At 32.5% G+C, this 288,358-nt stretch overlaps 4 protein-coding genes across 6 annotated transcripts; 1 reads left to right on the top strand and 3 right to left on the bottom strand.

Annotated features, from left to right (window-relative positions):
• Nucleotides 1-65,308: 65,308 nt before the first annotated feature.
• LOC130903572 (39S ribosomal protein L14, mitochondrial) lies at nt 65,309-66,156 on the top strand. The gene is made up of 2 exons (XM_057815760.1): nt 65,309-65,713; nt 65,852-66,156. Exons 1-2 carry the CDS (start codon nt 65,506-65,508, stop codon nt 66,103-66,105), a joined length of 462 nt encoding a protein of 153 aa, XP_057671743.1. The 5' UTR covers nt 65,309-65,505; the 3' UTR covers nt 66,106-66,156.
• A 13,669-nt stretch (nt 66,157-79,825) lies between these two features.
• On the bottom strand, nt 79,826-259,999 carry LOC130903457 (transcription factor AP-4). The gene is made up of 6 exons (XM_057815561.1): nt 259,415-259,999; nt 216,135-216,303; nt 89,966-90,155; nt 88,202-88,554; nt 87,777-87,986; nt 79,826-86,010 (listed from the first exon to the last, which is right to left on the bottom strand). Exons 1-6 carry the CDS (start codon nt 259,495-259,497, stop codon nt 85,927-85,929), a joined length of 1,089 nt encoding a protein of 362 aa, XP_057671544.1. The 5' UTR covers nt 259,498-259,999; the 3' UTR covers nt 79,826-85,926.
• A 2,508-nt stretch (nt 260,000-262,507) lies between these two features.
• On the bottom strand, nt 262,508-278,391 carry LOC130903488 (polycomb protein Sfmbt). 2 transcript variants are annotated; one of them, XM_057815607.1, is made up of 13 exons: nt 278,100-278,391; nt 277,193-277,401; nt 276,448-276,691; nt 274,645-274,995; nt 270,784-270,966; nt 270,509-270,728; nt 270,199-270,385; nt 269,663-270,020; nt 269,433-269,608; nt 267,321-267,498; nt 266,857-267,233; nt 266,212-266,376; nt 262,508-265,837 (listed from the first exon to the last, which is right to left on the bottom strand). In XM_057815607.1, coding segments are annotated over exons 1-13 (2,820 nt in total). In that variant the 5' UTR covers nt 278,101-278,391; the 3' UTR covers nt 262,508-265,666. The 2 variants fall into 2 exon arrangements, with proteins under 2 accessions (XP_057671590.1, XP_057671589.1); XM_057815606.1 differs by having other exon boundaries at nt 278,243-278,387.
• Nucleotides 278,392-280,282: 1,891 nt separating this feature from the next.
• LOC130890852 (serine/arginine-rich splicing factor 7-like) lies at nt 280,283-288,076 on the bottom strand. Of its 2 annotated transcripts, none has more exons than XM_057795228.1 (5): nt 287,701-288,076; nt 287,480-287,596; nt 287,008-287,223; nt 286,130-286,291; nt 280,283-282,807 (listed from the first exon to the last, which is right to left on the bottom strand). In XM_057795228.1, the coding sequence occupies exons 2-5, from the start codon at nt 287,581-287,583 to the stop codon at nt 282,690-282,692; spliced, it is 600 nt and encodes a 199-aa protein (XP_057651211.1). In that variant the 5' UTR covers nt 287,584-287,596; nt 287,701-288,076; the 3' UTR covers nt 280,283-282,689. The 2 variants fall into 2 exon arrangements, with proteins under 2 accessions (XP_057651211.1, XP_057651212.1); XM_057795229.1 differs by having other exon boundaries at nt 280,283-282,970; nt 287,701-287,897.
• Nucleotides 288,077-288,358: the final 282 nt, after the last annotated feature.

Raw genomic sequence — 288,358 nt, 5'->3', positions numbered from 1 at the left:
GACAGCTGATGAGAATGTATGAGGTTTTATCGGAGAAATATCTTTTACTTATGTAAAAGTGGGTTCCCTTACAATGCTTAACCAAATACTGCGAAAGGTGCGCGGAATAAAAAAAATCAAAGCGCTTGTCATAAGACCAAACTTTAAAACGACATTCACCAACTGATTGAGTGAATAGATTTCAAGATTGTTTCCAAATAACACAAGTGTTTTGGTTTAAATATCCTCATCATATATATAATTCTACTGAACGTCACTGATCTCCTCCAAAACGGCTGGACCAATTTATGCGTTTGTTTGGCGCACTGGATGGTTTAGATTAACAAATCAGTCCGACAGATGACTCTGCAACTATTCACTGATGAACAAAAAAATTTATATGATCGAATTAATTTGTGAATTGCAGCAGAAGAAGGTTTATTTTTTGTCGATGCACCAGGTGGCACTCGTAAAACGTTTCTCATTTCACTAATACTTGCGCGCATTCCATCACAAAATCATATCATGAATCATCAGATATTGCACTTTGCTTGATGCAACGGATGTACTGCACAATCCGCACTCTAGTTGCCGATGAATATTCACACAAATCCAGATGCAGTGAGCAGCATAAAAAAGCATTCCTGCGTGGCTAAAGTTTTGCAAAAATACAAAATGATTATCTGGGATAAATGCATTATGGCATTTCGATACATTGACTAAAGATATAAACAATAATATCAGGCTTTTCAGTGGTGTTTTACTGCTGCAGTCCGGTTATTTTAGAGTGCTACATATGCGAATGAAATTAACGCTCGTATAAATTAATCATATTTATGGCGAAACGTTAGTACATTACGGCACAAATATACGATGTTCAATTACAAAACGATCCATTGACGCTATCATGCTCCGAGAAATTGCTCGACATTCAAAATGGATCAATACAATGCATCAAATTGCCAGACAATGTCTACAACATGATAAATACGATGGATGGACAGCTGGCAGTCCACCTCCCAGGAACAGATACAGAGGAACCTGCAAAACTAACAGATTATGAGATCTTGAAAATGAATAAGAAAAAGTAAATACGAAAAATGCATAGATTGAAAGCATATTTCCAGATTAGCTTCGTGAACGAGCTATTTTAGCCGCAAAAAATGTCGATGTATAGTGTCTACATTAATTAACTTCAAAATACAACAATAATTGCCCGGGAATGAGGTATTATTCAAATCGATCGACATTGTTGCCGAACTATCCTGCTGAATTTTTAAATACGATATGTTTACCACATCACTTGCGATTGAAAATTGGTTCACCACAAGTTCACCACAATTGTATGTGGCGTTTTCTCGCATTGGAAAACCGTCAAGTTTATTCATTTATACTACTCAGGAATTGACTAAAAATATTCATTCATCCACTCGCAATAAGATAAAATTAAGCATACATTATTGATTGGAACTAATTGTTTTTAGGAAAACTGATGTTATTTCAAAATAAAGAATAATAAAGAAATTATTTTATTATTTTTCTTTCCTTTCATACTTTGTTTAATACCCTAATCGCTTGAGCAACGTTTATCGGGTCCGCAAGTGACATATAATTTTAAATTATAATCACTACAGGTAAATATCAATGGATATTTCATCTGCAAGATCATTCTAATGTCAAATCATGTTCTTAGTTTATGTATTTACCTATACCGTTAAGGTGTATAGGTCTTCTAGATATTAGGCTCTATTTGAATTTTCTTTGGGAATACTCTCCTTCTTTTGCCACCATCTCCTCCCTCGAGCACCATTCTCATAAAGTGATTTAAAAATAATTATCAACGTAAAATCTTTATTTCACATTTCCCCAATATCCGGTACCGTCAAATTCTGGTAACGTTGTCAAGCTCAAGTTTCATATGAACTAGATCCACAAAGTTTGAAGACCAAATTATATAAATAAATCGTGTCGGAAAAAAAGTGTTTTTTAATGAAGCATATCGTTACTGATAAAAACAACAAAAAAGGAGAAATCTGAAAAATTAGTAGAAAACGAGCCGGTCGCGTTAGCGGTCTGAACCGTCATCTCTCGTTTCATAACAAGCCTACCGCGATTCCGACACGATTTGACTTCATTTCCGAAACAAATGATAGTAATTTAATATGTGCCTCGACGCTCATCGGCTAAATAATGCGAATTATCGAAATGACGCCGATAATATCGCGATATCCGATGGTATTATCGCGATGAACGATTTTCCTGATTTTCCTCACCCCGATCTCGTTTATATTCGCAAAATCAAAAACTAGTGTTTTAATCGCCAGTTCAAAACCGTTTTTAAACTCATTACTCAGTTTATCACGCGCTCTTCATTCGAAAAGGTTTCATTTTAATGAAAAATCTATTTAATTTCAATTTAATTTTTTAACTTTTATAGAAATTAATTGGTGGAAGATTTTTTAATGATGAGAAACAAGTTGTCATCACTTATTCTAAAAAATTGTTAACAAAAGCTTGATTGATTGATCAATTGGAGACATTTTCTCTATATGAGATCCTTTATTCTCAAATATAAGAACAAAGGTTCCAAAGAAATTATCTTAAAGTAAATTGCGAATCAAAAAGATATTATCGGACCCCAAACTCCTTAAAAGAATTATCAACCCGCTCTTGGTAAACCCTCATAATCCATTATTTTCAGGGAAGATTAATTCTTGTTGTTTCATCTATAGAGTGATATGTTTTTTCACTCTCCATTGTTTTCTGTCTCCTACTATATTCCTTACATTTGCTGTTCACAGTATTTCAGGTAATGGTTTATGAAAAGATGTACGCATTCGGTTTGAATTATTAGTTATTAATCTTTTGGATGACCCTGATGTAGGACTCTTTCCCTCTGCAGGACTTGGGCTGGACTGTTCTAATGGGATTGTTTCGCGGGAAGATGTTTTGACAAGGAAATTGCTATTTGAAACAAACCATATGAAGTTAATAGAGGCGGGTACAACTGCTGCTGCATTATTTATTATCGTCGACCATAAATCTACATTACCAACGAGTGGTTACGGGGAGTTTATTGATGTGGGTTAATCGTCTTTGCTTTAGCCTGCTTTCTCCACTTTTGTAACAGGGATTCTGTTATATGTTTATGCGTAACAGTTGCTTTCTGTTGTGTTTTCAAAAAATTTATTTTACAGCTATAATTTAATTTGCCAGTTCGGATTCACCTATTGACGGCTTCTCCGTGGATTTCGAACTGAAAACGTTAAAGAAAGACCTAGAACTTAACGAAAAAGTGAACAATATCGTCTCCTGACTGTGACCACACGTCCTTGAGTACTTATCTGATCGGATCACAACCTCTTTCTGTGCTTCAGTAGTCAAAGACAACACGTGATTTTCTTGAATTCAGAACTATTGATTATTTAAACAAAATTTTTTTAGATGTCAACACCCCAAGGTATTATACAGAGTTCGGCATGAATCGGCATAAGTCCGGCCTCACTCATAAGTCATGCAAAACGAGACATGATCGTGCTTTATACAGTTGTGCCTGTGTCATGATAATACGGTTTTAACAAATATTAACAGTTTCCGAGCTCGCCGCCACCAAATCGTTTAACAATGTGGAAGACATACCAGAAATTCTTAAAAACGGGCTCTGTTGCCGACGCGCCGCGTTCTGAACGACCGACATTTGTAATAACTAACGAAAATATGGAAACAGTGGCGCCGAACCATCAGCATTGTCCATATCGGGACAACTTCAAATGTCCGATCGTTTTTTATGACGAATGCCGAAACGCATGCAGTATCGAGTTCATCATCCGCGTTTCCTTCACGCACTTCACGAGGATGATTGCGAGCGGTACCTCGGATGCAATCAGGATTATAAGCAGTTCCAGCATTCCACTTTGTGGTCGGATTAAGCACCCTTAAACTCAACGTACGGTCCTTTGGTATATCTGCGTATACTGAAACGACCGGAACCCTCCCGTCTTTATTGAAGAAGAATTAAACTTGTCTGGAGTGTGTGTGGGCAGGTATCCATGCGTAAGTCCATACTTTTTTTGGGTCATGTGATAGGCCAAAATAATCTGGAAATGCTCGAAGATTTACGTGGGTCAACGGTCCAACACTGGCGAACATCGGTCATTTCATGCAGGATGGAGCTTCGCTGAATACGCATGTGCGGGACTAATATTAATTTTGACACCCTGCGATTTATTTCTGTGGAGCCTTCTCAAGGATCGCGCACGTTGAGGTTAATGCGTTGAACAAGATGGGCATCAAACTGAACACTTACTCACTCACTCACTCATGTATATCTAATTCCCGAAAATCGACCAAGGAAATTTGGTGCAGAACTAGTTCATATTAAGAACGTAACTTCCCAAAAATATGACATCGCTAATTTTGCGGAAAAAATAGAAACATAAGCGGAACTTTAGATAATAAAAACAACTTAATAAAATATGCTTACAATCAATTGTATCAAAATATGGATTATCTAGATTATGCTTACAAGTATAAGCAAGTAAAATATTATCAAAAATAAAGAGGATTTTATAAAAGAAGTTTTAGATACGTTTGGTGATGAGAGAAAAAGGCTAAGCTGTATTTTTTAGTTGTATTTGGGAATTTCCATGAAAATCTCTAGCGTGAATCGAAGAATGGGTCGTATTATTGCACTCATAGTTGGCTGGATATAAATTAAAAATTCCAGTTGTCTAATATAATAATATGAAGCCCCAGTATGAATATTCAAATCTCGATTTAACCTTCCATGGACTTACGTGGAACTAAGTTGAAATTTTTGAAATCGTTGGTGATATTCATACGAACTACTTACAATTACGCGTTTCGATAGCCAAGTTATCGTCTTCAGTTACGTGCAGGTAAATTCTGGCTGATTCCTTCCGTTGTATCTTCATTTTCCAATCAGCATCGAGAGATACAAGGAAAGGATTTTTATTGAAGATGTAGCTATACTCAACGGTTATGATAAGAGAATTGTAAATAGGTTAATTAACTTCTTCCAACATCAAAATGAAAAACAAGAAAAATTTGCTCTGGTACCTTTCATTCCTGCTTATACAAAGGGATCGGAAGAAATTTTTAACAAAGTAAGTTTTAAATTTGTTTATAAATCCAACTATACATTAAAACAGTTATTGGGAAAAGATTGGTATATATGAAATTAGCTGTGATTGTGACAGAAAGTATATTGGACAAACTAAGAGATTTGTTAATGTTGGGTTTAAGAGCACCTAGTTGATTCAAAATATGGACGGAATGAAAAATCGAGAATAGCAGATCACGCTGCCAGTCATAATCATGAAAGAAATATAAATAATGTCAAATTATTTAAAAATAATGTCAATAACAATAATAAATGCATTTGAAAGCAATGAAACTTTTAATGTAAGAACGGTTTAAATAGGGACCAAGGGCCTATTCTGTACAGCCCAGTAAGTCAAATTAATAGGGTTTCAGTTTATCTTCAGTTTCTGAAGACGATAACTTGATTATCGAAACGCGCTCCAAACAGTGTAATTGTGAGTATTGGTGTAGTTGTGGTTTAAACAGTGTGCTCAGTACGTGTAGAGAAGTTTCGTCCTGCAATATGTGGGGTTTTCTGGACCCATCTTCATTCTATTTTTTATAGGTCGGTAGTGTATTTTTAATATTACCTATTAATGTATGTATTCATTATGTCTGGACTATTAGAGAATCAAAAGGTAATGAATTTCTCAAATATTTCAAACATGGTTGATGTTTTTAGACATTGGAGCAAAAACAATACTTTTTTCAATTGACAAGAACAATATCCATTGGCTTAGTTCAAAGAAAAAAACTTCTAACTACTCCTAGCTCTATATTCGAGAGCCTAATGAGTTAAGACACAAATTAGAGATTCTAGTTGATTCATATCCCAACAATTTTAGAAAAAGTAAGTGTACTGTCAACTCTACATCTTTTAGAACTGTACTTGGTCTTTCTTCCCTCGTATATTGAACATATTAACATCTTCTTTGGTAGTTCCACGAGTGTTTCACTGAATAAAGCCATATACAAATCACGGATAAACTTCTTCCTATTTTTAATTTTCCCTGATTAAATGCCGTTGTTAAACATACATAGAACCATAGCGTTTGGTGACTGCGCTGCTTTTACAAAATCACTATTACTATGAGGTTTTGAAGATTCTAAAAAGATATAAAGATTTTTTGATTTGTTCAAGTTTATTAAACCTTACGTGGTTCGCGGAAGTTTAATAAAATAACGAAATTATGGAGGTTTCCTCGTCTAAAATCTCAGAACATTATTGACTAATCAATTTTTTTGATGTTTTTACTATTATCAGTTTTTTTTTCCATCTGTTGTTTAATTTTCGAAATTTGTTCCTTAGCTCCTTGCTCTATATTTTTCTATCAACGAATTTCGATCCTGGGTTTACTGATACAAATAATCCATTAACAAGATTATCAAAATAATGAGCTGAAGAAAAGTATAATGGAAATTTACGTGCCACAAGAAGTAATGTGAGACCATGAGCTTTAATCGGAGCTCTACTATTCTGAAAATCAATTTAAATAAATACGCAATAAAGTATAATATTCGATATTCCATATTGATCAACATCTCAACAGCAAATAACAATTTTCGTAGTGATTTAGGTTTTCCCAAATTCCAATTTAATCTCCAATCTGTCATCACATTATCATAACAAAATGTCCCATTGAAAATAATAAATAAATCGTCATTATTACTTCCCTGCCACAAGCCTCTTTAATGAAAACTTCTGACGCGGACTGTACCTATTAGAATATGAAAAGAGTCCGCCTCTATACGTTAGTATTTCCGTCTTTCTCCGACGAATTCGCCCATCTTTGTCGCCATAAAAAAAACCACCAATTTACAAATGAAACTCGCCTCCGGGTGGCTGAACGTTAAACATCAAGCAGGCACTGGAATATAAATTAAAAGCAATGCATCGACCAATCGCTTGCTTTCTTTTCTAGTGTGCCTCGACCAATGGCGCTTTTGATTTTAAAGGTGTTTGCAATGTTTACCCATGTGTGTTTAACTTTAACGTATGGTATAGTTTGTATACATTCGTTTTCACTCACCTGAGGGTAGATATAGTTAAGGTGGGAAAGGAAAGCATCTCTGATAACCGCTGAACGTTAAAGGTTGTTAGCTTAGGATTTCGCTTGGTCAGAGAAAATGATGAGTTTTCACATAAATTATTTTGTAAGCCGTAGCAAATATTTGTTTTCGAAATAACGCTGCTGATAATATTGAAAAAAAAAAATTGTTTCGTATTAAATTTTCATGAATTTTGTCACTTTTTTTAAATATGTAATAGGGTAATATTTTAATTGCATGATCCTGTATTTATAATTTTTACATGCAACCAGGGCAGCAGGCACGCGTGCTCAGGTATTCAGTTTCGGCGAGAGAACAACTAACCTTCTTGAATCCAACTAAAATAATAGTAATGAGTGATTTTTTTGCTGGCATGTTTTTGGCAACACTGTTTTTGTGTCATTGTCATTGTCATTGACAGTTTGGTCTATAATTTAATTATGAATCAACTTACGACCTAACAACACTTGCAATTTATTGAATCTTACTATCAAAATTCATGCTTGGTTAAGAAATTGTATTGCGCACTTTCGCAATTTATGCGCAGTTTGGTCGGCCTAGTGAGGGAACTATTCGGAAGCTTAGGATTAAATTTCTAGCCCCTATTGGACATTAAATCACTAACACGCAAACACTGTTTGGTGTGGATTATGGGCCGGTGGCATCATCTTTAATAGCGACGATGGCCGGAACGTTACTGTGAATGTCAAGCGCTACCGTGTGATGATTGATGTTTTTTTTTTGGCCAAAATGGAAGAATTGGACATGCCTGACATGTGGTTTCAACAAGACGGTGCCACTGCCAAACATTGCCCGCGAAACAATGGCCAAATTGAGAGCCACCTTGGGTAAACAGTTCATCTCACGTTTGGGGCCCGTCAATTGACCGCCGAGATCGCGAGATTTAACGCTGATATGTTGGAGAGAGTATGCCAAAATTGGACCTTGCGCAATAAAGATTCCATCGGTTTTTTCAATTTTTTGTGGTATTTTTCAAAATCAAATCCTATATAATCACTGATTATTAACATACCTGTTCTAGCTTTAGCAAATGGGGGACACAACTTTACATAGTATCGGTATACTGCTCCATATATCTTTCTACACACTATTAAAATTAAAACTTGTTATTCTTCTCTTTTGCCATTTCTTCTACTCTAAACTTCGATCCAGTCATATTAGAGTAGTTAAAGATATCGAGTGGTCAACTGATGCTCTCTCTGTCTCTAGCAGCCTTTTGCGCCCACTTGAACAGGCTTTCTCTATCTTTAATATTAACTCTATCGAAACAATTGATTTTTCAAGTTCCAAGAGCATGTGATAGTCCTCATAGTCCTCTAGTCCAAGTCTAGTCTCAAAAATTAGAAAACTCACTTCGCTAAAATTGAACTGCACTTCCAGTTCAATTTTATCCGGTGAAGTCTTTCAAGAGATCGAGCAAAGAATTCTTTGTCGTATCCAAATCTTTTCTGGAACTTAAAACAAGATCTAAAAAAATATTATATTTAGTTTTGAAACCAGGCAACAGTGAATATTTCGCAATCAAGAATTTCTAAGAATATCTCGAAAATTGCGACATGAAAGACTAACATTGGCAAACAATTTAGTTACCTTCAGGGTTGACTACTGTTCAAACTGAATCAAACATGTGAAAATCATGTGAAAAGAAACAACAGCTACTAATAAAATGTAACGCTACACCGTCTTATCATCGATTTTAAAAAGGCTCACGACTTAATACACAGAAAAAACTACACGAAGCCCTTGAAAAATTAAAAACAAGTTAAGAATCTCATTAAAATGACATTAACCAATACAAGCAGTAGAATGTTATTAGGATACTATTTATCGGATGAAATTGTGGTAGAAAAAGGACATTAGAAATAGTAATAAGATACAAACAACATTTCTCACCGTAAAGCACAGTGCATTGGATATGGCGATGACATAGTGTTACTAACAAGATCCAAGAAAGAAATGTACAGCTTCCAGTACATTTATAAATGAGGCAGAAAAGTCTGACTTACAAATAAATGAAGAGTAAACAAAATACATGAAGATGTGCTTTGAAGTAACAGTTAAGAGCAAAAATACGGAATAGATAACAATTGGAAAAGAAGATAACTTCGAGAAAGTTATTTTATTATTTCATTATCTGCGAGTAACTATAATAAACATATTAACCAAGAACAATATGGAATAGATAAGTGAAATCTGAAATGTAGCAGAGATTTATAAAAAATACTGAAAGCAAAAAACCTTTCAAGAGCAGTCAAAATCAGCTTATGAAATAATAAGACCAGCAGTTTTATATGCATCAGAAACATGGATAATGACAAAAAAGATGAAAGTAAACAGGAAATATGGAAAAAATATATGGCGGCGTCAAAATGGCGGAAGGTTTCTGAAGTAGACGTACAAACAGAGAACTAACGATCGAACACAATAAGAATAAAATAATACAAATGCGCCCAAAGAAGAAAATGGCTACAACAAGAAGTCAAGCGGGATACATATGAGGTTGGGTATTTATCCCTTGAGATTTTGACCAGTCCATCATCTGTCATTAGTCCCTCTTGTAGAGTTTTTCCCGAGATAAGCCTGAGAATGTTCATCTCTGTGATCTCTAAGAACTGTTTCGTTTCTGATGTTTCTGATCGTGTTTCTGATGTATATAAAAGTAATTATAGATCTGATCGTGTCTTGTGGTTTCTTGTTTTAGGTGTTTGTTTCGCCTTTTTAATTTAATTATTATGTTCCTGCCTCAATATGAAAGTTAATTTCCAAAAAACCAGCGTTTATCTGCGGGCAGATAATATAATTAATTATTATTAAAAAGACTGTTAGATTTTATCCAAGATGATTCTGGATTTTTTCATAGTATAAGATTTTCTCTCTAGTTTTTTATGTTGGAGAACATTCATTCACATTCATGATACAATTTAATAAATTCAGAACAACTTTCACAATACCATGCTGCTCCATGCATCCAATGATCTTGTTTTTTTATTGAGATATAAGACTCGCCACTTCCATTTGACTATTTCCATGTATTTATTGTCAGAATGGTCAGACGATTAGATGATTTCCACAAATTTCATCGTACTTTCTATAATCATCTCAATCTCAACTATAATTTTATATTGACAATATTCATAATAAATACATCAACTTCCACCACATAAATTCTTAAAGAATTTCCGTCGATTTCCTTGAGGAGTTTAGGAATTTTCCAGGGAAAACCGCACGACAACATCACATATACATCTTTTCCTCTAACTTAACAATGACAAAATAAATTGGATTAAGGCCATACCCTGCTGCTTGTGACTTGAAGAGTTTCACAATGGCTCATCATTTAGATTTTCCTCTTTTGCTCTATATATCGGATTTTGATTACACTGTTAAAATTTCCGGTCGTTTGTCTCAGAAATATATTGGCGCAACAATTTTGAGCCGAACAATTTTTCATTAATGATCGTTGTATCGTTTGCAAATTGTTGTAAATCACAAGACGCACTTGGAATTTTTTTTATATGCGAAGAATAAATTTCGGGATTCAACGTATACGGTAAAACTTTTGAAAACCATGACAAACTGCGTTATTAGAGCTTACAGCTAAATGGACCATTGGAAAACCATTTTTGAACCATAAAAGCCTTGATAACGCCTTTTGACTAAGTTGAACAATTTTTTAGATCCAGAAAAATTTTATTTAAGCACGTACTGCTGTCAAAATGGTTTTTAATAACTTGTGAAACATTGATAGACTTCTATGGTTTTCAAGTGACTACGATCCTTATACAAGAAATAATTTCTGGAACTGTAAGAACGTATTTAGATAAATATTTGGTCTGCTTTCTACTAATCCATTTGAAAATCAACTGAATTTGAACCACGAGAAAGTCTTTTTCTATATTTTTGACCGCAAAAACTACACAAAGATCCAATTTTTTTATTCAATTCTTTCCACTAATCTACAAGACGGTTGCATATTTTAGGCTATAGAATTATTAGATTTTTATAGTGTATATGACGCGTTTAGAGCTTAGAGCCTCTAACGGCCACGTTGAAAGTGTTTACTCAACTGTCAGATCCGGAAAATGTCTCGAAAATCATTTTTCTTATACTCTTTTTGGAAGTAAAAACGTTGAACACTTATCCAATCTTTTCGACCTAAGTGCAGGGACGCATTTCGTTGGGATTGGAAATGTGACGGTTGATATTTGGAAAGATTGCTACATTCATACTAAAAAAAGGTTATTTTCAAATTATAAAAGAAATCTACATTTTCGATATACACCTTTAAAAGTACTTAGTCGGATGAAAGAGATGAAAGGTATCTAATAAGTTCATCTTTAATCAGTATCAATGAAGAATTGTCTGAGTGTTAGGTTAGAATTAAAATTTTATATATTCAAATAATCTCTGATATGTATTGTAATTATCGTATACCACATTTTTTGAGATGCAATTATTTTCTCATTATAACGTAGGTACCTTGAATTTCTTCATGTAAGTAAGATAATTGCATCATAAAGAGGGATCTGTTTGGACCAGTTTACCTTTGGTGTCTGAAGACGATAGCTTAGTTATCGAAACGCGTGTCAGACAGTGTTGGTGCAATAGTAGTGTAAACAGTATTTATATCACCAACGGTACCAGAAATTCCAACATAGTGGCTTAGAGAACAATATAACTGGCAAATACTTTGAATTTATCTTCAAAATGAGTTTGATTTTTCCACAAGTGTTTATAACACATCACCCAATAAGTCGTGTGATTAACTAAGAGAAACACTTTATTTTATGCAATGTAATCTTCTTCAAGAGCAATACAATCATTTTAACGCTTCTCTAACTTCTCGATGCCGTGTTTGTATAAAGATTAGATAGTCTTTTGCCTCAAATAGGCTTCAGTTTCAATTTCTTACCAAGTTCTTATTTTTTTGAGATCCGCGAATAACCAGTAGTCACTGGGGGCTAGATCTGTACTATACGGTGGATGAGGAAGCAATTCCAAGTGTAATTTGTTCGATTTAACCATAGTTGCATTCGACTTGTGAATTGATGGTGAAACAGTGATTTTTGCATTGCATTAAAACCATCCAACAACTAAAATGTAGCATTCTTTATTGATTGTCTCTTCCATTTGGAGATACTCGATTAACAATATTCCATGTGCATCCCAAAATATTGAAGCCATTGCCTTCCCAACTAACTGTTATGCCTTTAGACGCTTGGGACGTGATTCACGATCTGCAGTCCACTCAGATAATGATCGTTTAGATTCCGGAGTGAAGTGATCCATAAATGTTTCATCCATTATCACAAATCTGATTTATTACGTGTAAACATAACCAAACACTGCACTGAATCATCAACACGTTGTTGTTTTTGATCGACTATGAGTAAACGCGACACCCATGGTTAAATGTTCATACATAATTTTTAAACACATTGCCTTCTGATATCTGATATCTTCCGCAATTTCAATTTACGATTAGATATAACCAATTTGAGGGCTTTTTCGATGTTTTCTAGAGTAACCATCTCAATTGGAACGTTCACCATCATCGGTGTCTGTACGACCACGTTTAAATTCATCAAACCAATAACAAATAGTTCTTTTCGAAAGAGCAGAGTCCGGATAATACTTTTGAAGCCATTGCTGAGCTTGGACAATATTTTTTTTAATCAAGAAGCAATGATAAATTAACATACAAAATTGTTTTGCGTCCATTGTTCTGAAAATCGCTTTTTTCTGACTAATCGAAATGTCATGAAATTTTACACATAGTCTTTTCAAACCTGGTACTTCATAAACGTCATATGGATTTAATAATGGCACCGCCATCTGTGTGTAAGTCACACGACTTATTAAGTGATGTAATAGTTTTTCAATTACTACAGTTATGAATGTTAGATTTTCGTTTCCTTTACTTTCTTGATTCTTACAAATAAAAGTAGAATATTTTGTTGATTTTAATTAGTGAGAACCTTTTGATATCTATGATTATGAAGAATTTTCTAATTGCTCAATAACTTTGGGTATCTTATATTATTTTTTCTTGTCTCTTTTTCATATATATATATAGACTTATTCAAAACATTATTTGTGACTAATCTTCCGATGTAAGAGATTTTTTTCATTATGGTATTCCAATAAACATACAATCTGATAAAATCGAAACGTAATATCAATATATTACATAATAAATGGATGCCTTCCTTTGCTTTGTAGATCAAAAGCTTCTTTCCACAAAAGCAATCGTCTAAAATCTTACCTATTGAAAAATCACGTCTATTTCAAATGAAACCTGCAAACATTGTCCTTACATTTTTATCGGAAATGAGATCTGACATTTGTTTACATACACATAACAAACCAAAACCCTGGTATAGTTGTGACTAAAAAAATGTCTTTAACCACCACCAAATACAGTGTCGTACAAATCATTGATAATTAAGGAACAAAAATATAATTTTACATGAAGGTAGTTTAAGTAGGACCAATTCTTAGCTGTCAAATGTTATTATAAAACTCGAGAAGAACAAAAATGACCCCTTTTCACTTCGAGTGATAATTGAGACTATTAATTGTTAAAATGAAGACTACGGGTATGTTCTTTAAAAGATCTAGTCATTTTCTACTCGATATAGTTTTATATTTAAAAGATTCATGGACATCGCGTTCTTCACATAAGATGTAATACGATACTCGTCGTGGTATTAGTCCCAAGATTTCTTCGGACATCCTCATCTTCTCTTTGAATCGCACCAGACTCGGATTGGTTATTAGTTTTTCTCAGGTAGCTTCTTGTGATATCATATATGCATTTGACATTGTTTCCCAATTTGTCTCTTAACTCCTCTTTGTCGTAAACTTTTCAATATTTGATTTCTTCGAGCGCTATCAAATGCTTTTTAATATTTATGGAGCCGAAGCATACTTGTTTATTTATTTTCAGTGTTTCCTCTATTATCTGTATTAATGTGAATACATCTTCTTCATTTACTCTTTCTTTCCTAAAGTCGCTTTGCGTTTCCGCTAATCGTTTGTTTATTATTTTCCTCAGTCTGTTCTCAAAGGCAAAGTCTGTTCTCTCGTAGACTTTTAGTAACACGTTTGTTGTTGATCTTCTAGCCAGTTTCGCTATTTTTCCTGCCTTCTAGACACTTTTTAATGCCACACCAGTCCACCACCTAACCTAACTAGTCTCCTAGTCGCTTTTTTGAAAAAAATATCTGCCACACAAGCAATTTTTTCGAAAATTATTGCTTCCTGAACCATTTTTTTTAAATTTTGTTTTTCCAGCCAGTTTTACTATATTCATTGCCTTCTAGATACTTTGTAATGCCACATCAGTCTCCTAGACGCTTTTTTGAGATAAATATCTGCCTCCAGGCAATTTTTTTGAAAATTATTGTTTCCTAAGCCATTTTTTTGAAAAATTTTGATCTTCCATTCAGCTTTGCTGCTTCCATTGCCTTCTAGATACTTTGTAATTCCACAGTAGTCTCTTAGATACTTTTTGAGAAAAATATCTGTCTCCCAAGCAATTTTTTCGAAAATTATTGCTTCCTAAACCATTTTTTTAAACTCCTGTCTTCTATTCAGTTCTTTTGCCTTCTAGATACGTTTTAATATCATACCAATCTCCTAGACGGTTTTTTGAAAAAAATATCTGCCTTTCAAGCAATTTTATCGGAAATTCTTGCTTCTTGAACCATTTTTTTAAATTTTGATCTTCAATCCTGAATTATTTTTTTTAATTCCTGTCTTATATATCCAGTTTTTCTTTTTCTTTTCTTTTAATATCACACTCCTAGACACTGATCTGCCTCCCAAGCAATTTTTTCGAAAATTATTGCTTCCTGAACCATTTTTTTTTTAATTTTGTTTTTCCAGCCAGTTTTACTATATTCATAGCATTCTAGATACTTTGTAATGCCACATCAGTCTCCTAGACGCTTTTTTGAGATAAATATCTGCCTCCAGGCAATTTTTTTGAAAATTATTGTTTCCTAAGCCATTTTTTTGAAAAATTTTGATCTTACATTCAGCTTTGCTGCTTCCATTGCCTTCTAGATACTTTGTAATTCCACAGTAGTCTCTTAGATACTTTTTGAGAAAAATATCTGTCTCCCAAGCAATTTTTTCGAAAATTATTGCTTCCTAAACCATTTTTTTAAACTCCTGTCTTCTATTCAGTTCTTTTGCCTTCTAGATACGTTTTAATATCATACCAATCTCCTAGACGGTTTTTTGAAAAAAATATCTGCCTTTCAAGCAATTTTATCGGAAATTCTTGCTTCTTGAACCATTTTTTTAAATTTTGATCTTCAATCCTGAATTATTTTTTTTAATTCCTGTCTTATATATCCAGTTTTTCTTTTTCTTTTCTTTTAATATCACACTCCTAGACACTGATCTGCCTCCCAAGCAATTTTTTCGAAAATTATTGCTTCCTTACCATTTTTTTCAAAAATTTTAATGTTGAAATTCTCATTTTTTAGACATCTTTCCAAAGATTTCTTGCGCTCAAAGCACTTTTTGTACAGAATATGAAGTAATGTGATAGATGATGATCAAAAATACTTATATACAAAATAGAAAACATTATAAAAATAAAGATAAATCACTCAACAGATTGATATTTGAAATCGGTTCGACAAGACCAGTTTCACTTGATTAATCTTTTTCCTCCCACATAGATATTTGGTTTTAAAAATTTTCATTTATATATGTTTTTAAAATGATGGCAATAGATTGTTCAAATTTGTATTTTCGCACAAATAAACTCAATTGAATTCAAGATATAATCCATCTTTTGCTGAAAATATTTTTTTTAAAACAATAACTTTTATAAAAATACGGTCTTTGCAAATCTTAATCTCTAAACTTATCTAAAAAAGCTTGCTTAGAACGGTAATTGATTATAAAAATTCTTTCAATACATTTAGCTGTACTCGTTTCAAAATAAGCGCTATTCGTCCTTTTGGGTCATCTAAATTGGAAGTTTCAGTTTTCTTCATAATATTCTTTACACATTCTACACAAGTTAACCAATGTGAGAACAGATAATCGTTTAGGCAGTCTAATGATGTTCGAAACAATACAATCATCACGATATTATTTATTTATATTTTCAAGTAGCGCTAAATAATCAACGTCATGTAAGTTGAATCTTACGAACCAATCAATTATATTGTAATTTAATTACGATAAAAAATACTACCCACGCCACTGTTTTGCACACTTTTCGATCCCACAATCACGTCTCATTATAGTAATTGACGAGAAAGATGGTGTGACTGTTTTGACAGAGTGATAAATCAGATTGATCGGATTGTATTTCACTGATTCGAATCCAAACGATTTTTCTTTTGTAAGCTCGAATAAAAAGAAAGGGGTAGGTGTATTCTATTCATTTTTTATAATTTTCTCATTCAACAGATTAGATTTCTCCTCAATTTTTTTAATGAGATCGTCGTTTGAAAAAGGAAATCGAATGTATTATTTCATATCCACGAACCACAGTAGTTGAACATAAATTAAGATATTTATAGATTAATTATTACGTGCAACAAAATCTTACTGTTGTCTAAAGGAAAAAAACCGAGTTCTCTTCTTCGACTATGAAAGTTCAACGTCTTGCATAACAACTAATCTACCCTCAAATTCGATGGATTTCAATTTCAAAAACAGAAGACTCAATATTTACTACTACTGTCATTTCGAAAGTAGTTTTTAAATACAATTCTCGGTTAATTAATACGATTGATTCTTTGATATTTATATATAATGTTGATATTTTTATATTATACCGAAAGCTCGTAAAATATAATAAAAAGAGTATACTTTGCTATTTTATTATAACAAACTCAAAAAAATTACATTTTGTATCATGGTGACAATATAAATCTCGATTTACGTCAAAACGGAGAATCAACTTTGACTTAGAGCGGTCTCAATTTTTGTAGTAGCTCTAAAAATTAATTTGAACGTATGTTCTGCCCAAAATGCCCACTTCCAACTTCAATGTATTTGCCCATTTTTCAAATACTACCCTTGTGGTAATATTATGTATATGTGGCCATTCTTTGACCAAGATATTGAAGAGATTCTGTGTTATCTAATCTCCGAACCTTGAATTTGGAGGACATAAATTGGACGAACTAACTGGCCATTCGATTTAACTTTGATGACCTACTTATCCATTATCGAAGAAAACAAGCATTTGGTTTCATAGAGATTTACATCTTCTCACTCTTATATGAACAGTTGGTATGGGAAAACACATTTTCTCTCTCGTTCGAGACACTTTATCTACACTGCGCATGCTTGAGAATGCGCAGAACCGAGCTGGAACTTCGGAGGGTAGAGAAATCGTTGCCGTTCTGTCTTCCTTAGTCGGAACAGCTTCCACTTATAAAAACCATTTTTGGGAAGTTTGTGTATGAAATTCTCTGAATATGTGTAGATTTATATAACTCCAAAACGAATTATGCCTATTGACTCTACTATTTAACATGAATTGTAGGTTATTCATTACAACAATGAGGTTCAAGCTTTAGTTGTAGACATATATTTCACTCAAAAAGTCTTTATTAAAACTCAAATTAAAATGAGTTAATATATCATTTTATTTCACAATCGACAAACTGATAAGGTGATTAGCACTGCTACAAGCGTATCAATGACCTCTGTGTAAGTTCAGCAATGTCTTGCAGTGAAGCAATTCAATTCGATTTCTTAAATTTGATTTAATGTGTTTAAGAACAGAAAAAGTATTTTCGCACACATACGAAAGCAATAATACTTGCAGAGAGAAAATTTATCCAATTTAGGAAAACGTTTTTTGGAAATCAGTTTCCAGGAATGTTCAGGAATATCACACTTTTTATTATGAATGAATTGTCTACCTTGAAGATCACAAATTTCAATTTAAACATTGGTACTTGCGATGAGGAATGCATTTATCTTAACATCACGAACATGGAGAATCAGACAAACAATAATTACAAGAATCTGTCGAAAGAGAGGTGAATTCGAGCAGGAGTCTTGTGTATCTAATGGAATTATGAAGGATAGAAGTATAGTGGACAGCTGATGCGAATGTATGAAGTTTCATCGAATTTTCTTACAACAATAATAAACCACATACTGAGAAAGTTACGGAAAATAAAATTGAAGAACTTGGTGGTATCAAATTCCCACCACATCCAAAGAATAATCCAGGGAAAATTTTTAATCCAAAGAAAGGATTGAACATGCCGTGAGACTATTTTTAGCATTTAATCCTAAAGAATGGTTCTACCAAGTTCTCAAAGAGCTGGCTGAACGTGGGTTAAAACCTTATAGAATACCATTGGTCAAACATCGAATATCAAGGCTTTCTTTTAGTATGAATGTTTAATAAATGGAGTGAACCTTGAAAACTAACATTATTTATAAGACACTCTCTATTTTTTAGGAACTTTGTAGGGTAGTGGGATGACACTGCTTATACAACTATCAAGGTAAAATCAAAATAGACGTAAATCATGTTTTTAGAAAACCATTACTTCTGCAATTATTTTGGATGTGTACTTTTTGTTGGGACATTGGGTATATGTGAACATATATCATCTGCGGATATTTGTTCATCATTGTGAACCGAAAAATTGTAGTAAGGAACCCATTGTTATATTGATATAATTTCCCCTTGTAAAATATACCTGTCCAACTGGCCCTTTCAGTATGTTTGGCAACCATTTTGTATGTTTAGTTAATCTTTTTAACTGACGTACAATCGAATTAGAGAACATAATAAACTTTAAAAAGTTTAGACCAATAAAATCACTTTCCGGTTCATTATTCAAAGCATACCATTTAAAATAAGGTAGGTGGTACACGTTGGCTTTGTCTTAAAATAAGCTTTTTGCTTATGTGAAAATCCAGGAATAAAAATAGAAAAATAGAAAGAAAATTAAATTATAAAATTATACAAAAAATATACTAAAATAATGTTAGATGATAATGGATTTCATTTGCCAAACTTATTCCAAATATTCGTAATAATAACTTGGGCTCAATCAAAACACTTTTTGTAATCTAATTCCACATGGGGTTGTTCCATTCGATTTTTAATACATCAACAGCCACAGCCATTGGTACATTACTGGTATATTACAGCTAAGTGAGGATACTAATGTCTTCAAGACATTGGATAGCTCTGTTCAATTTCATTGAGGGCACTTCTAATAAATTGACAGTCAGTGATTGCCAAGAACAAGACCTCATAATTGTAGAAAGACAAATAGGGACTGTACAAAGTCAACATTAGATCAAAAATAAGAGTAACCTGCGAAATTCTTGTGTGTAGTCGTTCAATCAAACGATGATTGGAGCGGATTGTATGGTTTCAACACCGATATTGACAGTACCGCCATTATTTCAGTATATCTAGAATTTTCGGAAACTATGATCGGTTTAACTCAATCATAATCTGAATGTTCGGAAAATCACTCGGATCACGGTAATTGGTATTCAGAAATTGATCGTGGTGAGTCGTGGTTATATGATAGGATTTCTACCCTGTTGGACCGGTGTGAAAATGCAATCCGCTAACGGGTTGTTTCATTGGATGTCTTTATTCCCTTCAAATGGCTGTATACTACCATTAATACTCATGAACAGCTTATTTGATAGATTACTGAGGTATACGATTTTATTAAACTTATAAATATATATCATAGAAGACTTAACGCACAAAACTTAATCGAGACGTTCGGAAACTGTGATCTAAATCTCGTTCTGGGCTAGGATCCGCAATCAGCTGATAGGTGATTTACTTTAAACCGGGTTTTAGTTTCCGAAATGCTCTTTTGCGGTAGATAACATCTTCTCAAAAAAATGTATAAAAGAGATGATGAAGCGTATCTTGTAGATATCTATAATAATATGCTTGGTATAAATCTTATGTGCAAATCTACCGGTAGTATCAATGTGTTAAAAATTGCAATTAATGAAATTACAAGAACATTATTTGAAATAAATCAAGTAATGGATTTGTCTTTCTAGAATTGAATAATTTGCTCAAAAATTTTAATGATAAAGGCAGGAGAAGCTTGATACGCATACCATTTTAAACAAATTAAGTTACCTCCAACCGAAATGGTTGAAAAGCTCATGATGAGTTTTCCAGCGTTCCGAGTTGAAATGCTTGAGCATTATAAGAGAATCAACTGCACCACTAACTAAAAATTTAGAAATAACAAACATTATCATCATTTCATTTTGTGATAATCAAATGTTCTCAAGGGAAAAGTGATTGACAAAAGTATTTAGAAAGGTAATAAAAGCCAACTTTAAACCAAGACAAATATCAGAAAAAATACAAGAGAATCAGGAGAGACATATCTTTGTTTCATAGATCTTTAGAAGGCTTTCGATTGGATAAACTAGAACGACATATGAAGGACCCTAAAAAATAAGGATAAACAAAATTAAAGACATATATAAGAATACAAGGAATATTATAAGAGTAAGATACAAAATGTCAAAAACTTTGAGGATAACGCGAGGAATAAAATAAGAATGTATACTGTGCCTAGTGCTCTTCTGGGTTGTTTTTGATGAGAATATAGAAGAAGCAGAAAAACAAGTAACAAACTATACAAGGAGCATTCGATTGTGGATTGGAAATAAACCAAGCAGATAATTTGGTACTAAACATGAAGATAGATGAGAAGAAAACAAAATCAATGATGAAAACGTAGAATTGTTAGGATTAGTCCACAAACATCACCTGAAAAGGAAGGAAGTTTCCGGCATTTATGGTGGTCTGGAGTTAAATATTCTCACAATGAGTTTAACATATCCTTTTCATTGTTGGTATATGAGTGGTATAGGAATGTTTTACAAGAAAAAGTATTGCTTTCCATCAATAACATTCATCTACCCGATGGGGCATTTATATGTCAACAATATTGCGTAACTTACTCTATAGAGAAATCTGTATCATAATTGAAGGAATTTCTTTTCTTAAAATCTCTTTGTCGTCAGAAAAAGCACTTTAAAATATACCACATCGTACAATACCTGAATTGAAGATTACATTCCATGAAAGTTGGAATAAATTTCAAACAGATCACTATTCAATCTCCTGGGATATCTCTACTAAAATACATGTCTGGGTAGAACTAGAATTCATCACTGAAGGCCATAGTGATCTGTTCCTGATTCTACACTAGTAGTTCTTTCAACTACTGATGAAAAGGAAGACCAATAACACCGAAAAATTTCTTGTTCTCAGTTTATAACAATCATAAGGATGGCGTTGACCTGCTGGATTTTATGGTCAAAGAAATGTAATGTTTTTCGTATTTATTATTAAACACTGTCTCTTACATTCTTAATTTAATCACACAATATACAAAACACTTAAATAATTTCTGCGATTACTTTACTAATTTACTTAAAACTGAGCGTTTACACAAATCATTTATATATCTAAATAAAATTCTACAAACTTCTAGAACAAAAAAGAACAAAAGAAATAAATAAATAGACTTTCCTAGTAAATATTTAGAATATAGAAATATTGTGAAAAAACCGACCGATCTAATAAAAAGTTCTAGAAGGAAACATCAAAGGCGCTGCCACCATTTATAAAAACGTGAAAGACGCCGCGCGAATTCGCCGAAGATTGCGAACTTTTTCGTAACAGTATTAATGAAAATAGCCTTATACTTTCGTTCACTGATGAGAATCTAGCTAATGAGCTTCACTTATATTTACTTCAAGAGCTAAAAGTGCGCAACTCATTGGCTGGTATCATGATTTTGCAGAGGATATTATTCATTTATAGCTCCGACACCAACTGGATTGGTAGGAGAAAAATATAATGACCATTACAATTACCAGACTTATCTTCTTTATTTTTTGTTCTATGGTGCCTTTTTAAATCGATTTTTAATGGACAGCCTCGAGTTTTGAAAGATTTGAGTACTAATACTACTAACAACTACGTCTAGAGAATGCAAGCAAAAATTTTCTCTTCTTTTTTTTCTACTATTGCTTTAAGATCTACTACTTCTTGATTCCCTCTATTGTTTATTGTCTCAACCCTTCATTTATTATTAATTCTTTTGTATCAGTATATTTTATTATTATTCTAACACTAGAGTTTACCTGTAGCTTTTTAATTCATTACGATTCCTACGAAGCCTAATTTTATTAGTACACGTCTATTCTAGAACAAAAATAAATAAATAAATAGACTTTTCTAGAAATTATTTAGAAGAAATACTGTAAATAAACCGTCTGCTACAAAAAAAAAAAAAAAAAAAAAAAAAAAAAAAAAAAAAAAAAATTATATACAAATAAACGTCAAACGAGCTCCGCCATTTATAAAAAAAGTGAAAGACGCTACCCGCAACCATTTTGCGCACCTGTTTGTAACAATAAGAAGATATTTTCCATCTGTAGGACATGTGAGTTATGAATGCGTGAATCTTGTAGCGTCAAAAGAGTAAAGAATATATGATATATAAAAAGAACGGTTTACCAAATAACTAGGCCGACAATTGTCCAACACAAACGTTAATTCACCAACTTTTAGTCGTGTTGGAACCCCAGAAACTGAAACGCAAACACCCAAAACGCCACATTGTATATTTATATTGTATATTTAGAACTTTTATCACGTGAACAAAATGTAAGGCAGCATCTTCGATTAAAAATATAAATTGTTTCTTTAAATTTCATTCATAAAATTATCTAATGATATAATAAGCCATATTTGACGGACATTTCTAACAATTTTATATTTAGTGTATACGAAGCCATGTATGGCCTGAATTTAAATTTTTTTGAATATTAGAAAAAATATCATTCGTACAGTAAAGGCGTAAATGATAAAACTCGCAACAATTTTTGATTCGACAACAATTCATAAATCAACCACAAAATCATCGGCAACAGACCTAAAGATAAATTTTTTAGACACTAGTATAGTGAGATGGTTTGATTTCTATCTTTAAACTACTGTTTTATGGGTTCAGTCAAATTTTTCCTTTACGTAAGTCACAAATAATTTCACGGTATTTCTTTTGGATATTCTTGGCTTTCGATCTTACAACTATGATTGGTACGATCATTATTACAGATAATAAAATGAGACTCTAATAAATGTATAAGAATTGAAATGTGTCTCCATAATTTAGGCTTATTGTCAATTGCTGAAAATTATTATAAGATATGTAATAATGTTTTGGATTTTTCACGTAGAATACAGAATGAAATACATTTCGCAAAACTTATGAAACAGCTCTGTTCGTTTACAACCTAAGAAAAACAAATAATGACGCGAATATGATACTTGAATATACGAAATTTATGGAATAACATATTTATCATTGAAAATTGTGAATAAAAAACGAATGGTGATAGGAATATGAATTTCTAAAGGCAGGAGAGATCATTACTGTGAAAGATAACAGCTTCTATGACGTCATACGTTAAGTTGGTGACAGGGAAAAGATAATAATAACGTGGGCGTAACCCTTTTTTGTAAATATACCCCACCCTTCTAGTTATTCTGTTTGATACATTTGAAGATATAAAGGGTAACGCAACTTATAAGTCCCGCAAAATTATTTTTGGGAAATATTTCTTTTGCAATAAATTTTCAAACGATAACGGTTTTCCACAGAGATAGAAGGGATCTAATGAAATATAAATCCATCCATTCCATTCTCGAAACTATGAGGGGTAATAAATTTTTTTCGCAAATATCTGCCTCATTGCTTGCTCCTTGCAGTACCCTAATGATGACAAAGCTGCATAAATAGACAGAAATAGAAAGTATCTGAAGGTTTTTCGAAATGAAAACGTGAATTGTAGGTAAATATAGGTTTGGTCCAGAAATTACAAATGATAAAAGATTAAAGCCAGTATTACCAAATACTAAAAACAAAACTACTGTTAAGTAATGAAGTCAAGTTTTGATTATTGAAATTGACACCATTATCCACTATCCATAATAATATTTGTTCATCGGAGCAATCAGTGGATCAATTTTATTAAAATTAGTAATTCAGAGTGGAAATATGAAATAAATAAAGACGAACAGTCTAAAATCCACCGCAGAAGTTCACTGAATTGTCTATATCGGTATTGGAAATAGTTTTAGAATCTCTTGGCGATTCTCAATACGAATCGAACTTCTGAATAATCCTACCGTTTCATTCATCATTGGTTCAATCTTTGGAAAGTGCCGTTCAGGAGGCAATATTGAAGACAAGCAATTGAAATGGTAACATATACTGTACAGAAAATCACAGACTAATAGCAATTTTACCCACAATAAATAAAATATTTAATTCTATCATCAAAGGAAAATGAGTCAATGTTTGTTTTTGCCATTCTTCGACTTCAACGGTTGAAACATAAAGCGGTTTAATGAAAGCTTTGATTGCGCTCCCACAAACTTACTCCTTGAAAATCTAGAATTTCATAATATAAGGGTAAAAGCTCACAAATTACTGGCATCTTATTCACCTAATAGGAAGCAGTATATAGTTTGTGGACACCGAAATTATGATTTGCGCAATACAATGGAATCCCTCAAGACTCTATATTCATCTAATTTAAGATGGTCGCATCATACTAACCACCTTTGCTCAAAATTAGCGAGCCAAATCTTTGTGATTCGGCAGTTAAAATATTAAATTATGAATATTACTCACTCTTCCATAGCAATGTGACATATGGTATTACACTGTGGGGTAACTGCTCATCCATCTGTTACCAAAATATTTGTCATACAGAAAACTGTAATAAGAATCATTCACAACGCTCTCAAAAACATAATTCTTAGAGATGTCTTCAAAAAACTTCAAAAATATTGTCACTTCCTTGTTCATATACTTTTGGACACATAATAACTGATTTGTTCTGACAAAACATGAGCTTGCATAGGGTTAATAAAATATTTTGATATTTTTTTTCTGTAGGAGGGGAAATCTTCATGGTCGCCCTGTGTCCTTCTCGGGTAGTGTCAGACTCTTTCCGACTAAAACCTTCCCTGGACTCCCGCAATTTGCAATGGTATCCGCTCTCGCATTGCTTCGCTGTATTTCTTTTTGATTTCTAATATCGTTTCATATGTGTACAACCACGACTCCTCTGATTCTAAAAAGCATTCCATCACGTTGGCAACGCCCAAGTTTTGGGTATACAAATTTCTCACTTTATCCTATCTGGAGCAGTGGCAGAGCGTTTGCTGGGAATTGTCTTCCTTACTGCCACCGTAGGTGCATTTAGAAGTGTCTGATTTTCGCCTGGTGTAAAGGTACCTACGAAAGCATCCATGGTCTGTTAGTACTTATGTAAAGTCAGTTTCCCATGATTCCTATTCACCCAGACTTCGATAATAGGAATGAGACTATATATTCGGTTGTTCCATTTTATTTGCCATCTCTGGTTAAGTTTTGTTTTTGGGTCCGCCTTCGACGTCTCTTTTATTTGCAGCTTCATAGGAGCCAGCTCTGCGTTTACCCCTATTCCTCCGGCATTTACAGTTCGGTAAGCGCTGCATATTCGGATAGCCATCTTCTTCTGAAATCGGGTTAGCTTTACAATAAAAGTTTTTCTTTAGTAGACAGTTTAAATGAATTTAAAGCAGAATGTCAATAATAATCATTGGTTCTTTCAATTTTTCGCAACCTTTCTGACAATATATTTGTTTCAGTAACCGGCTCTTTTTTAGCAACAAATCGGCTACAACGAGCGAAATATATCTACGTTCTGCTTTTCGAAAAATGGCGATGAATAATTTGAAAGCCGTTTCTATTCATGTTAATTCTTACTCAACATCAGCATCAGTCATTAAATGTAGCAGTAATTAAAAAATTTTAATGAGGAAAAGCAACGATGCAGAGCCTATTTCGCATTTGTTAAATACAAAGAAAGACTTTTCGTATTTTTCTCTCTACGCTTTTTTTCAAAATTGGAGCTCTACTTACTGTAATGACGAACGGTTTTAGATTGTTGATGGTTTAACTCCAAAGGCACAAAAACTATTGACAATCACAAAAAACTCAACATTATATTTTCCAATATTAGGATCCACTTATTAGTATGACACTAGTTACACATTTTGAATTTTTTTTTAGTCTTTAAAACAAATATTTATAAAACTAACAGCCTATCTTCAACCAAACCATTTTTCGTGGTGATTCGAGTTTAATATTCGTCAATTCTTACTTAACGTCCAATATATTGTTTTAAGATCAATTAAAATGTAGTAAGTGCAAACTAAGTTCTAATCGTTTTTGTTATATTTGTGGACAGTTCATATCTTCATTAGTTTGGATTTCCAACTGCAAACCAAAATGAGAAGTGGATACTTTATGTCTTTTTGTGAAAGCTGTAGAATTGTTTTACTGAAATGTTATGAAAAGAACCAAGCAATTATGAAAATGACTTTAATATTATAAAAATAGTGGAATACAATTAAGAAAGAAGACAAGTATTGTTTCGGTCGATGTTTCTTTTGTTATTTCTTTACATTCGAAAGATCTTCCATATCCAATTTGTCCCGGTAATTCCAGGCAAAATATATTCGAAAGCTGACAATGAAAGTAATGCTGAAGTTAAATCTATATATAGTGATTTGAATATATACCTCTTCAATAAAATACTGCATATTTTATAAATTTCTTGGTTGTAGGTTGTAACAGTGGAATTTGCTAACATCAAATACGAAAGTTACCTCGGAAAAAAGGTTTACCCAGAAGTTTTTTAAAAAAAAGTGGCATACTATTCTCGTACTGATATTCCAGGACTTTTTGAAGCAAAGAATAAATACTATAATAAAACAGAATATCGTTTATTTGTTGATTCTTCTAACTACAGTCTGAAAGCTGTTTTATTGTGAAAAACACTATTGTTCATCAATAATTTAAAAAATCATTCGGACAATCCCCGGACTGGAAATCAGATTCAGATCTAATGATCACGAAAGGCAAAGTTAGTTTAAAAATATAATAGAAAACATCCTCATCAGTAATTCTCTCCTTGTGAATTATTTTTCACTTCTTAGTTTGTTTCAGGCGGTTTGTTTTAAACTGAAATTTATGTTCTTGAGAACTGAGAAAGTAGAATGCTGAACATGAGAAGCATTTTCATCAATATTTAAGATTTACTTTATTTTCGGATGGAACTGGGGGGTTACTATTGTTCTATAGCAGTGGTTGGCAAAATGCAGTTCCAGAGCCGCATGTGGCTCTTTGGGTTGAGTGCGGCTCTTGCACAAAAATCTACGTAAGGTGTAAAAGAAGCTTGGTGGGAACCAAATTACATCTTATTTTGATAAATTTATATTTTTCTATAAATCGAGAACGTGTTTAATTTTTCTTCAAGTTGGAAAGGATATTTAATTTTTTCGATGTTAGAAAAAGTAATAACATTCGAGAAGAAATATTTTACTCAGAATTTTGAGAGGAAAATATTGTTTCACTTTCCGACTTCTAAAGAAAAGACTTTCTCTATTGAAAAACACCATATTAAATTTTAGTATTTGTCAAAAATCCTCTAAATACTACAATAACCGTGATGAAATTTTTAAATTGACATTGATAACTTTGAAATACAATTGCTTGTTTCATAAAACAAGGAGATATGGCATTTGAAATATGACGGCAAAAATTTGTCTTTTTCAAATGTTGTTATTGTTCATATTTAAGTTTTATAAGTAATAAAGTGTTTCTCAATCCATCCAGAAATGAAATTTTTATTATTGCTTCTGTCTAACTATTACCTAAATAAACAATAGAGGGAGAAATGCTTTATTGTCAAAAAATTGTTACAATTTGTAAACAAAAGCTTGTACAAACTACAAAACATACAAAAATAGCTAAATAAACAGACAAATACAATAAAATTTCAGTATACAGAAGAAAACCATGACGAGTAACAAAATTATAAGTAATAGTAATAGGTAATAATTAGTAAATAAGTCCTTAGCAGAAATTAAACAAGTAAGTAGGCAGCATGACCGGAATTAAATATTATTACTAGAATATTACAGAGTAGAAGGCACTTTCCAATAAATATGCCCTCAAATTATTGCGAAATGCGAGAAACGATGATATCGATTTGATTTCAATTGGCAAGTGATTGTGCATTTTTTCGCATTGTAAAATATTGGGCTCTTAACTAATTCTAAAAGTGGAGTAAGTGGGTAGCCGTGGAAAGACTTTTCTGATTTTGGGCAAGCGTGCTTACGATTTAGACAAACGCATTCGAAGATGAATAAGGAAGGAAGAGTCAGAATTGTTAATCTTTTAAAGAAGTTCCTGCAGTGACCCTGCTGTTTATTCCGGGTAAATATCTAACAGCTCTCTATTGGAGATGCGACTCAATATGGGCATAATAAACTGTTAAGGAAGTGGATAAGTTCAATTCTTTGGAAACTGATCTCAGCGCAAAACAAAAGGAGCTTAATTATTAATTATTCAATAAAACAGGCAGCAATGTATTTTTGTATGATAAATCTTTAGTTTTAGAAACATTGAGATAGAGAAGATTAGAATCGCACCATGATTTAAGAGTGATAGTTATATACATTACAGATAATAAAACCAACTATACGGCAATACTAAAAAAGGTAATAGTTTCTATAAATATGGTGGCGCCCTCTTTACTGATTTAGAATAAAGGTTTTGTTATGAAATTTATTGAAAAACGCTCGTCATTGCACGCCATGGTTGTCAAGGACCATGAAGGTATAACGAATCGATTTGAAATTACTACCTAAAAGCTAACAACGCATCAGTGTCGAAAATAAACATGATAAATAGGGTCATACTGCGACCTTCTCTACTTTAAGCTAAAGCTTATACCCTCAGATCCCAATAGATGAATATAAAGAATGAGTATATTGAGAGTGACTAGCTTCTTCCGAACGGTTTCGGAGGAAATGATACGTTTCTGCCCCCATCATGTCCCATAGCTCCTGAAGATATATTCATAAAGGCAGTACTCTAATATCGCAATTTCACAGAGAGCAAAAAGAAGTAGTAACTTAACTATTAGAAGCAGACGAAGCGGAGGCCGATAAAAGAAAAATCTTTAGTCGATATTGACATTCAAATCTGACATACTAATTCGAACAATAGGACCTGATTATACGTTGAAATATTTTCCAAATCTCTTGAAAAAAAGTGTGGGAAAACTGACTTTATATACAGAACGCTCAAAATATAATAATGCGCTCAGAATACAGCCTTGAGAAACTTCAGATTTATTTATCTCTGATTAAGTGAAGATTGAATGAGAGAACGTTGATATGGAGACCATTTTGAGAATTAATCCACTTTTGAATATGGTGTCAACTGCAGCTCTATATCAAATATTGGAAATCATCGGGTTTACAACCTAAAAAAGTTTTTAGATCTTATTTATTTAACTAATTTATTTATTAAAAAATATTGCAATATTTTTCTTCTACCTACCTACCTACATAGAAAATAATATTACTAATGCTGTCCCAATTTTCCATCAGGCAGTAGTCACACACGTTGCTGAATAAAATTACATAAACATCATAGGGGAGACCCTCGAATTTCGATTTTTCAATTTATTCACCCCTTCAATTATGCATTATTAAATAACATGCCAAAAATCGTGGCAGCCTGTCATGAAATTTTACTCAACCAATAAACGAATTTCAGATAGGGACCGGTTTCCCCTCGAGGGGTAATTTTTGTGCAATCAATAGTAAAAAAAGAATATGGACGTGTCAAATTTTTGATACAATATTTGTTCCAAGTTTTTTTTTGTAGTGATTGAAGCTGATAGAAGTGACTAATTTTTAGTTATGTTAACGGAAATATATGTGATCCGTCATTGTATACAATTCCTAGGAAATGTATGTAATTCCTAAAATCGCACGGAAATATGTAAAATAAATATTATTAGACACGTTTCCTAGGAAATCTATACATTGCCTACTTAGCAATCGGAAATGTAAATAGGGATTTAAAAAGTGCTTTTCTAAAAAAAACTATACTACAGCAAGATGTCCGTGCTATAAAATAGTTATTTTCCTAATAAGTGCGGAAAGTGATTCTTTCCCGCACGCGACTGCGGAGTTCGGGCAAGCGGTCAAGTGCGGGAAAGACACTTTACGCATGAGTTAGGAACATTATTTTTTCTACGACCGTATATACAAAAAAAGTATACCAACCCATTTTTCAAAAATTATTTTATTCCAACAAACATAACAATATAAAAAACTGTAACTAAAAACTACTAATTATTATAAATATTAATATTGAAAACACAATTTGTTGTATTCTGTAGACTAGTAAGAATTGCCGGTCCAGTGGAGTTATTTGGTTTCAACTGGAAGGTAGATGACGTCGGTGAAGATGGCATCGGTTGCAGGTCGCATAAAGATGACGATGACGGTGACGGCAACGGTTTTAAGTCATTTGTAGTACAGAGAATTTTATTTGATATTTTTTGCTTCTGATTCTCGGAGTCCTCCAAATAGCCCTCAGCGACAGTAGTAGACTTCCAGCCACCGAGGCGCTTTAGGTTGGTTATTTCTTCGCCGGAGTCTGCTAGGAACGTTGCCGAAGAACGTCTGAAACTGTGTCCTGTATAACGTTCCGGATTAGGTAGGCGTAAATATGCAGCATCTTACCAAAAGTGTTTACGCCAACGCATTGAACTGAGCATTTTCCATTCTTATAATGAATAAAAAATCGGCGGTGTGGCGTGGTAGGTGGTCGTAAATCTGCGTACTTTCTGTACAGCGTCAAATAGGTTCCATCATTTATTTCTTCAGTTAAAACAAATGATCTTGACGAATGATTTTTGGAATCAGAAATTTTCACAACAATTAGGTTGCCTTTATCTTGAATGTCGTCGACAGTGATATTTACATGCTCGGATCTGCGGAGAGCGCCAGCCAAAATGGTACTCACTTTAATCATCAGATATCCCTCATCGGGGGCTAGCATAACCCTGGATATATCTTCTTTGGTAAAAACTTGTGCTTTCTGTGCTCGAAAACCAATATTTTTTTGTTTAAGAAACGACGTTAGCTTATGGAAGTTTCCTATATCCAAATTTTGTTTTATTTTTACTAAACTTTTTACCATCGAATAGCGGGACCATAATGTATTAGATTTCAAAACCTTACTTAGGTCTGAAAAATACGCCAGAAATACCTCTTCCTTATTTTGGCCCCTTTCTCCTTACACCATGTAACAAAATGGTCGTATTGCTTCTCATACCTTAGTCTGGATTTGGCAGGTAACAGCTCGGAATTAGCTTTATTTGCAGCCTTCAAAATGGCTTCGGGAAGTTCTTCGTCGGATGAATCCATTAATATTATTGTATCGGATTCGGTTTAATGTGGTTTAATTTAGAAGAAGATTGTTCTTATTCGGTCACTTCCAAGACGTTTTGAACAACTTTGACGTTTCAGTAACAATTACACGCTTGGGTTGTCATTGTAACTGATATCAAACCCGGGTGGTTTGATAGTTGTTTCTCCTTTGAAGAATGTCACTTTCCCGCACTAGTGCGAACATCTAACAAACCGTCAGTAAACATAAATGCATTGGCCGAAGCTGTCGAAAGGCGTATGTTCACAATTTCTTCGAAATAATCCTGCCAGAGACTGCAACCAGTGGCTCCGTTATATGTTTGTAATATGTATATAATGTATTATACCTCCCCAACCTATGATTCCATAACTTAAATTAGGTTCTACTAAACTCTGATAAACCATAATTCTCTCTTTTTCATTCAAGAATTAGACAATTTTATTTAGGATGCTACTTAATTTTTTTACTAAGTAATCCTCATGAGTTTTCCATTGGAAAGAACGGTCTAACATTATTCCCAAATATCAAATATCATTTGCTGGTTTCATTGTGAAAAAATTATGTATAGTTTTGAAAGAGCTGTCTAATCCAGTCCAACCAAGCTTTAATTTTTACAAAATACCTTTCAATTCTCAATTTCAAATTGTACCAGTTTGTGTCTTGATATGTACAACCACAATATCATCAGCAAATTTGATTATTTAACCCATTTTTCCTAATAAAAACATATTATTCATGCAAATAGTGAATAACAAAGGGCCCAAGACTGTTCCTTGAGGCACTCCGCATGTCACTTATTATTTTGTCTTTTATTTTTATCTGTTGTTTCCGATTTTCCAGATAAAAACTATATGCTGGACCTCTTATTCCTACGTCCTCCAAGGTTTCTAGTAGAATGGAATGATGAAAGGTGTCGAAAACTTTTTATCAGTGAAATTGTGCTCTAATTTGCCACATCCTGTTTCCAAATTAAGAAATTGGTATTTTAACACTGTTTTTGAATGCTTTTAGAGAGACTTATATAATTTTTAGTACTGATCTTATCATACTCAGGGATTTTTTTGGTTTCAGGTCGTTTCTAATAATTTTTTCCATCTCACTCTCAGTTACTGGATACAAACATAACATTAACTAGATCATTAACTAGTTTCCATAAATTTATCAACGAATCATTTCTATTTTCCACCTTCTTATTGCAATAATTTTTTTGCTCTTTTTATCAATTTTTCTGTTTCATTTTTACAATCCTTATCAGAAAATCTACTCAACGCTTAGTTGACAAGAAGTTTGTTAGGTCTATCTCAAACAGATTTTGAGAACAAATCTATAAATGACTTGGATGAGAAATTGAAAAGCATTTTTCTAGCAAGTCTAGCAAGCAAGTGTATAGTCGTTGCTTAATATAGTATTCTGAAGTAGATAGCAGCGACATGGAAGCCAGTGACTCTCAATTGTTACCTATACCACTGGTAATCAATAAACATAAATATGATTATGAGTTTCCATATTAGTATGAAAGTAATAAATTATTTGAAACGTTTATTCTCATATTTATTTTAGACTTCCCTGTAGATTGCACTATTATTTGCTAAGTTTGCTCTTAACGTGTCTTTTTTTCTCTCTCCTCAAGAACCCTTCGCGTTCCAAAGCAAGTACAAACCATTAAAGTATAATCTCTACTTGCACCCTTTGAATGACACCTAAACGCATGTCATAACTTGAGCTCCAACTCTAAATGTACAATGTTGAAAAATATATAAAAAAAAGCGTAATGAGGCATTTTATTTCGACGAGATCCTTGTCACACAATCAGTCAAGTATTATGCTGCAAGTTTTAGTATTTTGAGAAAGAGTTGTGAAAATAATTTTACGTCAAGTTAGAAATAGCAATCTAGAAAAAGACTAATGACACTAAGAGAAAAAATATGAATAGTTTTGATATTTTATATTGACGGAAAAATGATTGAAAATCTGCAAGCATACACTTACAATCCGACGCTCACCTGTTAGTAAGAACTTAAATCTTTTGTAATTAATCGTCTTGATGAAAAAAGAAAATGTATACCCTTGTGAAGTAATGTTTGTTAGATACTTTTTGCGGGACAAATCATTCGGTTAAATCCCCATTGTCTTCCACTCTATCGCTAATTATTCTCTATGCAGTCCTGTTCTATACCATATACTTCTCTTAAACACTTTGATCTAAGCCTTTCTTTTCATATTCTACCAAGGTGGATTCCAATGAAGCTATCCTACTGTATCTTAACTTGCTTGCCACAATTGTCCCAGCCTTTAACTAGTTGTCCACCTTTATATTTTATTTCATAATTCATACTCTGTTTACATTCAGTTTTATCTTGATCCGGTTTATTACTGTTTTTTCTTTCCGCTATTTTTAAGTCTTTGTCTACTATTTTTGTTATTGGTTTCTGCGTCGTACATCAGTATCGTCTGATAAATACCTATTTTGATTATTTTTTTTAGTTTTTCGCTTTTCCTTATTTACATTAAAAGTTACTATTAATTTTTGCTATTGCTATTGCTTCTGATCATTATTTTTTCTCTATCTGTTCTCACTTTCTTCAACCCACTTTCCATTACGTTTCTTCTTGTTGTAATTAGAACTATATCAATGCAATTAATCTCAGCTGCGTTTCTATCCCTTATCTATTGGTCTTTGTTTGAAATCAACTAACATCATTTCTGTATCAATCTGTGGTTCGTGTATTTCTTCCACTATTTTAATTAGAACGCAAAAAGTATAATCCATTTTTTAATATAATGATCGTAACGTTCTTTCCAATAGAAATTTTCCTTCCACTTTCTTTTCGTTACATTTTTACAATAATTCTTTGACTTTAACTCTACGAGGATCACTTTGTATGCCACTAGAGAAACTAGAGCTGGCAACCCTACATTTTTATATGTGGTACGTTTAAAAGTTTAGAATTAGGTTGTAATAATACAATATCAAAATAGCTTTGTATATGAAGAACTGTTTAATTTCTTAACATTAGTTAGTCCTTTTTTATATCTTTATGCATCAAAATGTCTTATCAGCTGGAAATAGGAAACTTGGTTGAACAGATCCCTAAACCTGACATAGTCCGCATTTTTCGAAATTAAGATATTCCACGTAGAAGCTTTTACCGTGCTACAGCCGAATTTGAAGAAAGAATATCATGTCTGAACCTTCTAAAATGTGGAAAACCAAAAATTTCTCCGAGAAAAAGCAGAAAGAAGAGCAAAAAGCAGAGGTGAGTAAGAAAAATAAGCAGGAATTAGTAAGAAATGGTTAAAAATACTGACAAAGACGAAAGTGTCCCAAACATACTCCAAAACAATTAGCACGGAAAAATACTTTACACGTGCCAATTCGGAAATCAAGGGAAACGTAGTTTTTATATGGATAATATGGAAGAGTGATCTTATAGTGTAAAATATAGAGAAAAACCAAAATTAGGTGATAAAATTAGGGTCTGGTGTGCGATTTCAACAAAAGCGAGTTCAGATTTTGTGTGGATCGAGTAAGGGGGAAAGCTGTGGATTCTGAAAGATGTATAAACAACTGTCTAACCAAATTAGTTGATTTTCTACGTCAACATCTCGTTGGAGACGATATAAAGTTTTGGGCGTACCTAGAGACCTGCAATTATGCAAGGACATGGATGTATCAAAATAACATACCTTGTACCAAAACAAGCTAACCCTTTAATTTTTTTGATCACATTTATCTCGCAAGTTGTGTAATGAGAGATGTTCAAAGAAAATTTCTCACTAGTTGAGGTTACATTATTGATTTTGTTAGTTAATTAGCCGTTAATTATGGCAAATAACGAAAGTTTCGTTGAAGATTATACAAATAGAGGCTTAAATATTTAGAGCCAAAACTTTTGGGCATACATCATTTGCATGAAAATATGAATTAGTACGCATTTCAAGCTTCAAGTTGTGGCAGCTTTAATTACAAAAGTGCATTGTTTGTAGTGATTACTTTGAACATAAATGAAATCTTTTTACCAAAAAGTAGTTCTCGTTGCTTTCTGATATCTCAAAATATACATATATCTTCACCTATGTACTAACAAAATTTTTTATTTGATTGAATAAACATTAATTGTACATATGGATCCTAGTATGAAATTTCATAATGAAATTTAAAATTTTTATTTGTGAATGAAATTTAATTTATAAACTATGATTAGTAACCCTATTATTTTTAATGTAATTCAAATGTTAAATTAGTAGCAGATATGTTCTTGAAAATTAAAAATTTTGACGGCATTTTGGTCTTTTCAGAGGAACCTGTTCTGTAAAATATAATCCAAAATTTAATTTGCTTATATTATTAGTTTGTATATTATCGTAATTGAATATTTTATTCAAAGTTACAAATATTTAGAGTTTAATATTATAAAATTTATCAGATCAAGGTGCAATTTATATATAAAAATATTTTTTTATAATTTTTATTATTAGAAATTAAAATTTGGATTTGATGGTAATTTTAATAAATTGTTTAATTTGATTTTAGCTCTAAAATATACACATAAGCTTTCATTTAATATGCAATAAGTCGTAATAAAGTAGATTTACTGGAAAGTAAGTCTAAAATACAAATTAGAGCTTGATTAAAAAATATTTTAGTAATATTAAAAAGTTAATAGTGAGATTCAATTTTATTTAAAAAAAATTCTATCATTACCTTCGTGTTCAATTCTTACTTTGTACTCTTGGTAACACATTTATTGTATCTTTTAGTTTGTTTAATATTGCATTAATTTCTTTTTTTTTTTGTTCATTAATTGGACTCATTTATAAACTAGACCGGTGTGAAAACAATGTAGATGGCTGTTTATTTTATTTACTGTAAAATCACCGTTTCAAAATTCTAAAGAACCGTCTATGGAACAACCTCTGCTTGAAATTTCTTTGTGCAACTACAAAATGGCGGTAATTTAGGAGGTAACAGGGGATTTTTGGTTCGTTAGATTCTGCGATGAAAATTTCTCTATGCTTTATTTGAGATCTTAGATTAAACCGTTTAAATTATAATGACATTTCGCTGACTGTGTCGTCGGTTAGTAATTGACTTTTATGAAACAATCATCAATCAAGTTGTAAGATTGTATTAGGTACCCATCCTATTTTCATTTTCTCTTCATTTTCACTACGTTTCATCTTATGATTGAGTAATGCTCTAAGGGAAATTTGTTAAATACCTTTTGAGATTGCAGTTTTACAAATTTAATAACGTTAATTCGCTTTAGAATTTAATTTCGTTCGTCAAAGCAGGGAAATATGAAATATTTGATATTTGAATGTATAGGACAATTTACGAGGGTTGCCTTTTAGGTTTTCACAAAAAAAAAGAAATAGAAACGTACAAGTTGGACAAAAAGTGTTTTATTGCTTTTCGAAATATTCCTCCTTTAGGTCTTTACATTTTTGGATGCGCTGAAACCAATCCTGAAAACATGTTTTGCACTCTGGAGCTAATATTGCGAAAACATGGTTTTAAAAGTAACAGTTTCTTGAGATAATGAAAATCGCTATACGCGTATCTATTCTTTGACGGCAAGGAACAAGAAAAAGTAATTAGGTGATAAATAGCTCAATGAGAGTTATAAGTTTAACTGCCGAAACTTTATTAACACAAAAATACAATTTTTAATTTTACAAATACTGAATGAATCTAATGAATTTCAACGATTGAATCAACTAAAATTCATTTGAATGAACGAAATTCATTACTTGAATGAATCAACATAATTCATTATTGAACAACAATCCTATTTATATGAAAATAAACGCTGGTAAAAGTTGATAAAATATGGGTAATCTTTTTGCCTTCTAATTTTTAAAATAATCTAGATTTTTTTGAATGTAACATTTTTTTATAACAAAATTCGCATCAACTTTATACTGGTTATTAGTGATTCAATTTTTTTATAACATACAAGTTGCATTTTGGTATATTATCTACAGGTATTTGCTAAATAAAAGTTTATGATCTGAGGTAATTTTTGAGGTTGGTTATATTATATTTAGGTTCTAAAATTTCTTATACTGTCTCGAGTGGTACATTTGATGATGATCTATCTGCGTTAAAAGAGGGACACTGTGCGACAATGTGTTTTATAATCAATTTGGAATCGCATATCTACAATTTTTTGGTGGCACCGACCATGGTTTCTTTCACTTCACGAAGCTTGTATGTGGACGTTGACCATTTGTTGTACCATTCTTTGAACATTTTATGTTTTAGGGCTTGATATAATATCGTACTTCCTTAGCTGTTGTTATCTTGTAACTCCTGCTTAATTTTGATTACCAAGGAGTTTGTGGTATGAATTTTTTATAGAGTTTGAATTGAGCTAAAGAAATCTGTAGAATATGAAATGAATTCATGGTGTTTCTTCTTCAAATATTCAGTTGTTTGACGTGTTTTATGCGGAATCCATTTATAAGATATCTTTTAGAAGACTGTTTAGTCTTCTCTGATGGTGCTTCATAACCAAAAGTTGCACGAATCGATTCTATGCATTGTTTTTCATTAAGGTCTTTTTTAAAATCATAAAAAATTATTCCACATAAGCCTTCACGGATGATTTCCATTTTGATAGAAATTCGCTTCTTTCAAACGTTCACAATCAACAACTCACTTAGTCAATTTCCTAATTTCACTGGCTTCGACCAAACAAAGAAACAAGACATAATCATTTTCATTATTCATCATAGTCTCGTTTTAATTCTATACAGTTAGTCCAACGAATCTGCAACCTTTTTAAACCTTACAAATGATAGTTATCCTCAAAATAACTTTTCCTGCAAGCGAGACTTCTAAGTTAGGATTCAGGAAAAAGTTGATGCAGGCCAGATCCGAAGAATACGGTGAGTGGTCAACCAAGTGCAATACATAAATTTTTGGCATGGTGTTCACCGAAGGGTGAGAAGGTGCGTTATCTTGATAGAAAAGCACTTTATCTAACTTCAAATGCTGTTGATTTTCTTCCTAATTCCTTCCTGTACCGTTTGAAGCAATGATGCGTAACACTCTTCTATTATTGTTTATCCAAAATTAGCAAACGCGTTACCAAAAGCGCGGAAAGCTTATGCTTGGATAATTCTTATGGCAAATGTTGTTTTTGGAAATGCTGGTAGCCTCTTCTATTTCTCTAAACTTCAAACGACTCACTTTATGATTGTCAAACACTAAGCCGCCTCCAAAATGGTTATTGGTAGATTGTCTTATTTAGATCATAGTGTATCATTTGATTTGCTTTTCTTACTCTGTTCACTATCTCAATATATATTTTCCAGTCTTCTATGATACTCTATTTATTCTTTGTCGTTCCATTATTAAATCTTCCCCATATCCTTTTGTTTATTTACTACAATCCTTTTGCATTTCTCGGTATTAACTTCCATTTTCAGGTCTTCTTTTGTCTTTCGCACACTTTCACATTTTTTTAGTGGTATCGTTCGATTTTCTTCCCAGTCTCTTGATATTTTATTTCTGCTCCATTTTGAATTATATATCTTTTATATCCATCCCATTCTCCACACGCTTTTACCATTCCTATATTTTACTTTCTCTTCCGTGATTTCCTTTTTTGTCATTCTATCGTCGTATAATTTCCCTTCAGCCTACATTTCTTATTTTCATGTTTCTGTCTCTGCGACTGAAGTTTTCTTTAAAAAATTCCTTTCACGTCTCTAATATGTCTTCTGAGTTTACTTTTTTATTGTTTCTTGCATCTCTTATTTTTGTTATTTCTTTCCTCTCTGATTTTGTTCCAAAAGCTTCATGTTTCTCATAATTTTGTATGCTTCTTTATTTTCTGAGCTTTTATTTTTAATATAATTCTTCCATGTTGCATTTTATTTCTTCTATAAGTTAGAATTTTTTCAAATACTTATATAAATTGCCGAAAGAAATTTGAATACTTGACACAATTGGTCATACAGGTATGTCATGGTTTAACGTATATTTTTTTCTAACAGAAACTGTTCCTAGTTGAAAAACGGTCACTAAATTCGAATTCACCGATTAAATTCTTTTTTTTTTTTTTTGTTTTCGATATCATGGGATTCACGTATATCAACTACTCTATATAACTTTATTTCCAATCCTCCTGTCGAAAATAGTCACTATGAAAGCAGCTTTTTGGTAAATTAGAGAAATCCCCTTTTCAAATAAAATCGAATAATCAACGAAAAAAAGTTGCCAGAGAAGCCATTACTGAGTGACTATGGTGGACCTGAATACAAACCACGTAAGTGCCCTTTGCAAAACTCCCCGGCTATTTTTTAGGGACGATGATGACTTCCAGTTAATGGTAGTTGGGAGTCGGTCGGGACCGTCCCTTCGTGTATAGTTTCGCAAGAGAGGCGGGATTGACTACAACAACCAGCAGTTTGGTTCCCTTCACTCCTCGAACCCTCTTCCTTCACATAGAGATGTGAATAAAAAGTCAAGCCGTTTGCAATCACGTAGAGATGGGAAACTATCAAAAAAATGTATCATAGAATATAGTGTTTCTATAATTCAAGTCGAGAGTTTGTAAATATCCAAATATTCAAAGTAATATTGATAATTTGGTTTATGTACCATTTTAGCCAGTGATACCACATCTTACAATATTGAAACAAACAAAAGTAGAATCGTCTAGGATTTGGAGGTACGAAATAACAGACAGTAAATTTTAAAAGATTTTTATTCCTAAAATGTCTTCATATTAATAGAATCCCTAAAACAATGAATTTAAAATAGATGAATAGACGTATCTTCTAGTAAATATTAGTGATTGTGCACTCACCTGGGCTGATATCCTGCTGTGGATCTTTATGCGGAATTACTACAAATCAGCTGAAATGAGGAAGAAATATGGAGAGGATATTGACAGCAACATTCTATGAGAAATGTTGGAGGTTTATCACTAGCAGGTTGGCAAAAAAAAGATATGGATACCAATAAAGAGAAGGTACAAGGAGCAACAAGTAAAAAAATACCATGTCTCAAGGCTTTGAGTTTGAGAATGCCGGGCACAAAGCTTTTAGATATATACCTCGACTCGACACCTCCTTTTTATGTTGAACGATTACACCTGAATCTAAACATATGTTTTGGAGTTGTGGACTTTTTTTGGAACCTGAGCAGGCATGTTTCCTACCATAATGTCTTCGAGAAGATTCTGATTGTTGTTGTGGTGAAAGATGAAACATAATTTTTCTTTTATAAGACAACTTTTTGAAGCTATGTAAAAAAGTTATTCCAACGACCAATATCCAAATAGTGACGAAATAGTGGTCGCATTCCGAGGTCGCTGCAGCTTCCGAATGTTCGTGTTAGAAACATTAGGAGACTGCTGACGATCATTTTTTAAAATTAATTGATCATTTCTAAATTACACGCTTCTATTATAAAAAGACTTAATTATATTTTTAAATCAGCTTTGGTAATGGTACACATGACAGAAGATGATTCATATTCATATTTAACTAGACAAATACGAAACCATACTGCAAGAAATATCTTTCAGATACCTGAACTAGCAGCTGTCGAGGATGATATCAGGTGTGACAATTAAGTTCCCCGGCAATTTAGTCAATACATAGAAAATTTCACACTAAACCTTAAATCTATAGTACGTTTGGTTGGTGATTATTTTTCTAAAAAAACTATTTTAGTTGTGCGATGAGTAAATTTTTAGTGAAATTTGAAAAAAAAACTAAGAAATTATTTGCAAATTACATTTGTTATATGGATATACTGATCATATCTAACCTGCGTCTGATAATTCGTGCTTTATCTCGAGAATATATACATTTTTAAAAAGATGGTACCAAAACTTCTCACCAAAAAAAATTCTGCAACAATTTGGAGTGTCGCAAAGTAATCAACAAACATGAGAATTCAATATGACCCCAAGACATCCATAACATCGGGAACTCATGTCTGTCCTCTAAACATTGTCTGTACAGTTCTTTATTAACATACTGGAGTGACTGTGAAGGCACATTTTTCGTGTAGAACCCGAACCAAAATCGGTCCATTTCTCATTTATTCTGCAAGAGGGAAAAATGCATTCCAACGATGCTTATGACTAATCATTATGATAGCGAAGAAAAGATCCAAGAAGATGTAAGCGTGGTTCTGAACTGGTTAACATCAAATAATTTCCAGAATGCTTGGAATCATAATATAACAAAATCTGATCCAAAACTTTATTTTTTGTTATTTATAATTTCCGGAACCTCATAGTCACACCGTAAAAGAGGTCGTTGTAATTTCTGTACGTCTCAAACACGTTTCAGTATAAAATTAGTACAAAATATCTTGAATTGATCATTCCAGATAATGTTTGTAATATTTGTACTGACGAAATTTAGATCATAAATTGTCTACAGGATATTTCTCGTTGGTCTCTCATACTCAAGCCATTCCTATATAGATTAAAATTATAGTATTCTACATTTCTACCTAAAAATTTTCTTGCAATTTTCCTCCGTTCCATCGAAACAGTTATATCAACTTTGTCCCACCTCATCTATTAAAAATCCCCTTACTGATGAATAAAAACTTTTGCCGCGCATTCAAAGACTTCCAGTTATATTTACATATTTTTACATTTCAAAGGGCACAACATTCGCTTGGCTGCTACCGTATCTTATGGTGATGGAAACCGGAACTTTTGAATATTCATTCATTTGGGTGCGAGTGGGATAGAAACGATGAAGGAAAGGGATAATTTTTTTAGAAAAGAGAAAGATGCTAACAGCAATGGCTGAAAGTACAGTCAGTGGTAGGATTAAACCTTTGCGATAAATATTAGGGAAATCTCGTTGTGTTAATTGAGTGAGTTGAAGATTTTGAGATTATTAATTGTGTTTATTTAAATAATGAACTAGGGTGTTGAGAATTTCGTTTTGTATTTTATCTCAATTATTTCTCTCATTTAGATGCAATGATAAGTTTGTCGAAGGATACAATTGGTAGATTTGTAAAAAGTATTAATCGCGTGTACAAAATACTGGGAACAATTAACAGATGCAAACCAGAAAGAACAAATATCTTCACAAGAAATTAATTAAGATGAGATTGTGCTAAAACTCGTCACGAACCGTACAGAAACTGAAATGGACCCCCTTGGAATGTTTGATTTTTGATTTATTAATTGCCTACCCAATGATTGGAAGACAGATATAATTTTGCCAATTAAAAAAAAGGAATCATTGCTGGACGAATCTCAACATGGATTTAGGAAAAGAAGGTGCATAAACTTAATAGATTTGAAAATGATAGTCAATTCAATTCAATAATTGAGGGGGAAACGACAATGAGTAGTTTAAGAAGAGAAATCGAAAGGACTATGATCGTGATGATGGAGACACTATATAAAAATACATAATAAGGAATCTACAGAAATCAAAACACGGAATGGATTCGAATAACGATGAATCGGTATCCGAGAATAACAAATAGTGCCTTAAAATAAAATAAAATAAAGCTCAACAATAGGAAAATTGAAAATGAATGACGTAGAACTCGTTTTCCCCATGATATAGTACTGATTTCCGAACCTGATGCCAAATTACAACCTAATCTAGACATATACCATAAACATCTTAGAAAAAAACTAAAACCATGCTTATATCGAAAAAAAAACACGAGACAAAAATCAGAGAGAAAAGGGTAGAGTTAAACTGATAGATTAGGGGTTTGGTTATGCACTGTGATTTGAAAGATCTGTTATTTCCCCCCTTTACTAGAAATATAATCTCTTATGATTGTTCCAACACTACTTTTTTGGATCTATTGTGTACATTGGCTTTAATATCGCATGATTTCTTCAACGTTTAAACGCGTAAAATGGGTTTTGAACCGGTCGGATTCCTTATCAAATACATCAGCGATGATCCGAATTCTTAATGCGTCTAGTAATTAATATATAAACATATGATTTACAAATTGTGATCACGGAATTCAAGAAACAAGACTGACTAACTAAAAATATTAAATTGCAAACTAACCAATGACAGAAATAGTATGTGTTGAGGAATGATATACAGTCATATAACGATCTAATGAGCTAGTCAATTCAAATAGAATATGCCTTCAACCCAGTAACAGAATCGGGAATCAATTCTCAAGTTAGACCTCTAGCATTAGGTTGTCCAATAAACCCTCACCAGTTTGTTGGAAGACGTGTTTCTTTGGGTATTGGGATTGGACGGTGCAATGTGTGGTTTTTCAGTGTGGTGAAACGGCTTCAAAAAGGTTAGTTATACACTTTCGATCTCAATGAAACCAAATACTTGAGTATATATGTCTGCTGTTGATCATGCGGAAATTATGTCTTCAAGAGTTCTATTCTCTTTTGTATTTGTCAAAAATTTGTTACAATTTATAGACAAAAGCTTGTAAAAACTAAAAAAAACATAAAAATAACTAAATAAAGATACAGATAAAATGAAATTTCAATATACGAGTACATAAGAAAACCACAATGATTAACAAAATTATAAGTAATAGGTAATAATTATATATAAGTCCCTAGCAAAAATTAAACCAGTATACAGCATTCATTATTAGAATAGAAGTCTTTTACAGAGTAGAAGGCAATTTCCTGTAAATATGCCCTCAAATTATTGCGAAATGCGAGAAACAATTATATCGATTTGATTTCAATTGGAAAGTGATTGTACATTTTTTCGCATTGTAAAATATTGAGCCCTTAATTAATTCTGAACGCGGAGTAAGTAGGTGAAGATCAATCTCCGCGTTCCTAAACGGATGGCCGTGCAACGACCTTTCTGAAATTGGAGAAGGCAAACACATTCGAAGATGAATAAGGAAGGAAGAGTCAGAATTGTTAATCTTTTAAAGAAGTTCCTGCAGTGAGCCCTGCTGTTTATTCCGGGTAAATATCTAACAGCTCTCTATTGGAGATGCGACTCAATATGGGCATAATAAACTGTTAAGGAAGTGGATAGGTTCAATTCTTTGGAAACTGATCTCAGCGCAAAACAAAAGGAGCTTAATTATTAATTATTCAATAAAACAGGCAGCAATGTATTTTGTATGATAAATCTTTAGTTTTAGAAACATTGAGACAGAGAAGATTAGAATCGCACCATGATTTAAGAGTGATTGGATCACTAGATGTGATCCTATGAAATGCAGTGAGATCAGGGGCGCTCCAAGAGAAACTAGTATCTTATACACAAAGTGTCAGAATTTTTAATCTAAAGAAGTCCCTGCAATGAACCCTGCTGTTTAGTTTGAGTAAATATCCAACAGCTCTCTTTTGTAGTTTGAAAATTCGCTCAAATTGAGTCGCACCCCAGAAGAGAAGGGCTTATCGGAGATACGACTCAATAAGGGCATAATAGAATGTTAAGGAGATGGATAAGTTCAGTTCTTTGGAAACTGATTGCAGCGCAAAACAGGAGGAACTTAATTCAACGACGTCAATGGTGGTGTTATTTAATAAAAAAAACCGCAATGTATTTTTATATGATAAAACTTTGGTTGTAGAAACGTGAGATCAAGGTTGCTCCAAGAGAAACTAGTCTCGTCTGCAAATAGACATATTTTACCACTGATATCTAGATAGGCGATGTCGTTTATAAACAGAAGAAACAAAATAGGGCCTAGTACTGAGTCTTGAGGCACTCCACATTCTATTGGCTTGCAAGAAGACGTTGTAACAAACTGACGTCTGTTAATAAAGTATGATCTGAACTATGAGAGAAGTGTTCTCCTGAAAGTAGTACTACAATTTGTTGATTAAAATATTATGATTAAAACAATCGAAATCCTTAGAAAAATCACAAAAATTTGTTGCAGTGGAGTGATGACTGTTTAAGCTAGAGTAGACATTATTTAGGAAGGAGAATATAGCATCCTTTGTTACATAAAAGCGTTGGAGAATAGCTGAAATATTGCTATACTTGTAGCCAATAAATATATTCCGTCAAAGTGAGTTCGCTTTTTATAGATGAATCAAAATTTCAAAATAATCAAAAGGAATCTGCTTTCGTCTATATCTGTTCATCTTGTGTTCACTGAAAGAGTTTAAATCATCAGAAAAATGGTGGAGAACGAATAAAACATGTGTTGCCACTAACTGAAGTCGATAAATCAGTCGTTGTAGAAACATCGCAATGACTATTTAATTTATGGCTTTCTATGATCTTAGACAACGAAAATAGAAAAATAGGAAAAATGTATCAATGATGACAACAGAACTGGAAAACCTGGGTATTTCCATAACACTCCATAGTCCATATTTTGTGGAAAACACAAGAAATCGCTTCAAATATTAAATCGCCTCAGATATGAAATCACATCAATAGATCAATAATTATTAAGTAAAAAATTTTAATGGCTAGATTGGCGATTGGATACCAAATTCTGGAACTTATTCAAATTGTTGTAATTAAGGGGAGTGTACATATTATTGATAAAAATATGTGTGTTCAATGAGAGATGTGAAAACTTTTCACATCTTCAAATTTTCTGGTGAAAACATAGTTACTGTCAACAATTGAACATCTGACGGACACCACTGGTGCAAATTTTTAATAAAGACAGTCTACTGACCATATAAAACGTCGTCAATACACCGAACATCAATTATAAAGACAGAAGTGAATTGTAACAACGAAGAAAATTATCTTCAGCGATTAGGCACACTTTATGTGCTGATGGAGTCATTAGAACGTACTTCTTCGAAAATAAGATCGATCAAGCAGTTACGGTGATATGATATCGAACTTTTGTGGCTATAAATTGAGAATATGAAGCTGCATGTGGTTTCAACAGAATTGTATCACTTTTCACACAGTAATACAAAAAACAATGTTTTTTTTACTAGAGGAATTCAATGACCTTGTTATTTCCCGTTGTGACTACCACGATAATGTGGTTATACACGTGGACTTCTTTCTTGGGGATACTTAAAAGAAAAAGTTCACATCTATTAACTAGGAACAATTCAGGAACTGAAGGATGAGATTACAACATTGAACCTTAATTATGAAACATTAGCCATGGCGAGCATTGTCTTAGATCTTTCTAACATAATAAAAAATCAACACTTTGACTGCCAACTATGAAAAAACTCATGATTTACCCCTCCAACGAACCCATTTTCAAATAATGCAACTAATCAATAAACTTTTTTTATAAGTCTAAATTTTCTGTACGTTTAAGTTATAACTTTTTATTTAAATTAGTGTTTTGAATGATTTAATAAGATTAAATGAAATTGTAAAATTTGTCTTTGTAGTCAATATGAGAAGTTACTTGTTCGAAAACCTTTATTTACTTTTAACATCATGAGTTATGGTTAGACCGTCCTTTATCAATAAAATAAACCATCATATTCAATTGAAGCTATCCGGTATGTCTGTTAAAAATACATTTATTGACACAGTTGTGTATCATGAACAAGCTATCAATTATCCAAAAACAGAATTTCTTCGTGGTACATATTTTTTCTTCTGCACATGGGGCTGTTTTTTGTCATTTCCTTTTACAGTTTTATATTTTTCCATTTTGCAAATACTTTCTTCAGCTCCAGTTGATTCTGATGACTGCTGTGGCAGTAATGGTGAATCCAGGATTCATCATTGGTCACAAATCGACGTAAAAAATCCTTTGTATTTCAACAAAACAGCTCCAATTCATTGACATTTTGTCCATCTGGATAAAACGAGGCATCTATTTGGAAATAAATATTTTTTCTACTCAAAATAATGTAAATATTTCCATCGCGATTTGGACAATAATGGATAACGATAGCCCGAGGGCAGAGCCTCAACCACAATTAAACTTGATTTGGACAAAAAACACAAACTACGCATATTCTGATGAACTTCGAAGACCTTTTTGATGTTAACTAAGTGATCTTCTGAGATCGCAATGATCATCCATGTAAGAATATGCTTTTTTCTGTAGTTAACCGAGAACGCAATGGTCATCATCCGAGAAAAACTGTTAGGTCTTAGTTAATCTAAAGGGTAGTCTTGTGAATAGAAACAAACATATATCCGTAGCAAATAAAGAATGTTTATTAGGAAAGTAGACTAAAAGAATTTGGTGAAAACTTGACATACAAGGTCTACGATTGATCTATGTAATTGATTTAGAATCGAGGTTATGAAAATATGAAAATGTTATTTGTCTTTCCTTCAGATTGAATAGCCTCAAATCTTGTTATCCCTTCTCATTCGTGGTATTGACATCTAGAATAATTTTAATCAACATACTCAACATACTCTAATTATATCAATATAAATTATCAACGGTAGTGGAACCAGAATTGCGCTATTATACCTAGGAATAATTAAATTTGAAGACCCTCTCCATTATTTCACACTTAGAGGAATAATGAACATAAAAGATTTTCGTGAAGCGATTACCGGTTATGGGATTTTTCATTAGAGAAAAATTAAATCCTTGTAATGGAATAGTCGTCGCCGTGCGTACTTGCAGTTGATTTCTTTTTTTATTCTCGCCATCTAAAAAGCTTAACTTCCGTAAGTACGTCGTTATAAAGAACTGGATTGTGATGGATAAGTGGCGAAATTTCCTCCAACAAAGCTCGAATTTTTTCTCTTATTTATATTAATATATGAGAAAAGCGAACTAAAGTACATCAGCATTATTATCGGCGCGTATTTGGAGCAATTTTGGTCATTTCAATGAAGATCCTCAACGGCCACGGAGAATTCTATTCCTAATAGAATAAGCATATCAAAAAACAAAAGTTTACACCCTTAAATCAACAGAATGTTGAAAGATACTTCTGTTGCTTCAAATATGCTGGTATATTTCCGACGACGTGAATACTGATAATACATTCTGGTTGTAATGCATTATTCCAAAAAGACATTGCTAGTTCATTGATCTGGAATGGAAAGACCACAACTGTCAAGGTTTTATTGTGGAAAGAATTTTTACAATCCCCAGAAATTTTTGATAAACTGGAAATAAAGACTGAATTGCATCTACAATCAGAACTGATTGTCGAGATATTGATTGGATTTATTGAAAAAATACCAGAGATATTGGAAAGAATATTCTTCCCTATTTGCGTTGGTTCATCGAATGTCGACTTGGAGAAGATCTGGGTGGTGAAGATTACGTAATTCAGTTGATAAAAATGATTGATGGTATGCGATAAACCTGACGAGTAGAGCAGGATTGTTTCTAAAAATACAGAAATCTTCCTTCCATGCCTAATCGAGAACATAATCTATAACATCATCTATCGTATAAATAATATTATCGATGAAAAAACGAGAATAATCCATGAAAACTGATTAGCGACAATTGAAGGAAAGCATGATTAAGAGGAAGAAGTGAAGAATATTCAATAGGGGCTTAATCTTACCTTCGAAGGATTAATTGGTGATTTTGAAACTGCCGGGATCTGTAGTCACCATAGAATAACGACAGGAGCTGTTCACGCTGGTACACAATATCTTTAATAGCACTACAGAAACACTAGTAAATTTAATTCGGTCTCTAAGAAAAACTTGAGGATCTTCCTGTGAAAAAACTGAGATCCAAAACCGTTAACTATTTGATAACTAACCTAGTTGTATGGGAACTAACTCTTCGTGATCATACGCTGTAAACAAACCAAAATAAACTAGCTACGTCCAAGACAGAAAGCCATCAGTAGTATGATGAAGGTGTCCACATATTTAGTGGCTGCTATTACTCTCCTTATAGTTATACGATGAAAACAGTACCCATTTTATTGTTACATAACCTGAAAGGGCAAAAACGGCTGGCCGATACACAAGGAACTCATGTAGGCCTCGAAGCCACTCTACTAAGAAAACTTGAAATTTTCAAATTGTGGTGAGAGAGGTGATCTGTCTTAGTAGATCAAATAATCAAATATTTCCATTCATACAAGAAACGAGAGCTCGAAACGCGAACCCAGCGGATATAAATTAGTATAATGAACATTGTATTTATTAGTCATTCTTTTAAAGCTTAGATTTGTCATACAAGGATTATTAATTAGGTAAATTTCTTCTTAATCCCATGTAATATACAGTCTCTCTTAATAAGACAATATATACTTGCTATATTGACTTAAGATGGCAATGGAGAAGTATCCTCCAATAATGATCTTCTTTTTACACTAAACATAACTATAATTGACAGTTTTGATATTTTATCTAAATCTATTTAGAAGTTCGATAGGTTTGAGTCTTGTAAGGCGACGTACTTCTACGTTTCCTCCAGTTAAGCTCTCAACGAGTGTATCAGGGTATAACTTAAATTTTTATTCTTTATTTCATCTCTGACCGAAGGCACTAGGTCTCTTTCGATGATACTGTAGATTGGGTACGTATCGTTCACAATAAAGGTACTGCAAGTAGCTTCAACATTGAAATCTTCCAAAGGTTTCGAACAAAGCCCTTAAAACTATTGTGTTAATAAATTTTAAATCAGAAATAAGATAACGTTACAATATATAATGTTTTGCGTGGTTGATGAAGTTTAATTATATCTTATTTATATAAAATTGGATAATAAATGAATAAATGAATTAAATCAAATGAAAAGATGGTATCTGATTCTATGTAAAATGTCGATATTTTAAAATAAGATCAATTTACTATTGCCCCGATGTTCATGTAATCATCTTTCTGGGAAAGAGATTTTGTATACTTCCATTCATATTCGAAACCATAGAAAAATTCCTTTTGTTAGCTACAACGTGGAAACTAAAAAATATGGTGTAAGCAGTGATTATTATCAAAAGCCGCTATTATTTCCAAAGACTCGTTCTACCTTGAAAATGCAAATATTGTGTGTACGAATAAAAGTATATGTACATTATTTTTTCATAATTAACATATTGTCACATGTATTTTTTTAAAATCACATTTTTCCTTAAACAAATATAGGAAAGGGTGAAAACACTTTGGACACAAAAAAACTATGGACATTTTAAAGATTCATTAGAACTCAGAGATAATAAACAAGTGAATATATTAGCTCAAACCACATAACAAAGAAAACTTGGGTCCAATATCCTAAAGAATTATATAAAAAAGAAAATACAGAAAGCATAACGGATACTAACGAAGTGGCTGAAATAGAAAAAATAGATATAGAAACCGCATTAATGAAATTCAAGAAAAAGTCCTGACCCAGACGGCATTCCAAATGAACTGATGGAAATGAAGGAAACAACCCGCAAACTACCCAGGCATAAACCTTCTAAATACAACCTTGAAGCTAGTAACAAAGATCGAGCGATTGAGCGATGAACAGCAAGGATTCAGATCACGAAGATCTTGTACAGATGCGATATTTGTCCTGAGACAAATAACTGAAAAATCCAGCGAGTATAACAAACCGGAGTTCATATGTTTTATAGTCGTGGAAAAGGCGTTTGACCGAATACAACTGGAGGATGTTGTACACCTTCTATCCAACAGGCAAATCCCATATAACATCATACCATAACCTTAGAAAACATTTACCAGAGAAACAAAATTCAGGCCAAAATCAATGGCATAACTACCGAAGAAATTCCTGTAGACAATGGCATTCTACAAGGAGATTCTCTTAGCCCCGTATTATTCAACATTGCTTAAAAGTTTGAAAATGAAAATACTTGCAGCAAAAACGAAATGCATGACCATCTCAAAAACACCTATCAGATGCAAACTGGTTGTAGATGATGAAATTATACAACAAGAGATGAAATTTAAATATGTATCTAGGTATAGAAATATCAGGATACGTGACGTGACTTGGTTAATATTATTCAATCGACTAGATTGAGTAAGAGCTGTCATAACTTCTCTTGGTAATCAATAATTTATCTTATAGTTGTATGTAAAAGCTGCACCATATAAGTACCAGGAATAGTGTGAATGTCCGTTTTAAACAGCATCTGTACTCAAATTTATCTAATATCAACACAAAAAATATCTTGCGCTCGTTTTTATGTTACTATGAAACTTCTTTTATAGAACTACTATAGTGATAAAGTACAATACGCCATTAAACTAACGATTTAAAAGTTTATCTTGTGAGATATTAAACTATTTAAATTCCGATTTCTCTAGTGGTATTCCCTACTATTAAGAATTTTTACTCTTCAATGGAGATTCGATAAAGTTTTAATGAATCAATCTTGTATTGATCAACTAAAAAGTTTATCAAATACGTTGAAAAAAACGTTCTCACGACTATTTCGCTTCAACTTTTGTTGTTCAACAAAATTCGCCTCGTGGGAGCGCGCCTTAAGAGATTATTCGGTTAAGTTAGGTTAGGTCAGGTTTGCGCGCTTTGCGACTTGGTTTAATCACTTAAGTTTTCCGATGGGTCCAACAAAGTTTGTTATAAGAATAACAACCTTTTGAAGTTTCGTAAAAGTTGAAAAACGGATTAAAATCGCAAAGAATCGTTTCTCCAAAGCTTCGAGATTAGAAATAAGCGAAGCAATTGGATCTTATACATCTATGTCCTCTTCGAAAACGTAGAAATGCATTTAGGAGCACTTATTATTGTCGTTTATTTCAACGCACAAGTTGTCAAAATATACTAAATAATCGATCGTTGAAAAAATATTGATTCGGTATTATGTACCAGAGTTGGTGTAATTGTCTTGTACTAGTAGAAATAAATTAACTATTGTAGAATTTCATGATAAAATTGGCCAATAGGACATATTGATCATATTTATAGCGATGCATTCGGTATATTGAGTTCCAGATTCAAAGTATTCCAAACACCTCTAGCGATTGGAATTGACAAGGTTTGGTGGACATTGAAGATTTTATTATCAATGATATAGTACTAGGTTCTTGGAGAATACAAGGTACTCCAGTAAATGACTTAGCTAGTTTAAATGGTAGGAAGCCGTAATTACACAAAAAAAGCTTATGATGTATGAGATAATTATGCGGAATATTTTTCCGGGACAGGAGCTGTGCCTTGGCGAGTCAAAATGATACATGACGATTAAATATGAATAAATTATGATACACATTTTTAATACAACAAAAAAAGCAAATTTGATAAAGTTTCTCTTTTACCTGTCACACTTTTTAAGAAAGCATCGGCTTTTTATACCAAAAAAGCTTTGGCACATAAATATCCTTGGCTCCCATTCCACTTTTTATAGATTTATAAACCAGAGAATGTTTTTTTTGTACATAGTTCAGATTCTTTATATCAGCTGTAGTAAGACATCTAATTTTCATTTCTATTAAAATAGATTTTAATGCATTTTCCCTGCAATTTTTGTTTCTATATTTTCTCGCTTTCTTGCTGATTTCAAAGGAAATCATATTTACGATAAAGTTCCAAAAATTTTTGGACGACTTGCGCTCATTTTCTTTATATTATTAAATAATCTAAAGTAATAATAGAAAACTATTATGTTCAACCGAAGTTAAACGTTCGTGAAGCTTCAAACAGGCTTTAACTTGTTAGCGATTTGCATGGATAGAAGAAAGCCTGAAGTATGAAGTTAACTTATGATAAGATATGACAGAACGTATTAGTCTTCTTCTCACAAAACAGTTTATAGGTAAGAAATTGTTCAACTACTTGTATGTGTAAATACAAAGCCGAGAAAGCTACTTTACTCGTATAAATATAATAATTTAAAGTACATAATAAAATATGTGTAAACTTTCGTAAAAGTCTTCTAGTTTTTGATATTTGTTTTAAAATTTTAATAAAAGATTGATTTGAAGAATACGTGGATTGATTATTGTGGATGGAGTCAGACCTAATAAAGTATTCATACAATATAATTAATGATTTTGTTGTGTAATAAAAAAATATGTATTAACGTTACTCATTGTGTAAGTTTTGTTCATTCAAATAGTTTGCTTTGCCATTTCCTTACTTTCCTTACCTTGCTGTGAAAATAATCAAAGATCTTACATGAACCTTTACCTTTCAAATTCTCGCCGTTAAAATTTTTTTGATATAAAATGTAATTTATATAATTGTGAACTAAGATATTGATTTTCAGAGTTAAATAAAGGCGACAGAAGATAAATACCCTACAGACGGTTAATTTGTAAATGATAACTAGTCAACAAAGCAAAAAATACAGTCAAAATAATAAAATTCTCTATTCTAATTGTCAAATTAAGTCACTGATATATGATAAATGTGGAGAGTTTACTGACGTCCTTCTACTTAAAAAATTCATGTATGCAAAAAATACGTGTCGGTATTTATAAATCTCAGAAACCGTATGGGAAGCACTAACTGCAGTAGCAACCAGACAACATAGAGTAGACGTCGAGGTGTGCTATTAATGGGGATTTACAATTAGAGATAATTAGAGCTGCAGTAGCGTCTCTCAAACGGCTCTTCTTATTCAAAATTGTGGCTTACAGCGAAGTAATTAACTAACGATCTTTTAATTTAATTGGAAGAAACTCTTAAAACCGACGCATATAACTAACCGAGTCCGTTTTTACTATGTTTAAGTTAACATTAATTGCTTGTCTGGAATAAAAAAAACTGGTTTCAGTTTTAGTACCTCATATTTTAGTCGAAAAATTTCATTGAAATATGAATATTTATAACTTTTAAGCAAATAAATAATATACATGTTTATATATACTGGGTGTCCCAGAAATTGCACGCCAGGCTGACACGGGAGGTAGATCAGCTTTAGATCTATCAAATAAAAGCAACATGACCTCAGTAAATGTTGTAATTGTAAAATCTAATGAAAATAAAAAAAATACAACCCTATGTTCTGTACCCAAATTATTTTGATGCCAGCCTACAACAACAATCATAAAAGGATAATGGATAACTCTATTAGACATTGCTAAACTAAAAAGCGATTACAGTAACTAAAAAGTTGTAAGTTGAAGACAAAAGTCGGCTTAACTTTGTATTACGTATTATTTTTTATTTGAAGTATTGCGAAAGTAGTACGACTTCAATGACTATACTTGATATTATTTAATTTTTAGTAAAAAAAAGCTATGAATATTATACCATTTTTTAAAGAGCACTAAGTAGGCTAGTTTTTAAGAACATTTTCTGACTCAGTCTGGTACATTTTTTTTTTCACAGTCGCTAACCAAACTTTAGTTAAGGTTTTCGCTTTGAAACAAAAGGTAAGATTGAGTTGTTTTTTTTGTTAATGTCGTGCTACTTTTTATTAAAATGAATACTGGGTTGTCTCAACCAACTATTAGTGGTAGCCCAGAAAAAAAAGAATTATAAATTAGAGGTTTTTTATGCCCATAACAGACAAAAATAGGGTAAAAAGTAGAGATTTTCTGAAAAAACCTAAAAGTGTTAATATCTCGAAAACTAAAAAACTTTTATTGAGGTCATGTTGCTTTTATTTGATAGATCTAAAGCTGATCTACCTCCCGTGTCAGCCTGGCGTGCAATTTCTGGGACACCCTGAATATATAACTTAAATTTAGTTGCTGAGATGCGTCTAATATATCTATCCATAAATATAATTTCTATTATTATTTCGAAAATATGATCTGCTGTTCCATAGTAAACATTCTTTTCTGGTTGATACTACGACGAATATTGATATCTTGTCAGAAAAACGTCACTTTCATCAATCTTTTTGTCGATATCGACATATTTAATGGCTCGCAATTGCGAAGAGAGAAGCGTAATTTGCTGACCGGATTCGATGTTATTGCTCCTAAGACCGGTACTACACGATGCCTCCAACGTAAACGCCAATATTCGCGTTCCAAAGTACAGCTGAACATTGCAAGGAAGGCTGAATTCAGACGATGGCTGGAGCCTTACCCGCAGAAATAAAATCGTGGCATAAAAGTGATGAACAGCATACAACAGATATAAATTATTTTTAAATAAACTGAATGACACTGTCAACTTGGGTTTTTCATACAAAACCCAAAGCACCCACACGCAAGAGGACAAGAAGTTGGTGTAGTTGTACAACCACTGTTGGTTCCAACTTCGTTCTAATGTTGGATACTCCTTTGACGCGGGTAAAAAAAATCGACTTTTCATGACCAACGTTCCAATATCAACGTTAGAAGAAAAACATTCGTTGGATGAAATGCGCACTATAACTACATGATGTGTCCAATTATACCAGCGTCCAAAGTTGGAAACATTGGACGCATCGTGTGGTGCCAGCTTAATCAGAGCGGTTTTATATGCGTTCGTTGACATCAATAGGTCTACGTCTGCTTTTTAGTGAGATACAAGGTATTAAATGTAATATATCAGTTATTTCTTGAAGTTTGTAACAGGCATATTTTTTAAGTAAGTACCATTTTGGAATTAAAAAGTGCAAAGATATCGCAATAATTTTATGTTTACATGAAAGCCTGTACCTTAATCTACTTTTCTACATAATTTCCGTGAATATTGAGGTACTTGTCACAACGTCGCACCAGTATTTGAATACCTTCCTCATAAAATTCTGCCGCCTGACTTATTAACCACTGTATCACAACTGTTTTGACTTCGTTATCGTTTTGAAGACGCTGACCGCCCAGGTGTTTCTTCAAGTGCAGGAACAAATAGTAGTCGCTGGGGGCCAGATCAGGGTTGTAGGGAGGATGATCTAGAGTTTCCCCTTGAAAAGATTTGATGAGATCTTTGGTCCGATTAGCCACATGTGGACGGGCATTGTCATGCAGCAAAACTATACTCTTACTCAACTTGCCACGTCTTTTGTTCTGGATTACACGACGCAGATTGTTCAATGTCTCACAATAAGACGCTGCATTGATTGTTTCATTACGAGGCCAAAACTCCACTAGCAATACTCCTTTTTTGTCCCAAAAAACTGTGCACATGATTTTCCGGGCAGAAATTGTTTGCTTAAATTTCACTTTTTTGGGTGATGATGAATGTCGCCATTCCACGGATTGTTGTTTCGATTCTGTTGTGACGTAGGCCACCCATATTTCATCACCAGTAACAATTTGGTCTAAAAAATCTTCGCCTTCATTGTGTTACCGCTCAAGGAAAGTAGATGCACTGCCTAAATTCGATTTTTCATAAATTTTCAAATATCTCTATGAATTCTTCTGTCTTCGCGATCTAAGTGTTCATACGTCGTTACTATTTTTATTGTTTCCTCTTCTCCTGCATTTCATTTTATTTGTATTTTTATGATTGGTCTCAACTTCCAATTTCAAGTTTTCTAGTTTCTTGGTTCGTCTTCTGCATTTTATTTCTAAATTTTGCTATCAATACCACCATGAAACTGTTAATTTTGTAGTAGTTTTCAACTATTTTTTGTTCCGAAAATTTTCTTCAACAATCAATCCTTTAAATCTTTAGTAAAATTAACTAAATAAATAACAATCTTTTTTGGGATTGTCGCTGGAACTTTAGTCTTATCGAACAGAGCAGTTTATTAATAATTTTATAACTCGGTTTTCAAATCCCTACGCCTCCATTCAAACATGTCATTACTTGTTAAAACTACTCTCTAATTCTATTAAGAGTTTAATTGCCTCACTTTCTTTTAATAATTCTCTCTTCGAAGTGCGATAAATACGAAATTCCTGAATTGTTAAGGTATTATTGAGAATAAAAGTTTGAAGCATATGTGGCAGCAAGGAGAATATGTGAAATTGAATGGAAAGACACCGTTAATGAGCGAATGGCAAAGCGTTGGCTTAATCGTTTTAATGGTGGAGATTTGAAGCTTGAAGATCTCTCGCGCTCAGGTCGTTCACCTGCATGGTATATTGAGGTTACAGTAGAAACCAACCTAGTACTAGCCATCATCGATTATCAGACTTCCTTGTATCTTCTAAAGATTCTATACATCAACGTTGAAAAGCATTTGGTAAGATCCGAAAATGGAAAATTAGTGGCTAGACAAAGGGTCTTATTGGGTGTCTGGTGGAATTATGAAGGTTTAATGTACTTCAAAATAATTCCAGATGGTCCATCTATCAAAGCCGAGCTATATAGTGGACAGCTGATGCGAAGGTGTGAGGTTTTATCGGAGAAATATCCAGGACTAGTTAACCAAAAGTGGGTTTACTTACAACAATTCCAAACCACATATTGCGATAGTTGGGGTGAATAAGATCGAAGAATTTGGTGGTATTGAGCTCCTTTCACATCCATTATTTAGTCCGGACCTTGGATCGTCAGATTACTATTTATTCAGATGCATGCCGAAATATTTGCGTCAGAAAAAATTTGAATCCAAATGAGATTTTGAAAATCCAGTGCGACAATTTTTTGCATCTAAGCCCAAAGAATGGTTTTACCAAAGAACGTTGATAATGAACCCTCTACAATTGTGCATAATCTTTTCACAATAATTTTACGTAGATAATCATATAAATACATATCCAAAATAATAACAAAAGATATAATACATAGTTACAGATTTCTCTACTCCTCACTTTTATAAATTAATGTGAGAGAACTTTGTATATAAAACTTTTTATCAATAATAATCAGTAGTTCAAACAATATACCTAAAACAGCCCATCGTAGAGAACACCCCAAATAACACAATAAAATTCCCGAGCAAGCACAAAAGTGTCAAACTTCTGATGCGGGCCACCTTTTCACTAATATAAGTTCCCATTTAAATTAGCCACACTTGTTTCAGGTACTATCAGAGGTACAATCAAGAGGTTCCATCACCGAGGCTTGCAGATGTACGTTCGGATGACAGCTCTAGATTAATAATGGAACAATCATAATAGACGAAATTACTGTATACAATATTTTATTTTCCATACAAATTGTAGTATAAATGTCCATATGACGAAGTTTTTGTTCGGTTGTCAGAAACAGGTGAACGTCTAGTTTTGATGTGGTCAGTAATAGAAAAGTGAATTGGAAGATTGAAGAATTAGATTATTCACCACATTCGATGACATTTTAATGGTTTAAGGAAAATTTTTATTACAATACAGGCCTGCACTCGCCTTTAACTCCAATACACATAAGTTTATGTTAATAAAAAAAGAGATTTGTAGAAAAAAATTCGCATTCTATCATTGTGTGTTAAGTTCTAACAAAAACTCAACAACAACTTCAATCAACTACTGTATTTCTTGGTATTTTCAGTCAGTAGAATATTAACACTGTACGCAGTACCTTCAAAATTTTAGTCTATATATACGAGGATTATGTGAATAGTTTCCGACCTAACAAAGAAACAATACATTTTTCCCATAATCAGTTTTATTTATTTATATATATTTGGGATAGGTGCATACATACAACTTTCCATAGAGCTCAATTACCAAATCAATGGGTATCAACGATTTCAACTATTTAGGTGTGTAGGGTCCGCATACAGACAATAATCGTTGAGATCTCGATCACTCCTCATTCCTTATTGGTAGTATAAATTGATTTATCGAAGAGTTCTGGCTAGTACTCTCCTTCATTCGGAGGTTGAAAAAAGGAAAAAGAAAGAGAAAAATAACACCACCCCGCATATAAAAACTTTTATACAAATGATTCAATGAAAATAGCTGCTTCTGAAATATTTTTTTTTGCTGATTTTATATCTGCTTTCCGTTTTTCTATATCACGTCTAGATTTTGTACAATTCCAAAATCTAATTTCACTCGACTATGATATGTGTTTTCAAAATTAGTTTACGTATACCAACCGAGATGTATGAATCGAAAAGAAATGGTAGATAAGGGATGAATTTTAAATTAATTGAAAAAAAATTATGAAAGCATTTTGAAACATGTAAAGTTTGATGAGATAGTAACGTAAAAGCATTTTATTTTAGCTTTTGAACTTTTGTTTTATGATTTCCTGTATATCTCTTGGGTGTCTTGAAAATCTCTCTCTGAAAATATTTTTATTCCACCTTATTTGGTACTGTTTTCCCATTTCTTTTGTGTCAGAGAAATAATCAAGGTGGAAACGTGAAAGTTAACTTTCACGTTCATTTTTTTTTTTGGAGTAACATTATTCCTACTAGGTTTTTGTATTCGGGATCTTTATTGTTGCCTACAAAACCACCACAACATTTTTAGAGCTCATCCAAGCTATTTTTTTCTCTGCTTGATACTTTTTTCAAAATTTGCGTCTTCCATCAAAATCGGATTTGTGAAATTCGCGCTTTTATTTTTTCCTAGGTGATGCAAAAATTTTTCTGAAAGATACTTGAAGCAGGCGCCTTCTTTTGATAAAGCGGTCACAAATTGCTACATCAATCTGATTATCAATGGTTCTTGCAGTATGTTTTTCATACTAAGTCAAATTTTTTGTCGTTTAGGCCACAATTTTTGTTTCTAATGTTTGTCACGAGCTCTACTGTCTACTTCACATAAGAAGCACGGCATTTTCGTATAACCCAGCTGTTGACCTAGCAAAAGGCATGCCAGTCTCTTCTCAGACGTTCCATAAGTAATTCCAAAATATTAGATGCGAAATATTAAAACAGAACACTAGATTTTTTTTCTTCAAAGAAAGATGGTAAATCTCCTTCTCTATAGCGATACTATGAAGAAATATATCTGGAGCTAAGAGATTCTTTGATTTCAGTTGTGAGCCTAGAACTTCAGATTCCTTTTTCGATAGGATTAAATTTCTAACCAAACCATTTAATTCTGCTTGGGTAAACAGCTATGTTCGTTTGCGTATTCATGTAGTAAATTCATCCTCTAACGAATTAGCCTCACTTTCAGGTGGAGATGGAATCGATAAATCTTGCCCACATGGGACAGGTCGTATTACTGAAGGAATGCTGTAGTAAATGACGCTCTTTTTATTGTATCCACTAGTCTTGACCATACAAAAATAGCAGTCGTTTACATGATTCTGTGGTTTTAGCCATAGCATAGGGCATTCGCTTCTTTTTTCCTGCCTCTCAAAGACGTAATCCTTCTATACAGGTGCGACGCACTTTATGGGGAGCCTATTATTTGACTTGATCTTCAAGTGTTAAGTTGAAATAGGCAAATTACAGGTTCTTAACAAACCCATTAATGTCACTTCTCTGTTACATCAGGACTATTCAAATACTTCCGTTTCGAATGGCTCATTTTATATTTTCACAGATATCGGAAGAAGAATAGGTGACTATAGAGTGACTAATTAACTACTTTTATTTGTTTGTAGTTTTTTTTCGTCAACATTCTCGGTGCGTCGCGGTTCTCTGATTATTCAGTGGCTGGGAATGAATCCTCTCGATAGAAATTATGGATTTGTGAGTTAACCAGACGTGGTAGTAAAAAACTAATTGCATTTTTGAAATCAACGTAAAAAACTGCTTAAAGAAGATCTAATTTGAAGAATTACCGTGGAAATTTTTTACAGAATAAGTGAAAGAAGTTTAAATTAAATAATTTCACTAATTCATCCACACATACTAGATTGTGACAGAAATTTGAGATATCAGAAGAAAAATTGAGTGTTGTAATTTCAAGGTAAGTAATAAAATATATTTGTAATAATTTTGACGATGTTTTTTATTATTGTACATTCAAATTATAAATCTAGGATAACACTATCCAGTGAACGGCTGAAGGATGCTACTAAGTTTTGCAAGCTACTTACAGAATTCGGAGTGGATGCAAAAATTGGCCATGGAATGTACTGTGTGGATATTTGGATTGAAACATAAGATACCGCATTATTTCTGTAGCTTGTATAATTTACCTCTAGAATTTCTCTTGAAGACGGATATTCTATGATTTGTGATCTTTCTCAAAATTTGACTAATTTCAATCTTTGCCTAAATTTTTTTCATCAACTTATAACGATTTTAATGTAGGTAGCAAAGTTTTTATCCTCATCCAAATCTTCTCTTTTAACACGTGTAGTAAATACTGCTGGAAGCCTTCATTTTGTATTTAGTGTCGGATTTTTGTCTTTTTCACAAAACTGGCCTGAATAGGATACCACTGTTCAATTCTGTGTATGCGCACTCCAATAAAAGGCTATGGGCATAGAGACGATGAACGATAGTTGTACAACTTTTTCAAAAAACAGGCTTTCAGTTAATTTGGTTTTATGAGTTTTTAGTCGATAACTATCGTGTATGCGGACTCAGATTTGATTCTATAAACTTTTGACAAACAACTTAATAGTTGTATGTACGCGCTTAGCCTTACTGCGGCTATGCTCTAACCTTTTTTACCTTTCCAAATTATAGTTGTCGTCTTTCTTCTCCTTATTCGATAACGTCTTCATCTGATTAAAATCTCTCTTCTGCTAGTGAACCTTTTAGGTAAGGAAACAGAAAAAAGTCGTTGATTAAGTGCAAAGTGTGTGAAGGTGCGTTCTTCCTTTTTTTTTCAATCGCGTACGCTTTTTTCCAATTTCTACCTTTTTGGAGATTTTCGATGAAGACAATTATATGACTATTCCAAAAAAAAACGTTTTTCCGGCAATAGACAGATCATGAACGAGTGTTAGTCAGACTTTCTCAATGAAAAAGAGTTTTAGATAACAAATCATTCAATTCCACAACGCAGTCTCAGTTTTCCAGCTTTCTTCTACTTTTTTTATCCGTTCTGAAAAATAAATAAATGACTTTAATTAATGAAAATCTACTTTCGCGTCATTCACCCCACAAAACCAGTTGTCTTAACTGCTGTTTAATGTCTGGTTTGCTTCGGTGGATCCACGTTTCTTCTATGGTTACAAAATAGTGCAAAAATAGAAGAAAAGAAAGAATACTGATAATATTCTATTTATATGTAATAGTTATTCATACTATATGGGATGTAAGTATTATAAGTAACATATGGCAATAAATAGAGAGTCATATGCTTTGGACAAAGCGACACACAAATAATGCCAGTCTATTGAATGTAAATAGATCTGGTAAATTGTAGAATTCTGCCAGAGTATAATAAGGGATTTCAAGCAGAAATGCCTTTGTCAATTTTCGGAACTTATTAAATGTATTTGCCATTTTTAATTCTGATTATTTTAATGTGATACTTTTTACATGAAATTAGAAACAGTTTTGACCTTTTTAAACATTGTTAATTCATTAACATCAATTGATAGTTTTTCATCAAAAAATTGAGAGAAATTGAGATGATTGATTTGCAACCAAATGGAGAATCGATTAATTGTTTATCGCTACTGCCATAAAAATTGAGGAAGAGATATGAAGCAACGTATGAATACTTCAACAAATTGTGCCAAACATAGACTGCTACTGCAGTTTCAGTAACCGTACTTTTGGCGTACTTTCACGAAAAATCTGATGTATTCAAGTTTCCAGCAAGTTTCTGGTATGAATTCTCATACTGTAGTTTATACTTCAGTATGAGACATTTCCAAGTATATAAACTTTTTAAAGCATTTTTAAAAATAAGAAAAAAATCATTGCTAGTTTGACGTTGGTGATGAAATAAAAATTTGAAGGCTATGTTTGTAATTGCAACCCATCTACAAGTTGACTTACAACCCATAATCACAGGCAATCGATAGCTTTTTAGTGATTGTTACTTACATCCTTCAAAATAGTGTCAAAATGCGTTGCTTTTTATATATTATAGGGAGGAGAAAAAATTCCCTATTGCTGTCAGCAATTTTCTGACTTACAATCTGAAAGTAATAACACAGTACCAATCTTTTAATAACTAAATTGTTGCTAAATCATTATCTCTCATTACAAGTGAATTATATAATTTAATTCCAATATATTGCAGCCGAATCAGAATAAAATAAAAAAATTTTACTTAATTTTGTTTATCCGGTCCTGTGCATCTTTCTAAATCCTTCGTCCTTATGGTCCGCGGTCGTATCTCAAGGTGTATTTGCAGAAGAGTCTTTGTGAGAGTGTCTAGCTCAATCACCGGTTGTAGGTGACATGCATTCATCGAGGTGTGGACACTCTTCAAGTACTTGTCAAACACGGTGTCACTCAAATAAAAACACCAACTGTATGGTATAGTGTAATACGTATACTGGACCATAGACGGATGGGTAAATGTTGTAGGAACCAAAAATGCTTTCTGACGATTCAATTGAAGTGATCTGGGAGATCGGGTTACAAATACCGTCCTTTGGATTTGATGGGAAAGTTGAGATATATTAGCGGAATGTTAATCTTTTACGGAATAATTTTGTGATTAATAAAATTGTGAAAATGCTGGAAAATATGTATTTTAGGTTTCTTCTAATAGAAAATCAATTCAATATAACAAGTAAAAATTCTATTAATTAATATAATTACGCACATTGTAAATGTCAAGTCATATTTTGATAAAGACTTTAAGAAAAGTCGAAACTTTCAATCAAACGAGACCTTAAATCAAGATAAATCATCACAAAAAAATATACATATATCATTGACTTTTCAATAAACTAAACTAAACGCACAGACAAAGTAAAAGGAATAGAAAAATCTCAACACTTTTTTGGTTCGGCCAATTTTAGAAATGTTTCCTAATTTCGCGGGAACAACATTATTCGATACTTCCTTTAGATTCTTCGTTTCTTGTTATATACAAAGGTAAATTTAAAAAATGGAAGGTAACCTTTTATTCACAACACCATATGGAGTTGACTCGTTGATAGACTTTAATGTTAACTAACGTTTTGACGTCTTGTTTATTGCTATATCTCAATTCTAAGAGAAATAACAGCACTTAATTTCTCTTCACTACTAATTGAAATTAATGTTTGAGATTCACAACATTGATTTATTGTTCAACATTTCATTCGTACGCAATAACACTAATTTACACGTTATCCAATTTTCAGTTCTGCTCGATATCTTGTATATCCTCCAAGTGCTCTTCTGACTGCACTCTATGGGCTCAGATCAACATCAATAATAATTGGTTGAATGACACAGCCTGAAATATCGAATAGGCAGCTACGAATTGCGCCTGATTCATCACTGCAGGGACTCTGTTCACATTTAGGACCACGTAAAGTTGAGCATTATCGTGCGTGAGAAAAAAACTACTCACATTGATAGAAGAGATAGGCACGAGATACTCTTGCAGAATGTCCTCAATGTAAATTCAATAAACCCACCCCAGATTGAACATCTAACAAAAGAAAATGAAAGTGAAAGTGAAGTTGATTTGCTCGCTCTGTTCTCCTTTTCAAAGATATAGTCTTTCTCTTATATCAAAATAATGAAGGCAAATCAACACTATGAGCTGTAGCATTAGTGCTTTCTTCGTTCTGTGGGCTTTTACTTAAATCACTTAAATCAGTCTTTTTTTTAATGATTCTATGCCTTTTTCGTGTTCCTCGAATTTATTCCAGAAGTTTAAAGGCTTTTCAGAAAAAATATCTCCAGAACGTGTCAAATTACTTTCTACTGAACCACAGCTTATTTTCGTGTCCCAGAAGTCCAAGGAAACTAAATAAAACATACTATTTAGCAGATAATTATCAAATTCTCTCTTAATTTCAATAATTCTAAAATTTCAAATATTAATACACCCAATAATAAAATTACTACTGAAGAAAATTATTCTTTGTTGTTTACTATCAAGTAATAAAATTTAAATGTGACTTAAAGTATTAAACTATTTCGACTATTAATCGGCATTCTTAATACACTTATTAGTTTAATAACTATTTCATTAAAAGTTCTTACTGAAATTAAGATAAAATTGATTGTTTGAGAGCTACTGATAATTTCAATAATTCAACATAAGCAGCGCTATCTATTTATTCCAGTTACAATCAAAATAAAATTAGTTATAACGTTAATATTTAGAGGCGCTACGAGTGGCCTACATTCTTCAAACACATAAACATTAAATTCCATTAATACCAGGAAATCTCAAAAGATGTCTCGTAACAATAACATCAAGATTTTAAACGTAAATTTAATCAGTCTAAAAATATTGTAAGAAAAAATATTGTCTACTTTGATCAAATATAATACATATATCCTAAATAAGTCAAGTACATTCGTATAATTTGTGAAACGTTACCCACACTTTTTTTTATATGAAACTGTCATTTATCAACATAACCTAACTAATTCTGTATTTTTTGAAAATGTTCTCATCTAAATTATTACAAAAAAATATAATAAAAACTAAAACCGTCAATTGCAATTTTCATTTAACGAGTCAAATAAATGAAATACAAAAATTGACAAGACTACGAGTAGTAGATAATAGTGAGATTGGGAAACAAGCGATGGCAGAAGGAAAACCCCCTAGATGTATTCATGTGTATAACAAAACTGGTGTGGGAAAAATAGGTATGATTTTCAAACGTTTTTATTTTGTTCTTTCTGATACATTCAAATTAACAGTTAATTATGTAAGTTAAGAATGTTCTAGTAACCACAAATAAGAATAAATTTTTGCTTAACTTCAAGTTTATAATATTCTTGTAGGAGACCAAGTATTAGTGGCTATTAAAGGTGAAAAGAAAAAAGGAATCTTAGTGGGATTGAAACAAAATCAAAATCCGAAAGTACCAAAATTCGATAGCAACAATCTTGTATTAATTGACGATAATGGCACTCCATTAGGTACTAGAATACATGTGCCTATACCAACTATTCTTAGAAGCATTTTAAAAGCGAAGACACACGCTAAAGGTGCTGATTACACAAAATTGTTGGGAATTGCCTCAAAATTTGTTTAACTAGATTTAATTTGTAGCCAATTTTAAGACAATAAAGTTTCGTGTTCATTCTTTACTGTCTTCCAAATCTTTTCTATGGCAACTTGTTCTCTAGATTTTACTGCTTAATTAAACCTCTAGGACTTCTTATAATAGCTTCTCCAGTGGATGTGGTAATTACATTTTTTCAATCTGCTGCAAATATACAGTTTTAATTGGCAAAAAATGAAACGCAAACATTTACAGCTCAGTATTTTTATTGAAATATTCAGAATTGTACAAGCAACACAACATAACTATAATAAAAGCACATACCTAACTGTGCAGTGAATTAATCTGACCAGACCACAAAGACTATTAATAGTTATTGTATCACATTAACAGAACTAGTGAAAAGTATACACATATTTACAAATTAGGCACAACACCTGAAAGTGTTCAGAGCCATATGTTTAAATAATAATACGTATATCAATATAGCTGACATAATAATAAATATTCCTTCGAATAAACAAAATAAAGGTAGATATATTTTTAAAACGCAAAAGTTGATCATTTGAAGATAATAGCTGCTTTCTATTCACGTTTAAGTGAACTGAGACACTCGATTATGTATGCTATAATCAAATAATGACGTCACTGCTCAATGAATAAAAGAAGCACATAATGTGAGTTGTTATTCTCAAAAAGATTATTTACATCAAGAACTGTTTTCAATAATATAGTATGTATTGTGTATTTATTTGCTTATTTTGATGACAAAATCTGACAACGTGATGTCCTCAACCTCACTTATAACTGAGTTCACAAAACTCACTAGAGCACGCGGTCTCAAGTTTGTGTAGATTGCGGTCTACAGACCTAATAACGTTATTAGGTCTGTGGTTATGTCTCACTTGTGAAGCTGAAAAGGAATGTGCACTGAACTGAGTTACGACGTCACAAGTGAAAATAATCTGAGTTGGAACGGAAAGCAGCTAATAACTTGTATTGGATCGCTAGAAGAAATATTTCAATATTGTTTATGTTTTATGACATTTGCCTTAATATGAATTTCACTAATTTTGCGAGTATATAGAGTGATACAAAAACATCAAGCAGTCCATAAAAATTCATTATATCTATTCCAATACATATCGTAAAGGAATTTTAATTCTATTCTGAGCCTACCATAGTAACGAATTTTTCCGGTTTATAAATTTATATTAATGAGTTGGCAGTGTTAAATTATAGGCTTCAGTAAAACAACCGGTGTTGTTCAAAACTTATTTGCCGCAAATACTTGCGAGTCATAGGGAACTGATTAGTTATCGAAGTAAACAATTTCTTAATAAGACTAAAGTTTTTTGTATTTCTGGATTATATTTATTATTTTCGAAAAATTAATCCGAAGAAATCAAAACATAAAAAATCAAACAATCTAGAATACACTTCCTTATATTTATAATATAAATAATAGACTCAGAATAAAAATAGGTTTGGACTTCGCTTACACAGCTTAGTTTTAAAAACGATTAGGATCATAGTAGAGGCCATTCGACTCACAGGTTACTCCGGAATAGCATAGTAAAATATTAATATTATCAATTCATATAAATACAATCACAGTAACAAATGGAATCATTAAAAGATAAATAATCCTGATTTAGTGAGTGGTACTTCATTGGTATATTTTTTAAAAGATATTTTAAGGATATTTTTGATTTTTGAGGCTCTTTACTTTTAAATGTTTTTGCTGTTTAGTCAAGGACATAAATGTCGATTAAAAAATGCCAATCACAATCATGAAATAAAAAAATATTTATATATACATATATAAATATTTTATATATATATATATATATATATATATATATATATATATATATATATATATATATATATATAACATAACAATAATAAACTGTTGAAAATATCGAGTGTTGGTGTACTGGTTGTGTAAACAGTGTGTTCAGTATGAATATAATCAACGGTTCAAGAAATAGTTCTATGCAAATATAATTGGATTTTCAAGACGAGAAGTGGAAAATATTATTTTTTAAAGGAAGAAAATATTTAAACTAAATTAAAAATTCCTTGGCGTAAAACATTTATTTTGAAAAAATCAAAAGTAATCCCTAATTTTGTGTATTAATCAAACCACTTGATAAAAGATATACCAAAACTACTTTCCATTCAATAATTATTAAAGATAGACTTACAATTACATCTATTATTAAAGTTTTATTATTACTATCGCTACACCCAGTCTTACTTCAACTTTATTACCAAATCTCTAATTCAAAGCAATAGCAGTGCAAACCATGAAACAACTTTGTTAATAACGAAATGGATAAAGCTCCCTTAAAAATTCTAATAAGCAAAGCAGAGGTCAATGGTATAATTTTTCTCAGCTTTTTTATATTCCCACTATTATCACAGCAAGTTTAATTCACAGAAATTATACAGAATGCTCAAGAGAAATTTATTTTTAGGTTATAGAAACATCCATTCTATTGCTTGCAATTTTTTATTCGATTCTTTTAGTTAAAAAGGAAAAGACAGGAATCATTTTTTTTCGCATAGTTCGAAATTCGTTTAATCAAATTTACTTACTTCTTATAAAGTATGGACCCAAGCAAATATATATTATAGTATTTAGAAATTACTCAACTACGAGTTAATTTTACACTATTCGACATTGTAATTTTTTAGTTGTTGGCATAATATGAATGTTCAATTTTGAATAAGTTCTTCTAATTTTTAATTAACAACACTAAAATATGATGTAAGAACTAGTTATTACTTACATTTGTCCCAGAAATAATAGGAACTAGAGTGATTAGTTTTCTCTGAAAATATTTCATTAAATATGCTACAATCCTTGCAAATACTTGATACAAGCTTAAGCATTGCGATGCAGTATTCGATACTCTTTTAAATATTTTTGAAAATGACAACATAAACAAATTTTGATTTAGTTCTTTGATTTCGAAAATAATAAATTTTTCAATATCAAAGACCATTACAAGGTAACACCGTTTAAAATGTTATTTCCCATATACAAGAGCAATTACTACATATATATACACTATGGATAGGTATTTAGATTTTTTCATTGACAAATGATATAACAAATATCAAAATTGTAAATTTGATGTGAGATCTAAGTTTCCCTACGACCACTTATAAAAATGATAGATTGCACACTCATTTTTATCTAAGAAAGTACACATGTACTAAAAAATGACAAAACATACATGTATTGAAATGCTTCTTTTTCTTATGTTATATATGGTCTCGAACGATAGAGGGAATACGCGAATACAATATGAATCTGGCTGGGTGCCGAAAGGCAAAAGGCTAAATTTAAGAAGATTGAAGAACTAGACAATATGATTTACAAATTCACTTAGTAATTGTTATGATAACAACTTTACATTCAACTTTTATAACGTCTCAGAAAAAAAGTAAAACAAAATCATTAAGAATTATTTAGTTCTTGTTAGGTACCTATCAAATATATTTAGTATAAAAATTTATTGTTCTATTGGTTCTTTAGTTATAAAATATTTCATAATCATTCTTTTCGTGTTTGTCATCTCTACTATTACAAAATAAAAAATATTTTGTAGTATTTTTCAACTTGTTATGTACTTTTCAACACATGTGTTGAAATACTTTTCAACACATGCGTGATATTGTTTAATTGACTTTCTTATTTAAAAAATACGTTTTTTTGAAGATTTTTTTACGTGGTCGTAGGAAACATATTGTACATAACTCATTAGAGAGTGTATTTCGCATTCGTTACGTTTCAGCACTCGCTGCTTTCTAACATACAATGCAAACAAAAGCTTATTTGTTTAAAAATAAAACAATTCCTTTTGTTCTGGAGAACCATCTTCACGTCCCAATATTAAAAACTGATATTACATCTGCTTTGCTTATCTAAAATTGCTTATAATAGTCTGTTTATAATAAAAAAAAATGAAACCAAGTAATTTGTTAATGAAAGATTCAGGTTTGGCACAGAGCATTATAAATTTTTTGTCTTATTTCGAAATTATTCTATTTTGGTTTCTGTACAAAATGGCAGTGTTCGGGAATACAATATATTGTAGTTAAAATGATATGGGAAAAAGTAATATAACTTGAAATAATCACACACAATTAAATTTAACTTTTCGTATACTTGGTACCTAAATTCATTATCATTTTGTTTTATTACTTTTTCCATATATCTCTATAATGTTGACAACGTATTGAAATAAAATATTTTTTGTTCAAAATATTTGTCGTTTGAGAATGTTGAAATAGTTTTTTCAGTAATATGAAAAATTATTTTCTATGCAGACTAAATGATTCAAACCTTATCCTAAAATTTTGCTCAAGAAGCAAATGCAGAACTGCACTATAAGCCAGAAGTAATAAGTTTTTGTCTAAAATCAATTAAAAATATACCATAAAAAAAGTTTTTCAGTCTTGATTTGATAATTGTTCGACAAACTAATACTAGTCATTTTTTGGTCATCTTTAATGTCTTTTGAAATAGACTGTTTACATTTCTCAACAATTTTCAGTTATAAAATATTCACCCTATTTTTGCATATTCAGTTTTGTTAAAAGTTCGGTTGCAGGCCTTTCTCCTAATCGATTAGTTGGTTAACTAACTCCATTTATATGGCTTGACTTAGACAAAAGGGACAACACTGACTAGAAGTATTTCTAAAAAAATTGCCTCAATATCTATTATAAATATATAAAAAAACGCTTTAATCTGTTTCATATTCCACAAAAATTTTTATTACAGTGCGCTGCCATAAATTGATAACAACCCAGTTTATTGGAACAATATTTTATGTATTTTATTTAAAAATACCCTTCCAAACCTAAACCTATCTATCACTTTTTTAAGTAATTAAATTTTTTTAATTGTAACATAATTATAGTACAAAATGATACAATTGTCAATTCTTCATATACCTTAAGAACTTTTTTATTACTTAGGTCCTAAATGTTTTAAACAATACAAGTAGCATAAGAAAAAGTTAAGTCACAGGAAAAAAAGTTTTCTATTATGAAGTTCGTAGTTTTTAATTATATTAAAATTTTTATTCATCTATCAAACGAAGTGATACTCTGATGACCACGTGGCTGAGAACATCAGGCCTCAGTTTCCATTTCTGATATATTTTTTTTTTATACATAAAAATATTGACGTGACATACTTTTTCTTATCTAATATTCAAATAGACAAAGTAAATATATATATATATATTATTACTAAAATTATGAAAACCCTTGCATGCAAAACTAATTCTATTAAAACTAAGTTGATCCTAATTAATGTGAATTGAAAAACAAATAGTAGCCGATCCATAAAATTTGAAGAGATTGAAAAAACAACATACTGTAGGATCTTTAGCATTGAAATAAATATCATTTTTTCATATTTTTTGTTTGACGAATTTAAACATCTTGCAGAATAATCAATTTTTGGTACAACTGCTTAAAAGTAGATCGAGTTCACAAACTTTAAAGTGAATAGTTTAATACTTACATATTTAATGTTTTAAACAATTGTTTTATATGTACCTAATCAATTTCAAATGTGGTTTCTATTATACATAAATAATTTCGATGGATTTACGTCTAAAATTGTGGCAAATACGTCCTGAAAGTGAATGACTTTATATTGTTTTAGCAAAATTTGTCCAAACTTATATGTAAATATAACATCACTCAATAAAATCGTGTGACTTACACACAGAGGGCGCTGCCATTATTAAATCCATATGACGTTTATGAAGTACTTTGAAGAGACTAGGTTTGAAATTTCATGACATTTCAATTAGTCATAAACAAGTGATAGTGAAGCTACTTTTATTATCTTCAAAACATTTTCGTTAATTTGTCATTGCTTCTTGATGAAACAAAAGTATAAGTTCAGCAATGGCTTCAAAAGTGTTCCATCGAAAAGAATTATTTGTTATTAGTTTGCAGAATATAAACGTGGTCGTACAGACACTGATGATGGTGAGGTTCTGAGCTTCCAATTGAGGTAGTTACTTCAGAAAACATAAAAAAGTCCACAAATTAGTTGTATCTGCCGTCGATTAAAAACAATAACTTGATGATTCAGAGCAGATTTCTTGCGTCGATATGTGACAATGGATGAAACATGGATCCATCACTTCACTCCAGAATCAAAACGATCATTATCTGTCAAAATAAGCAACAAAAGCAAAGCAGCAGCAAATATAATTATCGCTTGATCTACTGACCACTTTTTTTGTTTACTTTACTTAGCGATCTTATTTTCGTTTTTCAATCGGTCACAAAATATTAAATAAAATTGGAGATTAGGAATTTGTTTTATTTTACTAATGAAATTTTTGTTATTGGCAGACTTGATACAATGGCAAGAGACTTGCAATATTCTGATTTTGCAAGAAATTGAATGTAATTTATCTTGAACCATGTCAAACGGCCTTTAGCCAGTCAAAATACCCATGCACACATCACCAGATGAATCACAAAACAATTTACAAATAGAAAATAGAAAAAACGTAATAGAATCGTTATTTGTAGCAATTCTTATTGTTCATATGAATGTAGAATGAACTGATTACATTTATTACATTGCTTTGCATTAGCACTTGGAACGGCCGTACATTGGCCCCTCTTTTTCGCCGCGTCCCGATCATATCTCTTTATTTTAGCAAAAGTTTTCTTACTATTGACGGAACTGTATTAGTTTAGATTGTATTACTACATTATTGATAGTAATTGTTGGACATTGGTTCTTTTTTGAACTGATTTTAATTTGTGTAGACTCTTGTTAAATCTTCTAAGAGGTTAAGACTGTATAAAATAACTGTATCATCGACAAATGTTCCTGTTATAGTATTTTCTGTCATAGGGAGATCTGATGTAAATAATAAACAAAATATCTTCCCCACAGAGCTGCTCTGTGGTACTCCAGAGTTGAGACTTCTCCATTGATTATGGTTCTGAATTGTGTAAGTAACACTTGAATAATTTCAAGTGAGATGGAAAGTAATGTAACCTTATTAAGGCTTGACTTATACACTGATGGATGGAAAAAATCGAGAGAATAGAATTAATATTAACTCTATGATCGAGAGGCAAAATTAAATCTTGAACCTGCTCCATAGCAGGCATGCATATTACATCGATCCCGAATTGGTAATCAACTTGTTTTGTCTACCTCCTTAATTGCTTTGATTTGTACAAGCAATTAAAGATAAAAACCAGATATTTTTTCAAAAAGCGTCAAATTTTAATTTGATAAAAGTTTGTGAACTTTCTTAACTTAATTAAGCATTCAATACACTCCCATTTCACATTTCATAAGTTTTATTTATGAAATTTTGAAACATTTATTCTTGTTAATTCAAAATTAAAAAAATGTGTTCAGACAATATTAATTCTGGTTGCTTATATTCAATTGTGTTTGGTACAAAAAATGTTTATTTTTTCACCAAAGATACTTAAGAAAATCTACATTACCTACATTGATTCTTACACAAAGAGGATTCGAAAAATTTGTATGTTAACATGCATTTTCGATAAATGCAACATTTAATCAAATTATTAGAAAAAGGAAGCCAGCTTCCTCATTTGCAAATTGGTATAAGTGCGTCAATTTTATAAATATGTAACTATCTCTCTGCAAATTGTTATTTGGCACATTAAAAAAGGAATCTTTTTTGAGAAAGTCTAAATTTTTTTATAATCTTATAAAATCTATTCGCTAAACTGGATATCTCATTTTTTTAAGTGAAATTAACACACTTATACTTCGCTATACAGGATGTCCTAAACTATTCATAAAGTATTTCAACATATTTTTTTTTAATAAATTTCGCATATTAATAGTATGTCACCCAAAAAACACTTAACTAAAAACCAGGCCTCGGGAGTTTGTAAACTTTAACTATTTAACATATTTTCAAATATATATTTCAAGGTTATAATTCTTGTCAGAATTCTTTTCTAAATTGTCCAAGACTGAGAAATATTTAAGCAGCTTAAATTACAAGGAAACACTAAACCAAAACAATCAACACACTCAATGGTAAAAGTAATACAAAGTGGAAAAGAGATTTTTTAATGGTATGTAAAACAGTTTAATGAAATATAAATTAATTAGTAGAAATTCTACCATCGAATTATTGTTGCGATTCTTCTTTTTTAACCGGTACTTCTCAACCAATCTCAATCGCCGTCCTCTAGGAGCTCCAAAATCTACGCGGGTATCGAGCAGAAGGCATCCTCTCCACCTAAGACGCGAGACCCCGGACTAACGTCACTAAATCTGACTCGCCATACATCTGTCTCATCTCAGAATTTCTCCGTTCATCTGTCGTCGCATCCGTATGGACAAATTATTGTCTTGTAAATTGTGAGCTTTGACTTAATGACTTCATGATTCTAAATAATAAATTAACATTAGAATTAGTTAGGGTATGTATTATTCTCCCTTGCTAGGCCCTAATATCTTTCTTATTTCATGTTTTTTTATGATAATGATAAATTAATTGAGGTTAAAATTTGTATTACTAAAAGTTAATTGTTAAAAAAATTATAATGTATTCCATTGTAATAATGAAAAGACTATCTTTAAAATAAGTTAACAAAGAATACCTTTAATATAAGAAATTCAAGAAGTAATGGAAAACAACAGTATTATATGGAAATATGATAGATAAAAAGTTTACGGAACCATACATCATACCACTTGATCATTAGAATTTAGCAGAATCAATACTTTTCTCTCTTCTCAAAATATAATAGATAAAATAAAAAATTTTTCACTTTAAATTTAACCATCTAACATTGTTCTAATGTACAAAATACAAGATTACTTTTAATGAAAATTAAAAAAACATTTGATTTTTTATAAATTCAATGCCATCACCACCATAAGTATTTAAAATTTCGTTTAAAAATAAAAATAAATGGACATATTTCTATATTTAGTATAAATATTTGAGTGACATATTTAAATCGAATAACCTAACAACTATGTTTATAATATATAGACAACCTGTATATAATACATGACACATGGCTGAATTTCCAATAGTATTTTTTTCTCCACTGATAATTAGGTAGGTAATATATTTGAAATGAACAATTTTAAAAATTAATTCACACTTATTTTGTCAATTATGCTTAGAGAAAAAAACATGCTAATGTTTTACATATGTATAACTTTGTAACCTACATGTATTTTTTCAGAGACGAAACCGAACTGGTTTTGCTGGAATTTTAAATCCTCCCTAACTCGTTCTGTATATCAAACACACGCATTTGTCATATTTCAAAAAATAAAAATACCCAGAAAAATATTTTCGTATATGTACGTTAAGTTTTCATGAAAGCTAATCATATTCATAACAATTAAACGTATCGGTGAATAATTCATCCGATATATTGACAAGATTTAATATCTTGCGACAAAAAATTGTTATTTGCTACAACTCTCAACGATGTATAAAAATATGATTTCATTTACATATACATACATATTAAATTTTATTCAATCATCAAATTCTAAGAAATATAACAAAATGTGCGGCTCTCCTCGTTCTAACCGTTCCTATCTTCACCTAAAAATATCATCAGTTGTTTACCAGCAACATGCATATTTCACTATCGACTACGAGAGAAATTAACGATTGCCATTCCTTTCAACTTTACCTAAATCAAACACCTGTAATCAAGTTTACCATCATTAATCACGTGGTTTCTAATAATAACAGACAATAGATATCAGTAATACTGGTCTGTTCATAATTGAGATACAAACATTTTTTTTAAATTACACCAAAATAATACTCATAATTTATTTATATATATATAATCATAAGTCCATGTAAGTCCCTGTCTACCAGAAGGTGTAGGGCTGGCTCTCTTCTATATTTTCGTGATTTTTTCTCCTTCTATCCCTAAGTTCCTCTGTTTATTTCCTTCCCCTAAGTATACTCCTTCTGACTTCCCAACAATAATCCTCAGACTTCTCTTATTTAGTTTTCTTTCCCTTATCGTGGTATCCCATTCGGTAGTTGCAGGTCATCTGCATAGGCACATTCTACTGTACTTAACCTATAATATCCCATTTAATCATAACAACCAAAACTATCAAGAACAACAGAGGACTCAGTAACCCTTCCTGAGTCATTTATTGAAAAACTTTGGGATTCTGAGTTGTTTGTGTGTACAACAGCCTTCTAGGTACATTTCTCTGTTTCAGGCTATCAGAACCTGTTTTGTTCTTTATCGAAAGCTTTTTCTATGTCTAGGAATGCAATGTGTACTTCTTTTGTTCTGTCTGCATAATCTTGAACATTATATCCTATCAGCAATGTATCTATAATTGGCGCAAAGCTTGGTGTATTCTTTTTCATGTGTCAAAATCAGACCTATCTTCCAATCGTAGGGGGCTATGGCCTATAGAAATATAAAATATCATCTTAAGCGCTGAATAATTGGGTATTGTTAACAATTTTCATCGATTTTATCATGAAACCAATCTAAAGCACACGTCATATCAGGTTTAAAGTTATGCGAGTAAACTTAGATAAAATACCAGCTCACTCATCAAATTTGAAAATAATGTATAATTTGCATATTTTATATCAAAGGCAGAGGAAACGCCATGTAAGTAGAATTGTAGTATTGGAAGAAAGAAAACAGGCATCTGTTTACCACTCTATATTCCTCTCTGCTCGCTATTGAAATCAAAACTTGTTATTCTCCTCATTTACCATTATCACCACTCGAAACTTTAAAATCATGGTGATCTGGTATTTTGAAATAAATTCTCAATATAAATATTTTAAATTTTGACGTTAATTCAAAGTTTGGCTTATTGTAAGTATAACTCAAATAATTTCGGTATCATTATTTATATTTTTCATTAAAATTAATTCCTTTGGAACATATATAACTTCCCTTGCTGTCTATCTATACGAGCTTTAAGCTCAATAGCCAATTTCTTTCTCATCTAAAGAAAAATGTAATTTTAACTTTTTTAACAGCTTAAAGCCTTAAAGATGTGGAATTATATTTTTTGTAGGTTCTTTGTCTGCATTTTGAATATGCCAAGGCTGGTATGTTCTCTACGACAAATTATAAATAAATTTAAATACATAAAGACATTTTCTATTAATCTTTTCTCACGTATTGTGTACATTTTTTGTTAGGTTTTTTATATATAATGCATATATACCTTATCTTTCTTGGAATTCTAATTATTGACTTATTTGTGAAGGATAGTAAACAATGATATACAGGATTATAACAATCATCATTCCTAGAAATAACACACCTAAGCAATCGTTTTGTCTCAATGCCAAACATCATTTAGCTACCTTAAAATTATTCTCACCATGCTTCTTTTTTGTGTATTCACCAAGCTTTTTAAACATTAGTCTACAATCATACCTGACATGCAAATGGGAAAAAAAACAGGAAATTGTATGACAATTTCTTATCGTATCCAAATAAAACAACGCTCCAAATATTTTTATAGTCAATCTGACTTCCCGTACTAAATTTTATAGAAAATTAAAGTTTGATATTGCATGTTGAATTTATGAACTAAGAAATTAATGTTTAGACAAACAATATATTTAAAAAAAGTAACAGCGTAAATTTTTAAATTGCACTGTATATTTAGTTTAATATACAAAGTATATTAGTTTGTATATCACTGAAAATAAACTAGTTGCTTCATTATTTGTTATATTTTTAATCATTCAGATTTAATTACTGCTTGCATTGAAGTACCATTTACTTTGTTTCATGCAAGTGTACTGTAAATTTTATTTTCCTAATGCGGTCCTTTTGTGCGAAATCGAAATTTCAGTGTATAAGTTTTAATTATCAGTGCAATTATTAAAAAAAAACTTAAGTAAAGGGACACTTCGAACTGCAAAAGATTGTTTACTTAAAGTCAAAATTCCAAGAACAAGAACAAGAACCATGTCAAAGGCGCGTAATACAAATTATTATTAGTAGTACCTCCTTGATAATATTTATTAGAAATTACATTAGAATGTATTAAAATTAGAATTATATTTTACAGCCTTTGCTTGATTTCCTATGTATCTAGACTTTGATTACACCTTCTGAAAATATTCTATTGTTAATTTCCCCATCTAAAGGAAATGAATTAATTCTTAGATTAACAATACATACAAAGAAAATTGATAATCTTTTTCTTCTTCTCGATTCTAAATTTGTTATAGTTTTTAAAAGCTTTTCACCCCATATTAAAAAATTGTACAGAAGTAGAAGAATGTAAAAGATTAAAGAACGGATTTTAAGGAAGCCAATGCAGAGTATGTGTTGGAATGCAAAATAATTTGAGACATAAAGGATCGATTGAAGAATCGTTCAAAGCAATTGAAGAAGCAAACAAAATTCCAGTAGATTAGTTTAATGTTATAAGCAGTGAAGTAACAGAAACAAGTGTCATCTTAATAGGATGGCTTTTGTCAACTTTTGTAAAAATTCCAAAATAGAACAATACAAAAGAATGTTCCAAATATAAAAGGAGACTGTTAATCATATTCACATTGCAATTAACAGAAAAAATTGATAGCATATAATGAAATGCTTATAACAGATAATATTTACTTAAAAACTTATACAATAACAGAAAGATCTGAATTGAAAACATGGGAAAATGACAATCAAATAGAATAATTATATATAGATCACAGAAACAAACGAGAGAGCAGCAAAAATTCAAAAAATAAAGTAGCATGAAGAACAGTTTCTATATTACCAAAGAACATGATAGATCTTTTGGGTTACATTGTATATATCATCACCTTGAAAACATGTTCCATTTGTTGACTGTGATGTTATATTTTTTCCATACCAATGTAAATATTGAAAATGTGGAAAAGATGTATTAAAGAGCTACAGTTGGTAACGTAAACCACCTTGAAATTATAAAATATTTTAATGTTCTTTTTAAGAATTCCTAATTTTTTAATCCACTCTTGTTTTTAATCCACTTAATTGTTTTTGCAGGGAATAAATATATGATTTTTTTAGCCTAAACTGAAGTATTGCGAAAAGGTGGTTGAAACCACCACAGATTTAGTTGTCCTTATAAGTTTTGCACCCAAAACCCACTAGCAACACGCTACGCCACCCCACGTGTCGAATATGTGTGCATATGTTTTTTCAATTGTCTGCATACACACTCAGCCCATCACAGGCCACGCCACGCCACGAGATTCCACGTGAGACGACTCAAAATTCTCTGATGTAAATGGAAACATATGCACACATATTCGAAGCGTGGCGTGGCGTATTGCTAGCGGGTTTCGGCCTTTAACAGGTAAGAAAACGACTTACAGTGACGGGGAATCATATCGAATATCCTATATATTCAGCTGACAGGGAATGTACATTCTCTATAAATGAGTCCAGATGTTTTCAATACACTGGTTATAAGGCATGTTTGTGTACTTCAACGTCCAACGAACCATATGCCTAAAGCAGCTTCACATTATTTTATGGAAAATCCATTATGGTTTGGGGAAACTACCTTCATTTATAAAGTGAAGATTGTGCATCTTTGTTTTTTGAAAATAAATTAAAAATTTTTCTTATTTCATTTTATAATTAAGTAAGTTTTGAAAATCCACAGACACAATCACAGAAGCACACAAGCTGAAAAAACGCAAAAAAAATAAACAAAACCTGTCAGGTATGATTATAAGAATGATTTTATTGAGAAAAAATACAAATAAAAATTGTAGAAACTTACTGACAGCCTTAAAAACAAAACAATAACTTTTTCATGCAGCAAATTTTGAAATGTGTTCTGGTCATTAAAAAAATGTACCTAATGAACCAAACGTATCAAACTCCCGTGACAAACAAAAATAAGTTATACAACTACAATACTATTTCTTTATATGATTAAAATATTTAATCTATTTTGTTATAATTTTTTTACTATTTCATTACATTAATTATTCCAATCATTAAGTTGTTTGTCATTTATTAAAATTCTAAATGCTTAAATCTTCTTTTTATTTCCAAAAATTCCAACTCCAAAAACTCAGACGTCGAAAAACCGGATTTCATTTCCATTTTTTTAAAATGTATATGTTACGGCAAATCTAATAAATTCGGTGCTTTTATAAAATTTCCGGTAATTACACATAACCACCACTGAATTTGGTAAATACGATAAATTATTTCAATTTTACCGGTTAGTTTATAAACTCCCCAACTCGTAATGGGGAATGTAATAAATGTAACTAACTTTACGAAAATTCGTTCAGTTTGCGCAACTGCTTGTCACGTGACAACCACATGATTCCAGAAGTAGTTCTAATTCCACATTCCAATTAATTCATTGAATAAATATTTGGTAATGACTAAAAATTTGAAAAAGCGAAATAATGAGTGAGTAGATCGTCTGTATTTTTGGTTTACTATTTTGAAAGGGCATAATTCTAAGCATCGGAGTCAAACTTGCTATAAATTTCAAGAAAAATATACAAAAATGCCTAAAATTAATAATTTCGATGTAAGTTGATAGAAACAAGATGAAGGAATAAGAAACTTTTGAACTTAGCTATAAAGAACGAACTATCATTTCATTTTCATTTTTGATTAGTTAAAAAAATTCACAAAACTGAAATGCAGCAAATTATGAGTAGTCAGTTGTTAAGAGTGATACATTTGATTCACGTTGTTTAAACTACATATATCTATGGCATAACGAAAAACAATATTATAATTATTTTCAAACTTCATCGTACGTATACCAAATTTTTAAAGTTATGTACAAGATGTAGATAAATATTGTTTATGTATTCCTAGATGGATTTGTTTAACAAAATAATTTAATACATATTGTACATGTTTATTGAATTAAAATAACTTACAAATGTTAGGTTTGCTATATTGGTCTGCTCAACAAGAATAACTGTAGATTAAACATTTAGAAAAAATATTCATTGAACCCCCAGTTTTCAACATCATTAACCAGGTATCGGTAAGGCTAACTTTAAAATGCTAATATATACTAACAGTTCGTTTTATACTTGTTAACGTGCAGCAACGTGCTTATTTCAGTAGACAATGGACTAGAGATATATGCATGTTTATTACCGCGTCCTCCTCATACCCCACTGTAGGTTTAGTGTTTATAAAGATTTTGGCGACATACCTCACCCTACCTTCTTTTTTTTATCTATTAGGCCATTATTTCTCATATGCTATATACTTTTCGGAAAAGCAAGTTTTTCGGGCTCAGAAGCAGAAGAAGACCGTGTAACTGAGAGATCTGCAGACTCGGACACCGAACAAGAAATAATTGAAGATATAATTGAATCTGAGGAACACGATAATGATTTTATTGGCTCTACATAGTGGGTTAAAAAATACAAAAACAAAAAAATCAGAGAGGCAAAATTTAGACAATTTATGGTCCACTGATTGCTTGGGAGTTGATATATGTTCAAAGCCATAAGAGGTTCAGCATATTACTGCAATGTTCACGATTTGATAACAACAAAAGTGGAGAGGAAAGGAAACGTTTGGATAAGTTGCCCAGATAAGAGCAATATTTGAGATGTTTGTAGAAAATTTCTTAGAGGTCTAAATTTCAAGCGAATATATTACAATTAACTGGAATACCCAACAATGGGCACGAAAACTCTGAAGACAGAATGTAAAATATTTGTTGGCTTAAAGCATTCAATTATTACTTGTGATATATGTTTCTCATGTAATGTAACAAATTTTTAAATATATGCTCAGCATATTTATACATTTATTTCCACTTTCTACATCCTAAAGCTATGATTTTTGCTTCTTGTCTTATCAAACACTACTTTCAAAACAAAAATAATCGCATACTCCACCGTACCCATATAGTAAAAAAATGTCGCCATACCTATGCCGGGTTAATTGAATTCAAAAAAATTTCGTTTAGGCATATTCCGTAATTGAATTTATATAAAATTATGTCCTCTACAAATTTTTCTAGTTAAACAACCTTCAATGAGTAAAAATCCATCTAAGAAACTAATGCAGAACGAAAACTAAAAAAAAACTTTTCCCATGCATCCAGATCGTGCACTGAACACAACTAATTCTAAGCGGTCGCAACTACGAGACCAAATCTAAAATTATAAATATGTACAAAAAAAGGAACAAAACGTTTCACTATATTTTCTAATATAATGATAAATATATATTTTTGGCGTTTCAAATAAAAGGAAACTTTACTTTTTTAAGTAACAAAAAATTTTAAAAAAATCGTCATGTTTACATAATATTGTGTTACGTTCTGATTTATCTAATCGAGATTTTTTTACACAATTTGGAAGCAAATATTGCAGTAAGAAAATTGTTCTTGATTATTTAGAAAAAAAATTATAAAAATCTGAAGAACTATTTATCCACATTCCAACATTTTTGTTATCTTTTATTATACATAAAACTGCATAAATTTACTGGGTTAAAAATAAAATACTTCATTGGATAACAATTTTTTGCTTCCAATTAACAGATTGGCTCGATTCATATAGACAGAACAAACCAAATTTAGTGAAGACCGAGCATAACATTGAATTGTTCAAACCCCATCCGCACAATTTTATAATGGGTTAGAAAAATACAAAAGATCAATTAATGAATTACAAATATATCATCGAAAATTTACAATTACCTCAAAAAATACAGTAAGGTATCCAATAGTAAAAAATAATGATTAATCGATTGATTAAATGATGAAAAGTACAACAAAAGAAAGAAAACGATAAATTAGTTCATAAAATGTGTTCAATAGCCATACTATTTTATACATTGTATAGTTAACATTCTGAAATTCTAAATCAATGTGTAACTTGTAATATTTCAATGGAGATTTTTGAAAATTTAACTATTCAAGTCTTTTTTTTTTGATATTCATATTTAGCCCAGGCTACCAAGTTGAAAATGAGAAATTCATCCCTTATTTCGAAAAAATTGATAAAAAAATATTTATTCTTTTTGATGATTTATTTTAAATGGACAACTTTTTATCTATTTTGACTTTAATATTTTGTATTTATAATTTTCAACCCCTATAAATCATCCCCTATTTCGAAAAAAATGAAAAAATTATTCACAATATTTACTTACTTTCACTTGTACTCTAAAATCTACCTGCTCCAAAATTTAAAAAAAAAGTTATTTAGTTTTTTGGCCGTATCTCGGTTGATTTTCAAGCAAATTAGTCGCTCTAAACGTAAATTTATAGAGAATCTTATAACCTATAGTTTTATTAACGTTTTAAATTTCTCTAAGCCTCTATTTTTTTAAGGGCAACGTTTAAAGGGTTCGAAAATGGTATCGGTGATACGTTAGGGTACGATTTGTGATGTCATATCTAAGTAAATTTAGAAGTTACAAAAAATTTTAAAAAAGCAGAATATTTGTTAGAAAAAATAAATACTAACTTTTTGTTCTGTATCAACTTTTATGTATATCCAATAGTTTTTCAGAAATTTTGAAAAAAGGAGAAATTTGTTAAAATTTCGAATTTAAACATAATTTTTTTCGAAATTATGCATTCTAAATCGTTTAAACTTCCAAAAATCAATATTAGTACGTAAGTAAAGTGAAAAATCACTAGATTATATTTTTATAGCAATTTGGATACTTTTGCTAATAGTGAAATTGAGGTTTAATTTTTAAATATGAATCGATTTTATTTCGGTCATAACTTTCTTAGTTTTTATGCTAGAGAGTTCTACTAACTCTCATTTTAAAGCTTTTTAAAAGTAATTTGAAAATGATTATATGCTCGGTTTGTATTATGCATAAAGCAAATTTAAAAATAAAACTAATCTCTTTGCTTTTTTATAAGCTCCATTTTTATTTGTAACACTTTTTCCTATAAAATCAAAAGTATTTAGTTATTTATGGAAAATCGATTAAAAACGTGGTTTTTTTCTAAAAAAATATTCTAAGAACATTTTTTGCTTGAAATTTGATCATCTATCAATTTCCGCGATTGTTTTCAACAAATTTTGACCTCCTAATTGGGTTGGAACTCACTTCTAGGGCAAAAGCACGCATCGGCGTAGGGTAGATTTTGTTTTTTGAAAAATTCCCTACATACTGTCAAAATTTTATTTAAATCAATGCAGGTTTAAGGAAATAGGAGGTGGAAACCTTGGTATTCTGGACTAATTAGGGTTGTTGTGAACAACATCTGCAATAATCAACATTAATAGTGACAGTTCCTTTATTTAACTGTTTTATTAATATAGATTGATTGAATTTTGAAGATTTATTGTGCAATACTTCCAAAAATCGCTACCCAGGAGGTATTTTTAGAGAAATATATGAATGTATACTAGAGGAATAGGGTACAATAAGAAATCAAGTAGGTACACTAGAGGTGAAAGATCATGTAAAAATGAAGTAATGGAAATTTAACAATTTGGAGATTCAAATAAACTTTTTAAAAAAAGCAACTCATTCAACAATAGCCCAAAAATAATTGAATACAATACAAGAATACCTCAATCAAACTAAATCTCTTCATTAAGTTAATGTATCAACAGCAAGAACATCTATCTTTTTTACCCGAGGAGTTGGAAAATAATGCAAAATTATGTAGATTTGTTGAACCCTTTCGAGGAACTGAACAATTCAACTATTGATTATTTAACTCTTTAAAGAAGTGGCGAGTATTACTCATCTTCATTGAAAATAGTTATATTTTTAAATAATTTTAAAGAAAGAACCATTTTCAGCATCAACATCCACTGATACAGTCATAACACGAATCGAACCCAGAATCAAAAATTAGACATTGAAATATCAAGAAAAGATAAAATTGTTCAAATTGGAGCGATACAAAAGAATGTTGGGGATGAAAACTATTGATGGATAACAAAGCAAATTGAGAAATCTATAAATAAGTCACACAAATTTGTACAAACAGATTGAAAACTTACAAGAAAGTGAGTGATTAAGAAAATACATATTGTGATGGAAAGTATTTGAATTTCGAGTTAACAAACAAGAAATTGTTCTAATTTCAAACATATAATCATTATTTTTTGCTATATATACCGACTTTGTAGCAAATAAATTCAAGGTGGGAATTAATTCTTAGATAATGGATGACACAAAATGTTACACTTTTTGGAGAAAAAAAAATAAAACGACATTTAGCCTTTTAAACGCACCCTCCCATAATTATATAATTTATTCGATGGCATAATCGTTTTATTTTCCTATTTGAAACTAATTGCCAAAAAATGTATTTTTTCCATTATGTGATTCTTCCCCACCCGATTATTCGACCTAAAATTTCGCTATAATTCAAGTAGAAAAATGTACGAATTTTTATTTAGATGGGGGTAAACGAAAAAACACATTTGAGCTGGTGAACGTTTCGTTAAATTTAATTTAATTACCTTTTATATTTATTGAATAGAATTTTTGGCGATTTGGTACCAACATATTTCAAAACGACAAGAAAACGTGTCAAAATTTCCGTTGCACTTCATTTGACTGATTTACAAAACGTTCTACAGCTCTTAATATTATTAGGACGAACAAAAAATAATAATAATAAATTAGAGAGAAGAAAAAAAAACATTCACATGAAAGGCCAGCCCATTTATCGATGAATAAAATGGAACTTAACAGCGTCATAACATTTTTGCTATATTTGGATAATTTATTCAAGAAAGGGGGCTCTGTTTTCAGAACCCGAAGCCGTCACTTTTAGTACTGTCTCCCTGCCTGTCCGTTAGTTGACAAACTGGCAAAGTGAATTATCTTCGATCACGATGCCTGTTTAACAACAATTACTCCCGGTCGGGACTGTTGGTATTGCTGGACAGTCGTAGCATTGAACTCAAGGTAGGCCTAAAACAAAACTACACATTAATTTGCTAAAACCGTATTCATGATTCAAACAAAATCACTAAATATGAAGTAATCAATAAACATAAGATATGTTGTAATTAATACCACCCAAAGATATCAAAGAGGAAGTAGAAGGTTAGCAACTAGTGGCTACCTATACAGAGAGAATTCTTAGGCAAAAAAATGTAGACGGTTGCCTGGATGACATTATGCAAAGTGAGACCCACCAAGCAGAAGTAATATCACAATAATCCCTGGTTGAACGGAGATATATACCCCCAATTGAGAATTGGGTTGAAGCTCTCTAATGTGAAGAATTTTTGTGACTCGATATTCCCATAATTTCTTGAACTTGAACTTGAACACTTAATAAGGGGTATTTACTACAGGTTTAATGATTTTTGTTGGGTTGCAATAATAATTTATTTCTGCATTAACTACATCACTGTATTGTTTGTATTAGCTATTTAATTTATCAAATCCATCATATTAACCTCTCCTCTTTTTCATTTCTAATATATGTTTCCTCTACAAGAGTTTTTGATAACTACCTAACGGTTTTTGTTATGCTTTCTCATAAAGTGATTGTCTTTGGAATTTATTTCCATACTTCATTTCCGTTATTGTTAAATGAGGTGGAATTTCTGGAACCGTTGATGATATTTATATGGAACACACTGTTTACACTACAACTATACCAACACTAACAACCATACTGTCTGATATACGTTTTGATTACCAAGTCTTCAGAAACAGAAGATGGTACCACTAAGCAATGTGTTCGGTATTGCTCCAGTATTCCAAGTAAATATAAATACCTCACATAAATTTAATCACTGCAACCTTAAGGTTTATTGTGCGCAGTATTAGGGCTGTTTTTCATATCTACAGCTAACCTCTTGGTCACAGAGTTTCAGTGAACTACAATATACAATACTGGCTTTGAGGAGGTTAAAGTGACTTCTATAGGTTTGTTTCCAAAGGATTTTTACATATAGTGCATTGTAGGAGTGGATAAAGTGGAATTTCATCTTCAGATACAACACTTTTAGTTTCTGCTCAACCTAATCTAACCAAGTGGTAGTGTCTTGTAAGAAGATTAGTGAGTATGAGTAGCTTTTTTGTTGAGATCTAAATACTATATAGACCTAGTGGTATCTAAGTTCCGAAGATCTGATCTAGTAGGGTAAAAATACTGGTTTTCTTTTGGTTTCTACTTGTTCAGAAACCCATCTTTATAAGAGAATTTACTTATACCACATAAAGATTCAGGGCAATAAAAGGCATTTGTGCTTCTTTTTTGGTAAATTTATTAGTCTCTTCATTTCCCTATATAACTAGGAAACCAAATTAAAAAAAACTGTTATCTTTGCCTCTTTCTTCAATATAGCTTCGTCATTTTCATGCGAGCTTGATGACATGGGAGCTTAGTGCTTCAATGGCAGCTTGACTATCAAAATTAATCAATATGAACATTTCTAGTAGATTCTTTTCAGGTTCATTTAAATGCATCTTTCAATTGCATATATTTTCATTTGATTGATGCTTGAACAAGAACCTATCATTGACGAGTATTTGGTACCAGTTTCAAATATTTCCATTCCAGCTGCTGTGAAGGTTTTTGAACCATGTTTCATTTAATAGTATTTGTTTGGAGAGCTTAGGTGGTGATTTTTTCACTTATCACTGTGGTGAAGTTATATTACCTTATTATAAACATGACTATTGATTTATTTCAAAGCTATACCAGGTAATTTATAACTTACCGTGTGCATATCAGGCTTGTTTTCCATCGACCTTGTGGTAAGTGCGAGAGGTACATCTTGTTCATCATCGAACATATGACTACCTTCGAGATGTCTAATAGCTTCAACTATAGTTTCAAGGTTCTGCCTGGAAGTATTCGAGATATTGTAAACTCTACCATTCTCTTCGTGCGAGGAGGTATTCGGTGACGGTAGTCTCTCAACTTCCACCTAAAACAATATAATAAATTAATTATTAATTGTTTTCAATTTTTTATTTATTACCAAAGTTAATAAAATTAAAGAACAAATATCGTTTAAAATAGCCAATTCACCCCCCTAATCCTCCAAAAGAAATTTATTTCCTGTACGCAGGTGCGGATATTTATAAATATATTTATTTACTTATAGCACATTTATTAGAATGAGTATATATTAGATCATACCTTGGGTTCAGCCTTAATTGCAGCTTCCAGTACCGATGGTAACCTTTGTTCGGGAATCACGGTGACCGGACTCGAGCTCCTGGAGTTAGCAGGTGATGAACTGCATACCACCGTCTGCGTGTGACCAATCGGTAAACTATCCGCAGCAATTAATTGCATGCCGACAGTATCGCTGTCTTCCAATTCGAATATCTGCGCAGATTGTTGCTGCGTTTGTTGAAACAGCTGCGCTTCGAGTTGCCTCACCTGGTCTTCCAGTATCAACCTCAAGTTGCGTTCGTTTTCCAATTGTTGTTTCAATTCCGCCAAAGTGTCGGCTTGATTTACTACAATTAGTTCCGGAGACATCGAACCTGAATCAAAACAAATTTTAAATATATTTATTACAAATGTAAAGCCGAATATACCAAAAGAGATATTTTAAAACAATTTAAGACAGTAAGCATAAAAAATAAAATAACTATTAAATTAATGATTTGTAATAAGTTCGAGAAATCTACCTGAACCAAAGGTTGATTTGTTTTGGCGTATTTGCAGCAAACATTTGCAGATTTTTTGTGAATAATATAGAGATAAAATTTAGAGATTATAAACAACCTCGATTTCTAACTTATGAATATGTCATTTACCAGCTGACGGTGTTAGATCCATACATATATGAAAATGGTGAACCTGTTAACGATATTGAGGCAACTGTTCGACGTCTGCAGTTTCCGTTATGATGTGAAAAAATAATCGAAATGTTATATTTCCCTAGCAAATAGATATATTTATATTTTTAACATGAGTATTCATTAGATAATTAAACGAAACAAAAATTGGTTTGATTTTCAGTTATATCATAAAAAATCGCAAAGCTTTTATGTCCGAACCGTATTCGTGAAGCGCCTATTAGAATTTGTCGACACAAGTCGTGGTAAGCGGAGGCGGCATTATATATTGAATTCTCTATTCGATCGTTTTGCACCCGAGAAACCAACACGGTGCAGATCGTGGGAGGATGAGAGGACACTGATGTAGCCTTGTAGAGCGGTTTGGGCTTTAAAAGCCTGGCTTGCAGCTGTAAGACGTCAATACGTTGCCCCACAAAATCAACAAGACTATGCGTGGACTATTTTGTTTCTTCTAGTTTTCTTGATAGAATAGATACTTACATTACGTGACTCAAACTTAAATCAGCACCATCTTAATTACATAATTTATCCATCAATAAAAAGAAAAATATGCGAAGGAAAAGTTATACAAAGTAAGCCATTTCTTTGGAGAAGTGCAAATCTGTGGAATTAGCTACTAAGGCACTAACCTACATTACAAGAAGTTCAAGATCAATCGAACTACTAGACTGTAATTGGGTTCACCCTCTTGTGCCTATTTTTTAAATAAAAAAGAACGATACGCTCGTGACTCTCTTGCCTTCCCTCGCCTCGCATCCTTGTCGTTCCGCTTCGTGCGTGATCCAAAGGACATAAAGAGAATGAAAGTGGGTATAACTACAAATGAAGGTACTAATTTTTTACTTCTTGTGATATACAGGATTAAAAAAGTTTTAAAAAATTTAATAAATTGCGACTTTTAAAGGGCATCTGAGGAATAGAAACTTGAATCATGTCCATTTTGTAGTAGATGTACCTAGCAACTGAATAAATCGAGAGTGTGGATGCCTAGCACTCCTGCCGCCTCCACTCGCCAAGAATCGTGTCGAGAACCTCTAGGAGTCGCATCGCGAAAGTCTAGAGTGAACATTTAGTACATTTTTGTCCTTACCAATGCCTTCATCTGATGATTCTGCCGTTAACGTGGGAACAATCAATTCAGTCTTTCTCTTCTTGGGTGGCAGTTCGCCTCCTTCGTGTTGGTTTACTAGCCGTTTAAGCTGACAATTTTGTGACAATAGGCTTGTCTTCTCTTGTTCTAATGAGTAGATATATTCAGCGGTTTGTTGAAGAATCGCAGCCTGAAACAAAATATTACATTATACAACTGGAAAATAGTATGTAGAATAATGTTAATGTCATATATATAAAGTGATGCAAATAAGTTATAACTCAAATGTTCCATCGGAAGTTTAACAGGCGTAGTTAGAACTCAAAGATTCCAAGCATATCAATACACTGAGCAGAAAATCCATAGATAAAGCCTTGAAATACATCGAGCCTTAGAAATGTTTTTTTAAAGGTGAGCCAGGTATTTGTCAAGGTCTCGCATCCATGCCTATTATACAAAACTAAACAATATCTCCCTAGATCTTATTTCATGTTGCTGAGATCCTACTAGTGATAGGAAATTGAGAGTTCGTGTAAACCAAACAGTGTCTAGCACTCCTCCTATAACAACAGTATTCCCACTGAGAAGTGTGCTGGGATATCTAACGCACGTACTCTACACGGCAGATATTCAGAAACAGCACTAAGGGTATATTCGCAGATGACTAGCAGATGATGCAGCCATCCTAGCAAACCATAAAGATCCAGTGGAGGCATCTAACACACCACAGAGCCATCTAGATCAATTATTAAGCGTTTACAAAAGGAAATTCAAGATTGATCCGGCCCAAGTAAAAGAAGACAGAAAGAGTATATTGTTAAGAAACGGAAACAAATAGAGTGATGGAAGTTTGAAGAGGACCTTTCACTGGAGAAGACCTCATCACGTCACTAAAAGCTGACGCTAATATATTAGCGTATAGAAAAAGATGTATTCTGATTGCTAAAACATAAATCAGTTTTATATGAATCGAATCAAATAAATCGATTCTATACGAATCGAACATGTATAAATGGAACCTAATGGGATGAATCAGTATGGATGAATGCAATGTCTAAGAATCGAATCTATGTATATAAATCGAATCCGTATCAAACAAATCGAAATGAATCGATTTTATGTGAACCCTATTTATGATTGATATTCTAATTTTCGTTTCATTATAATTAATATGACGTAATCGAAAATGAGGATGAAACATCCCCATCTAGTTCCCTATATACCGTAATAATAACATCATCATTGTTATTAATCATTCTGGTAATATCGTAGTGTGTAGGGGTCGAATACGGTTATAACCACTTTCTCATACAACGGTAAAAAATTCAAGTCATTGTACTTCAGATTTTAACAATGTTCGTTAATTCGAAAAATCTAGTCTAGATATTCATCGTCGGTCTCCCAATACAATATAGTGACAAATTAGTTGTAGTCTAATGTCATACATAGAATACAAATTATGTACGCTGACTTGCGGTTTTATATCGGTAAAACAAAAATTATATTTCCCTTCCGTAACACTAATGTATTGGAGTGACGCAACGGTTTTAGATGATTTTCCTACTTGATGTGCCTAGTATGGGCCTAGAAAACGCCACATTTGTATAAAATAATAATTAACTCAGTAGTATCAAGCAAGACTCTACAAAGAATTCATAAAATTCAACAGAACAGAGGAAGCACTGAAGGTACATCAAACATGGATTCCAACACTCGACCATGATCGTCACGATATAACAGTTGGCTATGAGTCATCAATAAATACGAGCTAAGATAACGTCAAGATCCATCGACAGTGTTTCAGGTTTCCTGTAACCTGGTGGTGAATTTGTTCAACAGCCAAATAACCGTCGATGGGGAATAATTCAGCCGCAGCTGTACCCTTCCTTAAAATGAAAGTCTATTAGAACCCCAAAAGTTGGTTGGAATTTCGAGACAATGCTTTTGCTCCCATAATTTTCCTTTTATACATCTCTGGCGGCAGTGGTCGGATCCACAAGCAGTTAACGAAACTAACAAACCCCAAAATTACCACCATCCGAACCCTACAGAAAACAATTTTCCTATATCAGTGCCAAACCTAGAATATCCCTCACCCCACATGCACAAGATCTCTATGCCGTTCAGAAAACATCGAACATCTCTTTTCAGGATTAGCGAAAGCCTAATTAAATTATTGTTTACTTTGCATTAGGAGTGTAGTGGAATAACCAATTTCTTCATTTGAATTTTTGAAAAAAACTCGTAAGGAGCAAAGTTTTAACGAAACCAGTATCTAGAAGACTGGTATTGAACATGTGGATTTTTTAATGACTGACGGATAATCCTAATAGTTATATAACTGCCACAAACTAGTGTTTGCAATATCTGCAAATGTTTTTGTTCACTACTTCTCCCTTCATTCACAAAAAGGAAAATGACTCTACAATGAAAGTACAGCAACTAACTATCCCTTAAACATCACATCTCGAAATAAAAGAATGAATCAAACGATTATCATGGATCCATGGATCTTCAATAATGATATTAATATTTTGGACAATGCTTCATATTGTACAGTGCTATTGAACAGCCTCCCTGAATTGTACGACTAGGTTCAATGGAATAGCCAGTTCGATCACCTGACTTCAAACCTTGGGATTTGTTAAGCGGAGGTAACTTGAACGGAAGTGCACCTGGCGATTTTTTATACTGAAATTTCTTACTTCTAACTCTCAATTATCTTCATTCAAAATATCATATTAACTCGTTATCTGCTCCTTTATCCATAATTAAAAGACAAAGATTTCTCAGCAACAATTTCAACTATTAATTAGTTTCAGCTTAAAACCATGAATCTTTTAAAAATCGTTTAAACGCGAATATAAAGTCAGTTTGAAAACTGTCAATTTTCAGTTGTACCAATATTTTAGTAGTGCGCATGAGCAGCAACGCCGTTTCTGAGCAATGTTTGATTGAGTTAGTACTAATTTATTGTTTGAATTTCTGTTATGTTGTTTACTTTTTTAAATATTTTGTTTATATATGAAGATCTATTTTACCTAGTCCTATAAACTTCTAGAAAATAAAATTTTCTTTATATTATAGTTTCTTCTTGTTCAATTTTTAACAACTAAACTGTGGCCATTACCACGAGTAACAAAAAATTTTTAAACTTAAATCATAAAAAGTTTTCTTTTTATGATAAATTTTCTTTCAATTGCATTTTATTGTTTTAAATTTCCAAAGCGGAGCAATTTGAAAAATATTCATCAGCACATGCTTGTTTTTTTCCGAGCGATTCATGAAACAGTAGTTTGAATGAATATCAACTTAACCTCTAATGCGACAATGAAGAGTTATTCAAGAGATCGCGTCCCCTCGCGCAGCTTCTCTTATCATAAGGACCCGTTTTGTATTCTGCACACTCATTGTTGCCCTTTTGTATATTTGAAGAATGAGATGTCGATATCCGAAGTCATCAATTTTCCATTGCCCAAAAACGCCAATTTGAATAAAATCATGAACTCCTTGTTACAATTTCCTTTTAGTAACAAATGATTTTAAATATTCAAGTAGAAATTGTTAAAAATATCACGTACGAATGAAAATATATATAAAAACCAATAAAGGAGAAATATTCCATGCGATATTTGTCCTTTTGCATCGCGTTGCAATATCTACGTCTTGTTTGTTGCGGTTCTCCGAGAAAGAACCGGTAAATGTTTAATCTGTGTCTAAAAATAGATGTCTAGTTGGTTACGAACGCTGTAAAGTGCTGCCCCCCGTTGACCGTTGGAATTCGGAACTAACACAAACACGCGAGTGTCTACTACCAGTTCCAACGTACTTCGGTACTCATATTCCACTCGTAAAATTTCTTTACTTGGAATTAAAGCATCTGCATTCGTTTATAATTACATACAGGGTGTTAAAGATGTGAAATAATATGGTTATGTAAGATCAATTTCAAACCACCAGATTTAATTCTTAACGGGTTAGGTTGATTGTACAATGAATTTACGATTGAATCTAGGATTTAATCTGTTAAATATGTACAATATCATAAAGTGACTTTAATATTTGGCTTTCCATCTTATTACGTTTTATTTATATTGGATTCATCAGATAACGTAAAATTATCTACAATGCAAATATTTTATAACTTATCGATTCTTAGAAGTAAATATTATTTTATCGGCAGACGAATCACATAACAATAAATACATAATTGTTGCATTTACATTAGAACCAGATAAAAATAACGTACGTTTTATGTAACACAACAGCTTCACAAAATTGTTGTGAAATGAATGAACAAACTTTGGAAATTTTTTGCTTATAAATTATTTCATTTATAAATTTGTTTACTATAATGATGAACATTCTTTCGTTTTAATTTAACGACGTCGAATTTGTACATTTTAAAATAATAAATACGAATAAAACGGTAATCAAATTTTTATTCATGCGTTAAAAAATTGGCAACATCGCGCTAAGCTCACAATATCGGTTATTTCAAATCGTATCGGGAAATACTATTTCGGTAAAATAAGTATAATAAAAAATTATTATTAGAAATGTTCAATACAAACAATATTAAATGTAAAATAATAAAAAGAGTTGATAATACACATAATAATTAACCTCAAATCTATAAACTAAAAAAGTTGATATGAGGAAAACCACTTTTATCACGAGTATTCACAATAAATTATTATTCACTACCATATATAATGTGGAACCACAGGTATACGTGCATATTTATGTATGACTTAATTTTTTGTTGTTACCAAGTTACCAAGAAAAACTGAAAGAAATTTACCAAGCAAATACGAGGGTGACGCTATATCTCCAAATAACAAGAAAACTACAAATGTGTTTAGGAAAATGGTTTTATTTATGTTTAACTGAATCCCCACGTACATCAATGCAGTTTTGTAACCATATATTGAAGCCAGTTATCTAGAAAAATTGTTCTATTTCATCCTCCGTCGTGAAACGTCGAACATGTACGTTGATCCAAACTTTTTTAATAGTACAGTAGAGATAAAGTTTTGATGTAGTAAATAGTCACAATTGTCGCTACTAGGCTCAGGAAAATTCCCCCTGGATTCAGGCAAAACATACCCAGATTGAAATCATCCAGAGCTGAGATAAGCTATATTTGGAAAATTTTCCAATTGCGGCTTTTTTGGATCCAAATAATAGGGAAAACTTGGATCCCAGTATTATGTTCCACCAAGATGGCACACCATCACATTATGATCTTAATGTTCGGAGGTTTCTGGATATCTATTCATTTTAAATGAAGGATTGGAAGACGTGGATTTACATGTCGGGCCTACATTAACCAACCGAACAATTTAGAAGATTCAATGGAATGGTTTAGGGATGTAATGATTCGTATAATGATCGAAAATTGTGTAAATCAATTCTACGATCATCTGGATGTATTTCTGATAGTTAACGGGACACAGTTTGAGCAATTCCTGTGAGAAATACTTTTAGTTTATTAGACTGTTTAGTTAATTCAAAAGTTATTTGAAATTAATTATTTTTTGATTTTTGAAATTTTCTCGTTTTTTTCTCAAATTGTTTTTTTATATTGCGGAAAACAGTATATTGTATTATAAGGATTAAAAATGCATATTTTTTTACGAGCAATATTTGCAGTTGCGACGCGTAGCTCAGCGCAGCCGAGTGAATGCAAAATTGCGAGTAAAAATAGGCACTTTTAGTCCGTATGATATATAATATTTTTTCTCCAACCAAGTCAAAATTAAAAAAAAATTAGTTTTACTCAAAAATCGTTAATAATTTGGTAATAAATGTGAGCACCTATTAATTATAACAGCGATAGCAAGACGGTAGTCATGGAAATCTGGTATTGTTGGTAAATATCGATTGTCAATAATATATAATCATATAATTTTTGTAGTAGTTTTTACGCTGCTTTCAAAATGAATTCCGAACACGATGAAAATATACCTGCGGATATATTGGAAAGTGCCGAAGCAGTATATCTAAATCTTTTGCCACCCAAATCTCGCCAAGTTTATGAACTTGCATATCAGCGATTCATGGATTGGTGTAAAGAAAAAAATGTGCAAAACTATGCGGAGAGTGTTCTTATGGTGTATTTCTCAAATTTAACGAAGACCAAGCCATCCACTATTTGGTCACAGTACTCATTGTTGCGATCCACACTGGATATGAAAAATGGTGTGGATATTAGTAAATATTCAAAATTACGAGCATTGTTAAAAAGGCAAAGTGATGGGTTTTTACAAAGAAGGAAGTGGATCGGTTCCTGGATATGACACCTTATTTTTGATGATAAAGGTTGTTCTAGTATTAGGAATTGGAGGGGCTATGCGTTGTGACGAACTAGTTCATTTGAAAATTGATGACATTGATCATAAAATTGGTCGTAAAAATTTTGCAGACAAAAAATAAGAAACCTCGTTTGTTTACTATTATAGGCGATAATTATTTGCGTTTATTTCGAAAATATGTTGCACTACGGCCATCAAATATACAGGAACGTCGTTTATTTTTGAAGTATGTTAATGTGTCAAAGAATGGTCAAAATTAGTGCCGTGCCGCAAGAAATTGCAAAATTTTTGTAGTTAGAAAATTGTAAGGAGTACACTGGACATCTGCTACACTTCTTATTGATGGTGGCGGTGACCTCACTTGTCTTGGAGGACAAGGAGGTTGGAAATCGAGTACGGTAGCAGAAGGATATATTGAAGAATCACGTATCAACAAAGAGAATATTGCCAGAAAAATATTGCAGCCTGACAAAGAAGGTACAAGTACCTGTTCAGATATTTCCTCGAATGTTTCATCAACAGTTACGGAGAATATTTTGAGTTGTTCTAACATTAATGAAAATCTTTTGAATTGTTCGAAAATTGTTAGTGATAATTTCAGTGGTGCTTTGAATTTTGGCAATAATTGTTCCAATTGTACATTCAATATCACTATAATAACAAATAAATACCTAAATATAGTTGCCCAATTAGTTTGTTTTACTAAGTTTGTAAGAGACAATGTTTTCTTCTTCAAATTTCAATTACTTTTAGTCCTAGGATTAAAAGTGGTGCTAAGCAACGAGCAAATTTTTGTACGGTAAGGGAATTGATGGGTTTTGCACCTGAAAATACTACAAAAATGTCAACATTTTTTGATGGTTGGAGAAAAACAATCTTTTTCAAATAATGGAAACAACTAAGTTGACTTATGTCAAAAGATGCGGAATAATATAAACTGCTCCACCTATTTTTTCGTACATACCCACCCTATATATGCAATAAAATTTTTTATTTTTGTTTTTCTCCGCGATATTCTACAGTTTTTTTACAATACGAACGATATGAAAAAATTGGTCAGCAACAAATTTAGAAAGTGAAAAGGATTTTTTGGTTATATTAAAAAAATTGTTGCAACAAAAACCGGGGTGTCAACTTTTTTGTATTTTTGTATCTTATTTACAAATTAATCTCGGGTGACTATTAGTTTGTTTGAAATTGCAAGCTATCCTTCTAAAAACCAATACATTCGTGGCCATGAAAAAACACGTGGGAATTTAAGGCCCACCGCCCAGATAACGTTGCAAGGCGTCCGGATAAAGCCAGACATAAGTAAGATTTTTGATTGTGTGTCCGGCCAAAATAAATGGTGTCTGGCTTTGGTCAGGCTTTTTACATTTCGCAAACGAGGCTGGCCGAGCGCTATCCCAGGACAAAACGTTGAAAGATCTTTCTTCTTGATAGGTCAGCAATTGACGAAAGAACGCAACAGATTAAATGTTGACATTAATGACAAAATTTTTGTTGTAGAATTTAATTTACAACATTTGATATGTAAGGATATTTACAAATATATTTTGAAAGGAGCTGAGCTCTTAACGCAGGTTTCGGTAAAGCAAAAATATGAATAATTATTTTTATTGTGTAACTCAAAGTGAAAAAGTTTTTTTTGTTCTATTGTTTAACTTGAAGAAAAGAAGTTTTTGATTATTTTTTTTTTTAGTTAAGAAAATCTTATTATTTTTTTGTCGTACCGTATTAATAATGAGACAAAAACCTCAATAATGTAGGGGTCTACTCAAACTGGTGGTCTCTCCGGCTATTAGGTTTGGTCACCTGGCAACCCTACGCCCGGAGGACGTATTTGAAAATAGAAAATTTAACCAATTAAGTGGCACTTTATATTTGATATTCGAATTTCTCAACAAATTTGCGCATTTTTAATTAAATCATCTCTTTAAATAAGAGGTAGGGGGAATGAGAACTTTGTTTTAAAAAAATTCGCATAAGTTCGGTTCTGCTAAGCCGATTTTTATAAACTTGTTGTTTTGAAAGAGTTTTCACCCAGCAATGCAAAGTATATAAATTCTAACAAATTTAATTAGCAACGTGAATGCTAGAGGACGATGTTTAACATATTTCAGATACTGTGATTTTTCTTCAAAAATTTAAACAAAAGTATAAAAGTTTCAATTGGTCGTTTAAAAGTAAACTAAATTAACATAAAATAGCGAAAATCCCATGTAGATATATTTTTTCTGTCCCGAGATATCTTAAGAAATGTGTCAACGTCGAGAAATTTGTTCGGTACAAATCCTGTCCCACTCTTACACAATTTTCAAATGCCTAATAGGACATTATAAAAATTCGTTAGTGTAAATTTATGTATGACAATATTAGAGATTAATTAATGTCAGAAAAAAATGACACAATTTTAATTGTAAGAGTTTCTGCAGGCCGTTTAAATTCATTAATCATCTCGAATGTACAAAAAATGTGGGTCACACATAACATAAACTGGAAATAACTTCTCGAAAATACAAAGTATATCCGCCAATGTCGCAATCGTTGTAGTCAAACAGTCTACGAAAAAAAAACCCGTTGTTATATTCTATATCTCTAGGCACTTTCTCCTTTCTTCATTCTAAAAATAAACATGAACAATAAGGGGGAAGCAAGAACATAAATTGTTATTGGACGTCAACTAACTTAGGTAGGTCTGAAGTTTAGATTAATTACTTAGTGAATAAAGGAATGAATAATGACTAAATTAACAAGGATGCAAACACAAAAGTAGTTTTCACACATATATTTTTTCGATTGTTTGTAAATGGAATAAGGACATTATTCATGTGGAGTGATGAATATTTTAGGTTTGGATATGATATGGGAAACATTTTCCTATGCAGGGCGGGAATTTTTATAGATTCAGGATGATAGTAGGATGTGGACTGAAATGAAAGGGGCAAAAGGGACGCGATGGAACTAACAAATTTTCGTAATACTGTGATAATTTTTTTCTTTAACTTAAGCAAGTGGGTACAGCTAATACTGTATTAGTTCCTGTGGTTGGCAAGTTCGCAGAAGAATTGCAATGACGAGGTGGGATTTACGAGGAAAATGTCAAGGTAGTTCAGAAGAACGTCTTTCGAAGACTGGAAAGGGGACGTCTAATACTTCTCCAGGGATTGGTGGTACCTGAGATTGGATTGCTACCAACACAAGATCCTACTATAGATTTTGTAATTCTGTCTTAGTGTTCGACCTCTTAAGTTAATTGAGAGTTACCATTTAAAAAAAATCAACCTCAATAACGCCTAGTAGCTTTAATAACCGTTTGTGTTCGTCGGGGATAGCTCGATATGAAGTTTTAGATGGTCGTTTCTTTTTCATTCCAACAGAACAAAACACTGTAATGCTTGCAGATTAATTGGAGTAGATACAAGAAGTCGACTTAATCTATTTAGGGTTTAAGTCAGGAAATCTGCATGTTGACTTCATTCACTCGATTCATACCAGTCTTTGCAATGCAGGGACTTAAATTAGTGTTCATGAAAACGAATATATCTTCTATGAATAGCCGAAACGGCATTAACATGTTTTCTATATAGAATTGAGCATTCCTAGACCGCGGAAGAATAACCAGTTACGTGCTTACCTCAAAACATACGCTCTCCCACATTATTTTTGAACTACCATCAAATGGTTAGTTTGTACAAATAATACAATCAGAAAATATTCATCCAGATGTACGCCATACTCTACGACCATCTGGATACTTTAAGCTCACTCGAATCTGATCCGTCTCTTCGAGTCATTGATGGTCTATTTCAGTCATCTCAATAATTATGATCTGCGAATCACAGAAAGTAGCAGTGCAGTAAACACCTCACGCGTAATTTTTGTTGATCTATTTACAAATATGGAATATAGCAAAGTCAATATGAAAACATATTTTATACAATTCCATTCAGTAAGTTGCTAGTTCGTAATGTTCTTAGAAAAAGAAATACAAAAAAAAATTTAATAAAACAAATGGTGGACTGATTGAGTATTGTGCGTTGGAAAAACCAAGTCGGTTAGTTACTTATGCGATTTACTGTACTCGTATTCATAAAATGATGGATGCCATTCCTCACTCCCCCAGTTGCCAAGTGTTGCCGTGATTTGTGTAACTATATACAGTAGTAATTTCATTTTAAACTAGATTTATTTCTATCGTAACAAATGATATATAACGAGCAATTTTTATAAATAAAATTAAATTGTGATTGATTGGTCTGGCCTTTTGGAAACCATCTCTTTTATCGCGTAATTATCCAAACTAGAAATTATTCTACTTCAGAAAATTCCAGTTGGGTTCTTACATAATACATCACCCAATAAGTCGTGTGACTGACACACAGATGACGCTACCATTGTCAAATCAATACGACTTTCATGAAGTATCAGCTTTCAAAAGACTAAGTGTAAATTTTCGATTTGTCAGAAAAAATTGACAGCCATTTAAGTGAAGACACTTTTGTTATTTTCAAAACAATGGATTCAAATCAATTTCGTGTGTTAATTTATCGTTGCTTCTTAATGAAAAAAATATTGTACAAGCTCTGCAATAGCTTCAATAGTGTTATCCGGACTCTGCTCGACATGCACCGATGATGATGAACGTTCTGGTCGTCCGATTGAGGTGATTACTTCAGAAAACATCAAAAAAGGCCACAAACCGGTTATATCTAATCGTAAATTGAAATTGCGTGAGAAAGTAGAGGCCGCAAAGACATCAGTCGATCAAAAATGATTGATACGTGACAATGGATGAAAAATGGATCCATCACTTCATTCCGGAACCAAAACGATTATCATCTGAGTGGACTGCAGCCGGTGAACCACGTCCGAAGCGTCCAGAGGAACTACAGTCAGCTGGGAAGGTTATGGCTTCAGTATTTTGGGTTGCGCGTGGAATATTGTTCATCAACTTTCCCCAAAAGGGAGAGACAATAAATAGCAAATCTTACATAGAGTTGTTGGATCGTTTGAATTCAAAAATCAAAGAAAAACGGCCTCATATGCCACTATTTCACCAAGACAATGCACCGCTTCACAGTCGATGATAACAATGGTTACATTGAGCGAATTCCATTTCGAATTGCTTCTTTATCCACCGTATAGTTCAGATCTAGCCCCCAGTCAATACTGGGTATTGGCTGATCTCAAAAAAATGCTCGCCGGTAAAAAAGTCAGCACAGATGAAGGAGCAATTGCTGATGCTGAAGCCTATTTTGAGGCATAAGATAAATCCTTCTACAAGCACTGCATCGAGAAACTTGGAAATGATTGTTTTGCTCTTGAAAGAGATAACATGGATGAATAAAAACGATTTTTGGCAAAAAATACGTTTTTCTTAGTTAGTCACACGATTTATTATGTATAGTGTTATGTGTTACGCATTTCTGTAAGTGCTGCTGTTCAGATTCATTATAGAATATATAATTATAAATAATGCAAGTTATGTATGCATGCTAATTTGCACATCCCAAAATTACATTATTCTCAAATTTATAAACGATATTTACCATCGATGGGGACTATTATAACATGAATATCTTTATTCCTATTAATACATAAAAAATTGTAATAATTATTTTAACGGAATTTGTTATTATTGAAGCTATGTTTTTATCAAAATGGTTTCCTTATTAGAATCTTCATTCTTCATTTTCAAAAACATTTTTACTGAAACTCTCTTTTACTTGGGTGCATTATAATAAATCAAAATGTACAGATTATTGTCTAGTCAGTCCCTCGTAGTATATTATTCTGTTGTGTTATTCTACCTACCTCATCGTCAGTCATCTGTTCAGTTAAAAGGCAAAGTTAATCTGATCGAAAAGCAGCTGTTCATAGTTTCGGGGCCACGGCACACGTACTGTCTGTTTCTGTTTTAAAGCAGGTGAAAGACCTTCCTTCTACGTTGGTTGATGTACAAACAATTTATATACATGGAAATTATAGAAAGATACAAAAATACGAGGTATGCGGCGAGTTCATGTTATGGTTGTTTTAAAAAACCACTTACCATGCTCTAAAATACCTGATGCGTTACGTTTGAGGTTAGAGGCCAAGTTCTAGAGATTTAATGCATTTAAAGAAAAAAGGGAACTATTTGTTTTTGACTTGAATAAGTTTTTAAATCATGACTTGATCGACTGGACAGATTTAGTACTTTGGAAATAAAGTTAATAATTAATGGACGTTTTTAACTTGCACAATTCACAGAATACAAAAAAGTTTAGTAAGCTACCGAATGGTTTATGCAGCACCTTTCACTATTTAGACATTTAAGTAAATAAGTATAAATAGTATATATACTAACCGTCATGGTATGTGACTATCAGGGGCTTTTAGCTACCGCCTTATCGGCTTTATCGTATTAGTAAAATGTTATCCACAATATCAAACAAACTCGATCAATATCAGTCGATAATGCCGCTTGACATGATGCAATATGAACAAAACAGATGAAGTTCAGCTGATTGTTCCATTCAAGATCTGGTACTTGCAACATGCATGCAATTTCTTGCACCTAGCGGCCTATACGGAAAAGTTTTCGAAACCGAAGCAACGAGAGTTTATAAAGCATACTTCTCACAAAGATATTTCTGTTACAACTACAAAAGCTGGGAGAGGTTTTTTCAAATTTAAATTTATCTAAAGACTTCAATGGGACAAGAACGGCTTTCAGAGGCCAAACATCTCGAATAACTAGAATAATTTGCTTTATATTTTCTAGGATCATTTATTGTCAGTAATACTCACTAAATATTTTCATATTATTTGATTGCAGTGTTTTCGATTCTTTAAGGTCCACAACAAATTTTGGCACAGGTTCCGATTAGGGCAAGCTATGCCCCTAACGGATAAACGGCTAGCCCTCTGCGAATATGGATAATACTTAGAGAAGTATCGAAGAACTGAAGTTATAAATTATTTGATAAGAACCGGGTAGTATCAGTCACAAGACTGACTGTTTTCTATAGATCTAAACCTACTTTTACATGTAGCGCTAATTAAATTTGTTCTAATTTTATTAAAAAATAATGAATAACCAATTTTATACTTCATTTCCAGACCGTATTACATCAAACTAAATATGAAACATTGAAAAACTTATTTTCAAAATTAACTTTTCATTCGACCGATCAAAAATTTCTTCAATAAACTCATAAAGTAAATATTTCTTTACCAAACTGGTAGCATTTATCTGTGTGTGCCTTTTTCTGCTACTCCGATTTTTATTATCCGACACATCGACCTCAAGGAATGCTTCTTCAAGCTCATATAGGATAATGTCAGGCTTGGTCATTTGGAATCTCATCCATATTAAATTGAGCTGGCTGGCATTTTCTTGTTTTGTGTTTTTTGCATCACTATGTATTCATAATTTTAATAATTGAGTATCAAGCTGTCATGAAAAATTGGTTTTGAAAGGAATTTTCCCCGTTTCTTAACCTTGAAGTTTCACTTGCCGAAGACGTTATCGCATACGAAAATACCTATTTTGAGTATTTGGTAAGGTTAAGAAGATTAGAGCGTTAAGTGTATAGACTTAAAAATAAAAGTGACTATGTAAAAAAACAGGGCAGAACTATACCCTGATTATCATATTTGGATGAAAACTGTAGTGCTTCTCTGATACATCTAAGACTACCAAGTGATGTGGAGGGTTTTTCAGCTAAACTAGACTTTCACTAGACTTAGCAATTGATCCCATTCTTGAGCATATTTTTCAAAACTATAGAATTTTAAGAAAAGCGACATATTCGTCTTCATTTTTTCTATTTTCATTTCTACAATTTCTTGAATTGTAAATGCTATAAAACAATTTGCATTTCGTTTAATATTTGAATGAAGGGCGTTGCCTATTTTTTTAAATCTCCTTACGTGTATCTGGAACGTTCCTAAGTAGAAAGATTCTATGTATAATATCGAAATTGGTTGTTTTTAGACGCCATTCATTTATGAGAGGTATTGAAAACAAATTTATCTGAACATATGATACACAAAATGCGTTATCTTATTGAACTTGGCCCCATTTCATTCAGTAAAACGTATAAATGCAATAAAAGCGAAAACAGATGTATAAGTTTCAACATAAATTGCTACCATACGTCGTATTTCTATGAACTTATGAGCGATATTATATTTGTTAACGTTTTCATTCAAGAATTAACAGTTGGTTTTAATGGAAATATATAAAAAGTTCGAAGCTATTTTGGTATAATAAGAGGCACTTCAAAATAAATTTGTAAAATTACTTAGGTGGGGAAAAATACGTAGATAGCACTGAACATACCAACACATTTATACTTTATGTCAAGCGTTATACGTCTTCAGAGACTTTTTAGTAACAAGCGGTTTTAGTATAAGCGGTTTTATGGATTCTAACTTCTGCAACACACTGTAGCACGGATATGAGCATCTTTGTTTGGCTGTTTCATATATGATGCCATTTATATGTAGTGAGGTCCTTCAGTTTTTTAGCCTAACATAGACAGAAAAATCATAAATAAAGAAACCGTGGTTTTTATCAATTTTGCAATTATTTTGCATTATATTGACGATAACTTTATAAAAATTGATTGATTGAGACCTTTTTTGTAGATCTTTTTTAAACAAATCTTTTTTAAGAGTTATAGCTTTATAATAGAAATAAATTGTTTATAACAAATTACTCGACCAGATTTGGGCTCGACACCCTCTAGAAATCGATTCTACGCAAAAAAAAACATAGGAAAACGTTCTAAAACTGAGAGCAGTATGAAACGGCTACGGAACCCCCTAGCTGGAATATCACGATATAAAATTGAACCTCGCTGACAACGTAGTACTTCTTAAAAAAATTATGGAAGAATTAAGAAACAGACAAATAAATTTGATTACTGTTTCTTCAATTTATATCGCTTTTATCATTTTTTTGCGAATATCTTTTATTATTCAATAGTTTCAAATTAAATAAAATTACAAAAGATCCGTTAGTACAGGTAAAATATGATTAAACCCGAAATTAAATTGGGCGCTTCGTATTTTCAAGATTCTCAGAGGTTTTCTACGTAGTCTTACGTAGTTTTTGAGTTCATTTTCTAATGGAAATTTTGAGGTTAGGAAAAAATTGAAACCTTTTTGTAAAGAATGTTTTGCTCCACATTTTTTTTTCTTTACAGTTTGTGTCAAAATCCTCATAGTCTTCGGGCTATCCGCAATATTTTTTTGAGTATATGAACCCATTTTGAGATAAGGAAAAAATACTTGAAGAACCAATATGTGGAGATTTTTGTGCTGTATCTACATTTTTTGCTTCATCAATTTTTTTCGAATAGCTCATAGTTTTCGAATTATTCGGGATTCAAAATATTTTTGAACGTATAAACCCATTTTAAGGTGAAAATTTTGAGGTTAGGAACATTGACTGAGTTATTCGCGTTTCAATTTCTCAAACTTTCCAAAACCCGTGCCCCTAACTTTGTTAAGAGTTGCTAGAATTATTCAGTATCCCAAAACCCCCCATAATCTAGAAAAACAAAACTGCTCAATTTAATTTAAAGTTTTAGCTCAAAATCGCCTAATTTTCCTGTACTACGTGGAGAAGATGTACCGGGGAAACCATGTTAAAGAAAATGCGCAAAGTACACTGCCTCCAAGTTGGATTACAGCTTTTCCTTTTTCTTAAATAGAAACTGTGATTCCTAATAAAAGTATGTAGGCATTTTTCAAACAAATTTTTATTATTATTATTTTTTCCAGGTATTAGATTTCATATTTGATTTTTGATCTGGGTGAGAATTATTGTACCTTCACTCGTATTTTTAGTTCTAATTTCACCAGATAATCTCTTCACATTTCCTTAATTAGATACATTTCACCAATTGAGTGGAACACTAGTTTAATTGCAAGACACTTCAACTGCCTCCATGTTATTAATTTGATTATTTACAAATTTGGAAGTTGACTTCATAAAACAAATAGTAAGTGCAGACTTATTTATTGCAAATCCGTTTTATTATATAAAAAGTGCATCTAGTTGGCGTGTGGCTTTTAAATAAACGTCGCGCATCGATGTCTCACAATCACGTGCACCTACCATAAAAAATGACTACAGGTGTATTGGTAAAGTTTGACATCACCGCAAACAAATTATATTTTATGCATTTCGCTACGTTGCCAATTTCTATCTAACTCACGTCGTGGTTGTGTTTTATAATGTAATGAGTGTATTAAATGTAAAGTTAAAACAGCTGATAATAAAATGAAACGAAAATAATAGAATAGCAACAGCCTGATGGCGCCGGCCGGTCAAACTGCCTTGTGGCCAAGGTTAAAGGTATGATGATCGAAACGTGCGCGCGCGACCAGCTATTTTCTCAGCATAGTATAATACCACAGAAACAGTATATTTGTGTGTGTTTTTGTGTCGCTTAAAATAGAGATAGTAACGCCCCTCGTGTGAGTGAATATATACTTATCTACTACGCTTTCAGTGACATTGGCGCCACGGGATTATTTTTAACAACAGAATTACTTAATTATCAGCTGTTTGCAGCAACGACGTTATAATATTAACCATCGAATTAATAATGTATACTTAATAGTAAGATAATATTTAACGGTAATACGATATGTAAAGTTTAATGGTAGAAAATAATTTTTCATTCAAAATCACGGGCGTAGCCAAGAGGATGGTTTTAGGGGCTCAATCCTCCCGAAATAAACAAAAAATTACCTGATATTATATCGAAAAAATACGAGGAGTGAAGAGAGTTAAATTATTACATTTGAATACAAGGGCGTCGCCAGTTTATGACTAAGGGGGGAAGGGGCAATGGGGCAATATTATAGAGGATAAAAAATATGAACGCCTAGTACAGTCGAGAACATGAAGCGTTACACTTTGGAATTTTTTCCTCGATAACGATTGTAATAAGAACGGTTCTAATATCACTATCAATGTATAAAACTTCACAAACTATTTTAAAAACGGATTTAAAATTCTTAATGTTATTCTGAATGTTTCAATACTTTCTACAATATACATTAAACCTGAATTTGTCATGCGATGCGGCTAGTTACAATGGATCTATAGGGGGAGGCAACCGCCCCCTGTCCCCCCTTGGCGACACCCTAGTGTCACCTTTTGACGAGAGGCAGTATTGTTCCATGCGAATTCAAAGCGAATAAAAGTGATAAGTGATGAAGGAATAGTGAAGGGAATTAAGTGTATCGTGTAAGTGAGAGATTTTAGTGCAGTGTTATTCGGTGACCGAGTTAAGGATAGATACATGAATGATTATTACTGTCGAAAACTGGAGAGAAAAAAGGAAAGGTGATAAACTGCTAAACTGCTAAAACAACTGCTAATGAACTATCATATATTGTGACCTTACATATGAGCTCAATACTTTGAAGGAGTATTATATGGACAAAAAGGAAAACCGGAACAGGAAGGAAATAGATAGACAGACAGACAGACAGGAAATTTGAAAAACCATAAGAGTGCAGGATAGAATGGTATCCCAGCAGAAATTATCAAATACAGCGGGGAAGATATACAGAAAAGAATATGCATAATAGTACAGAAAATTTGAAACGAAGTTCAAATGCCTGAGAGATGGAGTAATGAAATAATATGTCCAATATTCAAGAAAAAAGATAGATGAAATAGAAGTAGATGTGAGACTTATAGAGGGATATCACTTATAGGCGTGGTGTACAAAGTTTTGGCTAAACAGACTCAACAAGTACGAAGAAGGGATAGTCGAAGAAGAATACCAAGGAGGATTTAAGAAAGGAAGAGATCACGGATAAAAGCTATGAGCGAAATCGAGTCCTTCATATTATGCTTATGAATTTTAAGCAGGCTTATGACACAGTAACAGAAATATGCTGCATCTAATCTAGAAGGAGTCCCGAAAAAAATTTAGTTAGTCAAAATGACATTGGATAACTCGCACATCAGAATAACGACTGATGAAATTGTACCAGACAAATTTAAGGATGAAAAGGGGTTAAAACAAGGAGATCCAATATCGACAGTGGCTTTTGATCTGGCGTGGAAAAAAAGCAAGATACATAACATAAACAGCAAATAATTGCTAGTGAAGACGATTTCTTTTTTTCTGTAAACTGCAAAAAGTTACGGATTAAGAATAAATTAAGAGAAAACAAAGTATATGGTACTAAAACGGGATTGGTGAAAAGGAATATATAGAGATTAGAGCAGAAAAAGACAAAAAATATAAGATGGTGAATTTGAAAACCTGGGAGCATACCTGTCCAGCAAGCTGAATAAGCTGTAGCCTAGGACGGCAGATTTCAAGTGGCGGCAAAGTTTGCTCAATTTGTTTTTTCGATTTAAAAAATTTGAGTTTCGATCTTTATGAATAACTCCGTAAGTTTTTTATACCTTTACAAGAGAATGTTAAGTATTTCGAAGAAAAGGCTATGGAATTACGTGTTTAGGAAGAAAATATTAGAGATAGGAAAAAACAATTTTTGATGAAACGCTTGATGGATATATTCGTTGAATGGTTTCGTTGAAAAAAAATGTACTCTAATGATTTATAAACTGAATTAGTTCAGGAATGACTACACTTTGAAAGGTACTTTTCATTTGAAAGAATTTTAATAAAAAATTCGATTCAAATAATTGTGAAATCGGGTATTGAATTTTAGAAGTCAGTAGAGGTGGCTAAAAATGAATAGCCAAGTGGAAAATCCGTGAATTCAAACAATGTATTACCAATTAGATATTATTAAATAAAGGTCCTAAATATAGAGTCATGGGAATTTTTATTTATTGATAGATATTTACAGTATTTTAATAAACTGTTTGATTTTGGTGAAAGTAATTGGTTATTCAAAATTTTAATATGAAACAAGAGAATCAAAATGTACAATTACAAAATTGAAAGATTGTACTGAATTTACTGAAAAAACGACACGACAAAAATAACAGCATATTTAAATAATACTGAAAATAAGTTTATTAATTTAAGCTAATTTCATTTCTGCTTTCTATTCCTGCTACAGCGTTTAAAGCAATGATTTTTTCAATTATGAAATGGAAATGAAAAGAAATAGAAGTAGTATATCATTAATAGAAATGAGCTTTTCATCTAAAAATGAAAAAATCCTAATGGCAATCTTATATTTACTCCATGTTGCCATAATAAACCTGTCCATAAAGATCATGTCATATTCTATCAGAGATCCTGTGAGAATGCGTAGGTTCTTTCTATTTACGTAGATGAAGTTGTTAGACTTCACGTAGGTAGTTATAGTTTGCGAATACTTTGTCGAAAATTTCTATTTTTTCAGTGCTGCTGTATATATACTGCTGCTATATGGAAATTATTGAATTGAACAAATAGAAAAAGATTGGCAAAAACTTTTATAAAAATTTCTTTAACGAAACATTGTCGAAAGGAAAATTGATATGATCGAAATCGCGTGTTATTTTGGCATTTTGCCGGCTGCCCCTCGTGATTTTTTTCTCAAAACTTTACGTGTCAACTCGGCGAAAAGTATATTTATAATATGGTTAATATAACCAACAACCGTTTTATTGTCTAGGATTTAGATATACGATTTTTGGGATACGTTGTATTTTTGGTAATAAAACCGAAATATCGGACTTGGAACAATAAAATGTCGGGACGAACATAAAAAAAAGAAAAATATACGACATCATCTACGCGAGCTAAAAAATAAAACTCTCTTAAACCCCAAAGCCATCAATTTTAAAGCTCTTAAAATTACATGTTAATTTATCACAAGAATAATCCAAAAAACTCGAAAGACGAATATTTTTATTTCCTAAATTTCATTTCTGTTTACCTCGAATGGAAAGTCGTAAATAAAATGGAAAGATGAAATGACAACGAATTTCCGTATAAATACTATTTTGTTGACCGAAATAAAGAAATTTGTCAATAGTGCGTTAAATCGACCTCAAACTTCATATTTACAAATTTGTGATTACACTTCATAAAACGTATATTGAGATATTGGTTTCCAGCTAACGTAAGTGACAACAACCATTCCATAAATAGAGGGCGCCTCATAAATAATGTCTGTTCTCAATGTTTATTTTGTTTATAAAATAATCATACAAAAATAAAGTTTCAATATTCGAGTATAGCCAATCGTTTTCTGTGATTTTAACCCAACGTTCAGCAAGCTCTTTGGGCATAGATGCAAAGCATAATCGCATTGTATTTTCATCATTTCCTTTAGATGCAATTTTTTTAAAATAGTAATCTGACGGTACAATGTGATGTGATAGCATTTCGATACCACCAAGTTTTTGAATATTATTCAGTGTTACCCTTTCGGTTAATTAAATATGGATATTTCTCCCATAGAACCTCATACATTCATATCAGAACTCGGCATTGATAACTCGACCATCTAGAATTATTTCGAAGTACACTAAAATCCACCAGACACACAACAAGATTTTATGCTCCAATCGACCTCTCTTTACGACGGGTTGTGGTACCTACTTGTCCTATGTTTAACTACTGATTATCCAATTTTGGGAAAATTGATTTTTTATTACATGTAATAATGCATCTAATAAAACGATCATGTTTAGAAAACTTATAGAAGAATACCAAAAATGGGGTCTACAGGTTAGCACGGAGAAGACACAATACATATGTATAGTATCAGAAGATTCACCTGGGGATTTAGATCTAGAGGGAAAAATAATTAAAAACTGTAAGGAATGCATATACCTAGGTGTAAAACTAACAACAACAGGACGAAACGAGGAAACAATTAGGGACAGAATAACCAAAGGAAGACAAGTAATAAGAGCCCTGAACTCAGTGCTGTGGCAAAAGAATATTAGACCAGAAACAAAAAAGAGAATATACAACGCCATTTTACAACCAATAATTACATATAGCTCCGAGGTTTGGCAACTTACAGAAAAGCAAAAAAATAACTTAAATGCAGTGGAAATGGATTTCTGGAGGAGAGCAGCAAGAATATCTAGAACGGAACATATAAGAAACGAGGAAATAAGAAGACAATTGAAAGTAGAAAGAACTTTAGTAGAAGATATAGAAAAGAAACAGTTGATTTGGTACGGACACGTTAAGAGAATGGGAAGAGAACGACTACCAAGAATAATATTAGAATGGACCCCCACAGAAAAAAGAAAGAGGGGAAGACCACCTAGAACATGGCTACAAGGAATCACTAGAGCAATGTCCGAAAGGAACCTAGCAGTCGACGACTGGCAAGATAGACAGGCCTGGAGATTAGGAACCCAAAGGCGTATAACGCTATAAAAGGGGATATATATATATATAAAACGATCATTTTTTGGAAGAGCAAGGAGCTTTTTACACACCTGTACTCGATGTACTCGATGGTCATTTCTTCTTAAATTCATACGATAGTACGAGTACTACTGCTATCACCAACGCTTTGGAATTAATCCTTAAGCTTCCTATTTTAAACAGTTAGTCAATTTTACTGAGACAGGGCTCGTATACTTAAGATACCTGAATACAATATTATCACTATTCCACTAACAGTAAATTGTCTAAATTCTAGTAAACAAAAAGTTTAGTTAATATCTATATAACGTAATCTTTGCACTCGACTTTCGAGTACTTCAAAGCGATGAATTAACATGAAATTTTACATACTCATTAAGAAATCCATTACACAATAATAAGTTCGTACAATTATTCTTTTCAGAGCCGTCAGAATTGCATATAAAGGAATATGTTTTACCTACTTTAACCGATCAGATAAATTCAAAATTTGTATTAAGATCCCATTTATTTCTACAGCTAAACTATTTTGATGCATTATCCTGAGTCACGTCCCAGATTTGGTCAGTATTTAGCGACGATATGAAGATGTGGGAGATTTAGAATCACTTCTAGTGCAGCTGTTGGGAATGATTTCATGGCCCCGGTTGCACATTTGTGTATCTTTGTATCTCTAAGAGATTGTTCCTCGGGGTATTCAAAATAGTTCTATTACCCCAAACCACTGCCGCATACGTGATAATTAGTATCACAATTGCCGTGTACATCCACACTAGGATCTTTGGGTTACAACTCCAATATCTCCCTGCGAAGTTTCTGCACACCATCAGGGCTTTTGAGGCTTTAGTTGACTATCTAGTGTACAATTTAATAATTTTGTCTCGTAGTCGTTAACAGAACCATGAAATCTAATATATATAAATAAACATCTACCAATTGAAATTTATCATTATCTCTATAAAGCTGAACGGTTAATTCTGCTGACGTTTATCTAGGTTCTCGGTAACTTGCTCCTGGACATGCTTAAGTAGTTGTACTAAGCCGCGTATGTAACGGGCATGTAACAGTGAAGCATTAGATAAAATAAATTATGTATCACGTATATTTTCTATAAAAACATTTTTTTTGAGGAAATAAATTTTATTTTGAGAAAAAAAATAGAGAAACACAAAAATCAAAAATTTTAATATTATATTATCCATAGGATAATGATAATATTTTGGGAAGAGCCGCGAAGATGACAGGCAAGCTGCGGCCAATCATTTTACACGCCCCAGCTGATGCCGCACTGACGTAACGACGCGTCGGCGTCTTCTTGGTCGATACGACGCCCGCATCCGCTGACGTCACCGAGGTTAACGACCTACTCCGAATCGCCCTTACCCTCTCTTCATTTCTGCTATTAAATTCCCTCTCACTCCGCTAGCAGCGTATCGGCTACCGGCTTTTTGCGAAATCCCGGAAAATGTCGACCTGCCTCTTCCCCACTCTCTACCCAAAACAAACTCCGTCCGCCGAAAAAAACAAATAGTTATGTAACTTGGGTATACGGTAGGGTTCAAAAATGGCATAGGACTCATCTGATGGAACCTTTTTTATCGGTTGCGATTTTTGGTAGATATATTTAAGTTTAGGAAAGGTTGGGGATAACGATAATGTCGTATTCGTCGAATTCTTTCGATATTTTCCTGCCCAATAACTATAATTCCATCTTAATATCCTTTTATTCTGTTGACAAGACAAGAAAAATGTGGATAGAAACTTATTCATGTGTTATTTAACCTTGTTTTTTAGAACTGAAAACGTACGTACGTCAGGTTCGTGACATCACTTTACCTTGTCCTAAAATACATTGCGATAATGATAAAAAATAATAATTGTTGCATACAAAAAATTAAAAATTCCAAATATCAACTGCCGAATAGTCATTATATTATTGTGTTTTTCATATATAGTCTCTTAAAATAATTTTTTTCAACTCGTCCTTTTTTACGTCTCCCAATATATCTCTGTCGTATCCTTACGATGTCTTGGGCGTGGTTCTATGCAGACATCGCTTTTTTATCTCTCTTTCTCTCTTCCTCCATTTCATCCTACGAACGATTCCATCGTTGCAGTTAAATCAAAATTACATAGCAAAAAATTGATGCCAGACTTTACTACACGTCTACAACTACTCCACTATTTAATATGGAGCCGTTAGAAGCAGTAGTGGGAAAATCATTGAAAAAATCAGATAAAACGTTTGAGGTGTTTAATTCATACCACAATTGCGACCGTGAAGTTATACTACAACCCAGATTAGGGATTTGGAAATTTGTAGGTCGGTAGGGCGAAAGTGATGATATTAAGGAAGGTTAGAATCACGCAAACTTTTTTATGTATTGTTGAAATTTGTAATTTTTTAAAAATTTGAAGCAGAAATAGATAAACTAGTCGGGTCATAGATTCTACTCTTCTAATGTTTATGATAGCAGTATTTAGAAAACTATAAAATTCATCAAAGAAAAGCATTGAATCTTAACATCTGCAGACCACACATAATGTTACCATAAAGTTACATATATGATTATATACTGTCACACTGAGTGCCATAACCAAGTTAGCGTCTTTAGAGATTGAAAGTAAATTAGTAGTTTGAGCGTTGGTGTAGTGGTACTGTAAACATGATTCTAAGTAAAGATTTTTGACGTTTCCATTCAATTTGTTTAAATATAACCAGATATTCATAGCTCCGATAATTATATGAATTGATAGCTCATTTATCACATAAATATCAAATACATGAAAAAAAAAATCAATTTATTAATTATTGTTTATCACTTTTTTCTCATTTTTGTCAGATAATCAATACTAAAAATTCTCTATTCCCGGTATTTGGTTTGTATAATTAATGACTTCGTAATCTAGTTTCTAAATATTTAGATGTTTGTCTTATGTAAACAGTATCACAACTATTACTAGGAATCATATAAATAACAATATGTCTTTTAATTTTTGGTGTTTTAAGACTACTTTAAAAGTTTGATGTTCATATTTACTAAAATAATTAAATATAAACATACCTTTAACCAGGTTTATCTTCAAAGGTTCCAACGTCAACATGAACATTCAAGGCATTGTACTGCAAAGGGTGAACTTACTTTGAAAGGGATTACTACAGTTTTTTTGAGGTAGTCATGGGATCGTGTTCATGATTATCTTTAAAAATGTAGAACAATAACAAAAATTGCAAAAAAGCGACTGCATTAGAACCACACACCCTGAAACATTTCGGTTTTTGCCATTCACGAAATTCACGATTTGATTATTTGGAAGGGTGTAAGTGGACTCACTCATCTATGTTTGAGAAATAAAAATGATTATAGAAAAAAAATTTATCTTTCAAACGGTACAAAAAACATTTATATCTTTATATAATAATTTTTTATGAAATTAAATAAAATATCACACTGATTTATTAAACTTTTCATGAGATAAGTTAAATTTTTCTAAAATTACCGCACTGCATAAATAGAAAATTGTATCGTAAGTTGTTGCCAAACGTTAAAACATATTCTGACCACTAACGTCTGGTTATTGAATAACAGCAGATCACGAAAGGTCACTATCTCTTCATCTTAGTGTCCATAACTTTTAAGAATTGTTAATAACTATCTTTTTATATTGGGATAACCCATGGCAACATGGATTGTTTTCAATAGAACTACAAAAATCCTAATCTTAAAATACAACAAATCATACAAGGAAAGAGGGTATGATCTAGCTGGATGAAGACTGATCTTCCAAAACTGGCAGATATATTGACATCAATATGAAAAAGCAAAACGATGAAGACTGTAAGTACTAAAGTCTTTATGAATAAGTATCATATATATTACAAGAGCATTTTCAGTCTATTTAGGGTCATCCGATTTCAATTATCTCTTAATGCCAAAAATGCTACGAGGAAACAACTACGGAAAAACAACTACGAAAAAGAAACATTTTTCAGATTGTCTAAACTACGTAGACTTATTTGAAATAATAGAGGTTTGAAAGGAGGAAACATCAGACGATTTGTATGAAAGCATGTTTTCTGTTTTATGCTACGACATGGTTTGGCATGGAGGATAAGGCAGAATGAAGAATTGGCTTACATGTCAAAGTACGATACGCATCTATAAAGTCTATGAAATAAAGAATACGATTATCGAAAGTTCGAATACAAATATGAAAGAAAGTTTCAAATATAAATGTATGATCAGACGAGGAACTGCCTTGGAAGGAAGAAGTCAAGTCAGTAACAGAGACAACGATGGACAACAAGAAGATAAGACTATAAGTAGCAAGTATAGTAATAAAAAATAGGTTAGATTTGCAGGATTTAATAAGGCGGGAAATATTTTTTCACATATTTGTTTTAGGGATAATTTTAAAGTATTTATTGTAAACAGAAGCTATCAAATCCGCTTGTATATCTCAAATATATATCTGATAACGATTCTGAATCGACAATGAAGTATTTGAAACGAAAAAAGTCTCCCAGGACGTTATTTATCCGGTATACAAACAAGTCATCTCGAGATTGCGGCGAACTGATGTTTCCGTTTTGCAAACATCAAACGCAGAACAGCTGTGATAACAAATTTCTTTGTGTGGTTTGAAGCGGCGAAGAGATCATTTTTGGAACGAGAGAAACGGTACGCGAATATTAGTTTGTTTATAAGATGCCCATGACTAATTCCTGAAAAATCATAACATACAAATGTATCATGTAAATTACGTTAAATCCATATAAACTCAAATGTTCCACTGGATTCTCAATACATCACGAGTTATTTGTACTCCAAAGCAAAATAGTAACCGCTTTGTTTCAAAAGATTCCAAGCGTTTATTCTGTTTTAATACTGATCGCTTTTGATTGGAAGTGGAAACATTTCCAGTACAATGTGGTATCGAAAGCACTGGTGTTTTGGTTTTCTTTTTTGTTCTATGTCTTTCTCAAAACTACAAACATCATAAGACATGAAATTTTTTAATTGGCAATTCTTTTTTCTTTGATAAGAGCACATTTTGAGTGAATAGACCAACACAGTGTCTGGCATATAGTGAAAAAACAAGAGCACATTTTGACGCGGTCTGGGATATAGTGAAGACACAAAAGTTCTTTTTCAGATTCCGAATCACTAGACCAAAACAGTGTCTGGGATATAGTGAATAAACAAACGCATATTTTGAGTCTATAAACCAAAACAGTGTCTGGAATGTTGTCAAAAAACGAGAGAAGGTTCCGAATCACTAGACCAAAACAGTGTCTGGGATGTAGTGAAGAAACAAACGCATATTTTGGGTCTATAAACCAAAACAGTGTCTGGAATGTTGTCAAAAAACGAGAGAAGGTTCCGAATCACTAGACCAAAACAGTGTCTGGGATATAGTGAAGAAACAAACGCATATTTTGGGTCTATAAACCAAAACAGTGTCTGGGATGTTGTCAAAAAACGAGAAAAGGTTCTGAATCACTAGACCAAAACAGTGTCAAGGATATAGTGAACAGACAAAAGCACATTCTGAGGCAGTATACCAAAACAGAGTCTGGAATATAGTGAAGACACAAAAGTCCATTTTGAGTCAATAATCCAAAACAGTATCCGGTATGTTGTGAAAAAACGAAAGGAGATTCTGAATCACTAGACCTAAACAGTGTCTGGGATATATTGAACAGATAAAAGTACATTTTGAGTCAACAGACAAAGTGTCTGGGATATAGTGAATAAACAAACGCATATTTTGAGTCTATAAACCAAAACAGTGTCTGGAATGTTGTCAAAAAACGAGAGAAGGTTCCGAATCACTTGACCAAAACAGTGTCTGGGATATAGTGAAGAAACAAACGCATATTTTGGGTCTATAAACCAAAACAGTGTCTGGAATGTTGCCAAAAAACGAGAGAAGTTTCTGAATCACTAGACCAAAACAGTGTCTGTGATATAGTGAAGAAACAAACGCATATTTTGAGTCTATAAACCAAAACAGTGTCTGGAATGTTGTCAAAAAACGAGAGAAGGTTCCGAATCACTTGACCAAAACAGTGTCTGGGATATAGTGAAGAAACAAACGCATATTTTGGGTCTATAAACCAAAACAGTGTCTGGGATGTTGTCAAAAAACGAGAAAAGGTTCTGAATCACTAGACCAAAACAGTGTCAAGGATATAGTGAACAGACAAAAGCACATTCTGAGGCAGTATACCAAAACAGAGTCTGGAATATAGTGAAGACACAAAAGTCCATTTTGAGTCAATAATCCAAAACAGTATCCGGTATGTTGTGAAAAAACGAAAGGAGATTCTGAATCACTAGACCTAAACAGTGTCTGGGATATATTGAACAGATAAAAGTACATTTTGAGTCAACAGACAAAGTGTCTGGGATATAGTGAATAAACAAACGCATATTTTGAGTCTATAAACCAAAACAGTGTCAGGAATGTTGCCAAAAAACGAGAGAAGTTTCTGAATCACTAGACCAAAACAGTGTCTGTGATATAGTGAAGAAACAAACGCATATTTTGAGTCTATAAACCAAAACAGTGTCTGGAATGTTGTCAAAAAACGAGAGAAGGTTCCGAATCACTTGACCAAAACAGTGTCTGGGATATAGTGAAGAAACAAACGCATATTTTGGGTCTATAAACCAAAACAGTGTCTGGGATGTTGTCAAAAAACGAGAAAAGGTTCTGAATCACTAGACCAAAACAGTGTCAAGGATATAGTGAACAGACAAAAGCCCATTCTGAGGCAGTATACCAAAACAGAGTCTGGAATATAGTGAAGACACAAAAGTCCATTTTGAGTCAATAATCCAAAACAGTATCCGGTATGTTGTGAAAAAACGAAAGGAGATTCTGAATCACTAGACCTAAACAGTGTCTGGGATATATTGAACAGATAAAAGTACATTTTGAGTCAACAGACAAAGTGTCTGGGATAGAGTGAATAAACAAACGCATATTTTGAGTCTATAAACCAAAACAGTGTCTGGAATGTTGCCAAAAAACGAGAGAAGTTTCTGAATCACTAGACCAAAACAGTATCTAGGATATAGTAAAAAGTGAAAAGTAAATTTGAATCAGTCAACAGAGATTAGAAGATTTCAATCAACCAATGAATGGATATACTAGTATAAGAGAAATTTTGGATCCTAGTCCGCCATTAAAATCAAAAATCTGTGTAGAAAAAATAATAATTAAGTTAAAAATCAAAGTAAAAATATGCGAGAATTAACAGTAAAAATGGACGTATAGAGACAAAAATTGAAGACGCAAAAGAAGAACAGTAAGAAAAGCATAAAAAAAGTAGGTAGAATTAACATTGTTCTACAAACTAATCTATTTAGTAACTTAGGACACAGTGTATTTTTTCATTGTCCATTTAAAAAATATCAGTAACAACTTATTTTTAGTGTTATTATGATTAATATAATAAAACCATTCAGTCACGGCGTATGAAAATATCAATGAAATTTTAATTCATTATTAAACTATCCAGTCTATTTCGGTCCTTTTATCTGGATCATTTCCGGTTTTTACGCGATTGATTTCGATAACGGGTTGTCTTGAATCAAAACGGCACAATAATTTTGCACATTTTACCTTGAATATGATACCAGAGAATAAAAAGTATGTATTAGTACAAGAGCTCGATATGTAATACTTCCTGTTTCACAATTTTATCAAATATTCGATTGTCGGAAGTAAACAATTTTTTGACTAATCTTTGATTAAGTTATGATTCATAGGAAATTCCAATAATTAAACTTTTATAATGTCCAGTATATGCTTTATTACTATGTTTCTATATCTTTCAAATTAAAAGTTTGATATTTTTTTAAACCTAATTATGTAAACTAAGCAAAATTACATTTTTCAAAAGAGTGCAGTCGATAAGAAATTTTCAGTTACTCGCATGACAAATCTGGCAACAACGCGCTCAGCTTCGTATGTTATTTACCAAGTTTAAATTCTCTTTTCCATCCGGCTATACTTTCGGTTTAGGAAAACGTTAGTTTTGCATTTTCCATAACATAGAATCCATACTAATAATTACAATTACAATTATCTATTATCAAGTCCCATTGTAACCTAATTTAGATTCTAGAAACTGACAAGTCTGAAATAGTCGAAGTATGCCTATAGTTACATCCCAGTGTCAAAATGGAACGTGTCGAATAACGTGCGGTGATGCATTTAAGAAAATTGACTCAAACTTAAAGTCACAAAGATTTGGAGAATCGCACAACATAGTGAAAAGATGCTGGCACTCAAAGAAGTGATGAAAAAGTCCATAATATTGTGGTGCAAGATTGACGTGTGATTATTCGAAAAATAGTTAAAGATAGCTAAGATGCACACAAGCAAACAGTAATAAAATTTTCTTGCAAGATTAATAACTATGTTGTAGAGATTAAAGATTGCGTACAGCCCGCCACGTGGATGTTTACGGAGGGTGAACAAGGCCTGACTCTTGAGGCAGTGGAATGTGACAGGAAGAGGTATCGTACACCACCTAGAATCAAGCCTAGCAATTGACTAAAAAACTTTAACTTAAGCAACGAATTAGTTCTCACTGATTACAAAAACTTACTAACTATATTAAGTTTAGAAACTGACTAATAAATACTTAGCTTAGCTTAGGTTAGGTTTAGGGTTAGGTTTACTTCGCCTGTCACATTTCATTACCTCAAGGATGTACGCATTCTTCGCTCAATTTCAGCTGTACTTAATCTTTTCGTATTCTTTGGAACGCTGAATATGTATAAGAAAACGTCGTTGGAAGTTTTCTAGGCGCCATTATAATGTATATATTGAATATCCGCCGTATTTTCCAGATTTCACCCCTGGCGACAAACGATATCATTCATTTCTGAATTAGATGTTTCTGACTTTGAAGATTTGTTGATTGTTTGTTATTCGATTTTGTTTGAAATTCACGTAATATCACATAATTTGGATTTTATTGGGTGTTTTGATGAAGTAATCATCTCACTTTCTACTTATTAAAAATCCAATCAAACCTAGGGATATATAAATACTTTTCACTTTATACTTATTGTAATATATCTGCACCTGTTAATATGTTTCTAATGAAATACATAAATTTAATTCCAATGCTTTGTATTCAACAAAACAAACCAACAAATTTTCAGTTGCGTGCGTTTACGATGTCTGTTTTTTCGATTATTGGCTTATTTAATACAGTTATTCTGTCTGATCTAATATTATTCATACTTTAATTAGATGATTAACAATCTACATCCCGAAATGTTTGTATATAACCAGATGAACGAGGCCCAAATTTTTTTCGCGTGATGTCATCGAACCGGCCGGTTGGTCTAGTCAATGCCGTTGCTTCGACGGTGCCAAGTTTCAACAATAAAATTAATTTTCCTTTCATTTATAATGTTGGTAGTCGTAAGATCAATGATATATTTTGTTTTTATTAAGTTTTAGGTTATTATTTGGAAATGTAATCCACTCTATTTTTGGTCATAATAAATTCAATTATTCCTTTCATTAATTTTTTTGTTTGAAAACCAAAATTTCCACACATTTTTGGTTGATAAATTTCCCGAATTCTGTTCGAAAACTGTGCTTGAAAATTTTTTTCCAAGAATGAATTTTTTTTCGGAAAATAAATACAAAAACGAAAATTATTAATTAAAACTTTTTTAGATAAAGTTGGGTTAGGTTTCCTTAGCTTCATGCTTTCTTTGTAACGTTGCGGCAATATAACATGATTTAATTAGTATAAAATTAGTATAAAAATTTGATTCTTGTAAATAAAAGTGATAATACGATTAATACTATGATTTGTATTTTTTTTTTTCAAGGAAAAAGTGTTGTTAGATTTAGGTCTCATTTTTATCTAAAATCCGTCGAAAAAGTGAAAAAAATTTAAAAAGAAATGATTTAAAATACCAATTTTTCAAATTTTTATATACATACATATACAAAGTTTAGCAATTATGCTTAAGCTTCAAAGAAAGTGTGGAAATTACAGAAAAATTCTTAAGCATAATAAAAAATATATAAAATTTAGATTTTTTGCAACAAATAATTTTAATAAATGTACAACAGATTTATAATCTGTTATTTTGTTAAGCTATTATCTGAAATTATAATTTTGCTAAATGTATACATATCCATACTTTGATAATTTTTTAAACGTTTGACAACATTGTTAGCGTGAATGCATAATCAGCTGTTTTTGGGGACTACCGGGCCCCACAAAGGTGCTGATGTTGATACTAGAATTGCTAGTTAAATTAGTGTGTTAATTCTAGATCTCAAACTTTCAAATACCGTAACACAGAGTCGAACTAATTTATTTTTGTATTATTATGTTATTTATTTGTCTATTATTAATAATTGTATATATTATTTAATAACAAGAATCATTAAATTTAAATGTACTATGAATTGAGTCGGAAATTACTGGACTGGATTTGTATGTCAATTTTAAAGTACGAATTTTGAATATATGATTATTAATAATTTTACTTCCTAAGGGGTGTATGAAAATTCCTAGCGGGTAACTGCTAGTTTTTACAGCACAGAAAAGATATTTTTTGGAAACGAAGAGACCAGGCCAATAATCATAGGAATTTGTCTGAATAACGTCTCAAGCTCCCCAAATAATAAGGAAAATTTGTGACAACAACCCCTTATTTGAATTAAACGGTTCTTATAGAAACTTCAATGGCTTTTCATTTAACCCTTAACAAAAATAAAACTAGTTCTCTCTTCATAGAAAGGGTTTTAACTCTTAAAAAAGTAAATAAAAAACACGTATCTTATTGTTGATGTGGTAGAATAGTCTAAATCTATAGACTGGCAGAATTGTTCATATCGTCACAGAGAACCCCGAAGAAAATTATTTCTCCAGTTGACAATGAACCATCATGTAACGGAACTTCCATATTTGGGATATTCTGTGTGAGCACAGACCAATAGAATACATTAGATACTTAGATGATTTGGGTCCAAAACTTTCTATTCCAGTAGTACATTACATTATTTTCCATAACCACAATCTAAAAGTGGGAGAAAAATGGGTGGAAATACAAATACAAAACTTATTACTTGAAAAAAAAAATATAAGAAATGGCCGATTCCACAACAGAACAATAACAATATGGAGAAGATAAAAAAAGAAATTGAAATCCAGAGGAAGTTGAAGATGCGATCTCCAATAATTGCGTAAAATTTTACTTTATTCCAACGCAGACTCATTGTGGGTAATTTATTAGTGATTTTTTCCTCATGAACAGTGTCCTTTCATTTCAATTCTGTATTTTACCGACGAGTGTGGAACGTGTTACCTAGGCGACAACCCTTATTTAAACTATTTAAAAAAATGTAAATTTGAGTATGCATCGGGTAAAGCCAAGTATATACAAATTTTCAAAAATTTCTCTAGACTCTAACTTAAATCTGTGCTTATAGTTTATAATACGTGAGAAGACATGTTGTTTTTTTCAAATTTATTGTTTAAATAATTTAAATAAAAAGTGGGCATTAATATAAAGCACAATTAGTACTAGAATATATATTTAAAGAAACTGTTTTGAGTAAATTTTATATATGTATATTTTGATAACTACATTAAAAAAAAAAAACTAAAACACCAAAAAAGAACCAAAGTGCGTAATATTATAGATGAGGTTCCTTGTAATATTATGAAGCTGTTTACCTAGGACAGACATCTTGATATTTACAAAATAGATCAAAAAGTCACCGATATAAAACAGAGTAAAATTTTTGAAAATGGTTCACATACACAGAAATGGGAAAAATTGATAATTTTATTTATTAAATCATATTTTGATAGAGATAGAACGAAATTGGGTCGATGCCATTAACAATTAGAAGAGACCTAAAATCAAAATTAAAAAAAAAAATCAAAGCGTTGGACTTGCCTTCACTTGTGATTCCATTCTTCAAATCAAAGATTAAATGTGAAAGTCGGTAAAATGTGCTGCCTATACTAAACACGGATTGTTGTTGAGTATGGAGGGTGGACATAAGGAAAATTTACAGAGAGATTCGTTGGATAATTTGTGGGTAGGGTAAGGAAATTGTTCATAGGAGGAAGGTTTGTTGAAGTTGACCCTGATATAGGAGTTGCTCCTCTGCAGTGAAAGAAAATTCTAAAAATGTCCAACCAATACCAGTTCAAAAACTTTCCAGAATGGCGCTGATGTAGATAAAGGGTATGGTATGAATGTAGCAATTGTAAATGAATTGAAGTAACATTTTTAACCCAAGCAATTTATTATTTAAAATTTCAACGACTTGCGTAGTATGGAATAATGTATTAATATATAATAAAATAATTATTATAACATTTACTATGATGCTAATATAAAGCCACTTATCATAATTCGACGGACACTTTTCCGTTTCATATGTTTATTTATGCTGCAGAAAAATTATTTTATACCAACCATTTTCAATGAGAATATACGTGGTACGAATTTTTGAATGAAATAACAAAAACGTTTTGTTATGTAGGTACATGATAAAACGTGACCTTAGTACCTCCCTTTATCAATTTTCTCGGGTCAACGAACCGATCCAATTTTTTTTCTTAATTCTCCGATACGACCCTGTTGGAGATAGATAAACACAACACAAATTTTAAAATTTATTTTCGTATTGTCACGTCAACGGTAAAGAACAACCAATAAATATGTCTAATACTCGAAGCCTCCACAACAGGATGTTGCAATTGTTTATTTTATGTGTCTCTCTTTCAATCTCTATTGCTGTCTATCAGAAAACACACAACGATTTTATTCTATTGTAAGCACACTTCCTTTATCGAAAATTTTAAAAGTTTTCGCGAGTATAAATAAAGGACAACATTAAGCTTATACACTTAACTAATAAATCAATATTTTCGTCGATGGAAGATTATTGTTAGTTTATAGAAATTGGGATTGATTTGGATAAAATAATGGTAGAAATCGACAACATCATTAAATAGGCACAAGGAGTATTGGTAGTACATTCAAAAACCGCTTTGAGAAAAAAAATTTCGATTGATTCATGCTTCTCTCCGTTCTTTGAGCTTCACTAAATCGGCGCGTAATTCGACTAGCGACTGGGCTATTCTATGAACTATAAGATCACTAAATAAGTCGTGTGACTGACACACAGATGGCGCTGTCATTGTCAATTAATAATAAAATAAGTTAAAAAAAATGACAGCCATTTAAATGAAGTAACTTTTGCTTCTTGATGACTAAAAATACTGTACAAGTCAGCAATGGCTTCAAAAGTGTTATCCGGACTCTACTCCAAGGAAAAGAAACCATTTGTTATAGGTTTGCTGAATTTAAATGTGGTAATACAGACACTGATAATGGTGAAGGGTCGTCCAATTGAGGTGGTTACGCCAGAAAACATCAAAAAAGTCCACGAATTAGTTATATCTAATCGATTGCGAATACTACATAGAGTTGTTGGATCATTTGAATGCAAAAATCGAGGAAAAATAGCCTCATATGTCGATGAAAAAACTACTGTTTCACCAAGACAATGCACCGATTTACAAATCGTAGACAACGATGCTTAAATTGAACGAATTGTTTCCTCATACAACGTATAGTCCAGATCTGACCCCCAGTGACTATTGGCTATTCGCTGATCTCAAAAGAATGCTTGCTGGTAAGAAATTCAGTCCAAATGAAAAAGGAATTGCTGAAACTGAAGCCTATTTTGAGGTAAAAGACAAATCCTTCTACAAGCACGGCATCGAGAAGTTAGAGAAGCGTTGGAATGATTGTATTACACTTGAAGGAGATTATATTGATGAATAAAATCGACTTTTGGCAAAAAATGTATTTTTCTTAGTTAGTATTTTCCTATCTAATTGTAAGTCAATTGTAAATTTATATTTATCCTGTTTTATGACCTACAAGTAAATAATTTGAAGATTATTATATTATAGCTATTTTTAAAGGAATTTATTAGCGTTAATTTAAAATACTTGAGAAACATTTCAAGGGGACATTTCGTAATAACTTCGAGATGATTTGGTTCCACCTAGACTTACCGATCTTGTTTTGATACTGGATACTATAAGGGCGGAGTGGGAACTCAATGGAACAGTGAAGTTTATTATTATAAAATAAAGTGCGTGGTTATTTAATATAAAACTTCATTTAAATTACTAAGTTGTTCTCATTAGGGAAAAAATACAATTAGTTGATTTCGAGAAATTAATTTTACAGCTGTTCATCGTACTTCCGTTAGGATGTAATTTGCATCTACATAATCTTTGCATAATCATAATAATATGTTTATGTATTTACAAGAATTTATGTCAAACATTATAATTGTATTGCATGGGAAAAAAGACGATCATTATATTTATGGGAAAATTATGTTAAAATAATATCAACATCCGATTCGAAGCGGTTTTGTTTTGGATAATCAAATTTTATGCTATTCACATCGTCTGTTGTAATCAGAAATCTATAATGACATATATACAGGGTCGCCCAGAATGGGCGAAAACACGAATTTGTAGCTTTATCATTATATATTTATATATAATTTTATGAAAAATTGTCTCATATAAAATTTTTTTTTGTATACAATATAATGAAGTTTTCAGAATTTCTATTTATATCATTTTTTAATACATGACGTCATTTAGTAGTCCCTGAGACACGGATTACGGTTCAACAACATCAAATTCAATGGATAAAAAATGAACAATTAAAAACTAAATATTTGTTCATGATATTTGTACGAAGTGTACAAAGTAATCTTTCAACAAATAACTTTAAAAGATTTTTGAATAATTTCAGCCGTTATATTCTGGTTCTATCTTCTAGTTTGAACTAAATCTGTGTAAACCAAAGACTTCAACTAGCCCCAAAGAAAAAAAAAGCCGTGAGCAGCAGAGCTCCATCACGAAAGTCGAATTTTTCGTCGAATGAAGAAATTAACTAATACACAAACAAATCTTTCCATAAAATGAATTTCTTGGAAATGATATCAATTCTCAATCTTATTTCTTTATATGGAAAATTTGCTATTCGTCAATAACTTTTCATTTCACAAGTTAACTTTCTCTCTCGAATGAAAATTCATAATTTCAATAGACCCAGTGGTCTCGAACCCTCTTGTTCAATTCCAATTGACAACAAAGAAAAAATTGTCATAATGACAAGAAATTTCGAAAATGGGAAGTAAAAAAAATCACCCTAGCAACGATCATACTCGTATTATTCATTAAATAGGAGGCGGTCCAGTTCAACAATTACAACGATCAAAATGATTTCGGCGTTTTGTGCTAGAAGAACTGAAGAAGAAAACTTTGAACTGGAGAAAGACGATTCTTCAACATCACCCCTACTTGCATGCGAAGTTCGAACCCTCTAGTTAAACTTTTTCTGGCCAAAAAATAAGAAAATATAACAAAAATGACCATAGAATGGAGAGGGGTGGAGATGGAAAGTTTCGACCTTAGACAGGAAATCATCTCGCAACTAATTGAACCTACATGTGAAATTTCATTTTTCAGTCGCTTTTCGTTTGACCTGCAGAGGTGAACATAGGTCAAAAACCACTTTATTTGCACTGCGACCCCTCAAAATATTCATTTGTTTTCAACCAAACTCTAATAACATAAATCCGCCGCCAAAAAAGCCATGTATGCTAATTTTGAACCAAATCGGACCCATAGCAATTGCTCGAAAGACGAAAATAAGAATTGTAGCTTAAACAGATATATAGATATATAAATAAACTACAGATATTCGAAAAATCATCATAATCGTGTTCAGGAGGTCTCAAAACATGGGAAAAATGATGTGCCCCCCATTTTTCTTCTAGTCATGCCTACTTCTTCGAAAAATTCGACTAAAAATACAATGGAGATAAATTCGATTACCCTGCCGGTGACTCAATTTAACGTATTCGGCCCACCGATATCTGCGAAAATACAGTATTCAGCTATTGTCTAAAACGATCGTACAAAAACCAACTAGACTTTTAAAAGTTTACTGGAGTCCCAGTTGATATTATGGTCTAATCAATATAAATTGTACCTAATAACTAAATTTGGCACCTAAACTAGCATTGCATTTGACGTAGGGCGTGTGCCCTACGTTGGTAAAAACTACTCTAGCCCATTGTAGCTTCTTGGAGAATCAGAGTACTTCTACTATCTCCTTATACCATAGCTGAATTTCGTATGACTTCCTCGAGCATAAAAAGAAGCTTAATTTATTTAAATCGTAATCAATGTACCGAAATACTGCTGAAAATACAAAAAAAAGTTCGCGTGCCGAAATTCAACAACAACACCGTTTCATTGAAAAAGGGCATTTAAAAAACGAGAGTGTTATTTAAACATCAACGAAATAAATTCATTTCACTTGCTTCAGTTTACTTTTCTAAACGTTTCCGTTGTGATTAACACAGTTATTTTTTTATATTTTATTACGAAACCGAATAAAATTTCTACCTCGGTTTACAGGATAACGAAATAAAAAAGCCAATTAGTTAAATATGCCGCAGGAAACGGAAATCAAAAACAAATAACAGTCTATGTGAACGTATAGTTTTTTTATGATATTATTATTTTCAGATTTGTCTGTTTCCCACATTTATGTACGGATGTTTGCTATTTTTTATAAGGAATCATAATCAATGTTAGATCACGAGATCATTCTAATCAAACAATTCCTTATTTTCGGGAATGTTATCTCTTCCAGTAACTAATGGTCTACAATTGTTTTCAAAACTTATTCTTTCAATAGACGGATAGTTGCCTTGTACCAATTCTTGACAGATTTTCCAAATGTAATAAACAGAATCATTGTTGGCATCTGATCCTATTATTTTAATTTAGACTAGACTATCCATATAATCTTCACATGGAAAAAGAATGACCAATATATACTACAAGCAGAAGACGTTAGATACCTTGGCTCACATCTAGATCGAAGGTTTACGTGAAAGAAACACATATGTACCAAAAAATACCGTGATATGTATTGGTTAATCGGAAGTTACTCTAAACTAAATCTAAGTAATAAACTATTACTTTACAAAGCAATACAGTTATGGGGCACTGCGCGTAACTCCAATATCGATATACTGGAAAGATTTCTATCCAAACTATTATGACAGATTGTTAATGTCCCTTGGTATTACGTGCCTAACGATGTGACCTAAAAATTCTTAAAAAAGTTTATCTAAATAATTTCAGTTTTCTTTGTTTTACTAGTTACATTGTAAAGCACGAATCAATATTCTACTCAACGATATTATTTTAACCAAGAAAAAATCTGTCTGGCGTTAAGAGTATATGCTGAACGAAATCATCCGCAAAAGATAACTAAATTGGAATTTCTGGAACCATTAAAAATATTGATTCTGAACCACACTATCACTACGTTAACACTCATACTCTGTTTTAAAGTAAACTGTTTCTGAAAACGATATCTTGGTTATCGAAACGTGTGTCAGATGGTGTTTCAGTTCGCATCAGATTAATTTTGAAACGGTGCTGGCATGATTGATGTAGTAGATGACAGATCAGTAGTTGAATCCGAACACAAGCATCAGAAAGATATAAGGTATAAGTCAATCCAGTGTTTGTAAGATTCTCAAAAAATACAAATACCATCTGTACTCAGCTGCATCAGTATTGATACAGATATGACTTTTGCCACAGAATCGGCTTTTGCTTATTGACACTGGATCAAGTGGAATCAAGACGAATCTACTTTCAAAAATAATAGTCCAGTGTACTGTCATAGCTTTCACTATTATGACACTAGGAATAGAGATTTTATCGATACTATAGATCCGTGATTCCCAAAGTGGTCCAGATAGACCACCAGGGGTTCACGGGAGACTCGTCAGGGGTCTACGTTGGAGGTGAGAAAAATCGTAAATGGGGGACCATGAAAATTTATTTGGTTTCGATGGTGAAGAACTGAAATGTTGACTTCTCCTATCCATCTAGACAGATAATATTTTAAAAAGCTCAGCAACTGTACAACGCGTCGAGACTTGGCGTTGCCGGCCGCCGTTTCTTTCGGATTTGTTAAGTTTATTTTATTATCAAATAATTAACCCTATCAAGCAATTTTAACCTTTTTTTTTGGAAACTGTTAATTTTCGTTGAAATTCAGCCACAACGCTGTTTCCATAAATAGATCTAAACTTCACTTTTTTCGAAATTTGGAAATTGGTAGTGATGTAGCTGGAGGATTCACCGATTCCAGCAAAATTTTGGAAGTTATCTATAACACAAAAATGTTTGGGAAACAATGCTGGAAATAATTTGGTTTTAATCCCTTATGCCAAATTTTATCGAATGCCTGTGTCACGTAAAAAATCTTGAGGAAATCTTCTAGCAATTTTTCTGTCACATAATTTGAAATTTTTTTAATAATATTTAAATTTCTGAAAAAAAAATCGGTAAAAACTTAATATTTGTCGTTAAATTCAATAATATTATGTCTTTATACATAATATAAAACACAAACATCCTGTATTAAACAAATATTCGACTTCTCGTCAAGCGTAATAAAATAAATATCCATTTTATTTTATACGCTGGATATTTTTTTACGGAAACCCACAACGAAGCCTCTTTCGTATTCTATCGAATTTTAGCACTTCTTCACCTTGACAGTCTCGATTACAAATGACTACGTCTATGAATAGGTCAATAGCTTCTATGAAATCAAGGACATCTCCGTATAAATATTAAAATAAACACACCACGCTTATTATACCGAATAGCAAAAGAACTGAATGTATTGGGAAAGGACTCGCACTATTTAGAAAGGAGAAAAAAGATAACAATATATTCTGATATTTTTTTTTATGTTTATGATACCAAAAATATTTTTTTGGACTGTAGTTCCGAAAACGGGAATCCTCAATATCACCTGCAATTTCGTACATACACTCAAATATATGGCGTCCTGCAAGGGAAGGGAAGTTTTTAATCATTTTCTTTAGTTTTCATGTCGCCATTTATTATTTAGGAATCGGATTATGTCTGAATTAATGAAATTTTTTCAAGAATACTATTATGGTTTCGATGCCATACTTCAATTCAGTTTTATATTTTCATTTTTATTTTATAAATTTGACTAACTGATCACAACTGAACACAATTTTGACCTAAACACGTTGGTAACACTACGGCAGGAACTTTCTGTCACCTTTGTTCGTCTTATTGTTGAGAAAGTTAGGTTAAGTTAGGTTAGGTTATGTTATGTTAGGTTAGGTTAGGCTATTATCTTTTTGTATTTTATTTAAAACCCGAATCAACCATAAAGTTAAAAACCTAAAGTTTTATGTAGTCAGTACAAATATGCACCCAATAAAGTTTCATATTATTTAAAGAAAAGCTCCCTTTATGGGATAGGGTCTCGTAGCTCTCTCCGGAAGGGTGGAGGTAACCTTTGCAGTTCCTTCCGGGGGCGAGGAGAACTCCTTAATACGTATGCAATTTATACTGCTCTCAACAATGGCAACAAAGTGATTAAAATTTTTTTTTACCCCCTTCCCTTGCGAGACGCCAAAAATACTTTCAGATACACTTATTTTACATAGATTTTTTTGGGTTTATTGTCATATATATTTTCGGATTGTCGGCAATGCTAAGTAATTCGTAGAGAATTAAATACAATAATATAATTAAGTGTAACTACGGTTTTGTTTATTAAAATTGAATTATTGAATTTTGAAAATTATGGATAAATTTTTGTGCACTTAAAACAGTGTTTATTTTGAAATTCATTTGATCTGTTAATCCCTAAATTACTTTAAGATCATTGATCATATGAAGACAAGAATTTATCCGATTATATAATGATGTGTACTAAACAACAAAAACCGGTCCTATTTAAAAATAAATTTACTTTCTTTAATTCCTTATTTCTCAGACCTTTTAATATGTTTATGTTTTTAAATTGTCTCGATTTTAGGTCTGTTCTGATTTAAAATTTGTGTTTTTTATAATTTTTATATAAGGCGGAAAAAAATTACGAAAAACACAAATTTTAAATCAGAACAGACCTAAAATCGAGACGATTTAGAAACAAAAATAAATTTAGTTATATAAACGTCTACTGTTTTATCTGTTTTATTCTTCGGTTGATTTATAAAAAAAATGTATATTATAATAGATACTCTTGGCAACGCCGCATTTAGTAGTAGTAAATTAAAATAGACTAAGAAGATGTAACAGGCAACAGCTGAAAAGCAGCATTGAATTAAAAGGAAGAAAATATACGATGTCGATGAAGACTATGACCTTGGCCGTTGCACGGCATCGGCGAGTTGGAACTCTCTTCATTGCCTACGTGTAGCTTTAGCTCTGCTGGCAGACAAAGAATGTTGTCCGCATACCGAGTTCGAATTAAAAAAAAAAACAAATGGAATGCAACGCGAACTTTTATAGATAAGGTATATAATTTGCCAACTTTGCTAAGGATATTGAAATACCTAACTGTAAAGGCAACCTAGATATTTTATTTGACGCATATATTAATATAGTTTAATCATTTATTCAACAGAATATTGGTTCATTTGAATATATTGTTTTGACTAAGAAATATTGTTTTAGCACCATTAGTTATGGAAGAAATTGTAGAAACTTTCTTAACAAACTGAACAAGTATATTTCGTTAACAGGATGACTGCATTACCACTATAAGCAACTATTCATTTATTATAAAAACTTCCATATTGAATAAAATAATGGCATTAATTTTTAATGCTATAAAACAAAACAAATTTGACCCTTCTTAATATATAAACCGTAAATACTATATGAGTAACCTTGTAATAATTGTAATATAGTTTAAATAGGACAAACATCTCAACATTTGGATAATAGATTAGGGAATCGTCGAAACAATACAAGAAGGAAAGCATTGAGAAACCGTAAAATATAATCAGATATGTAAAAAAATTATAATTAATATATAATAAATAATTTGAGTAAAATAAATTTCATGAATTTTAATAAATATCGACTCAACAAAAGGAATGAAAATGTGGAAAGGAATGTTCTAATAAGCAAAAGGTGCAGAGAGAGTTTTGGATGGAGATGTAGGTAAAACAAGAAGACTCAATCCTCTTTTGTTTATACTAGTCATGCATAGGATGATAAAATTAAAGGAAAGAAATCTAAACTTCAAGCAATACCCGGCTATAGAAATCTAGTTATAAAAATATGCAGACGATCTAGTTTTAGTAGCAAAAAATAGAAGAAAGAGTAGGCACTTGGAAGAGAATGGAAGTGAATATCAGAACGGATGGAAATACAACGATTTGAATATCTGGGTGTCATTTCCATAGAAGATGCAAAAATAGTAATAGAGATAGCGGAGGAAGAATAAAGCGAAAGTGAAACCTGAGATGTGAACCAAAGACATACAGTTTAATAACAGTAGCAATGATGGGAGAACTAAGTAAACTAATAGGGAAAACAAAATTGGCGATAATGAGAAATAAGAAAATATCAAACAGAAACCAATAGGAAACAAAATAGAACTACAAATCCTAAAAGAAAAGTGTAAGAATCAAAATGACATAAAAAAAGAAGACTCGGGAAAACTTGGCTAGTAGCACAAGAAGTAGGAAAGAAAGGGCAAACAATACGACAAATAGATGAAGTAGCAAAGGACCGGAATAAATTAAAAAATGAATTGAAGGAAGATAAAAACTTTAACCCCAATACTCTGGCGATCTAAAGGGCATAGGGCGAGTTGTAAAGAAGAATATATATTTTTTATGAACGAATAAAACTGTTAATTGCTTCTTTTTCGTATACTAATATATTTACGGAAAGTCTTTGTACGGTTGGAGCAGTTTCTATTGGTGTCACCTTCACTTTCTTGTTTCCTTCGTTATCTCTCTGAACAGTCTTTTTCACACTTATTTCCAATATTCCATGATAATGAATTTAATGCAACCATAATTTCTTTCCTCCACTTATATGTTGTTGCATTTTTTATCTGCGGTCCCGTTATTTACTATTTTAGAATTCTAAAGTAAATATATCAAGGTTTATGATGGTTTAAGGACCGTTTGATGGTAGAGTGATTTTAGAGGTTGACAAAAATTTATCTACGGTTATTATATTGTTAGTTTCTACCACGCTTCTAATGTCATCTGCCAAAATTTCATATAAATCTGACAAAATGTTAAGTTTTAATACTCACATTAAAAAAAAACTGTTTCCACACAAATAATTTCTACTATTAAATAAATATTAATTTTTGCGCATAAGAACAATTCAAGGAACCGAGGAAAAGTCGGGTAAATATTATTCTGAGTATTCCGCCCCAGGGGATGATTTATAATATTTACATCTGATTATATTTTTCTACATTTTACGGTTTCTTAATGCTTTTCTTCTTGTATTGTATCGATGATTTCCCAATCTACTATCCGAATGTTGAGATGTTTGTCCTATATAAACTATATTAGAAGTGGTTTTCTGCCTTCAAATATGGCCATATGAATACGGATTATGCTGGACATACGCGACAGTAATTTACTGCTGAAAAAGTTGTCGCCAAACTTAATACAAACGACGAATTTTCCCTTCGAAATGACACCATTATACTATAGAATCAAAAATACTGTCGAAACAATAGACAGGGATAAGACATGGTTAGGTAAATGGTTGGTAAAATATTAAGAGAAAGAGAAAATGATAAATGGCCAATATACATTTTGATGTGTGATTTGAGTTGTTCGTTGAAAAAGAGAGAGTTCATTTCACTAATACGAATGTTCATTCGTCCACTATTTTGGCAAAAGGATTGGACGAATTGCGTTACGATTTATTGACTCATCCGCCATATTTACCTAATTTGACTCTCTTCGACGGTTTTCTGTTCAAAAAGGTTATGGCAGAAATAAACGCCTATTTCAAAAATTTTAGGTTTTTAGCTGGAAGCTCTCGACGGAGAAGAGCGACAGGGAGACAAGGTGAGTGAAGGCGACTGGAGGCGATCACACCGTCCATACACTCGCACTCGCGTTCGTCCCTTCGTGTAGCCTTGTGGAAAAAGTGGATCCGGCATCAAAACCAAAAAGAGATTGGTGGCGATACTAAACAAGATGTTGTAATAATCTGCTGTTGAGTATATGTTTACTTCTTTTTGATTCATTTAAAATTTCTATAGAGGAAAATGATGTAATTAGATTAAATCAAACAAAATCCCGCATCGTTCGAAACATGATCAGAATACCAAACTAGTTTGAAGCAAGCCAACGAGATAACGAAGTAGATAATAGCGAAACGGATAACACAGATAGCGCGAAGGTAATCAGTTGTATATTGCACAATATCGATAGAAAATAATATTGGTATAGTACAGTGAAATTATGAGATAATTAAATTTAAATTGAGATAGGTTTCGATTGTAAACAAATAACGGCACCTATACACAATACGATATCTAGTGGGATATCCACAATCAGTTACCCGAAATTGGATCTCATTACATACTATAACTAGTTTTGTTATTATTAAATTATGAGCGGATGTGTGAGTGACTATACATTTACAATAATTATTTTTTATCAAAAATTATCAATCGGATTCTATGTAAAAATAAGGGTGAACTTTAACTGGTTTATCTTCACGAAAGAAGGAAGTGAACTAACAATAGATTCTCAAGTGTACACCCGCTAAACATAACGGCGTATTTTCAGTTAGCGTAAGCACTTTTTAAACCATGAAATCCCCAATTATTGTCCATCATTCAACAGAACAAACGGCGGTTGTGGACGTCGAAGCCCCCACACGGCGAACATTTAAAACCCACTGCAATCGAAAAATACCGAAATGACGTGAGAAGAGAAGAAAGAGAAGAACCAACTATGCAGATTTTTATCGACTGTCTTCTCTTCGGGTGGGAATGGCCGCTGGAATTCCTAACCTGTTCCCACGCGTACGCGTTACAAACGGTGAGACACATTACATTAACGAAACAGTGCTGGCGATTAAGTCGGGGCTTAATCATCAAGAATTCTGGCGTTTTATAAGGGTCGTTGGATTAAATTGAGATAATTTATCTGTCAAAAACAAAAAAAAACATGTAAAGATTACTGTCACCTAAAACCCTCCTAGGACGATATAAAGTCTTCTTGTGATGACGATAAACTATTGTTTTAAGATATACGAACCAAAAAAAAAAACAATAAAACGACACGGTGTATATAAAAACTACTAAAACCATTCGTAGATAATATTGAGTATATACAAGGTGTGGTAGAATTTTTATTAGTTTCATCAGCGTATTTGTAACTAACTTTTCAACGGTTATCTAGATGCAACCATCAACACATCTGTACAAATACGAGTTTAAAATAGCAAATTGAATTAAAAAGCAAAAAAAATGAGAAACACGCTTTAATGCGTGAAGCGAAAAGTAAGGTAAAAAGTAAAAAATAAATTAGTTTGAAAAAAATTAATAACACGCTTTTGGCTATACTGAAAATTAAAAAATAATAATTGTTGGAATAAGAATAAAATATTATTATACAAGAGTGGGGTAGTTTTTAATTTTCAATAATCGAAAAAATTATTCGGACTGTCTCCGTACCACAGCAAATTTGTAAAATAATTGTGACAATTTTTAAAAAATTCAGTTGTCAAAATTTTGCAATTATGAAACAAAATTTTTTCCAAAACATGTACTTTACCACCTTGCCACTCTCGTATTACTGAGTTTGGGAATTAAGGCAACTGCTACAATTAGAGTTCAATTAACCAAACCTCCATTCATCTGCTAATTTTGGATTAATTGTATCGAAAATATATATCTTCAGTGCTTTTAGCAAAACCAAAACCCTTAAAGTTAGTTAAAAGTGAACAATTTGAAGAAGCTCTGTTGGAAGTCTCATTTACATATTAAACTAAGATTTAAACTACCGCCAGTAGCGTTGTTTGTTAATAAACGCCATCTACGAGGATAGTCCCAGGAGTACCTGGCCCAACAAAGAAAACACGTAACCTCCTTTTAGCTCCATATGATTTTATCAACGATGTGAAATAAGATACCCTTTTTATAATAAGAAAATAATCCGAGGGTGCTAAATTTGGAGAATAGGTTGCATGAGGTAGCAGTTCAAACTTTAATTCGTTAATTTTGGTCATTGCAATAACGGATGTGTGAGCTGGTGCATTGTCTTGATAGAATAACACTTTCTCCTTAGCCAAATGCGGCCGTTTTTGCTTGATTTCTTCGCTCAAACTTCGCAAAATACTCGCCGTTGATAGTTTTTCCTTTTTCAACATATTCAATGAAAATTATCCCACGAGCATCACAAAAAACCGACGCCATGATCTTGCCTGTAGATGGAAGTCTTTGAGTTCTTTGGAGTCCATTGTTTTGATTGTTCTTTGGTTTTGGGTGTGAGGATTGCCAAACTCGATGAAAACGTCTCACCGACGCCGTTTTTCTTCCATTGTGAGCAAACACGGCACACAACTTTCTCATGTCCAAATTTTACGTTAATATGCGATGTACCACACTTTTTGAAATGCCTACGATGTTTGCTAGCTCATGGACTTTTAGTCGACAATCATCCAGTATCGCTTTGTGGATTTTCTTCAACATTTCTGGAGTCATATCGTTTGGTCTCCGATGCTGTTTACAAATTCACTGGAAACGTTCACTATTGATGACTGCCAAATAAATACTAAACAACGTGGCGTCTTCAAACTCGAAACATATGCTCTACAGATTGTGTACTTTCTAATACAGTGGTATTTTTGAAGCAATTACCGGCATTTTTAGGTCAGGCCAGGTACTTCTGGCCTGTCGATATTTGTGATTTAAACTGACATTTGAGATTTAAACGTTATTTGATATATCGAAAGGACGTAGATTTAAATTTTTCATAATTAAGGTAAAATTTTTTTAGTACCAGTGAATTTTCTGACGATATTTGTAGATAACATGGTCTTCTAAATTACTAATTTGCAAGGAGTACATAGTGCAACAGAAAAATTCTACGAAATTTTATATAAATTTTTCTTTGTTGCGTCACTGATTTAAACCATGATACCCAGATAGTTCGCAATTCTACGGACCGTATATTGGATACTACGCTTGCAACAGTCGTTGTCACAAGACCGATCCTCGATTCTTCAATTCACATACCATTGCTATTACGTCACAACATTCCACTACTCGAATGTTGTAACTAGATTTTTCCTTTTTTTTTTTCTTTATTTTTCATCGTCGACGTCCGTATTTTTTGCTACTTACTCTCGTATGTATTTCTTCGTTTGCCGGTGGCGTTCATAGATTTATTATTATGAATGAAAGAAGGTAATTGTGACAAAAAATAAGTATCTGGAGCACGAAATTGTATGTTTGTCTATCACAGTATACCAATACGAGTGTTGCTATTTATATTTCGATATAGACATTGAAAAAACAAATATTTATGATAGAAACTGTTTCTCAAAAAAGATTTATAGTTTTCTATGTCTTTAAACCCACATAAAGCGACGACAGAGCAAAACAGGTAGTATAGTCCAAGAGTTCGAGGAAAAACGAAGGAGATCAAATCAGGACAAAAGAGTGGTGAGAGGGAACAAGGTCCAAAGGTTTAACGCCGATTTAGAAGATGGTATCATATATGATACCATGCCCGTTTGAGGGTTGAGTGTGTAAAATGAATGTGTCTTTAATGACACATTTTTTAGCTCGGTGGTCAAAGATTTTCCAACAACGAAGAGGTGATGTCGACAGTTAATGGCTATTTTGAGAAGCTTAGCGATTCTTATTATAAAAAGGGTAAAAAAATTATTCAAAATCGCTGGAAAGTGTTTTCTTTGTTGGGCAAGATACTTTTGGAACAATCCTCGTATAATATATCAAATTTAAAAAACAAAATTAATCATATTTTTCTGTTATAATTAATATAAAAAGGATGTTTATTATCATAAATTTCTATTGAATCAAAATCTAGTTATCTCACTTTTATCCTCATGATTATTTAATCACGAGAATATCGACGAAGTTTCTTTTTCCTTTTATTATCTACGCTCCTGATGAACCGTAAACCAACCGACGAAATGCAACTGCGCCGTTTTATTCGTTAAATAAGATGGCGACGGTTCCTTGCTCACCCTGGAAATTCAGGAAAATTTCTGCACCCATATTATAGCATATCGTGTTGACCCAATGCACTTTAACCTTTGCATTTTCCCGGTACCGAAACGCAGGGGTAGTTTGCGTACGAACGGAAGAAGTAGGGAGGAAATAAAGAATGTTATATTCCGGAAATGATTATAGTATAAAGGTGTACAAAAAATGGAAAGCGAGTGTAGGAAGATAAAATAATTTCAGAAATTATTGTCATACAAGATTTTTTGAACCAGTGTTAAAAAGTTTTCGAAAAAAAAAACGTCATTTGCCTTTAGGATAATCTATGAAAACAAATGTCTCTATGGATATATTATGATAGTTTGTCTTTGCACAGCCTTACCACTCACCCACAATGAAATATTTTGTTATGTATTATAGACCCAAGCGTTAATGAAAACTGATATCTATAAATACGAAGATTGTCCCAGAAGTACCTGGCACAACAAAGAAAACACAAAAAATTTGGAACAAAATGCTTGATTTATTGGCTCAAACGTTGCAATAAGTTCGAATAATACTCGCCGTTGATAGTTTTCCCTTTTTCAAAAATAAATTATAAAAATTATCCTACGTCCATCCCAAAAAACCGACGCCATGCCCTTGCCTGCAGATGGAGCCGGTTCTCCCTTTTCAGTGTGAAGTAATGGACCCACGTTTCGTCAATGGTTCGGTTTTATTTCTGAGAAACGACGCTGTTTTTGTTCCATTGTGAGCAAACGAGACACCCATCTTACGCACAGCTTTCTCGTGTCCAAATAGAAAATCGACGGGCTAAATGGGCAGAGGATGAAAAACCAACTTCAAGGTAACCTTCCAGCCGACCTCCCAAGAGATGGCACGAAAGCTAGACATCTACTTCTCAAGAAAAAGCAATTCTAAAGACAAATAATGGTGAGACAAAAAACAATCTCTCCAAAAACCTATAATAGTTGGTTTTTTCAGTGTCCAAAGACGAAGGCTTGTGAAAAACAGTATAAAGATTTGCTTTTTTGAAAGACAGTATCTAAAGACAAATGTAGATTTCTCTTTGTAGATAAGAGTCTCTAAAGATGAATGAGAATTTGCTTTTGTTTAGTTAGATAGATAGTTTCTAAAAACAAGTATTTTTGTAAAAAATACAGTTTATAAAGACAAGTGTTTTTGAAAAAAACACAAATACCGGTTTGTTCTTGAAAAAAGAAGTCTGAAAAGGAAAATATCTTTTTGTTTTTGTAGAAAATAGTCTCTTAAAGACAAATCTCGGTTTTTTTGAGCACACAAATGACAGTATGTTTTTGAATAAGATAATTTCTAATCACAAGTAATGATGGTTTGTTTCTGAGAAAAGACAGTCACCAATAGTGGTTTGTTTGTGAAAAAAAAGTTTGTTTTTAAAAGAGTATTGAAAAAAGTAGTTTCTTGTAGAGTTCACATTATTTAATATTTTATCAACAAATCAACCTGCTTCCTACTTAACATTAAAGTACTTACATACGAATTTAACACAAAAAAAGTCCAGAAGTCTTTATTACCTGAAAAAAAAAACCAGATATGAATAAAACATAATCGGAGGGAGAAACATGATCGAAAAATACATTTTAGACAAGGGAGATAACTCCCCTTTTAGTGAATATCTTAGTCACCACAAAATCTTTTAATGGATCTAGTAAATTGTCTTTTTAAAACCCCGGGATCGTAAAATTTTTTAATATGGTGTAATATTTTTTAATAACGAACATCTATATTGCAATTTTGATAGTTTGTCTGTAAGGTTTTATCAACGCATTAAAAGAAAACTAAAATAGTTAGATCTAGAGATTTGGGTAGCTTAGCTATTAACTCGTCGGTTGAATTTTGTTCGTTCAGCTAATGCTTCACAGCTCTGGCATCATGGACCGAACACCAGTCTAACTAAAAACCAAATTTAATCATTAATTTATTGGGAACTGATAAATGACATCCACATAAATCGTCATTTTCAAGACCCAAACTTCGTTCGATAAGTAAACTACACCAGACGTTGATTTTTGGGACAGTTAATTATTCAGTAGAGGTTATCTACTGTGTAATAATTTTGTGACGATGCTAGGTATAGTAAACATAGTTTCGTCGTGTAAACATTTCAAAAAGAATTCTTTTGTTTAAATATTATATTCTCTTTAAAAGTAATTATTACCCGACATATATAGCATTGAAACTAAGAGGCGATGTCATATCTAAGTTAGCTAATATAGAGCTGTCAAGTTAACCTCAAACAATTAAGAGTTGAAAATGGTTTTGAGTGCTTCTGGTGGAATATTGTGGAGGGAAATGTTTAGAGATGTGAGTATTGGGGCCTTCCAGAATAGACCGAAAACAATAACATTAACAATGAACGTGATTTTGAGCAAATATTAGAAATTCTGAAACAACCAACGACAATGTTGCAACTTCGTTCAACAATAAAGTTTTATTTGCGAATAATTCTGAAGAAACTGGTACATTAACAATTATATCGGCAGTTTTATACCGATATGATGAATATCCTGAATGTTTGAAAAAAATGAAGGCCATTTAATTAACAGAGGTATAAAAAAATTTAAATTGCTTCATACCCGATCCACGTCAATTCTGTCGGACAAGTAATTTTGAGTTTCCAGACACATTTTTCCAGCAGGTTAGGGCGACTTGACATGCTGCTGCCACAGTTCGTAATTTTCTTCAGTGTCATTTTTCAAAGCAGATTAATTTTACGATTTACTGACTTCACTTATCTTTAACATTCTCCAGACGCAAATATTTGGGGCATGGCTAAAACTGCCGTTTTCAAACGGGCACCATAAATCAAAGAAGAATTAAAGGATGTTATTTCTTTGGAGGCTATGACGATAAACTAGAAACGTCATAGTGATCTCTGAGTAGGAGTCAAAATAATTATGTACTTTTATATCTCATTCCTGGGTGGAAGTCCAAGGATTGATTAAATAGAGTGAGATCTTAGAATTAGCTGAAAGAGGTGGTACAAAGAACAACGTTGCCGAATTGCTTATACTTCTAATACTTATAATAGTTTTCGTGTAATATTATGTGTTTGAATGCTCTGCAGTAAATCAAATCTTGTAAATAATATGATACATTCTTTAAGTTGAATTTTGAGTATATTTCTCAATAATTCTTTTCAATTTTTAATAGTTTAGCGCTCTGGTAATATGTAACATTTAATAAACTTTGTCATTTTGATTAAATTGATGCTGAAATAATTATTTATTATAAAATTATCCGGTGACAACTTGATCCCTTCAAAGTAATTCCCTTCCGCACTTATACACCTACTTCAGAAATCGTTCCGGGCATTTAAACAATTTTGGAAGTATTTAACTGGCTATGACCCTTGTCACAGTTGATTTGATGTCATCAATCAACTGAAAATGCGATCCTTTCTCGACGATTTTCATTTTGGGAAAAAAATAACCTCAAGGCGATAGATCCGGCGATGAAAGTGGCTGTGAAAACAGAGGAATATTTCTGGAAGCTGAAACTGAACTTCTTACGGACCATACTGCATCAAAGAAGCAGATAAGCAACGTTTTCATTTTCGAATTACTCGTGCAATCTTCATAAAACCAATATAATAGAAATAGAAATATGAGGATGTGCAAGCAAATCGTGCGTAGCCCCTGGAAAATTCTTCGTATGCTCGACAACGTACCCTGGTATGTATCGAACCAGTCACTGTTTGAAGATCTTGGAATACCATTTGCGAAATATGTTATCAAAGTACAAAACACCAAGGTAAAATCAAAAATCACCCAAATTTCCTATTACAACAACTATTTAAACCCAACAACTCTAGAAGATTATAAAGAAATGGCCAGCTGACTTAATGGAAGCGTAGATAACTATTAGGGAAAAAACAACTTTAAGCAAGTGGAATTTAGGGAGAATCTATCAAGGGATGGAATTTTATACGTTATAGCAAGGCAGTAACTTTCAAACCATCAGATTACTCATAGAATATTGAAATTCTGGTTGCTGATTGTACTATATAAAAAAAATTTATCGCGATGTTAGTGATGGGTAAATGCAAGACCAACACCAGATTAGTCTTGGTCTTGATTTATCTGTAAGAATAAAACCAAGATCGCAAGACCAAGCCAAGGTTTGACCACTACGCGTCGTGCTGCTTTAGATTTGGTTTCCCCATTGTTGTGAACAGTACCACTAACACATAGTTCTACCACATTATGTGGTAGAAATCTCATTACTTGATTGACAGACACAATGTCACTATTGTCACTTATTATCACATGACCAAGCGTCGGTTGTAACTCTTATCCAATAGGTATTTTTACGTTGAAGTATGTGAATTTAAATTTGACGTTTTCTTGTACAGACCTATATCTTTCCAGTTTTTGCTATTGAGTTTTGTCCTCAGTTTTTACTTTTAATCTAACAATTTCTATTATCAACAAAACCGCTTCTTTCTGCGGGGTTACCTTGCATTCTCCTACCTCTTGGTTTCAACTGCAGCATAGAACGAATGATTTCTCACTCTTCTCTTCTTCCTACATGGCATTTTATACTTCATATCTTCACTATATTCACATTCCATTCAGTATTTCACACATCCTCGTCTTCTCTTTTTTGTTATTATCATCATTAATGCTCCAAATATCATCACAGATCATTTATTATTGCGTTGCAGATATTAATTTTAATGTCCCTTGGTAATAGTTGCCTCTTCAGTAGTTTTACATTATTTTACGTTTATTTCAGCATTAATTCCGGTTCCTCAAATTCATATTCCCATATTTTTACACTGTTTCCCAACTCCCATAACATTTCTGGATAGCGAAATGAATAATTCAGTTTTTAAAGCCGTCGCAAATAATACGATCCTGTACGAGCAATAAATTGCATTTATTTCCAAACAACGGTGAAATAGCTCGTATAAATTCGTCGAACCCCAACAGCAACTTCCAACTTCATAACGGGAGTTTCTGAAGGAGTTGGGTGTCGGGTGGTTAAGGATGACGCTGACGGATGACTTTGTAGAGGGACCCCGGGAAATTTAGAGAAAAGGGTCGTTTCGTCCCCATCTTATCGGTGCTCGTGTACCAGGTGGACTCATTAGTATACCGAATTTGTCAATTTAGAGGTAGAATTTAGCTTTCAGGCATTTGTAATCGTAAATTTACACGAGTATGATAGTTACACAAACTAGAGATTTAGTTAGTGCGTATGAAGGACCTCTCGTACCATTAAATTATCCTAATAATCATTTTTCAATCAACGCTATTAGATAAATGATGATTTTGTAATTTCTATTTGAGATATAGGATCTGATAGAGGCAAATAGAAGGAGGTCAAAACTTTATCAAAATTATTGAAACGCGGTAAACATAAATTTTTTATTATTAATACTCTTAAAACGGAAGTTTTTTAAAGTTAGTTAAAGTCAATTTAGCCATATCAATATATTATTGTTGAAATTTCAAAAAGTTTTATAATAAAATGTATTACGTATTGATGTGATGTATTTATTGACACCTAAAAATAATTTTTTTGATAGTTGTCACTCGTAATGAAATGTCTTATACATCAACTTTTTACCGGTTTTAGAAATAATGTTACCTTATCAACATAACATTGATACTTGGACAGTCCAACTGAATTAACTCTCTGTCAAGTAATCGACACTTTTAGTTGGTTGTGAAGATAAAACACGTATGCAGAGAGAAGTATGTACGTTATATAATAAATACCCAAACCGAGAACTAATTTCACAATCCACTATGAGCAAAATTGAGAAGAAATTCAGAGAAACGAATCGTGTCAAAGACATCTCTAAAGGTAGTAGAAAACCAATATCTGAAAACAAATAACCAAGTGTTATCATCGGATAATGACATGGACTTGGTCTTGCCAAATTGGTGGATAGATCGAAGAGGAACAATAGAATGGTCACCTAGATCAACTGAGTCAACTCCTCTTGATTTATTTTTATGAAAAGTAAAGTGTACTGGAATAGACTAGAAAATATCATTGAATTTAAAGGAAAGATACGTATTGAGGTTGCAAAAATAAGTCCGGAAATTCACGCTCACATAAAAAGGATCCTTACGAATAGTTTGTTTAAAAATAAAAATACGACGGGTTCCAGGATTTTTTCGCGTCGCAGGTTTAAGAAATAACGAATTTATTCCTTTTATTCGCTTATCATACTGTAAGTAATGGAATAATTAGATTCAATTTTTTCCTAGTGTATTATTTCGTTTAGGAATGCCGTTGGTTTTTGTATTTATTACCTTTTCACCCATATGCTTCATCATTTCAGCAGTTATATTTTCCTTTCTTGGCACTTTTCTAAGGTTTAATTAATTCTACTATTTTTCTCACAGAGTCTATAGTATTTCTTGGTTTTGTCAATAATAAAATGCCAATTATACAACAAAAACTGAGTCTATTGTTTCTATAACTGTGAGTAATAGTTGTACTCTGCATGACAATGGAAATTTTTTTGGCAGCAACCAAACCATTAGCTGATAACACAACAGAAAATCAACTTTTTAATTTTTGATCTAATCTCAACTATTTTTCAAAAATTGCTTAATTGAATAAAAACTATAAAATCGTATATTATTTTGTTTCCGCGAAAGATTAAGGTATTTTCAATAGAAAAATGTATCAACATTTGCCTGTGTAATCAAATAATTCCAACGATATAAAATTCAATATTAAAACTGCAGATAGCGAACATTCGTAATGAAGATTTAATAACTCTCAGCTTCTAGTTTATCACCTCTGTGCATTCTGTGCCGCAAATATAGGCGGCTTTTAGCAAATGAAAGGGGCAGTAATTTGCCACCTTTTTGATAGCACCTCCTCCCCCCAAAGGACGTCACTGTTTATTGGGGAGTTGGTCCGTGTGATTTATTCGTTTTCATATAAATCGTTCGGGTATAAATTAGATTTTGCCGTTTGTAGGGGGACGGATTCAGAAAATTACATAACGGAATGTTCGGTTGTGGGATTTAAGTGATTTTTTAAATTCGAATTAACGTGTATATGACAGATATGACCAGAAGTACGTGATACAATACAAAATATATCGGTTCAAATGATAATATCGCTTCTCAATGCATTTTCAAATTAATTCATATAAATAAACCAAAACAATGTATTCTCGTATCTTGACACTATGTGATGCCGGTAGTGTCTGAATTGATTGGTTCAATGTCACTTGACACGAATGATATTACAAGGTGGCTTGATGACTTTTCTTCCATAAATATTTGGAAGATTAATCATGTTGACAGAAAAAATAGGTGCTTTTTCGTTACCTATAACCTTTCTCTTCAAATTGGGCGTTTACGGTCGCCATTAATTTTCCTATCAATAAAACCGTCTTTGCCTTTCTCTTCAGAACAAACTCGACCTTTGCAATCCACAATCTTGCCTTCAGGAATGTAGTGGTGGATCCTGTTTTCATCGGCGCGGAAAATCCGGACTCATTTTGCTAAAACCGCCTCAATAAGGCCTGGGAAGGCCTGGAATGTATTTCTTCAGTTAGTACAAGCAATTGTGTTCTTTTCATATGACGATCACGGTTCAATTCAGTTTCCCGAAAAGTATATCATTGAGCAGAGTCTCTGTAAGCAGAGTCTAACAACTCTTTTATTTGCCGATGCGTATTGCCTACCCGAAAAATTTTCAAGCGACTCGCTTATATACTTGTTCAACAGAAACTAAGCGTCTAAAATAGCTGAAATTTCAGTCAAGATCCCACAACGCGTGTACAAACATATTTCCGAGCAAACATCTTCAAGTTGAGAACGGAAACTTTGCAGACAACCTTCGTATATCGCTTACTACCTACCAATTGAGAAAGGGCTGTACATTTAACCTTTTACATTTGTTTTAAAAGTTTTGAAAGTACATTTCAATATGGACATAATCAATTTTTCGTAATACAATTCATAAAACCTGTCCTGTTGTATTAATCTTGATCAATCATCAACTGAATGACTCACAATATTTTTGTCAATACATAAAAGTTATAGATCCGTACCTGGTTAATTTACTTTTATGTGAATCATTTCGTTTCTGATTAGATTTGTGCGGGAAAAAAAGAAATTTTTAGCCTCTAGCAACGAAGAGACGTAAAACAGAAAAGAGAGGGCATTATTTGATTTATAGACCATTTTCGAGGGTTCAATGGAGGATCAATCGCTGAAATTACTCATAAGGAATGTCCCTGTTGTCGCGTTTGCTGAAATTTCGCTCGCGAGATTTGTCGTAGTCAATTCAAATGACAGACAAATAAAAAATTAATTGGTAGCGAGTTATTTGATGTCGAATTGATTGTTTCGGGTATTGGGATTCGCTGACAATTTTCCGTTCTCGGGAAAAATTAATATCATAAAAAACAAGTAGACAGAATTTTAAAAATTCAAAGCTACCATTTCAGTTTAGGTGAAAAACATAGGAGTGTAAAGAGCCAATCTTTCTGAGTAGAAAAATATCAAACTGCGTGTCTGTAATATGTATTCTGAGCCTTATACATATAAATACAAAAAACTGTGATTATTTTTCAATATATACTTCATTTTTGACACACTTTTCAGAACGTCTGCAAATGCACAAATCGGCTGATTTTGCCGCGCCTATTTTCGATAATTCTTTGACGCAACTGCCTCAGTAAGTCAGAGTAATAAGCCGCGTTATGGTTGTAATTGATTTCTTAAAGTCAACCAGAAGGATACCATCGTTGACCGAAAATATTGTAGCCATCTAGTTAAAGCCATAGTTTGATCCTTGTGGCAAAGCTCTAAAAATCGCTTCTATAGTCTACTCGAGCTGCTTTTGCACTGCGCTAAGAATTCGAGGCACCCACCTTGCACTAAATAACCTAACCTAGCCTTGCACTAATTTTTGTCATGTTTAATGCTCATTTAGGATCCTTAGAACACCTATTTTGCATTATCCGTGCTACAAATTCCTTTGTTTTTGGCGCCGGTCATTTAGAACCATTTAATTTAATGTTTTCTGGAGTAGTTACCGTCACAGGGGTCACCATCACAACTTGACTGATTGGTCGATCGAGGTCTATATAAAATGGATAGAAGCAGCAAGTTGAAACTTGTCACTGGCGCGTGCATAGAAATTTATTTACTATATGGAGCTAAGAATACCTGAACCGCAGCACGTAGGTTTAAATGAAAGATTTGTTTATACTTGTTGTCCCATAAAACTTTTAGGTTTTCTGGTTTGTTTAACTTGCTGAACATGTCGATTTTACTATAGTTGAAATGGTTACAGCTACAGTTTAATTATCGTACAGCTTATTTAAAATCTGCGAGTCTAATAACATTGTTCGACGAAATTAATTTAGTGTCGGACAAAAATGAAATGTGTATCGTTTCGAAATCAATCCGAATTTTTCCGATCGATATGTGACAATAGAAGAAATATCATTCATCTTTCTTCATACCGGAGTGAAGCTGATTAAGATAACTGAGATCCTAAAGATATCGACGGAATGCGTTGGGCATATCGTAAATGAATATTTGAGTATGTGGAAGCTTCTGTTGAAAGTGGGTGTGGCGCAATTTCAAAATAGACCAAAAACGATAACGAATTGATGTGTTCAAAGCCGTATTTTTGCAATGATATGTAACAATAGTTCTATCATTTCGAACCGGAATGAAATTGTTAGTCAACCCAGTGGACTGCACGTGATTAACCCACTTCAAAGTACGAAAAGAGATAAAAGTCGACTGGCAAGATTATCTCATCAATATTTTGGAATAATATTCATCGATTATCTTAAAAAGGGAAAAACTATGAACAGCTACTATTACGTAGCGTTATGGGAGAGTTTAAAGGAGGAATTAGCGATACAAAGGCCCCATTTGGAAAAACAAATACATTGCAATGTATCACAAATAATATAAAAAAATGGCAAAATTGCTTGAATTGGACTTCGAAGTGCTTCCGCATTCTTCAGATCTGGTCTCTAGCGACTATTTTCTATCGTCAGCTTTTGCTTGACACAAATTTTGTGCCGATGAGGAGGTTATTGCTGGAACTGAAGCCTATTTTGATGCTAAAGATAAATGATTCTTAAAAAATGGTATGGAAAAATTGTATTTTCCATGTTATTATTATTGATATCTATTTCCAATTTTCAGTACGAGGAATAATATTAAAACAAATAGCTTCAACAAACCTAGTTTTCATATTTCATTGACCAGTTCGTGCATTGTATAAAACATTTTCATTTTAGGCTATCAGACCATCTAATATTACAAGAATTTTATATTTCTGCAGTTTATTCAAAATACATTCTTTTCCACTTAAAAAAATGGAAAAAATAATAAAAACAATCTGGTGCAATAAATCAGTACTGATTATATCCACAACCTTTTATGTGCTTTCATTTCTGCTTTCTACTAGTTGCACTTTTTGCTCGTTTTCAATGTTATTTCACAGTCCCTACTTCACTTTCGAATCACGTCATTTAAATGACATTTTAAAAAGTCTTTTCGTAATTTGTAGCCTAATTGCGTCTTATCTGGGCAGTAAAAAATCATATCGTTATAATATCTGTAGTTGATTATAACATTTCAAACAATTAACACACACAAACACACAAAAAAAATGAACGTTGCGTGTATATTTTCAGGTCGTAGTAAACGTCAATTGAATATAAAAACTACTGCTCACAACGTCACTACGAGTTTAAATTTTCCATTAATGAGAATGCAGCTTAAAATGGAAAAGAAGTGAACCGAAATTATTAATTTGAACTTTACAGGTTCGGAATAGGAATGACGAAAAACCGAAAATTAATTGTCGATTATTGTTTATTATTTAACATATCTATCGTTAGAAACTATTTGTGGAAGTCTAGTGAAAACAAAAGCTTCCGATAATCGCTCTAGTCCATCTATCCCTAATAGCTACCTCTTTGCTTAAGACGACAAAACCTTCTCTTTCCAAATGCTGCTTCAGTATTATCTAAATCGCACAATCTTTTCCCTCGCTTTTTATAACAATTTCGAATCGGTGTGATGGAGCAAGGATCTCACGAATTTTATACCGTTAGACTGCTTTCCCTTGGGAACATTCAAAAGAAAAATTATTATGCCTCATCGTCAACGAAAATATAGACCATAAAATAAGGAGTATGCCATCGAAACCGTTGCTAGCTTTTGACCGATATTTTGTTTTACACGTAATTATCGGTCTATATCGGAGGCTTTTTATCGGTACTTTGAACTGTTTTCTCGAGGATAAGCTGCTTACCTGGCCCCTAACCCCCTTCTTTTTCCTGGGCTTGCGACCGGCAATGGCAACCCAATCCACCCAAAGGCACTGCAGAAAGAGTTTAAAACACGGATTAAAGGTCGACCACAAAAGAGTTTCAAGTGACAACCTATAGCCAGGATGAAGAAATATAGAAGGAACAGTCGATAGACCTATTATGGAAGAAAGAAACTATAAACTAGGCCCAGATCCTATGCCTCAACATATATATTTAGAATTACTTATGACCCTTCACTTCAATACTTTCTGTTGAAATTATTGATTTTTTATTTCGTTCAAATGAAACTGTGCTCTATCATTTGGTGTCGATTTGAAGTTTAGTATTTAAATGAATGAATCAAAACAATAGTATCCACAAGTAGACGTATTTGTCTAGATTATCTCGATGTTTTTTATCATGTATACCGTTGGGAGTCCTCAGCGAAACTACTCTAGTAAATACCATATAAGAAATTCCAAGTGACAAATGACTAATTAACGAAGTTTACATAATGATGTCGATGCTACTATTTGTAACAATACCCTATCGATTTCTTCAAATCTAAATTCATTTTTAAACGCTACGGCTCTGTACTATTATAGCTTCACACCAAACACTTCAACTTGCAAGAGTTTAAGAGCCGTCTACTAGAAATGTCTTTCATTTATGACGTGTTACTCTTTTTTACTACGAATACGATACTACAAAGACTCTTTCATATTCATCAACGAATTTTTAAATGCGCAGACACTGTATTTTACATCATTGAGAGGTAGTGACTTCTTTTTTTTTAGTCTCTTTCATTAACCCAGATTGTAGGTCACGTTCCATTTTTTATGGTAACTATGTCAAAAGGGTTGTGTGAAGAGTTTGCCGCTATGTTTGCATGAATAACTATGGTAATTAAAAATGTTACACCAGAAGTGATGCATTTAATCTGCGCAAGTAAATTGAATCGTTAATTTTTTTTTCTTTAAACTGGCTAAACTGAAAAACAAATCATTAGAAAGTTACTTTTTTGGAAAATAATTCCAATTCTGTTATTTGTGGGAAAACTTTGTTTTGTTGAATCAAGATCATTTTGAAGTCCTTCTAGCAATCCAATCCCCTTACAGTTTTTCTGCTTGGGCTCCTCATTAAATACATCTTGATCCATTTAACGATATCGAGTGTTACGTACGAGGTATATTCACAATCTGAGTTCCGTTTTCTATTTCTATCAGAGTCACCACTGCGATCGCAGTTCCATACATACTCGGCAGTTAGCATGGTAGTGCATCTTTGTAGTGCTTTTATATGATGTCATTAGATCTGTGATTCCTTATCTAAATGCAAAGAAAGTTAAACCAAGTCCGTCGCCTGCTGCCCGCCGCCGGTTAGAAGTATATATAATGATAGTTCCAGAAGTACCTGGCCCAACAAAGTAAACACAAAACTTTTGAAAGAAAGTTTTATCTTTTTAGCTCCATACATCATCAAGCTGTTTAAAATAGCCATTAACTACCGACATCGCCTCTTCATTGTTGGAAAATATTTTACCACCGACCCATTTTTCAAGTCTGGAAACAGAACATAATCCGAGGGTGCTAAATTTGGAGAAAAGGTTGCATGAGGTAGCAGTTCAAACTTTAATTTATAAATTTTGGCCATTGCAATATTGGATGTATGAGCTGGTTCATTGTCTACATAAAACGACACTTTCTTCTCCTAATGCGGCCGTTTTTGCTCGATTTCTTCGCTCAAATTTCGCAATAAGTTCGCATAATACTCGCCGTTGATAGTTTTTCCTTTTTCAAGATAATAAATGAAACAGTTGGAACAGTCTTTGCCGTCTTTGGAGGCGGTTCTCCCTTTTCAGTCCATTTTTTTGATTTTTCTTTTGTTTCGGGTGTGTAGCGATGAACCCACGTTTCACCTAGTGTAGACTCTGGTTCAGCTTTTATATTGTTTGGACTAACGCCTAAAAGTATTGTATCACATAACGATGACCAATTTTTCCATGTTCACAAATTCACTAGAAACGTTCACTATTGATGGCTGCCAAACAAATACTAAACAACGTGGCGTCTTCAAACTTGAAACAAATGGTGTATAGATTGTTAACTTTCAAATACAGTGATATTTTTCAAGCTACTACTACCGTCATCTCTAGGTCGGGACAGGTACTTGTGAGACCATACTCGTATATAACCAAACCGTACTTACTTTGTAGTTCCAATTCAAGACCAATTACAAAGATATCCTGAATGACATGGAGCAAATCTCTTTCGTGCTTCAATTTCTAAGGGATGTGGATCTTCACCATAAAATATAGAACAATTATACATTGATAATGAAACAATGTATGTTTATATACGTATATACTAATAGAATTGTAATCGCGCCTGTGTAAATGGCCATAGTAGCCGAGCACGTTAAATATGAATAAAAAAAATTACTATGAATTTTTATCTATAACTTATATTATCATTCTTATTAATTGATTTCTCAAACACAATATTTTCATTTTTCTTATTATTTTTGCTCCCCACAGTACCCCAATAATCAAGACGTTTGCATGACTTCTAAATAATAATAATAATCTTTTTTATTATATTACTATTGATATTATAATATTAAATTTCAAATATATAAATCGAGGAACGCGGTTTGCGAATCGGCACACATCGCCGGTAGACGTCGCTAATGGGGAGCTGGCCAAGGACGATCGACACTGAATTCGTCACGACCGCCGCCACGAACTCTTTCAAGGCCACCATCGAATTTCGGTTGTTGAACCTTTTCTACCCCCTCGAATAACACCCTCCATACCGTTCGTGTAGCCCGGATAATTCTGCGTGATCGAGGTTGCGGGGGCGAAATAGGGGGGTGAGAGCAGAGTGTGGCTCAACGAGACCCGGATTGTTGGGAACAATTACTGATGTTAACTTTTCCAAGTAACAGTTTTCGGGTTGTGTCGCTTGGAATATGTCACACATATTTGGAATTAAGGACATCGGAATGGGACAGAGACTAGACTGAAAACTGAATTAATAACGAAAAAAAATTCTATGTATTCAATTCAAAAAAATTATTTTATTCAAATTAAAATTCATATATCGTTCATTCTAGTACAAACCGGTTACTGTTTTCTGTAATTTTTGCAATTTAGAGCTTTCAGAGATCATTATAACCCGTCACAGATGAAAGTTGAGACAAAATATCTTGGAGTTGCAGGTTGCAAATACAGAAAAAAATTAGTATTGCGTGATTCGATTTTGGAATTGCCTAACCTAACATCTTAGCTGCAACCCTACCCAACTAAATTTTCCAAAAATTAAAAAGCTTGTGAGAAAAGAAATGTCACCATATCTTAAATTTCGCACAACAGGTTTCCTTGCAACGTGAAACCCAACATCGGTGGGCTATGTTTGATTTGGAAGGTATTGGACAGATTTGTTTCCAGACAGACAACACTTTCAGCTTAATACAAATATCGTCTTGAAAATATGCTTTCTCCATTCAAGCTAATATACACTACACATGTCAACGATTAATTCAGTTTTTCATACTCTTGTAACCCTCGGTTAGGAAAGGTCGTCTCAAATAGCCTTAACAACTGTTTGATCCTCTGGAATATCAAGGTGAACCATACTACGGTAATTGAAGGAAACTTTGAGCACAACCTTGGGGTTCGACCGATTCTGGAGTGTCTTTCGCCAAATTGTTGGACAGTTTATAAAATCACTACTTGTCACTAACAAGGGTGGATATGCGACTCGCAATATTAATATTGATCAATTTTTATAATTACTTCCAGATTAATTGCAAAACTTGAATTATGGGGAAATAAAATTTAGAACTCTATGCCTAAGATCCAAAAGACAAAACCTACATTGTTTAATGCCCATTAGTATTTCTTTCCATTAAAATAAACCACAATTTATGTTTGTTTTGGTGTCGATTGAATATCAATTTTATGAAGGTTATAGAATGATGTTAATATAGAGCTTGTACAATTCCACAATAGGGCCTGATAAAAAAGTTGATAATAGTTCTCGCGTGGATACAATAAAAGACGACCCCTATGTCTATTACAAAAAAAAACAGAATTACAATTCACAAAGGAAGGTGTAAAGCGTTTCCATTTATTTCACACAAACCGTTCTGAGGTAAAGTGAAAGCCATCTGGAGCAAAATGTTTAGAAATGGAAAAGGGGATTATTTTGTCGGAAATAGGTTTATCCCGCCACAAAGGTATAAAAAACTTTTCTGTAACTGGCTTAACCTAACTACACAACCATCAACAATTCTTAGTAGCGTAAATACCCCTTCAAATATATATAACAATGTATCTTTGGATAAATGTCCTGGATTTTCGTCAATATATTAAATGGCATTGATTTACGTACATAAAATTTAACGATAATAAAAATATTAATATATACTAAAATTTTGCCCAAATTATACTTTTTTGCTATCTTCTAGTTTGTTAATGCTGTTTCATTTATTTTTAATATTGATGATTTTCTACTCTATTTTCCAAATAATGAAATGTTTATCCTATGTTACTTTGAATGCAACATTACTATATTTAATTTGTTCAGAGTGCTGAGAAAGTTACTGGAGATTAACAGTGTTGGGAACGATGAGGAAAAATGAAAAACAAAAGACAGTTACCTCTACAATTGGCTAGAATCTTCCTGTTCAATTTAGTATTTATGAATTCAAATAAAATCGTAGTACTATGACTCACATTCCAAAAGTACGTCGAAGAAGACAAGAAGACAACACCAGAAAATTTATACCAACGAAAGAGTCGCGACGAGATCTCAATGTACCCACAACTCCGAGGAAGTTCTTTGGAATATACATCCCTACAAAACTACTACTACATTCGAATAGATTGTTCTGTTTGTTTAGAAAACGAATATTAGAAACTATATTGGACCGACTTCCCCGATCATGTGATTTTTTACCACATCACCTGTGAAGGGTCGAATATGTCATATTTTGTTGTTTGAATAGCTCTATCCACTCGAATGACATGAATTGATGTTTAAAGATCTTTGATTTTCAAATTAGTATCGCGTATAAATTCCTAAATGTTCCTATTTTCGCTTCTATTAAAAGATCATTTATTTAAAAATTATTGATAATCGGCTGTATAACTGAAAGGATGTTTTCATGGTATCTTTTCAGGCTATTCTTCGCATCAACAGACGATCAATTTCCTTATTGAAAGGCTCAGCGGGAATCCTACCGTCCGCGCCATGTATCACAACCGATTAGACCATAAATTATCGGGAATGCTGTGTGCATCAAATCCCGACAAATTAAAATCGCTTAATCATAATCTCATCAAGGCGATTGTGCCAAGATGGCGTGAGAGAGAAAAGCGTGAAATTAATTGTTTGTATTTTCGCGATGCGTAAATCCTGGTAGCTAGGTGAATAGGGTACATGAAAAGGGTACAACGTTGAAGGGACTAATGGTTCCGATTAATAATAGCCCCGAAACGATGGTGCGGTAACTACTGCGGGTGATGTTATTTTTAAACTTTTGTAAACACGAACATTTTACGAAAATAAAAAAATGTACTCTTTGCTGGTTTTCAAATTTCACGAGATCAAATCCTACAATTATCCTCCGTCTGTTAATAAAGCTTGATATTTGTATCGTGTTCTACACCACAGAACTGCTAGTTTGGATCAGTGGCACTCCCGCGCTTCCATATGCCCTATGGTTAGCCCTACTAGAATCTTTGCCTACCCCATACTTTCATTGAAAACTACCAAACTATCAGTTTATTAAATGTACCACATAAATTACTCTTTTAAATCATTGCCAAGACTCTAAAGCAAACTTCACATATACCAGTCTGTAGAACAATCTTTGACTAGCTCAGAATTTATATTTCCTCTATGCACATTCGTTGATTTTCAGAAGGCATTTGGTCAATTTGAAACTAGCCTCTAAGCAGCTAAACTGGGAGATCATCGTAGGTACGTAATTGTTTTTGGTTTTTATCTACGTCACCTAAGTTTTATGGACAATTTGCTACCAAGTCAAGTGTTGGATTGACAAGGAACCTATTTAAAGCTAAAGTAATTGGCGTGAACAAGCTGGCGTGCTATGGGAGAATCAGGATTTATCGCCTTCCTCCAATCGTTAGGATATAGTGATTCTGACCAAGATAAGTGCGCAAAAGACGTTGGAGAAGTCAACACCCAACATAAGTTTAATGGAGCCCGTCAAAAATGAAGTGAAGATAAAGAGGAGACTGGATATTTGACGAGAACACCAATTAAATATAGACATATAAATGATTGAATCGAAGACAAAGAGATCCACGAAAAGTCAAGATCAATCACCTTAGAGATGGTGGGACTATTTACGTTGGACAGCATTAGGAGTTTAGTAAGAATTTAAGCTACCTTTGACTATATCAAAATTTCTGTTTCTATTGGAGTTAAGTAGCGTGGCGACAACTTGTTATTTTCCGATTCGCACCCGGTATATCCCCGGCGGTTTTTCCATAAGTCACGGGCGTGGTACAGTAATAATCCGGGCACCGCTGAGTCTGGCATTCCCGCCATACATGTTGCCATGGCAACTTCCGGTCGCTCGTCGCAGAAGACATAGCTTCTCGTTAACTTCCAACGCTCCTTTTCGGAATATCTTCTCTCTTTGTCCCGTTAAATTTTGTTTCTATCTCGCTCTTACTAAACTTTTACACGGCGTTCGTGTCTTATCGTTGCGTCGTCCCTGTTTCAGTCTTACTATCTCACTCTTGCCCTACCAGGACGCCGTTGGCGGCGTCCCGATGCCCGTTCGACATTGAAAAATGGACTATTAAGCCACCCCAGCGACAACCAAACCTAAAGGTGGGATTGACCGAGATCAGAAGGTCGTTCTTCTTCTCGTGACATTTTTAAATTCGGATTGGTGAATATTAGGTTACAAAAAAATAATTTTGAGATTGGAAAAACTCTGACTATGATGATTGACCTGAAGCATATATTCGAATTAGTAATTCTTTCACATAATGGATCCAATTCCATTCGACGTTGAAAATAAAAAAGCTAAACGTCTACAGTATTTAATTTTATTGATAAATATCGGCCAAATTAAAAGAATAGTTGAAAAAAGCTATGAAGAACATATTTAACAAAGGTAATTACGTTTTTAATGGAAACAATCATAACCCAAGCATTAAAAAAACGATAAAGACGTCTTTATTGAACCTATCATCTCAAGTAATCAGTTTTTATGGTATAAAAATGCTCGTTGAACGATTTACTGTTTCGGAGTTGATTTTCAATTATCTAAGTTCTCGGAATCTACTTGAAGTGCAATAATCAATTTCTTTTGGTTTTAGATATAGTCCAGTCAAGATGTACAACCGTACATGCAGAAGGTCCGATCGTTCTTTTTTTGTATATAATTAAGACCTAACTCAATTTGTGATTTCCAAAATACTGGGTACCCCAAAAACCTACTTTCAAAATAGACTAAATTTACTAAAATTTGGGAACAGGGCGAGCTTTGTACAGCCATTAGTTCCCTAAGAATAGTTTTTCGAAAATATCCTCATTTTCCAAAAATAGAATTTGTTTCGAAAAGTTATTTTGATAAATATCAAGGATTCACCCGACATCGAAGTGGAATTGAATTTCTTCATCTCTTGAAACCAGAGATGGGTTGGATTGTGGGAGAAAATACAAATAAATTGCTCTCCCAAGGACCAAGTAGATGCGTTTTTTCGGCCTTAGTCCACTGTGCAAGCCGTGAAAGATCAAACGTCAAATCCCTTGTGGCCCTATATGGGAGTGACATCGTGGAGAGATATTGTGAGATTTTCTGAGGTACAAGATTATTTTAACAAGCATAAACCATAAACGGAAGACGTTGCAGGCTACCAGGTGCAGAAGTGGCAGGGAAACGACCTGAATTGGGATTGGAAATGGAAACTTTTTTCTCAGACGTTCACGCTCTTTTACGTAAAATAATTGAGAATGCAAGAAAGGGTGATCGAGAAGCTGTTCGTGAAAAGGGGCTAGATTCCACTGTTCAGTTTTCTTCCCATCCATGTGGTGCCCAATTGGGCAATAATATTTGGATGTGAATAATAAAATCACACGACTAAAGCGACATCTTTGTGTTTATTTTACTTCGTACTGGGTGTTTTTATAAGCGTTTTAGTATGCAATAAACCCATTGTTTTCAGTTAACTGCCGTTGTGGAGAGAAACTCTCTCTTGGATTATCTAATTTTTATCTTATATTAATGTGAAGAATCATAATTCTAACTATTTATCTTCTACTTACTATTGTGTTTGTTAAGATTTATTATACACTGACCGCTCTAATGTGAACCAACATAATAGTTAAGTTCCTCCAAATGTCCATTAGACACTTGGAGTTCCATTAACCTAATTTATTTATTTATATTTTTTTGCTTAATAAATATACCTTCGATATATAATTTTTTTCTGATACCTCGCTTTCCAACTATGTCGTAGTAGTGAATACATATAACGAAAACATCTGCAATTCGTAGTCGTGTACATCGCAATATCCAGGCTCAAAACAATTGCATCAAACTTCTCTAACGAATAAAATCGATGACCACGTTGCCTGGGTAACCGACAGATGTGACGTCAACCGATCGATCCGAACACAAACGGACCATATCTCTCCTCAGAAAATGGTGCGATACATCGCTAAAATAGGTTAGGAGCGTTTTAAATACCGGTGCCTATTACATCTGTACTAACGTATATTAAAGGGGAAAATTTTGCTACTCGCAAAGTCGAAAACTTTGGATTAACCCTAACATTTTGGTATGGTGAATCTGTGGTTTTTTATATTCACTACAACTAGATTGAAATGATTTTGGAGTAGAAACAGTTCCAATTAGTTAGATAAAATTTTAGTGTAAAAATTTAGGTTATGGAATATCAAACATTTATATATGGGTGATTCCGTTCTAACTGTGATATTCAATGTCCTGTATTGTTTTTTTGTACTAGTCATTAATTAATAATCAATTAATAAAAATTTTGTGTTAATTGAATAATTCTTAAGATATTTAAACATTATTTTTATACAATATAACTTGCCACTTAAAGAAAACTTATACTACATCACTTGAATGTCAGTACCGTGTCATGTCCATTCCTAGAATTTACCGATAAATTATTAATTTTTTTTGTCGTAACAAATGATTTAAACTAATTACCTTATAAATTCTAATGTTTATGATCAAACTGAGGAAAATTGATGCACTTGTTGTTTAATATCTTAAGTTACCATGTCAGTACCGTGGATAAATGAGTCAGTACCGTGGAACTCAAAATCCGACATTTGTGTCTTGCTCGTGATACTTTGAAGTTGTAGTAAATTCCTCTTAGAGTTTTATTTTTACAGTAAAATAGATGAATAATATGCATAAAAAAGTTAGAAAAGTTAAATTTTAAAATCTTGAAATTTTGAATACAAAAAATCACAGTTAGAACGGAATCACCCATATCTGAAACCAAAGGCGACATTGAGAGTTATCCAACTCGTAAATACGTATCTCAGATCTCGAGGTAATGAAGTGTTAAATTTTGCGTTATAGTGAGAAGTTCTTATAGGTTGCCACCTTGTGCTTTATGGTACTAAAATCGCTGGGATAAATTGAGTTGCTTTTGATCGAATTTATAATCGGCATTTTCTTTATTTGGACCAGAAATGAAGCGAAGAAGATATAAATTAGACGGGAATCTATCAAGAAAAAGACCTCTAAAGCCTTACGATATAGAGCAATCAATATATGAAGACATAAACGATTTTGATATCGCGGAGATTTCACTGAATATGAAGGTAACGAATCTGGAACATCCATCTTTAGAGGCGATAATGTTTGGCCAAAATGTTATTTGCTTAAGCTAGGCGCTATAGATAGAACTCTTCAAAATAATTTGGACACTCACTTAGTAGGACTCAAAGGAGATGCTAAAGGTGTCTTAGAAACAAAACAAATATGAATCTTTTTTCTTTGATATTATGTTGGATATAATTTTCAAATGATAATGAAATCGAACGTAAAAAAGTAAAATATAAATTGTGGCACATAGAACTAACGATTAGTGTGGAAATGCCTGATGATGATTTGGACTCTTGGAGTGGTGTTTTGAAGAATCCTCATTTAACCATCAATGATTTATGGTCGCCAGTTTTTGAATCAGTATTGTTTAGAAGCTCTACTATGAATCGAATTTCTAATAAACTGTTTGATGAAAAAATTTTGTTTTAGAAGAAAATTCACCCCATTATAATAAGTAACCGTCGATAAAACGTGTTTGGGATTTACAGAGACTGATGACGAAAGTTGTTGCACCGTTCTGATGAGCGGTATAACGTCGAAACTAGCCTGATGTTAACGATTCTCTCTTTGCCAAAAAAGGTCGAAAGAAATCACATTTTTCTTTTTCCCCTTTGGGAGCATATATTCGAAATAATTTCTGAGATGGAAAGTAAATATTATATATTCTCATAGATTAAATAATGTGTTGTTGTTTTAATCCTGTGTGGTTGTTGAAACATTCTGATATTTTTGGTTTGCGTTGATTGAAATAAATTCTACTTGGAATTTCTAGACTAAACGATCGTCGAACATTATTTATAGTTTAATAACGAATTTGTCAGTTCCCCACTTATGCTAATCTAGAAAAACACTTTAAAAATGACACTTTTAGGTTGAGTACTTCTTTTCGGAATTCTTGAAATATTTTCGAGTCCTTTCTCGAAAGGCAACCAATGTATTCTTTTTTTGTATGATGTATGTCTCCTACATACATCGCCGGATATAATTTATGATGTTGATGTGTCATTCATCATTTTGGACCACATTATGCAAAAATGTAACGAATAGTAGTAGCTTGATGGGTTTTTTTTAATATCCATTATCCGGTAAATGAACCCGAACTTCAGCCAACGAAAATTATGCGTAATCGAAGAAATTACTTTTATTTAAATGGAACAAAACACATTTTGTTGTTTGTAAACAAACCTTCTAACAGTTATATAAGTGAAGAATTTCATTTTTGCATTAAAAAAATCTCTCAGATCAGTTTCAATGTAAAAACCAACAAAATTAACATTTATGAAGCAGAGTATAAACGCGATAGATCGTTTAGAGGCTGATTTGTGTTAATTTTCAGCAATACGTTGTTGAGTTGTTTGAAAAGTTTCAGACCTAACACAGAGACAAGACATATTTTTACAATAATGATTCTTATTTTTCAATAAAGTCTCCTTTTTAATTTATATGCTTAGTTCAGAAACGCTTTAATGTTTTTACGTCCTCTTGGGTGGTCAACCAGATCGAAATGCAATTCGTGAATGTTCGCCATGGCGGCACGGTGGTGTGAAAAAGTGCGTTGTTTTGATGGAAAAACATTTTTTCTTCAAATGCAGTCGCTTTTTGATCATTTCTCTCTCTACTTTCAACACTGTAGCCTCATGTTATTGTTTTACCTATTAGAAAATAGCCCATCAATGATTTTTCTAAAAACGGTGGCCAATACTTTTCTGGATTACGAAAACGTCTCTACCTTTTACATAGTACTTTCGCTCTTCGTTACCTTGACTGTTTTGTTTTTCATTTCAGGAAAGTGATTTTTGTCAAATATGAGCAAACATGGCAGCTAACGCCCGTATAGCTTAGGAATACATAATTTTTCAGTGGCAAATATGTTCGTTTGGTAAACCGATAACCTCTTCTATCTTCTTTAGCCTAAATGCTTTTTTCGGAATTCAATTAAGAGAGAGAGAAATGCTTTGTTGTCTAAAAATTGTTACACTTTGTAGACAAAAGCTTGTAAAAACTAAAAAACAAACATAAAAATAACTAAATAAAGATGAAAAAAATAAAATTTCAAAATACTGAAGAAAACCACAATGAGTAACACAAATATAGGTAATAGTAATACGTAATAATTGGAGAAGCTTGCATACGAATTAGGCAAACGAATTCAAAGATGAATAAGGAAGAGTCAGAATTTTTAATTTTTTAAAGAAGTCCCTGCAGTGATCCCTCCGAGTTAATATCTAACAGCTCTCTCTTCTTTAGTTTAAAGATTCGCTCAAATTGAGTCGCACCATAGGTACTCCAGAAGGGAAGGGCATATTGGAGATGCGACTAAATAAGGGCATAATAAACTGTTAAGAAGGCGGATAAGTTTAGCTTTTGGAAACTGATAATTTTTTAGATGCAATATATAACTCCCATTCCAAGGAATTGTCTAGAACAAGTCCCGCATTTACAAGACCGCAATCAGACCTATATTATCCTATGCAGCAGAGACCCGACCTGAGACCTCTAAAACGAAACGGATATTGGAGACTACAGAAATGAAAATAGTTCGAAGAATAGCGGGAAGAACACTACTGGATAGAGAAAGGAGTGAAAACATAAGACGAACATGCGGGATAGATAATATCAATGACTGGGTACTGGATAGAAAGATAAAATGGAATGAGCACATTGACCGCATGACGGAAGAACGAATTGTGAAAATATCAAGGGACAAATCACCAGCAGGACAAAGAAGCATTGGAAGACCTAGGAGAAGATGGAGTGACAACCTCCCAGGTGACTGAGCAGAGGCAATGACGTGAAGAAAAACAGGCAATGATGCCTATACACAGCAGGAAGAAGAAGAAGAAGTCCTAAAAATTGTACAGATGCAACGACGTCATCGGTGGTATTATTTAATAAAACAGGCAGCAATGTCTTTGGTTTTAGAAACGTTGAGACAGAGAAGATTAGAATCACATCATGGTTTAAAGGTGATTAGGTCACTAGATATGGTCCTATGAAGTGCCTTGAGATCAGGGTTGCTCCAAGAGAAACTAGAGTCGTCTGCAAAAAAATATATTTTACCACTGATGTCTAGATAGGCGAAGAAACAAAATAGGACCTGGTACTGAGCCTTGGGGTACTCTACATTCTATTGGCTTGAAAGAAGACCTCGTTGTATCAACTCTTACAATCTGACTTCTGTTGGTAAGGTATGAATTATTATTATTATTAACCTCCCTAAAATTTTAGTTATTTATACGAGAATCGACAATTCTAAATTGGAAATCAAGAATAATCATAATACATCAAGGAAATGTCAGTATCAAGTAGCTACTTCAAACCCAAAATGATGAATTGAAGAAATTTGATTTAAAAATTGACGAATAGTAGAAACTAATAGAAATGTTGTAATAATAATAGCATGTAAGCCATGAAATTCTGTTGCTATAAAAAAGGAATATCCATGAATAGAATGGTGCTTCTCTATATTCATATCCTTGTAAGATTGTAAAATAAATACCTAGTATAATTGTACCTTGACTTGTACCTTGTAACTGTTAATCTATACGTTAATAAAATTCAAGTATTTAATAAAGGGATTTCAATTAGATTAAAAGTTTGAGGGTCACAATAATCCTAATTCAATACTATGAGATGAAGATCTATGAAAAAATCCACCAAAAAAAGACAAATACTTCATGGTACTTTTTTGATGCTTTGTATTTTTTGGCCCACCAAGAACGACATAAAAATTTCTATATAAATAGAAAGCAATATATCGAAAACAACTTTTATCAGTGTAATTGTTATCAATTTTATCTGGAATGGTACTACTGTTTTTTGCATTGTCGCCTTCTTTGCAGAAGAAGACCTTTCACCATCCACTGAATTCAAACTTAATCGCTGTAACTGTTATTCAAGTTTAATGAAACTAATTTCGGCTACGCACACTTTCGAATGTTCTGGATGGTTCTATAAATGAAATATTAGAGATAATGGGATAGATTCAAAAAAGCAACAGTGAAACTTTCTTAACCTCGACGTGTATAGAATTATAATAAGATGAAAATTAATTATCACTTTAGAAGTTGAACTCTTTTGTATAAATAAATGTTGGTTAAATATTCGTACATTTGAATTTTATCCCTTGTGAATACTGAATATGTTGTTTACACCACCACTACACCAATACTCACAATTACACTGTCTGACGCTCGTTTCGATAACCAAATTATCATCCTCAGAGAAGGTAAACTGTTTACTTAATCGTGAGTGTTAGTGTAAACAGTATATTCAGTATGAATATCGACGACGGTTCCAGAAATTCCAACTTAGATATCAAATAGATGAATTTTGTCTTGATTTCCCTACCAGTTCATCGGATCATTGAAAATAGTTATATGTATAATTTTTATAAAAACTTATAAATCATAAAAACTATTAGAAATATCATTTCGCTCCAATTCTAAAGTGAATTTGCGAAACGTTCTCGTTTTACATCTGACCTACCGCAATACAACAATACAGTGAGAGAATCAAGTTAACGCTTAGAATCGATTCAATTTAGATAAATTATTCGTTACGGCCGCGGCGTAATAGGCGATAAGTTCCAGATCATACTACGACTCTCTCTACCTTGCGGTACAATTTAAATAATGACATGTCAAGTCAACTGTCTGCGTGTTTAGCACGGATACATTATGTCATATATACCCGTCAATAATTGTCATTTTAGTAGTTTATTTACAGTAATTCAGGCGTATCAGACCCGTCTTAACTGTTTCTACATTTTTCTCTACAGGTTGCGATTCTTTTCCACTCCAATTCGGTTCTACCTTTCCAATTTCTTCAACCAACTATTTTACTTATTTTTCTTTATCAATCTTTTCTATTATCTAGTTTCCGGCAACTTTTTAACTCCTCGCTACAGATTTTTTCGACCAAAACGAATTGTATTCGAAAATTATCTTCGCCAAAAATTATAATTATAACGAGTTATTTTTTGTTGGTATCTTTTTGGCAACACTGTTTTTGTCAGACTACGTGTGAATCGTGTCTTGTATCATTGTCAAACTTGTTCAGTTTCGTCTAGAATTCAATCATGACTCGACTTACGAGCGAGCAATGCTTGCAAATTCATGCTCGGTTGAGAGAGTGCATCCCGCACTTCTTCCAATTTATGGGCATTTTGGTCGGCCTACTGAGGGAACTATTCGGAAGCTTGTGACTAAATTTCGAATCCAGTTCATACTATTGGACATTAAATCACAAACACGCAAACGTACAGTGAGTTACTGATGACCGTGAAATGTTGATTCGCCGTAGTTCGCAGCAAATTGGCCTCTGTTACTCCACTACATGGAAAATTTTTCGAAAGGATTTGGGTGTAAAACCTTATAAGATACGGCTGGTGCAAGAATTAAAGTCACATGATCTCCCACAACGTCTAACATAAGGTGAATGGGCGCTGGCTAAGTGTTCAGCGGCGAAGCTCATTTCTAGTTGAATGGATACGTCAACAAGCAAAATTGCTGCATCTGGAGTGGAGACCAGCTGGAAGCGTTACAAGAGCTACCAATGCATCCCGAAAAAGTCACTGGTGGGTGTGGATTATGGGCCGGTGGCATCTTCGGCCGGAACGTTATCGAGAATGGCGAGCGCTACCGTGTGATGATTGACGATTTTTTTTTGCCCAACATGGAAGAATTGGACATGCCTGACATATGGTTCTTCTCACGTTTGAAGACCGTCAATTGGCCGCCTAGATCGTGTGATTTAACGCATTTGGACTATTTCTTCTAGGGTCATGTTAAGGCTAATGCCTATAGGAATAAACCAGCAACGATTGACGCACTGGAAGCCAAATCTTCAAACATTAAATTATACAGATCTTTTTATCGATTCCAATAAAGACTTCATAATTTTTTTTGTTTTTTTTTCAAAATCAAATTCTATACCTCTTAAAAAATCACTGGTTAGTGGTTGGTCTGAATATAGCCGCTTATATGAGTTATCTAATGTCATCTTAATTAGTTTCATGATGTTTTCCAGGATTCTTAGTAATTTCAAGGCTATATAAAGTTTATTTCTATTTCATATCATAAATGGGTCATGAAAATTTGCAGAAAAGAAAAAATGAATCATCGAGATGTCACCAAATATTTGTATTTACAAGGCAAATGAAAGAGGAGTGTAAAGAGACTTCGCACCATCTTTTACGAACGTAATATTTAGAGCAGCTGAATTCGAATATGGTCGTATCAGTCCAGACGCCCAAAATGCGACAATCAACGAAAAAGTTCACCAAATGGTGATGGTCGATCGTCGAATTAAGGTTAGATGGAACATTATGTATTCGTAAGCTATCTTCACGTTGAGTGCGGCGTATTCTCACAATTTTATGTAGATGAAATCACTACCTTTTTGAGTATTACCTAAAACGAAAATCATGCACAATTTTAACTATATATATATATATATAATTTGTAAGTTTGCAAACAGTTACGTAATTTTCCTTTGATAACGAGATTTGTTTAACGAACTGTCAACATCGCTGCATTAGATGCGAAAAGGGACTTTGCGCTTATCGACATTTTCATTTATATATGCAGTTGGAGTACGCTGCATTTTACGCTACGATAGCTACCGATACCACTACGATGTATAAACACATCATTCTATCTCTTTCTGATACACCCTCGGCCCTCTCTCTTCGCCGAAACATCGTATCGCCTCCGCAGCCGCCAACGTCGTCAATGTGACGTCACGCGTCGCCGGCCCACTTAGATTACCTTGCGACTGTGTACTTTAAATGCATTCAGTCGATGTTGCCAACATCATATGGATAATTTTCATCAAAACTAATGATAAATATGTATAAATCAATTTCAAATTAGACAATACTAACTTTTATATTATAAAAAATCACCTCCCAGACCAACAGTCACACAAAATCCCCAGTTGTGGTGATATTAATATTGAATGAAAATTGAAACTGCATTCCGTGTATATATATGATGTAATTAAGAACGAAAGCGGCGTATTTATATCGTGATTAAGACGACAGGTTTTATTTTGTCTGCGGGATCGGACTCGTTAGCCCTTTCGTTAAATAGAAATTCAAAAGTGAAAGTTTTGATTCGCTATAAAAATTTATCGCGGAAATCACGTTAGCCGCATTTAAAATGATTCAATTAATCAATAGTGGAAGGAAATGCTACGAACTATCGAATGGCGACGACAACATTTTAAATAGAACTTAGAATAATTTACACTAGACAACATTATAATGGTGCCTCATAAATAATGTCGGTTTTCAATAGTCACTTTGTTTATTAAATAATCATACTGAAAGAAAGCCTTAATATTAGAAGAGAGAGGGACAGAAAGAGAGAAATTCTTTATTGTCAAAAAATTGTTTACAATTTGTAGACTAAAGTAAAAAACTAAGAAACAGAACTGAATAAAGACACAAATAAAATAAAATCTAAAGACCTTGGTAAAGAACAAAGATAATGATTAACAAAAAGTAAAGCGATTGTATTCTTCATAGAATTAGACCAGTCAAATACTTGTTTCAATTGGGTTTTAGGAATTTTCACATATGAAAAACCGAAATTAGTTAAGAGACACCCTTAAATTTAACATTAAGTATAAATCATGTTTTATACCCCGGATGTAGAATCCAACAAAAACTGTTAAGCGATTTTTTAAGTGATTATTACAGTTTTTCCACGAAAAAATCACTCTCAGATTTGTTTTTCAACGATAACTTTATTAATTTTCAAGATATCCGAGCCCACAAAAAATTTTAACACGTTGACCCCCAGTCCGGTTCATAGAGCCCGGAACGGTCAAATGTACTTCACGACATATTTTATTCCAAACCTCCTCGGCCACATTTTGTACCTTTTACTTAAAAACATAAATAATCGTTGAAAGGATAAAAAAAGCAAACAATTTCGAATAAAAGGTGTGTATGGTCCACAAAAAAAATTTTTGACCCAAGAGATAGTTTATCATGTATTAAACGTATTAAAGTCAATCACAAATTGATACAAACCTGTAATTTCAACTTTTTCTATATCACTCATTGACTTTTCTTTCAAGCAATCATTTTTTTATTATTTTCAGCATAACTCTGTCAATGTTTATGATGAAAAATTTCTAGCTAAACTCTGCCGGTCACAAACTCGGAAAAAAGAAAAGGGTTGAGGGACCAGGTTAGCTGTCTACTCCCCAACACCCCAGAAAACAGGTCACAAGCTCAAAGTACTGATAGAAAGCCACGTAATGATGAGGATCTGAGATTATGATCTGCTGAAGGTATCAACCAAGTAAGAACAATTTACGAATACGAACAGGGGTTCTATCGGGGCACAGTCGCCTCATAGTCACCCGAAGACGCTAGACTAAGCATATAACGTTGCGAGGAGATTTTGTTGCACAGAGGACGGAAAGGATTAACAGGATTAACAGATCAGCTGTAACTGGGTTCCCAAATATCTCAGCAAGAAAGAAGGACAAGATAGATCCTTTGGGTCGCAGTGTATATGAGACCCCAATAGATACATACATACAATTACACATACATACATATATACAAAAATGAGGAAAGATATCGAAGAAGAAACAGACGTTTGACCAATTATGAAAGAAAGAAGAATATTTTTAGTTTTGTAAAAAAGCAGTTATACTCTTTTAACTTACTACCTCATAGTAAAACCGTATGTAGGCTTGACAAAGCCGCTCATTCAAAAAATTTTACATTTTTCCAAAATTTGTAGTCAATTTTGATTATATGCTAACAACTCATTTATAATGTGGGATCCACCTAGAGGATTTATGAATAATAACGTTCAAGAAGAAATCAGTTACTTTTTATGTAATTTCGATTATCAGTATATTCTGTGTGAGAAATATGAAAAGAGAACTGTTCAGTTCCCACGATCGGAAGTTTGATCAAATCTCTTCAAACACCTACGAAATGTATCAAAACATCGCAAATTGAAACGAAATAATTTGTCAATGTGGGAATTAAAAAGGACGACTTCTATAAACATATTTTATTCTTGAATAGAAAGTTAAATACTCTGTATAACATACGTCGGTTGTGATGACCGTTTTTTGTGCAAACTAAACAGATAAACAAATGTCAGTGCGGCATTTTTTTTTAAACTATATCACGATTGTAATCTTATAGAAACATTTTCCAGCGTTCTTTTCTTCTTTTCCTTGGACTTATCAAAATGCATCTTTCCATAGCAAGTATGTCTGCTGTACGATGCTCGTATATTAACGCCAAATACTGCAGCAGATCTTTTTGATGATGGTACATATGCGATCAGTCACTTCAACTACATTGTGTTCACAGATAGAAACCTTAAGGTTAAGATGGAGGCTTGTGAATGGAATTATACTACTGGAAGAGAGAGAAAGAGCATCGGTTTACCACTCTATATCTCTCTAATCGCTTCTGATTCCTTTGCCGTTTCCACTATTCGAAACGTCAGAATAGAGTACATAGAGATAGAGAGTGGTATACCCATGTTTTTATCACACTATTAATCCTCGCTCTCTCGATCTAATTTTCAACTATCTAAATTATATTGTGCCATTGCCATTGTCTTCCAACTTCTTTGTAGGGAGGATTTGAAAATTTTTTAAAACAGGTATTACTATAGCATTTCAAAACATTTTCAGTTTCAGTTATTTTTTTCGGATACGTTTCGTTAATTATTTCTAACAATAGTGTTCAATGGAAATTATATAAAACAAAACATTCCATGACAATGCCGGCTTCTTGTTTGTATAAAAACAATAAATGAATGAATGAAATAACTGTGACAAAATGTTCATTTCCGCTATTTCGACATGATTTTGTGTAATCAAAACAATGCTAAAGAATGTATAAAACAATCATTAAATGGGATTGTTTATATTTACTATAAATAAATTCATTTGAGGAATTATTCACTATACGTTTTTTTATGTAAAAAGCAAACACAAGATGTGACTTCTGTAGGTTGCAGTGCTCGAGAGAGCCGTGGTAGCTAATTCTACACACTTGCACTTCTCCAAAGAGCCACGTCTTCCTGTCGAGTAGATCTTGCAGATACTGCTCTAGGTGGGATGATGTTGAACAGCTCATAAGAGCATCTGCCGTGGTAGTTTCGATGAAACAGATTCAGGCCAACGACCTTTCTTCTATGCTCTAATCTGTCCAAGTTTCTGGTCAACTCTGGATCGCCTATAAGTCGAAATGCTCTCTTTTGTATTGAGTCTAGCATCCTCAGGGTATGCTTGGGAGCAATATTCCAAAGATGGACATATTTGGGCCTTGTAGAGGATTAGAAGCTGTTACGGAATATATAGCATTTTAGTTTTGAAGATGGCTTCAAGTTTTTGTGAAGCTGCCTTGGCTAAATCGGCCACATGACTATGCCACGATATATTGCTTCCAACCTCAATACCCAACAAGCGAGTGTGCGGTAATGGTATGTCAAGGCAAGACCAAATCCTAAGTTGCAGTTTTCTTTGTAAAAATAACAGTCTGAGTCTTTGCTACATTAAACTCAATCAGATTGCTTCCACCCCATTCCAGAATGTTTTCAAGATCGGTATTATTGGTAGTGATCTTGAAAAGTTGCCAAAGCCTACGGATTTGGGTACAGGCCGAGTTTATCGTAGATCATTGGTGTACAGGTTGATGTAGGTGACAAGATTCATCCCTAGGGAACACCAGCGATATGTGAGATTTATTTAGAAGGTTGTCATGCCAAACCCTATCAATAGCCTACGATAGGTCCAGTTCGATTGCTCTGGAATCCCCATATTTTTCTATAAGTTAGTGACAGGTCAGGAGGTCCCCAGTCGATCTATGTTTACGGAAAGCTGTCTTGATGGCCGCTGATGATGTTAACAGACTCAAGATATCTCAAGATTTGTTGATTAACGACTTTTTCCATGCCCTTAGCAATGGTTGGGACTAAAGCAACTATCAAACGTAGTTATTGGTAACCGTCTTGTTTCATTTTTTTCGGTATAGGTTGAACCCAAACAACTTTTCAACCTATATGGGAAAGACCTCCTTTATATGATAGAGAAAAGAGTTTGCTAGCGAAAAAGTTAATTCTGCTGCGCAATTCTTCAATACGATTGGTGGTATTCTGAGCCAGAAGCCTTTGAGAAGTTTTGTCGAAACTTTATTTCTGGCATAGATGTATCAACTCTAACCAAGTCTAGGCAGGCTGGATGGTAGTTTTCCCCTGCGATTGACCCACCTTCTCCAGTCAAAGGTGGAATTTTCGACTTACAAAAGCCTTGGCTCACTGCAGAACATAAAGACCCTGGTCCATTTGGGCAATGGAGAAGTTTATTTTTCACTTTAACTATGGTGACTATATTGTTCCGTATATTTATTCCCGGATCGTGATTTACTTCAACTACTCCAGAAACGGTTAGTACAATCGAGCCTTTTTATGTACATTAATAGCTAATGAAGTGATTGTTAGCTTATGCAACATTTTGTATGAAAGGATGCAAATGAAAAAGCTATCGGCAAGTGGGTTCCGCGTTTGTTTAAGGCTAATGGAAAGCTTTCTCGCATTCCAAACCAATCTAAACCCTCGATAACAGTAGATGAAACTTGAAACACCACTATAGTTCAGAAACAAAAGTACAGGAACTGTGGTAAAACTAAAGCAAAAACCGTTCTATCGGCCAATAAGGTAATGGCCACAGTGTTCTAGGATTCCAAAGGTATAATCTGTTGATTATACAGAAAAATATTAACCACTGTTCAATATTTTTTAATTTGCGAACATAAAACGTATAAAAAATTAAAAATCTTATATGAATCCCTCCGAAGTCTGAGTGTCTCATGCTTTTAATTAGAGTAACTGCATAAAATTTTGAATGCATTTATAATAGAAGAATAAATTAAATGATTTTTTTAAGTAAGCTCTAGTTTAAATTGAAATTTCTTTACAAAGATTGATTTTGCTAATAGCGGAAATCGTAAAAGTTCTCATTTATATTCTTATTAATATCGGTGTAAACCATAAAGTGTGAAAATTAAAATGAAGTTAATACCTACAGGTATTGAGAGATAATTGTACCCGATTTTGCATGACAATGAGGTAATTAAAAATATCTATATTAATGGTAAAATTTTAATGCAAATAACATAAATTATACACCCTAATAACTTTTAATCTAGATATACATATAATGTTTGTTTTAAAAATTAATTGACTCTAATAAAAATTCATAAATTAATCATGAACTCTTCTTCGGGTCTCCCAACTCGTGTTAAGAGTTAAGCTGTGATCGAATTACCCATTCAAAGGTATTGAACTAGTCAATAATTATCTATTGCTGCAATTACATCGAGGGATACAACAGATGACATGCACCTTTGTTCTATACAAGAACCTGTGTTTTAGTAGCAACATTGAGAAATCGTGATTTACCTAAATCCTTACAAAAACAGGAAGTAGGGTGATGGAAACTCACAAATCATGAAACTATTATATAAACCTGTCGCTTCAAATATTCAAGATGCTATTAACAATTTTGATTATCAAATTCATAACCTCAACGAAGCCCTTCTTGGTTTATTATGCAGTGAAACTTCAGAATTTCGTGGTTAATTATGAAGAATCGTTGTTGCCCCTTTATTTATTTAAATTGATACCCTTGTCTTTAAGGAATTCGCATTCGCTTTATCTTCCCTTCTAGTTCTTCTTCTGGACCTTGGGAAGACATATACAAGGATGGACCCAGAAGTACACAATCTATAAAGTATATGATTCAAGTTTGAAGACGCCACGTTGTTTAGTGTTTGTTTGGATGTCATCAATAATGGACGTTTTCAAAGAATTTGTATAGATGAAAAAAATTGGTCATCGTTATTTGATACAATACTTTCATTTGAAAGGCCGTAGCCCAACCAATATAAAATCTGAACTAGATTCTACTCTGCGTGAGATTGCTCCTTCGTTATCAACAGTAAAATATTGGGTAGCAGAGTTTAAACGACCTGCAAAGACCAGCATCGCCGTGGTCGATAAACTGATGTGACGATTCCAGAAATATTGAAGAAAATCCACAAAGTGGTACTGGATAATCGTCGACTGAAAATTCGCGAACTAGCAGATATAGTAGGCATTTAAAAAAGTGTGGTACATCGCATATTAACTAAAAATTTGGACAAGAGAAAGCTATGCGCAAGATGGGTGCCGTGTTTGCTCACATTGGAACAAAAACGGCGTTTTGAAGATGAGGATGAAACGTGGGTCCATCACTTCACACCCGAAACTAAAGAACAATAAAAACAATGGACTGAAAAGGAAGAACTGGCTCCAAAGAAGGCAAAGATCGTTCTATCTGAAGACAAGGTCGTGGCGTCGGTTTTTTTGGATGTGCGTGGGATAATTTTCATTGACTATTTTGAAAAAGGCAAAATTATCAACAGCGAGTATTATTCGAGCTTATTACAATGTTTGAGCCAATAAATCAAGCAAAAAAGGCCACACTTGGCTAAGAAGAAAGTGTTGTTTCATCAAAACAATGCACCAAGCCTACACATCCGTTATTGAAATGGCCAAAACCATGAATTAAAGTTTGAATTGCTACCTCATGGTACTTTTGGGAACATCCTCGTACTCGACGAAGAAATGACAGCTTGTGTCATGTCTTTTATGTCGCATGATTTATCGATAACAAATGGCAAGACAGAAGAAAGTCGAATATCTTCCACAGGCAAATATGTTACATTAGAAGACACTCTAGTTTTTCTATATTGGACTGTTTAAGCGGGTAATGGGAAATATTTTCCAAGATTTATGGTTTGTTTCTGAAAACAGGAAACAGTTTTTCAGATGCACGTATGAAGCAATCCTTGACGTGTCCCACCGGGGAAGAGGTAAAAAAACGAGTACAAGTCGCTGAGAGATAAAATCAATGCCTAATCCCCTTGAATATAGATTTTTAAATATTTTTTTGATAGAATCGATATTTGCGAATGTAACCAAAAAGCACCAATTTAGTTGGTTGCCTACTCTACGCAAGTGCCACAAAATTTCATTACCAGTGCCAATTGAAGTATTGATAGAAAAAATTTTCAATATCCATTTACTTCATTCTTTTTTATTTTTCTATCAAGGACTGTTGGCGATGTCAACGTCCTTGCACATAGTTTACGTTCAGTCATGCAACGTGTCAAAGCATACGAAGAAGAAAACATGATCGCTTCCGTTCTTCGTAAATAAACTACATACCAGAAATACCAACACACTTAATTGTTGGCATTGTACCAGTCAATAAGTTATAATTTAAGGTGAGGTTATGTATGATGAAGATAGAAAACTGCTGGAAACATTCACGGTATTATTATAATAAAATTTTCTATGCCCAATTTTTTCTGCATAAAGATTGGTGAATGATATTAAGTTACATTGACATATAAAAATGAAATTATATAACAAATTTTGTTTATTTTTCTTGCACATAATGAAAAAACTATCTATAAATGTACAGGTTAATAATTTTTGTGGTTCGATCACGAAAAGTTGTGTGAAACTGAAAAGGCGACTTCTAGAAAAGATAATATCAAAAAAACCGATTATGGCAGCAGCATATAATACTATGAAAAATTTAGAAAATATGGCTGTAGAATGTGTTTTAAATGTTTTAAGGACATGTAAAAAATAGATACCAACACATCTTTCTTCGAATATTTTATTTTAAAACCTTCTAGATTATCTTAGCTGGTGAAAATAAATTCAAATTAGATGTTCCTGGTGGCTTCAACTGCTACTGGCGCAATTTAAGAAATTATCTCAGCCTTTTCAGACAGAACTTAGCCTTAGGTTCATTGATAGAAATTTATTCAGCAGCTTCCATAATCTCCTTGGTTTTATCTTTAAATCAGCGACAATACATCCTTCTTCGAAGCCTTTTTTCGTATCTTCAATTGTACAGAAGTTAAGTTAAAACAAGGCGGTACCAGATACTGCAATACTTCCTTCGTACAGTGATCCAATCGAACTATATTTGTCAATCATACATCATGCAAAGCAATGACCTGATTTGTCACATTATGTGATCAAAGTTCCAATGAATGCAAACTGTTTTGGGGCTCTTAGGAAAAATTTCTGTTTCAGTAATCACCACGTTTTGATTAATTTTATCTTTATACTTTCTTTGTTTTCACTTTTTACTTTATATCTATTAGAAAAATTAGTCAAGTCTTATTTCGTTTAAATATCTTTACCATATCTACTACTTTTCCTTACACTGTGATGTGTGGTTCGTTTGGAAGTCGCCAGAGTTAGAAACATTGATCACTGCTCCCGCCGAGTGCGAGGTTCCAGTAATCGGGTTTCTCTACGCAAGAAAGTTACCACCTGTAGAGATTCATCGGCAACTGAGTTAGGTTTATGGTGAAGAGGGCATGACCGTGCAAAGAAAAGAATGGAAGACTGATGTTTTCGTGTAGGATTATACAGATCAACAGTGAGTTGTAAAAAAATCGAAGGATCACTGTCCGTGAACTTGTTTAACGCATTCCTGAAGCTTTCCATGACAACAAAAACGTTGGCTTATCGCAAGAAATCTCCCTGAGAGATACATGGAGCAACGTCTTGACTGTACTCGCAAGTTTCTTTGACAATGTGAGAGGCTAAGAAACAAGGAGAAGTTGTTGGACTCTATCGTCACAAGTGATGTACCGTATTATACCTTCGAAAGCGATCGAAGGGGGGTACTCGTCGATTTTATGCAACTTGAGACGACAATAAACTCAAACAGATATTGTGAAACATTAAACTAACTCCGGCGAGCGATCCAGAATCGCTGAAGATGACGATTGACGAAGGAGTAGTGTTTCTTCGTGACAAAGCTCGACCCCCCACAGCTGGAGCACAATCTTTAAAGTGTATCGATAAAACTGGAGAACGTGTACAAAAATAAACAAGCTTTTCACTGATGTATCAATTAATATGAATTAACAAGATTTTCTATTTATATGAAATATGGGAACCTTACTTTTGGTATTACTGTTTCTCACTAAACACAAGCAAATGTCCGCACTAGCCGGAGAATCAAAAAAGGTTAACTGAACTTAGTTCGAAGCTATGTGATAACGATACTTGATATACTTCATATATATCCAATGTTTGAAATATATGGTAAAGTATTTGTTTGAGAATATACAATCCCTTGTAGTTTTTTTAAGGATACATGGTTCTCATTTTTTGTAAATTTCAAAGTATTGTATACATAGCATAAATTTTTTCCCAATTATCTATACTTATATATATGGGAAGTAGTACATTTTCCTGGTATAAACATCTATCAGACTTACTTCAAATACGACACAAACAAGAACTTCACTCTAATGATTGAGATTATCCCTTACTCGTCATATTTCTTACTTTTATCTCTGAAATATGAGGGATTAGAATAATAAATTATTTCGTGACGTGAGATTTTATCAAGTTCCTATTTTTTATCAGCTAAAATAACAATCGGAAGCACCGTTACAGAATAAACTTTTAATAACATCTATTAAGTCTTTAAGCTATATAAATTCAAATTATACGAGACTAAATCACTTCATGGAACAATATCAGGGTCGTACTTTTGTCATAATTTTCTAATCCAAATTTCATAATTTGTTTCTAAGAAGAACAAAAACTAAATAGTATGTTTGTGTATGTTGTTTAGGATGTCATGTACACTGCGACCCAATGAATTTATCGTGTCTCCTTTTCTTACTAAGGCTCTGGTGATATTCAGTGTATATAGCTACCAGAAAACTTCGTTTTCTAGTTGAGAGATTTCGACGTCTACGTAACAGAATGTGCAGGTACATATATAGGCCTTCGGATAGGCTCATCGTGCCCCACATGAAGTTACCAAAGGCCGGTGTCCCTTGAGAATCCGATCAGGCACATTGACTTAAACCCTTTGATGTCATTAGGCAAGCTGTGGGGCTTGCCCAAGTGTTTAGCCACGCTCATGTGAGTTCGGGGCACTCACAGATAACGTGGTCTGCACCAACGACACTTGGGATCGTCCATGATGTCCATTGTGTAGAGATGATACTGTGAGGTAGAAAGTTTGGACACTAGTCGGTTTCGCGCCTATTTAATTAGAGCAGTTGTTTGGTGTGAGACGGACAAGGTATGTGTGCCTTTGCTTGTATCATCTCAAGTGTCTGTATCCATCTCTGCCGAGCCCGACTTGCAAGTAGACCGTTGAGAGACGCAATAACAACACTTTTAGCTGCACCAAGGATTGGTCGTGGATTCATCGATGTGTTCGGCCAGTCTGGTGCGTGGTTGCCTTTTTTGCCAGAGTTACCGGCATCCTTACTTTAAAGACAATAATTGTAGAAGTTGATCGAAAGGATAATAGTAAACAGAGGATTTTTCATGGTTGAAACTTCTAGTCAATTTGAAATGAAATATACTGAAATCCAAGGATTAACACAGAGGATAATATTTAATTAACACTTCTAGTTCAAGAGATTTGGCTTTCCCCCTATATGGAATTTCATCCTCATTTAATGTGACGGAGGGTCAGTTTTATCTTCTGTTTGTGAATAAAGAAGCGGACTCGGGGAACACCTGCGTTGAGTGGATGTATTTTCGAGTCATCCTCTTGATATTTAACCATATTCAGGTGAGAATTTAAGATTGAGAAAATAAATTGGAGAAAAGAATTCTCTGAATTTGGAGAGTTGACCCAGACTTTTTCAAAAAAGAATATCACGAATCAGTAGTTGTTATTTTCTAGCTCTTGCCTGATTTTGTTATTCTTTGTACTTGTATTTTCGTCCCGGAATATGAATTGATACTTTGAAATAACTTAATTACTATAAGGAATTGTTATTATGCTGATTTTTAATAGCTTTTTTAACTAGTTAGCCAATAATGGAAGTAACTTCTTCAGCCGGTTTCTCAGGTTCAGGTATAACTATTATTTGACCTAATTTCCAGTTCTGACTATTGCATTTTATGAATTTTATGATTTCAATAACATCCAAAACAAGAAATTTCATTATAATAACGTAATAACCCGGAGATATCTTGATCCTCAACGTCTTTTGTTTTTATTTTTCTAAGAAAAGGTTTCAGTTGGTAAAGATACCGATTTATATTGTTTTCGTGTTGAAAAACATTTTGTGAAAAACATTCGTAGTTTTTGTTAGGACGCCGTGTATGTACTATGAGCAATGCGCATTCTAACACCTGTGGAGGCAACGAGGTTTTTGGCCTATACATTTAACCTCGCTAGATTCTCGATAATTTACTAGGTGATGATTATTTTTACATTACATTTATGACGGTCTCATTTAAGCATTATAATTTGGAACGAGTTGTTAATTGACATAAAAAATTAGTTAGCGCGCAAACGTTTTTTTTTTTGATAACGGAGATTTTCTAATGTAACGAAAAAAAAAACACTATTCGCCGTGCAAGGATATTGAACTTCAGGTGTCTGTACTGATTTTATGAGCATCGAGACACAGATTGTGAGTCTACGCTGTACAAAACTTCTTAAATGTTGAACCAATTGGTTAGTTTTTGGAAGATCATTGCGTTTAGCGTCTCTAATTAATTAAATTTTCTTCAATTTAGATGACTTGTCCAGAATTAAGTTGAAAATATTTGAACTCTATTGAAATCATATTTTGTATAAAGTGCGGTCTAATAACTTTACCTCTTAACCGGAAATTGATACGTTTTTCGAAAAATTTTTAATAGAAACTGATATTTTGCTCTTGTTGCAGTACAAGTATATCAATTTTTTTAAGTAGCATAAGAATTCTAATTGATTTCAACACAAAATTGAAAACACAACCGTTCTTTATACACGTAAATTATTTTGTAGTACAAATAAGTTCTGTAGACCAATTTGATACAATATAAAAACTTTGAAACATCACATTAATTGTATTTAGCAGAAAAACTGTTACAGCGGCTTTGAGTATTGTAAGCAAATTGGGAGCCTGTACTTTAGACAATCGATGAGCAGCTTTTGGGCATAAGAAACACGATAGGTTTTGCTAGAGTAATAGGTTTCGCAAAATAGGGATTTACTTGTGGTATACGCAGTATTTTTATTATAGTATTCCGTTGGTCAAGCGCTCTGTTAGGATTATCCAAACAACTTCTGATATATTCCTCTGCTAATTAATTCGCTAGTTTTTTCGCAAATGAATATTATTCTCTAACAAAACTGGTGCAAATAAATGAATTTACGACGGGAAAGTCTAGAATACTGTTAGTGGCAAATGGCAAGTAAGACGATTTGTTGAACTTTTGGCACATTTTCGTCCATTGTGCCACCTTTATTGCAGTAATAGAGAACATTAATTTCAGGTTTTTGCGTTATTGGATCCGTGTAGATGCCAGGGAAGAAAGAAAAGTACGGGGTACAAAGATTATGTATAAACGAAAATCAATAAACGATAAAAAAAAACTCAGCTTTAAAGAAAAGGCATTATTGCTGTATTTGTAGACAGATGAGGAATACAATACATCATTTTTATCTAATGCCATTAGTAACGAAATGAGACATACCTCTATTGAATGTTTAATAACGAAAATAAACTTTATTTAGACGTAACACGCGACCAACACCGCTTCCTAGCTTTCAAGTTCTCTCTCTGTAAGCCAAGGCGACACTTCCCTACATGTTCAACTGTTAATTAAATTCCAACCAACAGATAGAACACGACATTAGGGTAACACATACATCTGCTACACGTACCTATATGTATGTATGCATATATTTCAAAGACACTGTACGTATAGTGTACAAGTGAATGAAGTGCTTTGAATATAGCTGTCGTTGCGTTAATGAAATTAATAAGGGTGAACTTTATGTATAAAATATGTTTATGTAACGTTATTTAACCTAGAGAATTCACGATTGCTGAATATCAGAACCGCAATTCGCATTTTCAATACAAACGGAAATTTTCTCAACACACTCTTTAGAATAGTAGCTTGTTAACCGAACGTTGTCTACCATTTCAAGCAAGTATCAAAAATATTATATAACATATATAGTTTTTGGAGAAGGCATTCGACAAGGTCCGTCATCTCATAAATATCCTACAGGTAACTGGAATTTAATAGCAAAAATATTAATTTTATAGAATCGATAAGCAAAGTTACGACTCAAAGATATCTCAACATTAGGAGAGGAGTCAGACAGGGCTGTATACTGTCAACATTTTCGGTAAATTTGTAAACATGGGAAACATTAATCAAAATTGGTTATCGTTATTATATAATACTTTTATTTGAATGGCATTAACTGAACTAAATTCTACAACAGCAGCGTTTAAACGAGGTCACAACCTGCGAAGTCCCGCGGTGGTGGAGAAAATGAGGTGTCAACTCCAGAAACGTTGAAAAACATCCACAAAGTGGTACTGGATCGCTTATTAACTGAAAATTTGGACATGAGAAAGCTGTGCACAAGATGGGTGCCGCGTTTGATCACAATGGAACGTTGTGAACATGTTGCCATCGAGTGTTTGGTAATGTTTCATAGAAATGAAGCCGAATTTTTGCGCCGTTTCTAACCATGAAAGAAACGTGGGTCCATCACTTTACACCCAAAACAAAAGTACAATCGAAACAATGGACTTGAAAGGGTAGAACCGGTTTTATAGAAGGCAAAGTCTGTTCCATCTGCAGGCAAGCTCATGGCGTCGGTTTTTTGCGATGGGCGTGAGATAAATTTCATTGACTACCTTGGAAACGGAGAAACTATCAACGGCACGTTTTATGCGAACTTATTGCAACGTTTGAGCGAAAAAATCAATCACGTTTGCCTAAGAAGAAAGTGTTGTTTCATGAAGGTACTGCTTCAGCTCACACATCCGTTATTGCAATAGCCAAAATTAATAAATTAATGTTTGAATTGGTACTTCATGCACCCTTATCGCCAGATTTAACCTCCTCGGATTCTTTTCTGTTCCCAGACTTGAGAAAATGGCTCGGTGGCCAAAGATTTTCCAACAATAAAGAGATGATGTCGGCAGTTAATGACTATAAAAAACATCGCTGGGAAAAGTGTATGGAGCTAAAAGGAGATTACGTTAAAAAATGAAATATTTCTTTTTATTCAAAAATCGACTCATCGACCCCCCACTGTACTGTTCTCAAACACAAATATTAATAATAAATTCTCCAAACTGTAGGAGCATGAACAATTTAAACCACAAAGAATTCCTTTTTAAACAACGTTGACCCTGATTGGTAGCTAAACCGGTCTTTATTCGACTTCAAAGTGAATTTTGTGAATGAAAGTCTGATTCTCTCTCCTCTTATCTAATCGCAAAAGTAACGACTTCCAGATATCGATAGCGTTCACTTATATAAAAATGATTCCGAAGTAATTTAGTATGGTAAAAAGGTTGTTTTATTGTTGCAATAAAAAATTCCTCAAATGCCAACAAATTTCAAGATACGAGGGTCGCTGGATAAATTTTGCTCAAGTATCGCTTGGCGTTGTCTTATTTTCGTTTGATCATAAGGTGAAAGTGTTTATTTTTGACATTGTTTTTTCCTCTATCGTGTAATATTAGTTTGACAATACTATATGTAGATATGAGGTAACTTAAAAGAAGAATCAGTACACAGAACTTTAGACTGTGTGGATCAAGAGGCCAGGTAAAGAGTCATGGACGTAGGCTGAACAATAATGGCAAGCCAAGAATTTCGTGTTGCAGATCGAAACAAATGTTACTTTGCTGGCATTAGTGTTGTTAAATCATCAAATATCGGTGAAGTTCGAAAAATACAAGTTATCAGAAGAAGAATAATGATTTCTTGTCATGGTATAGCGTCAAAAAATTTTTTATTAGCATATATTCAAAAACAATTAATAACAAAGTAGATATTTTCGTCAATGGAATTTGCTTTTGATGAAGTCAGGTGCTCATCAGCAATTTTGATGAAGCCAGTTGCTCAACAGCAATTCATCCATTGTGTCCGGGTCCTACGAAAGACAATTTATGTGTTGGGGTTCAGATAATGGAAACCTTATTCGGATACTTAAAGAAGAAGCGTACACATAATGTTTTCCATTAGAAATCAATGGATACTGATGAGTAAATCCCCAGTTAAAGTTGTAAGTTAAGTTGGCAGAACATTACTCTTTAATCAAATTATAAAACTAGTTAAATGTCTATAGTAAAGGTATTTAATATCTTAAAAAAATAGCTGTCTCCTTAATCAAAATGTGTTCTCCCATAATCCTTTCTAGGAGGTATTCTCGGAGTTTCTACTGTAATGCAATCATTCGTTATATTTTTCATTTCATTTACTCCCTTAGGGGGAAAGTTAGGGTATTCTCGCCCGCTAGTTTTGTCACCCGAGCCGAAAGCAAATCATTAACCCAGTTATTAAATGTTACATATCAATTTTGTTTATTCAGCAATATTGTGTCAACTTTATTTCTAACAAAACTTGTTGTCATTACCAATTAGTAACTGGGACGGTAACGCAACAAAAATAACCACAAGGATTCTCTACGGTACACAAAAAAAATATTCAACATAGAAACTTATCGTTTTCATTATTTCTTCTAGAATAATGTGAAAGAGATAAGTTTATAGTAAACCTATGAACATAGTAACTTTTCTTAATACCTCACCACATTACACCTCTTATCCTTTAAATATTGAACATTGAACATGTCCATCGCCTTACCGCCGTAAACAATTAGCCAGTAATCAGATGATTTATTTCGATAATACCAATACCATAGATAGCACTCCAAAGAGGGTTCTGGTGTGCCGCATGCTTTCGAAAATCAAGTTGGGATTTCAATCTATAAATTCTGAATCTCTTTATGAATTATAGATAGCGGGCATGGAATTTTCAATAGACGCATGCTATAGTTCGGGTATAAAAAACAAGGTCTCATAATTTAATTTATTCATTTCAATATCTATTTTTAGTTGTTCAAGGGCAAAGTAACAACACAACCTAACCTAATGTTGAATATAATTGGAAAAAAACAATAATAGACGTAAATAAATGACGTCACTAACATTTTACTACAAATTTTTTACAAGAAAATTCAGTGACAGCAGAAATACATATTATAACTTCAATATGCCACATTTTTATTTCACTTTTATTTTGAAAAAAGCCTTGTAATATAGATCAAAATTATATTAAAAAAAAATAATAATTATCCTTCGTTTTTGTTTCTAGCATCATCTACGTAGCAAAAGGGTTTCATTTTGCAGTTTCACCCCAAGTCGATTATTTGGTTTGTTTACTACAGGCAATATATAGCGATTGAATTTTTAGTAAAGCTTGGTAAAAACTAATCGGAAATCTTTCAAAAATTACAGTTATTTTATGAAGACAAGTGTATGTCAAAAATACGCATACTTGAATGAGCGAAGCGGTTCAAAGAGACGCGTCAATCAGTAGAACAGTCCTTAGCAATCGTAAGGACGTGGATGTCGATTGTTTGCACATACTGAGTGGCGCCAATTCATTCACGCTTTGTCTGATGAGATGAATAACAATAAAAAAACCGTCCACAGTTGTCACATGATGGTTTTAATATGGTGCCAAAAGTTGTCACCCATTAAAAAAAGCAAATGTCACATTCAGAACGACGGCAGAAGCTGAATTTGTCAGATCAGAACTGGTATAAACCCAAGACTTAAACGGCAGTAAAAATGAGTGAGGAACGTTCAATAAAAACGAAAACACTGACCGGATTTTTATATGTTATCCTCCTGGACAAACTGAGGATACGCTTTTTAATTGGGCGAACCGAGATAGACTGGATTGTGCACCACAATAACTTTCACACCTATTTCTAATTAATGGTGCAGGAGTTTTTGGTATAAAAGGCATTTCAAAGATGTAGCACGCGATATATATCCCTCTAGACATCTTTTTTCCTTTCTAAGCTGAATTCACACTTCAAAAGATGTCATCATGATCGCTCAGAGAAAATCAAAAAAGCTGAAACTTTTTTTTGTAATCGGTTCAACTTCAAACGATTAAGAGGAAGCTTGACATGGGTAAATGTTTTGTAAAGTTGGATACAAACCATTGTTTACACAAATTTTAGTTAAATTTTATGTTGATTGAGAAATTCCTGGAACCTAATTGTCACAAGTCGTATTAAGAAATATTTTGAAATTTCTATGATTTCTTATTCTCTCAATACAGCGGAATTAATCAACTTCGGTAAATAAATGGATGTGAAAACGGCTAAAAACAAAACATTGATGTTCATTGATCAAATTGATTTTGTATTCATGACTGTCATAATGCTTTAACCTTTAGAAATTCTTTATTTTGAAAGCCCCTAAAACCATAACCAGCAGCTGTTTGTATCATAGAGGGTGATATAACAGAGAACCAGCATATTTTCGGTGACAGTTTGGAAAATAAGGGTAGTTTATACAACCCCGGAAATAACTAAGTTACATTTGGATATGGGTATCTCTAATGAATATTCTATTCTTATTGGGTAAATCATAAAGGATAAAACAATTCTAATTGGTAAAGTAAAGGTTCAAAATATCGAAATTGAGACACTAAACTAGTTTCGTGTTTATACACCCTCCAATCTATTGTCGTTAAACACTGTAACAATTCGACTTGTTACGTTTTTCTTCAAACATTTTGAATATCCCTTTGTTTCCGTATTGTGCTAAATCGTCCTCTATCTATCTACAATCGAAAAGTGTTTAGATCAAAGTGAATTTAGTAAAATTTGTGGAAATATTTGTTATAGGAATTCAACCGGTGTAACATTACAAGCATCAAATATAACTCTGGGCATGCAGTTGACGGCTGCAACCATTCCGGATTTCCATAGATAAGTTTCAGTCTTATCTTTAATATATATAAATGTGAGTTGTTTTTAATTTATAACTGCTTTACTTCCTTTTTTTAATCACTGTTATCGTCGTTAGTTAAAAAGCTGGTGGTGTACAATTTACTATGAATTGTTCACTCCATCTGAGTGAACTACTTTAACTGAAGCCGAATACCACTTCCTGAGGAAGAGTCTCCAGCCGGGGAAGTAAGGTTACAACACTAGCGCTTCTCTTTTTTAATATTAGTGATAGAAATCCACTGATCATTAGTGGGTGTTACTTCTATGGTAAATGTCCATGGAGGAACAACCAAAGGAAAAGAACTCCAAGTATCGAATAGGGTATGAACACACTATCATCTAAGAGAACAATATATAGGCCTATAGATCTTAGATTTAGTCCAGTCGCTAGATACCAAAAATTACTCTGATTATGAGATAAAATATTTTTAATCGTAACTAAAATTAGAGCTCGATGATCTCATTTGCCGTTCTAAACTTCAACGTCATCGTGATCCAATCAGAATAGAGTGAAGAGAGATAGAGAGTAGTATACCGATGATTTTTCTTTTTTCTCTCAGCCGTCCGAGCCCATTTGAACAAGCTCCAATACCTCGTTCTCTCTACTTTTAATATTAACTCTATGGTTCACGCGCTTTTACGCCAGGATAAAAAATTCCCACTCATAAAAATTGATTTGAAATAGGGGCCCCCATGCAGCCCAACCCACAGAATAGATTTTGTTTTCGTATTCAGGACAATAAAATCTACGCGTATGCCAAATTCCAGCTTCCTTTCTCGCACCTACCAACTGAACTAATTGCAAAAAAAATCAAGCTTAAATTCAAGTTATTTCCATTGTGCTACATAGTTCATACTTATGGAGTAATGAGCGGCCAGGGAGTGTTATGCACATGAGTCTGTTGCTGGTAGATATAAGAAAGCAAGTGATGACTTATGATCTCTTATGGATCCGCGAAAATTTGACCAGATGATTTGAAATTTTGAATAGTGAGTGCCATTAGTCAATAAATACCAATGACACGATCATTGGTGATATTGCAGAGTAAAATCGTTGTTCTTTCCAAAGGAAACAACTGTCATCTCCGAATCCGAAGCAATAGACGAGTGAAATGATCAAACGGCCTTCTTCATGATGACTATGCGGCAACTTCTGATTCACTAGTTTTTGGTGCTTCCGTCTGTCCTCCTGTCAGCCCACAATTTACTCACCAGAATTGATGGTAGCTGATTGCTTTGCATATTCCGGAAGAGTTTTGCTTTTTGCAATATACTGTCGTTTAGTGGTGAATCCATGTTTCATATTCAGTTATGAATCGTCGCAAAAATCCGGTTTATTTTGTTCAAACCACGTCAAAAAGTTCTGGGAAATGTTCATGGCACCCCATGTCCTCATATGAGTATATCTACCTCTTAATATGCTATAATCTTCGTCCAGTATCATTTGGTGAAATTTTTCGATGATATAGATGGCCATTGCAGTTTTTGGCCGTCCCAAACGTTGATACGGCCAATTTTTAATTGATCTGCCCTAAATTTTTCGGTCGTAAGTGATGATGCAGCATCTCCGTACAATGTCTATCTCCTTTTCCATTTTCGTGGACGTAGTGCATTCGAACTACGAATATTTAATGCTTTATTTTTACCATTTTCAGAAAAATTTTCACAACGACTCTGACAGAAAGTAGGCGTCCAAAATAGCTGATTTTTTAGTGGTCGTGGTCGGAAACCCCCGTATATCTAATTTTGTAGATGCTTTTTATTCTTTTCAATAAACGTTTTGCAATAAAATTAAATGATTCTCACATTGGAGTTTAACGGCATCGCGATAAAAAAAACCTTGGAATATTCCTGTATAAACCACGAGCGTTTACCAAATGTCGCGCAAAAAAAACGATTTTGTTCTATTAGATAATTTATTATTGCGTTTTTGGTGAAATAACTGACCAGATTGGTAAACCGACAGAAGCTGTTTCGCGCCAAAATATAATATTGTGCGAGCAAGGTCGTCATCGACAAACACCGACTACGTAGCTTGGCTGGAATCAATGTTGCCACAATAATGTCATTCAATCGATGTATTTAAAAGCGTACAAGTGTAAGGAAAGTGTAGGTTAAGCAGGAATGCCGTAAACATGGATAATCCCGATTAACATATAACAAATCCAATTTACTATTGATCGAATGGATTAAAAATAATAGAACGATAATTCATTACAGAGTATTTTCGAATGTGTTTAGTAATCTATATTTGATATGCAATAAAAGGATATTCAAAGAAATAATATATCCTTTTTACATATTTATTGTTTACGGATCAAATTCTGAAACCACTACTCAATCTTGCAGAAATTTTTGTCGAAGCTTCATTAGAGAAGATAATCCCTAAAAGGCTTTTTACCGACAAACCTTCGTTTGTCCCGTTCAAAAAACAATTTTACTAAATAACTCATAACATAATTTTGATGTACCTATAATCACCTCAAATCCCTCTTAAACTTAAATCACTCAGAGAAGATGGATTTTTTTGTTCATAATATTGTATTTTATCTAAAAAACTTCACTATAGCCCCAATAATTTATTGAAAGAAGCACAACGCCAAAAATGAATATTTTTTGCACAAACACAAAGGTTTCAAGCTTGATATTAGTCCTTCCACATTTGGCTCTTAATATATATTACATTCAAATTCAATAACACAGAATGATCAATAAATTTTCTAACTCAAATTCAATTTATTTAACTTACATATTGGAATAAAATAATGTTCAAAACATTCATTCTAATATGTTGTTATTTATTATTTTCTACAAAAGTTTAAAGCATATAATAAAATAAAGAAATCTGTTAATAAAACTTTTCTATCGTAAAATATTTATTATTTATTACTTGTATATTAAAGAAATATAAAACTATAAAATTGGCAACTGTGTCGATGTTTTCGCCGCGTATGTTTGTGGATTTTAATGACCTTGAAAGCGGACAGTGATGATAGTCGCCATTTTGGATCTCACTTCACCGGTTCGCTTGCCGGTTAACTGCGTGGCGACGTATGTTTTGGTTCGGTGTTTAATTCTATAACGACAAGAGCTTAAGAACTCCCAACAGCTGCTGTACTTAAATAATTATATTTATAAAAAAATAATCCAACATGAAAAATTACTAATTACAATGTTACAGAAAAACTTACGAACTAATATATGGCTTGATAATTGGTTAACATGACTGGATTGAGAAGAAGTAAAATAAATTATGCTTATTTTTATTTAATTGTATTGTAATGAGGTTAGGTAGATTGTTCCGTTGGTTAGGTTATTCTTCTTTCCCATATAACTCGTCTTATATGAGTGTGCAGTTATCGAATATTATGGAGCGAATTTTATAGTGTTCAAGATGATTTCGGCTATAAAAAGTGGATAGTAATTGACAGATGGATTTTAGAAAAACGTTAATTTCTAGTAGAAAGTTATAAACTTCGACTTCTACTTTAAATAATGTGAAAATAGGCATATACACTATAAAACTCAACATAACCTCAATAATGATTATATTGTCGTTGATTAGTGTGCCTCTAATGAAACTCAGTTTTCAAAATATTCCAAAAATACAAAAGATAAATTGAAAAGTATGTTAATAATTTAAATCATTATATTTAATGTAGTATTCAAATCTTTAATCTGAATTGAATTCTGATATATAGAAACTGTCTGGGGTTTTCCTTCCTCTGATTATTTGAGGCCAAATTTAGATAAATCAGATATTTATTTAGACCTTGACATTTTTTCCGGTTATGTGATATACCTAAAAATCCTACGCAGTCAGATACATAGACATCATTGAAGAATGATCTTACTTTTGGAAATTTTAGATAACGCGTACTTCCGTTAATAGATTAAATTACATTTTCGTAGATTTTGGTATATATTTACTTTGTTAATCATACCAGTTTACATATTCGTCACATTGTTTTCAACTGCCCTAAATATTTTCAAATCCACTTTCCTTGAAGATAGTTATCCAGAAACCTTTTCCTTTTTCCCTATTATTTGGATCCGGTAATGACGCAATTAGGTCCGGAAGCACTGCCATACGAAGATGTGCACAGCTGTTAAATTAAATATTTCATAATGTATAGTCTATTTTTATGTATGAGAGGGTAATAAAACCTATTAACTAATCCAAAACTTAGTACGTTTATTGTAAAAATTATCAGTCGTTTATAACCATAAGCCTTACAGAATAAAAAACCTATTTGCCAATAAAAGTTGGAAATTTTGTATTGCCCAAAATGGACATCACTTGCCGGACATCACATAATTTTTCGTAAGTGAAAATTTTTGACTCAGCAAGTATATTCAGAACGAAGACTCATCATAGAAGATATTCCGCCCATCTGAGATGATAACTCTTATGCTGATCTTGATCACATTTTCTTTGGATGCAGCAATTACATTTATAAAACAAACAATTTATTACAGTCACTTGGTAAACAAAACAACTCACTACCTTCAAACATCACACACCTTTTAAGCATAGACAATCGAAATATTTTAGATCTATTAGTAAATTTGATCAAGGATATATATACACACACATCTGGTTCAACCTGCCCAATGGAGAGGTTAATTATTATATTATCTAACCCAAATGATCTCCGCACCTAGATGCTTTGGAGACTTTAGGACTGCGGAGCACATATTCTTCACAAGCCCGCGCTTCGGCATGCTTAATAACATCTGAATAAGGAGAAAACAAAAAGAAGCAATAAAATTGGTGTAGTGGAAGTAGTTGAAGGAAAAGCTGTATAGCTAGTTCCTCCCCTGCGAAGTAGTGATCCCGCAGGGAAGAGGGGCCGGAAATAGATGAGGTTTTTAGTGGGTATGGGATAGGCTATCTCTCAAAAACAACTCACACACAGTTTCTGATTCTGATTTGGATTTTTAAGAAGTAGCTCTATTTATACTGGTGAGTTTTTATATTATATACCTATATAAGCAGTGTTTTATTAACATAGTTTATAGAAAAATATAGAACATTTCAGAAAAAATTGCACTTCTTTAACTCCAGTTGTTTGAAATTTATAAGCAGGTTAATTATTGATAATATCTATAGAAATGTTATGTCATTCGAAAATACTCGAGGTCATACGCCTATTGATTACGAATCCTTCATTATTTTATTACTCTCTCATACAAAAGAATAAACTATAAAAAACTTCCATCTAGGTACGCCGGTAATAATTTTCTATTGAATTTCGTTTGTAACTTCCAATCTATTTAAGAATCAATCAATAAAGCGATAACTGTAGTATCTAGGCCGCACTAATTTTTAGTCTCGAAATAGTTGAAACGGCCCACGTTGGCAGCGGCATGTCGCTTACTATAACTATCTCCTCTCTAAAAACATACAATTTAGAGCACCATCATCGACCGCACTAATGTACTCGATGCATCGAAATGCCCTGACCTAGTTTCAATATTTTAAGTCTGGTTAGACGGTGTAGACGCGGTGACTACGATCAGAACAGACCCCATTTTCGAAGATTTGGTGCCGCCTCTTTCTCTTTGGCCGCCAAACGTTTGCCGTTCGGGAGACGAAATCGGGAAGAGGCGTCTGCCAGCGTGTTCAGAATAGATTTTGCTTATATATTATTAGAGCACAGCTGATTATTATTCTTTTTGTTTTGTGCGCCTAGATTACTATGCAAAATCGAGATAATCAAATCAATACTAAACCGTTTTCATAAAAAATTATTTTATAGTCAAAGACAAATAAAAAAATTTTGTATGTATGTCTCTCAGTCGATATGCGAAGAAATAATTTTACCACTATGCAGCTGTGGATTTTCAATTTTTTGGCTCGCCTTTAATGTTACCTCCGCCAATTTCAGCCGCAAACTGTTCACTGATGGGCATTGACATCTCGAAATAAGCGCCATAACAACCGATATAACTTTGTTCCACTAGTTGGTTGATGCAAGTTTCAAAGGTGGCATTTCTGAAGGGATTTTCATGATTCAGTTTTTCTATTAAAAGTTTTAATTATTGAAATTTATGTATACACGAAAACAAACAATTAATCAAAAACGAACTAAAATATTCATAACTATAAGCTAAGGAGTCTGAGAAACTTCTGAAGATATCGAGGAGGGTCTCAAACTGCCCCGTCAAAGACGAGATTCTGCGACGACAGAGCATTTAATCTGTAATTGTCCTATCCATTTCAGGCTTAAATATCTCGAAAGAATAGTGCTAAATTGGAAATTAGACAAAGAAACCCCATAAAAAACAGCCTACTTTGGATGAATTATTAGGTATAGGTGCTGGAAAAACTTGACCTAACCTAACCAAAATAATTTTCTAAACAAGCTACTCCAACTGTTTGTTTGTGATGTACTTAAATGATTTAAACGTTTCCTTAGTAGAAATTTAGTTACTATTATATAAAATAATACATATTACATTTATTTAATAAGAATACCAATTCTTTGCTTCATTTGTTCATTATTTATTTATTTTTCACAACTTTGTACACTGTTAACTTGAAAAAATTGTTATAAATAAAGTATTTCTAATTTTAAAACTTTTATGACGCAATCTTGTTCTGTATATATAGAGTGTTTCTTGTAACAAAATTCCCTCACTCCATCTCTTTCCGAGTTATCACCCTTAAAAAATAGTGACGAAAATTGAGTTTTGAAATTACTGAAATTTACTGAAAACAGTAAAGATTTAAAATATAATGCGATTCATAACAAATGCCGAAAATAACCACCTCTAGTCAAAATATATGAACGTAGCCTACGTGATTGCCATACAGGTTCAAAAATTTAATATGTATTTCTTATGGTGTTACATGACATTTGAATACGATTCTTCAAATCGTTGATATCAACTATGGGTGTCGTGTAGATTCAATGATTCAATGTAACACCATAAACAGAAATCACAAGGATTTAACTCTTGAGATCGAGGAGGCCAATGTTGGGGCCCTCCTCGACCAATCCAACGGTTGGGATATGTTGCATCTAAGTTAGAGAGAAATAAAAAACATTTTGACGTTCTGGAGTCTGGAATCCGAAAACTAATTTAACGTTGATACGGATTTTATCATTCGTTTGTTGATGATTTTTTGTGAGAAAAAACCTAATACAAATTCGCGATATTGGTAAGCTATGCCATCGGATAAACACACCACAAAACACAGTCGTGGATATCAATGAAGGAGATCGCCGCCTTCTGAATTAGTTGTCGTTACGAAATATAAAATGTAGCTAACCTACACGATTTCCATTTCAGATCTAAATCTAGCCTTAGGTTGCTTTTGGGACTACAAATATTTTCGATCAGAAGGTCGAAAGAAATAAGATATAATTAAATTAGAAAATTTGACCAGGAGCCATTTTACAATTGGATAAATGCGTGGTTCTATTTATATAAATTGTCATGATACCATTTACTAAACTGATACTGTTTACATGAAAAAAACCTACGCAATAGCGTCGTGCATTTCTCTTCTTCCTACAACAACCATCTGTTCTCTTCCTACTACATGAATTATACGGGATTAGTAATAAATAATAGATCAAACTGAAGGGGATAGAAATATCGATAGTTATTAATAATAGATTAGATCAGATTGTGCAATGAGAATATTGCTAATATACATCCCCTGCCACTGCAACATTTACAATTATACTGTGGTATTCGATTTTAAAGAGAAATAATTGAACAACTCTAACTTTGACATTTTCAAATTTCAATTTATATTTTTCAATCGATGAAATAGGAATTAATTGAAAAAAAATTGAGCAATTATTATAATCTAATAAAACAGATGCTAAATACCAAACTGTGACGACACACCTTTATTTACTATATGTATAGGGACAATCCCAACTAATTATTTAGGTAAATATGAGATTAAAATAAGTCACAAAGGATGTAACACATTATCAAAATATAATATCGAAGTCTAAAATCAAACAAGCCGAAAAACAAAAAATAAAGTAACATATTAAGTTCCTTTTAATATTACGATGTTATTTACATAGGACAAACATCTTGAAATTAACAAAATAGGATAGTAAGCCATTAAAACAATATAATAAATTACGACATTGGCATGAAAAAGAAAAGAATGCATTCAAAGATATAATAATTATCAAGGCTACCGATAAATGCGGTAATTTCAAAATATAACAAGCAAACTGTATGGTCGAAAATAAGTATCAAAGAAGAAATTAACAGGAAGAAAAGGAAATGGAAAATAAAATACAAAAGCAAAATGAAGAGGGTATAGATTCAAAAACGAAACGAGGATTTGGAAAACACAATAAGAATAAAATGCGTTATTAATTCATTGAAAAGGGAAACGAAAAAATTGCATCAGAAACGTTTTATAGATGGCGTTTACTCACATACTTCGGTTTAAACGTTACCGGCGGTTCGAAGGTAGTTTAAACTTCAGTTTAACATGAAACGGAAGATTCGAAGTTAAATTTTCCATATTGTTTATAATATTATAAAGGGCTTTGATTAAATAATTAAAGGTTCGTACTTTATATTTGATAAACTCGAGGATGAAGTTGAAGAAATTATCCAAATTGTTGATGCATCGAAAAAACATAAAGTTGTTTGTTCTAGAGCGAATCTTTAAATTGTACTACATTTTTTACTGTTTTCTATTTGTTGTGGTTCTATCGAAAACAACCGTTTTTGTTATTTTTATCGTTAAATTCTTTTGACAATTCCTTTTTTTTGCTTTGTACTTATTTACTAGGTTAACAAATAACACTACTTCCTAGAAATAACAGGATTTTTTGTATTCTCCATCTTTGTTAATAAAAATTTCTTGAACGATTCAACTTTGAAACAAATATCGGAAAAATTTTGGTAATATCAGCGACAACTCGCAGAAAAATGTTTGTTTAACTGTGGCCTGTAAAATATAGCAATCTTGTTTATTCTTGGTTTAAACTAGAGATCAAACCATAGTTTAAACTTTAGTTTAATCTCCAGATTTACCTTGGGTTATGAAATTGGCCCTAAGTACACACAAAGCGGATTTAAACTAGGAAGAATTACAGGCCCGATAGAGAAATTATTGAAAACGCTGAAAGAGGAAGTGATAGATAATAATATACAAAAACTATATGAAGCAAGACATACAACTATATTATTTTCTGTTGATTATGTAGAACAACAAAATAATCATATTCCTCTTGCTTTTTTCATCTGGATCTTCTGTTCCAACTTCTGCACATGATCAAGTTTACTTTTATCATTTACGTTTCTGGTTTAGTGGTAATGTGGATGAACTTACAGTCTTTGTAGATTTGAGGAATACCGGGTTTGGTATAATCCTTATCGACCACCATCTTTAAATAATTGTCGTTTCCTCAAACCTTACCAGGCTTACCAAGTTGTTTTATCTAATAAGTCATCATGGGGAATGGAGAGACCACGTGGAAGGAAGAAAAACCAAATACATCCAGGACGACCCCCTACAAGATGGTATGAAAGCTGCTCTTCATCATCGCAGCTGCAGCTAAAGAACCATTGATGCAAACACAGGACTAAGTCCTAAAGTACTATGAAGAAGAAGAAGTCATCACACATGCTGGCATAATTTTACGTAATGTTGTTTTACTGAGTCAATGTTTATGGTTTTGGTAGAACACTAGAAAACGAAATTGGTATAAAAAAATAGAAAATAAAGGCAAGACCAAGTTCAAGGGTGTTTATATATATAAAAAAAAAACTGAACAGAATATAGAAACAATGTTTGATCGACATCAAAATGTAGAAAGTGCCGCAATAGTTAAGGGGTTTTTACAAAAAATACAGATAAATATTAAACGTATACAGGTAAAAAAGATACCTCGAACAAACTAAGTGAGGGGCAAAACCATCAAGAAAAATAATAAAATGGATGAAGTATATGATAATGAAAAACTTTAAAGACACCACTTCAGGAGATTGAAGATTTTAAAGCTTTCCGTCTGCCTAAGAGATAGGCAGAAAGCTAATGAACTACATTCAAATGCAATCAGAAAAGGAAATACTTTAAATGTGAAGAATTGCTAAGATGTTAATAATGTTACAATACGCAAGCTGCAACTTTTTTTAATTGAAAAACTAATTCAAAATTATTATTTATGATAACCAAAAAAGTATTCCACATGGAAATGACTCAATCGTTTCCCACAAGACATTGCAATGAATCCAAATTGAGTTCTCTAAATAATGACAAATAAAAATAGTTCTAAACACCGAATAATATTGAGGAATTAGAAGTGTCATTAGCCTTCAATAAACGTAGGTATAAAAATTCAAAAGATGAAATATTCAGATGGAATACGAGGATTGTCCATAAAATAAAGTTCCCAAGGAGTTGTAGTAGCTAGCAAAGCTGTTAACCGGGAATTGGCGTGAGTGGCGTGTAGCCTGGTTGTTTTTATCCCAGTTTCCGCCCCTACAACGTTCATTCATTCTTTTCTTAGTAGCTATTTAATAGTCACACCAAGTGCGAACTAAACCTGGACATATCTTCGATAAAATCTCTCATACATTCGCATCAGCTGTTCACTATATATCTTGGCATTGATAGCTAGCTCGACCATCTGGAAAGATCCTTCATAATTCCACGAGACACACAATAAGACTTTCTGCTCGAATCGAATCTTTTTCTTTGCGACGGGATCTGGTAATTGTCCTACGTCTAACCACTACTTTTCCATGTTTGGATTGTTTATATCAATCCGTTTTTCATCAAAAGTAACAATTCATTTGATTTTATAAATTCGTGTTTAAGTTGATAAACAGATAATTAAGTTGCGCAAATAATTGAAAACAGCGAAAACTACTCATGAAACAATTAGAAAACAGAATACGTTAAAAGGTAAATGATAAATCAATGTTTACGTAAGCATGGAAGAGGGAGAGGACAAGAGCTTTGCTTAGTTTTGCTGACAAGTGGGTTCAATAATTGTAATCAATCTGCTTAAGAACGATATTAATCATTGATTAGGCTTTTCTATTAGATCACATATTAGATCGATTAGAGTCCTGCATTGCTCATTGATCTGTCTTCAAAATTTGTAGACTCCTTTCAAAGGAGGCTTTCTTTCTGGAGGTTTATTGTCTCATTTTCCAAGATAATGACAGTACTTCTACGAGATACATAATGATTCTTCTGAAATCGACAAGATAATGTCAGAGTCGATGCTATGTTGGGTCCAGGGCTTGCTCGTAGAAATTGTAGTTGTCATATTCTACAATGCCCATCGTCTTAAGGTGGTAGTGCCTGCCAGAAGTCCTATAACTAGTTTAATGTCATCTCTGAACATCTCGACAAGTTCTTCAATCTTACCTAATGATTTTTGAAGGTCAAAAGGAGTGCGAGAATCGGCGAGCGTTGGTACTAGGATAGTTTTCTAGTGCTTCCCTTGTAACCTCAATATCCCACGCAGGTGGACGACCTCTGAGCGCGAAAGATCTTCAAGCGATAAATCTCCAGTTTGGAAAAAGTATATATTTATTTTGCAGCGTAATTTCTTTTTGGTTCCATGCACTGCGATGTTTGATAAGTTCGATACCTATTTTATTATAAGAATCGTCAAGCTCCTCAAAATAGTCATTAAATGCAGACATCACCTCTTCATTGTTGGAAAAACTTTGACCACCGAGCCATTATTTCAAGTCTGGGAACAAAAATAAACCGAGGGGGCTAAATTTGGCGAATAGGGTGCTTGAGGTAGTAATTTAAATTTCAATTAATTGATTTTGGCCATTGCAATAACGGATGTGTGAGCTGGTGCATTGTCTTCATAAAACAACACTTTCTTCTAAGCCTAATGCGGCCGTTTTTGCTCAATTTCCTCGCTCAAACGTTGCAATAAGTTCGATAATACTCGCCGTTGATAGTTTTTCATTTTTCAAGATAGTCAATCCCACGCTCATTCCAAATAACAGACGCCATGACCTTGTCTGCACGTGGAACGATCTTCGGATTCTTTGGAGCCGGTTCTCCCTTTTCAATCCATTGTTTTATTGTTCTTTGTTTTTGGGTGTGAAGTCATGGACCCACGTTTCATCTATGATTATAAACGCTGTGTTTCAATTTCTTATTTCCTTGCTGCCACAGCTACTTTAAACTGTTGTTTCGAATATGCGAATTTCATGTTTATCATACTCCATACTATTTCAATAAATAAAAAGAGAATGGTTGAATAAAGTAAAGCATTGTACTCTCTATAGAAATCGAGTCTAGTTTTTACAAGTTATGTTATCTTTAAATCGAGGCGTGGGCATTTTTACTTATGAAAACCTACGAATATTTTATCTCTAAAAATTGATCATACCTCGTAAAATTTCAATAATAATTTTTAGTGACCTTGAAAAAATAATACTATAACTACTTTTCTTATAATAAACTAAATAAAAAACTGTATAAATGATGCTGTAATTCGACCAAAAAATTTTGGTTTTCGTAATCAATCATTATGATCATCATCATCTGGTAGTAAAAGAGCACATGGCCGATTATCAAGTTCATGCGATGTTACGTAGAGTCCAGTTCACTGAGTGAGAATGTTTGCTATAGTCTAGACAGTAAGCGTTGTTATTTTTGGATATTTATAACAGGATTAAATAACGTAGACTATACACAACTCACCGCTTTTAACTTTTTTATTTGGCAAAGTAGAATAAGTAGCTGATTGACTCATATTTCATAGAATGAATCTTTTTTTTATCCATATTTTATAAGATCAAATAGAATTTTAATTGTTGCGTCATTAATTGGAATACTATAATTGTATTAGTTGGTTTTAGAATTCACAAATACGAGGGTGATATGGAAATAATAAAGCACTTGTACAGTTTATTCAAATAACCGATTTTTCCTCTTAACTAATACATTTTTAAATATCTTATCTTTAACAAAATGCTGTTTTCTTCATTGTGGTTGTGAAAATACAAAATATATGATGACAACGTCACTTGCGATCGGTTTACTAGTCGCTGTGATTTTGGTTAGGTTGTGTGGTGAAGTTCTTGGGCGCTAATCTTGGGGTCGAAAATGGCGAAGAGTTAACACAATAAACAAAGTTCGATAACGAGTTGAACTCACATAATGCATATATACAAAACCTATCTTAGCGGCTCGTGCCTTACCTTTAGGAAAAGCGTAGATCCGCTTCACTAGAAAAGCGTCCTTAGAGTTCAATCCCACGTATTGCCTGGATTCGTTCAAGTAAGGAATAGGAGGGGGTGTCATAAAAAGTGTAGTAGTAGAAGAACGTAGTTCTGTTGGTTGTTCATAAAACGTGCTACCAGGTATATCCAAGAGGGTTGAGTTAATTGCATGCTATCATGATATTACGAAGGTTATAGAAGAATGGTGACTTGGAATTTCCATGGTCAGGTATCGGTAAGTAAGGTGTCGAAAGGTTATTTTTTTAATGAGAAAGTTGTGCGAGGAAACAGTAGAAGGAAAACAGGCAATTGTTTTCGATAAAAGATAAGATTAAGCTCATTAATGCGCTCCGAAAGTAATCGGCGTTGTATTTGCAAGCAATAAATTATATAAAAATCAATGATTTAGAAACAACGTTACGGATGATGTTGGAAAAACAGTTGTGAAATATGGTAAATGCATTATATATTGAAATGGTAGATAAATCGTCCTCTATATATGGTCATACTTTCAAATTGTGATTTGGAGAGTATTAAGTATTGATTAAATTTAGTTTCATGGTCCATCAGATCATATTCCATTCTAGATACGAGTGTTTATTATCATTAATTCGTTGGGATTGTGAAAAACCTAATAATAACACATCATCTTCTTCTAAGATACATAGTACTTTCATATATTGCTATTATTAGTAAAGAAACACACAAGTTGGATTTCCACACCACAGCGACTAAAAGACACAATATAGTCCATAATACGTATTTCTGCCAATAAACTATTTTAAAATAGTGGAGTGTTGTCCATTTGAAAAACATCCGTGGAGGACCCTTTATAACGACTAATCGCTTAGATACTGTACTTTAACAGCAGTATGAAGACGCGCGACGTTTCTTTTGTTTCTTCAATATGCGAAAATAAATTTCTAAATAAAGTGATATTTCACGTGTCGAAAGGCAAGTTTTTATTCTGTTCAAATCCTAGTACTGTGTGTGGTATCGATAAAACATTCTAAGGCGGTACCCATTTTCAGCATCCAGCCTATTTTCTCGTGAGTGAATGTTTGGAGATTCTGATATTACAGAGAAAATAAATTTCCTCATTGATTTCTTTGATCAGATAATTAATTATTTTAGCAAATGATTACTATGAATTTCGTTATCGCCGTGGAATATGTCGAAGGTTGATGCGTACAGTAGAGGTTCTTATAATGGAAACAATTACAAAAAAACACGATACGGCGTTGGCCTTTCTGACAGAGAAAGGTAACCATAGATATCTTAAAAGGCTCATTTTGTATAACGATTTGGTCGCAAGATGGTGTCGCGTTTGCTTACAATCGACCGCAAATCGAAACACCTACGGAAGAGTGTTTGTTCAACCGCAATATGGACAAGTTTTGACACGTTTGGTTACAGTGGATCCATTGCAACATATCGAATTGACCAAATAGCAGTCAACACAGTGAATTGTCGTCAAACAGAGTCACGGAAGTCATGCCAGTTTCCAATCGGTTGTTATCTATTTCATTCTTCGAATTTAATCTCCAGTGACTATTTTGTCACTAAATTGGAAAGAGATTTTTCTATAAAATCTTATTTTATTGAAAAGGATGAACAATTAGAGAAACATGAAGAACTGAAAGAATACTTCGTGTTACATTCAGAAAATATGTCGTACAATTATTGAGAGAAAAGTGAATCTGAAGATATTTTCGTAGTCAAGTTATTGGGTAACTAATATTCCCTGAGTGGGGATCTTATAACAGGAAACATAACCTTATAATACATAAAAGAGGGAAAGAACATCAAAACCATTTAGATTGTTCGTTTGATAGCAGATATTGATGCCGAAGACTCGATTAGTTCCCAAGTAATGTAAGATTCAATTACAGAAATTAAAGGTATTGGAAATCGAAAATAAAAACCCTATTTATTGATACGTTAAAGATTATTTGACCCCGATGTAATTTTAGATTAAATTGGAACTATTAACTGAAAAAGTTTTTCTACAAGTACAAACATAAAGAAGTAAAAACAAATAACTTTTTGGGAATAACGGGAATTTAAGAGGCGGGAACTAGAAACAGTATGACACCTAACCAATTCGTATACAACTTATGTTGAGATGTGAAACCGTCGATTCATATCAATGAAGCAAGTTTAACGAAACAATGCGCACTAATTTCGTAGCTAACAGTAGACATATAGAAAATTATACCAGTAGGTCGGTGGAATTTACAATACAAGCGAAAGGCGGGACTGAAATGTAATTAGCAGGAACCGAAAACAAAAAAAAATGTTCTACCATAAATGTTGTCATAATCTAAGAGGTCATTGTGATTTATTGAAACAGATTATTGTATGTTTTTATATTAAAATATGACATTTGAATAAGAATAAATGGTAAAAGAATATATATTTTTTGTACCCCGGAACTAAGGACGACAAAAAAGTTGGGAACATATAGTGTGACTCAAAATACTTTTTGAATACCCCGTTTTCTAATTATAGGACGACAAAGTTTGAATTTTAATGACAACAACAACATATTTTAACAACAGCTCAGAAGAAACTGCACCAGATTCAAAGGTTAATCGTCTAGATATTACAAGAGCAATGTCAACCTGTCCTACCTCAACTTTAGAGGCGATTCTAAACCTTCCTCTTCCTACGGTTGCCAGGTCGCCAAACCTAATAACCGGACAGACCAGCCAGTTTGGCTTCTACATTTGGGTAGAAACGCCGGACACCCTACATTATTGAGGATTTTGTCTCAGTATTAATAGGTACGACAAAAAAATTGATTTAAAATCAAGTTTTTTTTATTAATATCATGAATCTTGTTAAATTCTAGTAAAATAATAAACATAATCGTATGCAAAAATGCCAAATCAGTCTAAGATCAGTCTTACTTTATTATTAATCAGTCAAAATTAAATTCTAGATACTTAAACATTTATCAACGTGTACTCAAATTCTTTTTAAATACTAACGGAAGGCACAAATAAGACTTTTTTAACTGAAAAAAAAATCAAAAACCTATTCTCTTTAACTAACACAAAGGTTTGCCGAAACCTGCTTCAAGAGCTCAGTTTATTTCAATATGTATTTGTAAAAATCCTTCTGAATTAAATTCTACATTCAACATTTTGGCAACAGTATTAACATGTAATCGGTTCTTTCGTCCATTGCTTATCAAGGAAAAAGCTCTTTCAACGTTTGCGTTATATCCTGGGTTGGCAAAGTAATACTGGCAAATAGTAACAAAGCAATCTTGACTTATCATCGATTTAAAATAGGCTTCTTGAAGTCAACGTTATCTTTACTACTGTTCAGAAAACTTTTAGGATTTTGTAGTTGGTCAAAACCTTTGCTAACATCTATTTCGACGTTGTATTGTGATAGGAAACTTGTTTACAATCAGGAACATCTTTTAAGGTCATCAATGTGAAATGTTTTGTGTCATTGTATAAGTTTTCAGTCCAAGATCGTAAATATTGTATCGCAATAATTTATGTTCTCAAAATCCTCTTTGAACGCAGTCACCTGTACAGAATTCTCGTTGTTCTCTTTGCATTTACGCAAAATAGAAGTCACTTTCAGTGGACAAAAATGTTGTTCAATTCCTGAATTTATCTTAAAACACTTTTCCAAAACCTCATTTACAGAAACATCAGCTTTTCCTGTATCTTTGATGTAGTTTTGATAAATGGCCGCGAAAGAATGAACAAATAGCCTTCATTAAGGTCATTTTCAAAAAAATCTCTCAAAGTTCTGAATATTCTTTTCCTTTTTTAGGAAATACGATTCAAGAGGTTCAAACATTTGAAAAATCCTTTCTATCGCTGTAAAAAGATTCAGCCAGGCGTGTTTTTTAATGATAAAGTATTTGTTGATGTCTAATTCTGAACTAATACATTTGAGTTCTTTTGTACGTACGATATATGTAGCAAAATGACTGCAGCCTGCGTCGCCTGCGCTCGACCACTCTTTGCCACAAAATGTAAAAAGCCTAGCAAAAATCAGACAAGCCGGGCACGCTTAGTTTGGCCGGAAATGTGATAAAAAAGTCTACCAACGTCCGTCTTAATCTGGACGCCTGGAAATTTCCTAGGAAATCTAGATAAAGCTAGAAAGCAGTGACAAACCATTGGACCAAATGCATAGCATTATATCCCACTCGAAGTGATAATTAACGACTGCCAATCATGGGTCGATAAAAGTCTTCCGCAAGCTCAAAATGTATATTTGGTACACAAAAGGTTCGAAAACTAGCAAGGTTATGGATTGGGTATTTCTGGACCAAAATGAAAGCTATCCATTCGACTCTATATCTAATTAAAAAATCAAAACAACTGATTTATTTCAAGTAAACTTATTTTTAGTTGTTAGGTCATTAGTTTTCAATTTTTCGTTATTCTAGAAGTTGCACTTTATTTCTGGAAATTATAAAGAATATTGGAGTTGAAAAAATAAATATCAGAATCCTAACTGAACTAACAGAAACTGAAGCAAGAACTTTTCCAGCCGATTTTCGGACACGAATCTTCTTAGGTCTTGGAGAACCAGAGTGTCGCCATTCCATCGATTGTTGCTTTGTTTACGGATCGTAGAAATGTACCCAAGTCTCATCTATAGTAACAATTTGGTTTAAGAAGTCTACATCGTTTTCAAATCGAGCACAGATCGAACGCTTCTACCCTTGCACGCTTTGGGTCAACATTCAAACATTTGGGGATCCATTTTGCAGCAATTTTTGACTTGAACTATATGATGAACGCGTTCGTATGAAATATTCAGTGCTTCAAATATCCGTTTTAGCCCAATTCGACGGTCTGATAAAATCATGTCATGAACTGCATCGATATTTTCGGAGACTGACACGGAAACTGGCCTTTCCTATCGGTCATCATCTTTAATGGAAAATTTACGCTTTTGAAGCTTGCAGTCCAATTTTTCACGGTCGCATGCGAAGGACATTGATCACCAAGGGTATTTAGCATATCTTCGTAAATCTGCTTACCTCTTAATCCTTTTAAATACAGGTATTTGATGATGGCTCGATACTCCAATTTTTCGATTTTTGACGTCAAACTTTACTCTGACACTTCTAATAAGTTATTGTTCGTTGCTATGGTAACGCAACATTTTGTTTATGCATGGAACTGGTCTAGGCTAACTAGATATCAATACATCCTCGTATCTTGTCTTCCCTCCTATCGCCGTTTCGCTAAACGATGTAATTTGACAAATTCGTGAAAAAAAGTTAACGTGATTAATACCTGACGTACAAACGTTTACGTAATAGAAATAACTACCTTGCATTATTATTATATTAAAATGGCGGTGTCCTTTTATGCAAAACAGTTCGTTCATTCATTTCGTTCGAGTTGCGTCGATTTGTAAATGGCGGCGACTGCCGGTGTAGCGCGTTGTTTTAGTAACCTCGTGTGTTGTTTATTATTATATCCAAGGCTGCACGATCAGCCATTTATTTTCCCGTTTTTACGCGCAACCATATTATCGTTAATAAAGTTCCTTTTTTTTTTCAATATATGACGTTAACTTTACGGATCTAATTTACTACGTCAAAATGTTTCGTTCAGATTAATGTTGATCTCTAATACTAGGTATTTTATTGAATTTTCAAATCAAAGTGGAAACTCGATTAACCGGACTAATTGTTGTCGTTAGGGATTCGGATAATCGAATGTGTGACGAAAAGCGGGTTTATAAGTTTAATAATAGTAATATTTATTAATAAATAATAATATTATTAATAAAAAATAATAATAATTTTATAATAAGTTTAATTTGGTTTAAAATATTTGGTAATTGGCATTCGACGTAAGCTACTTTTCCCCTTCATTGCTGCTTTATCAAGAATTCGTTTCAGCTGTAGTAAACTCACAGTATCAATCTCTGTTTGTTTTTCAAAAAATTTAAGAACTGTTTCCAGAGCCTGAAGTGCTTCACCATGACATGGTCCTACATCATTTTCCACGGCTAGATTTTCTTTAATTCATTTCTTTTATTAATTTATTCATTCATTTCTTTAGTTCATTTATCTGCGATATGTTTGAACTGTAATGCTTTTTTACAGAGTAAAGGGCCAGATATCGGTTGTCCAGTTGACCGTTTTTGTAAAAACCAACAATACAAAACGTCTTCTAAAAGTTGGTTTTTCGGTTTTTTCATAATTTTCCGCTGTTCACTCCGATCTTCGCTATCTAATTTGCAGGTGTACAACAAAATTGAATCGGCATTCTTCTTAATATAACTTATCGTGGATATACCTACACCATACTCATCAGCTGACTTACGACCGGTTTTTCCTTTTTTGAATGAATCAATAATATTTATTTTGTATTTAAGCGATAACACGCTTTGACATTTTTAAATATTTAGACGCGACACGCACATCAGCGTGGGGCAGCAATCCCGAGGGGCGCGGGAGGGGTAATGCCAGTTCCGACTCGTTCGTGCTTGCATAAATTCCGATTTTAGTACATATGTTAAAGATTTTGTAACTTGGGTCCATATTACTCAATTATTTAATTGGTCGCAGTTTATAGTGCGGATAATCGCGAATCCGTATAACTGACGGCCGGATAATCGAGTTTCTACTGTAATTCATAACAGCACTGAACAAAAACGAATACCTACAACGGAAATAAAAGTATAAACACAAAAGTAGTTCAAATATAAATGAGAATTTTGTTATAAAAACTTTTGGTAATTATCTAAAAATCATTTCCCACCCTCTATCGACTTGTGGTGGAATTAGTCGTTGGTCATTGTTTTTAAGTTAGGTTAGGTTAAGTTCTACTCAAGAACCCTATTTATTCAACATTTTTCCGTGCTCTTTTAGCGCCACACCCTTTGATCTTCTTTCTACTCTATTTTACCATAAAAAAATAGTTATTGAATTTTTTCATATGTATGTTTCTATAATAAAATAATAATTACTTATGGTTACGTCAAATAACAATTATAATTGTTCATAATTTCATATGTTTTTCACATATTATTTTCAGTATTCAGCTGTATTTTTTGTTTATATATTTTCCGAAAATGTCAAAGTTTTATTCTTCAACCATCTCTATTTTTTTAACAAGGGATGACCGACGCCGACGGCTGGAATAATTTTTTTTGGTTTGGGGGTGGGATGATTTTTAGATAATTACCAAAATTTTATTATTAAGTTACAGAGCTGGAATTTTTGACTGTTCTTCAAGATAGTCTCCGTCACACTTTACAAACTTTTGCTATCTCTCCGGAAGCTTTCGATTGCCTTTTTTGTAAAAATCTCTGACCTCCGCTTTGCTTTGGAATCGCAGTGCCTTTTTGAATGGACTGAATAAATAATAGTCGTATGGCAACAAATCGACACTACAACGAGGGTGTTCCATTAAGTACATGCGAGGTTATTTGAAGCACTCTCGTAATTAGAGATTTTAAAGTGACAGCTTCTTCTTCTATTCTTTATCAATAATTTTATCGCATAGACTAGTTTGGCGTTTAAATTGAACATCTGTTCAAAAGATAAGGATAATAATTGAATTCCATTTTAGGAGCTAGCCTAACCAAATTAACTTTTGTGCGATTTCTGCCGAAAGGAAAAAAACTTTTTTGTGTTTGTGGATTGTAGTCTTTAAAATATCTAGCATTAACTAGGAACCAGTTCTGTCATGTTAGAATTCAATAGAATCAACTCCAACAGGCGGTTGTTACAAGAAGACAATGGATTTCTTCATCTTTTGTTCCAGTTTACTATCTGAAAACAATCCATAACGAGAGTCTTCTATGAAGATCTGGTTCCTCCATTCATTATGACTGTGTTGGTGTTCCAATACCCAAGATAATCTTTATTGTATATGCGCAAATGTCAATGGTAATCTCCAGCAAAATCGCCTGGATCTTGAAGGATCTGATTGTTGAGATCGACACCAAAACAACTCTAGCCTCAAAAAGACAGCTTGTTACAGATCCAAAAATTCAAATATAAAAAAAAACCCGAAAAAGCACCACTGAACTCATTAATTTTTTCTCTAATAATAGCAATTTACATCTAGATCGATTTAGTTCAGAATAAAAGACGATTTGGAAATATTAAATTTTGAATATGTATAAATCTGATTACAATAATGGTATGGGCGCGAGTTTCAGGATCGATGATGGCGAAGAGATAACACAATAATCAAAGTTCAATTAACTAAATAAAGCTCATATATTAAAATAATAAAATGATTAACTTGAGAGAATACAAAGTGTGAAATTTATTCACCACGCGTGCCTAACGTCAAAAGTGACAGCAATTTATGCCCTGACAGATGTTCCCTTGCCGAACTCGTTTTCTCTAATAGAAATTGTATGGATTATAAATTTGACAAATTAAACAGAAAGTTCTTAGAGTAAAACGCTTGTTTTTAGAAACAACATAAATTGCACAAGATGATTAATAAATAATATCTTTTAGATTAAAACAATACATTCTATGAAAATTCCACGTCATTTGTAACGACCTAAGTTAACTCAACTTTTAATTGGACGAGTTTCAATTTCAAAAAACAAAAGTATAGCAACAAACGTCAAGAACTTCAATATTAATATCTATTGTTGTATTTTCTGAATCGGATTAAATATTTCCTAGCAATTACGAATACCACGATTCTCAATTAATTCACGTAATTATTTCTTAATTTTTCAATATATTTATGTGTATACAATTTTCTGATAATGAATATTCGAAAGCTTGGAATATATATTTAAAAGAGTACACTTTGAAACTGCACTGCCACAGCAATTTTAAGAAATAAACAACAATGTTCGATCATCCTTTTTATAAACCAGCTGGTAGTTTTATTTCAAAGTTTCCGGTACATTTATACCACACATTTGAACGTTTAAATTACCTGCAGACTTCACTCGCATTTTAAACATCGTAATCGATCTGATTGAAAACGTTTTTAGATTGTAGAAAGTAGAACCGCCTCTGTAAAGAATCCGCGACCGTTACACGGCAGTTCGCCAACGCTAAACCGCCCACTATACCTACCGGCGACCGATCAGCCGGCCGGTACACGATTTCCATTTTTAAAAGACCACAACAACACCCTTGCTTTTAAATAATGCGATTTAATACAAAGCATATCCAAATAAAAGATAAGAGAAACCTTCTAAATCTTAATTGTGGTATACTAAATAGCGACACACTCGGTTTTATAGATCATTTATCCTTTTTTGTAAAAGAAAGTCAATATTCTGCAAATAATTATGATAAACAAGAGTAGAAACCGTAGAAGATTAAATGACTGGAAATGAATGGTCCTGATATGGAATTTATTTCCCCTGCAACTTTTGTTGCTGTAAGGACCAGCAAATACAATTCTTGAGTGAGTATCTTCTTGGGGTTCAAATCATCAAATAAAGAAAAGAGCAGCACGACTTGGATATATTTTAGTGCTAACATAACTGTGGGAGATATGTAAAGAAACAAGGAAAACACCAAAGATTCTGAAACAATGGAAAAATATAAATAAAACTCCTTCTAAATCGGAATTGTTTCCATCTACTTTGTATTTACCTTTACTTTAAATCCTTTTTTAGAACCAGAGACCGCATTGTACTAAATCGGGTGAATAAGAGGCTGCGTTGCCAAAAAACACTCTCAGTGAGGAGAAACTTTACAAACAAAAATAATTTGTGGCATATCTCGATGACATGTTGAAAAAGAAAGCCGTCGACCCAATTTGCAAGTAACCGTCTCACCTGTAACAGATTTCAAGTTCTCTAGTCTAATAAATAGTCAACAAACAAGTTTGTTCATTTGCTTCTGTTTTTTGTGTCGAAAGACATCTACTCCTTTTTTCTTCTAAATCACTTATACTACTTGGACATAGTCTCCATGTTACTACATTCTGACCATAAACAAATGTTGTTTAAGATTCACGTTACAACCCAAGCACTACAAACACGATATCATAGAACAGACTCAAACCTGTCACTGTTCATTTAATTCCTTTCACACCTCGTATATAACATTTTTAATAGATAAATTTATTTTGATGTGTAGGAAATACTAAAATTTATCATTTTGTTAATACCTACAATCGGCTTTTATTTTTCTTCGATTGTATAGAATCAAATATATATATATATATATATATAATATAATAAACCGATCTCGTTCGCACCATAAACAGAAAGCAGACAGTGGTTGACCTCAGGCCTTTCACTAGTCAACATTTTCTTTGGAGTCCGCAATAGAGTACAACCGAGTGCTAAATACCATGCGAGCCAGACAGCGCCTCACCGCATCACGCTAATATAACCGACTTTGTATTTATAAGAAGCTAGAATCACTTAAAAAGAACGATTTTTGTTTATTATTCTTTCAGAAGCCGATGAATATAATAGCTATTAACGAAACAAAAAAAATTAATACTAATAACCTTTCATGATTGAAAAATGTTTCGCTCGTTATAACATCAAAAATAAATTTCTAAATAATTGAATTAATTACACACACATCTTGAAAGTTGGTTCATGGTTAGGGCAGTAGACGGTAAATAATCTATTAAAGGCAGCTAATCAGACAGCTTCATTGGAACCTTTCAACGTCTTAGGGCAAGCTGTTAGGATTGTTTATGTGTTTGAACCTCATTAGTAGGACTGCTGCTCTTTCATCAATGACGTGGTCTGCAGTAGCTTGTTCGTGATGCCTATTGTGAGGAGATGGCGTTTGAAAGGCTCGGGCCCGTTTTAAAGACCAGTTACCAGTTGGATTTCGATTCTGTTCGGAGTTGTTGATTGGTAAGACAGACAGAAGAACTATCTATATATGCCTTTCTTCCCAGGTATCCATCTCTATAGACAATATCTAGATTTCTATACCTTTGGCTTCACTAAAAATGGGTTCTCGACCCACTGGCGATTTTGCTTAATCCAAACTGACAAGTGAAGTCGTTGCACGAGCTGAACATTGTAGCCATCGCTTATGAGTTCATCTAGGACTTCTTTATACTCGAGAATAAGTCTAGTTTGATCGATATGCATTTTATAGCTGCACTGCTATCTGAGCAGATTGAAACGAAATACACGCGGGGCTAACTTTTACGTTGTTGGATTACGACGAAGATAAGAGTAAGAAGATTCAAAAGAAAAGTGATCAGAAACATATATGGAGGTGTGAACGTCGAAGATTAATGGAGAACTCGATACAACTCTGAGATAAGCTACATCCTACAAAACCAAAACATTGTTTCTTTTATCAAAGCTCTAAGAATCTATTATTTTGGATTTATTAAACGTATTGTAAACTCCCGACTACCCAAAAAAGTTTTGAACGCTAAAGTGGAAAAAATGGGAGGCCAAAAATGCGATGGTTAGACTATTCGAATTAAAAGTCAAGGGACATGATGTTATGGAGGTCCATTGTTGAGGAGGGCAAAACCCATGTAGGGCTGTAGTGGCGCGTTATAAGGTCTTTGAGTCTCCTCTTCTGGTTTTCAATGGCCAAGAACTAACGAGAACATACTTATTTGACTAATTATGTTGTTGGTGTATGTTTTCAACGTCTTACGCACGAAAATAACTTCTAATATTCATGAGTTCATTAAAATTGTACCAAATAAACGGAAAAGTTTAAAAATATACAGTTTTCAAAGATTCATCTATCAGCTTCTTTATGAATACTATTAAATTGTTATTTTGTAGAAATATCTTAGATTAGACAGAACTTCAAAATTCAAAATATACAGTTCCACCTAGAGCTCTGCTTAATATGTTAAGTAAATCTATTTTGTTATCTTGAAGCCTAGCCATTACCTCCTAGGTTAAGTTAATAATATTCAAGTACAAATTCTATCCAAATAATCTGTACACACGGTTAAAAGTTGAACAAAAAACATCGATAGGTAGTTACAATGGATATCAAAATTTTTTGTACGTTTACATTGATAATTTCTTGTTCTTCAAGAATCCCAATAGTAATATTTTACTTTATAATAACGAGTTGAACGCACTGCCACCACTACACCAGCACGTATAATATACGCATGTCATGAATCGTTCCAGAAATTCTTAATATTGTAAGCTTTTCTATAAACTAAATGTAGACTATACTTTCGCATTTACCCGTTTGAGAATCGTAATAAAAATCGTTAGTTTAGCGTTTTCCGATTGAATCCATTTATCGATATCGATAATTAGTACTTCCAATTCTATCAATAAAGGGAATGGTTAACTTCCTGTTCAGCTTTTTGAACTGAATCATTGAATTACATGAAAGCTGTTACTTTGCGAGGCCTATTTTTAAGAAATAGAGTCAGAACTGAAGAATTGGAGCAATCGAATTGGAAACTCTCTCTTGATGTTGTTAAATCATAGTGTTAAAAGATATAGAGAGTGGCATGTCAATAGAATTATAGAGAATTAGAAGAGAAACAAAGAGCATCGTTTTACCACTAAATATTTCTATTCACTCGCTTCTAATTGGTGTTCAAGGATATAATTCATAATAAAGATGTAATCAGAAGAAAGGAGATAGAAACAGAGAGACAGATATAGCGATGTTCTTTCTCCCTCCAGTAGCATTTGGGGATCACTTAAACAAGATACTTATATCTTACTCTCTCTATCTTTAATATTAACTCTATGTGTTGAACATATCCTTTTTCTAGTTAGGTTAGGTTTACTTCAGTAACTTAATTGACCGTTAACTCGGAAGAACAATATTTTTTCTATGAAATACGATGTATTTTTTGTAATCAAAATTAACTGCCGCTTCGTGTCCCGTGCAATGACAGAAAAAATATTTATTAAGCCCTAACACGTACCACTTGTCAATAGCTTGATTATCCCTGTTTACATTAACAGGTAGGCAATTTTATAAAGGGGCGGTTGATATCGGTAAATTTTATAGCCGAAAATATACTGTATTATTCAGAAAAATAACATTAAAAATCAGTATTCTGTTGAGTTTCATAGTAAGTGGTTCTCTCTTCAGAGTACAAAAGTGATTATAAAGACGAAATTGTCGAGTCAAACGCGCCGAAGTTGTAAAACTTCTCCTGACAAATTTTGCTATATTTGTGGAGAATTTATGGTGAAATCGCAAGCCTATTTCAAATATTTTGGTACTTTAATTGGAGACCAAGGCAAGCAGTGGGCCCCCACGCGTGCTGTGTTAGTTGTACCGTGTCATTGGTGCAGTAGATGAATGGGAAGAAAAAAAAACATGCCTTTTGCTCTTCGAATGAATATGGAGGGAACCTACTAACCATTTTGACGACTGCTATTTTTGTCTAACAAAGACTGAAGGTTATTCTAATAAAGGAAAGCACAAGATCGAGTATCCAAATTTGCCGTCTATTATACGCCATAACGAAAATTTACCAGTACCGATTGCGCCTTTAGATCCACCAAATATTGTTTTAGAAGATACTGGAGACAACGTATTATCAGGAACAATGCACCGACCCTATTTTTAGTCCAAGTACCAGTTCCGGCGAGCCACATTTGATTGTTCAAAGTCAGTTGAATGATTTAGCACGTGATTTGGGGTTATCTGACATTTTTTCCCGAAAATTTGGAAGCTCTCAGTGATGAGCAGGATGAAAGGTCCTCCGAGATATTAGAACAATGGAAATTCGGTATCAATGACGATGGGATTCGGTCTAATTGAGAGCTAATTGATATTGATATTCTAATGTGTGTTCTATTATAATTCTAAATCGAGCAGATACGGAGTTTTCCTACGCGTGTTTAAAAATTTGCTATTAAATTTTTTAATCAAACTTTACTCGACTTCCTGTCATTGTTATACTGTAAGTAAATACAATATTTTATCATAATTTCCTAGCAAGTAAATATATTATTTCTCAGAAATTATTTTACTGCATATTTTGTACCTTCGAATCTATTCAGTCTTACAAGTTTTGTTCGATTGATTAATAATAGTCGATCCCCTTTGAATTTTCACGCTTGAATAGTTGCAATCAAAGAGCAACCGTGTAATTAATACGTGGAAATATGATTATCGATTTACGTTCGAAATCAGTTGCAAATTTTATTTCGTAGATCTATTTCCTGAAGCAACCAAAGCTGCGATTCATCGTTGAACTGAATACCTTCAGTCGACGTTCAGGTTTATCGAAATCGATAATTATACAAAATGTTTCGTTGATACTTTTCAGTCACAGTAGTCATAATAATGTTTTCTACTTATAACATGTGTCTACGAAAAAAGTTATTCTTTATAAAAAGTTCCAAAATCTAAAGTATAATAACCAGTTAAGAAAATTCATCAATCGTATACGAGATTTGTTCAAAAAATTGGATTTTTGCTCAAAACTGAAGTAGATACCTTTATTTATGACAAAATAACTATCACCTATAACATATAGGTACAGCCAAATTGAGTCTGAAGATCTCGATCTAAAATCTGGAAAGACAAAACCTTTTTCTATGTGAGGTTAGTTGAGGTTAAGCTTCCCCGGAACATATTGGCGGCTTGCTGAGACTTAACCAACCAAAAGACGTCACCCTAGTTGGTTATGCGGACGATATAACCGTAGTAGTCATCACCAAAAAAATAGAAGAGAACAACTAAAAGTTGAGAAACATAAAAGAATGGCTACACACGAAACGATTACAATTAGCTGTAGAAGATAGTGATAATTAGTGCAAAGAAAAGGCAGGCCCCGCAGACACCGATGAAAATACTAAATAATGACATATCTAGAAGACTCAATAAAATACCTCGGAGTATGGAATGATCGGAACCTAAAATTTACAACACAGTAGACGCTACACTTACTTTAGAAAAAGCTTTCCTATGGTCAAATTTTCATCCATAATTGAGAACACACTGCCTTCTGATATCTTTGCAGTCTCAGCTATCTCACGCAATTTCAATTTACGATAAGATATAATCAATTTGTGGAATTTTTTGATGTTTGGACGACCAGAACGTTCACCTTCATCGGTGTCTGCACGACCACATTTAAACCAATAACAAAAAGTTCTTTTCGATGGAGCAGAGTCCGGATAAAATTTTTGAAGCAACGTTGCTGAGCTTGTACAGTATTTTTTTCATCAATAGCTGTCACTTTTTCTAACTAATCGAAATGTCATGAAATTTTACAAATAGTTTTTCGAAAGTTAGTACTGCATAAACGTCGTATGGATTTGACAATGGCAGTGTGTGTCAGTCACACGATTCATTGAGTGATGTTATATTTAATATATTATTCAGAATGTTAAAAAGTTTTGATAAGATCCACATCACATATTAGCGTTACTTCAAAGTGAATAAAAAGAGTTATAATTATCGACATGATGAAACGTCTTGTATATGTAATAGCTGTTTAAAACAAAATTGTATATCTACTCTAACATGAAACTTGAATATTTCATAACGAATTCTTTCTATGTGGCCCAATGCAGACGTAGTTAAATAATTGTAGTTATAATTAGAAATATCGTTTTATTTAAAAATATGTGCCACGTCACTAGAATCCCTAATATTATCGAAGTTCAATAACATAGAATTAATTGAGAACGTTGAAAGTTTGTGCGAAGAAAGTCTGTGATTTGTTACATCAATTATTTATAGTACAGTTTTATGTTTTGACTGGGTATTAATGCGATAGGTTCACGGACATAGATAGTTGAAATATTTTTATATTCTAATGATTATATAATTAAAATTAAATTAATCACAACTAAAAATAGAGTCCTAGATGTCATTAAAACTTAATTGAGTTGAACTGAATGGAAATGTTGGAAATTAAAAACAGAGTTTACAATCCAAGCTAAAATAAAAACGTGTATTTTTTATTACATAGTAGTTTTAGTCTCACTTGAAAAAACAAAAATAAAGCGAAAGAAAAAAATAACAAGGGATTACGCCGTTTTTAGCGGCGGGTTATAGTTGATAATTAAGTTAAGCTCCAGACTTTCACGAGGCAACTCCTAGGGGGATTAACAGATCAGCTGTAAATACTGGATTTCCCAATATCGCAGCAAGAAAGGAGGACACAATAGATTCTTTGGGTCGCAGTGTATATGATACATACATAACCCAATCATAGTTTCCGACATCATGTTGGTCGCGAAGAAAACACAATTCAGTATAGAAATTCACAAAATGGCATAATTAATGTCGGGAAAAACCTACTTGCAACGAAATAATGCATTCAATTTTGACGTGACTTTCGACATTACGTCTGAATAATATTATTCCATTAAACTGTCAATATTATTCAAGAACCGTCATTACACGTCAAAAGTCTCTTAGTAATACAAAGATTATGTGATAGTTGTGGTTAAAAATAAATTATACGGCGTTCCAATTGATCTAATTCGATAAAGAATAAATTAAATGCTTGTGGTATTTTCAAAACTCCTAACAAAACTTTTACAAACTGTAAATAACACCAACGGAATACTATTTTATGAATGGACTCCGTAATTGGTTCGACCTTCTGAATTAAGGTTGTTTATGAATATTTAATTCGCCAATCCTTGTTGGCAACACTGCACATTGCATTCCACGACTCTCAATTCTACAGCTGATTCATGCGAAAAAAATATTTTGTGACGCATTCTATCTTGTATAATAATAATAATGTTTGAATGACCCAGATCTAACAGTGATTATTTCATTCTCTAGAATAGTACCGGCGTACACCGAATACATCACGTATTTCATTTTAGTTAAATATTAGGAATTTAATATTTTGAAAATGTTAATCTAGTCGGGTTTTTTTACGAAGATTCGTTCGTTTGCACAGCTTTCGATCGAGAAAATGTAATAACTGCACTTCAATATTAATATCAAAAATATAATACGAGGTGTGGCTACTAAGAAACGAGACTACCGCTGTTACAGAAAAAGTACGCATGCGCAAAAGGTTAGCGACTCTCAGCTGTTTAGCCTGAAGCCACTCTTTCGAATTCGATTTCTATCGTGTGTCTCTAGACAAACCAGTGTAGCCGTGGACTGTTTCTTTGGGCCGTCAAAATAGAGCAAAGGATTTTTGTGAAATTTCACATGAAATTTATTGAAACAAGTCGCGTCCACGTGTTTTTGAGTGTATTCAAGATGGTCGAGAATATGATGAAAATGATACGTTCGGGTCGTCCCGGGAATAAATCGGTAATCTTGTTCGATTTGACCGTCGCGAAGTATTCATGTGATTGCTCAATCTATAGGAATGAACTAAGAATGTGTGCGGCAAATTTTGAATGAACAAGAAGCCCGCAAAAATATTTGTATTGACAATTTGGTTGCGATTGAAAATGACTCTTGTTTATAATAAGAAAAGAACGTGTGACGAATCTTGGTTTTTACCTATGATTCTGAAACAAAGCGCCAATCCAATCAACGGAATAGTCAAACTTCACCAAGAGCAAAAAAAGGCGAAAATGAGCGAATCAAAATTCAAAGCAATGTTGTTTTTTTTGGTATCCATGGGGTTCCTAAAACTGTTGGCCAACATTATTATCTTCACGTTGTTACTAACTTCGTGAAAGAATAAGAAAAAACCAGCCGAATTGTGGAAGGAGAAGTAATCATTTGTTCATCAAGTCAGAATAAGAAAAATTTGAGTCCGTTGAAGCTGTGAAAGAAAAAGCCGCGCGCGTCCTTAAAGAACTGACAGAAAAAGACTTCCTGTACTATTCCAAACAATGGAAGATGTAGGGATAGAGGAGGAATATAATATATATTGAAGATGAAGAGAAATAAATATACATAATATCAAAATAAAATAATTTATATCGTATACGTGTGCAGAAGAACCGTCTGTGTTGTTTCTGTTTTCTCCATCTTTACTCAAGAAAAAAATAGTTTTCTTCATATGAACATTGAAACTAATCATCATTTTGAGGTCACAAATATCATGGAAGTTAAAAATAGATTCAATTCTTATTTCAATTCAATACTTTCAACAAATTATTCCAGCTATTGTCATAAATATAATAATATTTTCTTCTCATTTCCCCAAGGAGAAAAAAAAACACATTTTGTCTATTTAAATGGCTTCTCCCTAAAGGGCTAATCGTTTCGGGAAAAGTAATGATCTTGCAATCACTTACCTTGCTCAATTTTTCACCCTCATGATGTGGTAAAAGGGACCTTAGAGATTGAAACCCGTTATTGATGCTCTGCATACGTCTCCTTTCGTTACTGTTGGCGATTTCTCGCCTTATCCGCTTCTCCTGTTCCATAGTGGCCGTTGGGGGTTCACCACCCTTGTTTATCCTGCTGTAACAAACAGAAAAGGAACTTTCAGTTAAAAGGGATTTTAATTAACCTTCCATATAGTTGATTTCTACTGATTAAATCCGAAAGTTTGAATTTATTTTTACTGAAATTATGGAGTCTTATGGAGGAATGTGCTTTTTCGAGATTAGACAATTGGTTCTGTGAGTAAACGATTACTTCCGGTGTTAAGCAGAAATGTTTTCGGAAGGTACTTCCAAAAATACACCTCAATTGCACGAAAAAGGCGAAAACTCATTTCATGGATTATGATGTACGCTTGAATCGAATTAGATTCGAGAAGTACGAAAAATGAAAATGTCACAAATGTGGAATCAATGTTCAAGAGTTTATAAGAGCAACTAGGCTAGTAAATTACCCGACACATTACGAGACAACAGAACCGTCGAGGACATGACCAGCGAAGCAGAGACTTAGCGACCAGATAAAGTTATCAGCTAGCTATCATTGAAGTAGTAGTATCATTCAAAAACCGCATGGAAGGGCTGCTAACGCACATCTGGAGAACCTCTGCAAGTGCCAGAATCTGCGATATTACTTCAAAGTCGAGATCAACGCAACAAGATTGTTCTACTACTAAAGGTCGGCAGGTTTTATGCGGCAATGATGAGGGAGCAACAGCTATGTCCAAGGCAGTACAGAAGATTACAAAAAATTATACCACAACGTTTTTTGTGAACCATATATACTCCCTTCCAAAGATCCTTTCGATATTAAATCTAAAACATGTTTTATTTTTGTGCTTCCTTTGTACATCAGCCCTTAAACATTTATAGGTCGATTTCTTCTTCTTCTTGAATATCATGGTACGTTTCCAGCAAAGACAACTTGTTTCATATTTTGTCTAAAAATTAGTAGTGAAGAGTCGGTAAATTTCTAATCAATTTTGCTGGATAGTTTTTGGTAGTAAATTGCCAAAAAATTCTCAGATTAGTTTGCAATTAGTTGTTAATTAGGTGCAGAAAACATGGCACCGTTATTCTGGTCGACTTTACCAGATTCGCATGTTTTTTAAGTGTCTTTCATCTCATTTGAAAAGTTATTGCTATCGTAGATTCAGCAATAAAATAAAAACGCGAAAACAGGTCATTTTTTTGTTTTAAATGTGTTGGAATCCAATTTGGCCATTTAGTCATATCATTTTAAATATCCTCAAGGTCATTCAGCATTTGCTGCTCATGCATTTTCCTATAATTGCCTACTATGGAAAAACAAGAAATTTTTTAGAAAATCTTAGCAAGTGATTGGAGGTTTTGCGAGCAAAATCTATCAATAACAAATTCTATATGACCTTAAAGATATTTGAAATTACAGAAAGGCTGGAAGGAACGATTCCAAGATATTCCTCTCAAAAATATGGATAATTTCTTATTTCTATTTTTTGATAACTTCCATTTCAAAGGTATTTTGGAAATCTGATGAACAAAATTAATTCTATGGCTTAAGCAACTAATTGTAAACAAATTCTTCAGCAAGACTGATTTCATTTCGCACACTTTTCACAGCTAAATTTTTAGAGCTATAATCAAAGCTTGTGTGTTAGTGTCCCTAACACATTGAGAATTTTTGCTTCCCAAATAATTTTTCTTTCGAATGTTAACAGTAAGGAGATTAGCAATACTGCAAGCAATGTACTAGACCAGTTTTTTACTCCTTCCACCTCTTCAGGGCGAGTTTCAACTTCGTACATCATATCATTGTTAGTGTCATTAATGATGTGTTTTTTAATATCGTTACAAAAATAAAGCATCGTAATTTAGAGCAACGTTGTATAATAAAGTTGTTTTGTTAAGTTTGGTGACTCCGCGACAAAAAGTCAAAGCAGGAAAATTCTCACTTCGCTCAAGAGTACCTTAACTTCAAAAAAATGGAAGTGGGTTTTTGTAAGATCACCCCATCGCTTAACCAAATGATACTGAAACATAATGCAAACAATCGAAGAAAAAGATATGTTGGTTTTCTTGAAGGGATTCTCAACGGTCAAAAAACTTCAGTTCTCGTTTCTTTTCCTGAAATTGGACGTAATTTTACAGCCCTAGAGTGCAATTGAAATATCAGTTAAACACCATTCTAGTTGTAGACTTTTAGTGCTGTCACTAAGGGGATTACTCCGAAGGTGATATATCTTATGAAGCAACTATTTAACTCGTTGGAACTTGTTACCATGTTATATTCTATCAATCGTATATTTCTTATGGTTAGGGGTTTACATAAAGGAACAGTGTATATCATAATTACGTTGCATGAAAAGTCAAAGTGAAGGAACTGAAGGTCGAGATAATTTAGTTTATACTAAGAAGTACCCCTGGTTTCCCCCCACAAGAGACCATTTTGAAGACAATTCTGTACACTCTTTTTAAGAACGATCGTCAGAAAAAACTGAAACCTAAATTTTAAACTAATATTTGACGTGTTCTGTCTTCAAAACAATTGTATATTCATAATTGAAGTCCTTTTTATATCCTTACAAAGTTTGATGGAAATTTTGTCTATAATTACGTCCCATGACAGACAGTTTATAACTATATTATTCTATTTATGGATATACTTCCAATTAAACGCCTGATAGCGTGAGAAATTGGAAACTTCAAAATTTCCATAATTGAAGTGGGAAATCACCAAAATATTGCAGGTGTTCAGTTTCAATAAGTTCAGCCACTGTTCTTTTGATTTACGCATGAAATATTAAAAGCCAATCGATGCGTCACACTTGAAGAAACAAAAATATTATAGAAGGGATTATTGTGTACTATAATAAGGCTAGATTACTTATTAACTCTTAACGCACCGTGTGTATATATCCATTAGAATGATTTTTGCATATACTATATACATATATAAATTCTTCACCATTATTATAGTTCTTAAATTTACAATTGCAGAACCATCTATATGCCCGCGTCAATGACTGGTTTCAACAAGCTTCACACAATATTTCAACTTGATGCTTTGATCCATTTTATTATAGTAGATCTCCCAGGACCACTCATTCAATTTGTTTTCCACTTCCAATAATCAAGACAGTCAAGTCTCATGACATAGTTGGCCAAAAATATTGATAACCACGTCTTATAAATAAATCAGAGTATGGCAACATCTAAAACTTCTACAATACAATTATTTTATAATTTGTTTTCATCTACTCCTGGCGAAGAGTTCTGCGGAATGACCTGCGAAACCATCAACTATTTATATCCCCAATCTTTCCAAAACAGGCTATTGTCGGTGTTGCAGGTTTTCTGTACAGCGCTTTTTGGAATGCCTACTATGGCTGCTTTCAGTCTTCAACATTTCTGGAATAATCACCTCGTTTGGTCGATCACTGCGATGCTGGTCTTCGCAGGTCGTACGGACCTTTTTGAACTCTGCTATCCAATATTTTACTGTTAATAACGAAGGAGCAGTCCATGACAGCTGGGAACCAGCCAATGAGAATTCGCTCCCAAAGAGATGTGCAGAACGAGTCGAAAATGAGTCCTCGGGAAGACCACACCTTGTAGTCTTTACATCATGGAGCAGTCTCACCCAGACTAGAATCAAGTTTCAAGCAACTACCGCCATTTCTAGGTCAGGCCAGGTACTTAAGGGACCATCTTCTCCCTCCCTCCCTCTCTCCAAAACAGTTTTAGGATATCGGAGCATTATGATTATTCAACTACATAATGTCCTAGATTAAGGTATTTTTAACGGAGGGGTACGGACCTCTAATCCTACTTTTAACCAGCCACTGGAAGTCACGCATTATAGTTTACTGAAAAAGGAAACCGAACGTCAAAGTTCTATTGATCGGAATATAATTTTTGGGGTCGGGATTAATGACCCTCTTGGAACTTTGACCGAAAATATATATAGAGAGAGAGAGTTGTAACTTCGTATGGAATAGTAAATATTTGAAGGCGTTTCGAAATTGAAAATTTACTTGTTATATTTTCATTATATTATTTCCAGAACACTGGAAATATTTTTTATGGATACGTAATAATTTATAAGATTACCTTCCATTTGTAATCAAAGGAAATTGAAGATTAATAATCAAGAAAGTTGAAGTAGGTAACATCTGTCTTTAGTAAAGATAATTATAATAATGACAAACATCTGTGGCAACTTTGGTTATCAATTTCGATATTACACGCAGGAACAGATAATATTGAGATATTAAAGCAGGGTCGATAATTATTTTAAACCCAAAAAAAATGATGGGCTGCGCGAGCGCACAGGCACATTTAGAAAACATTTCGTGGATCTAGCGCATACTACCTGTGTCGAATAAGAAAGATCGTTCGACGAGCGCGCAAGAAAATTTGATCTGCCGAAGTGAGTTCTAGAAATTTGCAAACATACGAATTTTTTAATAATTTATCATTATCATTAAGACTAAACGAAAAACCATCATCAGCAACATCCAAGATTTTCCAAAATGAGCAAATGTTCAATATTATATAAGATATAATATTGATAGAAAATATTATTTTTTTTTCTAAGAATCTGTGTATCTTTGGTATTAGGTTCAAAATAATTGCGTATTTTGAATTTTCAGTATCAACTCTTTGAAAATCTGTTGTTAACTCTTTTATAATAAACATTTCAAACTAAATACAGTGATTGAAAATACCTTCTGTTTACCTGCAAATGTGCGCGATCTGTGATCAGGAAGGAGAAGGTGGTGAGTTTTTAAGGGCATTTAAAGCAGATTTGAAGAAACAAAATCCCTTATGATAGGGAAATTTTACACCGCATCACATGCTTTGGAAGGTTTGCTTGATGGGACAATTAATATACAGGGTCTTTCAAACGTTCAAAATCCATTAAAAATCACCAAACAATCACATGTCTATAACACATAGATTAATCGCAAATAAGGTTTAGCCAATCAAAGTTTGTGGAACGTTTAAGTTCTTCCCTATCGAGCGGTCGAGAGAGCCATAAAAGTATTTAGCTGCTGCTGATAATGATATGCGCCGAAAAACTTTCGAGTACGTTTTAGAAACAAAGGTAAGTACAAAAATGCGGCAGCAGCTGAATACTTTTATGGCTCTCTCGATAGGGAAGAACTTAAACGTTCCACAAGCTTTGATTGGCTAAACCTAATTGTTAAATTGCGATTAATCGATGTATGCGATTGTTTGGTAATTTTTAATCGATTTTTTTCGCTTAATGCAGTGATATAACTCGCATGCGAAGGTTTTGAAAGACCCTGTACAGAGTATGAGAGAAATATTTATGTATTTTTTTAAACAATTCTTCATTCCTTCATTCTTTTATAATACTTATCATGACTTTGGAAGTAAAGTTTTCTAATTCAAATTACATTTTACTCTACGCAAAAAATATATTTTGGTATATCTAAAATTAAAAAAAGGTTTTCGAGCTACAGGTCATGAAAACATGTATAGGTTAATGTTTAGAATGGATAATAAAATCCAAAATATATTAAGTTTAGGAAGTAGGTAGTTTAGTTCTCTCCGATTCTTGACATTATAAGAACACACATACTCTAATAGAAATAAAATAATCTTTCAATTGATAATGTATACAATTTTTTTTTTTCATAAATACACCGTTACCTAATCCATAATCCCAACAGAAGATATTAGAATATTCTTTGCAAAAATATCAATTTTGGTGGTAATGATCTCAGTTGAACACAATTTACATCTGTTTCTTCATTTTAATTGAATGTAAAAATTATTTAAATAAAATATATCGTATAGATTTATTGCCTGCGAAAATCTGGACCCAGGCCGCGGGTGAATGTCCAATAATTTTGATGGCAGTGACCAAATTGCGCCTACTAATAGAAAGCAGTGGACTGGCGACTCTAAGCGCGCTACTTAAATAACGAAGCCATCTGGTACAGAGAAGGCTCCAGGATGAATAGCCAAGTCAAGAATCGCAAAATTATATTCATACAAACCAAAGCGGAAAATTTTACCTGCCAATAGGTAAGATTATACGGTATCTTTAGCTAAATGATCCATTTCTTCGTGATTAATATATTTGCTTTAACTCAACTCTCCACTAAATTCCAATCTTTTGTTTATTTACGATAATTTTCACACAAAAACAAAAAGTTGACTGCGCCTATGTTGTTTTTAAAAATTATCTTGACCCCGAACACTACAGCTGATAGATAAGACCGGTTGGTTGAGTTATATAATGTTCCCTATTAATAGATTCATATTCGGTAAATGAATATATATATATATATATATTTAACCTCATTAATAAATCGGTATTCTTTACGCTACGAAATTAAGTATTATCACATTTTGAATCTTGAATTTTTTACATATATTACATTTTTTTTTAATATACGTAGTACCTCCATTGAACGTAGATAATTTACATTGGAACAATGTTTCTGAAGCTAGATGTTCACTTGATGTGGTACATTCAGATAAATTGTATACCAAATATTTAATTTGGGATTCAATTGATCAAATTCTAGTGCATAGAGTTACTGCCATTTGGTTTATAGTATTAAAAAATAAGTTACAGATTACTAATTTCACTCTCTTGCATTGATCGTAATTTTCTACAGAAAATTTGTAATTTTGTCGTACAAATTTAGTAACACTCTGTACATTGACTCATTTCTTCGCCGTTCATTAATATCTCAATGGGGCTTTCAAACTTACTGCTGCTTTCCGCAGTCTTGCCCATTTATACCATTGTAAACATTTCTTAGTGGATCTCGAACAGATTGCTGACGGTTTCTTTGTGAAGTACAAGAAAGCCCTTTCTCAGCTATTAAAGGGTCGGAGTTAAATGAAAGAAATGACGTTGAGCCTCTTAAAATGATATTAAAAATTGGCCTTCCCGGTTTCTTTCAATCAATAATCAATACGTACATAATTTCTATTTCTTTTTGTGTCTTTAGAAACTTTCTCTTTCAATAGAACATTAGTTTTTGAATACTACTGTAGTCAAGCGTGAAGGTGCGTACTGACCTGCGCACAGATATTCGTACGTTCAAAAAAAAGAAGCGCATAAACCCCGTTCGCGAAAATCCGATCGAGTTGTTCGTATAACTTCTATCTAGTTTATTGAGAAATGTTAGTTTAATTTGTGAACAGTTTTTGAAATTTATTTATATGAAATATATTTAATTTTTTCCTTTCGCCTTTTCTGCTTTGAAAGATCTCAAAAGACTATTTTCTGCTCCGCCTAAAATGATTTATTTTTTAATCATAGGCAATGCTATTCCAAGCATCCACTTTTTGTTTCTTAGAAATGTGGTGGGTGTTTATCATCCCACAATATGGGATTTTATTAGTATTCAAAGTTAAGTTGTAATACTAGATAGCATTTTAACTGGTTGCTTGAACCAACACGTCCAAAGTGAGTGCGTAAGTCCTTAAGGCGGCCATAGAATATATGATTTGGTAGGGTCGGCAAATAGTCTGACCAAATCGTGTTTTGCTTACAGACATCACGACCATCACACGAAGTAGTCAGTCTAATTCGTGACCATATGTCTACTATATCTCAATTCGTGGTCACAACAACACAAAGCCACAATAGATCATCAGTTCTACGCATTAACCAATCTATTATGAACAAAAATTGGGAATTAACCTCAAAAAACCAACTACAATCCGCCCGACAGCACTACACGGTCGGTCGGGCGATCAGATGGAATTGCCAACTGCTAAGACTCGACAAGACTACACACGACCTGATATTACAGCTGATCCGATCAACTTATCCTTTCACCTCGACCAAATCATGTGGAATGTCGCGGATAGCAATAGGATAGCCTGTGCAGAGACAGACCAATAGGAGCTGGCGATTTCCAGTGCACCTTGTCTCTCTACCATCGTTATCAAGGCGTCTGACCAGACCAGACGTGGTACGTTTATATGTGTCATTAAGCGGCTCAAAGATGCTGTTCCCTCGGCCACCTTTTGAGCTGTCTTTCGTATGTGGAGCCAGAAAGACATCTTCATATTCAATTTAATACTTTACTTCGCATCTAGACCCGATTTCGTCTGTTCCGATTTCAATGTACAGTTTTGTCTGTATTCGTTTCCTTGTAAGAAACATCAACTCAGTTTTTTCCGTAGCGATTTAAAGTTCCGTGATCTGTCAACCAACCTTCTACATGTCTCATTGTCTGGTTCAATTAGAGCTGCGCTAATTCTGCAGATTATTCGGTAATAACAACTATGACATCCAGTCTAAGCAGACTATCATATAGACTATTCCATAGGTCCAGTATAGATCATTGAGTGACCCTCGCGGTAATTTGTCTAGTCACCTGTCCTTCTGACATCTCGTAGATTATTCGCCTGTTTGTCAGATAACCTTCTACCAAAATGGAGGACAAATAGTCTGGGTTAGGGGAATATATGTTTAGTTATAATGTAAATGAAGTCACTGGAAATGTGTTCTGGATTCTGGATTTTCGAAGGTACCAGTGTTTTATACTAAATGTATTTGAGTCAAACGAAAAAGAATTATACCGAGCCTTAACTTCAACGGGTACTGGAAACAGCTATGACCACTTTGCATGTAATCATCCAGAAAAATTAAAATCGTGTGTTGAATTTCGTTTTCCAGATTCTATTTACCTACACTAAACACAACATTGCATAGTCGAAAAAAAATCAACAATAGTCGCAATAAAACAGAAAATAATCAAATCTAGAAACTAACACATAACTTCACAAAATGGCGGCCACTTTAAAATGGGCGTAAACTGATTTTGACAATTCATTAGATTTCCCAACTATTATATTTGTGGGGTATTTAACTTGGTTCTTCAAGGACAGTACGTAAGCGATGCTTTCGAAAATATTTCGAAAAATCTCCAAAGAAATAAAAACGAATTTTCCAATCTTCGTAATAATGTGCAAAACAATTTCATTCCAATATCAAATAAAAAGTACTGTCCAATGATAATAATCATAATAATATAAATGAAGTATCCATTCTCTTGTGGAAAATGATCCCCTTTGCTATTACTATAATACGATAATATTTCTAATAAATATATTATTTATTCCACTTAATAGGGTAACATTGATTATGGTTCAATTTTATAGATAAAATCGAATCAACTATATATTTATAATTTATTGAAGTTTATCGTAATTGATTGAGCCGGAAACGACTACAATAAAAGAAAATAATCGTCGAGGGTGGTCTGAAATAAGTGAACCCTCTTTATACGTAGTAAAGAGATGTTTTGTTAACTAAACTTCAAAGAAGTTTATTTTTTATTCGGCTCAGAGCGTGGAGAAAATACTTTACGCTATTTTATTTTTTTTGAGAAAATTGATTTACTTTAAACAGTGATTAGAAAAAATTAATAGAACCAGCGTTTATAGACTACACAGAAATCTAACAAAAATAATGAGAATAGTGAAGATGATATTAACAAATAACAAAATGATATGGACAGTTAACAGTAGTCTACAACAAGGTGATCCGTTATCCACTGTATTATTTAATGTGGTTTTGGAAATTTATAGACGCTTTTGTGAAAAACTTGAAAAAAATCTTTGAAAAAAAGATTTCGAATATCTATCTATCGGGGAATGGAATTATGGTCAAACTATAATGATGTAATGGAAATAAATTCAAAGGAAGTATTTGTCAACGAGGTATTGAATGTGATTGATGTGGAATTGTGGCAATAAAATACAAAAGTACAATATTTTTAATATTTATTACAAAATTTCGAATATCTATGTATCGGGAACTGAAAATATGGTCAAAATATAATCTAATAGAAATAAATTCAAAGGAAGTCTTTGTCAACGAGGTATTGAATGTGATTGTTGTGGGATGGTGGAAATAAAATACAAAAGTACAGTTTTTTTAATACTTTTTCCAATATTTCGAATATCTTTGTATCGGCGACTGAAAATATGGTCAAAGTATAATGTAATAGAAATAAATTCAAAGGAAGTCATTGTCAACGTGGTATTGAATGTGATTGTTGTGGGATTGTGGCAATAACATACATAAGTACAGTCTTTTCAATATTTATTACGATGTTTCGAATATCTATGTATCGGCGACTGAAAATATGGTCAAAATATAATCTAATAGAAATAAATTCAAAGAAGTCCTTGTTAACGCGTTACTGAATGTGACTGTTGTGGAATTGTAGCAATAACATACATGAGTACAGTTTTTTTAATACTTTTTTCAATATTTCGAATATCTATGTATCGGCGACTGAAAATATGATCAAAGTATATTGTACCATCCCTCAACAATCATCATATACGTGTATAAACTTCACATGAATGTGAAGAAAGTTTTAGAGCGTCTCTACTTGCCGCTTATCAAGAAATGAATTGTTAATGTGTGTTCATTTCAAGTAGAATAATCGTAGTACGACTGTGCGAAGCAGCTTTATATATATTTCGAATCCAATATATTCACAAAATCAGAGGAGTGAACACGAAATTTTGATTAATGTTGTCCGAAAAATTGTTAGGTAATAAATACCCTGTTACCGTTGATGACTTGGAGAAAAATTAGAAGGAGAATTAAGAGTTAAAGAATAGCTAAACGAACACCAAAGTTTTTAAGCGAGACTTGCAAAGAAGAACTAAAATAATTGAAGAAGCTTCATAAAGGAATTAGAACATAGAGAAATATAAATTTGAATGAAAAATCTTGTACCAGTATTTTATGAGATATATATGTACCCCATAAACTAGAGTTTGCTATAAATAGATTTAAAAATATTTTTCCGAAAAGACTATCATCTAAAGAATCGTGAATTCAAAATGTTTCACCAATATTTCAATGAAACCACGACAGGAAAACATATTCATCGTCGTTATTCCGTGGGAAACTCTTCCTTTTATTTTGAAAATCATTTGTTGACTACAACAGATTGCATTAGGCAAAACCCCGACTATCGATGTTGACATTCTCTTTTCTCTCTCGCAATATATTATTCAATGAAACCAGTTAGTTTACTGCTATCTTTATCAGGATTTATTGTACACATAACTCGATACAATGCAAAAACAATAACAGCTGATAGATAAACCTACATTTTTTTTATAGTATATATTATGAATTCCACGAATTATGCTGTTTTGTACATATGTACTTGAAGTGGATAATGACATCGTCGGATAACAACTGATTATATAAATATATGTATAAACAAAAAAAAACACACGTCGCCCAGTTACAGCCTCAGAGAAAAAACTAATTTGAAATAAAGAAGTTAATATATCATTGCCTTAAAATAAGAAAATTAAGTACATTAAATAACCTATGTGTTGAGACCCACAGTGACTAGGTCGGCTTTTCCGAATATTTCGCGTCTACAAAGTAAACAAACCAATAAAAAGGCTTTCCTAGAAATTGATTGTATAAACAATATAAAACTCTGCTGTACATGCAACCATGTAAAAAACAATATCTTAACCGAACAGGAACGGCTTGACGATCCACGTCGTGGACGAGTTCGTATCAGTAACTGAAATAATTGCAAGAGGGTAGCGGGGGTACAAAAGAGGCTTAGTTGTGTTTGTAAAACACGCACGTCGTCACTCGCTGCCTCGGTTGTTCGACGATTGGTTAGGTTATATCGAAAATATGATCTGAGTATTCGGAAACTAGCCCGGACCACGTTCGGTGTTGTGAGTGGGTAAAGTAAACCGTTTGTAACTGCTCAATAATAATTATTAAACATCTACTATTCAACTGAATAAATATGGAAGAATGAACGCTTAAAAAGTAATAAAACTCAAAAGTTGTAGATCATGTTTAAATTTTGAAATTTTCATCGACGATCGGAAACTGTAATCAAAATCTGGTTCTATTTGTAACCAAGGCTGCCATGGCGAAATAAAGTTGTATTCATAACAATATTAACTTATTCAAATGAACGATAAAATACTACTTCATTATTTGCTGTTTGATCGAAAGATTTCTCACAACAGGAATGCTTCATTTAAGAAGAAAGATACTAAATGAAACTGATGCAGGTACTTTAGTTGCTTTAAATCCAAAAGAAGCAAATCTTAAAATGACGTTCCGTTTTCCCAAAACTGTTGAAGATTTATGGAAGAACTTCTAGGTTGCCCAGCTCATTCTACATAAAGGAATATTGAGTGGCTGATTAATTAGTTATGTGGAATATGGTTTGGGAGAATGAGTGTTACATGTTGTCCTGCTGGAACCCCAGACCTTACAGTAACTGATTTATTTGTATGGTGAAGGTTATGAAAAAATAGTTTTCAAGTACACAATCCGAATAATAATAAAATATTATAAAAAAGTTTAGTTTGTGCATTTCTATCAATAACTAGAAAACAAGTACGTGCAGGCAGTTTTTGAACAATAGGGTCCTCGCATACTTTTTTTTATATCTTACTACGTTTAGTATATCGTTCTTAATCAAACACTATTTTTTAATTTTCTTTAAACCATATATTAGTTCATAAGATAATAAATGAATTTAAATACCCAAATAACGCGCCAAAACGCGTTTGTTGTCACATGACTGTGACGTAGAAAGTAAGTAAACAAACTGAAGTGAGATTAGAAGTAAATAGAGAGTTTTCGTGCAAATTCCTCGAGAGGAAAAGCCTGACGGCCCAGTATATGTTTGTGAAGATTGTGATTGGTATTTAACAATTGTTATTTTTTACTGAAGCTTGAAACAGATTTGGAAAATTATATGATGTGAAAACTAACACAACGCAAAAAAATTCAACAACAGAATGGCGTTTGAAAGGCGACACATGACGACCACGTTTCAGTATTTACTTACTTTCTACGTCATAACCACAGTAACCAATAGAAACATGTTTTTTGTCACGTGTTCTTATTCAAATTATCATCAATTTATATTTGCGATTTATAATATTTTAAGTTGTAATATAATAAAATTCAATCTAAATTCATAATTAAAAAATGATATATAAATTTTTAAATTTGTTAAATACTTAAATTACCCACCACTGCAAGAACCCTATTCTGAAAACGTATTATTGAAAAAATGGGAAAGGGATTAACATATAATCTGAGGGTTTAACCTTTATTTTTTTAATTATCTCTAATAAGTATCAAGCCAAGATGATTTTTTCATAATAAAAATTGAAAATTATAGTTTTCTATTTTCTAAATTTGGTACATGGACCTATATGATGTTAATTCTTAATAACTTTTCCCAAAATTTAATGATTGCATACTTTACATAAAAATAAGTTATTCAGAAAATTTCCGAGACATACTTGATTTTTCGAAATATACTTAATCTAGAAACTAGTCTCTTGTTAACAAAGCTTACAAATTTTAAATTTTAAATAGATCATTTTTTTTATCTCGTACAAAATAGAACTCCGGTTCCAAAATAATTTGGAAGTGAGAATTTTTGAGATAAATAACCTCTACCAACTGAGGTGACGTTGTGCAAGGCATACAATTCGATTTACCTTGTACATATGTAAATTTAAATCGTCACCGACGATGACAAGACAACCTTTGCATTTGCCAACTTTATATAGAAGACATATGGTATCATAAAAGTGAATGAACTTTCATGATGTTGCAATGTAATGCATTTAATTTAACTTCGTCAAATATAATTGTGATTAATGTTTAATTTACAGTTACTCTGATTTCATACTATTAAATATAAATGCCGACAATTTACAAAAGAACGTGTTCAAAATGAAAATACACGTTATGAGATATTATTAGCACACAGTATCACGAGGTCGCGTGCTGTCACGGCAGCGCACGTTCACAAATCTTGTCACGTATATTGCGAGAGCATAGGATTTGTTACTGAAATCGCACATTATGTTTTAAATATTTTTGTATTAATTGTTAACATTATCCATCTTTAAATAGAAGGCAAAACCAACATGAAGCACAACACCTCACATTGTTGTCCTGTTGAATGTTAATTTTGATTTATGTGATGTCTGAGCACGCGATTCCAATTACGCAACCTTTTTAACCCTTCCAAATAATAGTTACCATCTTTATCCTCAAAATAGGAGTGTTTACGTATGGGATATCGTCCTCTTCTGATGAAATTTTCTCTTCTGCAAGTGAAACTTTGAGGTTAGGGAACAGGGAAGAGTCGCTGGAAGCCAGATCAGTAAATTCGGTGGGTGATCAACCAATTCGATGTGCAATTAGTGGATTTTAGACATGGCGATATCAGAATTGTGAGTAAGTCCTGATTGGATAGCAAATACGGTTACTTTTTTTCAAGTTAGAACCGTCTTTGATTTTCTCGGAGCAGGTTTGTTATTACAATCCACTGTCTTGACTGTTTTTCGTTTCAGCATGTAGTGGTGGATCCAGTTTCAAATACAGTTATGATTGACTAAAAAAATCCAACTTGATTTGCTTAACTCGTGTCAATAAGGCCTTAAAAATGTTCATTAGACTGCGCTTTTGGTCCAAAGTAAGCAAATGCAGTAGAGCTGTTAAATTTTCCAGACAAACCTCGTAAATTGTTTAAATTTAGAAGCAATAGTGTGTACGAATATATTACTATTAGCATGCCCAATGTGTGCAGCCATTTGATAAAGAATTCTATATATCGTGAATATAAATAAACATTTATTTTTATTCATAAGTACTGAAAATTTACTCTTTACCTTTCTACAACAAAACGAACGTTCATTTTCTGAAGTGACCCCATTCCATTCTAGTAAAACATAAATTGTTTTTATTTCATCTTTTTAAAAGCGGAAGTTGCTAAAATTACATCTCAAGTTCAACGTCGTTTGAAGCTTCTGGCACGTTTATTTCCTAACCCCACATTTTGTAGCCCGCTCAGAAAACACGAGGCAATAAATATTTGTCATTTTATTATGTACATAACAAATTTTCTATTGGTGACACGATGAAAATTGCATATAAGGCAACGTTAGTGAGTTGGATGAGGAAACAAAAAAATGTGTCTTTTTTGATATTGCAAGCGATTTTTTAAGGTTAAAGTAAGAACAGTCGTTAGTTTACGAGAATTTTTTGATTGTTTAGAGCTTACAGTATTTAGTATCGCTGGTTGATGAGGCACTCAACAATAACTGCATGAGAAAAAAATAGTTTCTCGTAGGACTGGTGCACATACGCTTTACGATTTCCAAAAGTGAAAAAACAAATGTCTGCTTTGAAAGTTACGCTATTTCCTTTCGTAGTACAGGATTAGTGACAGCAATTAAGATTGAAAATCATTGTAGAGTTACAACAAGAAAAATGTTTACAAGGAGTTATTGAGTCCGTCAACATTCGCTGGTTAATGTTGCATCGACACACACTGCACTGAGACAGTTGATTTTTACGTAAAAATAATGTCATTAACTTAACCTGATTTAGCTATGTGTGATTGTTTAAGCAAAACTAACATCACGTGGTCAACATTTCACGATGCAGGATGAGATAGAAGGTCATTTAACAGATTTTTAAAGAACACTCCAGAAGATGATCGGTTTCGAGCTTTTTAGTTGAAGAATCTTTGGTTACAAAAATTCATTTATGCGATTGTGATTTTTTGACATAAATCAAATCAATTTCCTATTTATTATCTCGAACTAAGTAAAGTATTGTATTATTGTTATTTACAATACTAACGAAAACAATTGTCTCCGGGAAATTGGAAAATATTTGAGACTCGTTCAGGTAAAAGCGATTAGATCTATGTATATACCTAGAACTCCTGAAATCTTTGATGGGTCAACAATGTGACTAGCGATAAGAAACATCTTTTCAGAAAGTCTTAAAATTGCAATGAATCGCCTCGGAGTAGCTTCAAATTTCGAAATAAGAAAAGCCATTGAATCTATCGCAGAAAAGCATTTGGATCTATTTCCGGCATGCTATGCTAAATCGGGTCCCTTTCAAAGCAGATCTTTTTCTAACCTTTCAAGGAAATCTCAGTAGACCCGTTGACACAAGAACTTTTGGTTGGGAGTCAGATTTTTTCGCACCAACTTCGCAGAATTTTTCTAACCGTTTCTTTATCGGCGTTTACAGCCTCGACAGTCATCCGATTGCTCATTCGACGATCTGCACGCATAATTTGGTTGATTTTGGTTACTGTTACCGGAGTTGAAACAGTCATAGGGCGACCTGGGCGCTGGTCATCTTCAGTGCTCTATAGGCACTCACTAAAGCGCTTACATCTTCAAAAACACGCGCACGATATAGAGAATTGTCCACTTAGGCCTCTTGCAACAATTTATAGCACTCAGTCGGAGTTTTTTGGAGGTTAAATCCCAGGCTTCATAATTTAGCTATTACCTATTTGACTATTGCGACAACTTCGCTATTATTCTCTGAAGCTGGAGCTACTATCTATCACCCAGGAGAGAAACCGCTTAATGGGCACCAGGTTGTCAAAATTATTATTTTTAAATTTTGTGTTAAGCAAATAAAAACATACTAAAATGAAATAATGATTATTCTTAAAAAATATATTTAGTGTATCATTCCTACTAAAAAAACATCGAACTTGATGTTCCTAACATCGATATTTTAGTTTTTAAAATATCGATGTTATAACATCGATTTTTTTATGAGCGATGTTGCATCCTTAATCGAGACTTTCCAAACAATAACAAAATCACAAAAGTATTATATTTAGATGTATTGAATATTTTTTAACGATCTACCCTATTTACGGTACTAATTTTGTTGAATGGAAGCTTTTTTCATTAAATTAGAATAAAAAAATCGTCGGGTGAGGGTATGAATATAACAGCTCGATAATAAAATTTACGACACGTTCCTGCGTATTAATCATTCAAATTGAAATATATGAAACACTCATAAAACAAATATGATGACCCTCGTAACGTCAACTAAAGTAATAAAACAGGTTCCCTTGGAAAATGTGAACCCATAGGAAGTCGAATTGAATAAGTGGAATGGAACAATAGAGATATCTCCGCTACAACAGAGATTCATCTTACGAGGAAACTGATAATCTTTTTGTGATGCACAACAAGCTATACAGGGGCGAACTTAAATTAGTAAATGACCCGCAAAGTATAAACATTCAATAGTTTACTACTAAACTACAAATTAACGTTAAGTAAAAATGGACTAAATAAAGTCAGGAAGAGGGATTTTTTTAAAGGAAACTAACAATAATACATTGATTTGGATATTTCAGTTACACTCAACCTGCGAGTCCTGGCCACAATTCGCGGGATCCTTTTATAATACTATTCATTCAGGCATACATGCTCCTCCATTCCCCCTTCCGCCAACCTTTGTATGAATGGAAATTTATTGTACTTTTTCTTTCGAAAGGCAACAACGTTTATCTCTTGTGTGCTGTTAGACACAACAAAGCCCACTTGATGAATTGTTCCTCTTGCGAAATAAAAGAATAAGCAAATGGGTAGAATAGCAATCAGCTCTTTTGGTTACATGTTGTCGTTTATTCTACAATTTGAAAAATTACACATCTAAGCAGTTCGGAGCTTCAGTGGCTCATACAGGTTTTTTTAAAGAAGGAAACTGCGTTTACTTTTGCTACAAAGGGGGTTCCGGGACTTGATCCGAAAAATTCTTCAGTGATGAGACGAAGTGAAAATAATGCCGTGACATAAAAAATTCTCTCGTTTTTGAGTTTACTACTATCTGAAGGACGGGAGCGGAACTTGTCCAATGGTTAACAATCCGTAACTATTACAGGGACATTCTGTACAATCTAAAGATAGCAGAAATGAATTTTTCAATCGATTTTTTAACAAATAGGTAGTCTTTCTTTAACTCGATGAAATTTATGGTTTAGGAGATATGTGAATTTTTAAATCGTTGTACATGTCAACGAAACCATTCGCCATAAAGAGACATTCTGAAAAAAATTATCATGAATTGTAATTATTTATTGAAAATTCTTTCAGGAGGTATATTAGCGAGTAAAGTACATGAGAAAATTTGTGATGTGAAACAAAATTTTTTCAAACCTTTTTTTTAAATGCACCAAAAATGTACCACTTTTTATAACCTTTCAAGGAAATCTGAACAGATCCTTTGACGCAAGAGCTTTTGGTCAGGAGTCAGATTTTTTGGCTCCAACTTCGCACAGACTTTTGTCATGTGTAATTCCTCTTATAAAATTTTTCTGGCCGTTCTTTATCAGCGTTTACAACCTCGGCAATCATCCGGATGCTCATTCGACGATCTGCACGCATAATTTGGTTGATTTTGGTCACTGTTTCCGGAGTTGAAACAGTCACAGGGCGACCTGGGCGCTTACACCACTCAAAAACACGCGCACGAGATAGATATTTGTCCCCATAGGCCTCTTGTAACAATTTATAGCACTCAGTCGGAGTTGAAATTTGAAATTGATACACTTTTTTCGTTACACATGGTTTTCGGCACGTTCGTTTCAAACAACTACTGCACAAATACTATAATTGTGACGGAAACGTGTTTTGGGACGATCTAGGTACCCAACGTATTACTCGTTTTTAATCCAACCTGTCTAGAGCGCCCTCTAGGCACGCAGTCTCATTATTTAATAGCCAGATCTGGTAGCCATCAAATGAGACAATTGATATGTAAAGTGAATTTGGAAACTACGGAATAAAATTTAAAACTCCCATAATTTATAGGTTTTTAAATGAATTTTAGTTGAAAAATTGAAAAAATAGGCGTTTAGCAATCAAATTAGAAAATAATCCTTGACGTAAGAATAAAGAATAAAATCGTGCGGTGCTTTCTACGGCATTTTTAAACTAACTTTGCGTTTTGTTACCAATAGATCTGATTCCCAGCCTGAAAGATTTTTTGATTTATCGTCATCGTCATATGACTCCCAGTGGATCAAAGGGCACCTATCGGTGTTTCAGCAGCTATGATAGAACGAGGAGGTTTGCTATCCTCATGCATCGCTTAGTGGGTTTTGTTGACGAGGGTTTTACATTTCCTTTTATTCTGTCGCCTCTCCACATATTAAGTTTACGATCTATCCACAACGACCACATCTTTGCCTCACTCTCTTTTTTATTTTGATTGGCTGGAATAATTGTCATTCGTTCTGTATACTAACTATACTGTTAACAAGTCAAATGCTTTTTCAAAGTCTACGAAATAACCATATATCTTCGTTTTGTTCTTTTGTTTGTTCCTCATTGACTCATTGACGCAATTTGGTCAATGAGTTACCACAACCGAATCCAGCTCAGTATATGCATAATTTGTCTGTTTGGGGTTTTCTTATTATCTCCAGAATTATCCTAGCCATGATCTTATTCACCACGTTCAGTAACTTGATGGGTTATCAGTCTCCACAATTGAACAAGTTCCCTTTTTTTGGTAGTTTGATAATTGTTCCTTCCTTCAAATCTTTTGGGATTCTCTCAACATTACCTGTATTCCGGGACACATCGGAGTGAAGGGAAATGAAACAGCTGATAAACTCGCTTAAGCGAAGGTTGATATAAAAGCATTGGAAAAGAAGGTAGATAGGAACAAAACTAGATATTAGGACAACCTACAAGGGCTGAGACAGACGAAGACTCTTATGAGAAACTATAACCAGAGTAGATCTGCTGAATGTATCAACCTAAGTAAGAACAATCTACGAATACGAACGGGAGTTCTATCGGGGCACTGTCGCATCAACAAACTGGACTTAGCAAATAATGCGGTGTGCAAATTTTGTTGCATTGAAGACAAAACCTCTATCCACGTTCTCTCGAAGTGTGAAATGCTATGTAACTCCAGAGCACTACACCTGGGAGCGTATGTAATATAAGACGAAGATGTTGGGCATCTACAGCCATCCTGGACTTTCTAAGAGCAGTGGTATTAATAGATCAGCTGGGTTCCCCAATATAGCAGCAAAAAAGGGGTCCTTTGGGTCGCAATATATATGATACCCCAATATGTACGTACATACATACATGTGACTGTACTAATTCTGCTGGCATACCGTCATTACCTTTTCCTTTATTCAGAGAAGTTATTTGTTGCATCGTAAGTGCTTTTTTCATGATATAATTTTTTCTCTAATATCGTGATACTCATACTATTCGGTTAAGTACACAAGAAAGGGGCGCCATCTCTGCGATTATATCTATTCAGAAAGGTTTTCAAGAAAATTAACTTGAAATGATAGTATCAAACGATAATTGACGGTTTGTTTATTATTATTCCCTTTTAGACTGGAATTTTTCTTATGGAACGTCAAAACTTATCGAATAACCACGTAGATTTTAGTGTGCAGGTGGCTGAGAAAAACAGCAGCCAAAAAAGATTCCATTTCGTTTAAAATAATTATTAGCAATTCCCCACACAATAAATTTTTTCAAGACAACAAATCACAGATCAGGTTTCAATTTCAATTTTATCAACACAATGAAAAGTAATGGAATAAAACGTTCGTATTTGTCCGTGACCTCCGAGCAACCTCTTCGATTTGCATATGATTCCCTACCCGAACCGATTCTGATTATACGAGTTCCCTTGGCCTTTTTTCTTTCCTTCTACAACGAGTTGGTAACACCTGTCCTTTTTCTTTGTACCTTCCATCATTAGATATATATTTCTTTCCTTCCACCGGGTATTAGGTTACCCTGCTGTAAACCTGTACGAAACGGAAGTTGAAAAAAAAAAACGGAGGGTCATCCGTTAAGAAAACTACGAGGGGCGTGCTACTATTACAAAGTAGCTTCATTATTGAAAAATGATTTTAATTAGTTAACAATATGTTACAATAATAACAAAATTTCACTTTTTAAAATTTTCCCATGGTACTTTAATGTAATGATGATGCTTATTTACGGATTTAGCATAGTATTAATATTAAAACTTCTTAAAAGGAGTATCAATTGTTTTCGAGAGATCTTCTGGAACTTTTTTTACAGTGTATCAATCCGTATTTTCTTTTTCCTTATTTCCGCTATAGAGTGGCATGGTTATTTACCTTGTGTACCATCTTTCTCCACATTTTTGTCTCTCACTATTTCCTTCCAATTCGCTGCTATCAATACAATACTTTCAAGTCTTGGTATATTTGGATTTCTCATCTGGATTTCGGTCTATCTTCTATTGGTCCTTATTTTATGATTCTTTTTAACAAACCCGAGTCTTCTTTTATTTTTATATATCCAAACCATCTTAGTCTCTGCGCTTTTAATACGATCTCTCCTTCTATCTGGTTCTTCATTTTGTAGTTCATAGTTTTTACAGGAAAACCGCAAAAAAACTGCAGCATCAACGATAGCATTAACGGAAAAAGCAACATCTCGATTTATATTTCTCTTTCGACCTCTTATCTTTTTTGTGACCGTATACCACAAAAGTTAGAAGTCAAAAAAACCAAATCGACTTTGAAATCCATACCGTTCATAAACAAAGAACGGCTCAAAAGATTCACTGAGCAACTGACGAGTGATGAAACATTGAAACTCCATTAATAGCGATTGTCAATTTAATTGATCGTCTCGGATGCACATTGGGTCACGCATGTCTGCTTTTTGTTATAAATGGAAACAAATAATAGAGAAAGGAAGTTTATAATACTAGTTAAGGGCTAAATCGATAAAATCTTAGGATTATTCCGACTGCAAGCTGCGGTTTCATTTCATTAATGCCCTGATAAAATGATAAAATTGGCAACTCGGCTAGATAAAAATCAAAATTAATATTCATGAACTGGAATATTTAATTTAAAAGTGTACTGGTCATAATTTTTTTACTAATACTTAGTTAAAAAAATGTTAAAATAATTGTGACTAAACGTCTTCTTCTAATGATTTAAAGTGTTTTAAAATCTATGACGATTATTCAAAAAAATCTACTATAACCTCAAAACTAATCGATACGTTTTTACTACAAACGCAATTCACATCAACTTGTGTGAATTAACACTGTTCTCGAAAACAAAAATTGTGTCTGTCGAACATATAGAGTAACACAGATCAGCTGACTAGAAGTACTCTAAATGTGTCGGGTTGTAATGGTTCAACGAACAGTGGCGGTGGCGGTGTAAACTTCGACCGTATATACAACAACGAGCGTGTACTGAAGGAACGCGAGAAGCGCCCTCTATATCGCAAAAATCGATACTTCTACCCGTCGTATACTACGCGTTAACGGGCCCGATGACCCGAACCAAATACGCTGTACGGTATGGAGACGGACAGGGTTGCCACATATTTGGAAACTTTCCTAAACCGAGTACTTTATACCGTATTCTACTTCCGTTTCCATAAAAATTAATAGGAATTGACGGTAATAAAAAGTAACAAAGATGAGGGAAGGAAAAAAATGTCTCATGATAATTATGTTTCCATTTTGTCTTATCACATTCCACTAAATGACTCTAAAAGTTCGGACTTACAACAAGAATGTTGCAACGTAGTCGTCGTTGACGTCGGCGACGAAACGTCAGGGGAAAGGGCGTCGCGACGCCCAACGGGGATGCGTGTTCGACGGGCCTTTCCCTTCGCTTCACTTCGTCCCCCTTCCCGTGTTCTCTTTCTGCCATGCCACGTTGCTGCTGCTGCAATAATCTTGTCTCATGGACGGGAAATGGAAGTTTTCCGCGCGTTTTCCACATTTTCCTACTGAACAGGTGAATGTTGAAGTGATATTTCCGACGTGTGGTAAAATAACGAACGGATATTTGGATTTGTTAGTCACAAAATAAAAAAAAAAAGATTTTATATTACTTTTTAATAGTATATCAAGTTCGAGAAAATTCTTTCTAAAAAATTAACATTTTTTTTTCTAAAAAATCTTCCAAAAACGTTTTGTGATGTGTGCCATGCCTCAAAATCACTCATTACCGATTGCAACATGTTTTTTTTAGAATATTTGAGCGTGCCTTACGATTATTTACGGTCAAGACTGGACCTTGAATTGAAAAACGCGGTACTAAATTAGTTTCTAGAAGATGTTTAGAATTCTTGTCACACGATGTCTGTCTAGGTCTCCAGATATTACTAGCAATTCCTATATACCCTTGTATTATTAGCATCTGATGTATGGGAAACACCGAGTGATAACAAGATTTAAGGACATTTCTCGCAAGTCAAGGATCACAAAAAAGAACAGAAGGTTTTTAGCCCCTCGACCAATAAATTAATAAAATCAATTTTACATATTAACTGAATACCTTATCTCACCTTTAGCTTACAACAATAAGTTCCACATCAGAACCTGTCATAAATAAATACCATATACGAGTGTCCTATGATATTTAATCTAATTTAGAGTTAGTGTTAATAAACCCGATAAGAGTTTTTGAAATTATTGTAAGTATAGTGAGTTAATTTCAGTATTATTTGAAAAGTTTTTAGCTAGTATCGTGGCACATTTCTTCTACTTATAAATTTTTTGGCTGAATTAGATGCAACTCTGAGTGGGTCCCGATTCAAACCTCAGTTTAGTCAACAACCTTTCAACATTTTCAAGTTTGAAAAATTAAACAACGTGAACTTAAATGAAAATATAGTAAAGACGTGAAGTTATGTTTGGGATTCATACTTTTCTCGTGTGCTAGTCGTTTGAATAACTCGGTTCGATAGAGTCAATGGAAATTTGACAAAGTTTTTTTGTAACCAAAAGCAAAACACGAACCGCTACTGATATTTACAAACAATACTAATTAAAATCTTTTAGCTGCGAAACAAAACGTTCTCATTATACATATAGGTAAAGATGACAGTTAAAAATTGTTCAACCGAATCTATTATTTACGAGGTTTATCCACAAAGTACTGTTTGGTTATATGAAAAAAATGCGAGAAAAATATTCATTATACAAAAATCTAAAACTAATTTTTTACACAACCTCCAAAATTTTATAGGAGTGAAGTTTTTATAAGTCTTCTTCATAGGTTACCAGTGTTTTCAATCATGTGTCAACATGTTCTTTCGGATCGTCATCATCGTTGAAGTGTTGACCAGCAAAGAAAGATTTTAGGTGTAAGAAGAGATGAAAGTCGCTAGGAGCGAGGTCCGGGTTGTGCGGATGATGATCAAACACGTCTCAGTCCAATTCCTGTAGGAGTCTTTTTCGTCACGTTAGCACAGGCATTGCCATGGAAAGAAACAACATCTTTTGGCGACAATCCTCGGTGCTTGTTCTATATCGAGCGGCGAATTGTCTTAATGATCTTGCAGTGAACATTGATTATTTGGCATCGTAATAAGAAATTAATTAGAAAAATGACTTTTCTCTCTTAAAAAACGGTGCACACGAGTTTTTAAAGGGTCAAAATTGGCTTAAATCTCCGTCTCCATTGTAATATGGCGAAAACTAAAGTGCAATGCCTACCCGTTATGTTTTCGTCGTTCAGTAAGTATAATGGAGATTTCGAAAATTCCATACCAAGAGCAATAATTGTAAATTACGGTTTGGCTTAAGCTTCTCTTCAGAATCAGTTCACCAGTAACTAAAGACTGTCGTCCTTCATTTGAATCCATTTTTTAATCATTGAATCACTCATAGCGTTTGGTCCGTAAATCTTGCAGATTTCCCGATAAACTTTACTCGGTTCAACTTTTTCCCCATCAACAAAACGAATCAGAGATCTGATTTGACAATCAGTGGGATTTTCAATTAAGACTCACGTCATAAAGAAGCACACGGCAACGGCGATTTGAAAATGGCGTTCAACGGAACTTTGTGGATATACCTCGTACATACGAGGGCGCTTCCATACTCAGTCAATTGGTTTTTTTGGAATAATCAGAAACAAAATCCAACCATAATAAATAGATCGACTAAAAACGTACTTGTATACTATGGCTATGTTAATTTTTGAAATAAACGAATATATAATATATGAATAATTATGCGACAGGTGTAATATTTATTCCACTTTTAATTAATTAACTAATCTCGCACGTCAAGTTCAGGAAGTACACAATTATTTCAATTACGATAACGTCGGTCATTAATTCTAAACTAAGTAGCCAGAGTGGTCGCACCCTAAAAAAAAGTCGAAACTACCGAAAATAAACAGCGGTTGTTATTCGAACATTTCAATAAACGAATTTTCTAAAAATATATCATCGAATTTTTCTGATAATATATAAAACAAGTAAAAGCTCTCAAAGGTTTTAACTGGAGGAATATGATACGATAATAAAAGCAAATATAGAAAATAGATAAAACAAAGAATATATTAGAAAAATACGTAGAGTAGATCACAGAAAACAACCCAGCCTGATATATTGTAGCAAATAGTTAGTCCAAACATATACTAATACTGGATAAATTCCCAAGGAATGAGAATGGTAGAAAAGATGATCGTGGAAATTATTGTAGTAACAGCATCAATAAGCAAAGTAGAAATAACAAAAATTCGCTGATAACGAAGCTGGATTTTGGGCAGGGAGATAAACAGTCGATCACCAAATTCTGGAAAAAATTGCAGACCTAAAAAAGGAAGTCTATCTATTATTTGTAAACCTTAGATTAGCGTGCCACAATGGGAACGGCTGGAAATAACAAATATTAGTATTATGGTTATAGGAGACGATGAGAAAATTTATAAGAGCCACCATATAAAAATTAAAATCGGAAATTCACTTACATTATTTCCTACACTTTTTCCGCTCAATCAAAACACTATTAACACCCTAAGCTTTGCAAACAATCAATTATACCACCATAGAACCTTGACGGTCCAGAATATGTGACCAAAGAGGTGGTAATCGATACGGATGGAGATTATAAGTATTGAATATAAAAAATAAGTGTGCCGAACTACCTCATCCAAAATATGTCGACCAAACTATACAATAATGCGAAATTTTAGGTGACGAAATATTGCTCGAAGGTAAGGATGCAAATTACCATGGGTTAAGAGCAATATCAATGCTAAACAGCGCTGAATGGAAAACATATCCAAAAACAATAAGCACCGAATTTAAAACACAATTATAAAAATAATGCCTCCTACGGTAGTGAAGTATGGTAGTTAAAACAGAAGTTTTTTCGCTTTGACTATTCTTTCTCGTATCTTTGCGCTCGGAGGTTCCCAGGTACGTTAATTTTTCTACTTGATCTATTTGTATAGATTATCAATAATGCGTATATGATTATAATCATTTTCAGAATTTCCATTCTATTCTATCTTCTATCTATTTATACAGGGTGTTTCTATATTCGACCGACAACGCTCTACCACAGAGAGATCTCAATAAATGATTCATTTTAATATAGGAATATTAATCCTTACGGAGCCTAGTTGCTGAGATATTGGGAGTTCAAAATTTTAAATGAAAATCAATTTGTTGTCCAATAAGCTCCTTAATAAAGTAATATTTTGACATAAACAAACTTTGGAAAAATTTAACCAGTGACGCGCTGTCAGATTTAATTGTCACTTTTATCCCACTATTTTTTACGCCACTGGAGCAAATTCTTTTTTTAATTTTGTTTTAAATTGTCCGATTATTTTTAGTTAAAAAACTAATAACCTTTTATGGAGCTAAAACGGTGTTGTATGTTGTAGAAATTTGCCTCTAAAAACAAAAGTCTGCATGGTAATTAAATAGTATTCAATATTTCTAAATTATAATCTAGTAGGCACGTGTCTTATTTTTAATAATTCGTGACACTTCGTGTATTTGACACGATCTTGGTAGATTAAATCATAGAATTTGAAATTAGTTTTTACATTAATTTTGCTGTTGTAAAATGAAGCTCGAAAAAATAGTAGAATGGCAGCTCGTTTATACAGTGCAATGTCGATATAACAAATCGGAAGGGAGGTTGAGGTTACGTTGTTGTAAAATTTGTTATAAAAAGGTAAACAAATGAAAAAAGATTGTTTTACGAACAAAGGGGCGTCGAAGCCTGTCGCGTTAAGAGTCATAAATTGGTGGTAACTTTATATAAAGGTTTTGGGTGGACAAAATTCGTTAATTAAAGGTATTTATACTTTGTCTTGGTAGTCAAAAATTCGTTATAAAGAGGTAAAGATATATTGACAATGCAATGGGATACGAAGAATTTGTTTAATCGAGGAAGTCGTTATATTCCGGTACGTTATATCAAAGTTGCACTGTACCAACAAAGATTTCCCAATCGTCGAATTTCACATCATTCTACATTTGCAACTATTGAAAGAAAGTTGAAAGAAGCCGGAAACTTGTTAATTAAAAAAAAAATAATGCTGGAAAGCAACGTACAACAAGGAAGAGGAAATATTAGATAATAATTTTGAAAAGCCATTATAGGTCGCGCTTCAAGAGTGGACCATTCTACAGTATGGAAAGTTTTAAAAGAACAAGTGTTACATCCATACAAATTGGCCAATGTTCAAGCATTAGAACCTAGAGATTTTCAGGTGTGTATGGAATTTTCAAACTGGTATTTACAAAAGTGTCGTGGAAATCGAAATTTTCCAAAATATGTATTGTATACCGACGAGGCTAGATTTACTAGGGAAGGAATTTTTAAATCTCGAAGTAGTCACGTTTGGGATGAAGAAAATCCGCACTTTATGCGTGAAATGGGTTTTCAGCATAAATATTCAGTTGATGTGTGGGTGGGTATGTTTAAGAGGAGCAATTTATACGCGATTTCTGGTAGAAATGTTGGATGAATTGTTGGGAAATGTAAATGTGGTTTCAATACAATGGGGCATCTGTTCATTTTGCTGCAGCGGCAAGAAATTACATAAATAGACGTTTTAGGAAAAAATGATTGGTCGGGGTGGATCCAATTGTTGGCCTCCAAGATGACCTGACTTAAATCCTATCGATTTTTTTATATGGGGCTATATGAAGTATGAGTACGAAACAATCATCGAATTTGAACAAGATCTAATAGCTAGAATTCAAGCTGCGGCAGAAATCATTCAATCCCATCGAGATTTATTCTCCAAAACACGTTTTACAATGACAAAACGGTGTAATGAGTGTATTGAAGTAAGTAGCCAACTGAATTTTGTTATTGTTGTGATACAGTGTTGTTTAAATTTAATTTGTGCTATTATTATTTTCATTTTCATTACAAATTTTATTATTTTAAAACATTTTTGTTTGAAATTGATATTATGAATAATTTTTATTCGTTTTATATACTTACACTTAATCATTATTCGATATTAAGTGAATAATTAATTAATTTGTAAATTACTTAGGTGCTTGCAGACTTTTGTTTAGAAGCAAATTTATACAACACCGTCCATTTCAGCTCCATAAAAGGTTATTAGTTTTTTAACTAAAAATAATCAGGCAATTTAAATCTAACAGCGCGCCACTGGTTAAATTTTGTTTAGTCAAAGTTTGTTTATGTCAAAATATTATTTTATCAAAGAGAATATTTATAACAAAATTTAAAAAAAAAAGTTTAAAGGCGTTCTTGATTTATGGAAAATTTTTGATTTCGATTTCAATTTTTGAACACTCTATATCTCAACAACTAGGCCCCGTAAGGATTCGTATTCTGAGATCTCTCTGTGGTATTATAAAGCGTTGTCGGTCGAATATTGAAACACCCCGTATAAATATTCATGCATATGACCAACAATTATGTGGAAGGCCGTTGAAGGTGATTGTGTTTATTTATATACACTGAGTTTTTTCCATCATATTCTATGTACTTAACAAGTCGCATAACAATCGTTTGTACAAGTGACTCATAATATGCTACACGTTTGATAAGTTACACTGTTTTGTCATATAAATAAATGTCATCATTTCTAATAATAAATTTTCCAAAAAAGTACCCAAACCAATTCAAGAAGTACCACTCGAGAAAACAACGGATGTACTTGTACGTAGGTTCAATTGATAGTCTCATGTAAACATATAACCCAACTGGCAACACTGCCATTTTTGATATTCCGTATCATAATATACGAGAGTAATCTGAAAAATTGCACTGAGAGATCCCACTGAAATTTCATCCATTTGGGACCTTTAGTTTCTGTTTGACAATTGTACTAAGGAGTCGATGGGGAAATTTTTCTGAAGATGGAAACAATTGAGTATCGAGCTGTCTTTAAAAATTCGTTTTTGAAATTTCGCTGCCCACGCGAATGAAAGAGGAGTTAGACACTGTGTACAGAGACTCTGCACAAACATTTACGACGAAAAAATTTTGGTCCGCCGAATGCAAACAAATCAAAAGATGGGACGGGACGGTCAAAATTTGAGGCAACAAAAGTTTACTTGAAGATACTGAACGACTGGAGAATAATCCGCGCTTCATGTGCACATACTTTCGGTGAAAATAAATATTTTCCGGGCCTTATAAAGTTCAAGTCGAATTCTTTGCATCCACCACTATACTAAATGAAATGAAATAATCCAGACGGTGGATTACCAAGGGCGAACCTACTCCGAAAAAGACAAATATGGTTTCATCGGTTGAAAAAATGTTTTTTGAGATAAACATTGGTTTGGGATAGGAAACTATGTCTAAAAATGAACATGTCTTGTTTCTTTGTTAGGTCGGAATCCAAGATAATGTAATGTATATATAATTGATTATTATCTCCGTTAAGATCTATCTTCCATAGGAATTTTCAAAAAGTATAATCCGGGTTTATGTAGATCATTCAGTTGCTTGCGGATCGAGATTCAAATCACGATTTCCGACGTCGCATTCAATTTTAGGCGGGAATTTCAAATTTGATCTACAGTAATTTTCAATTTTTATTATTTTTTTCTGCGTAAGTTCTTCAATATATTTCGTTAGTTGTATAATAGATTCTAGATGTTTAATAAATTTGATTGAGCAGAGTAGATATTTACCCCCTCATACGGATTTTGCACTTAATACTGACAAACTATTTTTGCTAAAATTTGCAATGCAATCGTTCGTCCATCAACATTTGGTGATCTTTTTCCTTTGGGTGGGCGTATTTACTTTTAAAAACAAATCTTTAATGATAACTCGATACTCAATTATTCACATCGAATAACTTATACAATTGTCACATAAAAATAAAGCGTCCAAATGGCCGAAATGCTAACAATTTTCAGATAGAAATCTTTTCAGACAACCCTCGTACTTTCCTATTGCTGGCACAGTCGGTTTTCTTAACAGATTTATGTCATAATAAATTCTCTCTTGTTTGACCTAGACAGTAATTTTTATAAAGCTGCTGTTATTTTTGATTATTTCCCAACTCTATTAATAATTTGTTAAATTTCCGCCAGTTTCTTCTTCTCCAACGCCAACTCTAATAATTCTTCTTCTTTTCAACTAATTTAAATTTTACTGGAGGAACTACTAAGATTGTTGCTTGGTACGGTAGAAAATGAATGAAAAAAAGTGTATCCAAGTGAGGACAAGATTAAATAGATTCATAGACTCATAAAGTGTGGCATTTCCATAGGATATTAGTTATATTAAAAATTATGCATACAAAGAAAGTCTGTTAAATCGGTTTTCTTTATTAACTGATTTTTAATACGAAGTTACGAGTTCGTTTCAAGGTCGTCAAGGTGTCAGATAGATTCGAAATGGTTGCAAAGAATTTTTCAGAGAAATACATAAATATTCATTAACATAAAATTCCATTTAGAGCGTCACATTCACAATCAATAAAGCGGTTGCCATATTAAGCCACAAAAATTCGTTATATTCAAAATAGTACAGTAACATATGTTTTTGGGTGTGAAAAAATATTGTAACACGCTCAAAATAGGCAACCTTTTCATGATAATAAGTATTTAAAGAAAAATGGTCGGCGTAAAGCATAAAAATTTTTAATTTAAACTAAGAAAATGCATTTTTTATTATACTTTTATCGCCAAAACAGTTAAAAACGAGGTTTATTAATTTTATGACGAAAATGATCTCTTTTTGTGAACAATTAGTCTTTCTCTCACAAAACGCGATTCAAACCTTATTATTCTTATAGTACAGGAAAACAAACTTTAATAACTTTTTCGAAAATTATCGTAGAGACAGCAATCAAACTACTTTGTGTTTTTTAAGATCCAGTTCATTTTACAACCAAAATTTTTTGCAAACGTCTTCTTGGAAGTGGTTTTTTAGAAGTTTGAACTAACATTTCCAGGTTTTTCAGATGTTTTCTTCAAATTTATATTCTTAATTAAGTTATATCGACAATTTCTAATCACAACTCATTCCGGGTTGTTTTTGGCAATTTAACCTCAAATTAGCGGTTCTTATTGGTGGCAGACATAAAAAATCGACTTGCACGAATTCCTATTTCTTGAATTGAACTGATTTTCTGGATTTCCCTAGTAATAGTTGCATTTTACAATTTTAAGCTCTGGGTCTAAATTTTCTGAATGTGTGATTATAAATAATGGAAGTAATTGGAATATAGCATGATTTCAAAAGATTGGGAATCTCCAAAAATACGTTTTTGTTGTGCAATTCAAAATGTTGTCCAAGAGTACATGAAGTTATCTTTCTTTTCCATGTAGAGATTATTTCAAAAGATCAACTGGGCACAAGATTAATGCAAGTTTTTTGTACCTCTTTATCGGTCCACTACTTTTCCTTATTTATGTAGAGTTCTAACTTACTTCGTGTTGTCTAGGGTATTATTAGGTCAGTAGGTTAGATAAGTTTTTGTCACAAAAAAAAAACGATAACCTCTTCTAAGCAACTGACTTTCTTGGGATTTTCGTTTATTATATAACTCCTATTATCGTCGCGATGTCGTCGACTGGCACGAACACTACGCTGGGTACTTAGTTAAGAAAATAGAGATAAGAGAAAACGAAAAACGATAAAAAATTGAAAAATATAACTCCCCAATCCCAATCGTCAGTCTAGCTTTACAAATACTTGAAACATTTAACTTGGTAAAAAAATGGAATCAAATCGCGAACATTTCCGCGCGATTGTTTTCTACGAGTTTCGACGTAAATCAATCCAACAGCAGTGTGCCAACTCTTTACGACTTTTAGTAGTGATGAAGCACCATCTCGAACCACACGTGTTTCGCTGGTTTTTCAAATTCAATCGTGGTTACACTTCGCTACAGTATGAATTTTGTGGAGGTCGTTCAAAATCGGCTGTTGTTCCAGAAAACATCAACGCTGTTCGTAAACTGATATCGCAAGTGACATATCGTCAAATTGAGGCATACTTGGACCTTAGTTCCACTCGTATACATTCAATATTGCATGAACATATGGATGGCAAGAAGATTTGTTCGTATTGGATACCGTATAAATTGACAATCGTTCAAAAAAAAGCTCCATCGCGGTGCTTGGAAAGACGTCTATAAGGTGACGAATCATGGATCTATGCAAATGAACAATATGGGTCTTTTAAGAAGAGACAAATCCAACAAACTTTCTTCGGGCACGAAGCATTTAGAAGCAAATGGTCGCCTGTTTTTTTCCGAATAACTGGATACGTCGTCACCATTCCATTGGAGCAACGTAGAACGCTCTATTTTGAATGGCACACCAGCAACTGTTTGTCAGTCAAAACATCGAATTGTTAAACTAGGAGTTCAAAATAGCCAAAATTTTATTGAAAGTCTGTCAACGCATCCGCTAAATTACTCGTATAATTTCTATATCAAAAAAAATAATTTCTGTAGTTATTGAGATAAAATCCTCAAAAACTTGAAATATGTCAAGGATGTTCGTTATTTTATCCAAGATTGTATACAACTTAATAAGTACTTATGCAAATAACTGTATTATATTCAGTATTATTATTATTTATAATAATAAGAATACTGAGGAATTCCAAACATTCTAATTTGCAATATCGAATGTTGCCTCCGGTATTATTGAAGGAAATACTAGAGATAACTTCATGTCGAATTTACATATTTAGATTCTGACTCACCGTTTTCATAATAGGGAGATACAAAAGGAGGCGATGGTCAATACGGAGTGTTTACATATTTAGATTATCAACATCCAAAACAAAACATTGAAATTTTCATCTAAATGAAAATTACTCAATATTAACAGTTTATTTTACAAACAGCACTAATTATTTTAATTAATACGGTAGATTCCAGACCAATTACTCTTTCCAAGTTAATTAAGGTATAAAAATGTCGTCCCAGTAAAAATTTTCACATTGAATAATCTTAACGAACTTTCCTCCTTCTTCTTTTGTATAATACGAATGTTACGCTAGAAATTTATATACAAGCGTAAATTCTACCTTCTAGTATCGTACTTTTTTAGTAAATTTTTGGTACGAAGGAGTAACAAAAACCTTACTTTTAATGCAAAACGGTCATTTTGATTATTGTAACAGAATAATATAAATATTTCCTAAAACTTTCATAAATGTATCTGAGTTTTTAGGCTTTTATTGGTCTCATAAGCTGTACACAACAATAGAAAAATGTTTGGACAGACCAAAAGTCTTGTTTATTGAATATTATATAGCCGTATCATAAGATTTTTTTCAATAAGTACTTATTTACCAACATTCTAACAATGTAGGTTAGAAATTTTGTTTCATTTCAAGACCGAGAATCTCTTTCAAAAAAATTTCACCGAAAATACGATTTTTCCATTTAGTAAGGTCCAACTTGTGTATTCTTAATAGTTTAGTTACAACTTGTAAGGTACAGTGTGCAGTATATTATCGATTCTAGTGTGATTATAGAAAATATTGAAGGGCCGTGTAAACGCCGAAAAAACGGTCCTTTCACAATGAAAAATTTTAACATTCAATTATTTTTTACAAACAAAGCTCCAAGTTTACCGAAATTTCAAATAGAAAACGTGCATGCGTTCTTCGGTCGAGGTCTCGCTATTAAATGACAAGACTGGTTACGAAAAAGGGTTTTTTTATAAAAATTATTATACATTCGAATGCTCCCCTTCAATATACCCTCCCCTCGCCTCACACCTTTCTATATGTTTTCTCCATTGATCGAAGCAGTGCTGAATGTCTTCTTCGGTGAGTGCATTTAGGAGCTCTGCCGTTTTTTGCTTTACCGCTTCCATCGACTCAAATCGGGTCGCTTCCAAAGCAGATCTTTTTCTAACCTTTCAAGGAAATCTGAACAGACCCGTTGACGCAAGAGCTTTTGGTCACGAGTCAGATTTTTTGGCACCAACTTCGCACAGACTTTTGTCATGTGTAATTCCTCGTGTAAAATTTTTCCAACCGTTTCTTTATCGGCGTTTACAGCCTCGGCAATCATCCGAATGCTCATTCGACGATCTGCACGCATAATTTGGTTGATTTTGGTCACTGTTTCCGGAGTTGAAACAGTCACAGAGCGACCTGGGCGCTGGTCATCTTCAGAGCTCTCTCAGCCCTCAATAAAGCGCTTACACCACTCAAAAGCACGCGCACAAGATAGATATTTGTCCCCATAGGCCTCTTGCAACAATTTATAGCACTCAGTCGGAGTTTTTTTCAATTTAACGAGAAATTTGAATTTGAGATTGATACTTTTTTCGTCACACATGGTTTTCGGCACGTTCGTTTCAAACAACTACTTCAAAAATACTATAATAGTGACGAAAACGTGTTTTGGGACATGGATAGACAAGACATCTAAATACCCAACGCACTGTCTAGAGCGCTCTCTAGGCGCGCAGTCTCGTTATTTAATAGCCAAACCTCGTACATAAAGTTCGAATGATGATGATCACCCTGAAATGGTACAAAGCCTATGGAAGCTTTTTAAAAGAAATAGTTTTCGCAATCCATAAAGTCTATTTTAATAGGAAGAAGCGATATTATGTAGTATGGACAAGAAATTACCTGAGGACTATAGAAGAAAAGTGATTAAAAAAGGATTCACAGAAATGGAATACTCGCGGTATCAATAAAAAAAATATTTTAACTGTCTGCTAAAAGAAATAACAGGAATTACGAATGCTTCATTATTCAAATATTCTTTAATTGACACATGAAGACCTAAAAGCAACAAATGTTACTAATCTTCGGTGAAATGTTATGACCAATCTTTTCCTTCGCGAGCAACAGTGTATTTGATTGTGCAGTATTCACAAGGGGTAGGACATTAGAAGACGAACCCTGACCTGGCTGATTGCCCACTGCCACTAACTCGGATAACAATTACTCTGTAATAAAGATGATATATTTTTAATTGTACAGCACTTTCTTCTAACACACACTTTACTAATTTATTATTAATGTATTAGATAGTAAAAACGATAATTTTGTGAATATGCAACCTCATTTAACGGTAAATTCATTAGAGCCCGTAGTTGAAAATAAAAATATTATGATACCAAGTAATTGAATACCAGCATAAATGCAATCAAAGAAATGTAAAACATAAAACTAAATTAGTTTCATTGTCATATCGTCGCAGGTGATGTTCCAACGCCGTTTGTAATAATTATAATTATTATGAATCGCACTAACGGTAAATAGAAATAGACACGGAAAATTATACTATACACGGATGCCATTTTTGTCATAAGACGACGATCGACCGGTCGTCATGTGTATTATTGATTCATTGAAGGCCTTTGAACGAATTTAGACAACCTAGGGTTGTATGAAAAATGTCCGACCTCAACTTGAACATGTCAGCACTTGTCAATAGAAGATGGGAGATATGTTTGCGCATGCGTTCTAGAAGGATACACAAATGGGATATAAATATGTCGAAATATCGTACTAAGCAGACGATATGGTGCTACGTGTAACAAAAAAAGGACAAATTTGATTAAGTTTCTAATTGTTTTGAGTTTGCAAGATCCGTCGTAAAACATTGACTGTGAGCAATCCATCAACATCAAGTTTTATGTGAAGTTGTAAATTGTTAAAATCTGTAAGAAATTTCGTGTTCGTGAATCGAAATCTGGAGTATCTCATGCGCACAAAGCGACACCGATCAGTATCAGCGCTAGAGCCACAACAACGAACCGAAACCAATCGCCAAAACTTTCAGTAACATTGATTACTAGGAAAATGCTACCAGGATAGAAGACAATGACCCTGCATAACTGTCAAATCCTCCTCTTTCCCTTTTCAACCCCGATAACGCCTTTTAAAGTATTTTCTTAATAGAATCATAAACGAGCCCACAATCTTTCTAAGATTTCGCTCACATACAAACGTTTAACAAATTCGAAAAAAATGGAGATGTCGTTACCTAAAAGAGAGACAGTTTCGTTGGAAGAAAATTGGAAGGATAATGAAAATTTTTTATAGAAGGATTTGTTTAAGTGGTTCCTGGTATAGGAATTGCTCCTCTGCAGGACTGGGGTTGTGGTGGTTGCGTGGAGTTGAGTTTGCTAACTTTTATGGAGGAGGAAAAGCGGCTAAAAGAAAACGAAAAGAGTTTGCAAGTAAAAACGGTTATTCTCGGTTTGGGGTTTTTTCTTTAATTTTTTCCTATAGTACCCTACTTGGATCCTTTGGGTAATTTCCTCTCCTCGTTCATAATGGTTATTAACCTTCTCGAAGATATATTTCCATATCGCTATACGCTTATGTTTACCTTGATTCTGTTTTATTTCCAATTCCACATACTTGTTTTCCCTTTATTTAGTTCTAGTCCACTTTTACTAGCTTCCTGCTCGATCTTCAAGAATGTATCCTTTAGGCTCTTTACATTTGGGCGTCATCAGTAATAATTATACCTGTACTCCATCTAGTGATTTATTAAATAGTTGATAATAGTCCGTTACCCTGTCTGGGGTATGTTCATATGGCTATGGGGAAAAACGTATTCGTTTGTCCATTACTTCAGTTTGCGCAGCCGTAATTTTAAATTTTCAAAATTTGGAAACCACAAATTTTTCAGAAACACTCCTTATTTCTACGTGATATAAATTTTATTTTGTTATTTTTAATATATGTACTATAATATAAGTGGACAAATTTTACGAAAAAATTGATCAATTTAAAGATCAAGTATTGAAAATTTCCGTATTAATGTTAAACGGAATGAAATTTCTTACAATTAATGCCTACAAATTATTCGTACAAGCGAAAGGATATAATATGTCTAAAAATTCGAGTGCTTTAAGCGGAATTTACTAAAGAATTCAGTCACATAATTGGAGATCGATATATTTCCAATAAAGGACATAATATTTCGTTCCCGAAAAAAACAAAATTATTCATTTTTCAACATTATTTTCCCGGACTATCGAAAATTTTGGGCATAATCGACTAGCAAGTATTTCCAAGGTCGTACACGTTAAAAGAATCCGAAAACTTCTAAATTTGTTTTGTAAAACTGCAAGGACGTAGTTTGAAATTGAACAGTTTCCCATTTGTGAAAATAAATCTGAATCCCGACACAATACACCCGCCTATTCACTTGAATAGCGAGAATAATAAGGGTACCTGAATTTCTTTTGTAAACGGGACATGTGTTACTGTAAGAAAGAAACTATTCCACATAAATATCCAGGTACAAAAGTTAACAATAGTTGCGTGTGAGAAACTTATCTCGAACTATTTCATGTAATATACCGTGTTGCCTTTTAATTTTCGATAATTTTTATGAATTGTAGTTAAAATCTAGAAATTTAACGTGTCGAGTTTCCTATATATTAAACTGTTCCCAATGTAAACCATTCCCAAAATACCTAAATGGCACCGTTTTTACCGTTTTTTCGAGGTAATCAACTTTAATATATGGATTAATTAATAACTCATGGAATTTTTGTTTCAGAGCGAGATCTATAGATAAATTTCGATATTAAATAGTTCTATGATGAAACGGTGGCATTCGATTCAAAATTTTTTATATTCCTCACGGCTGAGCTGTAGATATTAATCTCTTATTGCAATTTTAATAGTGGCAATATCTCGGTTTTTATTGCAAATACATCAAAAGTCTCCACCTTTTTTGTTTGAAACTTTTTTTCGTATCTTTTCATGTTTGTGAAATTTCAAATGAAATTCAACATTTTTTAATACTAAAATCAACTTAGCAGGTTTGCTTTCTGATGGTGGTTTCAATCCTCATTTTATATTGTTTTAATACAAATGATATCAAGGCCAAAACAAAATATACAGTATCGTTATAAAGGAACCATAAAGCGAGATTTCACTGTCGTGTTAATTGAAAAACTTTTCAACAAAAAAGTTGGGTACAATTAAAAAGGAAACGCCTATTAGGCCGGGTACCAGCCGATTTCCCGTGTAATTTTGATAATCAAGGTCGATTCTCTTGAAAATTGGTATGAACGTAGTATTTATAACCTTCTTCAAAAGCTACCCTGTGCAGAAAGATGCTTTTGCCCTGGTAGTGAAAGCCACCTCTTCTTGGAAATGAAATTTTTTATTCGCCAAAATAATCTCGTAGGTCTAAGGAACTTTTACTCAACAAAGTTTTTTTGCTCTAAAGTTGGTACTTTTAGAGATATTTACCCGGCGTATATTTTTATACCGTTTTTCAAGAATAACAGAAAAAGTTTTCATTTTATTAGCAAAATCATCAAGAATAAAAATATAGCTAATAAAAAAACAAAGAGATTCGTTGTTCAAGGACCTCTGTAAATTCAATAATCACTGAGTTGAAGGGTGGCCAGTTTTGGGAAACCCCGAAATTAAAAACCTTTAAAATCAAATAACTTGAAATTGATGAAATTTTAGGGAAAGCTCAAGAGATCTTTTTCAAAGCACATGGACTGCGTTATAACAAAAATGAGGTTTCTTCTCTTTTCTTTTTTGAAAAAATGTATTAATTATACCCTCGCCATTACCACCCTAATTGAAATTAATCGTAATCCACTTGCAATTAACTTTATTTCAGTATTATTGATATTATCTATGTGATTTGACCGATTTTGAATGCTTATTTTAGAAAAAATAATTTATTAAATTGAACGCTGCATTTCCGTAATCAAGAAAAAAAATGAATTTTTCTTAAATAAACCACAAACTATTCATGTTATGAGAAAATGTTTCGAATATTAATTGTAGGGTTTCCTTAAGGAGATACAATGTGGCTTAGGCAACCCCTTTCAGCTGCTTCCTTTTAGAAACCAGGGGTTGAAAAAAGTTTAAATTGATATGAATATGAAGTACTTGAAATCTCCTAGAAAATGCTTTTCCAAAAAAGTTTCTAGCTTGAAAATTGATCGAGTTATTGTCGAAGAACCAACCGCTTTTTTTTTCAAAAAAAAAAAACGCCCGGTTCGGCACAGGGAAGATTTCTTAGAAGAGTTTGAGTTCAAATTTTCGTGAAACTCGAGATTATGATAAGTGTCTTTTGAAACAAATCTACAAATAATTATTTTAAACTGTTTTTTCCTCCAATACATGATAAAATCGAAGATTTTAAAATTTTTCACTATAAGTATGTAGTTTTCAATAAAAATCACTCTTCGGCACAGGGTAAATTTTGAATAAGAGTTTAAGTAGAGCTTATATCAAAATTTTTCGACGTTTATTAACAAAATTCCAGTTTTAACGTTTTTTAACGCTTTAAAGTAACCAGTTTGTCGTTGCAACTATGAGGGATAATCCCTTTGCTTAAAATTTAAAAGAAGCCAAAAATACGTAAAGTAAAAAATAACGAGCAATTCTGGTCGCTTCAAGTGGCGTCTCTTAGTTAATATAATCAAGTTATATATGTTGATTATCAAAGCTTGAACGCTTTCTGAAGTTAGCAAGCGTTTAACTTTGACAGTTCAGGAGAAATGGGAGTCAGATTTTCGCTAGCGCCAAAGAAGCGAATTTGGACTCGCTAAAAACCGTTATGACTTGCCTCCATCTTGTTCTAAACAAGCCAAAAAATGCCAGTGGAAAAAGTAATTACTAATAAAGACTGAAGGAAACGTGAATCCTAGTCTTTTCACATTTTTCCAGTAGAGGACGCAACTCATTTAAGTTCAAGCTTTCTATTGGTATTGGGAATTTTATAATTCAAGCAACTGTTTTTTTGTTAACAATCCATTTTTATTTCCACGATATTACATCCTCGCATTCGCACTTCTACTGAACGGAAGCTTCATAGGTTCAGACTTATACCAATAGTCTATACATAATAGGTTCCAATGATAATTGTTGTAAGCTGTTACAATAGCTACCAATTTTAAACCAAATAAGTCACATCAAGTGGTCTTCATAAAAGACGAAAACACATACTGCTAATAACCAGTTGAAACTAGTCACAAAAAATATATTTTTTAAAAACCAATTACGTTTTATTGGATGTTTACCTTCAACCATCATAATATTGTATTGTTTCACGTAGCTTAGGATGTCTCACGCGACTTTTTCGACTTGTAGATTACGTCAAATGACATTCATTTAATTATTGTATTGATGCGATAATATGTTTTTCAATAAGTTATAAACAATAACAGATTCGGTTTAAACAATACACAATGCAGTTTAGTCAATTATTTTGGTATTTCTTGGATTAAAACAATACATTCTTTACAACTATTCACAAAATTTCAATTCTTCTTGTGTCATGTTCAAATAAAACAATTTCAAAGAAACCGTCCCAATATTTGTATCGAATATTTCCTTTGGGTTCGACGTGATTGTCGACAATATTCACATTCATCGAAAAAAGGCTACTTTACACACTTGTTACATAAATAACTATTTTAGAAAAGAAATTATACATGCGAAATAAGTAATTTTCAATAAACACCTGCGAGATGGATTTACTGGATACGATGCGTCAAATAAAATGATTGTTGACGTCGAATCAAACATTAAAATCAATATTGGAACCCAGAGTTTTTTTTCCAGTGTCACAGAAATTATTGAAAACCTTTGATAATCCATTTTTATAGATTTCCAATAAGAAAATTTCATTAGGAACATTATTATGTAGTCCAATCCTTTGCTATTTTCTTTTTCGTAGTATTCTTTGCTACTTTAAATAAAGAATAGAACTACTAGAGTTCTGTTGTACTAGGCAGTACACTATCAGTGGTTTGCAATTGCTCAACCACTGAGGCTACTACTGGTACTTTAAAACAATATCTATGCAATCGAAATTCCTGATATTGCACTGACAGAGTACATTTATATCACACCATAAGGACACTAGAAGTTGTAGTTATCAGTTTATATTCTATAGCAATCATTAATCATTTTTGTTATATAAGATATTAAGAAATTTCCTACGGATAATTATCAGGATTTATGGCGTATAATAGATAGTTAAAAGTAAATATTGGTGGAATACAAGATAAACAAATAATTCCGATTGCGATATGACAATTTTAACGTGACATTTAGCATCTTTTAAAGCAGTTAACACCTCTATAGGAACCACAAATAACCGTTCTTTGAAAAAAATCTACAGCGATTGTAATCTGAAGATGGTACACTTTAATCGAAACTTTAATTGTTTAGATTAATCAAAACTCGTTTGAATTGTTCACGATATCAAAACCTGCCCTAATGTCGTCATGAGCTAAAAGGCACAACATCCGTTTCCTTGGTAGATATACACGATACGTTGTTTCTCATATATTCAAAGTTAAATCACCATTATTTGTACTTAATAGCAGTAGACAGCAACATCTAACGACAAAATAATTATTGCAAATGACAATTTTTAACTTAAAGCCAAGTCCACTTGTTTCGTTACTAATTATGTAATTAAATTTGTACTACAAAAATAAAGAAAATATTTTTTAATAAATTTTCAATATTTCTTCTGTTTTACACAATTGAAATAGTCCAATACGACTAAAAATCCGATGCGTAAAAAAAGATATGGCCGTAGTAGAAATACTAGTTAAGTTTTAATAAAAAAATACTTTATTTTCATTTTAGAAATACAACCCGATTAATTACTACAAATAATTTTAAAGAAATTACTATCATCTGTTACACTCACAAATTTATAAATATTCATTCATAAAAATAACTGTGCATTCAACTGAAAAAAAATTACTACTAATGTATTTATTATAAATGTACTCAACATCAGATTAAATTCGGTGCATTTAGCATCGCCCACGTGCTTAGTACTAAGAAAATAAATATAAATATCATACAACCACGCATATAGTCCACCTATATACCAACACCCAATCAATGATTCATGCTCGAGTAGGTATTAGGGTGTCTACAAGCGTCAGCTGTGAATATATAGGGTCCGAGACGAAAAGAATACAAAAATAAAGAAAAAAATCCCGCCCTCAAGTTATGGGTATAGAAAACCAGAGAAAAAAACTGGTATGGCAACGTCGCTTAAAAGGTACCACCTGCCGATACAAAATCAACAACCTATACAACATCTGGGAATATAGAAGAAAAGAATGCTCTTATTTATATTAGATCTCTAATAGAAAAAAATTAACAATACCCTAAACACTAGAGTTAATTTTTTATAAATATAGCTGCCTTGACATTCGATGAATAACGAATAAGTAGTACCCGCCTTACCATTACAAATTAAATTCTACTAGGTCAGTTTCATTCTAGATATTTCCTTTCATTAAATGATCTGATGTAATGTTTTCATTAAATGCATACAACAAACTGAAAACGCGACAAAAATTTGCCATACAATTTATATTATTTGATCAAAATATTAGATAAGTAAAATAAAATTTATAATGAAAATAGGTACTTACAACACTTTTCTTAAAATTAAAATTTTACAATAGCTTATGAGAATACGTGCAACTCAATTTGAAGAAAATATAACATAATTGACCAAATTTTGCAAGAACACCAAAGCAGTTTTTTGTCGAGTATGATAAAAGAATATATGTAATATTAATACAGTTAAAATTACGTAATCAGTAAAACTAGTACTTTCAAGTACAACTATTTTCAGTCAAGTTGTATTTCTTAGAACGAATTGGAGGTTATTTTTAATAAGAAAGTCTACCTAGTTCAACTGTTCTAAGAAAAAGCCTAAGGTTATTTTTATTTACCTTACCAAGAAATATTATACACTAGTTAAGGGTTCAGCTTTAAAAAAATATTTTATCTTTTTTATTAATATAACAGCAGTTTCAAAATAAATTTGATATCAAAAACTGAATGTGAAAATCAATTTACGTTCACATTTCTGGAAAAGAAGGCTCACTATTTACAGAGTTAAACATGGAGACACGACATATTATCTTCAAAGTATAACATTTTTATATAATTTGAATGTGAAAGATTCCAAAATAAAATTGTATAGATCTAAATGTATTGTGCAACTATTAATACTGATAACACGATATGTGTGACGTATCCGAAAGTAAACATAAACGTCAAAATCATGTGTATGAGAACTAACGCGCGGTAAAAATTATATACTTTTTTTTACCTGGATATATTGGCTAAAATGTCCTTCTTATCAACACATCCTTCGTCGAACACGATTTCCTCCTTCCCGACATAAACAGACATAGTTATCACTAATTATACAGTTTTCGATCACTGACAAATAAATGTAAATTTGTTAATCACAATTTTTCACTGATAGTACGTTGCAGCGCGGGACAACCAACATACGCTACGCCTCACAGCAGTTTTCTGGCAGCGGCGTTTGGCGGGAAACAGCTGAGGCCAGGTTGACGCCAATGTAATATTCATACGCCGAAGCATCAAAAACTTCGACATCCAAAACACAAATATTTCTAAGGCAACAACCAGAAATCGATAATAATGAATCAAACTAAAATATAACCTCTCACACTCTATTGAAATATGTCATAATTAAATATTTATTCGCAGAAACATGCGGGACTTATTTACGTCGCGGAGTGTTAGTTGGTGAGAGTCGCTCGTCGTCTGCCAGCTGGCGGCGTGGCCCCGCCCGTTGAGTTGAGTACAGAGGTACAGACCTAAGCCTACTTGATTCGTCCTTCCCGCCAACTACCGCATGCTCCTAGAATGAATACTTTGCCGCTTGGGTCGCTTCTCGTACACCCTTGTACACCTCTTCTGCCCTCTGATTTTGGAATAAAATTCGATATTGAGATATTTATTCGCTCTACAACGAAGAATTCCGATCCAATAGGCAGGATAGAATTAATATACTACTTCATTTCTTCGCGCTAATGCAATATTATTGAATTGATATCGAGTTGTTAAAAAAAATTTATTTACAATCGTAATAAACACAATAGATTATTGTATTGTTTACGTCCGTTTTTAAACAGAAAATAAAAAATTCTACAGCACTGTGATTATAAATACCAAATTCATAATTAAAGCATAGTAACCGTATTTTTATACACATGGACGTAGTAATTTTTAATTCCTTAAAGAAATTTTAGTTTTCCTTGGTGGCATTTTAAAACAAAATTTAATTTGTATTTTTATACATTTTCTAAAAATAATGAGAAATAGGTTTTTTTTAAACAAGATTACGTGATTAGATAGAGTTTCCTTGATCCCCTAGAATGGATTTCTGGCAAGTTAATATACAGATAAAATAATGTGGTTCAACCTAATTACAACTGCTTACAATATATTTTTCTAATAATTATAATTAATAGTCAAGGCCAAACTCAGGAAATTACTAAAACTTAAATATAACATGGTGCTTTTTCAATTTTATTCATAAGTTTATTAGTTTTCACGGGACGATGAACATATATTGAATTTTTTCTTCGTTAACTTATAGTTTTTAAATGTACCTTATTATTCTGCTAATGCAACAATTGAAAATACTCACTTTCGAAAACTAAAAACAAATATTACAATTACAATATATTTATTTGATTTTGATCTATTTCGATTAATTGTGAGTCATACCAAACTAATTAAAATGTATTTTTAAAAAATTTGGAATATTGATTTAAATCAAGGACAGCAAATAGATATGTTCCAGAAGCAATAGAAAATATTAGAACGATTGATACTATGAAACAAATTAAAATGCAACCTGATTTATTGAAAAAATAATATTTGAAGTATAGAGAATAGGTTTGAGAGAAAATGAGAATTTACTATCATAAAAATACTTATCTTCAATAATATCCACTATTAGACATTTTTTACATCGGATGTAAAAATATTTTATTTATAAAATATTTACACGCCACTGAGTATAGATCCACGCAATACTGTGTCGCACTCTCTTGAGAATTTTATCAAACTCTAGACATAACTTCATAAATCATATAAATTTTCCAATTTCAATTTGAAACACATTAAAATATAGATTGGTATTTTTAAACCTATTCATGGAAAAACAGTAATTTTAAAAGATACGCTTATCGTTCATAACTTCAGTAACAACCACATACTTCAAGAACTATGCAGCAAGTAAAAAATGGAAACATGTGCACTTGGGAGGGGGTTGACTTAAGCGGGAAAAACCTAAAAAGAGAAGACTCTTCTTTTTAGTTTTAATTTGTGGTTTGAAGAAACAATTTTTAAAACAACTATAAACATAAATATATATAAACAAATTACACGTTTGAATGTCTCTATGCAAAAGATTCCAAAGTACATATTTCACTTATATTTCTAACCCTTATTTTTTCGACATAACTTTTTCATTATTCATTGTACTTTTCGATGTTAGTTTGTAAAAGCCGTATATAATAAGTTTATGGATGAACAAAATATTTTGTGGTTTTACTAATTTTATATTTATATTCATTACATCTCATACTAATTATGAATATAAGTTTTTTATTTGTAAAGCATTAAGAGTCTAATGTGGCTGAATAATTGACTAAGTAATATGCATAACATTCTCTAAATATATACGAATTTTACCCGTATTAACTCTGTATGATAGGGCAACCCCCAAATTATGGAAAATTGTTCTAACATTATCGTAGAAAAAGAAATTGAAATAATTTCTAAATTTAATCTCTGCTCCAAAAGGATTGTTCATTACTATTCAGGTGATTTGTAAAATTTACAGGATACATTCAGTGATACCAATCAACATTGACATCTATCCCTGTTATGTTTCTGGAACCGTTGGTAATATTCAAATCAAACAAATACTTTTAATGTCTGGACGCGCGTTAGTTTATGTATTTTTGATGTGGTGATAGTGTACAGCTCAATTTTTAACTGTTTTTATTGGATATTAGGGATTTAATATCACAAATAGAAGCAGTTCTGTCAAGTATTATAGGAGATACGTAATATTTCTTTTTGATATTTTTTTCTTGAAGGTTCATTAATACTTCTTAGTAATAATCTAAACTCTGTATGTTCAAAACATTTTCAAGTTAGTGTGAATAGGAATCGCAATATTGTAGGAACTATTTTGCTAGATCTATATTTTCACGGTTTGTGTAACGTAGGGCCTATATCTTCTTCTTCTTCTTGGAAAACAGAAACAAAAATTAATTTTGTTCTATCATCTACAAAATTCTGTACCCTTTGTCCATGCAAAAAATTCTATGCTATAAGAGGATAAAAGCAGGATAACAAATAAAACTACATAAAATGATTATTTTATATTTTTCTTACAAATCATAATATTCATGACAATAATATATCTAAGGATGGAAAAAAAAGTTATTAGATGAACATTAATATTATAAGTTTTAAAAAAACTCACTTCATCACAAAATAAAAATCAAATATTAAGTTATAGGCAAAGTTCTGAATTAAATACAAGCAGACAATAACTTACCAGAATTTGATAAATTGAGATTACAAAACATGAACTATGTTATCAACTATAAATTATGAACCAGTATAAAATAATTCAATATCTGAAATTTTGAGAAACCACCCAGTAATGGGTTGGTAAGCCATGCGGTTAGATGGAGTAGGTGAGGAATTTGCAAATAGGACAGTTGTTCATTCTTCCTTCAACATATACATTGAGACAAAAGTGAAAACGTGATTATCAAAAATTAAAACATAATGACAAATAAATTCAATTTTATCCAACTTTTACTTTTTAAACCTTTTTATTTATAATTCGTGATTATTTATCTTGATTTGAGGTCTCCTTTAATTCAAATTTCATTTAAAAACATATAAAACCTTGACATCAATCCATAAAACATTTTTCTTTACAGAGACTTTCCCAACAAGTATCGAATTATTTCAATAAATATGATATTAGTCATAAAGGATACATTATACAAATATTTTACTAAACTAAAATCTAAAACACCCAAAAGCAAAAGAAGTAATATTATATATCAAGTAACTTGTAATGATTGTGACGCTGTTTACGTAGGGCAGACATCTGAGTATTTAGATAATAGATTAAATTATCATGAATATGATAAAAAAATAAAAGTGCACAACAAACCATGCAATATGAAAAAAACAAACATTCAAAAATTCTTGAAACAGAATCAAATACTTGAAAAGGAGAATTTTAAGAAATGATTCACATACATAGGAACGAGGAAAGTATAGATTTAAATAATTCAAGTAATATTTATAAATAAATTCTCTATTATTTTTTTTTTGTTAAAACAGATATATATTTTGATATTCATGATCAACATAAAACGAAATCTCAATTAACAAATTAAAATCAATATAAATCATCACGAAATAAATTCAATTTAGATTCTAGTTAAATGGAATGCTAGCATTAGGCAAACTAAGAGTTGTAATGGAGAAAAAAAGGAAAATAATGAGAGATTGAACAATGACAAGAAACGACATCACAGTATGATAGTACCAAACATCCCAATACCACTTCTAAAAATATAGAAATAAGGAAAAGTAAACAGAAAAAAATATTTGAGCAATAAACAGTTTATTTTCTTCAAGTTATTTTAAAGAAAATACTAATATCCAATAATTTCTTAACTAAAACCTATGGTAAACATACTTCATAAATGTTCTTAGGTTAGAAAAACTTTAAACAGGATGATGGTTAGGTTTCTTTCACAATAGATAAAGATAATAGAGACAAGAAAATATGACAATCAAAATGCAATCTATAATCCTGAATAGTAACAATGGAATTGAATCGGGTTCTTAGTCAAATGGAATGTTAGTATCAAGGAAACAAGAAATATAAATTAGGAATCTAGAAAAATTTAACAACAAAGAATCAATATATGTCTTGAGTAACAGAAATGATCAAAAATCAAAGTAGAGGGTTTTTCAAAAATAATCATCCGATTTCCTAGTTCATATTTCCTAAACTAAAAAACTAATAAAAGCAATCAACAAACTGGGAACAAAATCAAGGAAAGTCCGTCTAGAAATAAATCAAATACATGAAAATAGCAAGAAAAGAGTACTGAACCATCTAAGGACACAGAAGTACGTATTTGTAACTGTATCCTCGTTCAATTATCTAGGACACATGTCTAAAGAAAGAATAAGAGACAGAATACAAAAAAAATATCGAAACAATAAAAGGTTAGAAAAGCAAGAACAAAATTAAAATATTTAAAACATTAATAAGACCAGTGATTGCGTACGCCGTGGAAACAACAGTCATGAATAACAAGGGAGAAGATCTGAAGATAATCGAGAGAAAAATATTGAGAACTATACTCGTATCGTATATTACGGGAAATGGAGAGAGAGGATTGAAGAAAAATGAGGAAATAGAAGAACTGGGAGGAGAAAATATAATAAGATATATAAAAGCACAAAGACTAAATTGGGCAGGATAAATCATGAGGCAGAGGCAGATCAAGAAATACCTGGAGAAACCATAATGAAGAATATACCAGAATCCTAGAAATAGTAGACTGGAAAGCAAAATGCAGAAAGAAAAAAGAATGGAGAAACCTGACTAACGAAGCCAGGACCATAAAAAAGACAAGGAAAGTTATCCACTCCAATAAAAGGATATGTAGGCACACAAAGCGCTAGCCATAATCCAAGAGATTGAACGGCATAATGATGATGATAAATGATGATTTTCTAAGCTACTGATCATATAGACATGATGTTATTTTTATATTAATGGATAAATAAAAAAATTTTTTATAGGTGATTAGTATAATTCCCTTTAGATACACTGCATATGTCATATGGATTTGATGGCAGCTCTAAGTTCAACTGATATTGTTGGGTAGGAGCATAAACAGTTATTTGCCTTCACATTACTAAATTGCTTATGCTCTGGGCGGTAGGAGGAACAATATCATGTGTGGTACAAAATTCACGAAATGAGAAACTCGCATCTAGCAAACCACCGCCATTTTGATAATTGAGCTGGGCGTTGAGAAAAACGCACTACTACTTTCTACCAGGATCCACATAAAACAGTATCCACTCTTTCTAACAGTATAATGAACAATTATTGGAGTGGTAAATTACATATTTATCCACTTATTTTAGAAATAAAAAATTTATATAAAATACATTGTCATATCACATCAGTAAAATCATATTTCAAAATATGACTAACAAAAAAATTCATTGTGAAGAATAAAAAAATAGTGAATTAATTGAAAATTAAATTCTTGTAAGAGTATTGATACAATTAAAATAAAATTCAGCCTTTTTCTTCCATTCCAAAGATTTTGAGCAACTAAAGTAACACACAAAAGATCGAGAGATGAATATATGATATTACAAAAGAAAATAACTTAACCTAAATAATATATATATATATTTATATACATTTAAATAAGTAATTTCACAAGTATATCAATATAGATAGGCACTATAAGAATTTTTTGATATTTGCTTTCAGATGACGAACTTGGGAAGGATTCAATTTAATTTTTAGTTGCTGAACCAAATCATAAATTTTCAATGATGGACCCACTTTTCCACCTGTAAATTTCAAAATGTCTTCTTTGCTGAGATCTAGCAGTTTTTTACCATCAATATTCTAAAAAAAACATACTATTACATAATTGTTCGTTCATATTGTAATACATATTCTTGATTTTAAGTCTATACTAATGAAATTTTTTTTCTATGAGAATGAACTAGGTGAGGAATGTTATAATAAAAAAATTACATTTTCAGTTGTTAACATTTTGTTTTTTAAAGTTTTCTTTACATTAATTTTCCATTTTTTATTATAAATTTAGATTGAAAGTGATAAAAGTCAATTATTTGTAACCAACACAAATTATTTTTTGTAATCAAATAAATCATTACGTGGAGTTAGGTTGTGTCATGTCAAGAAATGTTACTGATATGTCAGTCCTCTTTTTTATTTTGTGATCACCTAATGATCGAAAGCCGATAAAATCTCACCTGTTTACTGAAAGAATCGCAGTAATTCGCGCAATCATTAACTCGCAAAAACTGAGCAACATCCAGAACATTCCATTCCTCTGGACAAAGATCACGGTGTTCAGAATTATTACCTGAGGCATCGACTAGACGCGGTATCACTTTTGGGCTACTTGAAGTAGACGACTACAAAAAAAACATTTTTGTTCAGTTCATACACATTTAAAATTATTTTATTGAAACAAAATAAGTTAAAACATATTTTTCGTGGAACTTGGTATGAATATTTGAGGGAGAATGATAGTGGCATTGAGAGCAGCGGATGAGGATATATTATGTAGAATCATTGATATTTGTCAAAAAATAACTGCCATCAAGGTAAAATTGATTCTTCTTCACTGAATTTACAGGGAAAACAACGATACTTTGTGTATCCATGTATTTTTCTCTGAATTTATATGTGATTTGGAACCAAATCTCTGCCAGCTTTGCATGTATTCATCATCTGGGAAATAATTAGTTAATATTCAGCAGTTTTAAATTGTGTAGTTTCTTGTAAAAACATAAAATTCATGGATTTCAAAATTCAATATTGAAATTGATAGAATTAATTGATTGAAATATTGATTCTGGTTACCATTTTCCCTAAATATATAACTAACTTACATTGACGCATGAGGTTACTTTACTATCCATAGCCGGTCCTGCCACTTCCGACGATACTGGTAAACTTTGGTCAGGTCCTGCAGGCTCTTGTCCAGCTTCAGGACCTTGATTATCATCTTGAATCTCTGGTGAAGGTACCAGAGAAACATCCGGAACTATAGTAACTGGATCCGTTTCAGTATGAGTGGATTCTACAGACTTTGTTGATTCAAATTCTATTTGTTCAGAGTGTTCATTGTGCTCTGTAAATTCCAATGTATCCGCAGGCTCTTCAATAAATTCCTTTTTTAGGAATTCTCTAGTAGTTGTAGGAGACAAATGAAAATTTGTCTTCAGATTACTTTCTTTCATTTTCTTTTTTCTATTCTTTTTCTTCACTGATAACAAAAAAATATTTTTAGAAAACATGTTTTCAATTAAATATATGTACAGAAAATCCAATTGTATCACTACATATTATTTACCTTTAGGTGATTTAACTACAGGTGCAATTTGTTTAGCGAACATTGGAGGTCCTTCTAGTTTATGCCCTACACTTTGACACCATCCTACAGGATAAATATCTGGGCTTTCACAGTCTAACCACTGATCATACTCCTCTTCCCATCCATCAAAATGCACTTTCAATAATCGTCCAGCTACCTAAAAATAAAAATAAAAAAAAGATCAACTCATATAAATAAAAACTATTCTTATTGAACAAATATTTCTGCTCTAGTTCTAGAATTTACAAAAGAAAATCATTATAATGAAAAATCTTAAACAAATGTTGATACTAGAATCTTTACACCAATTGCAAATATCATCTCAGAATCAAAAGTTTGGTTCTGATCTCTTTAACATTGAATTAGTATTGTAACAAATCTTGAAGATAATTACCAATTGAGGTCATTCTAAGATTCAAGGTTATTTTAGAAGTTATGCATAATTTCTATTTATAGACCACTGCATACCAAATGGGCAGTCATAAAAATATCATATGTTGTTATAACAAAATTAATTAAATTAAGAAAAACTCCACATTAGTGTGACTAAAAGGTTGTATAGGTGCCTTGGTCTCAAACAAGTAACAGAAAACATCCAAGTTCAAAATAACTTCAAACCTCTATGAAGTCAAATATTAATTAAGATTTATTTTGTTTGGAATCCAGATATTTAAAAATGGTGATTTGATGAAAGTTTAGGAATTATGATAGTTTTTGAATTTATTATCAGGGTTGTATTTAGGAGCAATTTGTCTTTGAGAAAATTTAAAGAAAATACATTACTGCAGAAAATAACAGTATCAGCTGACTGCTGTCACTCACTCTAAACAATAAAGAGAACATATCGGAGGCTCATAACAACACACCTTATGTTTCTGTCAGAAAAGCAAATAAAAGCTGTGAGAAGTGTTGAAGCCACTCGCAGCAAATCTGAAACAGATGTAGTATTCCCTCCCTATGTAACCTACTAGTAGCTACATAGAATAACAGAACTTGGGTTTGGATGTATGGACTATACCGATGACTAATATAAGCAAATTCAAAAACACTTTGCGTGAATTCATTACACTGAACATTAACCTGAACAAGACCACCATAATTCCATGTACCTAAAAGCTTACAGCTTTCAAATCTTTGTTTTAATCAGAGTAAACATAGACTGGAAATATCAAGTTTAATATGTAGAGATGACTGTAGACAGTACAGATTAACAAAACAAACATCATAAATAACTTCACTATGTGTTAAGTAAGAAGAAATATTGGTAAATAAATTACTGCACCAAAATGATTGGAATGACCCTATTCAGTACACTTTTGTAAATGTGAAATAATTGCTAGTTCTGCCTGGTTCTCTTTAAACAAGTACATATCAACAATGATTCTTCGTAGTAACGAAACCATTAATGAAATAAACATCATAAAGAACTTTGACGTGACGCTAAATAATAAGGAATATTTGGAGAGATTACATCGCCCAACTGATTTGGATAAACCTAGACAGTATGCTTACATAGAAAAAAAAATTATGTCTCTTCCTATATAACTAAATACATTTTATTTATGATATGATAAAATAAACATCATAGAGAACTTTACAAATATGCTAAGTAAGAAGAAATATTGCAAAAGAGATAAAATCACCCAAACTTTCCAAAGAAACATTATTAAATGGTAAAAAAAAAATGATTTCAAAATAATAACAGGAGCTGAAGTATTTGGAATTGGTATCAAATATTCATCATTAATATGCTCCCATCTCAGCACGTTGGAGGCAGAAATACTTGCAATTAAAAAATGAATTTAGTTCCTTTGGAAACTATTAGACATGTGACACAGCAATTTATTCTCATTGCACAGCTGCTATCAAAGCACTAATCTCCCATGTTATTAACACAGTAGTGCTGAAGAAAATCCCTAATTATACAGATCATCTAAAAAAATATCTGTAGAATCTTTTGAATATTTTCTACAGGACATTTCAAGTGGATTTTGTCTAAAAACTGATAGAATATCAAGCTCTTGATAAAGATTTTATATCAGGTTAACATAAACGAAAAATTTATGAAATAAATAGAAAAAAAATTTATACCTTTGCTACTGTTGCTATACATACTAATCGTGGATCCATGAGATCGGCTGCCTCTATTTTCATTCCTTGCTGGAAACCATGTAAAGGTATATTTGTGTTAAATAGAGAAGGATCCGCCGGTCTGTTGTTTGTTTGAATGAGATATGTTCGCCAATTAAAGGTTGTCGCGTCATAACCTAAACAGAAATAGTAAAACGAAGAATAATTTTAATTTATTAATTACAACTTACCTTTAGGAGGGGTCAAAGGAATATCATGTTTTTCACAGAAGCCCACAGGAAATATACACGGAGATTTAGCGTGATAACAAAACCAATCTGCACCAGTAACGTCAGAGTCGTATGTATCGATACGGATCATTATGTAACCATAGTTTAGAACATCCATGACGGTCGCCACGCATATCGAAGATAGATTTAAAGGATCAGTTGCTTCCAATTTCATTCCTATAGTGAAACCTGATTGAGTATTTTCAAGAAAACCAACTTGGTAAGGATTAAAGAGATCTTCAGTAGCGTCATCATCGTCGAATATACCTTGATTGACACGTTCAAGGTAGTTTACTGGAGCTACCAAGTGATGATTAACCTAAAATTGTTAATTTTTAGAAAAACACGAAAATATATTTCATTAATGAGTGTAAAAATTTTATACCATAACAATCAAGATTCAAGATTTTATTTTGTGAACCAATATTTGTGGCAATTAAATAAAAATTATTTTGAAATCAACTTATTTTATTAATTATTATGAAATGTTCCACTACCTTTTTCGCCCAACCAACAGGATGTAATAGTGGTGAGTCCTCATGGCACCAAAAACCCGCATCATCTGGGGGCATATCATAATATTTGACATTTAATCTTTTACCAACTATTTTGTGCACAATTGCCAATTTAACTTGAGAAATACGATTTTTATCAACAACTTCGAGATTAAGGCCACATTCGAACCTAAAAAAGACAAATATTCAATACTGATTTAAGACATTCCTGATTTAAATAAAATAAATTTGATACCTATTTCAGTTTCGGAAAAAAATTAGAAAATATACCTGACAATAACTATAACCTTACCTGGATTTAAGACTTTCAGTTGCTTTATTGCTAAAATTCGAAGGCAAAGTTCTAGCACCAGTCAAACGTTTTCGCAAAAAATCTTTCCAATCGCTATATTTATCTTCGATTGTCTTTGGCGGGATCAAAGGTTTACCCCTAGTAGCACACCATCCAACAGGGTGAACTTGATTGGAACAAAGAGATACCCAAAAATCTTTAGAATTATTAGAACCAAATCCTAGAACACATAATTTTAATAGTAAAATACAATAAAGGAGTATAATTGGTTTTACCTTCGTATCTCAACTGTGCTTTATATCCTACAATCCTCATAACAGTAGCTACCCAAAATGAATCGGCAAATGCTTCAGATACGTTATCGCAATCGGTGTTTTCTACCTCAACTTTCATACCTACCATGATATTGTCCCAAATATCGGCCATGGGAGCATGTTTGAAACAAGTAACTGGCGCAGCTAAAGAATTAAAGCTTGAATTAATCCATTTGCCATAGCCAAAATTTTTACTAATTTATAAAATTAATTAGACTTAAAAAACAAACTAGGTTATTTTAAAGAAGTAGAACGGGTCTTAATTTTACAACTTTATTTTGACTTCTCTTATAGAAGGAGGTGACCAACTTTACCAAGGAAATAAAACATTCTATTTGTTGATACCAAAAATTCTAAGCCCACTTCTGAAAAATCATATCACTGTCCCCAAATCTATAAACAAGAGATAATAGATCAGATCAGTAAAATACAATTGCAACCCTTTTGCGTTGCCAAATGAGATATATCAAGAAGAGATGTAATGAAATAATCGTTGATGGAAGATATATCCAAGACCGCTATGATCATTTTGAAATCTTTAGAATGCTGTATAGTCAAAAAATGCTCAATCAATAATCCAGGGGGTATATTTTGCTTAAATTCAGACTGGGATATGTCTTGTCTACACGGACACGAGTTTAAATACTTAGAATTTCAACCAGACAAGTGAGAGATCTTAGATAAAGGAATTGCTTTTCTTAGACACTTAATAACCAGAAATGACATATATGGTTAAAATTGAATGTCTTGAAAAATTCCCTCAAACCACGAACTATGAGGATATGGAATATTTGCTAGGATTCGCTGGCTACTACAGAAGATATACAGGGTGATTCATTTTTTTCGTAATAATTTTATGTTTTCATAATTTCTCTTTGAAAATTGGCAATTTTACGTTTTTTGGCATGAGGAATCATAATTTGCACTCTAATTTAACATTGCTAATAGAGGGCGTTAGTTACACTTGTTTGTGTTAATTAAATCAAAGTAATCTTTTTTTAGGATAAACTTACAACTAAAATAATAAAAAAAATATTAAAAAGCGTTAAATTCTACAAAGAAATCGTTATGCCTAGGCATTATGTGATAAATAACTATTACACTTTGTTAATTACTAAATTGTTAATAAATGGTATACTAATGTATTACTTATTCTTATTATTATCCAATTTTTGCTTCTACACAAACTGTCTAGAAGTGACACAAGCCTAATTAAAAAAACGAAAAATTAAACTCTACACAAACTGTCTAATAGCGACAAAAGCCTACTTGAAAAGAAAATGAAAAATTAAGCCACGGCTTAATTCACGAATGTGATTTTGATATTAAGAGATCTTTACAAAAGCGGATCATAAAGTGTGTTGAAGTAAATGATGGGCATTTCGAGCATTTGCTTTAAAGTTTTTTATTTTTGTTTACAAATTTATTATTGTTACATATTTAAGGAATAATAAAATTTATTGAACTTATTAGAAGCAAATAACTCGATAACCGATACGAGTTATACGAATCAAAGAAGAGTAACTTTTTTTGTAGAATTTAACGCTTTTTAATATTTTTTTATTATTTTAGTTTAGTCCAAAAAAAGTTTACTTTGATATAATTGACACAAACAAGTGTAACTAGCGCCCTCTATTAGCAATGATAAATGAAAGTGCAAATTATGATTCCTCATGCTAAAAAACGTAAAATTACCAATTTTCAAAGAGAAATTGTGAAAACATAAAAAATTATTGCGAAAATTAAAATTTAAATTCAAACTTTGAAACTAGCAATATTTGCATAAGGCATGTTGAGCAGAATCATCATATCTACAGTTCAGAGATTGGACATTCTTAATGAATCACCCTGTATACTAATACAATAATAATAATTTCAACATCAATGTTTTTATGTAAGTTCAAAATCTTTAAAAAATTCAAAATGAAAAGGAGAGCTGTTGAAAAACTGGAAAGATTCCAATTATATCATTCGATTCTTATATATTTTGTATTTTTTCTATTCATTCTAAAATTGCTATTTATTTATATAATAATGAGTTAAATTGAGATATAACAAAGGTAATTTGTATATTAGAGTCGCCTGTATTAAAGTATAGAACAATATTTTACTTTATTTTTGTTTGTAGTGTAGAAAGTTTCACTATATTTACTACTATTTTTGATATGTGGTATATTAATACAATGCTTCTCAAAAGTCCGTATTTTATTTTGAATGGTGATACTTAGAAAATGAAATATGCAGAATAAAAATGAACTATTGTAAGTTACTCTACTTGTGGTAGCAGATGATCTAATAGGGATCATTTACTTCACAAGGTAACTGATACCAATAATATTAAATGATACTACATTTACATAAACAAAATGGTATGTGCTATACCTGACAAAGTAACAGCTATCGTACTCATTGAAGAAATTGGAAATAATATATACCCTGATAGCCCTATTTTGAAGGCTGAGGGTGTTTTTCCATAAATTTCAACAAACTATCAGGCCGACAAAATATTAGTATTGATAAATAAATTGATATAATTGTAAAAATTGTAGTAAACCCTTCTTCTTTCATGCCCAAGTAGTGTCTACCCGGTGGAGTCATGGTACAGTACACAAAGTGTTGACCAAAAATAAATTTCACCAATACATACATGGTGCATAAACTTCAGATGACTGAAGGCTGCAATTCTGTGAAATTACGTCCACTGAAATTCTCCAACTTCCGGTAAGGAAAATTTGTTTTAGTGACAAAAGTACTTTCTTCCTTAATGGAAATGTTAATACTCAAAATGTGAGGTATTGAAGTAACATAAATCCTCACATGTTTCATGAAAAACATACACAGTTCCCACCAAAAGTGAATGTCTTGGAAAAACACATAGTAGGTTTTTTTTAACTCTAATACCGATAATTCTTTAAATACTAGAAGATCACTCAGTTGAATTTGGTAACTTGGAAATAACGTTCCAATAAAAAGGAGCCCCTGCACACTATTACTCTTCAGTAAGACGTAATCTAGTCAAGGAATATCCTTATAGATTAATTGAACGACACGGTCCAATAGAATGGCCACCTCAGTCACCGGACCCAACACCATTAGACTTTTTTCTGTAGGGATATCTTGAATCTAAAGTTTTTGCTACAGTTCCTGACAGTATTGACGTTTTAAAACAGCGAATTGTTGAAGAAAGTACGGCAATTTTCATGGACATATTTTATCGAATACTACAAAAGTATAATAATAAGTGTTTTAATGCCAGTAAGTTAACCATATTAACCATCTAAAACATCGTAAATATGAAAAAAAAATAAAACAATTGAATAGGTATTCTAAATACCTTTCAAATGAGGTGTTACTTGCCATAAGGTCCTATTTAATATTATTGGTTTCAGTTGTACTGATGCCTATTACATCACCTATTACCACTAGTAGAAAAACAACAATAGTTCATTTTCACCTTACAGATTTTATCAGTCTATGTATCACGTTCAAAAGCAAAAGAGGGGAAAGAGATCTTTAAGAAGCACTGTATAATTATTACAACAGCTTCATAAAGCAATATCACAGAATATTCTAGTCTAAAAGTAAAAATAACCTTAACATGTATGGGATTTTTTTACAATAAAAACATTCCAGAACCATTAGGTTGGTCAAATAGAAATAAATACTAAAAATATTCACCTATATGTAACATGATATGGTGAGATAGAATTCAAATGACTGAATCAGCATGTAATCACAATATTCAGTTTTTTATTGTTTATAAATTGTCTAATACAGTAATTCTGCCCAAATGGAATAGTGAACAGGTTACACATTACTTACCGATAAAATAAGGATCTGAAAATTGTGAATCCCATTCAAAGGAATTTGCCAATTCTGCTGGTTTCCTTCTAATGAGAGGAAGCGAATCATCAATTGGTGGTAGTTCTGATAATGGAGAAAGTTGAGGTAATGGTTGATCTATATAAGCATCAGTGAAATCATCCTCCATTTTCATTGTGAAGCGATATTTGGCATAGTGTTGCTTACTATCAGGTGTATTTTGATTTTGTTGTGGTAATGGTTCAGGTATTAAACCACTATATCCTCTCGCACAAGCCATACTACAAAAACGACGCTCACGGGTATAAAAGGCATGTTTGACGCCGATTGCACCACACTTTTCACATACAGCTAAAATAATATGATTTTCCATATCAATCAAAATTAATTTAATAGGGAAATAACAAGAATTGACAAATTGTTTTCTAAAAAGATCTGTTATTAGATCTTTAATTTCTTTCTTATCATCATTATATCTATAAGAATATATTATCATATTAATATTCTAGAAAATATTAATATGAAAGCTGATTTTTATAAATACATAAAATGCACTCTCCAGCAAAATTAACCAATAATTTCGATTTTTGATTCTTAAAAATATGTGAGTGAAGTTAAAATTTTACAATTATTGAGTTGATATTTTTTTAATCTCAACCACTTCTGTAGGGCATGGCATATAAATATTTAACAAAAAATATACAAAAAAGAGAAAACACAATGCAAAATATCAATGCCTAGTTTCGTAGCGTGATCTTGGCTTCTTGAAGGTATCCGATTCACTCATTTTTTATTTTATTTTGGTCAACAGCATCCTATTCGTTAACAAGATATAACTCGTGTTAATTGTGAGTTGAATTCAATAAAGTTCGTAAATGACTACAGACTCTATTGGATTGAAGTCAGGACTGTTAGCTGGTCAAACTATTGCTTGAATTTTGGTCTTTTCAAGGTAATTTTGGAAAATTTTGCAATATTCTGTTAAAGCATTGTCTCACATGACGAGAATTGTGGGTCTAGTATGTCAACAATATACCTGTGAGTATTAAGACAATCTATTTCAATGATTACCCGCCCTCCATATTAATGTCATCCTATACTATTACTGATCTGCCACCATACACATACCTTTGTTTAATAAGATATTATACAAACCATTTGTTTGCACATAGGGCATATCAATTATTGCTAAATAGGCAAAATATGGACTTGTGAACATTACATTTGACTACTGGTGGTTTTTAATCCAAATAATCTTTATAAAACCGTAGCTATGCTCAATGGTAAGGATCAGATGCAGGCACTCTAGGCATCAAAAACGAAATTTTAAAGTCATCTCCTTATTGTATAATTGCTTATTTCTTGTTGATTACCAAAAAAATCTTGGCAAAGCAAAATAAATCATTGTATTAGATCTTAGTTGCAAAAACGGTAGTGATATGCATCACTTATGTACTTGTTGGCAATTTTTTAGTATACAATTCTAAAGCTTGTATGTTAGCAAATTTCAAGATCTTTCACAGCAGCAAAAAGTATGATAAACCCTTATCAATCATAAAAAAACTTTATTTCTGGTATAAGAATGAGGTAATGAAAATAAAATATTTTTGATTGAAATTTTAGACAAATAATAAATTATGCATTAATTTTTGATAATGGATTAAAAAATCAGAAATTCAAAGAAATATTTAATCACTACAAATTAATAAATGACTTTAATTAGAAGTGAGTATTTTCAAACCAACCTAGTAATGTTTGAATTCAATAATTATGATTTATCAAAATATGATTGAAGAAACTTACCTATACCATCCTTTTGAATTGGTATCACTGAGGGATCAGTATTACTCTGGTAAGCAATCGGTGTTTTCAAGACTAGACCAGGATGCTTTATCGGCTTTATTTTTCTGGTTGGACAAGGCAGTGTTTGGGTAGATGTTGTAATCATATATACAGGGTGAGAGCTATCTTCATTCATATAACTGGAATCGTTACTATCATTTTTCATATCCAAATAGTGCATCATGTCATAATTTTCCATTGTTTCCTGTGTATATAAAATCAAAACTCATTCAATTAAGATGATAAGGAAGAGTTAGAAACTTTTTTTAAATTCAATTGTAAACAATTTTAACCTTTTCACTGCTTCATGGAGGAAGCTGACTGTGCCTTGTATGCTGGTCTTTCTCGCCTAATCTTACCTCCTAATTGGAGTATATATTAAACAATTATTGTTTCTATTAACATTTCACATTTATTGTAAATAATCCTATTTACTGTAAATTCTATTCAAAAATATTATTAATCAAATCAATTTTACAACCAAAGTGATTTATGACTTTTAGTGAAGGTTAACTTTGTAAAGAAATCCATTAGAATGTTGAAATTCTTGCGCCCGACTTTAGGGGTGGTCCACATCATGGGACATTCATCTAGACCTACTAAAGAGGAACTTAGCATACCAGGAAAACCTTACTGGTGCAACTAAAGAAGAGAGTCACAGTGGAAAGGTTAATTTAGTTCCTTACAAATACTCAAGAGCACTCACCATATGGGAGCTGTGAACGTTATGTATATCATCCATGGATTGATTAGACATACTGTGATGTGATGGAGTATAATATATATTATCATTATCTAATAACATATCATTGTTATCTCCTGACATAAGTCCCCCTATAGGCATATCTCCTCCTTGTTGTCCTGCTCCCATCCACACCATTCCCATATCAGCAACCCCTGGCATAGTATTATACACTGAAATTCAATAAATGTCCAAAGTTGCCATCACCGAAAAGTAGAAAGGTCAGTAAATTTGAAGGATATTGATGGCATAAAATACTCTATTTTCAATATATTGTTCTTATTATACCTACTTTTTTTCAGAAATCCATAGAATAAACATTATTTTAAAGAATTAAAATAAAATTCATAGAATAATAGAAAAACAAGAAAATTAATTTTCAAGAGGGAATTTTCTCAGTTATTGTCCTCAATCAATACAATTGATTTCTGTATATAAGCAGGTAGAACAAATATAGAATAAATTGAAAAGAATATTTCGCAATTAATAGTCTTGATTTTGATAGAAAATGAGTTTGAAATACCATGCCGAAAAGTCAATTTTTACCTGTTCTTTTAGACTGATTTTCTATCAAAAGTATTGAAATGAACACCATAGATCATGAACAGATCTTACAAAATTATACCCTTCACACCATGCTTGTTTTTTTTGATACATTTAAACTACAAATACCTTGTCTTTTTCTTAAAACAATAACATAGAATTTATTAGGAATTTTTAGCACACTGATACAAACTGATTATAGGACTAGAAAATTTTCTACAGTTACATGCATTTGATTCTAAACTACTAAATTCAACAAATTCATTACAATTTTTTCGATAATAAATTTACTGACTGATCTACATTCAATTATATTCATAATATTTACTTGTATAAACTAATGAGGTACATCCAAATGTTGACTACATTCAAGCGGTAGGTAATTATATAGTCACAAAGAATGCATTTCTATCATTCGGTAAATATTTAAAGTAGCGGGAAATACTATCTTATAAGAAAAATCTTCAATACCATTCATATTTGTTTTCTTTAGAACTTATCTTCATTAATATTCCTTATTCATAATTTTGTACTTCTAATATATTTAACTAATGATACACAATCAATCGTCAAACGAAAAGCATAACTTTGACTTCCGATGGTCAGGATTGTACAGGTTTACCAACAGAAAAATTTTGAAGATAACGTTTTCTAAGCAAATTATAATACTTTACTTTACATTTAGATAGAATATATTGATAAAAAATAATCAATTATTAGAGAATGTGAAAACTATATTTTGCGCTATATCGAGAATAACATAAGTACATGAGAAGAAAATAAGTAGTGTTGCCCTGTTCTGTGCTAGAATGGTGCAATTTGTTGTCAATTTCAAACTGAATTCTATTTTTCGGTTCTGTGTCTGATAATTGGAAGCAACATTGCATTGAATATAAATGAATTTAATTATAAATATACTTTAAAACATATCAATGCTTTGCATAATTTTCTATCTACAGCTATATTACACATGCATTGGTTATTCTTGGTATATTCGGTGGATATTTAAATCAAAATAGAAAAATAAATAGATGGCATGTAGTGATTGAGTTGGTAAGACTGGTTATCGTAAAAATTTTTTAGACGATATTAATTGAGGGTAGCTATTTACAAAGATTATATACAAGGCTACTAATTTGATGTTTAATATATAAAATGCGGCTCTCTTGCTCTAAATATATGATGAATGTCGAATTTTTAGTAGTTGTTGCATCCTATCAAAATTGAAGTTAGTAATACATTTACAAGTATGCCGTATCAAGCCTATATTCCTAATTATACCCCAGTATTTTGGCCAGTGATAATGATGAATTCCATTGTACTGGTAAGAAAAGTGTAAAATCAAGAAGAGAAGTAATCTTGATAGAATATTTTATTGTCATAAGAAGTAACATTTCACCATCAGAATTGTCAGATAAGTCAAATTGTCTTTAAAACAAAACAAGACTTATTTTTATAATAGCCAATAGATGTAAACAAATACCAGTACAATTTCAAATATAGTACTGATATATGACGTCAAGGCGTTGGCCAGCATATTTTGTAACAAGTAATCAGCATTGAGTTAATTCATGACAGCATCACAATTTACAGGAAACCAATAGTTGCTTTCCAATTACAAAATTTGAGCACTCAATCAAGCAAATGGGTGCACATTGCTTCAAACCCATGTTCCAAATTATTATTTTTAAGATCTGTGCGTCAAGCACAGTTCCGTTTTCCTCTTGTATGCCAGATAGATAATTTTTGTTATATTATTGGATTAAGAGACAAATTGGGAATATGCATTACTTAATGAACAAGGGTATAAAAAGGTGTATACAGTAAAAATTATAGTTTCAAAGAGGTGCTTCCATAGTAATCATATTTTACATATATTCAATCAAGGATCTTGTATTTAGACCACAAATAGATAACAATTTGTGAAATTTTCAAATTTGACATAAAAAACAATGAAGTTTGTTCCAATAATATATGCAATACTTCTATATGGATAGTTTAAATGGGAAGAAATATACCACTATTAAGGTGCCGACGATATACTATTTTCTTTCTCGTTCTAGATACTTCGTACAGGTTACACATGCTTGAGAATGCGTAAAACCGAGCTGGATCCTCAGAGGATAGAAAAACCATGTAAAATCTGACATGCAATTTAGATTTCACCCTTGAACAGCACCTTCAGTAGCATTTTTAATTATTGATTTTTAAATTTTACAATTTACGAGATGCATGAATTGTAATGTTGCAAAAGAAATTTATTTGCCCCCTTTTTTGCAATATTTTTCAATGATCCTCTTCTATTGGTCGTAGCGTGATCTTTTATAGCCTATAATCTTCAAATAATGGATTATTCAACAATAATTTTCTCTTTCAAATCAATAATTCCCCAGTTTAGCGCATTTCAACCAATGTAGACATTATTGAACATATAAAAAGGTTTGAGATGTTTGGTACATTTAACAAGGCAATAATTTTATTCTGTAAAAGCTTTGAAATAAAACACTTTAAAACAGGTAGAAATTCATAATTTATTTGGTTCCAAAATGTTGATTATAATAAATCTGTCTCACATCCACTATTTTGGTAAATTTAACAATTTCACCATCAAATTATATAATATATATATGAAACATTACATAACTATTCATAATCAGAGAACTGCTGTTTCTTTTTCAAAAAAAAATGCAGAAAAAAATTAAACCAGTTATTAGATCACTTGAAGAAAACCTATTGATTTCACTCTAGTGTTCTAATTCAAATTCTAGTTTATCAACATGAAAAAACAAAATTTTGTAATTCCAGTATCACCTTGCTAATTATATATTAAATAATAGATTATTGACGGAAACTTGGGCTCTCTGAATACAAATTAAGTATATCTACCTTTTTGTGGTCCTGATAAGAATTTCACATCAACATTTTTAAAGTATGTACTAGCACAAATCTAATTTTTATACTCGGTATTGTGAAAACACACAACAATTTATGTTCCAACTAACCTTTAGGTTAGGGCACGATAAATTGAAAAAATTATAAATATATCTCAAATTTGATACATAACTTAAATTCAGGATTTGTCAGGAATTTGTTTATGCAATGACAAAAAACAGCAAACTCACAAGGAAAAATGAGATTATTCATAAAATTTATTTTTAGCCTTCTATAATAAAATATTGGTCGAACATTTTGATGTTAGTTATTAAATGTGGTGAGTTCCATTTATAAAATTTATAAAGCAGTCAACACTAAAATGGTGACTAATATAGACTGACCTTCATCAATTAGATTTTTTCAGTCAGACAGACACCCAATTACTTTTACAGAAAACTCTGTTTATATATTAAACAATTAACTTCCTGAACTAAGAATCAAGAAATAACGATTGGATGACAAAATAGTATATAGTTTAAGAATTTTAGTGACTACTGAAGAAATTTTGAAAAATGTTAATTGAAAAAAATTCGAGATTTATTTATGTACATAATTGCGCAATATACATTTACTCGTTTAGATTAGTTAAAAAGTTTCTTAAAAATCTCACAATATTCAAATGTAAGCACTAATACGCAATGTCCAAACAAATATTTATTGTTTCAACTTTAAAAAATCAACATATCTGCTCGAAGTGATGATATCAAATACTTTGCATAAACTCACAACTTGAAACATCAATAGTGTCTATACTTTGCACAGTGTTCTTCAACCAAATTGGTTAAGGAATACCGTGTTTGAAGAACAATAACTTAGGTTCATAGATTTTTAAGGAAATGTCATTATTACTAATCAAATTAATCATTACTGTTAACACATTAATTCAAAAATTGCACCTGAAATTCTTGTCATTCAAAATAAAATTATATATAAATATTATTCTGTTAAAATTTGAAAATTGTTCTCAGAAACAAAAATAAAATGAAATTATTGATCAGGAACACCGTAAAAACTTAAACCTAACTGCAACAATCAAATGCACATGAACAAATTTCAAATACCATATATTCCTTTTTAGGTTATATACACCAAAGAATCAAATGAATTCATTCAGTGTTCTCAATACCAATTTAGACAATCTAAATAATAAGATTAGTGATTCGATTAAAGTTGTTTGTGAATACTGGGTTTAATAATTTGAGTTTATTAGCGTCATATTTACAGGATACATACAGAAAATAACTGGAATTTTAAAATTTGAAGTGTTTGAAGTCAGCCAAATTGTTACGTTTTGTATACACCTCTAAGGTATTTTAAAACTTTATCTTGTATTCACTGTGAAATGCTTTCATTCAATTTCCTGAGAAAATATTATAAATTGTGTGAAATGTCAATAAATAGAAAAATATAATTAATCTGCTAGGTGTTAATCAAAAGTTTGAGTGGTATAAGCTTGAAGACAATAAACAACAATAATTGAATTACGTTTGAAATTGTACATGTGCAAAAGAGAAAATTCAAAGTTTATCTGCACCAGTCTAATATTTTATACAGGTTACCTCAAAACGAACTTTTATATTAATCAAGATGAATACATTCATCTAAAACTAATACTCAAATAGATTGTTAGTGCTAATAATTAATCAACGTGACAAATATATTGAAATAGAGCTTGTCTGTCTCTAATACATGTTGTACATTCAATAATCTATTTGTTTCTGAAAAATTCATTAGTTATATTTATCTTTGGTACAATTACACAAACCTACCTTGAATTTCACAAATTCAACTCTTCATTTCATTATATTGCAATTTTATTGGAATACTCAACTAATTTCTATACGGGCTGATAAACTTTAAATTATAAGTAATATGTATACATAAAAAAATGGCTTCTTGATGTACATAATTGCATCCATTATGAATTGGAGACTGTACTATAACAAAATTAAATACTACCTGAAATAACGCAAGTAGAATGTATCTATCTTCGACGTCTGCTGCTTGCTCCACCACTTCGCCTGGATCTATCATCGTATCTACCGCTGCGACTCGATCTTCTTCTACTGTCTCGGTCCCTGTCCCTTCTAGAACGGCCGTAACTAAAAACATGTACCCAACAATCAAACCATATGTCAAACCAGACACAATTTGCCATTATTAAAGCTATTTTTGTCCACGCCAAGTCAACGACTCAATATGGCCCATCATACTATTCCATACATTATTCTTTTTACCAAACCATATAAATATACAACCATGTGCCTGACAAATCACAAAACAACAATTAGGGAAAAACAAAACCTGTGAAGCAATTTATTGGTGAACAACATCTATGAAACTCGTCGTGGCTAAAAGTAACTAAGTAAGCAATTTTACCATCTATCAACTATTCATTTTACTTATTACATAACATAAAAAAAGTTAAATAAGTACATCTTTGTTTATATATCAATACATAAGGCATATAAACTGTTTTTAAAGCAATTTAAGATGCTATTTGATTTAGTTTTGTTGCAGAATAAAAAACTAAAAATAAAATTCATCAATTATGATCTAGTTCTAAAATAACAAAAAACGTTAATCTATTGATTAAAAGAATATTATACTAAAATTTATTTCATGCAATCAAACAATTATTAGTTTTTATTATATAGCAATTAATAATAATTAAATGACAAATGATAAAATCTCATCAGAGAAAAACAATTTAAATTAGAAAACAAAGTTCTCCCCTTCAATATGTTTGCAATGAACTACTAAACAGATTCTTACTAATAGAGGAAGATATAGATATTTAATGTGTCAAGGTTTTGTGTAAATTGATAAAAATTTAATGAGAATTTGTAGAAGTATTGGAGAGCATAAAGCTACCAGGAAACTATCATTGAAAATCTTGCCTAATCCCCTTGAAAACATACCTAAACAATGCTTGGTAGGATATACCTCTCTTATTGATATTTAAAACAGTCCGTGTTGACATATCTATCTTCTAAGAATAATTTACTACATCTGTTCTGTCCAAAAATTGTGCTTATTGGAAAGCTATTTAGAGGTATACGGAAATATAAATGAATGATATTTGAACGAATAAGAGTTGTCGCAAAAAAATAACGCACAGGATATATTGTGTAATTGTAATTATTGTGACATAGGACAAAAAAAATTATTTTGATATTCATGATGTAAGTGATCTTTTGATCAATATATTTACAGAAATTGTAAATGTCCAATCATTTTTTGATAAAGAGAGAAGTAGAAGAAAAAGTTTTTTTACCTATCTTGGGTATGGAGAAGATAAATCACATATTTATATAGTATCAAACACAGAGGACATACAATTAATTTAATATGAAATATAACAAATGAAATATCAAATAGTAATTTCTATCTAATTCTAATGCATGTTCTTGATTAATTTCAAGGTTGGATCTTAGGAAAACATTTGTGTAACAAATTTAACACCTTTTTTATGTATGAATAAGATGTGGTTGATAAATAAATATATAAAGGATAACCATTTTTGCATATTATGTATTTTCCAGTTAATTTGCTAAATGATTATACTTGAATGACCCACATTTGAAAACAATTTAAAAATATATTAACTTAAAAAAATCAGGACTGAAGTTGTATGATAAAACATGAAAAGGTGTGGAATATGAACTGGATTTTTATATATTTTATAATCGAGTATTGATAATAAAAAATGCTTTTTAGTTTCATTTTTATTCCTAGATATATTTCTTTGTCTCTGGTATTAGAATTCAATCATTTTGTTTTTCAATCAATCATTAGTTCACTGCGTATTAGAAACAAAAAGTATTTTATCTTGACATAAATAATTGGTTATCAACCCAAATACATGAAAAATAGGTTTCTGATAACTGTAATAGTGGTGATAATAGGCTGCCATAAACTTGTGAGAATTATAAACAGAATTTTCTTCAACCACCATAGACAATACTTTTTGATTAGACTCTTTTTAGTATCATAAGATAGAAAGTGGGATGTTTCATATCTTCCTGAAAGATTGTTAAAGTAAACAAAAGTTATGTAATTGTAATTTTAATTATGTATAATTATCATGGAAGAGATAATCAAGAGCATGAACGTGTGGGTACAACAAATGGATACAGTAATATGGAACCTTTCAAAATTAGTATCCAGTTATTTCAAAATCCAAAAACTAATGAACCAGTAACAATGGAAGTCAATATAAATAAAATCGTGGAAAATGAAAATTGAAATGATTAATGAATTTGTTCTCAAAGAACAATGACAAACGAATACCTCATAGAAATAGTGACATAAGACAAGGAAATAGATGGGGAAATATGCAACTGGTCAAATAAATCAACAAAACTTGACTAAGCACTAACAATACTGCAACTCAAAAATATTTATATTTATGGGACAATGAAAATATTTAATGTGATAACAGTCTCAACTATAATATATATATATACGGACAATTAGAAAATTGACAAAAAATATGCAGCAAAAATTAACATGATCAAAAGATCTAAGAATGGAGGTGGTACAAGATAAAAAGCAAAGTCATTAGAATAGTAACAAAAATCACAGATAGAGAATAACAAGAAACAACTGAATCTGTTAAGGACATATTATAATAATAAAGACAATTGATAAAAAATAAAAATAACTGAAGCTGGAAGCATCATTAATAAACAAAAGAGGTAATCAGGAACAGAACTCAAGAGAAAAATTTTTGAGGAATCGAGGCAACATAGTTAATCAACATGAATGTAAATAAACATGATTTATTTAGTATTTGCACACAATGATGAAGAATTGCTACTGATATACAAACACTAGTTTTTGGCAGGCAGATATCACTAATAGTTGAAGACACTGAAAACTCTACCAACGTACATAAAAAGATACTAAATAAATTTGTCAGTGACACTAGTTATTTATTATCCTTCCACAATATTTAGAAAAATTAATAACCTGATTTCAAATTATTTTCAAGAGTAGAAGTGATATTTTGAAGGAAAATTTTGCAAACTACAATTTTAAGATGAAGTTAATTTGCAAAAAAAATGGTTGGTTATTGCAACTGTGCTATGTGTTATTTCACGAAAAAAGCTGTGAAAATTTGATTGATCTTTGTATCAACATTATATAAACAATAGAAAATACGGCCATTATTTGCACATTTTTAACAATATTTCAATCACCTCTTTACAAGCAAATTGAGTGGTCAAAATTTGAAATTTCACCTGTAAACAAAGTAAAACCTTCTTATGAACATATGTATATTATAGTAATTAATAGTTATAATTATTGAAACAGCCACAAAAAAGATCAATCAATATAATTTGCAAAATTTTCAATGAAATATATACTTAGTTATACCAAAATGTTATCAATTACAAATCATTGGCAAATATACTATACCGGTCTCTCTTGTCTCCACCATTAATGTCTGGACAATCACGATAGAAATGGCCTGTGTATCCGCACTGGTAACACCGCATGTTACTGCTATAAAAACGTCGTCCTGAACCTCGAGTTCTGGGTCTGGCATACGTAACATGGATTCGACATCCAGCAACCTCACTGACATAAAATAAAAAAATAAATGATAAGAGACTAGTTACTACAATATTTTTTCCACATATTTCAAATCAAAATTCAAACAAAATATCAATGAGTAAATCAAGTAAATTCCCATAGCTAAATATAGTAAATTTTTGATGAATTTATAATATCTCGTTTTAATATGTTCACAGACAATAAAAGGTGGATCATATCATCTATGAAAGTCTCATGAAGACAACCAATATAAATGGATTTTAGCTGTTATGAAAAGTTAAAATCTACCAAATGACTACAAAGTGTGCTAAATTGATATTTTGGAAATAATGTCCCCTTACCATCCCGTATCTATTTTTAGTTATTATTAAAGTTGAAAATTGTCACAACAAAATGTTGAAAACCTTTAGTATAGTAGTAAATATTTCCAAGGTGAAATAGTATAATCCCAAGTTCATACAATATACCTACTATTCAATTTAAATTATAAACATCATTATTCCATTGTCAGTGAAATTCAAGGATATCATTAATTTATGTTCATCACACATATTTAATAGAATTAAACTATTTAAGAATATAGAATCCAAGTTAAAGAAGAATAAATATTTGTTGATAGAATATATAAGATTTAGATTTACAAGATTTATACCAAAATTAAATATTCTAGTAAAAAAACCATAATAGTGAAGTATATTTAATTATATAAAATTCAAAATTGTATAATGTAATATACTTACGCTCCATCACATGCTTTCAAAGCTGCGGCTGCTGCTTTCTTTTCAGTGAACACAGCAAATCCAAAACATGGGGTACTGTTTGTCATCCATACCTCTTTCAAGCATCCATATGGTGTAAATAACTTTTCTAAATCTGAACGCCTAACTTCATCACCTATATCTGCAATATGTAATCTGTAGCCGTCAATTTCACTACTGCGGCTTCTTGAGCGAGATCTAATGAATATAATAAACTCTAAATACACTACAATTTCTAATACTGAATTAGATATTAATATTTGTTACAACCAGCAAAAACAAGACAAGAAACTGTTTGATAATCAACTGAAGAAGCTCTACATAATTTAGCTCAACAAATAACAATTTTTCTCAAATAGAGACTAAATGGTAAAGAAAAAAAAACATTTTCAGATTTATCTTATAAATATTTGCTAATATTCAGTTATTACATGTATTTTAATAATTATGTTACCTTGATACGCTAGAGGCACTTCTGCTTCTACTTTTCCGGCTAGTGCTACTGTTAGAACTCTTGCTCCTACTCCTTTTTGACGTAGAATCTGGCGAATCTCTCATCTTGAAACAGTACCTGTAATTTAATATAAGTAAAATGAATGAATAATTGAAAATTGTACTATATATATGATGTAGCAAAATCAAAAGCGTGGATATAATTTATAAACTTTGCCTTACCACAAATTCGAGAGTTTAAATCAATTATATATTTTAAATATACTAGAACGAATGCAAAAACTAATTGTAATAATAAATTACGCCTTTACTGCAACCAAACTAAACGTAAAATGGACGAGAATAACGCACCACACTCCCCTTTGCATTCAATTATCAATTTCAAACATGGCATCCAGCATACATTGATGCCACTTAATCAATTAATTAATTTAAAGTGGGAATACTTCATGGTCATATCCAATTTAATGAACATTATAATACATAAAAATAACTTTGTGACATCAATTATTATAAAGATTCTATATAGTCGAATAATTATTATCGATTTGTCAAATTTTTTAAAAATGGAAACTTGGCAAAGTAGCACTTTGCTGCCAACATAATACATTAAAGCAAGCTCACCATCATCGATTTTTGAATAAAAATTTAATCCCATTGTTGACGTTTGAAATATAGAAAACTTATTCTGCAATCAATATTTTAAAAAAATTATTATTTTACTAAAAGAGAAGTACAAAATGTTTTTGAAGTTATGTTTTCATTTTGTATCTACTGTTTTTGTTATATTAGGTGATAAGAATAAAAAACAATACTTATGACAAAAAACGTTTTATACCTCCATAGTTAATAGTAAACTATATAGTAGGCGGTCAAAGGT

The sequence above is a fragment of the Diorhabda carinulata genome, chromosome 2 (genome assembly GCF_026250575.1).
Source record: "Diorhabda carinulata isolate Delta chromosome 2, icDioCari1.1, whole genome shotgun sequence".
Lineage (NCBI taxonomy): Eukaryota > Metazoa > Arthropoda > Insecta > Coleoptera > Chrysomelidae > Diorhabda > Diorhabda carinulata.
Note: the sequence above shows the minus strand (reverse complement) of the source record. Positions and strands in the feature narration are given on the sequence as shown.

Coding starts and splice junctions, on each gene's coding strand:
- LOC130903457 (XM_057815561.1), bottom strand. CDS start 259,497: ATGTCTGTTTATGTCGGGAAGGAGGAAATCGTGTTCGACGAAGGATGT. Junction 90,156..216,134: donor AGGGTGAAAAATTGAGCAAG/GTAAGTGATTGC, acceptor ATTTTGTTTCAG/GCTGCGATTCTTCAACAAAC. Junction 87,987..88,201: donor CAATTAAGGCTGAACCCAAG/GTATGATCTAAT, acceptor ATATTGTTTTAG/GTGGAAGTTGAGAGACTACC.
- LOC130903488 (XM_057815606.1), bottom strand. Junction 270,021..270,198: donor CTGTTGGTTGGGCGAAAAAG/GTAGTGGAACAT, acceptor TAACAATTTTAG/GTTAATCATCACTTGGTAGC. Junction 267,499..269,432: donor GTATAGCAACAGTAGCAAAG/GTATAAATTTTT, acceptor TTTTATTTTTAG/GTAGCTGGACGATTATTGAA.
- LOC130903572 (XM_057815760.1), top strand. CDS start 65,506: ATGTTCTCATCTAAATTATTACAAAAAAATATAATAAAAACTAAAACC. Junction 65,714..65,851: donor AACTGGTGTGGGAAAAATAG/GTATGATTTTCA, acceptor ATATTCTTGTAG/GAGACCAAGTATTAGTGGCT.
- LOC130890852 (XM_057795228.1), bottom strand. CDS start 287,583: ATGAGAGATTCGCCAGATTCTACGTCAAAAAGGAGTAGGAGCAAGAGT. Junction 286,292..287,007: donor TTGAAAGCATGTGATGGAGC/GTAAGTATATTA, acceptor ATTTTATGTCAG/TGAGGTTGCTGGATGTCGAA. Junction 282,808..286,129: donor GGTGGAGACAAGAGAGACCG/GTATAGTATATT, acceptor ACATGTTTTTAG/TTACGGCCGTTCTAGAAGGG.